General features: G+C 35.8%; 5 protein-coding genes across 10 annotated transcripts; 3 read left to right on the top strand and 2 right to left on the bottom strand.

The window, feature by feature from the left end:
- Positions 1-240: 240 nt before the first annotated feature.
- LOC112057846 (nuclear RNA export factor 1) lies at positions 241-11594 on the top strand. Its single transcript, XM_024098406.2, has 10 exons — positions 241-547; positions 725-1318; positions 2295-2485; positions 3436-3545; positions 5789-5825; positions 6813-7060; positions 7703-7871; positions 8345-8509; positions 9156-9322; positions 10045-11594. Exons 1-10 carry the CDS (start codon positions 496-498, stop codon positions 10142-10144), a joined length of 1833 nt encoding a protein of 610 aa, XP_023954174.2. The 5' UTR covers positions 241-495; the 3' UTR covers positions 10145-11594.
- Positions 11595-18191: 6597 nt separating this feature from the next.
- On the top strand, positions 18192-185386 carry LOC112057848 (inositol-trisphosphate 3-kinase A). 5 transcript variants are annotated; one of them, XM_024098408.2, is made up of 7 exons: positions 18192-18340; positions 48410-49100; positions 175257-175436; positions 180354-180426; positions 181161-181288; positions 182919-183170; positions 184116-185386. In XM_024098408.2, the coding sequence occupies exons 2-7, from the start codon at positions 48414-48416 to the stop codon at positions 184458-184460; spliced, it is 1665 nt and encodes a 554-aa protein (XP_023954176.1). In that variant the 5' UTR covers positions 18192-18340; positions 48410-48413; the 3' UTR covers positions 184461-185386. The 5 variants fall into 5 exon arrangements, with proteins under 5 accessions (XP_023954176.1, XP_052741960.1, XP_052741961.1 ...); XM_052886000.1 differs by lacking the exons at positions 18192-18340; positions 48410-49100 and adding exons at positions 84929-85118; positions 115955-116549; XM_052886001.1 differs by lacking the exons at positions 18192-18340; positions 48410-49100 and adding exons at positions 84929-85118; positions 115944-116549.
- On the bottom strand, positions 39016-40854 carry LOC128198878 (uncharacterized). The gene has a single exon (XM_052886333.1). The coding sequence runs from the start codon at positions 40852-40854 to the stop codon at positions 39016-39018; it is 1839 nt and encodes a 612-aa protein (XP_052742293.1).
- Positions 185387-185411: 25 nt separating the features above from the next.
- On the bottom strand, positions 185412-218242 carry LOC112057847 (uncharacterized). 2 transcript variants are annotated; one of them, XM_052885999.1, is made up of 6 exons: positions 218110-218242; positions 190785-190964; positions 189563-189684; positions 188700-188940; positions 187904-188166; positions 185412-187812 (listed from the first exon to the last, which is right to left on the bottom strand). In XM_052885999.1, exons 2-6 carry the CDS (start codon positions 190876-190878, stop codon positions 185731-185733), a joined length of 2802 nt encoding a protein of 933 aa, XP_052741959.1. In that variant the 5' UTR covers positions 190879-190964; positions 218110-218242; the 3' UTR covers positions 185412-185730. The 2 variants fall into 2 exon arrangements, with proteins under 2 accessions (XP_052741959.1, XP_023954175.1); XM_024098407.2 differs by lacking the exon at positions 218110-218242 and adding an exon at positions 210125-210679.
- A 914-nt stretch (positions 218243-219156) lies between these two features.
- Positions 219157-239634, top strand: LOC112057849 (putative ATP-dependent RNA helicase DHX57). Its single transcript, XM_024098411.2, has 18 exons — positions 219157-219338; positions 222546-222705; positions 223534-223682; positions 224024-224996; positions 225976-226185; positions 226725-227004; positions 227359-227460; positions 227852-228036; positions 228920-229074; positions 229683-229865; positions 230419-230669; positions 231862-232109; positions 232962-233036; positions 233321-233527; positions 233601-233675; positions 234907-235153; positions 236324-236412; positions 237177-239634. Exons 1-18 carry the CDS (start codon positions 219271-219273, stop codon positions 237318-237320), a joined length of 3801 nt encoding a protein of 1266 aa, XP_023954179.1. The 5' UTR covers positions 219157-219270; the 3' UTR covers positions 237321-239634.
- The last annotated feature ends 19559 nt before the right edge of the window (positions 239635-259193 follow it).

The following is a 259193-nucleotide window of genomic DNA, read 5'->3' as shown; positions in this document are numbered from 1 at the left end:
TTACCAGGCGACCTCTGTGGCGACTGGCGGCAATTTTTATCCAATAAAAAAAATGTTGAATTTATTCAATGTCAACATGTATGATTTCAAAAATTCTGAATCTTCAGATGAAGACGTAATATTTTATGTATAACATAAACATGAATTTATATTTTTTAGAAGGACAACCCATTACATAAGGCAATTTTAGGGGCAAACTTTAGGGATAAATATGTTTGAGAGTTGGTAACACTGTTGTGACGTGACGTCATTATTTAACGCGCCACCGCCATTACTGATTGATGCGAAAGTAGATTCTGAAATAGTCATTTTTGCTTAATTTAAGTTCTATGAGTACGTAATTTGGTAGATTACACTTCTTAACAGTGCAAAGAAATTGTTGCGCTCATATATCAACCAAATAAAATAAAAACGTTTACGACAGTTGGCAAAGATTCCTCATCAACTTTGCAGTTTGCGTGGTGTAATAACTTGTGGAACATTTTTGTAAACAAAATGCCCAAGCGTGGTGGAAGACTACGAAATTGGAAACCAAATGAACATTTTGGTGAGTGCATTTTACATATTTTGATTGAAAAGTGATTAAAAAAAAGTGTACGATATATTTTATAAACAAGGAAATATCCTTCCAACAACCTTTAATTTATCTACTCAACGTGGCTTGATTTTTTTTTGTGTTTGATGTTGTTAGAGTTGTTTAATAATGTCTTCATGTCTATTACAGAACATGATGACCGTTCACATTCGAATAACACGAGGCGAGTTAGTTTCAAACCTGGCACAAACCATAGGAAGAACAAATTTCGTTCTTGGAATGATGCATCTCAAATATTACTGGAAGGCGACATTGACATGGGAGCGTCTGGCGGTCAGGGTCCCAACAAAAGAGGATTCAGAAGTAGAGGAGGTAGACTTGGTTCACCAGCGCCCAGACCAGCTGCAAGAAAGAAGTTTATACCTGGCGTATTACCTTGGTATCAAATAGTCATTCCATATGGAGCAAAACACGAGAAAGATGTCATTCTACGAGCTCTGTTAAGTTTCCTGTCACCAGATGTTTTCATACCTCATTATTACAAGATTAATGGTAATGCTGCTGTATTTTTTGTTGATGATGTGAAAATAGCAGAGAAACTATTTTATGCAGACCGCAAGATTGTTATGACAGATGGGTTTAAATTGGTTGTGATTGTGCGCAACTCAGTGCCCAACGTCACCATTGATGCTGATATGAAGCAGAAGATGAAACTCGCTATGGCTAAGAGGTATAATGCAACTACAAAGGCATTGGATTTAACAAAGTTCCATGCGGACCCAGGTACGTTTTGTATATCTAACTTGCATATCAAACTTTGCTTACAATATTTATAGAAAAATATATTAATTTACCATTGTGGTTCAATATTAAATTATAAACATATATTATAAAGCTGAATAGTTATTTAGGTTGGTTGAATATACTTATCTCAGGAACTACTGTTTCTGTTTACTGTTGTAATGTTTGTAAAAGTTCTTTTGTGTATGATAGTCCATTGATCAAGGAAAGCTCTAGGGTTCTTTCTTCTGCGCCATTTTTGCACTTAGCCATGTGATTGGCAATAGTGTGCGGGTCCTTCGGTGTATTTCCCGGGTGTATAGCCTCATGGAGTGTTGCTGAGTAACCAATGTAGGTTGCTCGTTATTCTGTTACACCACTCCAATTATTACTATTGCCAACTATTGTTTTTAGCTTATCTCCTGTGAAGTATATTAGTTTCTTTCATTTTGCCAACTTTTTTAGTAGTCATATAACATATAAACAATGTAAGTTCAGAGCTTTTTATTCATAGAGTAAGAGACACTCTTTTTGATGAACTATCTGGCTTACTGGGTAGGCGGTAATTCTTAAATAGTTTAAAACAGAGAGGTCCTGGGTTTGATTCCCAGCACAGATCAGTTTCGAATTTCAAAGTTTTGGAATTGGCTCAGGTCTGGTATGGCTCTAGGCTTTGTTTGTGGCTAGTTACCACCTTACAGGCAAAGCCTTACCACTAAATTATCTATATAATCAGGAGAGATTGATATAGTTGAAACAGTTCTTTTAGATTGGTCAAGTCTAAAAGAACTGTTTCAACTATATAATTATACTAGCGGACGCCCACAGATTGGTCCGCCCTTAGACATCCTTAATCCGGCTCTGCCGCAAAATCCGTTTTCAGCAGATGTTTACTAACTATAAACTACCTCTCTGCCAAATTTTAGTCCAGTACCTTTACTTATTAAGATATATGTATAATCAATACTATTTTTTACAGATTTATCAGACATCTTCTGTGCACTGTTCCGCCCAGTGATAATGCTGGCAGCAATAGACATAATAGCTGAGAACATTCCTGATCTGGAGGCTTTGAATCTGAATGACAACAAGCTCCATGGTATTGAACACCTGAAGATTCTCTGCACCAAGTTGAAAAATCTTAAAATTCTGTACTTAGGTGACAACAAGGTAAGTTGTATCATCATCATCATCATCATCATCCTATCAGTAATGAATCACATCTCTATATAGACACCCAGATCTCAGAATGATCTGACTTTAGGTTCTCAGTAGCATCTCATGTGCTTTGAATACCTGCGTTTTTGTGGAGGCTCGCTCTGGGCTGGTACAAGGTGAGAATGGTAACTATAAAAAAAGTGTACATGGCCGATTTTTGTATATATTTTGAAGGATTATCAAAATTATTATTCTTAAGCAGTATCAAAAGTGTCAGACACGTTTCGTTGAGGAGCACTTTTGTCAGACTTTAAAGCTAAAAATAACCGTTATGGCAGATGTTACACGATTATTTGATGACACCAAAACCAATTTGGATAATTCTTTTTATTTTTGTTCTTATAAAATTTATATAGCATCTCTCAGAACATTATTACAAATCGTTTTATTTAAATCGGTTCCATATTTTAGGCGCTATGGTAGGACAATACACATTTTGGCTACTCTATAGTCTGATAAAAAAAGACTGACTTGAACCCTGACCTTACTTTAATTACTTTTTTTTGGTCAGGGATCAAATCACAACTTTTGTAGGTGATGAGTTCGGCTCCTTGACTGTTGAGCTATTAGCCTTCAATTGGATCTATGAGACAGCTGAATTGATTTGGGCCACTGTTCATTATTATTATTATAGCTTGGCAACTTCGTTCGTAACACTCCCGATGTTCCGCGCGGGCCGGGCGTGTAGCGATGAATGAAAAACGACTGATGCACTTCATTTCCCCGCACGATTTCACACTGCTGTCTTTTCCTCTGTCGCCCGCATATCATGGGAGTATTATCAACAAACTTGCCAGACTATAAATAATTGCAGTTTTTGTGGATTATAGTAGGTTTTTTGTAATTGAAACAAGTATCTTGTTATAATCTGCTATAAAAGAAAAAAAAATGTTTTTTTCCAGATAATGTTCCTTGGATCTCTGGACCCCCTCAAACTGTTGCCTCTCGTGGAATTGTACCTCAAAGGAAATCCATTGGTGAAAAGGTTCAATGACCATGACATTTATGTGAGGTAATTGTGTTCATTTTCCGAGTGACTTTGGAGAATGCCAGACGCATTGGCATGAGGTATAACCAAGTTAAATACTTGGCCTGGAACTTGTAGGGTTCACAGATGACTATTATGAAGCTTTTAAACAAGAAAAGTTAAAACATGAGAAAGAAGTTATTACACTCTCACTCTATGATTACTTGCGTCTGATCCTTTCATCATAAAGTTGATTTCTGCAGATTAGCTTTCTCTAATCTTATTTATACAAGTTTTTACTTTAAGTTTGTCCTAAGAATTGCCATTTTAGGAGCTATGACGCCTCAGACAAACAGATAAACATGATAAACGCCTTTATTATAGATCTGATTTGTTGATGTACATATAATTTGAACATGTTTTAAAGGTGGTTTCACATTACAGGGTTCTCAACTAAACCAACCAACTTCAGTAAAGATCTATAGTGTGTATAATAAAGAGAAACAGCCATTTCGGATTTTCGTTCAAACTAGTCTTCCATCAATGGGCTTTACAGTTCCCAGGACTCATATAATCAAGCTAACACACTCATCCCGATCGACCCTTTATGTCACAATTCAAGTCACAAAGGAAACGCCCTAAGAGAGTTGTTCTGCCCATCTCTTCTGCCTTCAGTTCAGGCTCTACCATGTTTGCTTCTGCACTCGTCTAAAACCCCCACTGAGTTCCCATTAAGGAGCCTACAGCAATTACATAAATTACGAAATAAATATCTGGGCTTTTGCCCAGTTATAATACACTAACTTACTTGTTATTATAACTATGACCATAAATAATGAATAACATTTTTTTTTAAAAGTCTTGCATCTTGTACCTACTTTAAGGGCCAGTTTCACTACCTTCTGATAAGTGTTTGATAGTGTACAAATTTTGTCTTTGTCATTTGACATAACCATGCTACAGACTTGCTGTTTTATCTGAACAGTCAAATTGTTCAGTTATATTGTATGAGTGTAGTGTCCGTCAGTTTTAACTGTACAGATTTTTCAAATCATTTTGATTGAAATATTGATTAGATAAAATTGTACAGTAAAACAGCACAGTTAAATCTGACGATCTGTAGTGTGACTAAGAAAGTGTCAGAACTTCATAGTCAGTTAGATTATCTGACACTTAGCAGACAATGGTGAAACTGGCCCTAGCAACTGCAAGAAATATTATGAAGTAAAGGTAAAGTACCGTAGATATTCAAAGTAAAATGCTTTATTTTAATAGAGGTTTAAATAAAGCATTTTGTTTAGTTTGAATATTGTTTTTAAAGGAGTTTGAAGATTTTACAATGGGAGGTCATCTATGGTATAATCTGAATATTGTCTTTGGAAAATAATGAATTACATTCAGATGATTAAAAACTATGAAAAATAGTATTTTGTTTAGGCATAATATTCATGTCCATATAAGACATGAAATTAATATCTAACTAAAATGGAATTAATTCTCTATTTTCTCATGACATAATATTGGGTTGGGGAATAAGGTCATAGTTATTTAAACAAAAATAAATAGTTATAAAAACTAATAATTTGCTGTTGTTCTTTACGGCCATATCCGCCCTCTTTTACCAATTTGTTTAATTCCATTCCAACAATAATCTCCTGGTCTGGTATCAAAGAATTTGTTGTCAAGCCAATTTTTAAAAAGTCTTTATTGTCAAAGGTAATGGTCCTCATGAGGTATCATAGAGATCGGAAAAGATGTTAATAGGTTTGTGCATTAACCCGAGATTATGGCAGATGCTTAAAGCATCAGATTCAAGCTTGAAGTGCTTTGAATACATATGTAACATGAGGCTTGGCATTGTCATGAAGGTGTAAGGTTTGGCCTTATCCGTGTGGACTTTTCAGACAAATAGTCATCGTCACTTGGCTATGTTATGCTCTTTCATCCTGTCCTGAAATATTTCAGTGTAGCAGCCGTGCAATAGCACAGTTTTGTAGAGCAGAAAGAGCTCTATAGAATCAATATCTTCACTTTCTCAAACAGCAAGAAAAATATCGTTAAACAAAAGGAAATCTAGAATTGCTATGAACTTATTGCCCAACCTATTAATAATATCATATTTTTGATCATCTATGTTTTCCAAAAGTTTTCACAACAGGCACCTTTCTGATAAAATAAAGGTGGATGGATGTATGGCTGACCGCAGAGTATAAATCTTCAAACCCCTTTATTGTGAATGTTACTAATGCTTGTGAGTTTCAGAATTATATCTTCCAATGTTTATCCAGTGACGTCAGGAAGAAGTTCCCTAAACTGGTGAGACTGGTAAGTCATAATAAAAGATTAAAAACTGAAGTATAATAATTATACACATACCTTCCCTTTGTATAATCAAAGAGGCATCCACCTACCACCCATAGGCAATGTGTTGCTGACTCCCTTACAATTTTCAGTACTTTCTCATTGAGATTTCTATGGTATTACAATCAATTTACCTAATTAACGTTTATATGTGACAGTTTGTTAAATGTCAAAGACGTCCTTAGCCCATTGATCACAAGTCTGGGGATGTGCTCGGAGCTTTCTCTCTGCCACAAGATGGACCCGACATCCGCACAATGGACCCATGGAGTGCTGAGATATTTGTCTTATAATATAGTTTATTTATTTACTAGCGGACGCTCGCGACTTCGTCCGCGTGAAACTCGACGTGAACTTTCAAGTACCGCTGCCCTACCCTTACCCATGTTTATTATTTTTTGCGCAATCATAAGAGCCTTCTCCTGACAATAACAGGCACATTAAAAAAAATAGTGAAATCGGTCCAGTGTTCACGCGTGATGGCGTGACTAAGGAATATATGGATTCATTTTAATATACAGGGTGCTCGGGAGTATTTCTCATAACTCTGGGGTTATATTCTTTACTAAAAATTAATTAAAAATTTTCAAGGCGCATGTGTTCTAAAATTAATATTTTCGGGGTAAATGATACCTGTTTCTTTTATAAATAGATCTTAAAATTTGTCTGATAAACGCATCGTTATAATTATGACGTAGCCGTATTTTAAAATGAAAGTATAGATAAAGGCGTGTATTACATGGATAGTCGGAATTATTTTGAATTACTTTGTATGAAAACAAAAAGTTTTATTTTTTAGTTAAAAAATATTAGTTATATGTACAGTTCGGCTCCTATAAGTGGACTCGTCAACACCTTGAAGTTATGGGAAATACTTTCGAGCACCCTGTATATAGTTTTATTATCTTAACTTAAAACTACAATATTTAAGATTTAACATTCACAATTTAGGACGGCGTGGATCTACCCCCGGCAATCGGTTTCGACGTGTCAGACGAAGTTACTCTACCTTCCAACCGTCAGTGGTTCCTCGTAGACCAGGCCGGTCAGAACTTGGTCCGAGACTTCGTCACTCAATACTTTGCGATATATGACTCGGACTCTCGGCAGCCATTGCTCGAGGCTTACGAAGAAACGGCCATGTTTTCTATGGCGGCCACATACCCAACTGGGGATATGAGAAATGCTCCTGAAAACAAGTAAGATTTTTCATATGTTACATTTTAATGTTTGGCTGGTGGGCTTACTACCCTAGTTACCACCCTACCGGCAAGCGATTTAGCGTTCTGGTACAATGTGTACAAACCGAAAGGGTTGTGGATTTTCATCCTCCTCGTAACAAGTTAGTTCGCTTCCATCTTTTATTGCATTATCACTTATCATCAGGTGAGATTGCAGTCAAGGGCTTGTAAAGAAAAAACCTTTACGTCTTTTCAGTAGAAACTGCTTTTCAAAAAAATTTGTACAAAGAGTACTTCTATCTATCTAATCTTATAAATAAACAACAATTTATTACAAATTATTACAACAATTATTTTTTTATTTTGTTGGGATGCAGAAGAGCTTAAAAACATAAAATTATAAGGATAAATCATAGCAAACATAATGTAGTTGTGTGGTATAGAAATAGTCACTTACTTACTTTATATTTAACTAGTAGTTCCGAAGATTACCCCATTTAAAAAATGTGACAAACTTACAAACTTTACCTCTTTATAATATTAGTATAGATTGACATTCATTCAACATTTGCTGAAAACAAAGTGGTCTATGGCCAGACAATGTCTGTCCGGTCATATATTATAATTATATCAAATAAAATCAAGATTTTGTTATTGCAGATTAAACGCGTACATATCTAAAAGTCGCAACATAATGAGAATAACAGAGAGAGAATCCAGAAGAAGATATCTGAAGATTGGCAAGTTGCAAGTGGTCTCTTTCTTGTCAGACTTGCCGAAGACTAAACATGACCTGCTGGGCTTTGCTGTTGATTTACCTGTGTTTACAGTGAGTGGTTTGTTTAATTTTTTTATTGTAAAATACCTTGGGGTTGACCTAGAATGTTGCCTGATGAAAAAAATATAGATCTAAGCTTTTATAACCCAAACTGAACAATAACTTTACACATGGTAAACCAAATACTGACAGTACCTATCCCCGACGTTTATTGACAATAGCAGACGTCCCGCGCTGCGCCTGTGTAGTTCCCGTTCCCGTGGGAATATAGGGATAAAATATAGCCTATGTTACTCCCTGATAATCTAGCTTTCCATTGGTAAAACAATTTCAAAATCGGTTTAGTTCATCCAGTGATTATTACAAACTCACCAAAATCACCTCTTTATAATAATAGTATCAAATAAATAACGTCTTCTACAACTCATTTTAGTAGTCGATTTTTTCTTTCTTCTCTGTGTTTATCTTGAGATTACTTTCATTATTTGTTGAAAATCATGTTAATCTATTTGTATTGTTTACAGCCTGGTATGATTGTGCTAACAATGAACGGAGTGTTTAAAGAGACCAACGTATCCGGTAACCCAACGAGATCGTTCCACCGGACATTCGTCATCATACCCAACAGTAATGGCGGCTTCTCCATCACCAATGACATGATGTTCGTTACCAACACTACCAGAGAACAGGTCAGGACATAGAGAATTACTTCTTAAGTAATTTAGTAGTAACTTGGGCATAATGTGATGTACTAAGAAAGTCTTTTTTTTATTGATGGGCAGGTTTAAGCTTGGCAGTTGTATTTACTCAGACTGACTGATTAATATCTAAGGCAGAGACATACATACGTATTCTTAACTTGGTCAGATCAACGCTGCGAGATGCAACTCCACGCCCTTAATTCTTTCACTTTACCATTTAAAACTAATTTTATCATAGTACACGCTCGCGACTTCGTCCGCGTGAAAATCGGTGTATTTGTATTTTCGATTGCACAAAAATCACTAACGCGACTAGCAGCGTGACGGTGTTCACGCTGCCTAACAAACAACTGAGCTTGAGTCATCATATACCCTTATTTATACCATCACTGTTGCAATTACGTACAAATACCTCTCCCTCACAATAACATAAATAATACCACCCATAAACGAGGAACTCGTAACATTATAGTTAGTACTCTTTTGTTTGATATACTCTGAATTTAATATGACGCGAGTATATTAAAGTGGGCGGTTAATTGTGCCTCTGAGTATATATGAAAAGTTAGCCTCTAACTAAAATAGGTTACTAACTCAATAGAACGTCAAACTGAACAACAAATTTCCATTGCAGGAAGCCAAAGCGTTCTCAGCAGGCACAGAGCAGCCGGCGGCGCCAGTAGTGCAAGCGCCGGCGGTGGCGCCGCAGCCAGCACTACAACCGCTGTACGACGACAACCAGCGCATGATGCTGAACATGCTGGGCCAGCAGACGGGCATGAACGAGCATTGGAGTGTCAAGTAAGGAACTTTATTTATTTGGGACTAGCTGCCGCCGCGCGGTTTCACCCGCGTGGTTCCCGTTTCCGTAGGAATATGGGGATAATACATAGCCTATAGGCTTCCTCGATAAATGGACTATCTATCACTGAAATAATTTTTCTAATTGGACCAGTAGTTCTTGAGATTAGCGCGTTCAATCAAACAAACAAACTATTCAGCTTTATAATATTATTATAGATATATAGATAATGAATATAATTGATGATATTGATTTTTGTGAGACTTTCGGGGAAATCAAGTTAATATAATTAGTTAATACATAAAAAACAAAGATTGACAGTAAGATGTTAGTAAAATAATAAAGAAATCTTTAAAATTTCAACATCAATCAAACATATTATAATGTAATGGCTGTAAGTGTGTTAAATATTTGAAAATTAAAATTTTCATGTGTTTCTCAAAAAAATATGATGATTTTTTTTTTTGATCTAGTAAAATGTTAATGAACAATTTAACACCCTTTTAAAAAAGTGTCCACACTAGCCTATCGTTACTGAGTCAAACGTTGACACTAATTCCGCTGACAGAAAAACGCATCATAATTGGTCCATTCATTTTATTATCATATAAACACACATAGATTGAATCTTACCTCTTATTTGTTTAGATATAATACTAGTTTTATAATATTAGTTAAGAATATAAAGTTACAAGTTATTGATGAGGTTTTTTGATTACAGCTGTTTGCAAGAAACCGGTTGGGACTACCAACGTGCTCTCTTCATCTTCAACCAACTGCAGTCTGAAGGCAAGATACCTCCTGAAGCCTTCGTCAAATGAATCTTGCTGGTTTCTCAATGGCTGTGCCTTTTTGGATACCATTCCTTGAAAAAAAGTAAAGAAAAAAGAAAAGAGAACCTTGTTGTATATAATATAATAATAAATAATATTTTTAAGTGAAATTAAAACATAATGAAGACATGAATGAAGAATGAAATACAGAAGAATGAGTTTTAGTAAAAAAAAAATTACCAAAAAAAAAATGAGTAACATGAAAAAATTTTTTGTCATAAGTTAGCAAAAAAGGTGTAAAATTTAAGTTAAATTTAAATGTACATTTGCGAATACAAAAAAGAAAAAAAAAATGTTACAAAAAAAAAATATAATAAAAAATGCTATTGTATACTAAAAAATTATATATAAAGAACACTTTGTAATTTTTTGTCTATATTAAGCTCGTTATCAACTGGGTAGTGGCCAATAAATTCACTGTCTGTCAATCTATCTATTGGCATTTTTAGATCTCACGACTCAGTTGGTAACGCGCATACGGATATAATATTTTGCATAGCAATATGTTTTTTCATAATGTAAATTATATCCAAATCGCATCAAATTGAAGTATATATCCCCCCGACTATATAAAAAATTTTTAGCTGGCATTTTATACACTTTCTCACGATGTGCGAAGATTTATAGTTGTATTGTAAAGATATGGCAAATATTCTTTTTAAAATAAATAAAAAAAATATATCTATAACAAAACATGTAAGCAAAACGCCATTCCCAGTCACTTTTTCATATACATTTCTTATTTCCCATTCACATGTAAGTTTAGTGCATACATACTCAGTGGCACAATTATCCGCCCACTTTAATATTTTCGTGTCATTAAAGTGGGCGGATAATTGTGCCTCTGAGTATATTATGTGCAAGTTTGTGAATGTGTTGAGAGGCCAGTGAAAATTATTTTTTATATAAGTACCTAGTTGTTATAAAATATTTCATTGAAGACTGCAAGCAATACAGTTCTTGTGCAAATCTGTAAAATATTTGCACTGAAAACATTTTTGATTATCAAATAAATTAAATGTATCTATGTTAAATAGGACCTAATTCATTTTATATTAATGTTTGAATTTGTGTGTATATATGCTAGCGTTTGTAGTGGAATATGAGTAGATTATGAACTTTAAAGTAAGATACATTAGGTCTATTTTTCATTAATTGATACCGAAAATTTTAAAAACGTAGAAGCAATATTTTTATGTAGAAATTTGAATTGTATCGTAACACGTTCGCTGCGGCACTGATATTTCTGTACTTTCCTCTCTTACTGAAAGTTTATGTGGTGCGATACGAGGTCAATGGACTTCGTAACTCTTGCAGACAGTAGCCGTACGAGGTCCATTGACCTCGTAACACTTGAAGACGTTAGGTGTACGAGGTCAATTGACCTCGTACCGCAGCGAACGTGTTAAGATTAAGATGTGTGTTTAAAATAATTGATTGATTGATTGAAAAAAAACGTAGTTTTCAAAAAACAATTTCACACTATGAAGTTGTTATTAATCATTTTCAATCAAACATTTTATCAACTTTGTCATCTTTTAAATTTTTAACATTAATAAGTATTTTCAAAGTTTATATTTTCATTTGAGTTATCGTATGATGAAAATTAATTTAAAGCTAATCTGACGATGTTTATTGTCCAATTAAAGATAGCTTTAGCCATGATCATTTTATTGTTTTAACAATCGTTGTAATGTGGTATATATTTATATTATGCTCCAAACTTCTAGTCTATTCTGATGTAGTACACTGCGCAGCAAACGCCTTGTGTTCAGAACGGACTAAAAGTTTGGCGCAAACACAAAGTTGTACTATTTCAATACAGTAATTCAATTAATTCCAGAACAAATTCAAATGTTCTAGAATTAAAAATATGTATTGAAGTACATAAAAATATATGTTTATTTATGTAGCAAAAATATTTAATAATGTAAATATATTGTTTGTGTAGTATTCACTCTTCACATATTGAAGCAAAGTTTCTTGACTTTTGTAGTAAATTGTGGAAATATTTTGAAAAAAAAAAAATTACAAACAATGCATTTCATTGGCTACTGACACGCTAATGGAGTGACATTTTATAAATTGAAATAACATTCAATTTAATACAAATTACGTAAGATGCTTTGCTTCTGTCTATGTACTATGGCTTTTTTATGAACTCTGTTCTAAGAGACATACTTAAATTTGAAATACTGTATGAGTACTCTACATGAAAAAAAAAATGTAAAAAATATTGTTTAAATAAAAATAACTACTACACTGTAGTACATACTTTAAGTTAAAATTTCGTTATAGAAATGAATGATTTTTTTTTAATTTTCTTTTTTGTTATTATAATTGTGGGGAATTTGGTGGCTCATGTTGGTTTTTATGGCCTACGTCCTCATAAACGGCCGGTTTTATGGTTTCCGTTGACAGGTTGCATTGACTGCAACCTCATGGTGTATTCTTATGGTGTTTGAGTGGATTTACTCTACCCGTGGAATATTGGCGGCGGAACCCCTTGGAAACTCCTCGTGGGTTAGCCGTATGGTGTTATCTCCCTAGTCCCATGGTGTCACGGTACGGTATATACTAGCTGTGTGTTGAGGACGCCCAATCTTCTGAGCTGGTTATGGGTTGTGCATAGGGAAATGTAGGTAATGTTCTGAAATGAATACACTTTACGAGAATAAAGTTTTATTTTTAATGAATAATGATGCGTTTTTATTGTAAATCCTTTAAAATTTTGAGAAAAATAGTTCTAGTAAAATATAAAAGGTACGATTTTTTTTATAAAGGAACCCCAGGAATAATAAAATACCTAAATTGCGGGCGTCAATTTAATTCAAACATATTTTCGTTTTTAATTTTTTTCTGGTTACAAACCTTTTTTGAATTTATTAAGATTTCTTATATTCCACTCCACTAATTGTACATAATAATTATATAGGGAACATTCGACAAATAAATAGTACCTAAATTCTAAATACCAGTAAACCTACAGAGTAAGAATACGATCTATAACCAGTGGCGTAGCTAGGTAACCAAGGGCCCTGGTGCTAAAAAAAATAGAGCCCCACTATTATCTAAGTTAGGTTAGGTAATCTGGTTAGGTTTTATCACGTAAACATAATAAATATATTATATACAAATATGTACTTTAAAAATTCTAAGCCATGAGCTCTATCGGATGCTGCAGGGCAGGTAACTAATAAAAATATTAAACTGTAACGACATAAATTACAATGAATACTTGATGATAGTTATTAAGCTATAAAACGAAATATGCTATGATTAAAGTTTGGTTGCATTGTCATATTTATTTAAAAAATGGGAGAAATTTTCGATTCGATTCGATTCGAGGGCCCCCTGAGCTTGCCCCGGGGCATTGCACCGCATAGCCCCTGGGTAGCTACGCCACTGCTATACCTATTATACTTAATCTCTTTGCAGTATGCTGTAAACCTTTCCATTTTATTCAATGAAAAGTGCAAACATTTACCCTATTATTGGTAGGCACTATACCTACTTACCTAATCATAGGACTACTTCGTCAATTGTCGACTTCACATGAACCTACGTCATAGGTACAAAGTATACAGGTATGTTTGGAGAGTGATACGGTTGGTACCTATACGGTTTGTTTGGATTTCTGACGAGATCGACTGACAGGCAAGGTATTATGAGTAAAGAAGTTAAGACTACAGGTACCTATGTTTGTCTTCACCTGTCTTGACACTATGAACTTGCATTCTTACTCTGAGTAGGTAACCTATCAAATCTCACTGTATTATAAAGGCGAAAGCCTGTGAATGTCTACCTATGTTTGTTACTCTTTCAACTGTTGAACCGTATTGGCTGGAAAGGAAAATTACCCTGCATTAACATGGGCTTTTTTTATTCAGGAAAATTCGGGTCTGGGTGACTTTTCTCGGAAAATAGCTAAGTAAAACCAATAATCTGTTCTAGCAGATTTTGGGGAACTTTCTGGAATTTAAAAGTAGGTATCTATTAAAATAAAAACCACTGAAAAGGTACTTACATATCTCGATCAAAATAATAATAATGTATAGCCTCTGCACCCAACGATGTTAATAAATACTGTCTGTAATTCCAGAGTCGTGGTCTGGACTAATGATATCCTGAGTTAATCAAGCCGCATGTGGTGGTCTAAACTCCACATATCGTCTTCTACTAGCAGGGACCGTGTAGTAGGTAATTATAATATTTTTTTTATAATTTTGCTGGGGAAGGGTGGGGCTCCCCTCCGCACGTACCTCGCTACGCCCATGGTTAATACCTACTTAGGTATGTAGGTAATGACGAGAAAACTATATTCAACTAAATTATTTCGATTCAATATGGTATTTTAACCTCTAAGGAGAATAGGTACCAACTTTAATAAGTTGGTACCTATTCTATATAACCATTAAATTATATAAACCCATAGTAAATAACTATGGGTCTAATGACCCATAGTTATTTACTATGGGTTTAATAAGTTGGTAAAAAATTTTCATTTCATAAATTTTCTAACAATAACAATATTAGGTACCGACTTATAGGCACCATGTTATAATTTCCATGTAAATTGAAATAATGAATTCCTCTCGCTTTTAATGTGATAGATTTTCTCACATTAACACAATGTATTTTCTATGTTTGAATTCCATCTGGAAGGCTACATTGAAAATCTTCCGCGTGTTGTTGACTTTGATAACTGTATTCGGAGTAATATGACAACACGTTATATGATGGAATTTTACAATTAGGTATACCTAAGTACAATAATATTTAATTAATTGCAAATGCCGACAAGATTCTATAAACACACAAGGCACTTGTGTGTGAAATACTTAATGCTTGAAAAGTTGACCCCCGGTGTACTTAGGTATGGCGACCTTCGTGGCGCAGTGGTGTGCGCGGGAGATTTACAATACGGAGGTACTGGGTTTGATCCCCGGCCGGGCCAATTATGGTTTTCTTGATTGGTCCAGGTCTGACTGGTGGGAGGCTTCGGCCGTGGCTAGTTATCACCCTAACGGCAAAGACGTACCAAACTATTTAGTGTTCCAGTACGATGTCGTGTAGAAAACCAAAGTGGTGTGGATTTTCATCCTACACCTAACAAGTTAGTCCGCTTCCATTTTCGATTGTATCATCACTCACCATCAGGTGAAATTGTAGTTAAGGGCTAACTTGTAGAGCATAAAAAAGGTAATACAACTAATGAGTTGACTAAGTATAAGGACAGAAAACATATGTACCCTTGTATAAGTAAGTACTTTACCTCGTAAATATCGTAACATATTTTTTTTAATTTAAATTATCTACTTCTGAGCTCACCTCGCGAGATGGGTCGTTCTTGCTTAAGCCATGGATCCAGCGCCGGCCCGAAGTAAATTTTAAAATGGAGCGAGATCCAATTATGGCGCTTCTCCTGTTTGCTATTAATAATATGCAGATACCTATACCAAAATAAGAGTGTAAAGTAAGAATGGAACGCGAAGATCTCGGCCATACTCTGGGATGACCAATTGAAAATCAGGCGCAGTATCGTCTATACGGTTGACTAAGCTTATCATTTAGGCGCTCTCTAGGATTTGGCGCCTGGAGCGACTGCTCCGTTCGTCGCATGGACGGGCCGGCCCTGTATGGATCTAAGGCATTTTGCCCTGTCATATGTATTTGTAGTTGTATAGTTACGCCCAATGTCGGTAAGGTAATAAAAATCGTCCCAATAATAGATGGGTACCTATATCTATTTACGTAACCACGTCGGACCCTTAAACCGTATTCATTGAATTAAGTGGATGATAAGAATTTCCTGTAAAACTGAAGCTGGGATTTCCTCTGACGACGTATCGTCCCATGTAAATAATTTCGCGATTATAAACGGCAGATTTGATAAACACAGGACTTTATTACCTTGTAATAAAGTTGATCTTATAATGGCATTGGTTGTAAACATTGGACGATGGAAAAAATGTTTATTTTTCCTTCTCAACCGCAATACGAAATGAACTGTTACCAGGAAATGTTTCCTGTTTTGTCTTTTGTGATCCTGATTTTGAAGTTTGTTTTTTTTATTTTATAAACATAGATATATATTACCTATAACAATACCTAGCTATATTAGATTGATTCATTAGTAAGAATCTTTTAACTTCATATTGTATTTATTATTGTTAAAATTACACGCAAAAAAATTTCAGGGTTAAATACCTCAAAAGGAAAAACCGAACCGAAAACCGAACCGAACCGAACCGAAAAGAAAAATTCGAACTTCCAAGTTTCCGTAAAAAGAAGATACGGCCGTTTATTCAGCAAAAACACATATTTCGACACTCTCAATGGAATCAGAACTCATCTTTTTTAAACTTTTCATTGACCCAGAACTATGATTATGAAAGACAACTGACATAGGTATATATCACAAGTACAAGAAATAAATTCAAATAATATATTTGTTACTAAATAAATCTTAAAAAACTGGGCAATTCGATTCCTGAACTATTTATAATGATCATTTGTACGAGACCCTCTGCGGGCGAGTCCAGCTCACACTAGGCCGGTTTTTTATTTTAACAGTAATTTTAAGTGTGACCAGCAAAATAAAAAATCGTTCCAGAAAAAAAAGAATTAATTTCTTCCTATAACAGCTTATTAAGCTTTATACTTACTCGTACCTATATTTATCAGGCACTTTAGTGTATATTCACTTGCCAAGTACTTGTAGTAATGTTTACAAAGTAGATATAGCAATTTTGTTAACATTCTGTCACGGCTGGCAAGCCGAGTCATCGACCGTATAGCCTGTACCAGAGAAAAGATTCCGTGACATTCTATAGTATACTGCAGTTCAGCACAAATTGCTTTATGCCTAGCGCACACTGTAGGCCGGCGAAGTTTGAACCATTTTCCGGCCTCCGAAAGTGAATATCTTTTAGGGAATGTTACTCCATACGAGTATCTGCCGTTCTCGAGTAGGCCTTTAATCGTACCACGACATATCGTCGAGGCCGAGGGAAAGACCAATGTAAAAACGTGGGTTTTGGATATTAGCTCTAGTATAGACGAGGAGACAGGAATTTAAGCAAGATAAGAATTCACCTTCTGTGGATGATTTAATCTTCTTTCATCGCTCTCTTTCATTGCGTTGAGACGAAAGAGCTGGGTCTTTGACAACTTTGCTGCTATTGGTCGATATACCTTTATAAAAAGAATTTTCAAAAACGGTCCATAAATGACGGAATTATCGCTGGACATACATAAAAAAAAAACATACATACAGCCGAACGTAGAACCTCCTCCTTTTAATCCTCCTCCTCCTTCGAATATGCGAAATTTTCTCTTCTTTCACAGGGGTTTTAAAATATTAATAGATTATATTTACATACTTGCGGTGAATTTCATTTTTCCACAAATCTTACAGGATTCATGGATTTTACGGGACAAAGGTAGGTAGGTATATATTGCCCACTTTCTCTATCTTCCATTTAAAGTTCTAGTAAAATCGGTTCAGCTGTCCCAGAGATTAACCAGAGTGACAAAAATTTTAAATAAGTTTGTTTGTGCAAATAACCATACTTACCTACTTACTTATAACAATTGAGAAAACACGATCTTGAATTCACAGACAGACAATTCAATTTTATTTAAATGTGTTGATGTATTGTTTAGATTGTATTTGTATAGTACACTAGCTGACGCCGCACGGTTTGACTCGCGTGGTTCCCGTTCCCATAGGAAAACGGGGATAATATATACCATTCCTCAATAAATAGGCTATCTAACTCTGAAAGAATTTTTCAAATTGGACCAGTAGTTCCTGAGATTAGCGCGTTCAATCAACAAACAAACTCTTCAGCTTTATAATATTAGTATAGATATATTTGTAAATGTAAATGCGTTTAAGCATTTGTGGATCGAGCGAATTTGCTAGCGCGGGTGTGTAAGAGTTTTTATAAAATCACAATGCATGTGCACCCGACTTTACTTATACTTTTACTCCGCACATTATCTTGATTCACTTATCGGGCGACTGTGTTGGTAGTTGGTGGTTGCCCAACGTGGTGTGTTGTACTCGTGTACTGTAGTTACTGTTCGAAAGTCGCAACCGCTGGTCGGCTGCCGTGGGACAGCAATTGTTTATTGTGTGTGTATAACGGTGAGGCACTGGAACGTTTGAACTTTGAGGTTAGTATGCTCGTGTGTGACCCTTTATCTGTGTTTGTGCGTGTACTGGTAAATGGTATGCTGATTTTGCATTGTTTGCCGGGTCACTTTGTTTTGTTGAATCTGTTTTCGTTATTCAGTATTATTTGCCTTTATGGAATTAATTATTTCGGTTATTTTATTATTAGGTAGTGACACCAATATTTATGGTAACTTTTTTCAATGTAAAATGTAGATTCCTATTATTGGAATGAATTTGGAATATAAACTTTACTTCTTAGTATAGATTTCTATTATTGCAGTACTCTATAGAAAATATGTCAACCAAGATTTTTTAAATACAACATTATGTTGTATTTAAAAAATCTTGGCACCTACTTATTTATGATCTACTTGCGTTGACATATTTTCTATAGAATACTGCAATAATAGGAATCTATACTATGAAGTAAAGTTTGTGAGGTAGTAAGGGGTATAATCTTAGGATCTACTGAAGCGATTTAGAAAATTCTTTCACCAATAGGAAGCTACGCTATTGATGAGTATCATAGGCTTTATTTTATACCTGTATTTTAACTGAAACCGGAACTACGCGGGTGAAACCGCAGAGCGTCAGCCTGTAACCAGCCTACTTTTTAGGAAAGATTAAAAGTAGCGTTTTCCATAAAATAAATAGTTACCAACAGCTTAACATGTAAACGGTTCCCATAGTGTTCTGCTATGGGAGTCGATTGCAAATCGCAAGGTCGGGTTCAAATGTCAACAATAAAACAAAACTCGTTGAAAACATAATCCAAGAGACCATAATATAAAACCTACCTGCTAAAAAAGATGAATCTCTAATTATTTAAATATTTCTTTTATAACATTGGCCTATAGAATCTTTGCATAATAGGATGCTTACCTTTTCGCTTAGAAACACCATACCACCATGGTTTGGGTATGGACCTTTTATGTCTATGAATCGGCCTGATGTCGGCGATCCACACTCCGGTTTTCGGTACCTACCTTCCGGGGCGGTTTGGTTCTTCTACGGATCTCCTCATTTCTAATTCGATCACTGACAGATATGTCGACCATAGCTCCCTCCAACAGCTGAAGTTCCACTGAGCCTTCTTATGAGAACAACGGCCAAGCTTTTTATCTACGCTAAACTATATTAACCTATTGAAACACAGCTAAAACACACGTGGTGCAACGTCGAAGTACCTATGTCCGACTAGTTTCGTTCGAGCCCATACTGGGCCCTTAGTCAAGAGCTGGTTCATGCAACGGGGCACGATCCAAACTCTAAACTCGAGCCCATACTGGGCCTTTATTCATGAGCTGATTCTTGCAACGCGGCACGATCCACACTCCAAACTCTCCAAACGACTCCAAACGAAAGATTTTCCTGTGAGAGTTACTCACGATAGGTAAAATTCAAAAATACGTTAAACTAATATCTATTAATACCTACATATTATACAGTACAGAGCTAGGTAAAGTTTGTGAATTTGTGAGATTGTAGGTTGTAATCTCTGGATCTACAATACCAATTTTTAAAACCATATCATTACTGCATAGTATAAAACAAAGTCGCTTTCTCTGTCCCTATGCTTAAATCTTTAATTTTGATGCGGTTTTTTAAATAGATAGACTGATTCAAAAGGAAGGTTTATATGTATAATAACCATGGTTCCCGCGGGATTTGTAAAAAGCTGAAATCCACGCGCTACGTTATTTGTGTCATAAGCATTTTTATCCCCGTATTCCCACCGGAACGAATATTACGCGGGTGAAACCACGCGGCGTATGCTAGCACACTAAAAGCCAAGCTAAAAATCAGGTCGATGAATCGGAAGTTGCGGGTATGATAAGTAGGTATATAAAATTACCGTCAATTAAATACAGTTACAAGTAGGTAGTACAACACCTACTTAATAGTCTAAGAGCCCATGACCCCAGACCTTCGTCATTTTATAAAAGCTCAAAGTTTGTAAGATCATGCTTCTATCATAGGTGGTGGAGCATGATCTTACAACAAGTATCGTAGCCAACTATGGACCGTGGTGACTTTGCGAGGTAGCAGCTTTTAAGGATCCAGACCCTCAACCGTCTATGTACAAAGTGTATTTTCCTTGGAATCATATGAGAAATTACACTCCCAGTCGCCAATCACTTAGCGCGCAAGCATTCCTTCGAAAAACACTATTGAATTTGAAACTTTAAGGGTCTCTAGCGAAGAGTTGCCTTGAAGCCAAGTGTCTGGCGAATGAGGATATCATTTCTCATTATATGCTGATAAAAAAAATATACTTTACATTTAAGCGGTTGAGAGAATCCTTGAAACCTGCTATCTCCCAAAGCCACCACGATCCAAACTTCACAGTCGGCTACGGCACTTATCTATAGTAGGACCACGAGCTGACAAACTATCAGCTATTATACAATGACGAAGGTCTGGCTGTCGCTGGCTCTCCGTCTATAACCATTGTGAGCCAGATTTAGAAATAAACGAGCACTCGTTATGAATGTTTCATTACTATCTGATACATACTCGTAAGTACTTACGCGTCTTTATCCACGATTTAGGATTTTTACTGTCCAGGGAAATCTTTAGTATTTTCGGGTTTCAAAAGTATTCATTCCTTTCATATTTTGGATTATGAGAAAGATAATTTTTTTACAAAAGCCATTTTTTTGAAAAATATATCGATCATTTTATAACATATAGGTATAGCATATCTGTAGTTATATTTATTTTTGTTTGTGTTGGGCTTCACTATAAAATCCATTGGGCCGATTTTTAGAGGGTTTTCAGGAGTAAGTTAAGCTTGGAACAGGCTTTACTCGTAGTTTCTATTTAATTATAAAATCGGATGTAAGAAAAAAATGTTCTTTCGAAAAAGCAGGATGTCGGAGCGTTCATTAATAATGAATATTATATCTACCTACTTAATGCAATAAAAAATACTTTACCAATCATTAAATATCATTACTTGACCACAGACCCATAAAAACAAATAAAGGTTCCTAATTAGACAGTGAATTACGTACAATTGGACGTAAAAAGAAAATGTTATATGAAACGAATCACGCTGACATTTTGAATTGCCCTAAATATAAATGCAATATTTAAACACCTTCAAAGATTGATTTAAGTTACTAATTCACGGCTAAACCGCAATTTTGTACATTGAAAAATTAACAAAAATATATTTTTTTAATTATTGTCTGTCTGTTCGTATTTAACGTTGATTAGGCATCACGCTGAAAAATTGGTATGTCATTTAAGATTTTCAAAATCTCCCTCTAAATGGTTAACAACGGGTGGGGTTATGAATCGTTCATGTTTTGAGTTATAGGTTTCTAAAATGATTAGTGGATTATTTATTATACATAACACATGCAAATATATAAATAGAAGAGGGTGAAATAGGGGTTGAAAGTTTACATAGATTTTCACGCGGGCGAATCGCGGGCGTCCACTAGTATCTAATATAAAATGTAATTTTGCGATTAGTCAAATTTATTTTTAGCTAGTTACAGTGGATAAAGAACATTCTACATATTTTATGTATGAATTAAAAGTTCAAATCTTTGAAAGATCATCTTTTAGAAAAAATTAGATGATAAACTAAAACGTAGTATATTTACTGGTGCCTATATATAGCACGTAAACATAGGGCAGTTCTATGAAAGTATTACGTAAAATGACGTAGGTTCTTTGTTTTAGAAAAATATTATGTCCAATAAAAATTGTCTGACAAGGTTACAACTTGATTTTAAGTATCTTTCTTTATCTATTTCGCAAAAATCGGCTCAGAGCTTTATTTTACATTGTTTTAATTAACACTGAGCTATTTTATTTATTTTTAAAAATTATCGGACGCACCAAAGTCTGGAAGATGACTTTGAAGGTAAACACCACCATGGTTTGTCTCGGTCATAGTTTTGTTCGATTTCCCATGAATATCACATACATAAGTTTGAGGAGCATGGTTATGAATAAATACAATTTATGTATTAAAATTACGTATGAATAGTTATGTATACTATATTATAAATGCAGTTACCTATTTATCATAGTTATTTTAGTATTCATATTAGTACTCATATTAGTATATGGGGCATTGAATTGTCCTAACTATATTTATTTAATCCATTTACATCATCGATCTCCTATTAAATTGGATGCACGATCAGCGACCAAAAAACGTCCTCACTCAATGAGTGTCAAACACAACTTATTGGCACTCAATTTAAGTAGTCGCATTTGCAAATTTAACCTTAAACTCAATACTTAGGGTTGGATTTGCTCTGAATTTGGGATTTCATTGAATATTGGACTATATTTAAAGGTCTTTAAATATAATTTTCTTTACCAATAATTCTAAAACTGTCAAAGCAAAATTGGCCAGTTTTTAAGTGAAATTTTCTACATGATTGTGCGTCTTTTTATAAGAGGTCAATGATTTACATGCATACAAATCTAAATTTTATCTGACTGCAAAATATATTTTATAATGATCAATCAGGGTTTGCTCATTATAAAAATGAGAGGACGTAATTAAAATTGTTCTCGATAATTACAATAGTAGGTACATTATCAAAAATTTTTAATTAGATTAATTAACACTGTTCGCAATTAATTCGTACTGAAACCTAATAACAATACTAATAAATAAATACGAATAATAAATACTAGTAGGTAAATGGTACCAAAGTATACTCTTTCAAACAAAAAAATATTTTTTATAAAATTTGTTAAGAAATGACGAAGTTATGAGGTATCAAACATTAAAAAAAAACATACGCGTCGAATTGAGAGCCTCCTATTTTGAAGTCGGTTAAAAAGGAGGAGATTTTTGAACCGTTCTTGATGTTCATAGCACTAAATTGGAAATCAGTAGGTACCAATTTTAATTATTTTGCTGTGAGATGCATAGGGATGTTGTATTGCCTTCTTAGTTTAGGGCTACTTAAAATGTGTTAACAGAAAAACCCAATATTTTTTGCCGGACTCAGAGAGTTCATTAAGCTACCAAATAGTCACTGTTACAGACAACTACATTGTTTATGCCGTAAGTTTTTCCTCTTTTATAGCCGATGAAGGTGAATAACCTATATTATATAGTAAGTAAGCAGTCATACACAGAGAATGTTACTATATATCATTAATTGCAAAAGCTCGCAAAAACCAGACAGTTTTTGCTACGCTTTCAACTGTTAATTGCGATTGATTGGACCATATAACGGTCATACGCGGAAGAGCAGCGAATGTCGTGCGTAGCGCTTGCTTATTGATTAGTAATCACATAAATTAGCAGCTTGCGAAATTTTCTCCAGCACTATATAGATGGACATCGTGGAACTAACTTCCTGCTACGTTATTTCCACACAGTTATATGTAGAAGGCCCAAAGTCACACAGCGATGGCACGAGCTATGCTCGGAGTATCTCTGCGTGATCGAATTAGAAATGAGGAGATCCCCAGAAGAACCAAAGTAACGGACATAGCTCAACGAGTTGCGAAGCTGTAGTGGCAATGGGCGGGAAACATAGTTTGAAGAGACGATGGACATTGAGATCCCAAGGGGCTGGAATGGGGACCTCGCACTGGACTGACGACATCAAGCGAGTCGCAGGGATTCGCTGGATGCAGGTGCCTCAGGAACGTGTTGTTTGGAAGTCCCTACAAAAGGCCTATGTCCTGCAGTGGAGGTCTATCTGCTTATATGATGATGAGGATGATAATGTGTAGAAGTTAATAGACAATTCTCTCAAAGTCTGCAAAACATTAGCAGTGCTTCCAGAGCTGCAAATACCTATGTATTGGTGACAATAATCACTCAGTATAAGGTGACCAGCATGCTTGTTTGTTTGCTATTTATGCGACAAAAATGAATGACATTAAACAAGTCGCTTGTAAGTACTAGCACTTGCTAGTCATAAGCAGATCTGTTAAATAGTAGGTACTATTTAATTCTGCGGTTGAAGGAGAAAAGGGCTCAGAGTCAATCAGCGTGCGATGGAGAAAAGGGCTCAGAGTCACTCAGCGTGCTATGGAGAAAAGGGCTTAGAGTCACTCAGCGTGCGATGGAGCTGGATGGATTATGTTTGGAGTATCTCTGCGTAATCGAATTAGAAATGAGAAGATTTGCAGAACGAACATAGTTCAACGTGTCAAGCTGAAGTAGCAATGAGGGCTGGGCATCGCAGAACCGCTGGTTAGGGTCTCAAGGTGCTGGAAACGCGCAATGATGGTCGAATCCCTTTTAGGTGGATCATCAAATGGGTAACGGGGAGCCGCTGGATGCTTTCTAAACCCTTGTTTGGAAGTCCTTATAGAAAGCCATGCCATGTTCAGTACTGGACTTCTATTGGCTGATAATGATGGTCCTGTATGATGTATTTAAAATTTATTAAACTATATTAAACTAGACGCCGCGGTTTCACCCGTGTGGTTCCCCTAGGAATACGGGGAGAATATATAATCTATAGCCTTCCTCGATAAATGGCCTATCTAACACTGAAAGAATTTTTAAATCAGACCAGTAGTTCCTGAGATTAGCGCGTTCAAGCAAACAAACAAACTCTTCGGCTTTATAATATTAGTATAGATAGTAGACCAGCGAGGTTGGTGCCTCGAGGCTGAGGCGGGGTTGTTGATAGATGTTAGTAGTAGATATTTTAATACGTACCGAATTCGCATATGAAAAACAGCAATAACTTTCATCGCTAATCGCTAGCCGCCATCGCGTGACGATGCGCGGAAATGCTGTCCAACATGACTTCCGAGAGATGATCGAAAGTGATTTTGCGGTTAAATTGTTCGTTATTAATCAAATTAACGTTTTTGTTAAGCAGTTTCTATACTATTCGTACCATGACGTTTTCCTATGTAAATATCAAAAGCCAAAAATAAAAATACTAGCGTATAAAATATTTAAAATTAAGTACTTGTAGTGTTTTAATTAGTATACCTAATGTTTTTAACAGACTTTAAAAAAAAGAGATTCTTTGTTCGAACCATAATGTTTATTGCATGTACAAGTACTTACGATTATGATGTTTGTTTGTCAATATTTTGAGAAATTACTTATAGTACAGTCATTGAAAGCCAAAACTAGCCCCAACCTCCGATTTTGTTGAACCTCCATAGATTTGGATGAAAATTTGGGATTAAGTATGTTTTGCCCTCTACCTCAAAAGTGACAAGTGTATTATTGATTTTACCTAACGGCGTTTTTGTTAGGTAAAATTACTCATCACGAAATCTCGAAAACGGCTGGACGTAGGTGAATGAAATTCGGCAGGGAGATAGTTTATAGTTAGGAGACGTCGGCTTAGAACGCATTTTGCAACAGAGAAGGATTAAGGAGGTCTAAAGGTGGACGAAATCGCGGTTGTCTGCTAGTACTAGAGTAAGCCTTCTCACGTTTCTCTTTGCAAAGCTAGGCCCCTCGTCAGGAAGTTTTTTTGTGTCAAGACAACAATTCCCTCGTGTCGTGAACTGTAGCGACAATTGGATCATCATCTTGCTGGTCAATTAGTGTCAATTGCTGCACCAGATACATAGTATATACAATCACTACGTACCTACTTGTAAAGAAAATTAAAACATACTTCTTCCGCGTTAAATTTAGTTTTTCAAAAATCTTCGCGGGATTTTTGGAAATCTATGGATTTTTTTGGGATAAAAGTAGCCGATAAGTTGCTGAATCACCTCCTGTATTCCAGTGGAAGTCCCGTTAAAATTGATTTAGCCGTTCCAGAGATTTACCCGGACAAAAATTTTAAATAAAATAAAATTAAACTGGCACTTGTAACAACTTATTAAAGTCTTATACATATAAACGAACTTATGACGTCGTAGGCAATTGATGATCGTTAGATTTGTATGGGCGTTTAAACAAAATTACTAATATCTTTGTTATTTCTGCGTTTATGTTTATAGTTTATTTATTAAAAAATGTCACATTTAATGTAAGGAAGCTAAAACTGTATGAATTTTCATCTAATTACGATAAAATATTTTTAGTAGATTTTAAAATTAGTTAACATTTACATTATTTACCCTAATGTATTATAAAAATCAATATATATACCTGGTCATCATCCCCATTAATAAACAAAGATTATAATTCTTTATTTTGCGTTTCATTTTCACAAACAAAACACTAATTCGATTTTAAGTATATTCAAACATTTTATAATTTTATAATCCGTTGTAAGATGCCGAAATCATATGACTTTAATAACGTGTATGTTTGTGTGTGCATGTGTGTTTGTGTAGATTACAAAGTGTAAACGTAATTACAACTATCATGTGACTGAGATAATTAGTTTGTTCAGGCTTTACAAGACGAATTTGCGAATGTTATAATGCTAACCACTTACCATAAAGGATGCCAAAATTAAAATGTCACTAACAAAGAAGGTGCCAAGAAAACTAACGATATTTATGGAATGTACAGGCAGATCAAATCACTTAACCTAGAAATGCCTCCCCATGTTAATCTACCTGACGACTGGTCATCATCATCATCACATCAGCCGATGGACTGCAGGACATATGCCTTTTGTAGTAACTTGCCTAGTGGATATGACCTCTGCCTCTGAATGATGACGATCTGATGACGAAAACATCGTGAGGAAACCTGCATACCAGAGAATTTCTTAATTCTCTGCGTGTGTGAAGTCTGCCAATCCGCATTGGGCCAACGTGGTGGACTATTGGGCTAACCCCTCTCATTCTGAGAAGAGACTCGGGCTCAGCGGTGAGCCGTATAAGGGTTGATAACGACGACGACGACGATCTATATCACATAAAAGTTCTACCTATTATTATTTATTCGTTCACGCTTTTCCTGAAATAGAATAACTATAGTTGGTCTCTATCTCTAATTCATAGTTTTATCGATGCTGAGAAAGTATTTCCATACAAAAATATAATAATATATTTCCACATAATGATGCCCATGCCACAATGGTGAAACTTGCTCATCAAAACGATAACATCCACCTTTCTCCAAACACCTCCATGGAGCACTGTTATTAATCATGGGAAAAGAAGTTACGTCCGCTATATTACACGTTATTACTTAAAAAACTAAAGCAAGTTCATCATCATCATTAACCACCTATATTCAAATGTCAAAAAGTAAACATTTCAGATAAAAATTATTATCACGTATCTCAAACGGTAAAGGAAAACATCGTGAGGATACCTGCATATCTGAGAATTTTTGCAATTCTCAACGTGTGTGAAATCTGCCAATGCGCATTTGGCCAGCGTGGTGGACTAAGGCCTAACCCCTCTCATTCCGAGAGAAGACTCGTGCTCAACAGTGAGCCGAATATGGAAGTATGGATAGTATTCTTAATAAATACACTTTAATAAAATATCGCACTGTTAGTTATTGTGTAGCCTTGGTAAAAATGAGGCGTAGAATATTTCCATTTTGCATTGCACTATCGCTTACGCAATACGATACGACTTGATAAGAGTTTCATGGTTTTCCATGTACTGAACCTACGTAGCGAAGCCTCATATTTCATTTAATATCTAAAGGCTTAACAGTAACATGATATATTATGGTGAAAATTCTATTTAGCTTGAGTCTATGTTCACACACATACCACATTTTATTAAATGGTGAATTATGATGCCTTGAGATTTTAATTTCCGTTTTTTCTGTGTGTGTCAATGTAAATATTTGCACTGTGGGCAATTGAATAAATCACTTCTTTCAACGGTGAAGGAAAACATCATAAAAAACCTGATTATGTATATTCTGTAATATCTTTAAGGTGTGTGAAATTTTCCGATTCCGCGTCAGCGTAGCCGATTTTGGCCTACAAACTGTCTTGATTTCCTCATTTTCTATTAAACTTGGTAGAAATATGTTTGACGAGAAAATTTCTAGTCAAAGTTTTCCACTAAACAGTAAGTAGGTTATTTTGCGGGTTGTGATACCGGACTAGAGCCGTGACAGCCCAGTGCCTGCCTGGCTGCCTGCCTCCGATTCCGGAGGGTGTGGGCTCGAATCCAGTCCTGGGCATGCACCTCTAACTTTTCAATTGTGAATTTTAAGAAATTAAATATCGCGTGTCTCAAACGGTGAAGGAAAAACATACAGAGGAAACCAGAAAATTTTCTTAATTCTCTGCGTGTGTGAAGTCTGCCAATCCACATTGGGCCGGCGTGGTGGCCTAACCCTCTCATTCTAGAATAGATTCGAGCTCAGCAATGAGCCGAATATGGGCTGATAATGATAATGATGATGATACCAGACTTTTAAAGCTAAGTTAGGTTTTTCACTCTAGACGTTAAAACCAAAGTGCCATCATCATTATCGCCTATTTTAAGACTAAGATTTCAACACACAATGAGATACTGAAATGGAATATCTTGGTCTTGCCACGTGGACACAAACAACCCAATAGTAATAGGTGTATTAAATTGAACAAGATGGTTTCCAAACAATACCTCATTTATGATACTTCGTTCCGCAGTACAAGACTGATTACCCGACAGGTAAAAATTTTAAGAATGTCGATGTGCGATTACTCATATTCTTTAGGTATGGTTATATGATGATATCATTTTCACTTATAACGGGTTTTCCTGTTTTCTGGCGTGTGGCTTAATTGCTCGACATTGGTTTTTTTGGAGGGATTACCAGTTCCACCATTATAACACCGTCCATGCCTTCATGGTTCTGGTTGCACATCGCTACGTTGTACGCTTACAGTTACGCTGCGTCAAATTTGCTATTCTATAAGAAAATGTCTAATCGTGAATTATTACCCAGAATTTACCGTAGGGGTTTTGCCTGGAAGTTATCCTAATAGTAGACGCTCCGCGGTTTCACCCGCGTAGTCCCGTTTCTGTCAGAATACAGGAATAAAATAAAGCCTATTTTACTTCGTGAAAATCTAGCTTTCTGATGGTGAAAGAATTATTTAGATATAACCTATCTGAATAATTCTTTCACCATCAGATGCTGTTGCGTTAAATCGTAATAAACAAAAAAAACTGTTTTAGATTTGTAACGGAAACTTTTCCAATAGAATCAATACACACTAGTCGATTTATAGATTCGCAATGTAAGACAGATGTAACACACAAGGGACATACGTGTACCTATGAGTAATTACAAACCAAGCACAAATACGGTTACGTTATGTGATATGCCTGGATGGTACTGCAGTTTCTGCATAATACTTGTCACCTGAAATATCGTACCATATACGATACTAGCTGACGCCGCGCGGTTTCACTCTCGTGGTTCCCGTTCCCGTAGGAATACGAGGATAATATATAGCCTATAGCCTTCCTCGATAAATGAGCTGTCTAACACTGAAACAATTTTTCAAATCGGACCTGTAGTTCCTGAGATTAGCGCGTTCAATCAATCAAACAAACAAACAAACAAACTCTTCAGCTTTATAATATTAGTATAGATGTAGGTTGAGAAGCAACTACCTACAACGAATAATTACATACAAACTTATACGAGTAAACTTTTGTGCAATGTAACTTTTTGCTCTATTCCTGATTTGTTTATATTCTGAATTTATAATAAGTGACATTTTATTCCATCGTTTACGACTTTACGTTAATATAGTTTCGAATTATTATAAGAGTAGTGTACCTAATCTATTCCGCAAAGTGTACTAACTGAATAGACCAGGCTATGTGAGATATGGAGTGTGTATAATCCGAGAACTACATTCTGTTTAAACTTTTGAATTCAGAAAATCATGCAGATTCCGAATGTTTTTAGGCCAATATGGTTGCGAAATACCATAGTATTTTGTCTTTAAACAGTTATAATAGAGTGCAATATATTCCGGGAAGTCTATATTTTGGCGATGTAGTGGTAGGATGACAGACCAACTGCTTTAATGTGTATAAAATTAAGGTTCGTTTGCACTGTCTTAAACGCTTAAAGCTCGCTTCGTAAATCCTTCGGGTTCGACGGGTCGACCAATACTGTGCTTTCCGGTGTGGGGTCGCCATTCCAGCACCTTGGGACCCCAACGTCCATCGGCTCTTCGAATTATGTGGCTTGCCCAATACCACTTCAGCTTCGCGACTCGCTAAGCTATGTCAGTGATTTTGGTTCGTCAGCGGATCTTCTCATTTCTGATTCCATCACGCAGAGAAACGCCAAGCACATTTTGCTCCATCGCCCGCTGAGTGACTTAGAGCCTTCTAATGAGGCCCATAGTTAGCGATCACGTCTCAGATCCGTAGGTCATCACTGGCAACACGCACTGTTCTAAGACTTTTCGTTCTAGTTCGAATATGGGCACTGAGGAATTTTGGACGTAAAGATGTCGCCCAGTTTCCTTAACGTTGCCTAGCCAAGCTGGATTTGGCGGTTCACCTCTTTCTCGAAATTGACTAGGATTAAATTATCATCGCTGTATTATCAAAAATAAAATAAAATCCTATATTTTCGAGACATTATAAGATAGCGCCCTCCCAGTCATTCTAGTCAAAAGGCCAATCTTACCAAAATCGGCCAATATTACATTATAAGTGTTGCATTTCTCGGAAAAGAACACCCAACACAAACATTTACAAATGTATTTTTTAATGGTACACTGCGTATGTCGGTCGAATAATACTTGCACTACAATAGCTAGCATGGTATAATAGAAACACATAATTTACAATACAGTGCCGTGCAAATACAGTACCGTTATCTTATCAATTTCTCGAGTAAGAGTGTGTGTAATTATTTTGCACTCATCTGTGTAGTGTATTTATTTAAACTTAAACATTAGTTTTTCTGCCTTGTTATGTAGTTAGTAAGTTATATACGAATATATGTATGAATGAGTGTGTATTTCTTATTTACTTATTGTAAAGAGTTAGTTTTTTAGGAGCTATACCTATTCTCATATATTTATTTACAGACACGTTTTTAAATTTTTTAACAATGCTTATAAAATACAAAATGTAATACAGAACCCCCTTTTAAAATCAAACCAGTGTAGTGTAGTGTAGTGGCAATTTGTAACAACAGCGTGGCATAACGGACGACAGCGCCATCTAGAATCTATACTTATAAATAAATCATTAAAAAAATACGAAATATAATGTAATTTAAATATTTTTAAAATTCGACCCCTAAAGTGGTGACATAGGGCTTGAAAGTTTACATTGATTTCCCCGGACGAAGTCGCGGGCGTCCGCTAGTTATCTAATAGAAGTTTTATGGATTCGTTTGTTAGGTTTCAACATTAATTAGTTCAACTGCACATAAACTTTTAAGTGAAATCTACTTTCTCAAGAACGCGGCAGATAAAAATCTAAGTTTTTACTACAATAGACATTAAAGGAATTAGAAACCGTAACGTACGAGATTATCGTCAAGTGTAAAAGAATGTGAACTATTTGCATTTGTTTTTAAAGGTTGGGGAAAGTGATATTTTAGATGAACTCTATGGCAAATGCGTTACTATGTATCTGGTAGGTCCTGAGTTCGATTTCTAGCTTTCAAATTTAGGTGTTTATTATTTCTAATTACAATAAACATCTGGGTTTGGTTGTACTTTATTAATTATACTTTAATTTTAATTATAGTTTTGGGAGAATAGCGAAGATTTAAAATATAGTAGGCAGGTTTCTTGTTCGTAAAATTCTTAAAAATCACTAGTATAATGACGAGGATAATTAAATTAATTAAGGACCGTTACAATTAAAGTTAAGTTAAAAGTGTTTACAATTGTAAGCAATAGGAAGTTTGCTATTTCAAATTCATCACTATACCTATTTCGATCTAAAATGGCTGCAGACGAAATTATTACGAAAATAACATTGAATCTCCTCCCTCCCACACTCAAAACTTTTTTTTTTATTCTTTACAAGGGCTAACTTGCCCTTATTGCCTGATGGTAAGTGATGAAGCAATCTAAGATGGAAGCGGGCTAACTTGTTAGGAGGAGGATGAAAATCCACACTATATTTCAACCCTTTCGGTTTCTACACGACATCGTACCGGAACGCTAAATCGCTTGGCGGTACGTCTTTGTCGGTAACTAGCCACGGCACAGAAAACATATGTGACCACGGCTGAAAGTCTCCCACCAGCCAAAAATTTGCGTAGAGATGGGGAAGAGACTTAGAAGTGTTTTTAAAATGTTGTTTTTTACAAAATACAATTTTTTGCAAAACCTTAACCTATTTTGGAGTAAGTTTGACGTCAAACGGAAAACCGCTTAGGAGACGAAATTCAAAACGTGATGAAAACAGCACTTTTTAGTTGGCATTTAAAAGTGCAAGTTACAGTAAGTTCAAACAATACACAACATAATTGTAACCGGTCGGATTGCAACTTTTGCGATCCTGATACTCTTCTCCGAAACCTCGAAAATCGAAATACGAAAATCTTTACAAATAGTCAACTGACGTGTCAAAAGTGCTTGTAAACTGAGCCTACTTGAAATAAATGATTTTTGATTTGATTTGATTTGATTTGAAACCCTCAACCCTAAAAAAACACCTCAACATTAGGTATCTACTTGTACACCTAACGTTGAGGTGGTTTTGTGGGGTTTGGGTGTTTTTCTTTCCAGCCTAGAGGATTAACAAATCATATACATTTCCTATAAAGTCAAGGCTGGCTGGTCTACGTACCACCCTACCGTCAAAAACGTACCGCCAAGCGATTTAGCGTTCCGGTACAATGTCGTTAGAAACTGAAGGGGTGTGGCTTATCATCTCCCTCCTAATAAATTAGCCTGCTTCCATCTGGCATCATCACTTACCATCAGGTGAGATGTCAACGGCTAACTTGTTAATAATAAAGAGAAAAAAAGTCATATGGTTTAAAAAAAAAGATTGTAGTTACACACTTACACAGTTAATTTAAAATACATTTGTAGCAATAGTAAGCATTATGTAGTTTGAGCTATGTGTTGACATTTTCTCCATGTTAGGTGCACAGGTGGTGCACTCAAGTTTATTGCAATACAGTAATAGTGCAGTGGTTTGCCTTAGACCTTCGTCGTTTGTAAAGGCCATATCGAAGACTCGATAGCATTTTATAACAGTTACTTTATAACGATTTATTTAAAAAAAAAAAACCGGCCGAGAGCGTCGCGTTAATCTCTTATGTAATGCACAAAAATAACCAACATTTTTCGAAAAGAGCTGCTGTAGAGTTTCTTATTGATTCTTCTCTGAAATGTCTCCTTTTCCGAATCGATCACCACTAACAGAAAGATCATAACGGTATTTGAAATAAAGAAGATGATTAACATTCAAGAAGTTTTTATTATGTGAATCCTGACAATTCTAACAATATATTTAAAGTATCATAAAAATTTGGCTTTGTAAATGAGAAATAAACCAAGCGAACTGAAAACGACTAAGTTATTAATACATGGTAATTAGATACAGTTGCTCTCGGATCACTGGCCTACATATCGATGGCGAATTACAATTTCAAAACACTGCATGCCAACCGGTAGTTCACGTAGTCTGTCTGTATGTGGGGAAAAATCTAGACTAACCTAGACTTGGATAAACTAGAATTCATGAAAATGAACATGTCGTGTTCCTCTTACGTGCAACCTGGTTATCAAAATAAGGTTGTAGGTCACTAGAAAAATACAGACAGACTTTATCTGTTTACAAGTTTCTCTAATAAATTCAGATTCGTTTAATTCAAGTTTACATGTCAGAAGGGCTGTCTCATTTTTTGCGCAAAGGATCAGCCTGGCTGTCCAGCGCGGAAATGCAGCCTGTATTCTTGCCACCATTCCACGTGGGCATGATTTTTATAGTTATTAGGATAAGTTAGCTTAAGTTCCTTATTGTATTATTATTTCGCAAAAAAAAAAATTAATAACCAAAAAATGTTTACATGCACATTTAACTTTGAAATGTAAACTTTGTTTGTGTAGGTACCACAACTTTCTCAACTTATACAACAGAAAGAAAACTATATTTTTCCGATCCGAATAAAACCTTGAGAGATCGATCGGAGAGATAGTCGATATTGGGCAATTCGCCGCAGCTGCATGGAAATGTTGAAAGACCGATGTATTTTTTGATTTCTAGGTAAATGAATACTTCATTTTTATTTATTTAACCTTTACAGTACAAACGGTATATTTTTTATAACTTAATCCGTTTATATGTGGCGGCAACCGTTACTGGCTGATTGATCAACACACTGCTCAAACCCTTGGCTTTAGAAATTTGGGATTAAGATGGTTATTGTAACGTAGGCACGGGATAATTCGTTCATTATCAACCCATATTCGGCTCACTGCTGAGATTCGACTTCACATGGACGAATTCAAGAGTATTTGAAAACAGTACCCAGTACGTAATAAAGTCCTTCTGACCGAGTTTTGTCAATCCCATCTACGTAGAAGATTTTCTCTATTCCTTCTCTTTTAGAGTTAATTTAGTTGGAGGTACCTGTTGTAGGTTCTTATGTGTAAGAAAATGTCTAAAGAAATAAAAGCTCCAATATTTTAAACTACAATTTAAATAATGCATTTTAGTTTTATTTTTTTAATTTAAAAATTAAATTAATTACAATTCACCGACATCTATTTCGCCATCACTATTCCACGCTATCTCGTAAATAGATCTTTGTACCGAACAGTTCCGTTAATATTTCAAGTGTTGTTGCCGATTGCAAATATAGATCGTATCTGTTTCCGATATGCCCGGATATTTCGACTCACCATTTAAGTATAATTAATTAGGGTTTTGACGAAATATTTTTAGCAGCATATAAATAATAACAGTATTTTATATATATATATACTAATATTATAAAGCTGAAGAGTTTGTTTGTTTGTTTGTTTGTTTGTTTGAACGCGCTAATCTCAGGAACTACTGGTCCGATTTGGAAAATTATTTCAGTGTTAGATAGCCCATTTATCGAGGAAGGCTATAAGCTATTTTATTCCCGTATTCCTACGGGAACGGGAACCACGCGGGTGAAACCGCGCGGCGTCAGCTAGTAAATATATAAAAATATAATCCATTATTTTCTTAACTGAGATTTTAATATGTACACACTTGAAACATGCCATTTAATACGTAATAGTACAAGATAATAAAAAAATAATAAAATATATAAAATAATAAAATACATAATACACAACTGTGAGTTGTTCTAACTCATTGAAATTAATTAAAAAAAATACAAGTTTATTTTTTTTTAGTATTTTCTTTTAAATATGATCAATATTTCTATTCCCTGTGAATTCTAGATTATTAAAAAAAAAACCTAACTATTTGTTTGTTAGTCGTAGCTATTATTAAGCGGAAATCGTTTACCAATGAACATATACCTTTTTTTTTTTTTTTGTCGCTGGGAAATGCGTTTACGCATCCCGTCCGGAGGCTGCACAAGCAGAGCAGCCTGCGGCCGGGTATGTGGGACTCGCTGCAAACCAGAATACCCACTAAAACCCAGCGGGGCCACCTGCGTCCTATTGGGATGTAAAAGGATCGCGAGATGCATGCACTTTTACATCCCGACGCGCTCGTCGTTCTACTCACTGGTGTCTACAAGGGTGGGAGAAGATGCGCATAACGACGCCTTCTACCACCCGTTCTTCTTCTGCGTAGTGGGTCAGCATCAGGCGCCCGCTCTCTTTGCTGCTCCGCTGCCTCTTTTAAGCCGATGATGGTCTCACAAAAGGAGGCAACGTGAGACCACCCTTCTTCGCTGTCTAGCATGTACTTGACAACGCTCGACAGCGAGAAGTCTCCCTGAAGAAAAGACACAAGTGAGTGCCTTTGCGGTGCCCATGACACACAGTCCGCAAGAGTGTGATGCGCCGTGTCCTCTGGCGCACCACACTCGTGGCAGACCGGCGAGATTTCCCTCCTAGCGATCTTGTGCAAATACCGACCGAAACAGCCGTGTCCTGTAAGTACTTGCACGAGACGGTACGACAGTGCGCCATGGCGCCGTTGCAGCCACCTCTCAAGGTGGGGTCGGAGACCTTCCACCGTCCAGACGCCAGCCACCGGGGACTCGAGGTCTTCTTTCCATCTCCGGACCAGGGCCGCACTCCCGAGGGTTCGTAAACGATTGACTTCATCAGGCCCTGGTTGTTCACCTCGAGCCCTGAGACTTGACCGGTAGTGGTACACCTGGGCAAGAATCTCTGCCTGCAGTTCCCACGGCGGGTCACCCGCCAGGAGGGTGGAAACCGTCCATGACACTGTACGGTATGCTCGGATAGCACGCACAGCAATGACTCTTTGCGGTCTCCGCAGAAGAGCTAAATTCTGCGGAGAAAGCGCATTAACCCAAATGGGGGCACCGTACAGTGCCATACTCCTGACGATACCCACGTATAGGCGCCTACAGGCCGAGTCGGGACCTCCAATATTCGGCAATAGCCTCCCTAGGGCGGCGGCTGCTACAACGAGCCTAGGACCCAGCAGCTCAAAGTGTCTGCGGAACGTCCATCTACCGTCCAAAATGAGGCCCAGATATTTCATGTGGGCCTTCACCTCAACTGATACACCCTGAACGGTAATAAATGCACCTCGAGGCGGACCCCTTCGTGGACCATGAAATAAGAGAGCCTCCGTTTTGGGAGCCGAGACTCTCAGCCCCAGCATTTCGATCCTCCTCACCACCAAAGACGTTCCGATCGTGGCCAGTAAGGACGCCTCCGCGTACGTGCTCCCACAAGCCGTGATGAGGGTGTCATCCGCGTAGCAAAACACCCTCATCCTGGGGAGCAGAGGTGACCGCAGGAGCCAGTCGAAGCCGATATTCCAAAGAATCGGCCCCAAGACCGATCCCTGAGGTACACCATTCAGCACCTGTCGCTGCTCTCTTCGTCCGTCGCTTCCCAACCAAGATATCCATCTGTTACGGAGGTATGACTCCAGCAACCTCCCAAGATATTGAGGCACTTTATGATATCGTAGTGCCTCCATCAAAGTCTCGAAAGGGAGGCTGTTGAAGGCATTTGTGACGTCTAGAGAAACGGCAAGGACAACATCCCCTCTGGTCACTGCATCATCCGTAAGGGTCTTCAGTGACTCCAGGGCGTCGAGGGTTGAGCGACCTGCCCTAAATCCAAACTGCGCATCTGAAAGTCCCGGACCGACAGTCTCAAGATGCTCAACGAGTCGGTCAGCAATAATCTTCTCAAAGAGCTTTCCGACTTCGTTGAGCAAGACTATCGGTCGATAGGCTGCCGGAGTATCTGACGGTCGACCTTCCTTACGGATGAGACATAGCAGGCCCTCTTTCCAAGGCTGCGGAAACAAACCAGTCCGCAAGCACTGGCTGAACAGCTCCCTGAGACGCCCTTCAAAGAACTCACGAGTCATGAAAATGACCTTACCCGGAACACCGTCCGGTCCAGGTGCCGTCTTTCTGGACCGAAGACGGTCCAAAGCGACGTCCATCTCCACCTCGGTGACCAGCGGGACAGAACCGCTATCTTCAATTGTCACCAAGGCGGACATCGTAGGAGGTACATGGTCTCGGGAATTCGGGAAGAGATCTTCAACTACTCGGTGCAAGAACTCAGGCTGGAGTGTTTGGGTTGTGGGAGGTCCTCGATTCCTAAGTTTTCCTCTTGCAATACGATAAGGACGTCCCCAGGGATCTCGATTGAGACCCTCTAGCAGTTCCTCCCGAGCCCGCTCCTTGCTGCGACTTATTGCCAGTTGTAGAGTTTTCTTGGCCTGGCGATAAGCCTCTCGTAGCTGCTGTTCTAGAGCTAAGTCCAGACCATTTCTTCTACGACACCGGACATAGGCTCTTCGTGCTCGGTGACTGGCGGTACGGAGGTTCGCTATTTCTTCTGACCACCAGTACACACACTTGCTGCGGTGCCATCTGCGGGCCCTTGGCATAGAGGAATCGCACACTTCAGTCAGGTCATTGTGCAGACGGTCAACAAGTGTGCCAACACTGGCATCCGACTCGAAGGTGAGAGAGGACCACCGCTGAACTATAGCCGCCTCTCTTAGCAACTCTTGATCTACCCGACTCAGGCACCAGCGCGGGAAGCAGTTCGCAACGCTAGAAGGAGTCATCGTGACCACAGCGGGGCTGGAGATCTTGAATCTTATGTAATTATGATCTGACAAGGTCTCCACCCAATCCCAGACCTTCCAACCGGTGACTCTGTCAGCAACCAGAGGCGTGGCGAACGATAAGTCCACTATGGATCCCCCCTCCTCGCGTACACAGGTGTAAGTTGTCCCTCTGTTGAGCAGAGAGAGTCCTTGGTGCACGGCCCACACCTGGACAGTCCTACCCCTGGCATCTGTGGCTGGACTCCCCCATGCTTGGCTCTTGGCGTTAAAATCGCCGAGTACCAAGGTACGCCCTTCGTTGTGTCTACGAACAGCCTCACTGACGGAGTCTAGGAAAGTCTCAAACTCTGCCAGTGGTCGATTAGGCGAAAAGTACACCCCAACGATGGTGTACTCCCCCATCTCGCTACCGCATACCCTGGACCCCTCTCGACAGCAGAAAGCGAGGGGTCAGCATTGTTCGCAGAAACAACTACCACCAAATCATCGGTGTCCCCGACCCAATGTGCATGCGAGGGGACAAAGTAAGGCTCACATGCTACGGCCAGATCAATTTTCCACTCTGCGATGGACTGCAGTAGAAGGTCCTGAGCCCCCGCACAGTGGTTAAGATTCGTCTGGAGGACGCTAATATGTCGTGCCTGGTTCATGACGACATATTAGCATCATCCGGTGCTGGACTCTGCCTTTCACTGACCTGCGGCTGAGGACCGTTCCCTCCTTTGACAGAAGGGGGGCGACAATTGTTGCTCCCCATTATGTGCCCCGACGGCAAACCCGCATCATCGCAGACGGCGCAGCGCATGGTAGCAACGCACTCTGCGGCCTTGTGGCCTTCTACACCACATCGGAAGCACAGACTGCTTCGGTCCTTCTTCGAAGGGCACACGGGGCCCGTATGTCCCATGCTCATGCATCTAAAGCAGCGCAGAGGGCGTTGCTCAAGTGCACGGACGCTGGCGGAACTCCAACCAACCAACAATCGACCAGATTCACATATTTTTTTGGCTGCGTCCACCGGGCAGTATACCATAGCTGAACCCACACCTCTGAGGCCCGGCTGCACGTCGCTCACTTTTACTGCCGACTGAAGACAGCCTCCAGCCAGCGCTACCGCCGCTGCAACCTTCTGAGTTGTGGCAGAGTCGTCTAAGTCGCTGACCCTGAGGGTTACCGTTTTTGTTGGACAGTTAACTTCGGCAACTCCATCCAACGCCACCCGGAGTCGTCCGGCCAGTATCTCCGCCTGCTCATGCGTCTGCCCCTGTGGCAGCTCAAGAAGTCTAGCTCCCGTGGCGGCTCGTCGGATCTTCATCCCCGCGCCAATGCCCAAATCTTGGAGATTAATTTTACGCTCAGCCCGTTCCAAAACCTGAGCGTAGGTGACACCCTTTTTTGCAGAGTCCGACGTTACTGTTATAAGAACTGCGGCGTTTTTAGGGGGGGCCAAGTTTCGCTCGGCCCTTTTGGGGGCAGCCGCATTGGGACCCTTCGGAAGGTTCGTCGGATCAGCGGCAAACGTTGCCGGACGGGACGGGGCCTTCTTTCTTTTTCGCCCTGCAACGGTGGCCCAACTATCGGCGTCCGGCGTTGACCCACTTGGTCCAGCAGTCGCCGGAGGAGCTCCAGGGGACGCCGATTCCGTTCCAGCACCATGAGTTGACTCTGGCTGCGTGGCCGATTTCCTTCTGTCCGCCCCCAGAGGAGGGCGAATCACCTTCTGAGGGAGAAGGCGCTCCTCAATGCCCGCGAAACGGGCATCCAACATTACCCCGACCGAGGCCACAATGGAGGCCTTTAGTTCTTCTATCAAGTCTACTCCCGGTGTAGGTGACGTCATATTTTCTTCTGCTGCACTTTTAGCAGCAGTCCTCATCTCCGAGAATTCGCGCCGGTGAGCTTTTAACTCTGCTTTTAGGCTTTCAACCTCGGTTCGTAGCCGAGCATTATCAGCACGGACCCTACGAGTTTCTTCAGCCTCGGTCCGAGACGCGAGGGCCTCCACGATCTCTTGCAGTTCAGTCGCCGCATCTTTGAAACGGCGCACGAACGTACCCTTCAGGTTATTCGAGCGTGCAGCCATCTGCATTATGGCAGCCACGCTCCGGCCCGCCGAGGCCCGCAGCTCCTCGGACGTGAGTCCCGCGGGGTCCTCACGGCATGAGGCCCCACTAGCCATCCCCTCTTCTGGGTCTAGAACAGGCTCCGTCATTTCTTTGCGAACGATTCTGTCCTTAAGGAGCTGGTTGAACGCTTCCTCTCGAGCTTCCTTTCGCGCGGCTAGCAAATCCGCTCTAGCGGCGGCAATCCCTGTGCCACGGGGCACCGGCGTCATGGAGCGCGATGAATCTCGCGAGCTCGGCGACACAGACTCGTCACGTCGTAAGAACCGCGTGGCCGGGCCCAGGTTACGGTAATTTGGGACCGCGCGGCGACTTCTGCGTACAGGCGCAACATCCATGCCCGAAGACTGGTCGTCGGCCATAGTCGTGTTTATACCCGCCTGGCTAGCCAGACGGGTCGGCGCCTAGCGACTACCAGCACAAACGACAATATAATAACAACAAACAAAAATGAGAAAAATCAACAAGAATCTATATCTAGCAATACCATACAACAATACAGCCGCCAACAGTTAAATAACAAAGTAACAATACCTATAATCTCCCGACCCTCAAAGGGGCTATTTTTATACTTTGAAATAAAAACAACAATTTAGAACAACAACACCTAACAAGCAATGACTCCTAACAACAAAATCTAACAAAACTTCAATATCGAATAATCGTAATTGATAATTCGACGTGCGTGACGCAAGCAGACGGCACAGAGCACACGTCCGCTCGCGACAGCGCTCCGTCGCGGAATCTCAATGAACATATACCTAATTTGAATGTGACGGAACAATATTTTGACTAAAAACGTAAATGAATGTTTGACTAAAAAGTAAACGTAAAAGATGACTAGATAAGAAAGGATCATAACTAAAGGTGCTAATTTGAAGGCCTATCACACGTTTTGAATTGGGCGGTATAAAACTATCACCTGTTATCAACGCAGCGTGTTACAGCAAAGACATTGTTTGCACGCCGTGTCCCCATTCCAGCGAGCAGATGGAGTTATCTCTAATTTAACCTTATCTGGCGGTATCTAGGCCGGCAGGTATTGTAGAGTATTTACACACTAGCGTTGCACTCCGCGTTTCTTTTCACTTGATCACGTAACTTATACTACAGTATATACTACTTTCAGTATTTCAACAGTATATACTACTATATAATACTTTCTTGATGAGTAGTTTACCAACAAACAAATTTAAAATGAGGGCAGGAATCACTAATCATTTCACACCTAATAATAATTATAATTAACTTGTTCCTAAATTAATGAAAATTTTGGTAATAAGCTTAGAACAGTTAGTTATTCATTACTAATTTCTTTGTTGGTAAACAGTATTCATCAAGAAAGGCTGTAGGTAAGGTTAAACGAGCGTAATTTTGTGAGTTGTCAGTCGCGTAATTTCGGTCGCAGAAATTCGCGTGTAAGTTCGGAACACAACTCATTTTGCGACGCCGTATGACAGGAACTGGAATTTTGTATGAAACCGAATGCAGCAGAAATTACGCGACCCACAACTTACAAAATTACGCTGGTTTGGCCTCACCCTAGGCACTATTTACTGTGCCCTAGAGTTTTAGTATTTGTAAGCGTTTCTGCCGCTGTTAGGTTCATCTTTTTCATTCGCTATCTTGATCACCTGGAACAGAAAAATGGTTTAAGTATGCAAGATTTTTAGAAATTATCAACAAAAATCTAAAATTGGGAAGCCGCAATTATTCTCAGGTATTGTAATTTGTGATTAACGTTTGATGATAAACATAATAGAGTCAATAATCAAAACCCTAGGACCGATAGATAAAAGAATGATTAAACTCAGTGATCAAAGGTTTAAAAATAAAGATTTTTACCATTTTCTATTGGAGTTTTTAGACTTGTTAGTTTCTACACTTATTGTTTATATCCTACACAAAAAATAAATAAGTAGTTAATGTAAAAATATAATACATTGAACAGACTGTACGATTTATTGCATAACCGTGCCTTTACACGCGTGTGTCCTTGTATTTTAAATATGTAAATCCGCTTTTAACCGACTAGTTAGGTACAATGTAATACCATATTTCAATACTTTCACACAGAATAAAGATCATACAGAATGAGTGTTTACAAGCAGCGTGGTGAAGACGGTGAAACCCATAAAAAAACGTCGCGAGTCTCCTTGACATCCGAATATACAAACTTTTTTCATAATTTTTATTTAAAAATTTAACATTAACAACAACGATGTAAATTATTATAATAGATAAGAATCAATAATTCCTAATAAAAAAAATATTATTTCTTTAGTTTTTGTGAACAGTTTTTAAAATATTTAAAAACATAAGACGCCATTTCTCTTGAATAATATTGAAAGTTACTGATGCGACGTTTCGTATCGTACTGACTCGAGAAAAAAATAAAAAAATGAATAGGTACACGTTTTTGAATTTTGTATTTGGAGTGGCTTCGACGCCGTCATGTTCCATACGCTCTATCTGCTTATTATTGATTAATCTTTGTACTTTCATAACAAAATACAGGAACTTACTGACATTACGGTAAACTATTATTAAGTAGATATTTAATTTTGTAAGAAATATTTATGTGAAACCTAAAAAATGTTCAAGTATTTGCAAAGACTACAAACATTGAATGAGGCAATGACGCACGAAACTCGATAACAGTTTACCTACAGACCTAATTTAGACTAACAATTCACAAAAAATAAATAATTTCCTAGTCTCGGTAACAATCGTAGCAATTTATTAAGTAATTGTTAAATTAAGCAGTTTTGGTGTGAGTTGCCCTTGCGCTGGCGCAAGGCTGCCTTTGACGTCATTGGCTTGAGGACATACACGTTTATGCTGAGCTGTCAACCTGAAATGAACCTTAAAATAAAACAAAATATGATCTAATTTGGAACGGATAAAATCGCTTAAAGGATGCCGAGCCGGTAGCCTAGAGCGTGGATTTACCTGTAACCAGAATCAAACCCTAATATAAACGACGTAGAATCCTATTTACAATAAAGGGACCGGTGTAAAGGATGCCGGAGTAAGGTCATAGTGTTTTAATGGTGAGGGTCTTCCTGGTCCCCCATTATACTTATTTACGTTACCAAAGTCGAATTTTTCTATTGCTTTGTTAAAAAACTTCTTTAAAAGAAACGACAACTACCATGAATTTATAACATTACTCTACTGATTTAGGTTACTATGATAATTAACATTAAAAACACATATTCGGCTAACTGTTGAGCACCAGTCTCCTCTCAGTATGAGAGAGATTAGGTTAATAGTCCACCACGCTGGCCCAATGCGGATGGCAGGTTTCCTAAAGATGATTTTCGTTCACTATAATTTGACACGTGAAATTTAATTTCGTAAAATTTAACTCAAAAATAAATGTCATCGTAGCGTTTCGTTTTCCTTTTCCAGTATGACTTGTGCAATTTCTTGTTATTGAAGTGAAAACTAGCCTATTTTGACGCTTTGATCGATATGAAAATCTGGTAGATGAAAATCTCAAGAAATCCGCGAAAAATCAAATGCAATGGATGCGTTAGATTTTCGAATAGCATAAATATTTAAAATCATTATTATATACATACATGGTCATAATTATATTATTGTCTGTAGCTAAAACCATTTATGTTTTCCGTGCTAAAACCTAAAAATTTCGATTTTAATTTTTTAATGTGTATTTTTGTTTATCACCAAAATATTATCGATTTTTCATAGTTTTCACTATCCTATCTTCTTATACAATATGGCGCCTATGTTATGTAGGCCAATCGATATAACATAGGGCCTGTGCCGACAGTGACAGGCTTTGTTTGGCAACTTTAATGATTTTTTTTAATAGGCGAAGTTGCGTAACACCTAATGATCGACATTGACATCATATAATTAAATTTCTATCAAAAATACATTTCAATTATTGCTTTATAAATTGTCGCTAATAGTGAAATCAATAGAGCATTTTCCCTCGAAATCCTCAAGAACAGCTCGGATTTTGATATTTTTTCTTGTTAAGTTTGATTTTTTATATAAATGAAAATTTACTAAAAATCTGTGACACTTAGAAGTCTGGTTAAAAAATTATTGAAATAAATATTGCGCTCAAAATGGCGTTTTACCCGGCCGCTGAAATAAGAGCATGGCTAGGAAGTACAATACGACTCGGATATTATTATTTTTGAGTACTAAATATAAAATTTAAAATTCATTTGTTTTTCGGTTATTAAAACTTCAATTTTGGCTTGCAGAAACAATAAACGCCTTTTACAGAATTTTATTCCGCTTCGAATGAGGTTTGTATTTTTCCTTCCATGCTATCGATTATTGGCACGTAAATTTTTCCTCGACTAGTGTAGTGGGACATTTTCTTGTTATGACAGCTATCAAAATCTATCTATGTTCTTTCGATAAGATAGATAGAATTCGATTGAGATAAGGTAACGCCTTATATAGGTCAGGGGCGCTAATCTTTGCTAATATAACTCTTTGGAAATACGAGTATACTCGTCATTGGATTTTTCGACATTTAATTAGTCATTTCAAAAATACATTTCCTCATTTCATTTTATTAAATTCAATTTAAAGGTTTGGCCGACATTTCGATTTGTTGACATTACAAAAGCAGTATTTTCGGGGTTCTTTTGTTTTTTACATGACTGGAAAGGAATGGTTATATTTTGGAGCCAAAGAGTGAAAATCTTCACCGTAGATCGTGGAATTATTTCACGATAACCTAGTCTAGTCGCGTTCACAACTAGCTATAAAATATAACAACCCGATGGTTAATTCCATATTTATTCACATACACAATGCGTGAGATTAAAGATAATGCTAAAACTATCGATTTGGTTGGGGTTGTCGATTTTTTTATATTTCTATTTTCTATGAATTTAATAAAATAGTATCATTGAAGATGGGTATACCTGATGGTAAGTGATAGTAGATATTAGCAAAATTTCACTATAGAACTTATGAATACGATTTTTATACTATAACTAGCGGACGAATTCGTACGCGTGAAATTCTGTTTTTCACGAATTCCGCGGGTACCATGTATTTTTTCGGGATAAGAAGTAGCTATATCATGATCATTAGCAACCCATTTTCGGCTCACTGTAGAACACGAGTCTCCTCTCCTAATGAAAGAGGTTAGGCCAATAATCCTCCACGCTAGCCCAATGCGGATTGGCAGACTTCACATAAGTAGATATTAAGAAAATTCGTGGCCTATATGTTGTTCGATAAACTCTTTTATCTTCTAGTGAATGTCTAAAAACAGACAGACAGAATAAAACTCAAATAAAGCTTGATCATGTTTTAGTATCGTGTAAAAAGTTGTAGGCGTGTAAATAGTTTAAAAAAAAACATAATTATTTTCAAATCACCGACAGACACTCAATTTTTATTTATATGTATTGATTACCTATTATATTATTGTATTGTCATGTTTGGGAAATCAATACGTTGGTATAATAAGGACATGAAAGTGGTTGATACATTTGGATTTAATAAAAAAGTTTATTTTCAATAACTTTTAATAAATATATTGTTAGGAACCATTTTTGTTAATGTTGATTAATTAACCTTTAATTTTTATTAATCGTCAATTTTACACATTAATTTTAGTATTTAAAATTCTGGCAATTAAATTAAGTATTACAATTTTTGCAGACGATTCGCGGTTTCACTCGTGTCTGTGGAAATACGGGGATAAAATATAGCATATGACCAGGGGCGTAGCTACCGCCGTATCAGCCGTATCAATGATACGGGGTTTCCAGGCTACAGGGGCCCCTTGGTGTGAAAGCATAAATTAGTAAAATTTAACCTACAATCTCCCTTAATGTGGTGCTTTCCGGAGAAAAAAATCTGCTGAAGAGATTTTCGGAATTTGCCGTTCGACTATTGGCCCTCCCATCTAACTTTGACAGGGCCCCTCCAAGACAAGCTACGCCACTGCATATGACATAATAAGGTGCTTTTCTAAAGGTGAAAGAACTTTAAAATCGGTTCACCAATTATCCCTTTTAATCTTTTAAATTCACAAACTTAACTCTTCAAAATATTAATATAGATTTCATTAAAATTAAATTAACATGCGTTTCCAAAACAGTATTGTTTGATTGTGATTTGATCTCAACAGCAGAGAAGTTATTTAGGCCACTAACATAACACACGGTCATTCAATCAATTGTTAGTAATTATCTTGGCAAAACAATGCATTTTGTCAACCCTAACGAGGTCTCATGACGTAGTGCTGTGAACATACCATTGTTTCGCGGTACAATAGTTTCAATCGAGATGTTGACTATCGACGAAGTAAATTATATAATTATAATCTAATTACTGTCACCATTATCTCACAACGCGCTTTGCATGCAAACTGCACGGTCCCGGTTAATGCAGGTTAATTTGCATTTTTTTATAGCTAGTGCAATTAACGATTATTAAAAAACTAACCATTTTTAGAATGTAATTGTATTTATTATTTACTACAATGTTAATGATTTGTTTTGAATTTTCATTAAACATCCAATCAGAGGCCGTTGAAGTACATAGTTTGTCTTTGTAAGCAGATTTACCTATTACAATTATTAACCCCCCTTGTCAGCAAAAATAAGCAAAGCACTTGTTTTTATATTTTCCTCAGCCTAATGTACCTATGAAATATCAATGTTTTCTGTGGTAATATGACAAATGATATCCCCAGTCGCCAGTCAAATCACAAAACATTGCAACCAGTAGCGTATCTAGGATTATTTTCTAGGGTGGGCCTGGCAACATGTTTGTTATTAGTAATATAATAGAAATCCATATCGGTAGCCTAGAATCCTGGGGTGGGCACGAAAAATACTTTCACTATTAGAATCCTACATTATCCCATACCCGTATACAAACGGGAATGGAAACTACGCGGTTAAAACCACGGTGCGTCCGCTAGAGATAAACAATAAACATGTTTGACAGTTCACCGAAAACCGTTTATTGTGATTTGCAACGCAAACTATGTTTTGTTTTGTGTCAAATTTTTTTCGTAACGTGCTCTGTCGGGACTCGGGAGTCGGGATAGGCGAAAATATCGACAGTTGCGCCGTCGTATGCATAATATCCGTCTGGCATGTAAACATTGCGTCTGCCCTGCGTATAATTTATCCGTGGTTTCAGTTATTTACGTCATAACAATTTATACATTCAAATGCGCGGTGCCTACCAGGAAATTTCAGAATGGGTATTGTGTACGAATTCTGAAATATCCTTCTAATTTTTACTGGATCTGGCAAAAATTTATCGCCAAATTGTTGCTAAGCGTATTCGGTGCGGCTCATTGAAATTGGGAGGAAAATAGAAAAACTGGTGAAGTGCGAAATGATCTCGCCCATCGTGGGTTATTGGGATTATTACTTTTTATGATTTAATTACAAATAAGTTTTGGATTCTACCCTGTACTTGTAATACCTATAAATTTCATTTTCTTTAAGCTGTCGAAATATACGTTTTTTTAAAGTAACGACCTTTATGAAGTTTTGTTTTTTTTCACATTTATTCAGATTTTCTGATACTTTGCAGAATATTCGTACGGAATTAAGAAAATTGCGCTACACAAATCTTAAGGATTATTTTATGGTAAGGTAATAGATATAAACAGGGCCAAAGAGTTGTTTAGTTATTGAGTCGTTTAATATTAGTAATACTCGTAGTTACAACCCCGAATACCGAAATAACGAAATACACCCAAGTTACACTCCCTTAACTTGATTACGTTAAACCGTCGGTCTCGACCTATTTACATGACTGTGAATACTAAATTATTACATCATCACTCTTATCCTGCCATCCTGCGTGGTGGAACATTTCCATATCCCCTCTTTACTAAACCTAGTGTAGTGGGCTGTTAAAATAGGCTTACATTTTGTATTACAGCACAATGCCCCGCCTCGAGCAAACGCCCCCGGAGGACTTCCGGCGAGTCCTGCGCGAGAAGGCGCTGAGCCACAGTCTGTTCTACCTCAAGCTCGGCGCCGGCATGCCTCCCGGACAAGCGGCGCCGCTCGCGCGCCGAGCGAGCGACAGTGCTGGCGTGCGCGCGCCCGCGACCGCGCGCGTCCGGCATGCCCAGCCGCGCGTCTCCGAACTCCTGCGCAAGTTCGAGCCCGGCCCCATGCAGTACTTGCGTCTGCCGCGCGCGTCCAGCCCCCTGGACGACATCAGCTCCTCGGACGACGACGACCGCGCCGCCGTCCGCCGCCGCAGCCGCGACTTGAGCGACGACTCCGCCGTAGAACTGGAGCCGCGGCGCCGCCACTCGCACCCTCGCGATATAACTCCTCCACCTGATGTGATGTCGCCGCGCAGAGAGCGGACGCTCATCGAGGCGCATGTGGTGGAGTTAGGCCGGCGGGGAAGTGAGGGGTGCGAGACGAGGGGCCGCTGCGTGCGGACCCCCAGCGTGGTGGTCAGCGACTACTCGGATGGGGTCGCCGTCGGTGCCACAGAGGAGGAGGTGGACTGGCTGAGGTCGAGGTCCTTGTCGGCGGACTCTGCGTGCTCCTCGTGTTCAACGCTGTCCAGCCGCGACGACGAGGAATTCGAGTCTCCTACACTACCAAAGAAGGTGAGTTTTGTATATATTATTTATTGATTATTATGTAAGTAATAGTTAATCTCTGAATAAGTAATTTATTTTACTATTTTCTGCGATAACTCCGACAACATCGCCTAGAACGGGCAACTCCGCGACAACTCTATTTAAGTTTAATTCCAACCAAAAACAGAGAACCCTTAGATGCAGCTCATCACTAAGGGCACCGTATGGATTTGAAAGTAGTCGGGCATAACCCGACTTCGTATCACGTGGGTTTTAGCCGTGTTTCATAATCATCAATTAAGTAATACGAATCCTTAGATGTAGACTGGCATATCCAATTGCGATGAATTTTATAATTCATAAAGCGGTGATAGTCCAGTGGATTTGACCTCTGCCTTCGATTTCGGAGGGTGTAGGTTCGAATCCGGTCCGAGGTATGCACCTCCAACAAACGATGAAGGAAAAACGTCGTGAGGAAACCTGCATAAATGAGAAATTTCTTAATTATCTACGTGTATGAAGCCCATACTTTTTTTTCAGAGACTGTTTCATCGTTTTCTACAATATATTAGGAGCCCAAACTTTTGCGTACTTTTACAACTTTTATTTATATAGGTACAAACGTTATTTTCTCACAATAAAATAGGTACCTACTACCTACTTCTATAAAAAATATCCTATGACTTAATAGCAATTATTTTATTTTTACATTATTATGTTAATTTATGGATAACAACAGCTCATCAGCAATTAAGTAAAAAAAATATGTATTTTTATTTTTTTTATGAGGATCTAATGTAGATTACAATGTTCCAAATTATTTATTAATTTTCTGTGTATTTGCGTACGTACGTAGTTTTTTCTAATAATAAAAAAGGTGTATATCATGTAAGTGACGTCACGCTTACGAATACAGGCGATCTGTTAGGTTCGCATAAAATTAACATAACACAGCATAAAACATACCTTCTCCATGACTTGTTATGAGAATAACAAATCAATTTTACTGCCGCCTCACACTCTGTGACGTCAAACTTCTGTATCGTAAAAAAGGTAGATATCGATTACAAGCACCTACTCAGGTACAAAGTATTAGAACAGAATGTATAATAGTACAAGGTACTTATTCTATTCTGTGACAATGTCTTTAACTCGAGACGTCTAAAGAAGACAAGTCTCAAATTCGTCTCTAACTATCTCTCTCTAACGCCTTATAGAAATAGATAGATAGAGCCAAATTCGAAACACACTGTTGAATAAAAACATCGTTACAGAATAGTGCTATAAATTGTTGTGAGCTATACTAAAACCCTACTCGATGTGTACTGTTTACAATCAAATTAAAAATGAGGGCTTAAATCGCTAGTCATTTCACACCTAATAATAATTATAATTAACTTGCTCTTAAAATAATGATAATAAATTCGATTAATTACCTTAGAACAATTACTTACAGTTAAAATATTTATAATAACATTTTATAAAATAAACAAACAATACGTCACTTAAAATAAATAAGTTATAAAATGACATGCGTTTTTTACCTTCATTTCCAATTTGTTTGTAGGAAAACAGTACATCGAAAACATTGAGTAGGGCTTAGTATAGATAATATTTGATTGCAAAACAATTTGCTTTGCCTTCAAAAACTCTCGTCGAATTATATGGAATGTTGAACTTTTCTAAATTGATAAGTGAATTAGGTTATAGTTAGTGATCCAGTCAGATTTCATAGCCTTTAATTTCAGTAAGTATCAATAGGTTGATACCAAATGTATGTAGCTTGATTCAAGCTCGATTCACCCATCTATAATCACCCGATTAGTCAAGCTTGGGCGAGCCTCCAACATTTTGTAGGCGTTGTGATCTAAGAGCCTGCGGTGGCCAGATCTTCGTTATTTTATCATCCTAGACAAGAGTTGCCAACATTTTTACAGAATAATATAGTACTTTTCAGATTAAGCTATGAAAAAACATAGTACATTTAAATAAAATATAGTATTTATGGAATAAGCAAAAAATCAACATTTATTAAAAAAAAACGAAATTTATTTACTCTTGTTGCAATTTGTTTGTTTAATGTTTGGAACTCAGTAAGATAGACAAGTTCGGATAGGCTAGACGCTATTGCATTTGTTGAAAACTAATGTTCATCAAGATTTAAAATGAAAATTTTGTTTGTTAGATATAAGTGTTGAAAATATAGTATTTTTGCGAACTATATATTTCTTTAACAGTATATAATAGTACGCAGACCCGAAATATAATGTATTACAACTGTTCAGTTGTGTGTATTTTAAGAAATTAAATATCACGTGTCTCAAACGGTGAAGGAATACGTGAGTAAACCTGCATATCAGAGATTTTTTTAAAAATTTTGTATGAAGTATGTCAATACGCATTGGGCCAGCGTGGTGGACTATAGGCCTAACTCCTCTCATTCTGAGAGGAGACTCGAGCTCAGAAGTGAGCCGAATATGGATTGATAATGATGATGATGATGATGATGATGATGGTGATGATGATGACGATATATTATAGTACGGTTGGCAACCTTATCCTAGACCCTCTTCGTCGGACACCCTTAAAGTATGTAACTATGAAGCAGTCAGTGGCGTAGCGTGCCTTGGAATTCCTGTATCAATATTAGAGGAGGGTCCCAAATTAACGGTAAAGAAATCTCACTTGAATTCCCTGTAAATTCTCTCTTGCTGATTTCTCAGTAATAAATCAATACTTGCTTATATGCAAGATGTTTCCAACTTTTGAGAACACGGTTAACCCGGGAAAAAGGGACTGCTTTATCTTCTTTTTTTTTATTTCTGAAGTGAAAACTATAGGCATCTTTTAAATATTTTTTCTTCTTGAAGTTATAGATTAAGTGAGATTTTGAATTACCTGCATTATTTTATAAAAGTAACATAGTTCGAAGAGCTGATAAACGTTGCTGGAATGGCGACCCAGCACTAGAAAACGCAGTGTTGGTCGACCCCCCATCAGGTGATGACATCATGCAAGGATGTTATGATGATGATGTAATTTGATGGATTAAATCCATCGGGGGTTTCTTAATCATAAGCCTTGTAATGCAACATGGTATACACCAAACATAATTACAACAGTTAAGTATAATTTTAGCATTAAAACAAAAATAAGTTAAAAGCACTAAAATATGTATTCCAAATGTATGTGTATACATATTTAACTTACATCCGTTCATAGTTAGTACGAGTAGGTAACATAATTTTCTCTATGCTAATATAATATTGAATGACGCACGTAGTTTAGGTATACAAAAGCGGATAAATTGCCTAGACTATATTTAAGTAGCAATACGTTTACCATTTACAACCGGAATTTGAATTTTAAATTTGCTAGGACTTTTTTGCATTTCAAATCATTTGCAAGTAACACACGTTTCTATACGTTACGTGTAACTGTATCTATATTTTTACTAGGTCAAGTACGCAGTTTATACTTTATACCGTGTTCCTCTATTGTGCTCTTAGGTGTGGTAAAGGTATTAAATCTATTCATATTGTAATTAGAATCCCACTTCTGATACCGTGCTTACAATATCAGAGACTAGTGGACGCTCGCGACTTCATCCGCATTGAATTTAGTTTTTCATAAATCTCTCGGGAACCATCATCTCACCAAACCATTTTTCCGGGATAAAAAGTAGCCTATGTGTTAATCCAGGCTATAATATATCTCAATATCAAATTTCAGCTGATTCGGTTCAGTAGTCGAGGCGTGAAAGAGTAACAAACATTCATATCATCAAAATCATAAGTTTTTGCAAATCTCGAAATTTTTTCGGGATAAAAAGTAGCATATAAGAACCAGAAGAATCCAGAATCCAGAGTAAAATCTATTTCCATTCCAAATTTCAGCCAAATCGCTTCAGTAGTAGCGACGTTAAAGAGTAACAAACATCCAAACAAACTAACGCGTCGAAACTGATGCGAATAAAGGTGGCAAATTGTCTTCATTTCTTTAGTCGCATAGTACATAACAATAGCTGTTATTTAAACCAATAATATCAAGAAATATAAACAAATAATATAATATTGTCTACAATGTCGAGTTGTGTTGATTATAGAGCCCCTTTTATTATAGGGTCACCATTAGGTATCGCAGAAATCTGCAGCTTTAAATAATCGGTTATCCTTTGGACTCATACTAAACTTTTTAGTTTGTCATTCCTGATTCGTGCTACGATTGCCCTGCCAGTTTCTGTTTTCCCTACCATCTGGGTACAATATAGGTATCTTTAATTAGAAAGTTAATCATCACTAACATCATCATTATTAACAGCCGATAAACTTCCAAACACCACGGTCCCGAGCCGCCAAGAAGTTAGAAAGTGAATAAGCACTTTGTATTCGTAAATATATCAAGCGGTTCCTAAAAGTATTTAGGTTATGTTACGACTGCCTAAATTTTTAACTAAGTGAGCAGGTGAAAATAGTATGCAATAAGTAGTTTCCGAGCTAAGCGTCAACACACAGCCTGATGAAGCTAGATCAAAATAAGAATACTTTGTCCTCCTAATCCTTTATCGTCGTTTAAGGAAATAATAAATTAAAATTCCTTATCGAAATATTCTTTTTTGTGGACATAACGATAATCTGAAAAGTCGTATAACACATATTATAATCTATTTTATCAGTACACGATTGACGTAGGTAGACTACTTAGGTTGGCTTATAAAATCATTATTTATCTATTATTGTGCTTAATCATGTTGCACTAATTAATTTTTTTATTTGTTTACATTGCATTAAATATTTGTAACAAAGCTTATAAAATTATAAAATCAAATTTAATTTAAAAAAAATATATAAAGAAGATCGTTCCTGCGCTTGCGGGTTTTTGAGTGCCCCACCATTCAGGATTAAAGAGTGAGGAATCACTCCACATTACGCGATCACAAAGATTCTTCTATAACGCACATTTGATCTAAATGAAAAGCAAAATTATTTTTATTATATTACATCTCTCAGATATAAAATTCTCGTGTCGCGTTGTTTGTTACCAAAAATCCTCAGAAACGGCTGGACCGTATTTTGTGTGCATATCGGGTAGATCTGAGAATCGCCCAACATCTATTTTTCAAACCTCTTCATGATAAGAATGCATGTTCGTTTATGCATGGAGTAGGTACTTCTCCAATTTATGAGATGGAACAGCCACGTACCAGCTCGCTGCTCAGCCCCTGTAGCCAAGTGGCACATCGATTCTCTTTCTACGATCGCAAACGCTTCGAAAACTAGAAAAATGTATGGGAATGACTTTTGCTATCGATAGGTCACGTGATCAAGATCTGTCATTCACATACATTTTTATAGTTTTCGAAGCGTTTGTGAGCGTAGAAAGAGAATCGACGTGCTTGTTGGCTACTCAGGGGTAGGACTCTGTGGATCACCGTGTTAGAGGCTCATCGGTAACGAGGCGTTAACTAGTGCTAAATTGCAATCATTGGAACATCGCCGAACGTTTGCCTGTCTGTTGGTCTTCTACAGGATCTATTTCGGAGTACGCCCTATTACTTTTCGATCTAGTTCCTTTTACACCTTTTCAGCTAGTTTATTAGTATAATTTAAAGATGTACCGAGGAAAAGAACATAGATGACTTTGTTTCCAAAAACATTATGTACCTATTGTATGTTAGTTAAATCTTTATTTCAAAAAATATTTTTCTCAATTTTATGTTCTACGAGTAATGTCGGCTATTTTATATTACAAACAAAAAATCCGTTATTGGTATAAATTTACCTATCCTCTAAAATAGTTATGTTAATTAAAAATTTTGTTAATTCATTCAACTTAATAACATTACCACAAGTAATATTGGATGTTTGTTAGCAATTGTAACACGTGCGTACTGTATATATTATATACGGTAACCATAAACCATATTACAGCACGACAAACATTGATATCTATATAGGAATTGCGTGGGAGGTCAATAATTGCGATTAAACGACATTGGTAGTATTCCATAACATTGCGACACCATACTGTGACTATACGGTTAATTCACTCGAATTATCGCCGATATCCTAATCCCGCTTTATTTGTACGGATGTGTTTTGTAGCCGGCCGGATGTCCACATCCGTCATTCAATTATAAAAGTTATCCTTAACATTTAACTGCGCTGTTTAACGGAGCATCACTAATTCGTTACTTTGTATAGCTGTTGAAGAGGGCGTGTTCTATATATAAAGTTAAGGAGCGTCCACATCTGACGTATGAATATATGGTCCGAGAGCTGAACAATATTTTTGGCAGGTATTTGAGGCAAGCTAAAAACTTAGCTTGTACCTCTCTACACTATCCTACGATTGACACGGAACTGAAGTCTGAAGACATGGCTGGGGAGTGGTAGTGTGTGGAGTTAAATTAGCCCTTATAACCAAAGTGAGGATTTCTTTTTGTAAAAAACATCGTCGAGACGTTTTGTCCTATACAGCGTGTTTATATTTTTTTGACGAACTTTCAAATAGGGGGTAGGCTCTATGTTCGGCCGTACTAATATGTTTTATTTATCGGTATAACACCCTATATGAGTAATTATGTTCTCAGACTCTAGAAACAGCTTATTATTTACATACTTTAGTGTGTCCCGCAAAGAGAGTCTAGGATGATAATTTGACGAAGGTCTGGCACCGCAGGATCGCAACGCTTGCAAGATCTTGGAATCTCCCGATTAGTCGAGCTTGGATCAAGCTACATTCCTTCGTTAAAAACCATTTCTAACTTCATGGAAACCCTTCGAAAATTGGTTAAAAGTAAATTAGATAATATCCATTAATATTCTTACAATTACATGTAAGTAATAATACATAAGTATAGTTAGTATAGTAGGTATAAGTATAGTATTTTCACAAGAATGCGGGATCTACGCGGGTGAAACGAATATCAATGAAAGAAAACTTCAAAACAATAATAATTTTCGTATATATGTAATAATAAAAAAAATCGGTTGTCTGTAAAGTTAGTTTACTGACGATAGTTGAACGTGACAACATCATAATAAAATACTGATGAAATGATTGCATTTAAAAAAAAAATGTTTGTTTTTCTAAAATACTGTTTAATAATCTTCATAAACCAGAATATACTTTATTTCTTGTAAAAAAAGTTGGTAACCCTAGAGCAAGGGAACGACGCATGACGTCATCTTTTTTCGAGTGTGCTCCATCGAATTATAAGTTGTCCGTCATAAAATTGAGAGCGCACAATTTTTTTTTTAATTTTTCTATAGGTACACAATTAAAAACACATTTCCAAAGTTTTTGTAAAGATTCATTGGTTGGCTGTGGATTAATATAAATATATAATAAAAATTTTAAATTTAAATTTGTATTAATAAACAGTGACGAATTTGTGTTAAAACAGCTGAAGAATATTTTAGTTACGGAACAAGTACGCAAATCATACTTCTTTCATATGTTCAAAATACATAAAAATAAAATTGAAGTGTTTGTCTGTGATTTCAAAATATGTTTTCTCAAGTGCCTATAGTAACTTGAGAAAACATATTTTGAAATCACAGACAAACACTTCAATTTTATTTTTAGTTAAGTTTAAGAGATTAATTGTGTTTTAGTATTGTGTAAGTGCCTATAGTAACTTACACAATACTAAAACACAATTAATCTCTTCTTTCTCCAAAGTTTACTCCGAACAAACATAAACAGACAGACAAACAAAAAGACAGGCAAATTGTCTGCCTGTCTTTTTGTCTGTCTATTTATGTTTATAATCTTTGGAACAGCTGGACCGATTTTGATAGGACTGGAAATCACTATATAGTTTTTATCCCCGGGATTTGTGAAAAACTGAATTTCTCGTGGACGACGTCGCGGGAGTTAGATAGTTTAAAATAAATACCGATCGTAGTGCTACAAAATATGGCGGGACATTGTAATGCAAATGCGGCACAATGTACAACAAATCATATTCTACCTCTTGACACCAATTGACGTCACGTTTACTTAATCTGTGAAGAATGGAAGGTAACTTCGAAGGCACGTTTACATGGAAGTTTATGGACTGTGTAATAGCGGTCTTGTTGTCAAGGTCTCAAAGGGATCAGTCGCGGATCTAAGATTCGAGTCGAAACTTAGAAGGTACCTCCTCTGTTCATCGTTTGAGAAAATTTGTTAAAAAATATATTTTTTGTATATTTGGTACTTAGATCATTGGTCTAAGATTTGGTACGATTGAAATAGGTAGTACAGTAGTTTTCCCTTCCTACTTCTACCATAACTTTTTAATAAATTACAAATATTTTTTTGTATGAAATAAGTTGATATGGCAGAACGTTTGCCGGTATTTAAAAACAAAAGCGTCCGTAAACAACATTTTTTTTTATTTTTGTATGAAAGGAATTTAAATGGCAAAAATTCAAAAAAATTCAAAATTCAAAATTCATTTATTTCAAGTAGGCTCAGTTTACAAGCACTTTTGACACGTCAGTTGACTATTTGTAAAGATTCTACCACCGGTTCGGAAGGCAGGTTCTGCTGAGAAGATACCGGCAAGAAACTCAACAGTTGCTCTTTTGAAAAAAGTCATACAGTATTACAATTTACATTTGATAACAATTAAATTACAATTTCTTATAGTTTTATTTCCTGTGTGAAGGTGGAAGCTGATCCAATGGCCTCCAAGCACCTTTGTCGTTAAGGAACTCATCAATAGTGTAGTAACCTCGACTAAGTAAATGTTTTTTAACACATTGCTTAAAGTTGTGCATTGGCAAGTCCATCACAGTCTGGGGGATCTTGTTATAGAAGAGTACACCCAAACCCACAAAAGATTTTTTAACTCTTTGGAGACGATATGCAGAAATAACTAACTTATGCCCGTGTCTAGTAAGACGTGGGTTTAGATCTCCTTTTCGTTTGTACAAATTAATATTTTGTCTTACATAAACTATACTGTTATATATATACTGACAGGCTACTGTTAAAATGCCTATTTCTTTAAACTTTTGACGAAGGGACTCGCGTGATTTTAGTTGATATATTGCTCGAATTGCTCTTTTTTGAAGTACAAATATAGAATGTATATCAGCAGCCTTGCCCCACAACAAAATACCGTAAGACATTACGCTGTGAAAGTACGCAAAATAAACAAGTCTAGCTGTATCAACATCAGTAAACTGTCTTATTTTTCTCACTGCAAAAGCAGCTGAGCTGAGTTTACCTGACAGTTTTTCTATATGAGCACCCCACTGAAGTTTAGAATCCAAGGTCACTCCCAGGAAAACTGTGGAATTCTCTATTTCTAGTGTTTCACCATTGATCATTATAGACTTATCTAATTTTATAACATTTGGTAATGAAAACTCAATACATTTAGTTTTCTTTGCATTTAAAAGTAAGTTGTTAACAGTGAACCAATGCGACACATGCGATATGGCACGGTTTACATCGTCGGAATTATCTTTACTTCTGTCACTCTTAAAAATTAGGGATGTGTCGTCAGCAAACAGTACTATCTCACAGATGCCGCTAACATGGTGTGGTAAATCGTTTATGTACACTAGGAATAGAAAAGGAACCAGAATTGAACCCTGTGGGACGCCCATTGTGTTAGAAAAACCGCGAGACTTTGAATCATTTATGCATACCTTTTGTGTTCTATCACTAAGATAAGAGGCGATGAGATCAAGTGCAACACTTTTTATGCCATAGTGGCTTAACTTAAGTAAAAGAATGTTATGGTCAACACAATCGAATGCTTTGGACAAATCACAAAATACACCAATAGCATTCTTAGCATTTTCCCATGCATCATATATATGTTTTAAAAGTTTAGCACCTGCATCAGTTGTACTGCGACCTTTAGTAAAACCATACTGTTCAGGGTGAAATAAATTATTTAAATTAAAATGACTTAAAAGTTGATTTAAAATGATTTTTTCAAAAACCTTACTAAGTGTTGGCAGTATTGTAATTGGTCTATAATTATTAACATCACTTTTGTCACCTGATTTAAAAAGTGGTAACAGTTTGCCATGTTTCATTAGGTTCGGAAAGATACCCAAATCCACGCATTCATTAAAAATAATAGCTAAGTGGGGAGCAATTACATCAATTATATTAGATATTACTTTCACTGACATGCCCCACAGATCTCCGGTTCTTTTTAATTTTAACAAATTGAAAGATTTTTTAATGTCTGATACAGTTATGTGGTGAAATTCAAAAAGAACGTTGCACTCTTTAACATTGCCTCTTAATAGTCTCTGGGCTTCCGTAGCAGACGAATCTAGTGAATCAGTTAACAAGATAGGAACATTCTGGAAAAAATCTTCAAAGGCATTAACAACCTCGATATCAGTGTTTACCTTTTTGTCATTGACAATTAATTCAAAACTGATATCCCGCGGTTTGATTTTTCCTGATTCTCTATTAATTATATTCCAGGTGGTTTGTATCTTGTTCTCAGACTCAATTATTTTCTGTTTGATGTGTAACGATTTCGCAAGAATACAAACACGTTTGAAAATTTTTGAGTAACTTTTGACATAATCTAAATAAGTTCGCGTTTGAGTATATTGTTTTTGCTCGTACAACTCGTACAGTTTGTCTCTACTTTTGTAAATGCCTACAGTAGCCCATTCGCTAAACTTTAATTTTTGGCTAGCATTAATGCGTTTAAAGTTAAAAATTTTACTAAACTCTCTGTCTATTGTCTTGAAAAGTGTACCAAAGAGCATGTCTGGATGATTATTTTCAAATGCAAGACTTGGAATTTTAGAAATAATTGTGTTTTTGAATCGCTTTAATTTACTTTCAGTTATTGGCCTACACTTTACCCATTGATTGCTATTGGTTTTATTATTTAAGATAGTAATTATTTGACCACTATGATCAGAGCTTAATTTATTTATTATCTTCTTTCTCTCAAGCACACAATTATAAAATATATTATCCAGACAGGTACCTGAAGTTGCGGTTATCCTAGTAGGTTCGTTAAAAGCATGCATCAAATCAAAACATTTAAATAAGTTAAGAAATCTAACAGATTTTGAGTTTTCTGTTAGAATATCAACATTAAAATCGCCGCAAATCAGTATTTGTTTGGAAGATGTGCACAATCGCCTCATTACATCTTCCATTACCTCTTCAAATTGATCAAAGTCAGCAGGAGGGGGTCTGTACACGCATACTATAATAATTTGTTCCAACTCCACACAAGAAAGTTCAACAATGCATTCCACAGAAAGACGAACTATATCTTTTCTATCCTTACATTTTAAGTTATTATGTAAGAAAATTAAGGAGCCACCATGACCAGCCCTTCTGAAGAACACACTTGACAATGAATAATTATTAATATTAAGAACTGACAGCTGTGAGTTAGTGAGCCAATGCTCCGTAATACATAATATGTGCATATTGAATTTTTCTACAAATAGTTCAACTTCTAACTCCTTGCCGTTGATGCTCTGTATGTTTTGGTGTACAAGGTTAATGTTACAGTGCATCTCCGTTGTCGTATCTTCTAGTTTAAAAAATTTTCAATTGTAACAGTACCAGGATTGGTACTGCGGTCAGGTATAGAAATATTTGTACTATTAGTACAGGTTGTAAAAATGTCAAAAGACTGCGTTACAATACTTGTAACTGGATCGGTTAAATTACAATTAACAATTGAGACAGTACTATCATTCGTACTCTGGTCAATAACTATCATTCGTACTCTGCAGAACAACGTTTGCTGGGCTAGCAATTGTATTATATATCATACTGACGCCGCGTGGTTCACGTTCCCGTAGGAGTACGGGAATAATATATAGCCTATAGCCATCCTCGATAAATGGGCTATCTAACACTTAAAGAATTTTTCAAAGTTCCTGAGATTAGCGAGTTCAAGTAAACAAATAAACAAACTCTTCAGCATTCTAATATTAGTATAGATAAACAAAAACAGATTTTCCTAAGCGTCCGTAAACATAAACAAGGGTCGCGTTTCATTCAGTAGCATCGTAAATCATAACATCAACATGAAATAAAAAATCTCCATTCACATCGTAATTGTTATGAGTAAAAACTGAGACAATGCCTTGTTATGGGTATATGTTATGTTGTATGTTGTTCTATAGTAAACTGATAGTTTATTTTTTACAGCCGTCCCACCCACCATTGACGTCAATCGACCGGTTTGATGATTGTCGTGGGGATGTGTGCGTGTGTGTGTGTGTGTGTGCGTGCAGGGTCGCAGGGCTTGCATAACGGTTAATCATAGTAATTATTTATATTAGGTATTAAAACCTTTATTTATCTTTAAATGAATGTAGTCCTGGTATTTGGCAATCAATATTTCACACGTTTGGTTCTAGTGTCAACGCCATTTTTAATCTAACATGGCAGACGTTACTAAATGTTAATTCATTATTTCAACAACCCCTATAATATGGGTATCAAATGAAAGAGCTTTATAACCGAAGCAAAACAAGTGAAGAAAATGAACGTCTATATTTGGAGTTTCAAGTTAAAACACTCATCACAAATGTAAACTCCGACGTTAATCTTAGGAAGTTTATTATATGGCGAGCACTCAACTCAATATATGTATAATAAATATTTATTTACTCAATTATGGCACCAACTGTGTATGACCCCTGGCATACATCTGAGAAGTTGTGTCAAAGTTGTCAGAGCTGAGTAAATTCTACTTAATAATTATTTTATGCTGACCATAATTTCTTGTTAGACGATATTTTATTAAGTGACACTCAGTAGATACTTAATAACGGTACAAAAATTCATATAGTGACTTATGTGACTGAGATGTTATTATTGCTAGATCTTCTTAATTTTATGAAAGTTTCGCTGCACAACTTTGCTATAAAGTTTGGAATGTCGTAGCTATAGCGTAGAACGTCATAATATTACCATAATCCATTTTCCTAATTATTGTACATACCTTAAAGAGAAACAAAACTAAGAGCGTGCAGCACGTCGGTACGATATGGATAAAATTCGAAGCGCAAACGAGACGCCGAATTATGACTTTCACGTAAGTGAAAAGCACAGAGCAATTGACGCGCGACGCAAATATCATGACGTGAGCGCCAAAACCATTTTTACCTAATTGCAAGTAAATTAAACAACATATCGAAAAACAAAATGGCCATGTTCAAGATATTTTCTATACAAAACAAAAATTTAAGAAAATAAGTTTGCTTTTCCTGAGATTGAAAGCAAAATGTGAGCAAAACATGTATTTTTCAAAAAAATAAACTATCGAGAAAAGTTTTACAAATTGTGTATTTTGTATAGTCATAACGAAGCTAACACTTCATTTACCCAAATATCAGGCTCCTAACTTTTCCAGAATCTGAGATCCAGAACCATTTGTAACCACCAAATTACATATTGCACACTCTTAATTAGTCCAACACTGACGTGTTAACATGTCTATTAAGTTAATGCTATTTTAGTGTTGAGGATAACTGCATGGTAATTATTATAGTCACCTGTGGTTTAGCGGTATTCTTGATTTCAAGTATGTCATACAATTTGGTAATTAATACCTATGGGATGGTCTGTCTGTGCATACGTCACCATTGACGTCGCTAAGCCCGGTTTTGTGCTATGTGTTCTGTGCTGCTAACCAAAAAAATCTACACTTTAATTTACTTTTTAATTTACTTTTGATGTCGTGGGATACGAAGTCAAAGTTGTATAGTTTTTTTGTTATTATTACGAGTAAATAAATTAATTAGGACAATACTCACATCACTATCTATCTCCCCAAGTTTTGAATATGCATTTATTATAGATACTAGCCGACGCTCCGCGGATTACCGTAGTTCCTGTTCCCGTGAGAAGGGGATAAAATATGACACTCTCAAACAAAGAGAGATTTTAATTATTGTTTCTCGTATAAACATGTCCTGATGCCCATTACATCGCTTGTTTTTTGTGACCTTGCCTATTTACTTATTATCAAAATATGTATTTGATTTTCGTATTTTGCATTATTACGAGTAAATAATGACAAAGTCGCATAATATGTGCAAATATTTATGAAAATAGCTTCAGTTATCTCTGCGCAATTAAGGTCTTTGCTTGAAAATTGAATTTTCAATTCAATGCAATTTAATTCAAATTTGTTTCAAGTAGTCATGGTCTAAGAGTACAGAGCTATTAAGTTTCTCGCAGGATGTTTCGTATAGCGATTTTGGACGATTTGTTGTCGTTTTCTTACTGAGGTAACTTTACTTACCTACGCCCTTAAATATAGATGGATAGATAGAGAAATAGACATGAATCATGATGGTTTTGCAATAGTTTAGTAAAGGGTTTATCTCCCTATCCCAAGTTTGGAATAGCGCTGTTATTATTTCAGTATAAAACAATTTTGTAAAGCAGAACAATGTTTGCCGGGTCACGCAGTTATTTGTACAAATTGGCAGCCCTAGGGGGGATTGAGCAAGTGTCAAATCACTCGGTACATGCGTGCTGCAGTTAGTGGTAAAACAGGATGGTGTTCAACTACATAAAATTGATTCCAATTTCCAGTTACACCACGCACTGCTGATGTTATCAGTTATCATGCACGAGTACCTACTAAAGCTTATGTGTCGAAAGAAATTAATATTGTTTCATGCTTTTATTTTATTGACGTCTTAGAGCCGATTTCACCACCATGAAGTGTCTGCTTATTCACTAGTGTTGTTTTTTTCATTTGACATAAAGTACAAAAAATTATAAAATGTAAGTACAGTTAGACTATCTGACGAGCGATCGAGTTAGTACAATAATACTGTTGCAATGACGGACTTGTTATATGTTTGACTTTGTAATGATCACTCATCGTTTTCCTTAGTCCATGGGGTCGACAAAATATGTCAATCTCTTAATTTTTACTCTATCTACTCCTCTTTCACACGCTCCAACCATCTCTTCTATGGCTTTCCCCTTGCAATTTCTACATTACTCTGGTAACATACTTTACATTTCATCCCTCCGCATCACATGTCTATACCAAGCTACGTTTACCTACTCCTTAACTTTTCTGTCACTGGCTCTGGTCTTAGACTTATTACTTTACATTTTGTAACATAATTAACATGTGTTAATCATAATGAATGGTACCGCCTGCTTAACATGTTTTACCAGACAAGGTGCCTGGTAAGGTTGCCTGAAAGAGATCGCTACTAAGCGATAAGGCCGCCTTTTGTATTCTACTTTTTCTTATGTTTCTGTTTTGCTTGTTTTCTCTTATTTACTGTGGTGTACAAATAAAGAGTATTAAAAAAAAAGGTGATGAGACGCCAATCACCAACTTGAAAACCTTTTTTACAAATTTTCAAGACTCGAATCGAGAATCTCATCTAAACACTGGACTAAATAGGACCTCAAGCTTTCGATAAAGGGAAAGAATTCAGTTTAATAAAAAAAAAATATAAATGTCCTAGAGCGGTAGCCAAAATTGAGTAAATAATACAGAATTTTATTGTCAGTGAACTGAATAAAGTAATATGTCGGTCATATTTTATTTCCTTTGTGTGACGCATGACATACTCTCCTATTGTCCTACATAAGCTATTTGCGCATTTAGTTATATTGTTAACATCATCATCACCATCATCATTATCATTATCTTCATCATCAGACGTCCACTGCTAGACACAGGGCTCTTTTAAAAGACAAACAACACGGTCTTTAGCTGCAAGTGGACAGCGGGTCCCTGTGACCCGCTTGAAGTCATTTTTCTTGTTTTCAGTCAACATCATAATTTCCAATTTTGTTTGGAAATTATGATGTTGACTGAAAACAAGAAAAATGACTTCAAGCGGGTCACAGGGACCCGCTTGAAGTCATTTTTTTGATTATTAGTGTGCTATTTTTGAGGAGATTATTAGTGTGCTATTTTTTACACTATATGTATATATCGTTTAGGATACGCCCCAACTAAAAATGACGTATAATACATTCGAAAAACTTTTTGGTGCTATGGGAAATGCAATGGCTTGGTTGTGGTTGGTATTAAATGCACTGTGACGGCGTTGGTTCAGTGGTCGACAAGGTGTTAGGTTCGAATCTTGGGCCAGGCTAGTCATTGAGATTTACTTTTTTCCAAGAAATTCGGAGTGATAGTGGAGATGGGAAGTTAGTGGTGTTACACCCCCGTACTTTGAACAAAACTTTAAGCCTGTCATTATCATCTAATATTATAAAGCTGAGGAGTTTGTTTGTTTGTTTGCTTAAATGCGTCCTGTAAACTAAACAGTAAGCTGGTCCGATATGAAAAATTCTTTCATTGTTAGATTGCTCATTTATCGAGGAAGGCTCTATATTATCCCTATATTCCTACGGGAACGGGAACCACGCGAGTAAGCCGTGCGGCGTCAGCTAGTAATATATATACAGTATATATTACATTATAAATACCTAATCAAAACAATATTATTACTTGTGGTGAAGAGTGTTGGTGGTACCTCAATAGTCCATATCCTCTCTTCCAACAGGAGGGAGGTCTGGCCCCTGTATATTATGCTGTTAAAATGAGACAATGAATACTTAAAACTCTTAATTGGGAAGTCATATTACATTGCTTTGGTATGTAATACGGTAGTCCGTATTACATACCAAAGCTATGAGTGGCGCGCCTGGTAAGATGAATTCCATAACAAACTCTAACACAAACAAATTATTAAAATAATTTACCTACTGCACAAACTGTATAACAGGAAGTGAACTATGTATAGAATACTTCTAATAGAATAATAACATATTATAAAATACCTATAACTAGTGCATATTATATATTTAGTAATTAGAATAGAATCGGAAATGGTAATCCCTAAAGCGACATATTCCACACATTAGTCACACTTATAAGCAAAGATTTTATAATATAGATATGTCAGTAGAACGTCAAACTGGGGCGAACAAAAGTAGCTAATTGATCGCATTTTATTGAGTCGCATAGTAAACAACGAAAGTTATTTTCACAAATAGTACCTAAATATACATATACCTACAAAGTCATGTTGTGTGTTTAGGAACTTTCAAAACTGTATAACATTAATATATATTTATGTATATTTAGTAGTTGTATTTTAAAATTTAAATACGTTATATAACGATGCGTATAAGGGACACATTTTAAGGTCTATTTACAAAAGAAATATTATTTACTCCGTAAATATTAGGAGTTTCTTGAACTTTTTGATAAAATTTTTGTTAAAGAAACCCTAGAGTTATGAGATATCCTCCCGAGCAACCTGTATAAAACACAAAATTGTGCATGTGTGCGCTCAGTGGAGTAATTAAATTCTGCTCACTTTTTGCGGTGATTTTGTAGGCACGTAACATGTCTATAGTATAAAATGTCGTTGCTTATAAGTATAACCAGGAAACAAACACTTTTATGTAGGTGAAGAACCTGTAACTTCGTAGAACTATGGATAAATTCTGCAATAAATTGAAGAAGGAAACTAATTGCATGTCTAAAAACAATATAGCATATAATTGAAATTAGGATTTTAAAAAATAAAGCCAAATGGAATGCATTGAAAATCCTAGTGCCAATCAGTCGATTGGGCTTTGCAATAACAGTCTGTACTAATGATTTTAAACTTATTTCGTGGTTGTTCATTATGAATGTTATTTAAACGGGTACATACCACGATAAAAAGATGAGATTTTTAATGTCGATTCGATCCAGTTGTCACGACGGAACTGAAGTTGCGAGATGAGAAGTGAAGTCAGCTGTTAGGGGCAGAATCGATCTACCTGTTAGGTTACGAAATGTTTTCACACTTTAGATGTATTTTTTTTAACAAATATTAGTAGAGATGAATGTTATTTAAACGGGTACATACCACGATAAAAAGACGAGATTTTTAACGTCGATACTTCAGTCAGCTGTTAGGGGCAGAATCGATCTACCTGTTAGGTTAGGTAACCTAACTGGTAGATCGATTACAAACTCGGGCCCAAGAAATTCAAATAATACGAATTTCTTGGGCCCAAGTTTGTGTCGAGACTGGGTTTCTGCTTTCTTTAGCCCGTATAAATGTCGTTCCCGTTGGAGTTTCGGGACAAACGTAGACAATACGTTTTTTCTGACAATATCTATTTCAAATTGTTCAAACTGTCTGCAGATTTCTTAATCCAGTCTCTCGTTCTAATATCGACGTATCGATTCTCTCACTACTAATGCTAAAGCTCCAAAATTAAAAAATATATGTATCATTCCCATACATTTGTTTTTCTCGAAGCGTTAGCGTTTGTAGGAATTGAACCAATATAATATAGTATAACATGGCTAGAGCGACAAAAAACAATCCATTTAATATTATTTAGATTATACTATATTTGCTTTTACTATATTGATATAGGATATTTTTAAACAATATATTTGATTGTAGTTGTAATTTGTTGGTCTTTCAAACAGGTCGCTCAGGAATCAATTCCCTGATTGTATCAATAGCTTGAAGGATACGAATTAAAAAGTAAAATTGCTTGTTCCAGATGTTGAACGCTGATTGAGGGCGTTGACTCCTGAGCGATCTGCGGCGGGCCCTGGAACACTGGAGTCTGGACAATTGGACCGTGAACCAGTAGACCATGAACCACTGGACCATGAACTACTAGACTATGAACCACTAGACCATGAACCATTGGACCATAAAAAACTGGAGCCTCGGCCGCTGGACGTCGATTTCACTCACCATTGCGTTCGGAGCAGTAACGGAATAAACTAAAGCGACCTTCAAACGTTTACCTCTTGTTGAATCTATACAAAATAATGATTGCGTAGGTACTTGGTAAAAAAATTTTTTAATCACATTCTTTCCCTGTGTCAAAAACTATAAGTTTTGCTAGCGGTGCACTTAAATTATTCATAAAAAACTGCATATACAAATACCCAATTTTTTATGGGAAAAGTCACCAATAAGGAACCGCCTGCGTAAAGCCTAACCCAAATTAATGAATACGATCCAGCTAGGCTATTCTGTAACGATATTTTTATAACTCGCAAGTGCGAGTTTCGAATTCACCTCTATCTCTCTCTGTTTAACACGATACTATAGAATGAGAAAGATTGTGGTGAATTCGAAACTCGCACTTGCGAGTTATACAAAACATCGTTAGAGAATAGCCGTGCTGGTTGTTGTCAATTGTTATGGAGATTTTAATTGACTAACACAAAGGAGATTGACCTTGGAGACCTGTAACTTCTTACCTTTATTAGCTTCTCTTCTATCTATCTATTTATTTTGTATTATTATTTGTGTATGTATTTTATGCACATTTTAATTCTGTAACTTCTGTCGTTTCCTCAACAAGTCACCAAAGTTTCAATTCATATGATTCGTATAGGTAAAACTAGAATATTTATTTTTAAACTAGGTATGTATTAGTTATTACTTGTTTCATCCGATAGTGCTCCATAAGAGAATGTTATGATTAATAAGTAATACATACATACAATTAGTATGATTTATGTCACAATATCTTTTTACGTCTCGTTAATTAAAACTCAAAGATATCAATTGTTATTAGTGTTTAGAATAGATCGTCTTAAAGACGCAAGGTAAAATTGAAATGGACTTGTTCAGTTCTTATGAATTGCCTTTGTCCTTTTGTATAAAATTTCCTCAACACAGGCAGCTAATATGTAGATATTTTAATTAAGTACCAATTACTATAAATATTTAAGGAATAGAACCAATTCTACAGTTTTTGTTATTAAAATATTTGTATTATTAATTAGATTACATATATACTATATACATTTTAATAACAAACAAGCTAATTGTTAATTAAAACTATAAATGTAAAAAAAATATGTAATTAAAAAAGCGAACCGTGGCTGATTTGTATTCTCAACTTTATATTTTTTTTTATTTAGAATTTATCTATTGTTCTAAAAATTATTATTAAAATATTTATATGAAAGTTCAAAACAACAAATATGCAGTAAAGATTTATTGTTATGAAAGAATGAAATAAAATAAAAAATGTATTGCTTTTCTTATGAAATCGTTGTGTACGGTAAATAATTCTTATGAATAATGATAATAATGATATTATCTATTAATTAATTTTCAACAAATGGGATTTTGTATTCTTTTAAATGATATTAATAAACTTTGTAATTATATGTAAAACTAGCTTGCACCCGTGACTTCGTCAGCGTAAAATTCAGTTTTTTCGCGAATTCCGCTGGAACCACTCTATCTAACAGTGACAGTCATATTTAAATCGGTGTAGCTGTGCCAGAGATTGCCTCGGAAAAATAAACTAATGGACAGACAAATATTTAAAAAAAGTTCTTTTTATGTTTTAATAGTTTTTTTATATTAGTTTAGCTCCTTGCTCTTATTTTGAAAACAGATAGATATTTCAATTTTATTTATATGTATTGATAATAAAATGTATATAAATAAAAAAATAAATACTTAGCCTTAAAAAAATTTCATTATCAGGTTTTGCCAATCACGTGTACCTAATTTAAATTAACATTATGTACCTTTTTATTTAGAACATTATTTTAATGTGACTAGTACATTAATTACATTAATTTACATTCAAAATGTATTTAATTAATACATTACAGATTGCATTTCTCATTTCAATTGGTAATTACGATTGTTTATGAATTTTAAAAAGCCAATGACGCAAACAGTTCGTTAATAAATATTGAATATTTAATTAAAACATTGACATATGATGATATTAACTATGTTGATATGTAAATGCTTCTATTTGTTTATTTTTAACAGCTGATGACTTAGATAGAATAGAACTTGGTAAATGCAATTTGTGTCTTACTGGCGTCTGTCATAATGAAGCAAATGCTTGGAGCAAAATAGGTTTAATTATTTTGAGATTGGACTAAGACAACTGTTATATAGAAAGTGACTAAGGCAAAAAAAATCACGTGGGGACAGTCGCAGGAAGCAGCTAGAAACCCTTTTTAACCGACTTCCAAAAAGGAGCAGGTTCTACGTTCGGCTGTATGTATGTTTTTTTTTCTTTATTTGTTATGGATAATTACTACGGATGAAGGCTTAATGTGAAGGAAATTTAAAATATCCTTGGTCCTCGAAAGCTGCCTGATCGATTTATTTATCAAAATGCAATTTATCTTGTAACATCTTAGTTATGGTTATTTATTGAGTAGGTATCTGGAATCTGCATAACCTATTGAGAATTTTTACAAAGTTTATGAATAATGAATAACTTTATCATTGTGTGAAAACCCGATTAATCTTTGAGGAAACTCACATGCCCGGGAAAATATACCCAACGTACATACTCTGACTGGAGAATTTTCCTGAGACGTTGACTACAGTTTTCATTCGGAGAGCAGAAGTGCTATTCGGTAACGAGTTGTTTATCTATTGTTGATTAAGTATGAATTTCGAATTTGTTTCTATCCTTGTCTATCTATTATGTTAGAAAGAGAGAGATTTAGACAAATTCGAGACTTACACTGTCCTGTATTAAAAACATTGTTACAGAATAGTGCTATGTTTTAATTAATTAAAGAAGTCTTTATCTGATAATAATTTTTATCTACAACTAAATGCTGTGAATAAAAAAAATTTGAATTATTATCTCGAACTAGCATTCCGGTTAGCATTTTCATTTAAGTATTGATATTATGTAAAATAGTTCATAAACAAATCGTTTTAGGTATAAAAGTATTATATTATTATTAGAATAAGACAATATTTTAGACAATAATTATTGTACGAATAGTTATTTACTCGTATGTATTCTGATATTAATATACATCAAGTTTTATTTATTTATGTAAATTAGTAGAAAATAACAATACAAGCCTTTACCAAATTATTTTTTAATATCGAAATTGAAATTATGTTGTCGCATTTAGAAATAATAATAAAACAATCAAGAATAACAGAATAATGACATATCATTTACTTTATAGAGATTATAATTATATATAATGTAATTTCTTTTAATTTGAATTTCCAAACTATTGCTTTTAAAAATGAATATAAAGATTATATTCAGTTGTTTGTTTATTTACTTTTATTTTTAATATTAATAATGTGTATTACGGCAATTACATACCAAAAGTTAATCTTGCCTTGATTTGTTTAGTTATAAAAAAAATATCCTCATATTTATAGGCAATTATTTAACTATTTAAATTATATTACCCAAGATAATTTATATCTAATCATGACTTAGTTAGTGTAATGAGATTGACGTCACAACGTAATGATATACGTCGCGGTATTGTTTTATTGTTAGCTTTGTATGTTATCGTGAAACACTGTGTAGGGAATGTTTCGTTTTGTTAATTAGTACCTACCTACTTGTTGGATATGAATGCACACGTGGCCAGATGGAAATTTAAATTGGCACATTTTATTCAACTATATTTTATTAGATCCGATACTTGGTCGCCAACTGTGGCCCTCATAAGAAGGATCAAACTCAAAGACGCTCAGTGGACGATGGAGCGAGCTATGTTTGGAGTTTCTCTGCGAGATCGAATCAGTAATGAGATGAGACGATCCGCAGAAGAACCAAAGACATAGCTCAACGAGTCGAGAAGCTGAAGTGGCAATGGGCACGTTAGGTAGACGTTAGGGTCGCGAGGTACTGGAATGGTGACTTCGCAACGGAAAAAGCAGTGTTAGTCGACTCCCCACTAGGTGGAGGGCATCATTGATCAAGCGGGTTAGAGGGAGGCGCTGAATGCTGGCGGCTCGGGATCGTTTTGCTAAGAAGTCAATGCAAGAGGCCTATGTCCAGCGGTGGACGTCCATCGGTTGTGAACGATGGTGATGATGATTTTATTGAATTACTCTACAGCACAACCTTCAGTAGGTATTTCGACGTCGAAGTTTTTCAACATCGGATTAGAACTGAAGCATTTTTTCATTTTTTTAATGAAATGAAATGAATGAAAAACAGATAGTTTTTTATTCTTACTCTTTGATGGCTTTGTTCTTTGCTAGTAGGTAGGGAGTGTATTTAAAACTTGGAAAATTACTAGTTTTAAAAATGAAGGCAGCTTGGTATACAACCTTACACTAAATATAGATAGAAGCCACATTAGCTGGCCAAGAGGTTGTGGGTTCCATTCCCATCATATGGACTATTGGCATACCCAGTGGCGGTTTTACCCTAAGGCCCATTAGGCCCGGGCCCAGAGCGACCACTTGTGAAAAAATGAGGGAAACAGCACCAATTATTGATTGGTTCTGAATTGTTGATTGTATTCAGTCACAACATAACATTTCGAAACAATGTTTTGAATTATTGTATCTAAATATTGCGTTTTATTCATGCTATTGTATAGTTTATCATTCCAGTTTGTATAATTATGTAGTAACTAGGTATTAAAACTTGATATTTTTGCATACTGTGCGTAAAACGAATAAATTTTATTAATCGTTTATTAAAGTTTTATTTACCTCACATATCGAACTTGCGTTTGAAAATAACATAAAATTGAAAATTTTGAAACTCCTGAAGGTCATGAAATTATTAATTACACTCTCGATCAAGACATCAATATTCTCTTTCAGTGCGCTTTCATTTGAGACCCCACTCGGACATATTTGCGGACATTCGGTTATTCTTCCCCACTTTTACGTACCAGAAGTAACTTTTAAACGGCTCAACAGATTATCATCAAACGTGTCTAAGAATACAAAGAAGTCGTAGGGAGCTATGGTGCATACTGGCAGACACAGTCAGACACGTCAAACTTATAACACCCTTCTTTTTTCGTCGGGGGTTAATTAATGGAAACAAAAAACCCAAGTTAAATTTGGTATAAGTAACTACCTACATGTTTCTGTATTTTATTCACAGAGTGTGCTCGTCTGTGATTGGATGAAATAAATGGTTTTAACACTTTCTTACTTCAAAGCGACTTCACGCTTTGCTTCATAGACACTGCAGGGGCTCAGTAATAGAAATATTAAAGTTATTTCGTGTACTTACGTACGCTATTTCGTGTACTTCTCTACTACTACTACCCAAGTCCTGTAAAATTTCTTCGAGATTTTGTATCGTAACGGTCAGGTAGGATTTAACCGTAAATATATTCTAAAATATTTAAGTTTATACATTTAGTTTTTTTTTAGACATTAATTGAGAGTTCTAAATCAAACGTATCGCAACAAATGTTTGATTCGTCAACCCTAAAATCTACTAATAATCGTAAATCTGTTGGAAAGAATTACTAAATTAAAAAAACAAATTAACTTCAATTACAAAATTATAATGTTTAGCTTAAACTTTAGCTATCGTTCCTAATATTATGTTATTCTCTAAAATAACAATTTTCTCTAAAATTTGTTTGCGAGCATTTTTCGTATTTGTGTTCTTGCTAAGATATTTTTGTCAGGCGTTAGTAAAATTAATCGGTCGCCGTGATTTGATTATACCCAAACCGTTTACCGTTCATCAACAAATATCTTGTTTCTGGACCAGAGGACTGTTAACTTGAAATTAATACTATCTACATACTTGGTTTTTCAATGTAAGTAAGATGTAGATGCATTACCCTTCAGTGACGCCGCTAAGATCCCATTAAGGAGCCCACAACACTTACAGTGGAATTCATAGACGATGTAGGGGCACCCCCTGGGAATCATTCACACGCTGAGTGTCAAATTCTCAAACAAATAGAAGTTAAATTCGACACTCAGCGGCTGAATGATCCCCTGGGGGTGCCCATACAACGTTGAATTCCACTGTTACACAGTTATAAAAAAAAGTCTGGGATGAGGGCTAACTTGAAGAAAGTATAAGTTTATCCTAATCATGTAAGCACATCTCTGTTAGCTGGGTGGTAAACAGCGATTGTCTTAGCAAACCACAAGAACGAAGATGAGTCAATTTTAATATGCAAAACCTAAATAGACAAGTGCTCGCTTAAAATCAAACCTAAGTAATGTAGCTAGACATTCTCAACAATGTCAGATGCTTGTAGGCAAAATCTGGACGAAATAATATTAGAAATTCTTTTCCTCAAAGATTTTCAAAAGGATTGTTTCTCATTCAACTCAATTTAAACTTTACGTGGTTTGCACTCTTCAACTTATTGATAATATTCTATGTACAAACAGTATTGTCGACAGTTTTCTGATTACCGACCCATATTCGGCTCACTGCTGAGCACGAGTCTCCTCTCAGAATGAGAGGGACTTGGCCAAATAGTCCACCACGATGACGTATATATAATCAAAGCACGATGGCTCAATGCGGATTGGCAGACTTCTCACAGGCAGAGAATTAAAAAAAATCTGTGGTATACAGGTTTCCTTACGATGTTTTTTCTTCACTGTTTGAGACGCGTGATATTTAATTTCTTATACCTATGTTAAAAGGTTCTTCTGTTTTCTTATACTATGTAAAAAGATTAACGATTAGGAATTAAGTAAGTATAAGCCTTGTGGGTCACAATTCTGTGATGTAGTCTCGACTCTTGTTTTTCTACGTGTACCGTTATTTCAGATGTCAATCTTTGTCTTGCGATCGGGAATTATTAAATTATTGATACAAGTCACATTCAATTCAGCGCAAGGGGCGACCGAGCAATTTGTCATTGATAAGCATTTATAGAAACTGCTGATCCTATCGATTCCATTGGCGTCCTCAATGATATGATACGACAAAGATACGTTGTTCGCTACTAAATCATTGAAAACTTCTTTAAATCGCCCATAGTATGGCAATAGCGCATAGTCTATAACGATTTTTTTTTCATCAGAAGCAGACAGCGGTAAATTATTCTCGCGTATAATTTGCTTTGATAAAAATGAATTTTAACTATTTATTGAGAGCACGATAGGTACCGTTTGCTGCAGACCATCATGATGGGTAATATCATCGGGAAAGGAGGAATAGGAGAAATGAAGATATCGTGGCTATCTATAATAACGGAATGGACTAGAATAAAGAGCGTCAGAGAACTTTTCTTTTCTGAAGTCATGGACAAGGGGATGTTTAAAAAACTGACTACCGACCTTTAGTAATGCAGAGGCACTTCAAAAAGAAACGAATATAAAGATGTATATGTATATCTTTGACGATTTCTATATCAACGATTATTTTATTTAAGAAACATGCAAGCCCGCTATAAGTTTAGCAATGCTGACTTATAATCGGATAATTTAAAATAATTGATGTTTACAAGAGAACCGGTCAAGTCTGTCTATTTCACTCCACTTTATTTATGGCTTTGTTCGTGACAGCGCAAATATTCTGCCAATGTCACACAAACACGAGGGAGGTAAGTCCATATCCACTTTGGGAGTGGCCACTTGTCAGCATATAGCAGATGTTTCACCGACATCGCCTTAAACTGCACGACAACCATGGGCTTGGCTACTAAGTCTCATTTACCTTCCAATAAATAAGTTTAAAATGTGTTAAAACTCATATAGGTACATAATATATATCGTCGACTTTATTAGGCATACTTTGATGAGTTTCTCAAAAATATCGATGCTTGAAAGACTGGCTTTCAGATTCACATATAAAATAGACGTAGTAATAGTTTTTAAAGTACCTATACCTACGAGTATTTAATAATTTTGAAAATGATTATTGATTGAGAAGAGCAATTGCTGAATTGTTTGCCTCTTCGTAGCAGAAACTTTCTTCCGAAAAGAGTGAAAAACTTAACATTTGCGTTAACATATCTATTATCTATTTGCAAAAACGTATAATAAAACATCATTACAATTCCAAAGAGAATCCTCTTATTAAAAAACGCATAAAAAGGCTTACACCACTTCAACATGGGATGTAAAGAGTAATGAACTAAATCAGGGACGAGAGACCTAAGTCCATAATTCATAGATTCCAAATACCACCGCCATAGACCATAGAGCAATGAAACTGACACCGTCCAGCTATAAGGTGTTATAAACAATATCGGTGAAAGATATATGGCGTGTCATTGCGTGATTTATATACGCGCTTCCATAGCAGCTGCGCGTGCGACTGGGTAGACAACTGTGGATGTGGACACTTTTATATGAAAGATAAACTCTTTTTCTATTTATTATATTTACAAGCTTTTATTGAATTTACAAGCTGTTACGTCCAATCTTGGAAGTCAATTTAGAAATATCTGATATTGGATGAAGAATTAAATATTGTTGTAATTACTATGAAACTGGTCGGAATAGGAGTCGGAAAGTAGGTCGGAAGGTCCATTTTCAGAAACACAACCTATATTCGGGTCACTGTTGAGCACATGTTACCTGTCAGAACAAGAGCGGTTAAGCTAATAGTTCACCACGCTGGCCCAATGCTGTTAAGCAGAAACTCACTTACACACGTAGAAAATAAAGAAAATTCTTAGGTATGCAGGTTTCTTCACTGTTGTGTAGTTAGTGTGTTCACATGTTTTTCCTTTACAGTTTGAGACACATACGTACCCAATATTTAATTTCTTAAAACACACATAACTAACTGAAAAGTTGGAGGTGCTTGCCGCGGTCCGGATTCAAACCTACGCCCTTCGAATCGAAGCAGGATGATCATTTTTAAAATCAAGTTAGTTTGATAAAATTTGACAATAACTGTATCCAATATCCATACTTTCTTAGCCATCGCAATAAGGAGTTACTATTCGTAGTTATAAAAGAACTTGAAGCAATTTCAAGCAATTTGGTACTTGTTTCAAAGCAATATAGATGTTAAGAACATGGCCATCTCTACAGGAATGGCGTGTTTTGAAAATTCACCCTTACTACGAGGTTCCACGCCTCGCAAGACGGTAGTAAATTATGTTTTGGTATTTAAAAAAAATCCTATACTACCAACATGTTTATTCCTGTCGCTAAACAGCATTGCTGTGTTTTTGGAGGGCATAGTTAACGCACGGTATAGTTACAGGTAGGTACATAAGACTTAACAACTGCACCTCTAGTTGATGGATACGGAGCGACATTTTCTAGAGCGTGTTCTTTTTCATATCCTGCGAAGTGTTGCTCTATTTATAGTCTATGGTTTATGGTTTATAATCTATGGTTGTTAATTAATTTTATACTTCATTATTTTAACACTAGTTATGTCAATGTTATAGTTATCTTTGGATTTTATTGAATGTCGACATTTAGTGAACGGCCTAGGAGCTATTTATCTAATTAGCTAACACTGGACAGTTGTGACATTACCATCAGTATGACAGTTAATAACAAATGCTGCTCGTTATGACGTCGCTAAACTTTCATCCATAGACATCGATAAACAATTTCATACTAAGTCTAGTTAAAAGTACTAAGTCTTATATTGAATTCCAACCGTAATAAGCCATGCCCATAATGCATCAATATGATTTATTCTTATTGCTTTTCTAAATTTTTGCTTCGAGACTTAGGAATGCTGTTCGTGCGAAAGGTTAAATGTTGAATTGATAAGTATTTTCACACATATGTGTAACTTATAAATATGTTATAACTCTGGGTTTCATAAGCTTGAAAATTAATTAGTTCATTGAAATTTTAATTGTTATTGGTAGTTTATTACTAGTTTTCAACCGTTTATAACTTAGTCGCACATTTTTAGTGGATAGGTTAGAGGAATTACTGTATTTTTACTATTTTCACGAAATATCGTAATTAACAATTTCCCCAGTAGCCCAGACAATGGGGATGATTTTTTGAGTTTTGATAGATGACTAAGTCTGAATATATTGATTTTTATATGATTTTTATGAGACATGCTGGTTAGTAAGTAAGGTCAATCATTTTTAAGTGACATTCGGGTAAATAAAATAAATACATAAAAAAAAATATTGTCGAAATTTTTCTAATATATATAAGACTGTAGGATCTCAAAATGGATAAAAATCTTTTATCGTAGTTAGATAAAAATTCTAACATTTTTACTTTCCTTACATTGAATGTGACATTTTTCACATAATTGTGAAGTATATAAAATGTCACATACAACGTAAAGTGGACCTAATCTCTACTGTTTAATGTTAATAAATCAAACCTCTAATCGCCACTACAAAGTACTAACAAGGCTCTAAGTCTAATATCTGGTCATTATGGTAGAAAACGAAAATTACATGTAATCATTCTTGTACTCGCATATCATATTGAGGTCATTCACCTGTCCACATTGGCACGTGCGGGCGTCAGTGACGTCAATGACACCGAGCTGGTGTATCAAATTGCTTCCTTCTTAGCCGTGCCTACTTAGTTACAATTGTACTTAACTAAGTACTAAAAAACTAAGTAATAAAAAAACAATGAAATGAATTAATCGCTTATCATTATCATAGTTTTTTAATAATGGTCACCTGCGGTTTTAGGTGCATATGATTCCGTTGCTATTGGAATACGGGTATAAAATATAGCTATGTTGCTCGCTGATAATGAAGCTTTCTACTGGTGAGAGAAATTTTTAATTTGGTATAGTGGTTTAGGTGAAAGTGAAAATCTACAGGTAATTTTTATAAACTCATATTTCGATATAATATGATGAATCAAAACAACTTGATGTTAAGAGAAGAATAATCGCCTATACATTTAGTAGAGCACCGTCATTATGAATACGGGTGTGTATAAAATCGACTGCAGCTGAAAACGAGGTATATCTACTGTGGTGAGGTTGTTGAAAAAAGAAAATGAACAAGAAAGAGGGTAGATCGATTCTGCCCCTAACAGCGGATGTCAACTTCGCATCTCGCAACTTCAGTCCCGTCGTGACCACGATCCATGCAACTGGGTCGAAATATCGACATTAAAAATCTCGTCGTTTTATCGTGGTATGTACCCGTTTAAATGATATTCATAATGAATACGTCCTATTTATTTAGCGGTAGAGCTTCCTCGGCCGAGTGCCAAGAGCTGTACTTACTAAAATATGTTCATTTCGGATAATAGAACGAAATAACTTGGTAGTTATAGCTAATTAATATTTCAAAACAATATCTACAAAGAATGAATCTTATAAAATCAAAAAATATTATTTTGCTCTCATTTAATCAAACTGTACCTACCTAACTTAATTATCTATATTTCAATTGATTAATTTAAACTAAGTTTATTTTGCACTAACGAAAAGATTTGTCTTTTTGGAATAATTAAGAACAAAACACAATTAAACAACTTAGCACGGAATCTCATTAACATCTCAGCCTCGCGACATAAACATGGAATGTAAATTTTTAGCGAAAGGTTCCGAAATTCCTTTAGGTAAATAAAACAATAGAAGGCCAATAAGTCAACTGGAAGCATTTCCTTTACATTCCATTTATACCCTTTACAAAGTCGGTACAGTGTGCCTAGTGGGAGTTTTCAATATTTTCATATTGTTACTATCGCGTTAACGTATGCGAATTTATATGGAATTTAAACAGTGAGCAGTAGTGCCACTAGATGGCGCTGTTTCAATTCTTTATAAATTCGCGTTTACGTTAACGCTCTCGTCACATTATAAAACTGCCACTAGGCCCTCAGTTAGCTTTAAACTTATGTGATTCCACTGAAAACTGTAAGACGTAATATTATTATAAATGTATATTCCTACTAGCGACGCCCGCGACTTCGTCCGCGTGAAAATCCATGTACAATTTCAACCCCTATTTCACCTCCTTCTATTTATAGTTACACATGTTTTATTATAAAACCTGACAAATTTCATGTTTGTAACATGAAAAATGAAGGACTTTCATACAAACTTGCGGGAGCCTTTAGACCTCATTAATCCGGCCCTATCGCATTGTCCATTTATGACTACCTCCCTGCCAGATTTCAAGTTTGTAGTATAAAAAAATAAGGACTTTCATGCAGACTTGCGAGAGCCTTTAGACCTTCTTAATCCGGCCCTATCGCAAATCCGTTCTTAGCGGATACCTACTAACTACCTCACTGCCAAATTTCATCTTTGTGTTTCAAGCGGTTCTTGTGATTTCGTGATAAATGACCTTGAAGATACAGTAACTATCGTAGACGTGTATGTACCTAATGTAAAAAAGCCAAATATACATATGTATGCAGCGCCGGACCGAGGTAAATTTTAGAATGGAGCGAGATCCAATTATGGCGCCTTTCGCGCACGTAAATTCATCACATAAATTTCTTTTCGATCTTGTCTTTACCATTTCGGCGCCCCCTAGGATTTGGCGCCTGGAGCGACCGCTCCTTTCGCCGTATGGACGGTCCGGCCCTGTATGTATGTACCTAATGTAAAAAAGCCAAAGCTTAAACATTATTAGTACGCTAGTTGGCAATTGCTAATCTCGTCAACCCCATCGGAGTAGCGTGGTTCGAAGGTTTAAATCCCCCTTTCTGGTAGAAAGGAACAAGCCCGAGTGGGCCATTACTAATAGACTAATTATATTAAAGGTAAATAAGAATCACGTCTCTAAATAAATTGTACTTTTTAAAAATATTTTTTCGTTGATACAAACTAATCCAAGGAATTGTTGGTAAAAAACAGCCGGACGCTTGTAAATTCCTATATCTTGCAGTTGACGTTTAGATTGACAGGTTGACATGATGATTATCGACGGAGACTAGTCGAGCCACGTTACTGTAAAACTAATATTTTTTACTATAATATCTCAATTTATTTACTAAGCATTTTCTTTACTACTAATAATCTATTATACAAGTAATCGTAATCGCTTGTTTTACTTGCCCTGTGATTCCATGTATATCGTAAATATTAGGAAGCTTTCGAATGATATTTTATTATTAAGCACTTATCCGGCTTTTTATACCAACACATCTACGTTGTAAAATGTCAGGCCACGAACCACGGTCTTTGCGATTTTTATTTGCAATAGTTGGTGTATTTTAAACCCCCTTCCTTACCCATTTTTAAATCGCGATTTTAGTATTTTTGTATGAAAAAATTATTCATCCATCCATCATCATCATCATTAGCAACCAATTTTTGGCTAACTGTTGAGCACGAGTCTCCTTAGTCCTTACAGAATGGAAGAGTTTTGCGCAATAGTCCACCACGCTGACCCAAAGCGGATTGGCAGACTTTATACACATAGAGAATTAAGAAAGTTATCATGTAAATGCAGATTTACATGATAACTTTCTTTCATAGAGACACGTGATATTTAATTTTATTGCCATATAAATAGCGTAAAGCAAAGTTTGCCGAGTCAGCATATTAAATTCACTTACCTTACCTTACCTTACCTTATCAGCCGATAGACGTCCACTGCTGGACATAGGCCTCTTGCATGGACCTCCAAGCACAACGATCTCGAGCCGCCAGCATCCAGCGGCTCCCTGCAACCCGCTTAATATCCTCGGTCTACCTAGTGGGGGGTCGCCATTCCAGCACCTTGGGACCCCAACGTCCATCGGCTCTTCGAACTATGTGGCCCGCCTATTGCCATTTCAGCTTCGCGACTCGCTGAGCTATGTCAGTGACTTTGGTTCGTCTGCGGATCTCCTCATTCCTGATTCGATCACGCAGAGAAACTCCAAGCATAGCTCGCTCCATCGCCCGCTGAATATTAAATTCACTGCTTGGCAATTGCACCTGTTAATAAATGCTGCCTACTGTAAAACGCGTTTGTGTCTATTCACTTTTGACTTAATATAGATTTTTATTTATCAGCACACATACTGCTATTTTATTAAAGTGCTATATGCTCTTATTTGAAGCCGGCTGTACTTTAATGCGCCTTAAATGGTAATACGAAAAGACCACATTCCGTTAGTTTACAAAACAACAAAGCGAGTAGATACGTACTAACTGTATTTTAGTTAGTAGCAACCTTCCTGACGTAGTGGTGAGGGTTTTAGCTTTGGAACCTTTTGACGACCTCTCTGACGTAGTTGTGCTTTACAACTGAGAGTTCTTGGGTAATGGGTTCAATTCCAAACACCGCTAAATGTAGGGTTTTATATTTTCTAATTTGACTCTTGTGTGGTGGACTCCTGCTGGCAATTTCGTATCGCCAAGGGTTATAGAGTTCCGTTATGGTTGTTACGTAGAGTATGGTTGAAATAACTTGTTATTATCATCATTATTAACAATCCATACACAGCTCACCGTTGACCACAAGTCTCCTCTCAGAATTAGACGGGTTAGACTCCCTTATTCGCACGAGAGCTTTCAAATCTATTCTAATATTATAAAGCTGAAGAGTTTGTTTGTTTGCTTGAACGCGCTAATCTCAGGAACTACTGGTCTGATTTATTATCTCGGTATTCTTACGGGAACGGGAACCACGCGGGTGAAACCGCGCGGCGTCAGCTAGTAAAAATATAAACTCGTAATTTCCCGGTATCCAGATACCGTTACGTAGTCTGTATAATTCAGAATACATTTCGGGCCAAGGTTACTACGTCATATACGACACCTGAAGAAGTTAAAATGTATGACATAAAACTGAATTATTAACGCGGTAGGATATTTTGAATGTTTTACGTTTGCGTATCTCACGAAGATTTGTAAAATTAATATGAAAGTTTACTTCGAAGAAACAAATAAGTAATTATCTTATGGGTAAAGCTCACTATGCATATGACAGTTAAATAATAATGCATTTAGTAAATTCGGAGATGGTGGTTTATGTAATTTAATTGATTATGAAACACGGCTAAAACACACGTGATATTAGGTCGGTGTATGCCCTACTACTACTAGTCGGGCATACTCCGACCTTAAATCGTGAGTGTTATTCATATTAATATAAATAACACTCACGATAGTTTAAAAAAAATATGTAATTTGTTAGTTCCTTTTAAAGGCAACTTACCAAACAAATAAATAAACTCACCGTCGCACTTATCATGATTACACAAATTATTGTTTAAATCATAGTAAATAAGTTACCATATAGCCCGAAGTAGAGTACTTACAGTATAAAAAAATATATTGATTTAATTCGCTCAAATCCTTTTATCGAACGTTCATTGGCAGCCACGACAGAGGTCATAGGTTTGGTATTCGCGTCGGGCACGGACATAGAAATCATAATAACAAGACAATAGAAATGGCATGTACGCGTGACCTTGTCACCATGGAGAAGACTTACCTGATTTTATTTTATTTGAAAAAGTATGACTTATAAAAATATAGGTATGAGTCTTAGACCCACCCACTACCCAGAAGGAAAACGGAGATAAGTTAATAAGTAAGGTAATAGACGAGAGTCCTCTAACGATTATTATTATCGGATGATAAAGATAAAGCTGAGACCGATAGATTATAAGAAGGTCTCAATTTTACACGTCCGTGAAGGGTAAACATCGTGAGGAAACCTGCATACCAGAGAATTTTCTTCATTCTCTGCGTGTGTGAAGTCTGCCAATCCGCATTGGGCCAGCATGGACTAATGGCCTCTAATTCTGAGAGGAGACTCGAGCTCAGCAGTGTGCTGAAAACTTAAACTTAAACCGAGAACTTAAACTTATCCTAATAACTTATACTATAAAAATCATGCACTGCCGCATGCTGGCAGCGTTGGACAGCCAGGCTTATCGTTCAACCAAAAAATGAGCCAGCCGTTCTGTCACCATTCACTGCGACTCCATGGTCAAAAGGTCCTCACGGCATTTCTATTGCAATGATATTAATATGTCTATGGGCGCAGATGTAGCGGGCCATTCTACGCCGTACGAAAACGTGTCGGCCTCAGAATTATGACATGTTAGACACGCGAAAAAACTCAATGTCTCGATCCCACGTCGCTCCGTGCCTATGCGCTTAGCTGTACACTGGCGATACGTAGCATGATAAATAGTCATTGTAAAGCTTAGAAAAAGCTCCTGTGGAGTCCTCCATAAAACAATCTCGTGAAATCAAACATGTTTGTCAAACAATTTGATCGTCTGCTTTTTTTGTCAAAAATTTACCAATGAAAAAGGAAAGACTGACAAATAAGTTTAATCGTGAACTTTACTTAAGTGTCAGTCATAACTACACTACGAATAATAAATTAGTACTATACTTTTAGAAATGTAAATTACTGTAATACCGAAAATCACTTATTTTTTAATGGCGTTATACATTGCTCTTAAATAATGTTCGTAATGTTGGTAAAAAATTAGTAAACAAACAATAACAGAGTTAAATTGTGGAACCAATTTCCTGCTTTATACTCTCTAATATGTGATTTTAAAATGGAGTTACCTAGGAATTGTTTCCTACATCGTAGGTTAGATTAGGAGCGTTAATTTACGATATTATAGGAGATACTCACACAGTGGAAACAAAGAAATGTTACCATGATAAGGTTGCCTCGAAGGTTCCTGAATGCTCTATATTCCTGTGAATTTTCATAATGATTAATGGCAATTGCTGAAGAATTTATTCTTAAGCAGAACGTACTGAGTTTTTTGCCAATTCTTTTCAAAAGAATGCCTTCAGCTAATTATCGATTATTGATTGATATCGTAAATAATTGATTAAGATTCTTCCCGTGAATTTTCATAATTATTAATGGCAATTGCTGAAGAATTTATACTTAAGCAGAACATTTCTTGAGTTTCTTGCCAACTCCTCTCAAAAGAACGCCTTCAGAACCAGTAATAGAGTAATGATAAACAGAAACTGGACATTCCAAAAGTGCTTATAAAGTTAACGCACTGGATTTTATTTATAGACGTTGTAGGGGAACCTCCAGGGGATCATTCAGCTGCTGAGTGTCGAATTTAACCTGTATTTGTTTGAGAATTTGACTCTCAGCGGTGATTGATCCCCTGGAGGTGCCTTCAAAACTTACGTACGTAACTTGATTTGATGAAGATTTGGAGCAAAGTATAGCGCGTGAAATCTCACGCAAAGGTATCGGTTTACATCCTCAACTAGACGCCTGTAGCCGCTCAAGACCCGCACTAAACGTAACACCCGTACTTACTACTTAGTAGTGTAACGCCTCGAGAACTGATTGCACGCTTTCGATCCGCGATCTGAGACACGCTCACTCGATGCGATATTTCGAAAAAGTATCGATTAACAGTGCCGCGATATCGATATGAATGAATGTGCCCGCAATTTATAAGTGACAAGTGTGGAAAATTTTAAAAACAAAATAACAAGTGGATACGGGTTAGTAATGTGTTTGCAGTTTGCAGTTTGCACTGAATTCCATCAATACTGAGGCTAACTAGAGTTGTAAACATACAGATTTTGACAAACATTTTGCTAATTATCGATTATCGATTGATACCGTAAATAATCGATTACGTTCGTAAAAGAGCACGTTAACCGTTATGACGACAAACAAATACGTATCGATGTTAGTGCCGATAATCAATGCGCGTCCAATTTCGCGAGTTGTACCATTTGATGGAAGTAATCACTAAAATCGATCTCAAAGTCGCCGCGACGCTAATTGCTGCAATAGTTTTATCGATTATGAATCTCGATTGCTTATTCGATACAATTACTTTTTATTGCATCCAAAATATTATACAGCGTGAATTAGATGTGTTATCATTTAATTGAATTTTGTTCATTGTCTGTAGAAGCACTGTTGCGCACAATATTATTTAGTAAGTACATAATATAGACACGTGTTATTTAATTCCTTAAAAATAGTGTCTCAATCGGTGAAGGAAAACATCGTGAGGAAACCTGCATACCAGAGAATTATCTTAATTCTCTGCGTGTGTGAAGTCTGCCAATCCGCATTGGGCCAGCGTGGTGGACTATTGGCCTTACCCCTCTCATTCTGAGAGGAGACTCGAGCTCAGCAGTGAGCCGAATATGGGTTGATGATGACGACGACGACGACATAATATAGTTATCCCTTTCTAAACGCAATTTGTAAATGTATAATACGTACGTTAGCTATATTTCTACGAACCAAGTCGCAGTAAGATTATACTTTTCTATTATAACTAGGTACCTACTAGAACTATTATGAATTCTGTGGTATAATTTTTGAGACACGCGGAAGAGCGTCAACCAAATAAGAAAGAACTGCTGACAACAAAGCGACAAGTTATCTTTACACGAACCATCTGAGGCCACTTTTGTCTACTTTAATTATTACTACCACTTAATAATTTTGTTTCTTTCTTTTCCTTGTCCTGTATATTGTTTTACAGTGTAAGTTTATAATGAAATATAACTACCCATCTTTGTTTACCACTACATAGTTATACTAACAGACCAACTGTTATTTGTCTATTACATTGGTTAAACCATAGAATACACAAGTTAAGCTAGATTTCTCGTAATGTAAACCTTATAATCTATTGACACTAATGTAAAGTTTGTGTTGTTTTACGGGATAAACTCTAGATTTCAATAATTCTTATACTAATAGAAAGCCTTGTTATATATGGGCCATATTTTATCCCCGTATTCTCACGGAACGGGAACTGGAAAACGGGAACTACACGGGCGCTACGTTTAAAGACATTTATTTATTTAGGAATTACATTATTATTCCGACGGCCTCCGTGGCGCAGTGGTTTGCGCGGTGAATTTACAAGACGGAGGTCCTGGGTTCGATCCCCGGCAGGGCCGATTGAGATTTTTGTAAGGTCTGGCTTCGGCCTTGGCTAGTTACCACTCTACCGACAAAGACGTACCGCCAAGCGATTTCGGTAGAAACCGAAAGGGGTGTGGATTTTCATCCTCCTCCTAACAAGTTAGCCTGCTTCCACCTTAGATTGCATCATCACTTATCATCAGGTGAGATTGTAGTCAAGGGCTAACACGTAATGAATAAAAAAAATGTAATAATTAAACGTGATATTAATTGATTATGAAACACGGCTAAAACTCACGTGATATTAGGTCGGAGTATGCCCGACTAGTTAGTTAGACATAATCAATTAATATGAATAACATTCACGATAGTTTAAATTCTAAAGTGAACATTCATAAACAAAATATTAAAAAAAAAATATGATCTGTCAATTTAACTGAGAAGATTTAATTGGCAATGTGTTCAACACACACTCACACACACATCAAACAGTGTACGTCATTAGAGCATTTTTTGCGTCCGTAACTCTCTATGTGTACAGGAATTTTGATTGAAAAAATATACACGATTGTGCGCCTGCGCAGCACATGTGTGCTTGTGGACCAATGTTTGCTGTGATACTGATAATAACAGGAATAACGTTGGTTAATTCCAAGTCCTAAGCATCGTTAATACTCGGTCATATTATTTAGTGGCGGATTTGCCAGCAAGCAGGAGTCTAGGGCGACCAATTTTAGGGGGCGGCAAAAAATATTTTGTCTTACGGAAATAAAGAAAATAAATTCTGAAAAATTTACGAAAATTTAAATTTTTTAGTCTTATTGTGCGTACGTAATAAAATGTTAAAAGTAGCAATTTTTTTGCAAACAGAAAAAAAATTAGTTAATATGATATTTTAATGATTTTTGAATTGTGTGTGTGTGATTTAGTATCGAATTTCAGAGGTTAATATGGGCGGCAAAAATAGGGATGATAACAGTTTTTTAAATTGTATAACAATTAAAAGTACCTTACCTATGTATCTGCGATCGTTACTTTCGGAGCTATAGCGGTTCAAATAAAATTACAAATATATTTGTTATGTTCAAATTCACATTGAATGCAGTCAAAACTAAAAAATATTTTTCATCTAATTGCGTTAAAAGATTTTCGATATATTTTATTTATCTTACAAACATCCCGAAAATCTTTGTTTTCTTATGCACTAATTAGTTACTATTGACATTATTTACCCGAATGTCTCATAAGAATCCATATAATTATTGAAACCTCGTCCTCATCTCTATTATGATAAACAAAATGATGAAAAAAAAAACAGAATGATTATGATAAACAATAAAATGATGACTCGAATGGGATTGTGATAAACGAAACACAAACGAAAAACTGAAACACTGTCTCTTTAAGTTTCAAAAGATTTGAATCATCTCCAAAATTACAATCATCTCCCAAGTTTTTAAGCTGCACGCACTTTATATGGCGAAGATTCTCAATCTTACCATTTATTACTTGCATTGTACTTACATGTGCAAATGTTTTTGTTGTTCCCGTTTTAGAGTTCTGTATGCATTTTTAAAATATTGTTATTAAATAGAAATAAATTAATGTCACAATAACGCAAAGCTTTACATTGATAACAAAATGAATAATTCAGCGTTTCCATACGATGTTGATATAAAAGTCAGGGTTCTACTCAATATATTAGACTAGCTGACGCCGCGCGGTTCAACACGCGTGGATACCGTTCCCGTAGGAATACAGAGATAATATATAGCCTATAGCCTTCCTCGATAAATGGGCTATCTAACACTAAAAGAAATTTTCAAATCGGACCAGTAGTTCCTGAGATCAGCGCGTTCAATCAAACAAACAAACAAAAAAACTCTACAGCTTTATAGATTGTAGCGTCACTTACCGTAATAATTGATCGACTTATGTTGGCGGATATACCTAATCTCTTGAAAGTACATGCACTTTACGAAAATAACACTTGTAAGTGAATTAAACAAGTACATGACAAAACTGTGACCTAACAACTGTAGTATTTTAATTTAATTTAATAATTAATTTGTTTTTTTTATGCTAATATTTCAAAATTGTATAGGTACTAATTTTATTAATAAACTTGACATAAATAAATGTGTATTTTCAATCATTTAGCTCGTAAATACGTAAAGTTTTGGAAAATAAAAACATAAATAATATGAAAAATATCATAAGAAAATGAATATCGCCACATTTATCATAACTTTACTTATTGATCATATTACACTGTGGCTCTGCCGTTTTAATGTGATATAAGTTAAATATTTTTTGGGTATTTTACGGAATTGGGTTATACAGCAGATGTACAGTAAGCGATAATATAAAAAAAAAAAACCCTTAATCCATTTTATCATTAAACAAAACTCGATAATATGCTTTTTATTATTTTCGGATTGTCATTACGGGAACCAGATTTACACTTAACAAATTCTCGTAAAGTTTTTGCACTCCTTAACGTTATCGAGATCGTAAATTGCGAAGACTTTCCATATTTTGTCCACTGTTTATGGATTGTGTACCGATTTGGTCGGTCATGCAGCGATGTGATTTGATTTGTCACTCGGTTGGTGTTACCAATCTTAGGACCATAAGATACCTATATAATGCAAAATGCTAATTCTAAAACAAGGAACGTTTGCATTAGCATTTTGAGGTCGTGTCGATGCTCTATGGTGTTTTGATAAGTTTCTGTTGCATTGCTTAATGCACGCCATTGACGATCAATTATTTCACACGTATCTGCAGCACCCACGACTATGACTGATCGTGTATTGATCGCTGCGTGCATGACGGCTCGACTTATGAAACGTCTTCGCTGCCGATTGCGCTGCAGAAACGTCAGAATAATTGACCGTCAATGGCTGACTTAAAGTTCATTTGGATTCTTCAATCAAATAATTATATGACTGATAATGATAATTTAAGTCGTAAACTTAAAATTAATGCTATGATAGTTCCAAACACTCCCAGTCTGATATGACCACAACAAACTTAGCCAGGTATAAAAAAGTAAAAAAAAAAGTTTTACTTTATAACTATTGCTAGTTTACTTTATAGAGAACATAACAATTAAATATAAATAATAATTAATCTACATAAAGCATCACCTATTTGGCCTTCTCATGAAATTGTCTTATATCTATTATTAGGAAATATTTCGTTTAAGTTCGCCCTCTATTAATTAGCTCTAAGTTTAATTATAATTAGAAAATAAGAATTATCGTAACTAAAGATTGTTAATAATTCTAACAAAAAACAGCAGTCAAAATGATACACAAGTTACAAAAGCAAATAAAAAAGAGGAAATCTAATTAAATATCCGATTGCAAATAAACCGTATTCAAGATATGCTTTAATAAAATTTACAAATAATGACTTTCAATTTACTTTCGATGAAGTAACTCAAAGGTTTGGCTTGCTTATTAAAAACATAATACACTTTTGATTACAAAGGCGATACCAATTTGTGATTAGTCATTGAAGACACGGTGGGAGGTTTTGCAAAAGCATTTGATAATATTCGTACCTGTATAAGTATTTGTACTTATGTTAGTATAGAAAAATAGTGTTCTTTTTTATTCGGAAGCAGGCACCCCAATCCACACCCCTTTCGGTTTCTATACGACATCATACCGGAATGTTAAATCGCTTGGCGGTATTTTTGTTGGTAGGGTGGGAATTAGCCACGACCAAAGCCTCCCATCAGCCAGACCTGGACCAATTAAGAAAACCTCAATCGACCCAGCCGGTTGTCGAACCCAGGACCTCCGTCTTGTAAATCCACCGCGCACACTACTGCGCCACGGAGGCCGTCAAAAGTTTTAAACAATATAGCAGTGCTGCGGCATGGTGGGTTTAATCTCCAAATCTCTCTCCCCTTCTTTAAAATAGAACATTAAAAATTGGCTTAAGATAATGACACTTGTCAGCTTTTAATTTAATTTATAGACTACCTACCTAGGGTAGATTGTGTGGTCTAATGCTCATATTGAAAACTCCACCGTACATATATTTACCGACATCACTATTGATGTATCTTAACCCCCGTACAAAGAGGGATGTTAGTAGTATATATGTAAATTGATCGCTATGTATGCTTATGTGTCTGTCTGCAGCACCGTAGCACTTAAACGGCTAAAAACTATTTGCATGGAGTTTTTTTTTTAACAAAAACAACTTATATGTCCTCATTTCGTATTCTTTGTAATTCAAATATTGAAACGCCTTTTATTATAGATTTCTGTTATTATAGAAAGAAATTCCGACATAAAAGTCGTTATTCTAGCTAATTCATAATTCATGACTGTTGGGAGTTTAGCAAAATTTTGACTTGTGTCTTTAATTTCGTGTCGTTACACTTGTGTACTTATTGTATCCAAAATGTTTTCTAATAAAATTCAAACTCAAAAATCAAACAAAATAGTTAAGCTCTTGTAACATACCCTAAATTTGAGTAAGTTCAGAAAAGCCTTGCACTTTTTGCAGTTCAATGTGCACTTAGTGTAAAAGCTATGTCGGAGCAATAACACGCTCTCTAATCAGATGTATGAGATCTCACAACGATAAGTTCTCGTTGTGGCGCAGATCGTAGAGATAGACACTCGCCCACCAACACCTCGCGCTTTTTGTGTCGAAACTTATTGCTTGAGACGTGTGTCGTGATGTCTCGACACTAGAACAAGAATGTTTCAATGTAATATGGATGCAATGGAATTAGAATTCTAGTTGACAGTTAGAGAAAACTCGCAATTTTGTTTGGTTAAATAAATAATCTTTCCTAGTAAAACCAGATAAACAAGCAATAACCTAGGTAAGTTCTTAATAATGACTTGAAGTAATTAAAAAAAAACTGCGCATTTTTAGCTGTTCAATGTGCACTTAGTGTAAAAGCAGTGTCGGAGCAATCATACGCTCTCTAATCAGATATATGAGATCTCACAACGATAAGTGCTCGTTGTGGCGCAAGATCGTAGAGATAGACACTCGCCCACCAACACCTCGCGCTATTGTGTCGACACTTGTTGCTTGAGACGTGTGTCGTGATGTCTCGACACTAGAACAAGAAATGTTTCAATGTAAATCATAGTTGATTTCTATAACGATGTGGAATTCTATATTTGAAAAATAGGGCGTGGTGAAGTCGATAGATATGAAAGATTGCATATTTTAATTGTATGAAATGAATAATAAATTTTGTTATAGAAAAAGAGCCAGACCTTTAGAATTTTGTAACAGTTTGTCATGTTCTAACATGTATACTAATATTATAAAGCTGAAGAGTTTCTTTGTTTGTTTGATTGAACGCGCTAATCTCTGGAACTACAGGTCCGATTTGAAAAATTCTTTCAGCGATAGATAGCCCATTTATCGAGGAAGGCTATAGGCTATATTATCCCTGTATTCTTATGGGAACGGGAACCACGCGGGTGAAACCGCGCGGCATCAGCTAGTGTCTAAATAAAGTAAGTAATTATGGAGATTTGCGGAGATTTTCTTGGAAGAAAGAAAAACTATATTTCTTAGTCTGACTAAGCTCTCGTACTCAAGAAACCTCGTAATGCCAAGCCGCAAAGCCTAAACATTCAACAAGGCATTTGAAGACACTACGGTTGCTTATTTGTGATTTACGAGTATATTATGCACATAATTTAAGTTTTCACGCTGCGGCGTCGACGTGGACTATTGGAATGGTCCGATCTCCCGCGACGTGACACGAATAAACTGATTGGTTAAAATAAATACTTGCTCAAAATGTCGCCACCTTCATTTATAGGATGTCATACTGTGAAAATAACTGAGTGCACATGTAAGTAATTACATTAATTAATTGGTACATAATTTATTTAATTAGTACGATTTGAAAATATAAAAACCGACCGCAGTGTATGGTTCCTTACCTTAGATTAAATTAGCAGTTTAAAACAACCAACCGATGTACAAATGGATACCTGTATTGAAAAATGCCAAAAATTTTCAAGACCTATCCGACTATAGATTTACCACACTATCCGATATACGAGAAAAAAATCATTATGCATCAATCACTTTACTTTTTTTTTATTGTTTAAAATTTAATAGTCCCAGGCTAATATAAAAAAAGATAAAATAATACTAAAGTTGAATCAACAATTAGAAAATCCGCAGAAGAACCAAAGTCACTGACATAGCTCAACGTGTCGCGAAGCTGAAGTGACAATGGGCGAGGCTCATAGTTCGGAGAGCCGATGGACGTTGGGGTCCCAAGGTGCTAGAACGGCTCCGCACCAGAAAGCGCAGTGTTGGTGGACCCCCCACCAAGTGGACTGACGACATCAAGCGAGTCGCAGGTATTCGCTGGATGCAGATGGCTCAGTATCGTGATGTTTCGAAGTCCCTACAAGAGGCCTATGTCCTACAGTGACATCGGCTGACATGATGATGATTAAATAGTTGATAGCCTATTAATTAAATAGTATTAGTAAGTGAAAAATCAAATAAGAAGCAATGTTCATGCTAATAATTTCTACCATTTTCCCAACAAGTTCTATAACTTACTAAGTTAAATAAAGTTATTACCTACCTACGCCGAATTTCTACAAACGGACCGTGTAAGGCTGTAAAAATATCAAATCCCACCTAAAACGGCAAATCAATGTTTTTACATCGAGCACGACAAATTACCAATTGCTCATTACGTAATGAATATTTATAATAGCTCAAGTCAAGTTGTAGAAAACTAATACGTTCGTATAGTCGAGGAGCCCTGTATTTAATGTTTTCTTCAAACAAAAGTTTTATTAATTAAAATACAGAGTTTCTTTATACATATTGTAGAAAAATGCCGATAGGCTAAATAATTTGCTGGGTGCAAAGGTTATGTAAGTAAATTTACACTAAATAATATTAAAAAGAGGAAAAATTTAATATTTTTTTTTTGTAAATAACTCAAAAACTAACGACCGATTTAAAAAAATTCTTTCACCAATCAAAAGCAACACTATCGAGGAGTTACATAGGCTATGTTAACCATGTCCGACTCATTATTATGTATGTATTTATATAGTGTATTTATGTACACTTATTAAAAATACCCTTGTAATATTTTAAAATATGCTATAACTATATCTGTTATTTCATAAATAATTTATTAACAACCGACTTTAAAAAAAGGTTCTCAATTCGATGCGTATATTATTTTTTCATTTTTTTAAAATAATGTTTGTTACCTCATAACTTCGTCATTTATTAACCAATTTAGAAAATTCTTTTTTTTTAAAGAGTATATGTCCTGATTGGTCCCATTTGATTTTTATACAAATCGGTTTTGTAATTTTGTGTTAAAATCAAAATAACTGAAATATTGAAGTCGGTTCCATTTTTATGTTAAAAAGATTATTATCAGGAAACTCGAAGGACCCAGTAGGTTGGGCTCTTTTACTAGTTGTTTCCCGATCAATATATTTGGACTTTCAATATTCTGAACAATAGTGCAAAAAGCTGCATTCAATGACACTTCAACATACATATGGCTCTATTTATAAACTGGAAATGTCAATTTTACAAGCGCAGGAAAAATTACCGCCTTCGGAGTAGTAAAGCTACGTTTCTTCTAAAATAACCAGGAATTGAGCTCCAAACAGCTCAATAGTATGGAATCGTTGTCAGGCTCAGACCAATTATAAAAGGACCTGTATCGCACTCATAGTCACGAACAAAATTGTCTGTCATTTTCTGAAGACAACGAGCTTAGATATGGTATATATCTTCTACTAAACTAGAAGTTCTTGCCCGTTTTTTACATAATTCAATTACACAAAAAGGTATTTTTACGGAGCTCTTTAACCGACGAACACGATTACAACTATTTAACATCGATTCTATAGAGACAGTTTTTATAATCGCATTAGATCGTTGATCATATACTTTGACAGAAAAGTAACGTTTAGCGAGGCAGGTCCTATACAATAATTTGTCTGAGTTGTCAGGTGACGTGATATCACGTCATCATCCGTAATATAAAAAAGTAAGTTTAATACTTTTTCCAATAACCACTTTAAAGGCACACTCAGTTTGAAGGTGGTACCAAGTTATTGATGTATTAATTCAAGCCGCTTAAATAATAAAGATTTAGCATTTTCAGACAGTTCTTTTAGAAACTGTTTTAAATAAATACGTCACTGTCTTGGCACCGCCTTCAAAGTGATCAAATGGTACATACGATGTTATTTTTCGCTTTTTAGTTTAGTAGGAACATTTTTGTGATAATGAAGTCGGTTGTATTTTTTTATTATTATATTAAAAAGATTAAATTACCTACAGATAACTTTTTTCCTCAAATCTGATCTTGGTGAAAAATCCTCATACTTTGTACATAATGTGAAATCCGAATGAAAATTCCTTACGTAATTGTGGAATATAGTGCGATCAGAGAAACAATCAGACAGACAAGCTTTAAAAAAATCGTTATTGAACTAAATATATTTGGTAATTTGAAAGAAGATAGAAAGAAAGAAAATAAGTTTATTCAAAATCTAAAAGTTACAGACAGTCAGTATCTATCCCTATCCCTATCCATAAGACAGCATGTCTGTCTGTAACCCTTAAAAAGAAAGGGTGTACAGCTCAGCATATGTCGTGCACTACGTACAAGCATAATACACGGCGCTGATTTTAATTCTAAGACAGTTAATTCGTACCCTTTTTATACTTTAAATAAATATATTTCCCTTTAAGGATTATTGCTTTGAAATTACTTTAGCAAGATACTTTAGCAGCTATAAATATCGTTAAAGGTGGAAAATAACTGGTAATATAAACTCAGAGTTATCGAAGTGTTCGTTTTCTTGGACTACATATCTATGTTTTACTTCCAGTTTCTAAACGTCGGCGTTAGTGTTAATCCATCTAAACGTCATGAATTGACAAGTCCATACAAATTTAGTAGATTAGGATTAAATAGGAGCAAGTATTAAATTTGTCATTGCGAGTTTATTTAAGTCACTATACACAATATACAGGGTGCTAGGGAGTTTTTTATAACTCTGGGGTTATATTCTTTACCGAAAATTAATTAATAGTGTTCAAGGAACATGTGTTCTAAAATTAATATTTTCGGGGTAAATAATATTTCTTTTGTAAATAGATCTTATACGCATCTTTATAAATATGACGTAGACAAGCTTTAGTATTTTATAACGCAAGGATAGAAAAAGGCGTGTGTTACATGGATAGTCGGAATTATTTTGTATGAAAACATGATTTTTTTTATTTTTTAGTAAAAAAAAATATTAGTTATGCAGTTCTGCTCCTATAAGTGAACTCCTCAAAACCTTGCAGCTATGAGAAATACTCCCGAACTTTCTGAGAGGAAACTCGTGCTCAGAAGTGAGCCGAATGTAGGTTGTTCATGATGATTGATGATATTGTATATTTGATGATGATATGTTATTAATAATATAGTCATCCACCAGGCTCTATATGTTTGACAAAAATTAGTTAAGCTTTTATGGACACTTTCTTTTGTCTTTTGTTGGGCCTTCGCAGACCCTTTGGAGATGTTATACAGGAGGGGTTCTCAAACTTTCGGCTCCACGAACTCCTGTTAAAATTTCCAAGTGACAGCGAACCCCTTACTAACTAATGAACCCCCTCCCCCCGCCCCCAAGAAATTTGAATAAAAGGTAACACATAAAGTACCAAAAGAAATGTCTTTGTAATATTTATGGGTGTGCTTGTTTCTTGTCTCAAATGGATTCAATCTTAGGAGTAATTTCGGACAATACTAACTTAATCCCTTAATTCTGATTCGGTATCAGTTTTCAAGCAACCAAAACCAACCAACCAAAACCATTACGTAAATCTTTTCGGGAACACCTGCCGTCGAATAGCGAACCTCTAGGGGTTCACGTACCCCACTTTGAGAAACCCTGATATACAGGGTCTGATAAAAATTAATCGGTAGGTTGTTAACTTCTGATTTATATAAGAAAACTAGTGGAATCAACAGCTGCAATGTTTGCAGTTCGTGTAAAACATGAGCGTTTATTTCTTTACATTTTGCACCATTCAAGTCAAATGGAGTGTACACAGAGAACTGACAGTTTTAGGGACATTTGAGAGATTTACTGTTCTCAAGTTGAATTTCATATTAAAGTGTACATTCGATGTTCAACATTTTTGCTATTGGTGTTTCATTGGATTGGAATTTTTAAATTGTCGTAAAATTTTAAGTACCGCAAACGTTTTGCGGTGTATTTTTGTTGTTTTGGATCTTCTGAATTATTTTTTTTATTCTTTACAAGTTAGCCCTTGACCACAATCCTTGTTTGTAATGAATCCTCAGGGTATGCATTGCGTTTAAGCATCTATGCACGCCACAGATCCAATATACTCGTTAAGTTACCTTATATTTTCTCACGTTCATTGTATATTTATTTAATTAATTTGAATACCGAACATATTGGAATATCTTTCATAAAAAAAATATTTTCTCACGGTCAAGTTTTCGGAATAAGGATATTTATGACGAGACCTATAAATCAATTGAAGGTTACGTTCAATTAAAGGAGTTATTTTTTAATCGCTTGATTTATTTTTAATCTAGATTAACAATATTAAAGCTCATTTTTTGGCATTTTTAAAGCGAAGTAAATTTGTAGAAAGGAATATCAGGAACATATTCTTAAGATATTTAGTAGATGACATTGTTTACTGTTAGCGTAGAGCAATTTTTAGGCTTCGCTAAATTGAGATTGGATTGGAAAAAAGTTATACAACCTATGTAGCATATAAAAATCCTACGCGCATACATACAGTCGTTGGTGTTAGCTAGTAAAAATTAATTGAGAACTCCGCACAATTTTTTTTTATTCTTGACACGTTAGCCCTTGACTGATAAGTGATGATGCAGTCTAAGATGGAAGCGGGCTAACTTGTTAGGAGGAGGATGAAAATTTACACCCCTCTTCGGTTTCTACACGATATCGTACCGGAACGCTAAATCGCTTGGCGGTACGTCTTTGTCGGTAGGGTGGTAACTAGCCACGGTCGAAGCCTCCCACCAGCCAAACATTTATTAATGACTATCTAGTATCAGTAGGCCTGGCATGCGACAAAGAGTCGTCTTTTTCGTCCCAACGCAATGAAAGAGATAGCGATACTTCCAAATGCCGCCGCTATTGGTCAATATTTGTCTATTTCTCTTCACGATATACCTATGTCTTTGGTCGCACATAAGGCCTACTGGAATCCTTTCCTAAGAGCACAGGCTACATAATAGTACAAGGTAATAGAAAAATAATGCAATTTCAAGCTTACATATAGTTTTCATTGTTTTTAGGGTTCCGTACATCAAAAGGAATAACGGAACCCTCATAGGCAGTAGTGGGACCTAATAACAGGCCTTTAACATTTACATTAATTTACATATACATAGTAACATTCTGTTTATTTTAATTAATAAGTCTAAAAGAAATCTAGCAAATGAACGAAACACAGACTCCCAGTGATAGCGATCTTGTTTATCTTTTATCTCAAAGCATACTTTATTATTAGTGTAATAAATTATTTGTTCTAAGCGGAACATTTGTCTGCCTGTCATATTAAAAATAGGTATATCTACCTTTTCAAATAGATACATAAAGAGGAGTACACATCGGACTTTGAATATAAATTCAAAATTTAGGTACTTTATATTATATTTTACAGATCTTGCGAAAAATTATGTTAACATAGCTTCAATAGTTGTAATTATCAAAAGACAACCTATTAAATACTCCTAGGAATTTGCGAGTTAAAAATATCTCCATTCTACATAATACAGGGGTGCACCCTATCTAAATAACACACCTGAAAATTATTTTTCAAAATTGTTTTTTATGACTATGTCAACGTGTTTCATGTATGAATCCTATTATGGTAGGAAGTAATCTTTTTTAGGGACAGACAGACCATAAAAAAGCTTACTTCCTACTGGTTGATACTAATGTGCAATCGTCCTAATGACATATTGGATATTTTAGTGTAGAGATTACTTAATGTTGGCTCGGAGAAATTAATTGGTGTCTTAAACTGAGACGTTAGAGGATTGGGACAACATTTAGCGTTGTCCAAACACTCGACCGGTTTACATGCGGACTTCATATTAAAAGAAAGTAGCTTTCTTTGTCTCACAGACTATTAATACTGCCACTAGCCTATTCACTATTTTGGTATTTATTATCAATTTATCAACCTATAAAAATAAACATCAAATCAATCATTGAAAATTGTCATCTACCTACTGTGTGATGTCCTCCAGTAAGCACCGGATTACATTTGTTACATAGAATCTCAATTTCATATATGTCAACTAGCATATGTCAAAAATAGTGAATTAGCCTGCAGTCCATTATATCACTAACTTCGACGTATGTTAGTTGACAATTGACATATACGAAACTTACCAACTAGACTTTTGTTAATAATTCTCAAGTCACGTGATTTCGTATTCACTATTTTCACATTAAATAAATGCTTACTGATCCAAATTGAGATTCTATGTACTTAAAAATGCCTTCGTGGATATCATAGAGCAGGTAGATGACATTTCCCAGTTGAAATTGTGATTTTTGTTAACAATAGGTTTACGAAAAATGCGGTGGTTATTTAATTTGAAGACCAAATTAGTGAATAGGCCACCTATCGACTCAGGGTGTATGATTTGACTTTATATGTGTGAGGTCATATGTTTGATTTACGGATAGACAAAAAAGAAAGAAGATACATTTATTAAGGACAGCTAGTTTTGTTAGTAAATAGCAGACGCCCGCGGTTCTACCCACTTAATTCCCGTTCCCATGGGAATACGGGGATAAGATATAGTCTAAGATCATCAGTGTAAATGTGGCTTTCTATTGGTAACAGCTAAATAAGTTGTAGCCCGATATAGGACTCGCACCTATCATCTCGTGAAGTCAAATAGGCTAACCAAAGTTAAAGTCAAAACTAATTTATATCAATTGAGCTTAGTTTAGTGTAGAAACATCATGTAATAATGGTGATAATAATTGGTCGAAAACTTAAAATAAATTACGAGGGTACCAAACGCACCTTGGTCCGAGGCCCACAACGTTCAGCCTATTCAAATTAATAATTAATTAATAAATTAGCTTATTTAACTTGCCTTAATTTCTTGAAAAATTTAAAAAGCTCAGCTTTAATAGGGATGATGATAAGGTTAGAATATATTGATTTTTATGATACCTTCGGGTAAATAAGGTCATAGTTAACTAATTTATATATAAAAAGCAAAGATTGTCTGCATATTTGTAAAATAAATAAGATTATAAAATTTCAAAATCTATTAAAAATCTTTATTGTAATTAGATGAAAATTCATACAGTTTTAGCTTCCTTACATTAAATGTAACATTTTTTAATATGTGAACTATAAACATAAACGCAGAAATAACAAAGACATTAGTAATTTTGTTTAAATGCCTATACAAATCTAACGATCATTAAGCGCCTACGACGTTATTAGTTCGTACCATTTTGTATGGGGCGTTTTTTAGGGATCCGCAGCAGAGCCGCAAATCTGACTCTTTAAATCCCTGTAGCTCCGAAACTAATGATCGCATGTCGATGTTACTTTTACAAAATTGCTTTACTATTAGCATACTCTTAATTTATATACAATTTAAAAAACTGTTATCATCCCTATTATAACGTAAAAAGTAGCTTCGTTTTACATTAATGTTTAAAAATAATAATCATAATTTCCGCAAGCCAGTGTTTCGGTGTTCATTTTAATCCGATGAAGTAATCGCTTTTCGGCACAAACTTTATTAACGACCCGCAAGTATTTATAAAGCGAACACCTTATCACGATAAGCCCTTGATTGGTCGCGTTTAATCTGTTCAAACAATTTATTTTTACGTGATTTTTAAATGTCAACACATTGTCGTAAAAATTTACGGTCAACTTGATTCAGATAATTTAAACTTTCCTTTTTAAGTTACCTATATTTATATATAATAAAACGGTAGAAAATTAGTGGCTGTATCAGTGGCGTAGCGAGCCTTGAAGGGGTCCTGTAACAAATTTAGTTAGCGGCCCAAATGAAGGTTACTTAAAGAAGATGGTCCAAAATTGTATGGAGCCCAGGATCAGTCATTGTACCCTGGCATAAAATACTTTTTGTAACTAATTTTGATAATACGAATTAACTTTAATTCTTTCGAAATAATATTAATTTTCCCCCAAGAAATGCAACACTAATATGGGTAATAATGGCGGATTGATGACGTTTTCAATGCAGTTGTCGATTTGACGTTTGCTGTCAACTGTCATGTCATATTTGCAACAAAAAAATGCAGAAATTTGTGGTAGTTTCAAAACTCAATAAAGTATATCTACATAAATAAATAATGTAAGTAAAGATAAAATTGTTAAATCATTGGGTGGTACACAGAGTTTGACCAATATGATCATGAATAAATATTTTTTTTCTGAGGACTTTGATTCTTAACTTCAACTCGTTAAATTCTCTCTTTTTTATTAAAAGAAGCGTAGGTGATAATAAACTTCAGCGAAGTTATGTCCATTTCTTTTCAATACTAGCAACTCAGTTTACGCAAGCATACGAATACTCGAACAACATATTCGTAACTTGTTCTGTAAGAGGAAAAAGTATCGTATTTAACATTAATTATTACAATTTTATACGTAACACGGATCACGCCTTGTACGCGTTTCCGATGAAACGGTTTTGATACGCTACTGAAGATTGATAGCTGTGGCTCACTGAAAAACATCTACCGTGCCATCTTCTATCTATGGAAGAAACCACAGACAAGGTAGAAGAAATAGTACCGCGATTAAATTAAAATATTATAATTTTATACGTATTCCGTACTTGCCAAGTAGAGAAGTGTATTTTATGTTGTGTTTTAGAGTAATAGCTCTCGAATAAATTAAACTAAATATAGCTTATATTGCATGTTGCAAGTTTTTGATTTCAAATTCATATGCGTTGGGAATTTTTACAGATATTTATTTTGTGCATATTTATTTATATTTATAGGTACTGAAGAAATGTTTCTTTTGTAATTCTGTCTAACAAATTGGGATATATATACGTTTATTTTTTTTCTAAGTAATGTAATGATATTATCCCGATTTTAATCTACTAATACTAATACACACTTAATTAAAGAATAATGAACTCTCTCTATACCCACACTTTATGTAATTAAAAAATTGTCTCATTTGCTCGTCTACAATCGCGATCACAATTACGCCTATAACTACAGACTCCTATAAGAGAACCCAAAAAAAATTATATTAATATCATACTTTACAAGAGCAATTGTTGTAAGTTTTTGCTCTACTATCTCTAAATAGTACTACTTAAGTAAACTTGAGCCAATTTGAAATTAAAATTAAAAAAAAAAAATCTTTTTCTTTTAAAAAAAAATTAGTAGCTCCCTGTCGGTAGTTTTCGTGTAATCGATAGTTTTCGTGTACTCGAGAAAAGCAAGCCTAAGATGAATAATAAAGATAATACGAGTAGGTACATCTACTTTTCAATTACCGTTTTAAAGTCCTTGTTCATTAATGTCACATGTCTGAAAAGGGAACAATCTCTGTCTATGAAAAGATACGCATTGACGTGCAATCTTTAGAGGAAAAGCATTTCATACTAATAAGGAACTTTCTATTGCTGTATTCATTTTATTAAAGAAGCTCACCCAACCTTTTATGCATCGTCGGGCTTATACGATACTGGAAGTTTAAAATCTATTTTAAAATCAATTAAAGTGTTTTAATAATAATCTTCTTAGACAGGAAATGTTTGATTGTTTTGTTCGAATTGATTGTATAAGCTCTGTAACTACTATGTGTTTTCGATGACCTCTGTGTTTCCCAGCTGGGATCAATTTGGAATTAGGGTAGTTCTGCTCCCTATTCTTTGGTAGGGTTGTCCCTATTCTTCGGCCGTGGCTAATCGTGGATATCCTACCTAAGTTAAACTTAAGTAAAAACCTTTAGAGGTACGAGTATGGGTAGAGCATCGTCCATCGAGATCGATATAATACCAGAGCATGGTATTACGTGGGTACTGCATCATCATCATCACTTAACATCAGATGAGATCACAGTCAAGAGCTAACTTGTCGTTGAACAAAACTGTAACCTACAGCGTAAGTTAATGTACATTCATTCCTCATTAATGTACATCTTTGATTTCAAGTAACGGTTATTATAACTCTTGCTAAATAATACATACCTCTACTAAAGAAATTGACGAAGAAGTAACTCACGACTGTGTAGGCAAATCATGTGAAGCCTAACAGAAAAGGCAATCCATCAAATTAATAATAAATCATACTGTCAATGATCAATCATTTTTGCGAAATGATTCGTGATTGTACCAGCTCGCTCATTGATATTAAGTCCAATGATCTTCGGTTGTCATATAGCTCAATTTAAAATTAATTTTGTATACTTATTACCTAACCATAATATTTTTCATGACCATGATGATAACGAATGATGATAGTAAGAAGTATAGTTTTATCGGCAATGGAATATAGTGGTCCCAATATTTGTACCACCTTATTTACGACCAAAGCACATATGATCAGGCAAGTGATGAGCCAATTTAAAAGCCATCATAAGTTGACTCTATCTGGATTAGACTTTTAACTTATGTGGTAGACAAAACAAAAACAATATTAAAATTCGTTTTATAAGCACGTAAGCTTTCTCTATGATTAATTTCCTTTTATTTCATGAATACAATTGATTCAACGGTTAAAAAGTATTACTTGGATTCGATTGGTACTTCAAAATAAGTATTGTGTGATGAATATAATGTGTTCAGACACTAATTAGTACAAATATAATACAGCCAAAGCGTCGGTAAGTACAATCGTCATTAGTCGGTTTTAAATTTAACATGGAACCATTGCCAGCTTTTTGCTACACTTCAGTCGAAACCAGCGTGGTATGGGACACGAGCATTGGATCGTGGCTGATTATCTTTGCGGTGGTATTCATGATGTGTTTCCACGATAAACTATAAGTGGTACCCCGAGGTTTTAGGGGTCTGTTTGTCAAATAATAAATCAAAACACAAGACATCACAAAGAACCAAAATAGCTACCGAATTACCGTAGTTATTGCCTTTTTATTATCGCGTAAATGACAAAAAATACTTGTTAATGGTTTTTGCATAAATATATTCCATTTTGAAAAAGAAAATAATTAAGTAAGATTGACGTTTAGTAAGAAATAGGACAACTATTATTTTGAACATTGTACTTCAAAATTCTTCTAATTCTAAACATAATTATGATGATTTTGTTAAATGAAATTAAAGCCGAAATGTTACAATTAATATAATTGTAACATTTTGGCATTGCATAATACAATTTGCATACTATGACTGATTGTAGCATCTTCTTAATAAGTCCAGTTTACGTATATGTATATACCTCAATCTGTAAATATAATTATTTAGTATTATTATTAAATAGATCAAAAAAATATATTGCGTTTGATTTAAAACCATGTAAAATAAAGAACAATAACATTTACCTATTGTTGTAACACTGATAAAAAACAACTAGTTGTAAACAAAACCTACAGAACCATTGACGTCCTTATAAACAATAACGTTTAATAACAAAAACTTTAATTAATTACAAATGTCCTCATAATAACAACAGATAACAATCGAAATTTCATCAATGCTTATTCGCCATAAATTGATGGAGAGAACGCATAAAAAAGCAAGTGCCACTTGCATTATTATACGGGGTTGATTACCCGTATTTATAATTAAGAACAGCGTTACATTCATACCATACAAATTATAGGTTTGTAAAGGGACAATACAAAAACTTATGACCACCTGCCGACTTCGCGTATGAAACTTGTTAACAAGTATCTTTATGGATGTTCACGAGCGCTGAGGTGCGCCAAAGTGACAGCGAATGGGATCGCTTATAAAAATTTAAGAGCATTTTATCATTTTCAACACGCCAAAATTTGTGAATAATAAAAAAATATATAAATCTGGCACCTTGACCAGTAATTGCCCTGGAATATAAAAAAAACGATTTTTCACTGTATTGTTTTATTGCAATCTGTTTACCTGAATACTACTTAATTGAAATGCAGACTCTTTGTCTATTTAAATACTAATTGAAATGCAGATGTTGTATCTACAGAATAATAATTTGTATCATTAAAGATTTAAAAGCTTTTCTTGTTGTTAACCGTATTTAATGGATTTACTTGGTTATTTCAATAATAATTGGTATCACCTGTTTAAGTCAAGAATAAAATTGGAAGCGACTATTAGTTTTACACTTTTTGTGCACTATGATCTACATATTTATTAAGTTTTGAAGTAAAAAACTCAATTTCCGGAAACCGTATCGCCCAAAATATTTCCAATCCCATGATGAAACAATTAAAAAATAAATATTTCGTCTAAAGTCGCGGTCACACACACCAAACCTTTTCAGACATCAAGCCTACGCATTGACGCTCTTGTGTAAATTTAATTAAAATTTTTACAAAAGTTCTGCTCACGCAAAAAGTTGTTGATGCCTCTTCGAAACACAAGAAATCACACTATACTGTCACATAAATCCAAATGTTTCCGCAATTTTACGGTTTTCACTGTGTAAACTGTATTTTGCAATTTAATTATTTTACAAACATAATGCCTGAGTTTTTTTTTTACATAAACGCGTTTGCGTTGTTTCCTCGCCTTAAATAATGGTAACATAAAATGTTAAAGTAAAAAAATATTCTTAATTCTGCAAGTAACAATTAATAAAGAAATAATTAACCATTAAAATAGGATAGTTTCTAGACAGAAAGATTAAATTTGTTTTTGTTACTATACGAGGTATTTCCTGCTTCCTGCTCACTCTAGGTGTGAAGAGGTCAAAGAATAAATAAAACCAGGTCATTGCTCAGACGCTTCATAATTCTTAGACAACCTAGCCCCTGACAAAAACACGTAGACGTAACAAGGCAGAAGTAGGGAGGCAACGTGACAATAGTAGCTAGAGTAGGATGATGAAACATGGTAGAAGTATACAGACATACCATGACAGAAGTCACAGAAGTAGGTAGTGTATTGGTTGACACACTGGTACAGTGTTCAAGTAATTATACAAATTGCTTGGGTACATAAATACTGTTATTAAAGTTTACTTAATCTTTGAAGGTTCGTCTTAAGTGGGGACGTATTTAGGACCACCTTGGTCTTATATAATGGGGCTAATAATGATTCACGGCGTCATTAATTTTTTTTTAAATACTCGAACATAACTACTTTAAAATTACACAAAATAGATTTAGATTTTACATAGTTTCAAACCAATTAAAAAGCAAGAAAATAATAATCATCCTCATCATTATCAGCCGATAGACGTCCACTGCTGGACATAGACTAGACGTCTTGCATGGAATTCCAAGCACAACGTTCCCGAACCGCCAGCATCCAACGGCTCTCGGCAACCCACTTGATATCCTCGTACCAACACTACGCTTTCCGGTGCGGGATCGCCATTCCAGCACCTTGGGATCCCAACGTTCATCGGCTCCACAGGCGTCCATAGATCCGCATCGTACGTACCGGACGCATTACATCAAACGGATTGTGATATTCTTTGTTTAGAAAGTCATACAAGTGCGTCCACTGATCCGCATCGAACGGATTTTAACTAATTTTCTCTAAAAGATCAAAACCGTTAAAAGTTATTGGATCCGTACAAAAAGCAAATAGTGTCATAATGTTATGATCTCGTATAAACACCAATAAAGTTTTATTTACGACGTATACACATAAAGGGCAATAAAGCGTCTTAAAGATTATCCAATTATGACCATATAAGGCGAAAATTACAAAAGGGTTTTTAAACTATCATTACTTAATACACATGAGCTTCACGGCTCAGAGTCTTACAACTATAAAGAAGCTGAAATATTTTGTCGAGCAAAAAGTTGATTGCAGGAAATGCCTGCGTCGAGTTGTAAATGCGCATAATATAATGTCTTGGTGCTTTTACTTGTACGTGGAAACATGGAGGCTTTTTGTGGTTAACGGTCATAGATTGATGAGAATTACAGGACGCAAAAAATTATAATTTATTATAGGATGCTTATTTAATAAAATATTTATTAAAATAACTTTGCAAAGATGCTAGTACTCTTTAATCGGTTATTCTTAACTTTACTCCTTCGGATGTTATTAATTGAATTGTAATTTTATCGCGGGAGTGAGTATGAGTTCGTCGTTAATAATACTAGATCTAATAAACTAATCTGAAATTAATTCTTCTTCTTCTTCTAAGCGTGGTTCCACACTAGGTGGGGTCCTCTTTCCTTTCTTAATTATGAAATTAATTATTTATTCTTTCATCATCATCATCATATCAGCCGATGAACGTCACTGCATGACATAGGCCTTTTGTAGGGACTTCCAAACATCACGATAATGAGGCACCTGCGTCCAGCGAATCCCTGCGACTCGCTTTAACCTGTTTAAAATACTTTCTCATTTTGACTTTTTAACCGACTTCCAAAAAGGAGGAGGTTCTACGTTCGGCTGTATGTATGTTTTTTTGACATTATCGTTGTTGAATCATATTCATTTCATTAATTTTTAAATAAGTTTATTTAAATATTAACTAGCCACGGCCGAAGCCTCCCACCAGCCAGATCTGGACTAAATTAAGAAAACCTCAATCGGCCCAGCCGGGAATCGAACTCAGGACGTCCGTCTAGTAAATCCACCGCACATACCACTGCGCCACGGTGGTCGAATACATATAGTTTTCTACAGAAAAATTCTGCATTTATAAATTGAGGTTGGTGTGGTCATGACAGGTTCATACGAGTACTCCATTCTCGGTCAGACTTTCTTCAGTTCCTTGCAATTTTCAATTTACTAACCCTCATTATTAACTCACAATTTGTCAGCACTGTTGCGTAGAGCCAAGTGTCAACTGCGAGACACCGTTGGACAAGATAAGTGCTTTATTTATTACTAGCGATCGCTCACAGCTTCGCCTGCGTTCTTTCCTAATGGGGATTTATTTATTAGGCTCTTGGTGTAACGGAAATATCTGCTAGGGCAAGCGGATTTATCTACCTTGTAGGTAACCTACCTATTAAAAAAATAGAAATGGAATAGCAGGGGCGTAGCGTGCCTTGGAGGAGCCCAAGGAAGGAGCCAAAATTAGTTACTTTAGACTACGTTTTCTCACAAAAGAAACAAAATTACTTGTTTAAAATAAATATGACAATGACTTAACCTATCTAGGATGTTTTTATTTGTTGGCTGCACGCTTAACCAGGGAAAATATTGCTTTTTTTTGAATTTTGTCATTTCTGAAGCGAAACTCTATGGGCAGTTTTTTTATATGTTCTTTTCCGGGAAACACCAGATTAAGTGACATTGTAGGTTTCGTCGTCGTCGTCACCAACCCATATTCGGCTCACTGCTGAGCTCGAGTCTCCTCTCAGAATGAGAGGGGTTAGGCCAATAGTCCACCACGCTGGCCCAATGCGGATTGGCAGACTTTACACACTCAGAGAATTAAGAAAATTCTCTGGTATGCAGGTTTCCTCCCGATGTTTTCCTTCACCGTTGACCGGAGAGCAGTGATAGCCCAGTGGATATGACCTCTGCCTCCGATTCCGGAGGGTGTGGGTTCGAATCCGGTTCGGGGCATGCACCTCCAACTTTTCAGTACACAAAATGCACACACATTTTAAGAAATTAAATATCACGTGTCTCAAACGGTGAAGGAAAACATTGTAGGTTTACATTTTACCAATTTTTACTTTCACACGTAAGGGGCCCCTGCATTCCGTGGGTCCCGTATCATTAATTTGGCTGATACGGCGGTAGCTACCTACGCCCCTGTGGAATAGGTATTTTTATTTTAAATATTGATAACAAGCAAAAGAGAGAGAGCAAAAGGACACGACGTAGGGAAATAGACGTAGGGTCGTCTATTCCCGAGAGTGTCGGGTGAGAGTACGGGCCTCGAAGCTTGGCCTCTTTCGGGGCTGAGGCATCTTTGCCTATGTCGAGTCGCTATCCAGCGCAGAGGCGGTGTCAAAAAACCCATATTTTGAACTTCTATCATGTCCGCTTTTAGCGCTTATCTAATTTGGCTAATTTAAAGTAAAATAAGTTCTTACTTCCTGAGAACAAAAAGGGGACAAAAATTAAAAGAATTTATGGATATTTTTCAATGGATTCCCCCTATTAAAGACTTGTAAAAGTAATTGTAGTTAATGGTTCACTTGTAATTAACAAAAAAAGACATTAGTTTTGTATTATCACCACCTCCATCGACAAATGTGGTGATGATTTTTGTATCATAAAGCCCTTGGACATCCGGACAATGGGAGTGTAAGTGACAAAATAGTCACTTACACTCCCATTGGCCAAAAACCTTGAAGGTTTGATATAATTAATACAAAATTACTAGTAGGTATCATCCAAGCTAGTATAATATTTTGATCTGCAGTATATGTATAGCAGTAATAAATCACTGGAACCGTATAAATATCAACGTCATTTGCTTTGGGAAAGGAATTATGTAAATCAATCCATGTGAACGACATTTATACCTACATCCATTTTCCAAATAAGTACGGCTAGTCAGAGAGCTAGCGACTATACATTTGTACATTATTTCTAATTTATTATTCTTTTTTGGCTTAGAAATTCGACAAAAAATTAAATTGTCATTCTTGAAAGTTAGAAGCATGATTGATAAGGCAAAGACTAACAATGATTATAAATGATTATCATTTTTAAGGTTCTGTTTATAAAGTGTAAAACGGGACCCTGTTACGACTCAAGTCCGTCGGTCTGTCACATGAATCATGATACTTAGAAAGGTGAAATTTTCACAGATAATGTATATCAGTTGCCGCTTTAACTAAAATTAAAAAAAATAATATTTAAGGGGTGACCCATACAACAAACCTTATTTTTGACGTTTTTTAGATATTGGTACGGAACACTTACACACAAGCGCGAGTTCGTCTTGGCCGATTCTTTTAATCTTATAAATGATGTCCAATGCTGGACATAGGCCTCTTGTATCGATTTCCAAACACAACGGTCTCGAGCCACCAGCATCCAGCGGCTCCCTGCAACCCGCTTGATATCGTCAGTCCACCTAGTGAGGGATGCGAGGTGCGAGGTCGCCATTCCAGCACCTTGGGACACTAACGTCCATCGGCTCTTCGAACTACGTGGCCTGCCCATTGGCACTTCAGCTTCGCGACACGCTGAGCTAGGTGACTTCGGTTCGTCTGCGGTAAAATACTGTACGTAAAGTTGAATCTGATTCAATATACCTAATACTGTCTCGCTTAGGTGGCATCGCAGATATTTCTTTGACATGGAAAAATATGCACAGCGTCTCGGAGGCTATTGCGTATTACTACAGATCAAAGCCATTAAAATAAACTACAAAATTGACCAACGTTTATTTACACCGCGGGCGATAATAAAAAAAAGATGGCAAATATTCTTTTAAAAAATCGTCCTAACGAAACGTGCACCGTATCTTGGTCTAGGGAGTCGTCGGTATTTATATGCGTTCAATAAGGTGAATCAATTATGTCAATTTAGACTAAACCACTTGTCGATCTATTATGATTAACATTTCTCGTTTCTTTTGAAGTTCCATTTCATTTATGTGGCGTCGGTAGCGGTTACCAATTAACCGAGGACGACGTTTAGCGATTCAGCTTTCTGATGGAGTTGTTCTTTTTTTAACACGCTTATATTAGCTTCACTTGTAACTATGTATGTAAGAAAATCTTGGAATCTTAATTTGACCCAATTCCCGGTCTTCGATTAGGATGAAATTTTGCACACGCTCTGAGTTCTGATGACAATACATGACTAGCTAAGAAACGTCATTACAAATCCAATATGACGACCTCCCTAAGATTCAATTCAATTCAATTTATTTATTTGCAATTTTACAGTTACATTAGCTGGTATACAATAAATGTTGAAGTACCTAGGTACATTATACAATTCACCATATACTGGCATGCAAATTTCTTAAAACACTATCTAAAAATCACTAGCTTAAATAAATACAAAATTAAATTCGTTTTTTACACTAACATATGCGCACTATATTTTTTATATAATTTTAAATGTCTTATTCTCTAAAGTGTCAATCAATTACGTCAAAGTTTATTAAAAAATATCAATTAAATAATCTTTAATAGAATAATAACATTTCTTAAGCAATAATTCTTTGATCTTATTCTTAAATACTACAGCACTCAAGTTTCTGTCGGCTAACTCTGCAGGCAAAAAAGATGGTGGACTGGATGTTTTAAATCCACCCCTATGATATGGATATCAACCTGTTTTCCATTTGATATACGCTTGTCATTTTTGCACAGATAACGAAGTGCGCACACCATCGTTTGTTTTTTTTTAGACAAATGCAAAAGCAGACTGTATTACTAATAAAGTATTACCACGTAATACTATTATAATATTTATTTAATATAATATTTTTGTGTTTCTGATACAGATAAATGATTGACATATATTGTCAAATTTATTAAAATTAAAGAATAAAATGTTTTTTTATTATTTTTTTTTCATCTCAGTTAATTTTATTCATAAATGAAATTGGTGAAATAAGCGATACTTTATGAGTAAATGTCTTATAAAAATATTTAGATAAAGGATGCGGCGTGTGGCATAAAAACCATCCGAGACAAGCAAACCGTTGCTTAGCAACCCCTCACAAACAGATGATAATTGGTAAACATGTTTCTTTTCTGCTAACCTTATAGGTACTATTACAACTCTTAATAATAATGTTTATTTATGTGTATTTATGTATTTATGTATCTATGTATCTATGTATCTTTACTAATATTATAAAGCTGAAGAGTTTGTTTGTTTGAACGCGCTAATCTGAGGAACTACTGGTTCGATTTGAAAAATTCTTTTAGTGTTATATAGCCCATTCATTGAGGAAAGCTCTAGGCTATATTTTATCCCCGTATTCCTACGGAAACGGGAACCACGCGGGTGAAACCGCGCGGCGTCAGCTAGTTACAACTAAAACGAAACTTCATTCCGCAAATAGAAGAACATCATTACAAGATGTGGCCTCTTATTAATGTTTCCTACTTTCCGTTATACAGTTACTTCACAAATTAATTAAAACTTACGTCATTTTTAATGATTATTGACTTATTTATTGTTTTTATTGCGTTAGCGCAATAAAACCTTTATTGAGTTATTGTAAGGGCCTCCACAAACTGCAGACTGTAACATCTCGGTTGTACACCACACCACAGTAACTGTTATAAAACGGCATGGCAATTTATAGATTAACTATTACTAATTTATAGATTAACTAGCGGACGCCCGCGACTTCGTCCGGGTAAAAATTGATGTCAACTTTCAACCCCTATTTCACATCCTTCCATTTATAGTTTTATAACGTATACCTAATAAGTAGTCCACTAATAGCAACCTAACCTAGGCCTACCCAACCCTAACCTACCCTATCTCTATCCCTACCTTACCCTTATTTTTTTTACCTTTACCTTAATTTTTTTTAACAATTATTTATTTTGATTTTTTGTATGTAGGATTTAAGTCTAATTAGTATGTACACACGTGAATAATTACCTTAGTGAGTTAATTGTATTTCTCATATAAGCGAATTTAATGTAATTCTTTTGAGAAAATAATGATCTTAAACCAGACTTTTTTCTGACACTCAGCTATCCCACGCGCCAAAAGACTGGATGGCTATCTTCTTTTTATTATACATTTTTGGGAAAGTATATATAAGTATAAGTATACGGTATTCGTATATTTTTTTATAAAATTCCTTGATAATTGTAATAAGCTTAATAGATTTTTTACCCGTTAAAAACAGTAGCATAGTGCTTGTGTCAAAACAGGAAAGTTTTGCGACAAAAAGTATAGTTTGATTGAAAACAATAATTAGACCTTAGCGATAAAAAGTCTACAGCGTGTAATGCACCCTAACACGAAACTTGCAGAGAGACCTTGTTAAAGCCCACCCAGACGCCGAGTGCGGTTCTGAATAGAAACTGTCTGTTTACTGAGAATTGCTAGGCTAATCGGTCGCCAGTTGAATAATCAAATTATGTGTTATTTACTGGAATATACAATAACAACTTGGTCGCTAACTATGGGCCTCATAAGAAGGCTCAGAGTCACACAGCGGGCGATGGAACGAGCTATGTTAGGAGTATCTCTGCGTGATCGAATCAGAAATGAGGAGATCCGCAGAAGAACCAAAGTCACCGACATAGCTCAACGAGTTGCGAAGCTGAAGTGGCAATGGGCGGGGCACATAGTGCGAAGAGCCGATGGACGTTGGGGTACCAAAGTGCTGGAATGGCGACGACATCAAGCGAGTCGCAGGTATTCGCTGGATGCAGGTGGCTCAGTATCGTGATGTTTGGAAGTCCCTACAAAAGGCCTATGTCCTGCAGTGGACGTCCATCGGCTGATATGATGATGATGATGACAATAACAAACATAATTTTACTACAATAGAAATAATATAAATTGTTTTTCTTACTAACGAACGCCCTGTGTGTTCACTCGTGTAGTTCTCTCCCCCGTAAAGAAACACGAGGACAAATATAGCGCATGTAATATTGAGTAGGTATATTCTATCTTTCATTAAAGGGATCCTCACAAGCAGTTCATAGTTGGGAAGTCGGTGGTGTGACACACTCGTGCCTCCGGTAGCATGTCAAGCGGTTAAAATCATTACAACAAAATCAAAAATCAAAATTCATTTATCTCAAGCAGACTTTACTGTACAAGCACTTATGAAACTTAACTTCAGCCAAACAATATCACCCTAAATCTGCCAACTCCTATTGAGCTCCGAGTCCACTCCAATTGTAAAGTAAAGTAAAGTAAAGTAGGAAGACACGAAGCCTGTGTCGAGTAGGCCATGCAATTAGCATGGATCAATGAAATTATTATCTATTATGCCATTATATAGTACTCTTATAAGACATATTGACGACCAGTAGCGTCAGATTCGAAAATATCACTCTCTTTTAATGCTGCGGCTATTTGTCGACAATGTCTTTCTCTTTACGATATATCTCGTAGTGAATAAATAGTGCCTACTGTAGTGACATGAACAAAAGGCGCACGATGAAGAATATTTTGTTACTAGCCGACGCCCCGCGGTTTCACCCGCGTAGTTTCCGTTCCCGTGAGAATACGGGAATAATATATAACACTCACAAATAACGTGGCTTTCTAGTGATTAAAGATTTTTTAAAATCGGTTCAGTAGATCCAGAGATTACCCCGTACAATACCGAAAACTTTACCTCTTTATAATATTAGCATAGATATAGACAACAAATTTTAGTCTTCACGTGGTTTTTCACGTAACGTTCGCAGGTGCGGCCGGCAAGGCTCGCGAAGGCTATATTTTGTACGTGAAGAGAATAAATAATACAACTTGTAAACATACCAGCGAACCAAACATGATAAATGACTCCATTTCTTAATTCAGGACTTCGATAAAGTCAAACAATCCTTAAAAATAAAAATAAGAATTGTTTTGTAACGCATTGGATATTTTTTGTTACGAATTTTTGAACTATATTTGTTGTTATGGTAGAAGAGCCCATGATGATAAATATGGATTTACTGGAGCTTAAAATTTTATTAGATAGTCGTACTTCGGATAAAGGATATCTTCAGAAAATATTTTTGTTTATTATTCTGAGATTACGTTAAAAAAATAATCGCGTGTGTGGTTCGAGTACAGAAAATAACAGTCTTAATTTGCAACATTATCTGTAATCCTCCCACTCCCTTATGTTAAGCACAAACCGTCAGATTTTCGTAATGCATGAGTACTTTTAACTATTGACTAATACTTCTCACTCTTATCTGACTTCCTGGTTGAATATTTCTGAATTTTTTTTCGTTGCCATAAACGTATTCATCAATATTAAGTAAGATTTCCTCTCATAAGTAGATACATCTGCCTCGCTCAAGTGAATCCAAAAATCATCTGTTCGACTCTCCTAGTAGTACAACCGTATACATTATATAGAGTTATTTATTAACATAATATATTAGCAGCTTTAAAATAGTTACATATTTCTAACTCACTGGCGCTCATAAATTATCAGTTAACTGAAATTCCTCACAAAATGTTGAACAATTTAATTGATTTTTAATTGCATTAATAAGTTAATTGCATTTTATCGATTTTCATTATTACGAGCTTGTGAACTCTTTAGCATAAATATTATAAAACCTTTATAATAAGATTTAATCAGAAAGCGTACTGTAAAACGAGAGCCTGAGGTGGCCCGATCTGCCACATTTTATAAAAGCTTATGGCTTTTGCCTATGATGAAAGCATGGACTGACAAATTTTATGAAAGTTTGTCAGTTCGTGCTTTCAATAGGCAAGTTTCTACGGTAGACATTAACGTAGTTTGGACCTTTGTAGGTTAGGAGGTTTTAAGGGTCGCTTCAGTATTCACAGTATTACGCGTATTTTATGATATTTTCTATATAATGTCCCCAGCCGGCGTACACTTAGATTCATTGGCAACCTTTTGATAAAGACGAGAAAGAGTGTTTTTCGAAGGGTTGTCACGAAAGTAATCAAATCATGCCGAGGAAGGAAATACTTGCGCGAATATTCGTGGAAATATGTCATAAATATTCGCGATAGAACGAGTAAGGGGCCACACAACTTCTCTGCTCACTTTCCTCGTTACTTCTCACGCCATCTCGTGCAGTTTGTGGCAAGTTAGTAGTTATTAGTTTCAGTTTTCATAAAATGAGGAAGGTCTGATCAAGACAGGCTCTTAGTCCAATGGTTTATTTACCTTTTTAACACTTTAATTGCTATGTATTCGTAATTGCTTTCATCGCTTCGTTGATTGCGATTTATCGATTCTTATTAACATGCCTACTTACTTGCAGTTTCGTGAAATGTCGTGAACAATTAATGTTAAAAGAACATTGACATGCGTCTTTCTTTAATTACCTTGCTTCACTGAGTTAGGTAGATTTACTCAATATTCCGAAAATTGGTATTTTATAATGATAATTAATGGATTTGGCTTTTTAGTTTATTAAGTAAGTATAGGATAGGACTAGAATATAAAATAATCCGATTTATAAACTAAATACATAATATAAGAATAAGGAACCACGGGTATTAAAAAAGTTAAATTTTGTCTAACACTCGTGACATCATAAAAGTGAAATAATGCAGCGAAATTATTACAATAATTGACATCAAAATTCGATGATTTTCTTTAGTCAGATTGACCACTAAAATAGTACAGCCTCACACTAGATACGTATAAATACAATCAACTGCAGACACATTAAAATTTAAAACAAATAACAATACATCGCTAAACAAATAAAAAAAAAACAAACATGTGACAACCAGTGTACAATAACAGACCATTGTGATTAGTGAAGTGTTAACTTTTATAGCGGAAGCATAACCAATGCGGGCGTCAAAGATGACATCGTCTCACTGCCGAAGCGTAACCCCGCCACTGTCGCGCGCGGGGTCGGGCGATCTAGTCCCCTGCCCGATGTCCCCGGACCTAACACGGCGCGCGTTGTCCCCAGATTTGTCTCTAGATTTCTCGCGCCACAGGCCCCTGTCCCCTATCGATCGAACTTTATCTCTGTCCCCTGATTTCCCCCGGCGATCTCGGTCCCCTGCGAGGCCACGCTCGCTCATGGAATCTCTCCTCGTGGCGAAGATGGAAGCGCTGAGTACGGGCAAGTTAGTGAGAACCGATTCGATGGACAGTTGCAGCAGTTTTGGATCAATGTCGTCTTTACCCAGTGATGTGTGCCGGTGCGACGATTGTTTGCTGGGCATTGTGGACTTTTACCTGCCAGCTCCGGACTCTAACAAGGGACTCAAAAAGGTAAGATTTTTTTTAACTACAAAAAATGTGTTGACCAATTTTTCTTCTAACATATTTTATTTTAATTATAATATTAAAAGAAAAACAATTACCAACGTGGTTAAAAAAATTCATAAAATTGTAAATTCTGGAGAAAAAAATGTAGGGACAGTTAAAACAAATTGATTACAATATCTGTTAACGAAGATCTAGAGTTATTTCGACAACTATTAAACCATGCGTTCATTCTCATTTCAATGATTAAGAGATTCGAATATTTCTTTTAAAATTAATTTATATGTAAGTACATATAATATTTATTACTTACATAATTAAAAAAAAACAGTTTAAATTCGGAATTGAAGCTTAACCTTGGACACTTATTTAAAAAATTCATTTCAAATGGATTCAAGGATTAATCTATTATGTCCATTTACACCATATAGATAACTTAAACGCAGCTGAACTGGCGCGGATGGAATTTGACTCAGAGATGAAATAGAACATTACAACATACCTATAATAAAATATTTTTTATTCCGATTTTCCCCAAGGAAACGATAATAAAGAGGGTGGAACTTTAGACACTAGAATATAATTATTATATTATATTTGTATTTCTTTTCGAGTTTAGAAAACGTAATAGTAGCAAATAGCCTTTTGCTTGGCAAATGGCAACAGGTGGAAAATAATCACATCGATATTTCAACACTGCGATAAACCAGTCTAATAAATAAAATAACGCTTTGAAGTTGTCCACCTAGTTGACAGAGGCCCGCTACCGTCACGGGTTCGATTTCCGGTCGTAAAATTATATTTGTTATCGCTCGTACTCCTGACTAAACAACAAGGTAACTGTACTAAATTGAGCTAAGGAGTGAGCCAGCCGTTTAACAACTTCGAGACGGAAAAATTAAAAAAAAAAAATTTTTTTGTTTTTGTTGTTGAGATGTTCACACGACAGCGTTTTAAAACACTACGCTTTTTTTCGAGCAGTGTTGCATTTTTAATTTTGGCCATTGGAAATAGACCTACATTTAACTTCATACTATTTATGAACGATTTTTTAACGTTCGTTAAAAAAGCTCTTGTGCGAATGAGAGCTTAGTTTACAAGCATTTTTGTCACGTGAACTTTGACTAAGTATTTATAGACTCTACCACCACTCAGAATGCAGGTTCTACTGAGTAGAGTCGGCAATAAACTTAACAGTTAATCTTTTCTGCAACTTTCTTTGTTGCCACTTCTCTCTGGCTGCGTGAAATTTCGTTTTTTTTTTATATTACCTACATACCTACCTAGGCTTTGTTTTTAAATCCAATACAACCTATGTAATATAAAAAACATGAAAATCGTATGAAAATCCATATCTTTTAGGATATTAAATAGGTAAGTACAAGAGAATCAAGGTTTCAACGATATGTAAAATAGGGAAATAGTTATATTAAACAAAAAATGAAGGAAATTGAAAATGAATGAGAATAAGTCAAAGAAAATGGGAAGGTAGGCTAGAAATATTTAAACTATTGTACATTGAAATACGATAAATTAAATTTTAATAGGTAAATTAAACTTGTTAAAAAAATATTGCTTGATGACGCCATCTAGTGACAATCATTGTAACTGGATTAAAGCGTCGTATGCGCATGGGCAGAGCTTTGATCATGGCTGTCATTCCACAGCGCGGTAAGTTATCTATTTAACAACGTGGTTTGATAGGGATGTACTAGATGGCGCTTCTATCAATCGCTGTAAGCTCAAGGACAAATTAGAGATTAAGAAGTAATATTACCAGGATAATTAAACTACTGATTGTTTTATTGTTCTGTGGGCTACCAACCCATGATTGCCATGCTTTTAAAGTGTTTCAAATATTAATTGTCATCATTATCAGCCTATTTTAACAGCCTACTACAAGGTCAGATCTCCTTATAGGAGAAGGGATATGGCGCTTAGGTACCATACCATAAAGTTGTTCCAATGCTTGTTAGCGAGATTGGGGTGACAGTTTTAAATTCTTTAACGGCTACTATCAGATGTTGATTGACCAAGACCGACGACTTAACGTGCTCTATAAGGCATGGTAACTCTACCGACTTCCCAAATGTAAAATTACTAACTGACGCTGCGCGGTTTCACCCGCGTGGTTCCCGTTCCCGTAGAAATCCAGGAATAATATACAGCCTATAACCTTCCTCGATAAATGGGCTATCTAACACTGAAAGAATTTTTCATAGTAGGTAGTTCCTAATATTAGCGCGTTCAAGCAAACAAACTCTTCAGCTGTTTATTATTAGTATAGATTATTATCTAGGACTGTTTACCAGGACTTCATAAGCCACATAGGTTAACTACTGGTATAATGAGGCAGTCATAATGCACTAGGTAGGTATATTCCACGGTTTTACTCGCTTATAAAAGCTTTTTTCTATCTCTCGAAACAGTAAGTTTTTTTTATTGGGGTTAACAAACGGAATTACGACCAGTATTACAGAAGAATATTAAGCTAAATATTTCATTTCTTCGTATCCAACACCGTTAATCACAAATTAGTTTGGATAAAAAGCAGAATAGATAGTTTAGAAATGAAATCGTTATAAATAAACAATTAAAGTAATTTCGGAGCATAACCTTTCCCGGCTGCCAGACCTTCAGTTTTAATTCAGTTTCAGTACAGTTTTGGCTGTACAGTTTTAACTGGACAGTTTTAATTGTCAAGTTTAAACTTTACTACACAATAAGCACGAACAATTTAACTCAACAGTTCGACTGTACAGCTAAAACTGCAGGTCTAACAGCTCACATAACAAACTTTCAGCCTTCATATGATGAGGCAGGCTATTATAGGCGTTTATTCCAGTACCAGCACCTTTACTTCAGGTATAAAAGGTTCAACGATTTTGCGGCTCATGTAAATGATTGTTCCCGGTGACGTCAGCAGACACTTTTACCATATCCAGCCGCCGCGTGCGTCACTGGCTAGCGCGTCATCGGCGCTCCTTTCTCTCAGACCTTTTGACTTTAGAGGGTCGATGCTCTGAGGAATTTCACTTTTTATAGGCCATAATTATGGGATGACGTTGTTTTATATTTTACTAGCGGACGCCCGCGACTTCGTCCGCGTGGGATTCAGTTTTTCACAAATCCCGCGGGAACCATGGATTATATGTGTTAATCCAAAGTAAAATCTATTTCCATTCCAAATTTCAGCTAAATCGCTTCAGTAGCCGCAGCGTAAAAGAGGAACAAACATACTTACTTAAACACTTACACACAAACATTCGCCTTTATAATATTAGTGTGAAGTGTGATTTAATTTATTTTTTTACTAGTAGACGCCCACGACTTCGTTCGCGTGAAATTGTATTTTTGTCAAAACATACGAGAATCTTGGTCTTTTCCGGGATAAAAAGTAGCCTATACTCTGGCTCCAAGGCCCAATTTATCTCCGTACCAAATTTCATCCAAATCTGTTAAGCGGTATGGCCGTGAAAATGTAACAGACCGACAGACTTACTTTATAATATTAAGTGTGGAATAACTAGCGTATGCTAGATAGCTATGCTCGTAACTTCGTCCGCGTTTTCATTATTCTGACCTGCTCCGTAATATTTACTCAAATCGTGACAATTACAGGACATATGAAAGCACTTTAACAACACTGCCAATACTGATCATTTGAATTAATTTAGTAGTTTCGGTGTGATGCGCGGTCGACAAAGTGACTTAAGTAAATAATTACCTAATAAATATTAGGTAAATAACTATAAGATTACGTACCTACTTTGAATGACTTAAACGAAATTATTTACCTTATGTACGATTGATTAATAAAAGTGAGACCGCAAAAACCGCACGGGCTTTCCACATGCGTTATACGGTTTTTAATTTGCGTAATTAATTTTGAGCAAAAGCTATTTGCGGTTGCTTTAATTATTTTTTTTTATGATAATGTGAACGTTTTTACCCATATTCGATGACCAGTTACCAGTTAGACAAGCAAACCAATTAAAAAGGATTAAGTTTTTTATTGTAACTCATAATAAAGAATTTACGTAGGGAGATTTAGATTAAATTAAGTAGGTACTATTTTGGTTAATAAATAATCATTATTAATTTTGAAGTATTGCGAAATATTTTTTAATGTCTATAGAAAAATAAATTAGATAGATAATTAAATAGAAAAGTACAAATCACCCAGATATTAAAAAACATTGATGTTCATCACAAAAATGTTTTTCCAGTTGTAAAAATCGAACCCACGTCTTTGGATGCAGTAGCTAGGTGCTACACCTGCTGCTCGAATCGGCCGTCAACCAAAGATTTTATATTAGGTATATTACTAACGCGTCGAAACTGAGGCGCACTAAAGTGGCTAAGTAATTTTCTTAAAACGTTCGCTGCGGTACGAGGTCAATTGACCTCGTACGTCCAGCGTCTTCAAGGGTTACGAGGTCGATTGACCTCGTAACAGAGTTCTAGTATGAGGTCAGAAAACCTCGTACCGCACCAGAGAAAAGTACAGAAAAATCAGTGCCGCAGCGAACGTGTTAATTTTATTTAGTCGTATAGTAAACAACGAAAGTTATTTAATTAAGCAGAGAATACCTAAAAATGTCTACAAAGTCGTGTTGTATGTTCAGGAAGTGTAAAAACTATATAACTATCAATGATATTAAATACTGTTAGATGTGTTAATAACGCATGAAAAATGAGGCGCTCAAAAGAGGAAATTTATAGTCGACTATGTTAGTTGTGGTCAACAATGAACGTTATTTAAACAAATAATACCTAAATATCGTATACAATGTCGAGTTGTGTGTTCTAGAAGTGTATAAACTATATATACATAAATATATAAATATATAATTAAAGACAAAATTGTAAATGTGTGTGCTCACACATGAACAATTATTCGGATCACTGTTTGCGGTGATTTTATAGGCACGTAACATATCTATGGTATAAAATATTCTTGCCCTCAACATAATACCTATAAATCACTATTACGACTGATTTAATAAAACAAACAGGTTTGCCACCTTTTGACACAAAAATTGATATCATAAATCACTGGGTAAAATATATCCGGAAATAATTCCCTAAAATATTTATAAATTACGCCCATCTTTCAATTATGGTCAAAAAGGCGACAAAATGTCTATAAAATTACTCCTCAAAAGGCAAGCTCATTGTCAATCAATTAACTTAATAATATTAAGTGAATTATTTATAGGGCCGCATGACTTATTTGGTGTGAAAGTAGATATAATTATTAATGGATGAAAAAATTAAATATTTACTTAGTAATCCAAGGCTAATACCAATTTCGATAAATTTTGGTAAAAAAGCTGGACTGGACCTTGAATGGGGAGCAACATTTTACTTTTGGATGACAGAAGAAGTTACGTTCCCATCTTGTCTATAACATGGTAAACTTAGCAATATAATTTGAAGAAGCTTCAGCCTATCTTTTTTTTATATGGAATAAGCTCGCGCTTGACCACGATCTCACCTGATGGTAAGATATTTTTTTTATTCTTTACAAGTTAGCCCTTGACTACAATTACACCTGATGGTAAGTGATGATGCAATCTAAGATGGGAGCGGGCTAACTTATTAGGAGTAGGTTCCACACCCCTTTCGGTTTCTACACGACATCGTTATATCACAACGCTAAATCGCTTGGCGGTACGTCTTTGCCTATAGGGTGGTAACTAGCCACGGCCAAAGCCTCCCACCAGCCAAAAACACAAGTGTAGATGTGGCCTAAGGTGGAACGCGCTTGCCTAGAAGATGCCTATTTATTCTCTTCTCTAAGAAGCATATTAAGATCTAGACATCTTCACATGCCCAGATCTTAATATATAAAAGCGAAACGTCACGATATCGAAAACCGCTTGACAGAAAGTTGAAATTTGGCAGGGAGGTAGTAGACGCTAAGAATGGATTTTGTGAGAGTGCCGGATTAAGGTCTAAAGGCTGACGAAGTAGCAGGCGTCTGCTATACTTACATAAAAAACTGTAGAATGCTAGCAGATAAGACTACCGATAAATATTTTTTTGAAACCCTCAGACGCATCAAGAATCAATAATCAGGTGCCTGATTACAATACTGGATACATTTGAGCCTTTCGTTTAGTCGTCAACATTTTTTAGGGTTCCTTGCCTAAAAAAACGGATCCCTTACCCTCCGTCCGTCTGTTTGTCAAAACCCTCGGGAACGAGTAGAGGTATTGAATTGAAATTAAAACCATATATAACTAAAGTTCTAAATTAACTTGTAAAAAAATATGGCCATTTATGCCACAAAATACGTAGAATATTTTGACACTCAATGGAATTTTATTATTTAAGTAGGTTTATGGAATAATCTCAACACCTTTGTTATTAAATCACAAAAAAAACAGGGTAAAATCCGAAAAAGAAACAATTTATGAAGACACTCTCTGTGGGTTTTTAAACATGTTTTTGACTATACGAGCCAAAACGCCTGTCGGCCATGACAGTCTGTATTTAAACTGTCGCTATAACAAATCCCTTACAAACGGAGCCTTTGACAAAAATATTAGTTAACAATTAGTTTGACGTTTAGTACAAATGTGTTAGTGAAGTCACAAAATGTACGACAGCGTTTTTGACGTTTAAAAAATTAAAAAAAATACGCGATATTTAAATTAAGTTCAATTAATTTATATCGATATATTTCGGACCCATTCCATGTGCTACACGAAATTAATATTGTTTTTATTAAATATGAATCAACTACCATATTTCATGAAGAATGATTCGTACGGAACACTCGGTAGGCGAGTCCTATTCGCACTTGACAGATTTTTTTAAGTAATTTATTATTGAGGGTGTTTTTCAACGTGATTCCATTTAATGAGAGAGATATCTCTTGTAGTTATTCAACATAAATTTCTCAAGCGTCAGTCATATAATCAAATAACACTTGAATAAATAACATTTTGTCCATTCTTGAAGACAGTTGAAAGAATCCTTAAAAATAGTTTATTGTTTTAAATGGTATATCTCCGTGGGTATATTGGGTACAAAATTATACATACGCAGTATAGATTTTTAATAAACCTGGATAACCACCTCCGATATCTAACGTCACCCGGACGTGGTTTTCTAACTCACGATTTTGGGGTCGTCCGGAGTCCGGACTGATTCACTCAGGTCACAGTTACCCTCTCCCGAATGGCCCTCTAAGTCGAGGTCCGAGTCTCATAGGAGAGAGAGTCGTTCCGTCCTCTATCTTTATTTCAGCCTTCGGGTATCATCAGGCGATGCTTCTGCGCTCGTCCAAACCCCCCCGGTGTCGTCGTAATGGTTCCACATGGAGCCACTACGCACTTACTCAACACGAAAAAAAAGGATAACCCCGCGATCCTGTTGTATTAGTATCCAAAATAATATGATTAATCAAAATAATTCGAAACTAACACTTCTTGGCGTTAAAGTGTGTTTGCAGGATGTTGACAAGTTAAAACTGAAAATTTTAAAAAAACCCCTGAACGAAGATCATGAAATTAACTAATTAATAAGTTTTATGCTACAATTTTTTTCCAGCTTAAATGCTGGGCTGGACCAAAGAAAAATATTTACTTACTGGCTTTCAAATGAAAAAAAGTGCATCTAAATCGGCCCATCAGTTTGATGACGATGAAATTACGATGCCACAGACAGTAACGATATTTTATATACTATAGGTATGTTGCGTGCCTGTAAAATAAAAAAAAAAGTGATCCGAATTTAGATACTCCACTGAGCGTATAGTATATACAATATGGGTTTACTCACATAATATATTTATGTATATATAGGAAAATATATTTATGCATATGTATAGTTTTTACACATACGTACTGAACACACAACTCGACATCACAGTATACATGACATTGTAGACAATATTTTTAGGTATTATTTGTTTATATAACTTTCGTTGTTTATTAAGCGACTAAATTAAATTAAGACAATTATGCACATATTTTGTCCGCCTCAGTTTTGATGCGCTAGTGCCCTATCTCAAGTATGAAATATCGTTGACAGATGCAGGCACACAGACATACAGACATCGACGTCAAATGATTTTAAACTTACTTCGTGGTTGTTCATTATGAATATTATTTATTTAAACGGTAACATACCACGATAAAACGACGAGATTTTTAATGTCGATATTTCGGCCCAGTTGCATGGATCGTGGTCACGACGGGACTGAAGATGCGAGATGCGAAGTTGACAGCTCCTAGGGCCAGACCCGATCTACCCTCTTTCTTGTTCTTTTTTCTTTTTTTTCAACAACCTCATGTTTTTGTCTGTTTAGGCAAACCACACTCACGACATCGCTTTTGTTATTAGGTTTGCACAATTCTACCATCGGGTTCCACTCACTGGCTAGTTTGAAACCAACTTCCCGATTGAAATTATTGTATTTTCGAATTTCAATGACTTCTCGAACTACGAACCGAGTTGTACCCGTATAAATAATATTCATAATCGACGTCAAAGTCGTCGGTAAAGATAATGTTTCAATAATTTCTCTCATATTTAATGAAAACGTAACTACTTATAGTAGATAGAGTTATAGTACTTACAATTTTCTGGCTTTAAGTAGGTATTCAATACAGGTATTAGAAACATGCTGAATTTACCTTATAAGTCAACATTAATGTCTCAATATAGCGCTGTAAAGTATCCAGCTGTTAATCTCACATATAAATATTTACTTCAGATGTTATGTAATCACTTCCTAACATTGCTTGTGCACTTATTCGAGAAATAATAGTACATTATGATATAAGTGTGGTAAGTTGAAAATTACAGCCGAGGCGATATTGCAAGCTCGAGCCAAAGGCGAGAGCTACGAGTATAGAAAGGAAACAGAGGCTGTAATTATCAAAGCGCACGTATGTCATACGATGTTTTGCGAGGAAACACACTTTCAAAAAATAAATTTGCATCTTTGCCCTGTTTTACGTATGATGACATTTTGATGTCATCGGAAAACATAGTATTGTAATTTTTGCACAGATAGCAAAGTGCGTGCGTTTTTTTTTTGGCAAATGCACCAAAAACAGTCAGAAAGTAAATTAATATTTTTGTGTTTCTATTACAGATTTATTGTTGTCATTTATTGTCAAAATTATTAAAATGAATGAATTAAATGTTTATTTAATTTTATGCCACAAAGTTAATTTTATTCATAAAATGTTGAGCACTTTTTCTGACATAAAAACTCTTTGCCAAGATTTTAAAAAAGTACCGTTTCTTTTTTAGACGGATGATAAAGGTTATATATTACATTACGGCACATGTGAATTTTTCTTTACATTACGGCACATTTGCGTAATGAGATACATTACGATACTGAAATTGGTGAAATAAGCGATACTTTACGAGCAAATGTGTTATAAATTAATTAATTTTAACATTGCTTGTGCACTAATCTAACTAAAGTTAACTAAAGTTAATAAAGAGGAGGAAGGCCTTGCCCTGTAGTGGGCTGTAGTTAAAATAGGCTGATAATGATGATGATAAGCTTGAAGACCGCTCTTTCTCCGCAACCCTTGGATCATTGGTTGCCTGTTGGAGATGCTTATAGCAATAATAGTTTTAATTATTGTTTTAATTTTTAATTTGTTTTATGTGTGCAATAAAGTATTTCTTCTTCTTTTTCTAGCGGATAATTCAGTTTTTCTTAAAGCCCGCTGTAGCCATGCATTTTCCGGGATGAAAATTAGCCTATATTTTGCTCAATAGCGTCAATTATTTCCTAGTTAAAGTCCCAATAATATTTGGTAGTTTCAAAGATTAACCTGGACAAACAGATAGACAGAGAGACAAAAAAAAATTAAAAAGCTTGTGTGTGTTTTGGTGTCGTGGTTACAACAATAAGCACTTGAGAAAACACAGTTATTTAGAAAAAAAAACCAAACATTTAAATTGTATTGATTATTTTATCCAATAGGAATTGGTCGAGTGCACAAACACTGTAATACTTTAACAAAATATTCGTATACGACGTAGGTCTGTGACGCACAGACAATGCTAATTTAGAAGTCTACAGAATAATCTTTTGAAAGGTTGTTTGTTTACATCAATCGTCCAGGAAGCGAATTAATTTTTGTGTCTCTCGCATTTAAAAATGTGTACACAACAACTCTTTCCAAAACTTTTTACATATTGCTTGTATCAAATTGATTTAATTTGACTTTAGTAGTGGAGCTTATCGGAAGACGTATTATAAAATTGGAATGCTTGTTTCTGCCAGCACCATTGTTGTAATTTTTTGCTGAAAATATTCTTTATTATACATCGAAAATTTTTAAAATAAAGAATAAAAAAGCAATAAATTAAGTAGATGCAATAGACGACCTTATATCATAGTAAATTATTATATAAGGGACTAAAACGACCCATTTCATACGAAGTGTTTTTAGGGCACGAGCCGTAAGGCGAGGACCGCTAAATAGAAACTGATTTTATAATGGGTCGTTTCTCGCAATCAAAAAATTCTGAGTGTAACACTCAGAGTGTTACACTCAGAATTTTTTGATTGCGAGAAAATAAAATAATTCAGTACAGTATTCAATGATTTATTTTAATTAAAAATTAAATCTACAAAAGTTTACAATTTTGGATGTTAAGGGAGAAGATTTCCGACTGCTTTGAAGATGACTAATGAGTACGTGAGGTAAAATATCATTTTTTTCAGTGATTTCTTCTCGATTATAAATCTATCAGATTACAGTTAGCTAACTGCTTCACAGAAAAAACTATTAAATAAAAAATATTTATATTGTTGTAACTTTAATGTCTCCATTCAATTTTGTATATATTAGTTTTTCCATTTTAATAATGTTTTTATTGTGGTCATTAAAATCTGTAATAGTTTATTCATTTTCTTATTTGTACGTCATTCATTGTTATTTAATGCAAATATAAAAGTTGTATAATCTAAATAATTTATTATTACCTACCTATGGCGTGACATATTTTAGGGTTCCGTTGTTCTGGGAACCCTTATAGTTTTGCCACTTCCGTCTGTCTGTCCGACCGTCTGTCCGCGATTTAGCGCAGAGACTACCACTAGAAAGTTGTAATTTAGCATGAGTATGAACATTTAAAATGTATGTAAACATGAGAAACTTAAGAAAAGGTAAATGGGTTAACAGGTCTAGGACAGACAAACAAAAAATACGAGTTTCCTTGAAGAAAACCTTTCCACAATATTTTTATCCAAATAAACGAACATAATTTGTAAAATAACAAAAATACAAAGTCGGCTAATTCCATTCCAGCAACATTGACAACTATGCACAAACCTTTGCTATCATTTGCGTATCGCAGTTCGATTGCCTCGTACCAAATAAACGTTCACAAGCAACTAGCAAACTTTTCTGTGTACAGTCGTGAGTCGTGAGTCGAGCGAGCCGCAGTCCGCGCGCCGCTCGCACTACCGTCGCCCGCGCCTCTAAAACGCGTCAACTCAACGAAAATGTGCAATTAACGTAACCAAAAATGTCGTTGAACCCCCTCCCGAATTCCGGGGTACTTGTGAAGTGAATACGTACAATAATGCCGGAGTGTCCCGAAATCCCATTCACGATACCCATCATACGGTTCACCATGGAGGACGACAGGCCAGCTAGTTCGGAGAGGCAGCAGACGAAGAAGATGTCCCTGCTCACCCCGGTGAAGATAGAGGTTCCAGACACAGGGAGACGGTCGTCCGAACCGACGAGGTATTACATCCCACCTCAATGCAATAACAAGTTGTCGCCTAGAGCTGCTAGAAAACACGACAGGAGGAAGTCTAAATCAAGCATTCGAGGTGATTCTCCTTGCAAAGATGGCTTCGGTCCTAAGCCTTGTAACTGTGAGGATTGTAGAGCATCGAGTCCTTTGCCTCCCGGGTACGGACCGCCGACGATGTCGCCAGGTTACGATCAAATGAATAGCTCCTTGCTAGAAGTTCCATGGAACGAAGATTTTACGGAAGCGTCGAGTGATGATCTCAGCTCTGAATGGGATTCCGATGCGACCGAACCTGCTCCTCCTCCTCGCCCCACACAAAAGGTAATTTGCATAATCTACCTACATCGACGTTTGCGCTGAATACATTAAGATTATCTACGCCAATACAGTTGTTTTTACATCGTTGTTCAAGTTGAACATCTTTTATAGGTTATCCACATGTTATTTTTTCTGTATAAAGTCTTACAAACTGGTGACTTCTATGATAACTGTATTTTGTTCTGATGTAAGCATTTCGTGTTCTTATGGTCTTGTATTTCCGTCCCGTAGAGTATTATTGAATTTGTCTTAGAACAAACATCTTTTTTTACTCCTAAGTGATACCTAGTTGCTCTAGATTAACGAGAACCGAGATAACGTTATAGATATGTTTTTGAAAAAGTTGTTTTCTATTTTGTCGCATCTTCTAAACATACCATTTTAGATAGAGCAAACAAGATTTGCTTAATATTCTGTTCTACGTTAGAACTTATTCACAGAATGTTATCTATCTCCACTCGATCCTGTTACTACGAAATATTTTTTTTTTTTTTTATATATATAATTATACAGCAGCAATTGTTCTACCAAATATGTTAGGTTACTTTTCAAATTACTAAATAGGTTACTTTACAAATTAACATTTCGCTCACTATAGTTCATAATAATTAATATTTGACTTGCTAATGTTTCGAAACGATCTTCATTTCCATATGCGTGTGCCAATTTAATAAATATATTATCAATATTCTGACATTGTACGTCAAAGGAAACGAAAGATTTTACATTTTTGGTAATAAATAGCTACTTAACAACAACCACTTTTAAACTTTAATCACGCCGAAACACCGACTTCGCCAGAAAAGTATTTCTCTCACATTCTACATTAAAAAAAACATTAAGCCTTGGAAATGGATATCTGAGTGTAAATATTTACAACTAACTGCTCACGACTTTGTTAGCATAGAATAAGTTTTTTTTTCGTTTAATCTATGTATCTATATTGAAATTCATATTATATTTAACCTGTGAAATTATCAGTTTTATCCCAATTTGATCATTCATTTGAAACATTTCAAGTTTTATTATTTTTACAACAATTTGTACGATATTATAACACTTTCTAAGAGCCGAAGTATTTCATTTAAATTGGTTCAGTGCATACGTGCATTGTACATAGGTATTTATGTTGATACAGATTTAAAAAATATTAAATTTTGCAAAGACCTACTTTACTGCAGCCTTTAATAAAAAGTTAAGAGACAAGCTTAATCCGTAGTGATTGGCCGATGAAAGAAAAAGTGGAATGACAATCATTAAAAACCAGCTCATGTAGTGCAGTTGACTGATTGAATTGGCTTATAGCATTACGGGTAATAAATTATATTGGCGTTTAATACGTATAATACTAACAACTACTACTTAGATTGTAATACATTTTATGATCTACTTAACTGACCCGGTAAACATAGTTCTGCCATATTTTCTTTATATATTTTTCTATTATTGCTAAAATTGTGATTCAAAAATGGGGGTGTCTAATAAACATAATCTAACGTCTAATTTTGATCAATATTTTACTTTACTCATAATTAAGTTAAATACTATCAGTTTAACATTATCTTCCACATAGCTCTAACTTCTGTGGAAAACACGGATTAGTATTAGACGAATAAATCTATGCAGAGTATAACCCGCAATAAGAGCCGTGTTAGTCCAGTGGTTAGTCCACCACGCTGGCCCAATGCGGATTGGCAGACTTCACACACGCAGAGAATTAAGATAATTCTCTGGTATGCAGGTTTCCTCACGATGTTTTCCTTCACCGATTGAGACACGTAGTATTTAATTTCTTAAAATACACACAACTGTTTTAGAGTAACATGTATCAACCTAAACTTTCGCATATATAACATTAGTTATATAACGCTATTTATAATTCCACGTGTATGTTAATGCCGAATGGCTCGGTAGCATCAAATACCAGTTATGTTTTTATTAGAATACTGGTTATCCTCCGAACTTGGCTTACTCCGTTCGTAATTATCAAGATTCTTTCTAATAGTAGGGGAGCCCGGGATGCTAAATTTGCAGTTACTCGAGCGTCATTGAGACCGATTACATTTGGTAGATTAAATTATAGGAAGAATAAATGGTTATTTACTTTTTCCGCTTTTAGCGGTGGAAAAAAAAACTACAGACTTTAAAAACAATTTTTATTACTTTGGCTTACTGAAATTGTAAGAAAATTTAAGTGATTAATTAGGAGATTATTTCCTTAAAAATAAGTAAAAAATTAATCGCACTCGTACCTCGAGCATTAAAATATAGGGGTTTAATTTTGTAACTTTGAAACCCTCCCATTCCATTACGTTACGCTCAAATCGTCAGATTTTCGAAATGTGCAGTTTTTAGCTATCAACTCACCTACCTTATCTTAATCTGAAATCTTTTTTTTTGGTTGCCCTAAACGTACCCACCAATATTAAGGGCTCATACTCGGTGGAGGTACTCGACAAAGTGTAAGGTATAGTCCCTTATGTTTATCTGCCGCGCTCGAGTAACTGCAAAAATCCCCTCTTCGGCTCCTCTACTATAAGCAAGTTTGCATACGCTAACATATGTGTCAATGAAGTCTTCTTAAACAGCTACTTGTTCTTCTGAAGGTCAGGTTTGTTTACTTAAAAAGTTAACCGGCTATATAACTCTTGTCAAATGAGTCAGTTGAGTCACGTGTTGTTAAATGCGTCCCAACTCAATTGTATACTCGCTATTATAACCATAGTTTCATTATTTATCCTCGTTTGCGTTACATTCTTATCAATTAATCAGGGCGTCATTGTGTTTGTAATGTGTGTTTAAGGATTAGTATTAACGAGTAAATTATTATTATGTAATAATAATTATTGATATTATTTGTTGCAATGTGCTAACGATTGAATTAGCAAATTGCAGCAGAATTTAACTTAAATGTAAATCGAAATTGTTCTATTAATTAGGAATCACAATACTAACTTTTTAGGTTTGTAATTAAGTATCATAGATAATGCGTTTTGTGTATCGTACATGGAACAGATTGTGTAATTATAATTAAAATTATCAAGTACTGTCATATAAAATGTTCTTGACAGTCAAAAAATATTTATACAGCTCTCTATATCTGTTACTCTCAGTACATAGTGAATATAATAGCTCAACGGTAAGAGCGGACTCATCACCAAGGGGTGGTGGTTCGATCCCCGCCCCGTTGGTCTATTGTCGTACCCACTCCTACTAGTTGGAGGGGAAAGGGAATGTTGGCCATATTATAAAATATATGGCAAATATTCTTTTTAAAAAAGAAAAAAAAAATATTTCTGCTTAGTTGTCAATTTTTAATTAAAGGTTGAATTAATCAATACCACAAAAAATATATGTACAAGATTTAATGTAAGTTATTTAATCTTTTTGTGTAGAGTTAATGAAACCACCACCGACCAGACGTGACTTTCCACTAAAAAAATCCCAAAAAATTACATCTTGCGTTTATTCATAGTCTATACAATACCTAAGCACAAAATATGACAAATATTTTTATCTATAGTACTTTACATTATAAAATTTTGCGTGGTTGTAAATCTCTGGATCTATAGAACCGATTTTTAAAATTCTTGTACTGTTAGAAAGTCACGTTATTTGTGAGTGTCGTAGGATATATTTTATTACCGTTGGTTTACGGGAATGTGATCTACAGGGTGTCTGTTCATAATTTATATCGCTCCTGTCTGCAGAAGCTTGTGTGCTTTGTGGTATGCAAATAAATAAATATTGGTAGATTTTACCCTTTCACCGCGTAAATCTTCAGTTGGTTAGTAACATTATCTTGACCGTTACGCACTTACATATCTACCTCCTACTAATTGTCCCACTGCCCTCTTTTTGTACGCATCTCACGCGTTACTATTGTCTCAAGCATTCTGTTTAATTGTTGTATCTAATCTGGGTCGTTTGTCAGTAAAGTTAAGCTGGGTCTACATTAGAGCCTTAGACTAATCCTACTAATATTATAAATGCAAAAGTTTGTATGAATGTTTGTTTGTTTGGATGTTTGTTACTCTTTAACGCCGCTACTACAGAAGCGATTTACCTGAATAGATTTTACTCTGGATTAACACATAGGCAATTTTCATCCCGGAAAAATCCATGGTTCCTGCGGGATTAGTGAAATACTGAATCTCACGGTTCGGTAGTACCTATTAGACTCGCAATACCTTAAAATTTGTCACTTCTGTGACTATGTGAGCGTAAGAGCTGAAGTAATTTCAATCGCCGACACGCACACAAGCGTACTTATAGTACCATAGCGATGCGTCAAGGGCTCCTATTTCGGAGCACATAAAACGGCTTACGTATCCTGCGACTACACACTATCTATGTTTTATAAATCTACTAGCGGACCCGGTCAAGCTTCGTTTTGACATAAGTGCACTTATTCTCTATCCCTACTCTACCCTTCTATACCTCTACCCCTACCCTACTCCTACCCTACCCCTATCTACCCCTACCCTACCCCTACCCTACCCCTGCCCTACCCCTGCCCTACCCCTACCCTACCCCTACCGCTTGACTCTTAAACGTTTGTATGGGAAATAGAAAAGGGCAGTTTTTAGGGTTTTCCCGGAAATTATTTGATTTTTTCTCACCTTTTAAACCTTCCCTACACCTCCACGAACATTTCAAGACCAAGATAAGATAAATCCGTTAAGCCGTTCTCGAGTTTTAGCGAGACTAACGAACAGCAATTCATTTTTATATATATAGATTGATTAGAGAATTTCACCATGCCATGATTCAGTGACTGTATCGTATACGTCAATATTGGTAATGCCTTCAGAACCGGTAGTAGAGTACATATGTTTTCTGTGGTAGAGTCTCTAGAAATAGTCAATCTTGACGTTACAAAAAAACTTATCTACGTGAAATAAATGAATTATGAATTGTTGTACCTATAGTAGATAATCTTTTTTACAACTAATGTATATTTGTGTTTCATTAATGGAATTTAGTTATATCAGGGTCTACCTGATATAACTATTGACGGCCTCCGTGGCGCAGTGGTATGCGCGGTGGATTTACAAACGGAGGTCCTGGGTTCGATCCCCGGCTGGGCAGATTGAGATTTTCTTAATTACCACCCTATCGGCAAAGACGTACCGCCAAGCGATTTAGCGTTCCGGTATGATGTCGTGTAGAAACCGAAAGGAGTGTGGATTTTCATCCTCCTCCTAACAAGTTAGCCCGCTTCCATCTTAGACTGCATCATCACTTACCATCAGGTGAGATTGTTGTCAAGGGCTAACTTGTAAAGAATAAAAAAAAAACTAAATTACATTCTAAATCTATTGCCAAAGCTATAATAGAGCAAGTTATTTCTCTATTAAGACCTACAGGCGCAAAACACGCTACAACAAAGCCTTTTATTGCGATGCCTTGCGCCTGTAATCTATTCAAATTATCAATTTAAATAATATAAATTTTGATTAATTGAAAATAAACTTTGAAGTTCTTATTGAATAAAATGTAACTTTATGCACTATGCATAATGTGACACAAATGCCTCATGTCAGTACATAGCCTTAAATCTTGTTGCAACGACAAAATGTGTAACAGTAAAAATCAACATTGATCGATTTATTGATTCGATATCAACAACCGGTCGCAGTCGACTAATTCAATTAATCTTTTTACACTAGTGTCGACTGTTGGGCAAAGAACATAATTAATTTACTTTTTTTATTGAATTGCGTCAGTGAGAGTAACAAAAAGAGAACCTTCAAATCTCCCACTGAACTTGACTTAAATTTGCACGTTTAGAGAGGCATACTCAGCGCTATAGCATCAAAGTAAAATATACCTAAAGGATCTCAGTTTTAAAAGTTGTTTTTCTATGTAGTCATTATAGCTGAACGTAGTTATATAAATAATTATATTAAAGAAATTATAATTTTAAACTACACCACTTTGTAGACCATTTTTCGTTTTGTGAGTTTTATATTCACATTTAAAAATATGAGGGTTGGAAGGCCATTTTTTTGGGATACATGTACAATTTTGGCCAGCGTGGTGGACTATTGGCCTAACCCCTCTCATTCTGAGAGAAAACTCGAGCTCAGCAGTGAGCCGAATATGGGTTGATAATGATGATACAAAAATTTGAAAATCTAAAAAAAAATTAACCCAATCGCATCGCCACCAAATCCAAAATAAAATTTTTGTGTGACGTCAAATTAATTTAGCTTTCATACTTCAATGTCAGAGTATTAAGAACCTGATTATTATTATTTGGAAATACTTAATATTAAATACTAAGGTCGTTAACGCAACTTTTACTTGTCAACTTACTTAATTATTGCTTTTTTTGGCAAACCTATATTTAAGTAATGTGATAATTATATTTTAAATGTTTAAATACAATTCTTATAGTCTAAATGAGTGAACTCGACGGTTAACATGCTCTCCGAGGCTAAGAATGGGTGTATCACTGTAGCTTGGCAAATTCTTTGGTAACACTCTCGAGGGTCGGGAGGGGGGGTAGCGATCCCCCATGCGCACGACTTCATACCTGTACAGTCCTTCCCTCTACCCCACGTGTATGACTTCACACCCACGCAGTCCTTTCGGCCGCATATCAAGGGAGGGCAATTTAGTTTGTTACCATTAAACTCCAAAACTACTAGACCGATTTTAAAAATTCTTTCACCATTAGAAACCTACATTTTCACTGAGTAACACAAGCTATATTTTATCTCCCATGTTCCCATATAAACGGGTACTACACAGGTAAAACCAGGCGTGTCTGCTAGTGTTAAATAAAAATATCTATGCACAAATCAGAGTTAACAATTTACATACAAAATGTCAGCTTATTACGCATACAATCGGTTATTACGTGGATCATGTATGAATACGTGTAATTATGCATGTACGTAGTATGCAATCAAGCATAATCGTCAACTTCCTCGGTTTTGACTACCGTTGTACCTATTGTATGGAAATTCTCACGGTGACAAATGGTTGTGTATGATTTATAAAAGTCAGTCAAAATCAAGTCACTTCTAGAACTTTCGCAAAATAAATTGTACATAGATATATTGAGCTTAAAAAGCTGATAAATGAAGGAATTTGCAGCCTGTAACGAGCGACGAAACATGAAAAAGTACATTACTCTAGAAGATTACTTTAGAGATAGGTACCATAGTAACCTCTTTAAAACTATGGTTTAGCACGTTTATTAAATTTATGTCAAAAAAAAAAGTCAAAATTCATTTATTTCAATTAGGCTTAGTTTACAAGCACTTTTGAAAGGTCAAGATTATGTCATAATTTAATTTAATTTAATGGTGGTAATAATAGTCGAAAACTTAAAACTAAAGTTACGAGGGTTCCAAACGCGCCTTGGTCGGAGAAGAGCCCACAATAAACTCATGCAAACTATGGAGGAGCAACTCTGCACTACGTGGGGAATCTTCATGTAAATAACTTTAAATTGATTTTTTCGTATTCCTGACAGCAAACCCTTTCATTTAAAATTCATACCATTGGGTGGATTTCAGAGAGCCAGTTCGCCATCTTGGGGAGGCCGCCATATTGGATTTATAATTTCGTTTCTTAGCTAGTCATGTATCAAAACTCAGAGCGTGTGCAAAATTTCATCCTAATCGAAGACCGGGTTGTGGGTCAAATTAAGATTCCAAGATTTTCAGAATAGTTACAAGTGAAGCGTGTAATAAATCTTTAATCTCGTATTAAATAATGCATTACTTCAATATTCTTGACATTAACACACGTTTAAAAATACTAAAATCGTTTATTACTTTATGGCATGGGCATAAAAACATTTTATTAACACTGCTTCAAGAAGAGCCTTGTTGAAAACAAAGGAAGTTTTAATCGCTTGTAAGAAGAAATTAAAGTAATAAAGACAATTTATATGAGCAATAAAATTAACAATGTGTGCGAAATTATCCTACGATAGTTTCCTTCTGAGAAGCTTACAAAGGTGACTTATTTTTTATTGAGTATCTACTAGCGTGGGATCTTTGTTCTCATGTTTTATAATCACTGTTACGAGAAAAACTAATGTATTTACAAGAAGTATATAGCCAGTGATTCATTTTATCATGAGTTTGGGTCCATATAATAACATTTCTGGAATTATAGCTTGCCAACTTCGTTCGTAACACTCCCGATGGTACGCGTGGGCCGAAGGGCGTGTAGCGATGAATGATAAACCCACGAATGATGCACCTCACTTCACCACACGCACAATTTCAAAGTCAAAGTCAAAGTCAAAGTCAAAATTCATTTATTTCAAATAGGCTTAGTTTACAAGCTCTTTCGAAACGTCAGGTAATAATATTAAACTTAAGATAATGGTGATAATAATTATTCGAAAACTTAAAATTAAAGTTACGAGGGTTCCAAACGCACCTGGTCCGAGAAGAGCCCACAACAAACTCAGCTACGTTTATCCTTTTTTAGTTTATCACCATTTAACAATATGTATTAAGTAGCCTGTCATGTAATACATTTCATTTTAGTCTTTCCCCCGACGCTCGCGTATCATGGACGTGTCATCAAAGAACTTGCCACAGTGGCGTAGCGAGTACAACAGACGAAAGTGTGCTTCTTTAACTGACGAAAATGTAGAGCAAGGTTCTCATTGGTCTGAGTTTGATGGTTCTTTTTTATTTGAATAATTTCTCTTTACTTTAATTAAAGCTATTTATATCAATAATACAATTAATATAACATACGCTTACGCATGATTGTGGATAAAATATAAATGTGCTGAAAGAGAGTAAATGATATTCTCTTTCAGCACATTTATATTTTTTCCACTATCATGGGTAAATTTTGGCTTACTATACTTTGCTCCAATGGCGTAGAGTTGGTAAGTAGAATGTTTGATACTGCAACCATTATTATCAATCGATAAAATGAAATGAAAGGGGGGCTTTTTAACGTGCTCCCTAAAGCACGGGAGTGTAATTCCACTAACTTCCCACCTTCATACTGAGACTAGCTGAAGCCGCGCGGTTTCACCCGCGTTATTCCCGTTCCCGTAGGAATACGGGGATAATATATAGCGTATAGTCTTTCTCGATAAATGGGCTATCTAACACTGAAAAAATTTTTCAAATCGGACCAGTAGTTCCTGAGATTAGCGCGTTCAATCAAACAAACAAACTCTTCAGCTTTATAACTGAGCCCGGCCTAACTCGAGTCCAGAAATTGTGCTCTGGAGTCAAATAGGCCAATTTTTGATCCAATAAGGCAATTCAATGAGCAAATAATAATCTTTGGTAATATTATAAAGCTGAAGAGTTTGTTTGTTTGTTTGTTTTCTTGAACGCGCTGGTCCAATTTGAAAAATTATTTCAGTGTTAGATAGCCCATTTAACGACGAAGGCTATAGGCTATATATTATTTCCGTATACCTACGGGAACGAAAACCACGCAGGTGAAACCGCGCGGCGTCAGTTAGCGAATTATAATTTTCCATTCCAAGGTACGGATCTCTAAAAACTGTCAGGAAATCACATAGCAGTGGAATATTTGTAAAATTACTATAATACAATTTCTTAGAACAACTACAACTTTATGGACTTCGAGCCTACGATAGCCAGACTTACTTTATTTTATGATGGCTGATCAGCAGGCACCTACCATGGATATATATGGTACCCGATTATAGAATTTGGACTGTGGTGGCTTTTTAAAGTAACAGGTTTGTGACTCTGTGCAACTATAAAGAGTATTTTTGAACCTATGAATAAACCGTTTCGTGACGTAGCGTTACGTTGCCACTGTCCCTTTCTCTCACGCATACGACAGCTGGTTTAAGTTATCGCTTCTTTCGATCGTCCCTAGACGCACACGTTTAATATTATGAGAAATCATCTCCCCATTCGCCAGTTATTTAGCTTCACAGCAACCAAAACACAGCTTATAATTTTGAGCGAGAACTTTAAGGCTCTCTAGTGAAGAGTTGATTGGAATATAAGAATCGTTAAGTTACTCTTTTGCACACACTTTTGAAACCTGCTACTAGAACTATCCCTGCCTACCTGCTATCCTGCTAACCTGCTATCAGAACGTCGAACTCCATAAATGGTTACCGTACTCACTCGTACCTATAGTACAACATAGTCTGACGAAGGTTCAGACTACATGATTGTAATGAAGTAAGTCTGACTATTACAGACTCCCGTTCTACTACGAGTTTGCGGTTTCCGTTCATGATAATGACACCTCATTATTACGAGTTATTCATCATTTTGTATATTGATTTTGAGAATCGGATTTGATCCTATTGACGCATTTCATTCTTACGTCACTTTCGAATAAATACAATAACTGTCACATAAATACTATAGATTAGTAATAATACTATAGACCAGGCGCTGTGAGGATGTGAGTATGCATAAATTGAGGACCGCTTTCTGTTTACAGTTCTGGACACAAAAAAGCATGCTGATTACGCTTCCACGTGTTGTTAGGTTGCATAAAAACTAGTTTTCCCGTAAAATGTAAATGTATAGTACCAGTAACCCTGTACCGGTTGTGTACCATAAGAGTAACATAAAATACCTAGATCGATATCTAGATTCTTGATTGATTTTTTGTTATCTAACGGTCAATAAAACTGTCTGTCTATCTGTAGTTTTATAGATATGATCTTAGATCATAGAAAACAAAATTAAGCTTACGGTTGTCTACTGAAAGGTTGATTTTTTTTCTGATTGTGTAAGTGGCATAGGCTCCTTTATGGAATTTTAGCGACACGGCGGCGACACCGGGGGTAGAGCGATGAAAACTGAGACTACTTCAAATAACCTGCATGACGATATATTTCATTTTAAAATCAGTGCTACAGTTTTATCCTGGTAACCAGTTTTGTCATGCCGCGAGCGGGCCATTTTTCGTGCGATTCGTCTTGAGCAGGTCTTGCTTTTGTCTTTTTTTAATTTTGACTGAGACTAAGTACCCTTGTACGCACACTACATCTCAAAGTAACTATGATCTTACCTCTATAGATGTCTATGGTACATAACTATGATTGGAGGAAGAGCTGACAAACATTTCGAATTTATCGAAGATCTGGCTAGTACAGACTCACGCTTTATGTTTATGATCTCTCATATATTTATTAGTCCTTTTTTAAAATTTTTAACAATGTTAATATAAATATAAAATACAAAACACTATTAACATTTTATAAATAAAAATCAGCCCTCCCGCTGCGGGACATTTGAGTGCCCAACCAACCGGTGGTCAGGACTCCAGAGTGAGGAACCTCCACACAATACGCGCCGTCTCAAGAATCAATGCCTTCTGTATCCGACTCTTGATCCAACAGTTAAGTGAAAGCTTCTTAAGATGTTGGTCGAAGCTTTTCGCTATAAGACCATTGACTGAAACAACTATCGGAGCAATAATAGTTGACTCAACATTCCACATGGCGGTAATCTCGTGAGCAAGGTCCATTTATTTTTTTGATATTGATAGAAATCTTAAACAATACTAGGAGAGTTTTATTTATAGCAAATAGTACCGACAAAAGAAATCGCATGTAAGTATACACTTTTACGTTTGGTTCACAACTGGATAAAAAATTAAGTTATAAATAAAATTATATTCCCTGCTAGATACGATCTAACGTGGTCGTGTATGTAATTCTAATGAGGTTCAGTTATGGCCCACCTGTCGCAGGACTACAATTTAACAAGCGGATAAATGCCTGAGAACTTACTCACAGGTACTCGGTATTGCTAAAATGGAAACTTCGTTGTTAGCGATATTTTAATTTTGGCATCCCATAGAAATACACTTTAATTCGATTCGAATAAAACATTAAATTGTATTAGGCAAATATTTCATCGACGTGTATTACAGAGGATTTATATTGCCAAAGTAGTCACGTTAGGGATTTTTTACACACTATTCTTCTCGACATAGCTCAACGAGTCGCGAAGCTGAAGTTGACTGGACGGGGCACATAGTTTGAAGAGCCGATGGACGTTGGGGTCCTAAGGTGCTGGAATGGCGACCACGCACTAGAATGCGCAGTGTTGGTCGACCCCCCATTAGGTGGACTGACGACATCAAGCTAGTCGCAGGGATTCGCTGGATGCAGGCAAACTCAGGATCGTGATGTTTGGAAGTCCCTATAAAAGGCCCATGTCTTGCAGTGGAGTTATGCTCCCTATACCTACAATTAAAACGTAGCAGGCCTTTCTTGTTCAGGTGGCGCGACATGGTTAGTATCTCAGTCACATTGAGATCGAAGTCGGGCTAAGTAGATGCCAAAATATATATGAACGCATTGAAAGTCATTAAATTACTATTATAATACACAATATACCTAACATACTTAAAGATTTTTTTAATTTGATTTTGATTTGATAGTAGATTAGTTTCAACATAATCGTGTTGACATTAATCTATTATCAAATTAACAAAAAAGTGTCATTTATAGAAAAACCGTTTTTATTTAATAAAACATTATTTAATTTACCATATTTCTGAAAAAAAAGGTAGTGATAATATATTTAAAATGCTCAATATTATCCTTATATTTGTTTCTTTTGAAATATTTTTATTTAGTTAGAATTACATACTCGTTAGATCGTTTCCATGGAAACCAACGATGCCACAATGAATTCCGAAAAACGTTTAAAAATAGTCGTGTGATTAGGGTGGAAACATTTTACTTTCTGCCAAAACAGTTTCACCAGCCCTTATTGACTAGTAGAAGCCTTCATCGACGCTTAGGTTAATCGAGGCTTAGGTTTTATAAATGATCGCGGAAACTTAAATGTAGTATTTCAGGAATAAAATTTATGTGGATATCTTTTACGATTCTCTAGGATAAAATCGTGTGTCACTACCTGTACAGCAATGTATGTATATATAAAATAATATAATATTAGTCGAATTAAAAAAAACATCGCACCATTCAAATCCGTGATAGTATTTGCGATGGACAAATAAGAAGTCCAAAGCCAACGGCTAATAGTCTAGCAGATAATGGTAATTACGCAACGTCACGCGACATTGATAACCCTTGCCGCCCGTCTGGCGCATCGTCCATGGCTCTGCAATAGAATGTATTTAATCTAAGGCACCATCTTCACGGACGAGAGAATCGCAACACGTCCGTCCTAATCTTCTTCATCTTTGATGAATTCCCTAAGTTGGGTCCTCTTTCTTGCACGGGCTTGCGTATCTATTTCAATGTCAAGCCAGCAATTTCTTAGCTGGCTTCGGAGTTTGGCTTCAGGCGCTTTAACCACTTGACTCCTAAATGGACGACCGGTCGCCCACCGTATCCGTTACGTGACATGTAAAAAACTATAAAGTAAACTAAGGGCAATAGGCGAGCTCCACGCGAAAGAGGAATATAAAGATTTTTTAAATGGCTCAAAACGGTAGATTAAAACCGCATTCCCTGACTGTCGGCTTCTTCAACGCAGAGGGGCTTTTCGATAAAATACTCGCGGGCAGCGAATGGATATTACTGAGGCATATTATGCTGTCGACATAGCTCTGCGGTCTTCAAAGTCGAAGTCAACTTGAGTCGAAAACTTAAAACCAAAGTTACGAGGGTTCCAAACCGGTTGGTCCGAGAATACAACAGCCAGTGATTTTTTTTTGTTTATCATCATTTTACAATAATAATAATTATTATAAACTACCAGGTTTATAGTGCATCTGATTTCAAGCTTTTTTAATGTTTATAAAATCATTAACACTATAATATGACTTTTCTATAAGCTTGCGTTTATTAATACTTTGAACTTATTGAGAGACATGTCCGTGGTATCATGTGGCAGTTTATTATAAAAACGTACCTATGCAATTACCTACAGAACCGAAAAGTCTAAAAGCTAAAGCTTTTCTTTACTTTGTTCAATTAAGTACCCTTAAAAGAGTTACTATATTTTTTTGTAATCTAGTCTGTAGTAGAGTATTGGAGTGTAGTGGTCCACATGACTTTACTATTTACGAATGTAACGTGTAAATGATTCCATTCTGATAAAAACGGTTAATACAAGGTACATAAATAATTCCGCTAGTGTTTCATCGCTATAGCATTGCCATGTGGGGTTTGGTCCTTAGGGTTTGTATCGAATATATAAACTATCGCTGCGATTCTATCATCCATGGATATGTCGCCTAATTGCCCCAGACTAAATAATGTAACAGGATGTCCCCGATCCAATGTGACCGAAATTGTAATGTCGAGAGAATATTGAAATCAATTTCAATGTCTGTCTGATAACAATATTTGGTACTAGTAATTATAGAATACTACTAACTGCTTTATTAATCTAGAGATTAACCTGTTCGGTCGGTTCTTTCTTCCAACAATATCAATAGCACGGAGTTGAATCATCATCATCATCATCAGCCTGTATCCATCCACTGCTGATAGGCCTTCGTCGTCGCACACGATTCCTGCCTTCCTCATCCAGCCACCACCTTCTTGATGTCGTCGGACCATCTGGCTGGAGGGTCAACTATTTAAAGCTGAATAGTCTCTTGTAACTGCATGTCTCGGACAATATGTTGATATTCGGTCGTAGTCGTTAGAGAGCCCAACATTATGATCCTAAAATAATCATCTAAAAAACTCGGATTTTGTTATTTTGACAGTCACGGCTCAAATTCAAGCAAGTTTTTATAGGTTCGATCTTCTCTCGAAGACTACTGGTTGTGGTTGTACCAACTACTTACGCGGACTTTTCGCTTTAGTTGAAAGAAAAAGGGTTAATTATTAAAAAACACATTTAAAAAGCTACTTTGGTATATTCCCTCCTAAGTTTTAATGCGTGTCTATGTGTGTGTGATATATTTCTGGCTCAAAAATTTCTAAACCTGTTTATGGTCAAGCGTTATTGTTTATTTGTGAGCCAAGTTTCGTTTCCGATCAGATAGCCTTTATGCTTATTTCAAAAACAAATAACTCTTTGTTCGTTGATATACATCAGCGTTTCGGTATTTTGTTAACAAAGCGCGATTTGCAGACCTGACTCATGTAAAACAAGCGTTTTTACAACGTGTGCGTAATTTACAGTTTTCCGTTAACATGCTGCAAGTGTTAATTTTGGTAACGAGTGTGTTAAATATTTTGTTTTTCTTCAACTCTGTGTTGTGTATGTAGTATCTTATGTTATGCTATCTGATAGCATTGAAACAAGTTTGTTTAAGTGTATTTATTCATTCTCTCTACGTTCTCAAACCATAATTTTCTAGATTTAGTCACTACATTCTCATTTATACAATAACGCTTTCTTATTACACTATTTTCTATTCCGTCATATTCCTAAACTAAATAATAGTTTAGCTGGTCTCCCACCAACCGGCTTCGGCCGTGACTAGTTACCACCCTACCGACAAAGATGTACCTCCAAGCGATTTAGCGTTCCGGTATGATGTCGTGTAGAAACCGAAAGGGGTGTGGATTTTCATCCTCCTCCTAACAAGTTAGCCCACTATCATCTTAGATTGCATCATCACTTACCATCAGGTGAGATTGTAGTCAAGGGCTAACTTGTGAAGAATAAAAAAAATAATTATAATAATTGACTGGTTTAAAGGACAAACAAAATATAATAACAAATTTTGTTATCAACTGTACTTTTGTACTAATTTGTCGTACCTATCTACCTACCTACTACGGTAATGGATATAAAAAATATTTATAATCATAATAAAAAAAGCTTTTATCCAAACGGAAACCAACATAATTGCTTAATTATTACAACTGGCTACCAACAAATTTGTGTGATTTCTTTGTTACCTTTGAATCTTGCCTTTGTGCTAGGACAAAAAACATACTTACCTAGTTCAATAATGTTTTTTGTTAACTCAATGACGATGCCGAAATTATTGTAATGCTGTAAGGTTAATGTACGTTAGTGTTATTGAGATTCAGTGCCTCAGGAATAATAATCATGAGGTTCTGACGAATCTGTGATGAACTGGCATCTGCGATGATAGATATATTCTCATTGTGAAAAAGCTAGTATACATTAATGGGAATCCACTGGCTCCCAAGATACTGTGACAGCTAGTTTGGAAGTCAGGAAGCTACTCGATTATTGTACTTACTAAAAATTCTTGTGTACTAGCGGACCCGGTGAAGCTTCGCTTGGACTTATATACACTTCTTCCCTATCCCTACTCTACCCCTACCCTACCCCTACCCTGTAAAATATCCTACATAGTATTTTATATACATAAATACATAAATAAATTTTGATTTTGAAATTTTGATAGTAAGTACCTAAAACATTTTAAACCCAAGTTCGCATACCCGCATGAGAACAGCTTAGTGGGCCTAGGAGGTAAGAGACGTGAGGATTGAAGTGGGCTATAAAAAAGCCTGAAAACTGCCTACGAACTCCTTAATTTTCAGCTTAGCTTCATGAAATTGATGTTTTTTTTTGTTTTTATTCCGTGACACCTTAGCTTGAATACGTAATCACCTGACGTAATGACTATTTTTATTTTTATTTTTTATTTTTTTTTATTCTTTACAAGTTAGCCCTTGACTACAATCTCACCTGATGGTAAGTGATGATGCAATCTAAGATGGAAGCGGGCTAACTCGTTAGGAGGAGAATGAAAATCAACACCCCTTTCGGTTTCTACACGATATCATAACGGCCGGACGGTCTTTGTCGGTGGGGTGGTAACTAGCCACGGCCGAAGCCGTACTCGCGGGTACATAAAATTTACCCGAGCTAGAAATCGAACCTTGGACCTCACTGTTGAAAACTACAGCAAAACTAACTGCGCCATCATCATACATCTGTGATATAAATCATGTTAAAAATACAATGCTAATATTAGATTTTTTTTAATTTTGTTTTGTTAAAAAAAAGTAAATACGTCACAACGACGTAGGACTGCGAACACATTAGCATATTATAAATTTATCTTCAGCGAGTAGTTTAAAAATAACTTTTATAGCCGCTTCGTGACCAAACTTTAGTAGATTGACGCAAAGGCTTTTACTTTGTGTAGCATTGTAATAATCTTATTTATTTTTTTAATAACAGACACCCACGATTCGCCGGCGTAGAGATTTTGGCAGATATCTTTTTATCTTATAGAATTTGCAAAGACTACCAGTAGTTGAATCATTACGATTTCTTTTATTTTTACTTCCTGTAGGAAGGTTTTTTTTTTACCTCCTTTTTTACTTCCTGAGGGAAGGTGGAAGAATCTTTATCATTAAGATTAACTTCTCCAAGCACCTTAGTTTAGGAGCTATGTTTTATACAAATTGTCTATAAAGTCAGCCATTGACGATCAATTATTCTCACGTTTCTGTGAGAATTTTAACTGGGTACAATTATTCCTTATAATCCTGGGCAGAATATAGTATACTTTTCATCAGGCTACAATCAATAGGAGCAGAGCAGTGAAGGAAAATATTAGGAAAACGGACGAAGTTAGGTACTCCATTTTTACAGGCTTACTACTGTAAGGGCTGGATTAAAGATATTTAAGGGCGGACGAAGTCGCGGGCGCTAGTATATAAATAAAATATTCAAGTCATTGAAGACCACCTACATAGCGGTCATACTTGATACCTACTCGAGAACAATAGACGCGAAGTGTGACGAAAATAATAAATATGTAATTAGAAGAGCGCCGTTTGCATATTTGCGCATCTTAGAAGTTTAATTCTATTTATAGGCAACATTATTCGTCTTGCATACCCAATTCTAGACTTAATAGACACCTTAAATAGAGCAGCATAGCGTTTTGGGTACTATTTTATTTATTGTATTCAAAATTTTATTTATGCGATACACATGTTTTGAGTAGAAACAGCTGTTTAACCATTCGCTGCCCGCGAGTATTTTATCGAAAAGCCCGTCTGCGTTGGAGAAGTCGACAGTCAGGGAATGCGGTTTTAATCTACCGTTGTGAGCCATTTAAAAAAATCTTTATATTCCTCTATCGCGCGGAGCATGATACTGTGCTCGCCTATTGCCCTTAGTTTACTTTATATTTTTTTACATGTCACGTAACGGATACGATGGGCGACCGGTCGTCCATTTAGGAGTCAAGTGGTTTAAAATCCAATTTGCCGCAGCGTTGTAGCATGGCTGTCATATGAATATGAATCAAAAATATATATTTCTACTCTTATTTCGTAATCTACTCAATATAAAACTTTAAACCATATCACAAAAGTATTCATTACTACAGATCAAGTAATGTACATACCACACAGCTAAATCGTGCTACAATTTTTTTTTAATTTTTAAATAGTTCCATGGCATTGGCTACAAAAATTCAGGCTTCCATAAAAGTGACAAAATGTAGGAGGCCACGCTTATACGAAATCGAGGAGGCCCAATGCCAATTAATTATTACTAGCCGACGCCGCGACTTCGTCCGCGTGGAATTCAGTTTTTCACGAATCCCGTGGGAACCATGAATTTTTCAGGGATGAAAGTAGCCAATGTGTCAATCCAGACTATAGTCTATCGGTTCAGTAGCCGAAGCGTGATAGATTAACAAACATTCATACCATCAAAATCATCAGGTTTTCGAAAATAAACTCTCAATATCTAAGGATAATGGATTTTTTCGGGATAAAAAGTAGCCTATGTGCTAATCCAGAGTAAAATCTATTTCCATTCCAAATTTCAGCCAAATCTCTTTAGTAGTAGCGGCGTTAACAAGCATCCATCCATACAAACTTTCGCGTTTATTATTAAAATATTGTATGTGAAGAAATAATAAAAAACCTGTATACCAGAAAATTTTCTTAATTCTCTAGGTGTGTGAAGTCTGCCAATCCGCATTGGGCCAGCGATAAGACCTCTGCCTTCGATTCTGGAAGACGTAGGTTCGAATCCGATCCGGAGCATACACCTCCAACTTATCAGTTGTATGCATTTTAAGAAATTAAATATCACGTGTCTTATACGGTGAAGGAAAACATCGTGAGGAAACCTGCATACCAGAAAATTTTCTTATTTCTCTGCGTGTGTGAAGTCTGCCAATCCGCCAGCCAGCGTGGTGGACTATTGGCCTAATCCCTCTCATTCTGAGAGAATATTTTAGCTCAGCAGTGAACTGAATATGGATTGACAATGAACAATAACATTCAGAATTTAGCCCAGAGAATTACAGAGTCTACATAAAACTCGTTTAGATTGTAAAAAATTAAACTATTCCACCGCTCATTATGATAAGTCAACAATAGTTAGTAACGGGCGGTCTGACGTCATTGCTAACCTTCCCACGTCATAGTAATGAAGTAGCCGATCAGCAGGCATTAGTATAATGATGGTCAGTAACAGTCATTACTCATTAATTGACGTAGGCGTAGAATGCTTCATATGTTTTGTGGTTTTTCGAATACCTTTACCAATAATGTGGTTAACAATTTAAAAGCTATCTGCAATTGGGTCGTACTTTAAATGAGGTCTATATAGTTGTAGATGTAACCAGTAGTCTACTAAGATCTGAATTGGAGACGACCTTAACGACCTTTTATTTATATGTTTATTGGATGCAAAGTGTTTTATATCAAGCATGTTGAAAAATATGTAGATACTAGCGGACTCGCTCAAGCTTCGCTTTGACTTATTAATTTATTTATTTGCACTTCTTCCCTATCCCTACCTTACACTACCATACTCCTACCCCTACCCCTACCCCTACCCTACCCCTACCCTACCTCTACTCTACCCCTACCCTACCCTACCCTACAACTACCCTACATCTACCCTACCCCTACCCTATCCCTATACCATAAACCTACCCTACCACTACCCTACCCTACCCCTACCCTACCCCTACCCTACCCCTACCCTACCCCTACCCTACCCCTACCCTACCCCTACCCTGCCCCTACCCTACCCCTACACCATAAACCTACCGTACCACTACCCTACCCTACCCCTACCCTACCCCTACCCTACCCCTACCCTACCCCTACCCTACCCCTACCCCTACCCTACCCCTACCCTACCCCTACCCTACCCCTACCCTACCCCTACCCTACCCCTACCCTACCCCTACCCTACCCCTACCCTACCCCTACCCTACCCCTACCCTACCCCTACCCTACCCCTACCCTACCCCTACCCTACCCCTACCCTACCGCTACCCTACCCCTACCCTATCCCTATACCATACCCCTACCCTACCACTACCCTATCCTAGGATTTAGGGGTTTGAAAAATAGATGTTGGCCGATTCTCAGACCTACTGAATATGCACAAAAAATTTCATCAAAATCGGTCGAGCCGTTTCGGAGGAGTTCAATGTCGAACACCGCGACACGAGAATTTTATATATTAGATATTGAGAGTTTAGTCGTTACTTAATATCCAGCGGGCCTATTCACGAATTTGGTATTTATTAACATATTAAAATAAACATCAAATCAACTGAGAAATGTCATCTACAAACTGTACGATATCCACGAAGGATTAGTAGCCACCAGATGATATTTGTTACATAGAATCTCAATATCGTATAAGTCAAATAACTATAAACTATAATATAACTAAATAGAGAATTAGCCTGCTGGTCAAACTATCAATTAAATAATTACGGTAAATAATAGTTTTGCCAAAAGTTTTTTAGGCAAACTATTCGCAATATATGTTTAACAATCTAAAGTTGATATACAAACTTTTCGTCCAATAAACAGTCGGGTGAACGTCGTTTCTAATTCCGACCCTTATCTATTGCCATTTAATGAAAAGACGATTGTCTTTCTACTCCATAGAATTCCGATACTCCACTTAAATAGATCAGCACGGCTATTCTCTAACGATATTTTTATAACTCGCAAGTGCGAGTTTTGGATTCACTGCTATCTTTCTCATTCTATAGTATCTTGTTAAACAGAGAGAGATAGAGGTGAATTCGAAACTCGCACTTGCGAGTTATAAAAATATCGTTAGGTACAGAATAGCCTAGCAGCATAGCTGGGCACCGTTAATCAAATAGTTAACTTCGTTAATCGTTAATCCGTTACAAAAAAAGTTAGCTTCGTTAAACGATAAAGCGTTACATTCCGGAAGAATTAACGCAAGTTAACGTTAATCGTTAATCCGTTAATATGACTGGTAATATTGCATTTTTATATCATTGTGTGAGATTGGAAATTTACCATTGGAAAAATAAAGGTGAGCACTGGGGAAAAGTGCCATATTTTGTTTTTAGTTGATTTTATCAATAATTTTAACATAAATATAGTAATTTGTTGATTTATTTGAAAAAAAATCTTTCATAATTTCTTACTTGTCTAAACCTGTTAATCACGTCGCGCGGTAAATAGTAGGCATTGAATTATCGATTAACGGACTTCTGCATATTAACGGAAGTTAACGGATCCGTTAACATTTTTAAGAGTTAACTTAAAAGTTAATCCGTTAATCAAAATGTTAACTTCGTTAATTAACGATTAACGGATTAACGAGTTAATGCCCAGCTATGCCTAGCAGTACTAGTTACATTAACACAATTTGCTTTAAATGTAGGCACTCTATATATTTTTGATTTGTATGAATTTTATCTGTAGTCGTGATAGCAACTCCTACGTAACAGTTTGGTCTCGACGGGTCGGATGTCGATAAAAATGTTTTGGTTAATTCGAAATTATTATCACAGTTCTCATATCTCACATTACATATTTTAACGGTTAATATTGTGTTTTAAGAGTAATAGAGTAGAGATTAAAGGTCACCCATCTATCATTACTTGTGACACTAACCGTGGAGTGGACCTGTATGAAAATTAGTTGGGGGACCCAAATGAAACAAAAATGCTTAACCAGGTAAAAAAACTAAAAAGTTTTTTTACCTGTGACGCATTCGATTGAAATTAAATCGAGATGAATCGATTGAGGAAAATCGAAGGGCGTCCCGTGTGAAGCACTAATTAACCTTTGGTTATATTATTAATCACGTCTGTCGTCTAATAAATGCAATTAACCTACACAATTAATACAAATTAACTACTAAAGTGTAGTTAAGATAACGGGATGATTACTAACATCTAGGGTATTTTACTAATGAGGGTTTTAGTATGTATACTATATGTCACGTAGACTGGCAATGAATATACGGACCAATGTCACTTAGCGGCAAAAAATAAGCATGACGGTATTACCACAGAATGTCTACAGATATGGAGCTTCAGCGTAGATTTTTAACGTACGTAAAAAAAGCTCTCGTGCGAATGAGGGCTTAGCGGATGGTGCGTATGTAAGGACCACTATCCGATGTTAATAATAATGTTCGGCCGCCTACCGACGTCTTATTCCTTTTGTTACGGACGTTAAAAAAGAGTTCCAATACAACAAATTCATTCACAATTATAATGGGGATGATGACTAGGATTGAATATACTGATTTTTATGATACATTCGGGTAAATAAGGTCAATGTTATACATAAAATGCAAAGATTGTCTGAATATTTGCAAAATAAATAAGATTATAAAATTTCATAATCTATTAAATTTTTTTTATCGTAATTAGATGAAAATTCATACAGTTTTAGCTTCCTTACATTAAATGTGACATTTTTCAATAAATGAACTATAAACATAAAGGCACAAATAACAAAGATATTAGTAATTTTGTTTCAACGCCCAAACAAATCTAACGATCAGCGAGCCAACGACGTCACTTGCTCGTGCCGTTTTGTATGGAGAGTTTTTCAGGGATCCGCGGCAGCGCCGTATATCTGACCCTTTAAATCCCTGTAGCTCCGAAAGTAATGATCGCAGATATCCTGTTACTTTTAGAAAATTGCTTTTACTATTAGCATACTCTTAATTTATATACAATTTAAAAAACTGTCATCATCCCAATTATGTTCACACGACGATCTTATGCACGCCACGTATAGTGTGTACAAACCTTTCGGCTGTTTGATAAGTATCTCGTTTAACAGATAGTTGGGCTTGCGGTCTGTTCGAGTCAACTTCGATGTTAATCGATTAACTTTATGGGATATTATTGTTAAGCGATACTTTATATGTACGTTTTGTAAGCTCAAGTGGGTTTGACCACATATTTGGTTAACTATGTAAGCTTGTTTATTGCCTTGCGGTTCGGCAGTTTGAAGATTTAGATAGATAGTGAAGTATTTGTTTATTTTGATTAATTTAACGTGATTTGTACGTGCTCGTAAGTTAGAGAAACTAGCAAACATTCATTCATTGGTGGGGAATGGGAAAATTTGTCACATAAAAGTCATATTTTTTTATTTTATTACAAATTACCCTTTTACTGCTATCTCACGGTCCCTGATTCACTAAACTTGACGTATGATAGTTGACGTACACGAAATTATTCAGTGTTTTAGTCGGAAAGTGAAATACCTTTTATAGATATTTAACTCTAGCTTACCCCTCGCGGGGTTGCCTGTGGGAATGCGACGAACGAAGCTTTCTTTTGGTAAAATAATATTCATAATCGGTTCAGTAGATTCAGAGATTGCCCCCTACAACTTTACAAACTTATAAACACACAAATATTTCATCATTATCAACCGATATTCGCTCGAGTCTTCTCTCATGAGAGGGGTTAGACCAATAATCCACCAAGCTGACCCAATGCGGATTGGCAGACTTCACACACGCAGAGAATTAAGAAAATTCTCTGGTATGCAGGTTTCCTCACGATGTTTTTCCTTCACCGTTTGAGACATGTGATATTTCAATTCCTAAAATGCACACAACTGAAAAGTTGGAGGTGCATACCCTGGACCGGATTCGAACCCACACCCTCCGGAATCGTTGGCAGAGGTTTTATCCTCTGGGCTATCACGGCTCTTCTGAACAGAAGACAGTCAGTTTATACCTTGGTAATGACGCACTTAAATAACTTAGTACCCCTAAATAAGGCTCTAAATAATTTACAACCTTTGAGTGTGTTGATCAAAGCGGTATTTGCTATGTAGTTATCATTCAAATACTCGTAGAACATTATACAGCGGACGAAATGTTTCCATAACAAAACAAACGCGGCTTATGGAAGATTTCATTCTATTTTACTTTTACATCTTACGACACGATATATGAGTCGACTGTTGGTCTGACGACTACGACTTCAAAGATTGTCCGTAATTAATGACTTAATTGAAAAGTATTAATCAGTTTGTTTGGCAAAAAAAAAAAAAATTTATTTGCCGTTGGTTAATAGGTCTTACAATATAGAAAACTTTCCAACACAATCTACTGATTAAATCAGCGTGCGAATTTTAACAATCTCTTCCAATAATAAGTTATACTTATTTAAAAATTATTCACAAAAAGACCCAAAAATAAATTACAAAAATATGAAAAGAACGACTGAGAAAAATATCAAGTAAAAAGTATATGTGAAAGTTCAATTAAATAGTACAAGTTAGGTTACAGTAATGTCAAATATTATAAAGTGGTTTTATACATATAAGTAAATACGCATTTTCAGTTAGTCATTACCAGCTACGATTATTAACAACATGATAAAATAATAGGTATAGTTAAAAAACAAAATCAAGTCATTAAAATAAATAAAAAAAATAAACAAGTCATATTATGTGTATTGGTCGTTAAGTTCGTCTATTTAAAATGTCAATATTTATATATTACAAAATTTCATGTCATTCAAGTACTCGTCAACCCTTTAATAATTCTTATTATTCAAAATGGTAAAATAAACTAGAGAGAGCTATATTCTATCTATATTTAATCTTATCTGTTATAATATACTAACTGATGTGCCAACCGTGAATTTTATAGATCATTTAAAATTGGAAATTTTGTGACAAAGTCACTTTAGTACCAAAACTCTATAAATAAGATTTAAAAAATCTCAAGTGGCTGTTTAGATACAACCTGCTTAAAATACGTTGTCGTGTCGCTGTCGTCAGTTATAAAAACGGCCATTGACGTCAGTTATGGCCTAGATTTTATAATCTAACGTCTGCGGTAATGTGCAAATATAGGGACAAATATTTAGCCAAATTATTTGAATTGGTTCAAATATAGACACCATCCTCCATATTTGTGGTCACCAGGATATGTACCAATTTCATGATGTACCTTTGTATTTTAATGACAAAATCAGCATTTTCAATTAAATAAGCCCAGTGGATATGACCTCTGCCTCCGATTCTGGAGGGTGTGGGTTCGAATCCGGTCCGGGGCATGTCCATCTTTTCAGTTGTGTGCATTTTCAGAAACTAAATATCACGTGTCTCAAATGGTTTAATGGGTATAGAAGGAAAACACATCGTGTAGAAACCTGCATACCAGAATTTTCTTAATTCTCTGAGTGTGTGAAGTCTGCCAATCCGCATTGAGCCAGCGTGGTGAAGTATTGGCCTAACCCCTCTCACTCGAGCTTAGCATTGAACCGAATATGGGTTGATAATGATGATGACTTTATTTTTATTTTTATTTGACATTTATTTTTATTGAAAAGAGCAATTTCTGATTTTTTTTCGACGCCTCTAGATATTTTTTAAGTTGCTGTTTTTTAGTCTAACACAGTTAGATTTTTTGTATATTTGTATATCGTTACGGATTGATACACATGACTTATTTTCAATAGTTTAGTACGATTTCCGCAGTGATTTGCTTACGTCAAACTTACAACGAGTCTATTAGCTTAAAGCGTTTGAATAAACATTTATATATTTTTTAACATTGGTCATAATAATATTCTGATGATTATAGAGAGAGAATGTGCGTCATTTATGCCTACGTTCTTTAACGTTGTTCTCAAATACTTTTATCAAATAAACAAAAACGTATGTAATATAGTATGTAGCAACCTGCACTTTGGTGACACTGGGATTTCAAACTCCGCGCTGGGTGTTTGACGATAACGACGTGTTATAAGATCTAGAGTCTAGACAATAACAATATAATGCAAGACGTACCTTGGACTGCTAATGTTGACTCCACCTACAGGGAATTTTTGTTCTATCAGTCATACATTCAGGCCAAACACACTTCCCGACCGGCCCTATAAGCTAAGGTCCAAGACTCAGAGGAGACGCCCTTAGAGAGTCGTTTCGCTGCTTCTGTCTTCAGTTCCCATCAGGTGATACTTCTACCTTCGTCTTAACCCTTCGGTGACGCTGATGAGGTCCGATTAAGGAGCCAACGGCACTTACACAATCAGTACAACAAATAAAAACTTGTTAAGTTCGAGTCCTGTATCGTCGTCTATATCCTAAGCCTTGGTGCAACATGAGTTAATTATCAACATACATTAAACCCATGTGAATTAATCGTTTATTTGACTAACAATGTTTTATTTTGTTTTCAGGTAAATCTCAACGATATTTTTAAGAAGTTCTGGTGAAAGGTAATTGTACGATTTTATAACAGACTTAAAAAATGTGATTTAACTGACAGTCGACAAGTCTAACAAAGGAACCCCTTGATCTAAAGTGGAAAGTTTTTGGCTATAACAGAATATCCTAATAATATTATAAACGCGAAAGTTTGTTTGGATGTTTGGATGTATGTTTTTTACTCCCTAACGCCGCTACGACTAAAGCGATTTGGCTGATATTTGGAGTGGAAATAGAGTTTACTCTAGATTAACACATAGACTACTTTTTATCCCGAAAAAAGCCATGGTTTCCCGAGATTTGCAGAAACTGATGATTTTGATGATCTGTATGTTTGTTACTCGTTCACGCCTCGACTACTGAACTGAATTAGCTGGTATTAAGATATATTATAGCCTGGATGGATGGACACACAGGCTACTTTTTATCCCGGATAAATCCATGGTTCCTAAGGGATTTGTGAAAAATTAAATTCCACGCGGACGAAGTCGCAGGCGTCCACTAGTCATCTATAAATATTTTACCTTTTAAACCAAAGATAATTAAAATATACGGATGACTATAATAATATTATAGTGAGCGAAATCTAATGTCTATTAGTTTCCATTCATCATCATCGTCATCATTATAAGACAATGGAAGTCCAATGCTGGACATATGACTCTTGCATGGACTTTCAAACACGACTAACGGTTTCGAGCCGCCAGCATCCAGCGGCTCCCTGCGACCAGCTTGACGTCCTCGGTCCACCTAGTAGGTGGTTGAGCACTGCGTTTTGCGGTGCGGCATCACCATTCCAGCACCTTGGTCACCTGACCTTAATTTCCATTAAGTAAACTAAAAAGTAAAGGTCTAGAAATTCATTAATAAATCTCTATACCCAAATTAGTAAGACTAAATAAACTAACGTGTCACTGTCACGTACCAAAACGATCAATTGGCAGCTAACTTCATCTAGAATAGGCAAAGTATTTAAATGAAGTAGTTAGCCTAGCGGGATTATGCATATAGTAGGTGCACCATAGGTTTATGTTTGACCCGGAATGTCCCGACGACAGTGGCATTGATTCAACTAATCGTCATCATTATCAACCCGTGTTCGGCTCACTATTGGCCTCTCATTAGGCCAATAGTCCTCCGGTCTGGCTCAATGTGGTTTGGCAGACTTCACACACGCACAGAAATTTTCATATAAACCCCTTTTATTCAAGAATTTATATGTAAGTTTAATAAATGTCAACTGTTGCCTCATACAAGTTATAAGGCTTGGTCATGTCGTACGTTATTTGTTTTCAGTAGAAAACGATTTTTTGTCCGATATAATGTTTTTGTCTATCAAACTTTCCAATATTCAGATTTACTAAATTGAAAATTTTAATTGAATGACTTATGTGAGCTTATAATATTGTTATATTTCAAGCTGCTAATGGGAGAATCCCTACAAAATTTATTCATTCAGATAAAAAATATAACAAATAGTTAAACATAAACAATTACTCAATCATAAATAAAATACATTTTCAAAAAACCCCATCAACCAATAAACATTTCACAAAAAAAAAAACGGAATCAAAATATATTTATTTCATAATATTTACATACCCCTGTTATTTTATACGGGTACATTTGAGACATGTAAATTAACTGAATGTTTTACAAAGTTCAGCTGTATAAGGATTTTATTATAGTTATAACATACAGTTTCAACTTAAAGTTAACAACACAAACTCATGAGCGGCGCCTCGATGGGCGTTTACCGAAAGATTTAAATAAGTTTGGGAGCAAGTACGTATTATTAAAGAGTATTAAGTTTCCTTACAGTATAAAATTACACGTTGTAAGTTGATCTGACCTGAAATGTCAATACATTTTTTATCATTGTATATGTCAAAGATATAACTTTTATATTTTATGAGGTCGCGGAAAGCATCTGATAATAATCTGTATTGAATGACATAAAAAATGTTAAAACGGAAATTGTCATTGACATATTTTCACAGGAACCCAACATAAACATGAATGTCTCGCTAGCCAAGGCATGTCTTTAATTACATTTTAAGTCTCTTTATTGATATGAAGGTATTTTCCGACACCTTCGGCTTTTTAATAAATAAATGCTTTTGGTTGCAAACACTTCGATAAATTTATACAAACATTTAGAACAGAAGTAGTAATAAAATTTCGCTTTCACGGTTTCCCACGCTTTCTATAGAAGGACAGCCTACATACAATAAATCAAACGAGTATAAAGAAAACTTATAAATTTGAAAATCTTTGTTTAGCATCACGTGCTTCGGTTCGGTGCACGTATTTGGATTGCACGATGAAGTGATCAAGTGATTTTTCTGTAGAATGTAGTGTAATTTGTTGCATTATCTTGTCAAACTGTAGATAAATCAAATAAAGGTTCCAGTTTTTCCTTTTCAGTTGCGGAACTCTAAAAAGAAGTAGGTGTCTACGATTTTTTAAAATTTGAATATAAGTTTATTTAGAATTACAATTTAAAAGATTTAAAGTTTTAGCGTCCATTTCCGGGATTAATCCTATACTATTGCTCGTCATGGTAATCATACAAGTTACCATTACGATTATACACCGATTGATATTTACGTAAGAAAAGTCGTGCTAATATCGCATTTAGAGTTTAAACAGATCATAAAAGGAAATTGGATTTACATAAAGACACGTATTAAAATGGACTGATATTTAGACTATTTACGATTTATAAATGGCGATATGATTTGATCATAATCGCTGTAATGTGTATGACGATGCTACGAGTAATCATCATTAACAACCCATATTCGGCTCACTTTTGAGCACGAGTCTCTTCTCAGAATGAGAGGGGTTGGACTAACAGTCTACCAGGCTGGCCTAATACGGATTGGCAGATTTCACACACCTAGAGAATTAAAAATCTTCTCAGGTATGTTTCCTTACCATGTTTTTCTTTCACCGTTTGAAATACGTGATATTTAATATATTATTGTAATACACTTATCTGGAGGTCCCGGATCGGATTTGAATCTACACCCTCTGAATCAAAGGCAGATGCCATATCCACTGGGCTATCACGGCTTACTGTTATGAGTACCAGTCACGAGTAATGAGTGCCTATTTGTATAACGATAGTGCGTTCTCATAGGGGTTCTCTTAGACAGTTGTTCCACCCTCATAACTTCTTTACTTATTCTTCTGCCACCAGCGGGCACCTAATATATAAATGATGCCGCTGAGGTCCCATTAAGGAGCCTACAGCATTTACTCGATGAGAAAAAAATTAGTGAATTCTAAACATGTGTACACTCTACTCAGTATCTCAGAAATCAGTCGATTCTTATGAAGAAAAGCTAATAAAGAATAAAAATTTTAGATATGACAAAGGAAAGGATGCAATAAGCTTCTAATTGCAGACCACACAGATTTATATTCAAGAGAGTTGTGTTGACCTCAGACCGTACAGTGGGTGATGTCATACATTATCAGATCAATTGATATAATAAAGAGCCATTGTTTTACTCGCTCTCATATTACACACTAGTAAACGTACGCGACTTTGACTCCTGTGAAAGGAATGGACCCTTAAAATTAAAAAGATATACAGGGTTTTTATCTAAATTTTTCGGCGTCTATGAATAGGCTACTAGGCTACTAATAAACTACTAGATCTTTCTACTGGACTGAAAAATTCACTTGATTTAAAGCTATACGAGATGGTATGTAATATAAGTCTTATCACCGTATTCCCACATGCGTGAAAATGCAAAGAGTCTTCGAACATCGAAAAACAATTTCAAGTTTTTGAGATGTCCTTTCCAGGACATTTGCTATTGTTATGAGTGTCGGATTTCTTGGATACAGTGAATATTGATTGAATTAAAGTGATTTAGTTGATTTGACTAGTAGCTTTATGTTCTGTGGTTACTTACTAGCAATGCGTCCCAACAAATCGTTTGGCCGCAAGGTAAAGCTGTACCAATATATTTTGGTGGTCTGCCTATTGCCACTTCAGTGCAAAGCTGAGCTATGTCAGTGACTTTGGTTCGTCTGCGGATCTCCGTCTGAAGTGGCAATAGCCACATAGTTTGAATAATATATACGATAGACGTCCACTGCTGGACACAGGTCTTTTGCATGGACCTCCAAGCACATCGGTCTCGAGCCGCCAGCATCCAGCGGCTCCCTGCAATCCGCTTGATATCCTCGGTCCACCTAGTGGGGGGTCGACAATACTGCGCTTTCCGGTGCGGGGTCGCCATTCCAACACCTTGGGGCCTCAATGTCCCCTCAATAGACTCTTTCAACTATGTGCCCTGCCCATTGCCATTTCAACTTCGCAACTCACTGACCTATGTTAGGTTCTTCTGCGGATATCCTCATTTATGATTCGATCACGCAGAGATACTCGTAGCTCGCTCCATCGCCCGCCCGAGTGACTCTGAGTCTTCTTATGAGGCCCATAGTTAGCGACCAACTCTGGTCAGAATGAAATACGATCCGATCGATGCGGATCGGCGGACGCACGTATGACTTTCTATACAAATAATACTTAAGTCAGTTTGATGCGATGCGTCCGATGCGTACGATGCGGTTTTTTGGACGCCTGCCAATATACGTACCTAGTCATTTACATATTGATTTTGTCTAGTGTGCAATTGATATTGTCTGGTGGTAATACCAATACCTTGACCCTCAACCCGAATTGAAGCAGCGTAATAGCTCCATGTCCCCCTCTCCTAAGAAAGAGCCCTGTGAAGCTAACATGCGCCCAAGTGAAGAGAAATAGATAAAATATCGTTTAATGACGGCGGAGTTGTCCAAGTCTTCGTCCTAACTATCTTTACTCTGTCCTAACGCAATGAAAGAGATCACAATATTTCCGGTTGCAACGCCGTTAGTTGAATTTTGTCTATTTATCTTCACGAGTTTATGTCGTTGGTCGCATGGCGCCACTGGCCTTGCAGTAGTAGCAACGCGTTTTAGTCAACAATGTATCCGAGCTACTAATTCGAATGTAGTGAAATACCAGATTTATTGCGTCGATAATTGGTATGACGTTTTTGTGGTCAGTTTCGTGGTCTAATGATTATTGTTGATTTCCTCCAGTGTGGGCGCTAGAACGTACATTGACTTTTCATACAACACTAGAGTAACCTTCAATGTTGTCTGTGTTACTCGTAGTATCTGTATATTGATGGATTTTCTGCAGCAATAAGGACGCCTGTACATTATTTCCTAATCAAAAAAAGAAAAAATCAGGATGCATAAAAGTTTTTTTTTTAAATAATCTTTTATGTTTTTGCGTTTGAAGAAAAATTCTAGCTGTGTTAATTTTATTTATGGTAAGTGCCTCAGGTTACTTCTCTTTTATTTCCAACTGAAACATCTCTGATGTTAGACTAAGGATTTTTTGTTAGAAATTATTATAAATTATATTGCATCACTTGAGATTGTAGTCAAGGGCTAACTTGTAAAGAATAAAAAAAAATTTAGAAACTTTTAAATATACACAATTTTTCCTCCATATTAGGATCTCACTGACCATTCAGTATTCAGGTTTTTATAATCCACCGTCATTATATGAAAATTGGATTGTTAGGCTAATAGATGTTAGGAGCATGCTGACAAACAAACATAGGGTCTAGTTCTATAGTATGGTTGTAGTATGGTTAAACGAAAATATGCTTTATTGCACATTATTGCACAACACACAATAAAAAACAAGATAGCTTGCTGTCTTCGGTCCACCTAGTAGGGGGTCGACCAACACTGCGCTTCCCGGTGCGGGGTCGCCATTCCAGCACCTTTGGGACCCCAACGTCCATAGGCTTTTGCACAATAGGCGGCCTTATTGCTAACAGATTGTCAACTTATGCTACGCTACGCGGTGCAGTATAATTACACTGCGTGGCAGTGTTATAATATGCAGTTCTACTGGATTTTTTTCGCTTAAATCATCGCATAAAAACAGTATTTGGCACCAAACAATGGAAGTAATGAATTTTTTAGAACTGAGTTTCAGTGATTGAATTTTATGTCTGAGGGCCTTAACACACTCGATATGATTTGCCGAGTTATTCCATGACACGAAAGTAAAACTTCGTATCGTCTATGTAGCGAAAAAATTAAAAATCATACGTAATTATCATAAAACCCAGCATTCAGCGGCTCCCTGCAACGCGATTGATGTCCTCGGTCCAATCTAGAGGGGGTTGACCATCACTGCGCTTCCAGGGGGGCCATTCCAGCACCTTGGGACCCCAACGTCCATCGACTCGATGGCGCGACATCGAGCGGGAAATCGTGAATGTGTGATATGCTATGAGGAACACAACGCGGAAGGAGAGAGTGAACAATAGCTAGTTGGTAAATTCAGTTACTTAGTAAAGTTACTTAAAGTTAGTGAATAGGCCAGCTGGTCTGTAATGGGCCGTTGATATGATAATGAAGAATCATGTCATACACAGTACACACTCTTACAAATTCCACAGACGGCACATGGGTTTCTACGATAAATTGCTGACGAGTGTGTAGCTGCCCTAAAAGGTCAAAATAACACGACAATGACCTTTCATTGTGCGAAGAGTTTTTTCGGCTTTTTGTTTGTTTTTGGACGTTTGACACGATTGACAGTTCAAGAACGCTGTGGATTCCACGAGCCATGTCGAAGACCTTAGCCTCTACATACTTCATTATAAGTCTTTGTTTGATTTTTGTATTGTGTAGATTTATTTTACAGAAATATAATAAGATCATCATTTGAGATCTTCTAACTTAATTAAACATTTCCTTTCTTTTTTACTTCGCCTTATTCGGTTTAAAATTAACTAAGGATGCCGGTAAACGCTCAATAATAATGACGATGAGGGGACGAATAGGTACTGTATAGTAGGTATTTTGTTTACTTCTATTCGAGTTGCGCTAACGAGAAAATCTGGTGCAGAGAAATAGGCAAATTTTAACCAATAGTGGTTCAACCGATTTTAAAAAAAGGAGGAGGTTCCCAATTCGACGCGTATGTTTTTTTTATGTTAGCTACCTCATAACTTCGTCATTTCTTAACTAATTTTTAATTGTGGTTACATATAGTGTAGGTATCCGTACGTTAACAACTTATAAGCCCTCATTCGCACAAGAGTTTTTTTATCGGACGTTAAAAAAGCGTTCAAATACAACAAATACATTCCCAAGTATATGTTCATACGACAGCGTTTTTAAAACATCACGCTTTTTTATTGAGCAGTGTTGCATTTCAATTTTGAGCATTGGCAATAGTCCACTAGCTACTATTTAGACGAGAGTTTTTTTAACGGACATTAAAAAGCGTTAAAATACAACAAATGCATTCCCAAGTATATGTTCATAAGAACTCTCGTGCGAATAGGGGCTTAACGTATCGCTTTTTTAACTCTCGTGCGAATGAGGACAGTCAGATTGATGGGTGGGATTGTAAGAGGATGACACAAAAAAGGAATCTCCTGCGTGCAAGCATGATAAAAGATGATGAATGTACTCGTATGGATAAGTCGGTTTACATCAGGCTAATCCTTGTTACATTAATCATTAGTATAATATAAAAAATCTTACAACAATAAAATTAAATAATCTTTTCTTAGACGCTGTCCAGTGCCAGTTAGGTGCGAGAGACAATTAAAAACGATGAGTTCATTCAATAAAGGTTAACAACGTACACCACGCCGCTGTTTCTCGAAACCCACTCAATTTACTAATGGACCGAGAGCCTGCAGTATCCATACTTACCTCATTTTAGGAAGGCTGAAAATTTGTCAGCGTATGCTCATATCATAGTTACGATAGCCAATTGTGGAGTGTAAATTGTGGTGGCATTGGACAATAGATGATTTCAATGAGCCAGATCTTCAAATATAAAGCGTATTTTGGAAATAAATCAATAGGAAACTCAAGGTAACTTTTCTAATAACTATACAAATCATGCCTCCGTTGAATGGTGGCAAGAATACTGGCTAGATTTCCGCGTTGGATAGCCAGGCTGATCCTTTGCGTAAAAATTGCCTTCTACTTCCAGTCGAATTTTTTGGCACTGCGACTTCATGGAAAAAGGGTCTCCACGGCGAGATAAGCGTATTTTATAATATTTTCCTCCACAAAATATGAGAAACCATGTAAAGGTCATCAGTCACTTATCTTCGCGACAAACCATCAAAAACACCGTTAATAATTATTTCAAGAGAACTTTAAAGGTCTCTAGCGAAGGATTATCACGAAGTTAATGGTCTATCGACTGAAGACATGATTCCTCATGATATCCTCTAGAATATATAAAAAAAATGCGTTTTATATACTTGCTACCTTCCAAATCCGCCTTTGGTCCAAACTCCATAATTGGCTACCATACTTAGCTAAGGTTGATGAGTTTTCAGCCTTCCTAAAATGCGGTAAGTCTGGCCACGCAGGCTCTCGGTCACTAACAACCACTTCAATTTACGGTTTTCACGTGATTCATTCGTGCCCGCAAGAATGTTCTAGACTTTAGAACATTTTGACCTGACAGATACCGACGCTAATCATGACGGCGCGTTCGTCGAAAGACTCCTTTCCAGATTTCCCTTTGTTATTTTATGCTACGAAAATACTTACGGTACTTAGGTATATTGTTTTTTAAACATCCAAAACAATTGTTTGTGTTTTGACCAGAAACATAATCACAAAACTCGAGTTAAATACTTGATTAATAATTAAATTAATTAAAAATAAAGGAAATAAAATTTACTTAAGCCTAGCACATCACACTATCACATCACATCACACTAATCACACGATCACACTTCACAGCAAACGAGTCCGGTTTAAATTTTTAAAACACCCGACATGACAGACATGCACAGAGAAATAACAGTAATTTTACTGACAACCATACCTATCCATAAAACAGAAAAGAAAGAGCAACAGTAAAGTAAAAGAGCAAGAAACAAACAAGAGCTTGGCAAGAAACAATTATAACCTTCCAGTTCTGAACCTTCTCTCTCCAGATGTCTCTGCCTGGGGACACCGATCATACGAGGACCCTTAAAGACCGATACTTCGCTTTTTTACATATATTTTCTTAATTATTTACCAATTATTCAATTTACATCGTTATTTTTTACTTATCACTGATCCCTAATTTATTATGTGCCAAAGACGGCAGTGCTCTTCATTAAGGATGAGTTCAGATCGCACCCAAAGACATTACCTATAATTGAGGTACCATACTAATTGCATACAGATCATTTGCGTCAGCAGTCTAAAGTCTTTCGCAGTCTTCCTTATCTCTCTGAGAACAGAGTTCTTGGGTTAAGGTTCTGTTCTCGGACAAGGAAGCTTTAACGCAACAAATAACATTATCTGTAGCCAATTAAATATAATAAATTATGTTCGCGTACATGCTACATATTAAGTTAATTACAAGGAATCGAAAACCACAAGTTTAACGTAACAAAATACGTACAGGATAAATGAAGATGTTAGGTGCGAACAAATTACTGTACTCAGGATTAGGGAATTTACCAATTCATACTTTTTAAAGAACATTAGCTTGTCGAGTTCTTTAGGGCCAGGCCTCATGACTTACTGGGAGGGGATTTGAATTTTTTAGAAGCCTATCTATCTCCTCCAATGCATGCTATGTTCAAGGTCAAGCTATGTTAAACGTGATGGTTTACCACTTAACATCCAGATTGACCATCATTTGACCATCATCTTCCACTTCGCGCTTTCACCCGCTTAATTCCCGTTTCCGCTGGAATATGAGGATAAAATATAGCCTATGACACACACAAATAACCTGGCTTTCTATTGGTAAAATAGTTTTCAAAATCGGTTCACTTCCCTTCAACCTTTCATAATTATCATCAATAACAACCCTTGTTCGGTTCACTAGTGAGCAATATCCTCTATAAATGAGATGGGTTAGACTAATAGTCCACCACGCTGGCCCAATGCGGGTTGGCAGACTTCGCACACGTAGATAATTAAGAAAATTCTCAGGTATGCAGGTTTTTCATGATGTTTTTCGTAATATTTAATTTCTTAAATAGCACATAACTGAAAGTTAGAGGTGCATTCCCCGAACCGGATTCGAACCTACGCTCCCCGAATCGAAGGCAGAACTCAATATCCACTTTGCTATTACGGTTCTTAACCTCACTAACACAGTATTAGTGCAGATACTGTACGATTAGTGACCGTAATACTACAAGAGACAAAAGCTAACTCATACATTTTGGTCCATACGCACTGTTGTTGTTTACTTTATACATATTAGCATGCTGAGTAAACAACGTAAATAAATACAAACATTAGCAGTCCTCTGGGAAGGTCTGTTTTGTTAACAGTTGCAGATTCACATGGTATGTACGTCATTAGCGTACTTGACATATGCGGATGGCAACTATACTGTCATTGCATTACAGAATCTAGCTAAAGTCCGCGGCTATGTTTGTGTTAGTTCAAGTATTTTTTTGTTCAAAAGAATAGGGATGATGACATTTTTTTTAATTGTATATAAATTGAGAGTATGCTTATAGTAAATCAATTTTGTAAAAGAAACAGGGTATCTGCGATCATTACTTTCGGAGCTACTGGGATTTAAAGGGTCAAAATGGCACGAACTAATGACGTCGTAGGTAATGTAATGATCGTTAGATGTGTATGTGCGTTCAAACAAAATTACTAATATCTTTGTTATTTGTGCGTTTATGTTTTAGTTCATATATTAAAAAATGTCACTTTTAATGTAAGGAAGCTAAAACTGTATGAATTTTCATCTAATTACGATAAAAGATTTTTAATAGATTTTGAAATTTATTTTAATTTTATAGATATATTATGAGCTCGAGTATTCTTACAGAATGAGAAGGGTTAGGCCAATAGTCCACCAATAGTCAATTCTCTGGTATGCAGGTTTCCTCACGATGTTTTCCTTCACCGTTTGAGACAGACGACGTGATATTTAATTTCTTAAAATGCACACAACTGAAAAGTTAGATGTGCTTGCCCCGGACCGGTTCGGAACCCACACCCTCGGGAATCGGAGGCAGAGGTCATATCCACTGGGCTATCACGCTCAATAAAGTAAAGCCGTTATTTGGTTGCGTAACAGACATACCTATATACAAACTTTCGAGTCTATAGGTAATAATAGTAGGATGTTATATCATTAAAGCCTACGTAAACACACAATATCAACTGTTTGCAGTACCTGACCCTCCTACGCGTACGAAATACTTAATGTTCTCGTTTGTGCAAAAACACGTGGGTGAAAAGGACAAATGTCAACGATCATTTCGTATACGAATATAATACATAATTGTTGCTGTCACGAAGGTTATCGTTGATTTTATGAATAACTAGCGGACGCCCGCGACCTTAAAACTTAAATGAATTATTATTTAATTACGGGAAATTATTTCCCGTAAATTCGCCGAATTTGAGAAATGCCTGTAACTTCTTAAATGTCGGACAGAACCACTGACGACGCCAGCTGTATAGGCACAAGGGTTTTACCTATCTTGTACATATGTTTTCTGTGCTATCGTTAAAATATTTTGTACGTTTGATCAGTTTCCATGTCCCTTAGAACCTTTGAAGTCAGGAACTGATACGGGAAAATGAATGTTGTAACTCAAAACAGGCATTCTTGATACGAGAAATATATGACTCGTATAGCAATATACGTAAGTTTAAGTTTAGCGTTGATGCAGTGAAGTGTTAATCCGGCCCTGTCGCAAAATTCCTTCTAAATACGTAATTTAGGGTACAAAAACTGTTTTTAAATTATACACGGACAAAGTCGCGTGTAACAGCAGTCATCTAGTAAAATAATATAATCGCTGAAGACAAAAAATAGACTTGGAACAAATAACTGCGTGATTAAAACGAAAGGGTACTTGCGAGTAATAACGTCGAGAAATGCTTCAGATACTTTGCAATCAGTATTTTATTGCTGTAATTTATTTGTTTTTTATTTAATTTAATTGGTCAATCATTCGTTTGCGTCAACGTGTCTTTTTATGGGCGCCTCATATATTTTTATCTTATTACAAGAACATGTCTTTATATTCAATGTATTTATGTTAACTACTGCAATTCGACTGCGAACTTTTTATTATAAATAGCTATGATATGTTGTAGAAAGAATAATACAATGCCAACACATTATAATAACTAAGTACAACAATGTATTTGTTTGTAGTAGGAATCAATGATTAAACAGTCGCGTAAAAATATAATTCTATTAAATTCTTTGTTTACTCTCATATTATTTATTTATGACCAATGACCATACACTGTTTAAACTTTGTTTATCTATACTAATATTATAAAGATGAAAAGTTCGTTTGTTTGTTTGAACGCGCTAATCTCAGGAACAACTGGTCCGACTTGAAAAATTCTTTCAATTTTAGATAGCCCATTCATCGAGGAAGGCTATATATTATCCCCATATTCCTACGGGAACGGAAACCACGTGGGTGAAACCGCACGGCGTCATCTAGTGTAAGATATTTATGGTAAATCGGAAAAAATTATGAAAGTTTTCCTTTCGAATCCATCATCCAGATTTCGGCGCGTCCCATAAAATTAAGAAAATATGTATATAAAAACATCTTCCGATATTGTTAAGTATCAATATAATTTAACTTTTTGCTAAGTATTACTTAAAAGTTCTCTTGGTGGATTGATATTGAGGAAATTATTTTTTATTATTGTTAAACATAGATAGCAAACTTTATGCACTAAGTATTACTTGCACACTCATGCATGCAACTATAACTCTGACGGAATTTATGCGTTACTAGCGGAAGTCAGCGACTTCGTCCGCCTTTAGACCTCCTTAATCCGGCCCTATCGCAAAATCGGTTCTTAGCGGACGTCTACTATTTATAAACTACCTCCCTGCCAAATTTTATCTTTCTGCTTTCTACGTCAAGCGGTTTTTGAGACCTTTCGCATTTATATTTATATATTAAGATATTTTAAGTAAAGAAATTTGATATTGAATTAGTATAAAATAATCGCGATATATAATTTATTCATGAAATGTCTGTCAAGGGTACATTATCGCCGGGAAGAAATTCGGGGGTCACCAAAAACTTGATTTTAATAGGTTTATTTACTTGTATTTGCATTAATAATTGAGTTGTTTACAATGTTACGAAATTAATAAGACAGGTTATTACATAAAACACAGACCTCCGATTATGTTTGACATTGGCTAGCTTTGCGTGCGAAATTATTTTGTGACGTCTTTGACATTTTTCTTATAAAAAAATAGATCCTTGAAAAAGGAAATATCAATTTGCTTTGCTAATTTGTTTATGGTCTAAGATGCGGCATTAGAAATATAAATCTACCATTATTTGTTATTCATTAGAGAAACCTCCTCCTTTTTTTGAAGTCGGTTAAAAATAAATGATAGATAAAATTCATAGTTACACATTGCAAATAGGTTGCCCAGTTAAATTGAGGCCAGACACAATTTTCATACAAAATCTAGAAAACCATGAACGAGATCAATGACAACTCAGTTAAATTTACCATAACATAAGCTGTCGTTTGTCTTATTAGTCTACTAAATAAATGATGATCATCGATCTCCTATTAAAAAGTGGATGCACAATCAGCGACCAAAAAACTTCCCCACTCAATAAGTGCCAAACACAACTTCTTGGGACTCAATTCAAGTAGTCGCATTCGCAAATTCAACCTTATTGTATTTTCAAAACATTATATATATTACCATACTTTATTTGCATAATAACAATTTCTGATGTTATCTGTTAGTTAGACAAGATTTCGAGTTAGATTTTATCACGGAAAAGGAAAAATTAACTTAACGTATGCTGAGTCATAATAATGAGTCATACAATAACATTGTTCTTCATAAAGTTAATCATCAGTCATCATCAACCAAAACAATTAAAAATTCACACTAAGAAAACTCATCTCCTTGTAATGACGAATAAAGCTCATTGCATACGTACCGTGTTTTATGTCAGTCTGGGACTTGGATTTTTTGGACAAACAAACATACAAACTCAGTTTTATCTGATACTTATCTATACTAATTTTATAAAGAGGTAAAGTTTGTGGTACTATACGCGCTAATCTCTGGATCTATTGAATCGTTTTTGAAAATAATTTTACCACTAGAAAGCCACGTTATTGGTGAGTCTCACGTGAGTATTCTCACGGGAACGGGAACTATTCGAGTGAAGGAGTGTCGGCTAACAATGCCGTTGCTATTCAGGGAACAATGTCCCGGGACCCTGAAGCTCAGGGGACCCTCGAATCCTTATCAGAATATCGCGATCGAACAGAGTGCCTGGTGGGAGTTTTCAGTGTTTCAAATTGTAACACTACTGCACAACTGTTTCAATTCCTTTGAAATTCGCGTTTACCTTTACGCGATCGTCACAGTATGAAAACATTGAAAACTTCCTCTAGGTACTCTGAACTTAGAAATATTTCGAAAACGAAAAAGAACTAATGATCAATTAGCTTAGCATATGTATATATATGTTTATATTTAATATTTTTAGTTGATAAAACCTAATCAGTTAAGATAGTAGTGGGCCCATTTTTATTTGCACCAGGACCCTTGGTGCAAATAAAAGCCCTAGCTACGCCACTGTCGGCTAGTAATGTGTAATGTAATGTATAAGTACGGATTTATTGCGACGTGATTATCTGTTTCTGGCTCGGTGACCATTATAGGTAATGGTTTTTCACTTATCAACACGTGGACTATTTGATGGGTCTGTTAACTATTGATTTTTAAAAAAAATCATACGACAGCTTCAATCAGGTAAGGAAAAATGAATTCTCGAAAATTCAAAGCTGTCACTTCCCAACATGTGTGGCCGCGGTCAATATAGTAATTGGAATTTCACAATCATCTGCTACGTGGGCAGAGTCATCGTATTAGGTTCGTAATAAGTAATCAATACGTGTGGAATAACGCAAATGATGACGTCATTCTGTGAAACTTTTGGGAACTATGATGTGTTTTTTTTTTTTTTTAATTGAGAAAGAATACAATAAGGAACTTAAGCTAACTTATCCTAATAAGTATACAAATCATGCCCACGTGGAATGGTGGCAAGAATACTGGCTGCATTTCCGCGCTGGACAGCCAGGCTGATCCTTTGCGCAAAAAATGATGTGTTCACTTTTATTTGATAGCTGTATAATTATTATACTAGCTGACGCCCCACGGTTTCACCCGCTTAGTTTCTGTTCTTGTAAGAATACGGGGATAAAATACTCGTATAGCCTATGACACTCATAAGTAACGTTGCTTTTTAGTGGTTAAAACAATTTTCAAAATCGGTTCAGTACCAAGTGGATCAATACTATTTAAAGTTCACTTTACTTTGAAGAAAATGCAAGTTTAAATCCATGTTATCCAGACACCCTACTAAAATTTTTAAAAAAATTAGTAGGGCGTGTATATACCCAGTAAGATTACTTGTATGTACATACGATATGTAATAAAAAAAATACATGTTTTCTTTGTTAAGATTAAAATCGGTGGGTGTTTTATTTTCGCTAAAAACATTAGTCATCTAATTGTCTGACGTACGCGTAAACGATCCGTTTGAGGCTGTGTCGCTGGCTTATCTTACTTATCCTAAAGCCAAGCAATTGGCTCTAAAAATGGAGCGATCCTATTGGTCGACATAATACACACCCGCGTTTATACGTTTCTTATGCAAATTAATACCTAAATAACGACATGAGGCTGACGAAATTATACATTTCATTAAAAAAGCTCAATTTCCCGCCCGCATATTTATGTCTGTCAGAATTCCCGATACAAAAAATATAATTTAAAGCATGACTCTTTAAAAAAACAACCGCACGAAACTAGAGGACAATAAATTCTAGTTCTCTTTAAACAATGGTTATTATTATGATGAGTATGTCATCATCATAATCAAGTCATGTCAGGTTTTTCATTTTTTATAGGAAAGGGAATAGAAGAATGTGGAACTTAGACCCGTCACCTAGTTTTTGGTGATGGGAAACGCATTATAGTATCCTGGGCAGTCCCACAAGATGTGTTGCTGTGCAGAAGCAATTAGAAATACCCAGCGTTGGTCCGTCACCATAGAGAGTCGTTCTACCCATCTACTCTGCTTCTGCCTTAGGGCATCATCAGGCGATGCTTCTGTAGTCGCCCATACCTCCCGGTGACACCGCTGAGGAGCCAACGGCAGTTTCAAAATCAGAACATTACCAACTTTCCAACTTCCAGATTAATAATGAGAATTTCTCTGAAGGCTAACACCCCAATGTTTATGTGAGAGCTATCCAAGAATCGAACCTAGGACCACATCATCCGTGTGTTTAATTTCCATGTAGGTAAACACAATCAGCCATATTTATAAACATAGATTAAGATTTAAACTTCCTTTTACTTCAAAGTAAAGTAAACTTTAAATAGTATTGATTAGGTCTACTTTACTTTGAAGAAAATTGAGGTTAATCCATCATCAGGCTCTTAATCTATGTTTATAAATTAATATGGCCGTATAAGGAAAGTTTAGTAGGCACTACTATTACTATACTATAATATTTTTTGAGAATTATGACGTCATTATTTTATAAAAAATACTTATTATATACCTACTTTACCTACCTACCAAGTTATGTAAAGTTTTCCTTGATGTTTTACTTATCAGCAACGTCATACGTCACGAAAATCATATGATACAGACGTTCTTTCCATAATATTTATATAATAAGGATTATCATACGATAGTTATATTTATTACGAGTATTATGGTCTTAGGGTCATTATTTTTTATGCAAAATATGTATGTGTGTACGTATAAAAATATTTAGGAGTTTGGTAAAAACATAGCAACTAACTAAGCAATAAGCACTTTAAGCAATACGGCCTAATAGTAGATATTTTATAGATAATGACATTGAAAGGGAGGGAATTTATAAGCCACCATATCTAAAAAAGATGCTTTAGAACCACCGAGAATGTAAAACAGAATTTTCGCGCATTCACAGAAGAAAACTGAGATAAATTAAGAAACTCTGGAGTCAGATAAGTATAGTTCATTAGCCAAGATCATACAATGGACGTAAATCAAACCTTCAGACTACGATGGCTTTTTGTATTTATGTCCCCTTGCCATGCGTGTAACGAGTAATAATAACTAATAATTAATTAGTCAAGTTGATAACAATGAAACTGGTTAATTTTCATAAATCGAACCAATTTAAACGGGTCAATCCGGAATTCCACCAATCCTGCATTTCTGCTTAGGTCGCATAGCATTGACGTCACTCGCTGCGGTTCCGCCTAACTGCCTGAGTCAGTACAGATATACGTTTACACGGTTTATATTGTCGATGATGCGAATTTGTTGCTCAGTGTATCACAGAGGGTCACACCTTTTGCACACCTCCGATATTTGAATTTCAAATTTCGAATACGTGTCATTTAGGAATTCTGACGGTGTTGTAAACAATCGTGTATAAAATTTGAATTTGGAATTTATTATAAGTGAACAGTTCAGTGATTTTAATTGAAATAAATATTTGTTCGATTTATGAAATCCTGTGGAATGTATGTGAAAATGTATTCCGGTGATATTTGTTTCCGTATCAACGATTTTTTGGATGTTGTGTACTGTGTCTACGTTTTGAAATCGAAGAAGGTTTGTTTATAATTTTTATTAAAAACTTTTTCGGGGAATTTACTTTTCATGTAGGATTACAGTAGATTTTTGGAAAAAAATACTATTGTAGATAATATTAGTATTTCATTGATTTTTATGGTCATCAATTTTGATTGTACTACCCTCAGTTTATTGGGGTATGCTTGCAGACTTCTTTAAGGTTCTACATAATATGTACATACTACGTAGCTTTGGTAAATGGTCTTTAAGGAAAGGATTTTATTTAAACTTTTACATACTTTTTTTGTAATAACCGGCTTTACGGCCCTGAGTTCTAGCCCTCTTGAGCCCAACCTATGAAATTAAATGTTTTTCATGCAAATGTTTTTTTTATAATTATCGAGGCTATTTATAAAGTACGTCATATGTCATTATTAACAATTATTATTTATTGTCGTTACGTCTCTGGCAATGTTAAGTAACATTGTTGTTTTCCGTTACTTGCCCTTGTTTCGTGTAAGACCTTCACGGCTATCAGGGTCAAGTGCTTTTCATTGCCAACTTAGTACTCACACGATATACCTATGAGTTTGTAATATTTTTGGATTCTTAAATCACAGGAGTTTGGTATCAAGACGAAAGAAAAAAGAAAGTACATAAAAAGTATAAAAAATCTCGTTTTATATAACAACAACGCATAGTTATACCTATAAAATACCCAGCGTCATAATCTAAGTCATAACTTGTACATAATATGTATTATATGTCATAGCTTGTATATTCTGTGGTCAGTATTAAAGGTCGCTTAAACGGAACGGGGTTAAGGTGACGGGGCGGCGACAGAACATGGTGTTATGTGAATACTTATCCCGTTGCCAGCCCGTCCCATCCGTGCCCCTCACGCAGGGGCGTAGCTAGCGCCGTATCAATGATACGGGGCCCCCGGACTACAGGGCCTTTTGCGTGTCATCAAAAATTAGTACACTGTAATCCACAATCTCACTTTATCTGGTGCCTTTCGAAAAAAACCGTAATAAACAGTAGGGTATTCACCTAAGAAATGACAAAAGTAAAAAAAAAACCGCGAGTACTTATACTTACTTAGCTATTCTGGGCCCGGGTTAAGCGTGCGCCCTATCTAATGTTGGAGACATCATAATTAACAATTAAGTCAATATCATATCATATTATGTTAACCATTTTTGTTTCTTTCGTGAGAAATTTGGCTGGTGGGAGGCTTCGGCCGTGGCTAGTTACCACCCTACCGGTAAAGGTGTACCGCCAAGCGATTTAGCGTTCCGGTACGATGCCGTGTAGAAACCGAAAGGGGTGTGGATTTTCATCCTCCTCCTTTCAAGTTAGCCCGCTTCCATCTAAGACTACATCATCACTTACCATCAGGTGAGATTGTAGTCAAGTACTAACTAGTAACTTGTAAACAATAAAAGAAAAATCTTTATCCATAATTTAGGCCTTTTTTTATATTACACTAATTTGTTACATTAAATTTCCATTCTACGCAGGAAACTGTGTAGTATTACTAATATTTCCAGTTAGAATATCAACACACCAGTAATTCCCATTTGCCTGGTTTCTGCTAATAACGCATGTTAATTATCTCTCGCCGCGTGATTGATGCCTATATTGATAATAACTAATTATTCAGAATCGACCCAGTAACACAACTAAATAGATATTACTAATTGTAAATAAGTATTTGAATTACGATATATTAGTCCAACTAGCGGTGATGCCCCTGACATCATCAGTGTTTTGGCTGGTGGGAGGTCTGTGCCGTGGCTAGTTACCACCCCACCGGCTAAGATGTACCGCCGAGCGATATTGCGTTCTGGTACGATGTCGTGAAATCAAAGGGGTGTGGATTTTCATCGTCCTCCTAACAAGTTAGCCCGCTTCCACCTTAAATTGCATCATCACTTACCATCACGTGAGATTGTAGTCAAGGGCTAACTTGTAAAAAATAAAAAAAACAGTATTTCACAAATCCTGTTACTGCAAAAAAAATGCTACGCCTTTCTTTTGCCACTGGAAGGATTCTTTATTACTATAGAGTGAATCCTTTAACAATATTAATAGTTTCAACGTAACGATAAATAAATATATTTGAATACTAGCAGACGCCGTGCGGTTTCACCCGCAAGGCTCTCGTTATACGGGGATAAAATATAGCCTTTAGCACTCGGGGATAGTGTAGCTTCCCAACAGTGGAAGAATTTTTGAAATCGGTTCTGTACTTTCAGAGCCTATTGAATGCAAACAAACAATCAAATTTTTCCTCTTCATAATATTAGTATAGACAAAAACATGGTCGATATTTATTTAAGTTTTAGTTTATTTATTAATGAACGTCTTTAGTAATGCAGGACATAGGCCTTTTGTAGGGACAAACATCACGAAACATCGATGGGTTCGAAACATCACAACCCTGGGCCGCTGGCATCCAGCGAATCCCTGCGACTCGCTTGACTTCGTCAGTACACCTATCGATCGTCGATACCTGGGGGTCGGGGTCGGGGTTCTAGTGCGGGGTCGCCATTCCAGCACTTTGTGACCTCAACGTCCATCAGTTCTTTGAATTATGTGAAATATTTACCGTTTTAATAATGTCTTTACTTTCTCTCATTTCAGCAATCAGAAAGATGGAGAAAGCTACGGAACATAGTTCAATGGACGCCATTCTTTCAAACGTACAAGAAGCAGCGGTACCCCTGGGTCCAGCTCGCTGGTCATCAGGGCAACTTCAAAGCTGGGCCAGACCAGGGCACCATATTGAAGAAACTGAGTCCTCAAGAGGAACGGTGTTTTAAGGTAAGACAAGAAGACATTCGTGAACTTTGATAGACCATAATCTTTGGTAAGGGTAAAAGATTTTGTTTGAATTTTGCATAGGTATTCCAGTAATTTTAATAATAATTTAATATACAATTTAATAGCCTGCTGTATAATTCACTAACTTAGACGAATGTTAGTTGAAGTACATGAAATTGAGTTTCGGATCCAAACGCCAATATATTTTAGACATAAGCACTAATTAAAGATTTTCTCAATATTTAAAGTTACAGATTTCCCCCATATATGCCATTTTAGTATATTATTCTACACATAAGTGATAGGACCTCTGCCTACGATTCTGGAGGGTGTGTTGGCCCCGGTCCGGGGCATGCACCTCCAACTTTTCAGTTGTGTGCATTTTAAGAAATTAAATATCACGTGTCTCAAACAGTGAAGGAAAACATTGTGAGGAAACCTGCATACCAGAGAATTTTCTTAATTCTCTGCGAGAAGTCTGCCAATCCGCATTGGGCCATTAAGGTGGAATATTGGCCTAACCCCTCTCATTCTGAGAGGAAAATCTAGCTCAGCAGTGAGCCGAATATGCGTTGATAAGGACGATTCTTAACACGAAGACGATCATGATATTAGGTATAATTGCATTGGATTTAATAACGTTATTATAACTTTTTACCATGACACTGTGAGCCGTGATAGCCCAGTGGATATGACCTCTGCCTCCGATTCCGGAGGGTGTGGGTTCGAATCCAGTCCGTGGCATGCACCAGCAATTTTTCAGTTGTGAACATTTTAAGAAATTACCTAAATCTCACGTGTCTCAAACAGTGAAGGAAAACATTTGAGGAAACTTGCATACCAGAGAATTTATTCTGATGTGTTTTTTGAGTCTTAGTATTGCATGGACTTAATAACGTGTAAACACGTCGTTACTAAGTCGTTTATTAACAACTTTTTACCATGACACTAATAGTAAACACTTATATATAGTTAAGTCTTACATAATCTTATTATGTGTCGTACGTAAGATTATTAAATGTAACACCTTGTACGGTTAACCGCGGAAACAACTGATACTGTCATTAGATTATCTATTTTAGAAGGTTATAGTAATACGAGTACTTAACTATTCGTTGATGGTTAAAGCATTCACATCCCAAGCTACAGTTTTAATTATACTCGAAGTAGATTGTTTTTCATAGATGAAATACAAATTGATAGATAGAGGATATAACCTTTGGCTTTGATTCGGAGGGCGTAGTTTCGAATCCGGTCCGGGGCATGCAACTTTTTAGTTATGTGAATTTTAAGAAATTATATAAATATTACGTGTCTCAAACGGTAAAAGAAAGTCATAGTGAGGAAACCTACATACCTGAGAATTTTCTTAATTCTCTACGTGTGTGAAGTCTGCTATTCCGTATTGGGCCAGCGTGGTCGACTATTAGCCTAACCCCTCCCATTCTGAGAGGAGACTCGTGCTCAACAGTGAGCCAAATATAGGTGGCTCATGATGACATCTATTTTGTTTTAATTATTTATTTAAAGTCTAAAGACAAAGTCAAAATTCATTCATTTTAATTAGGCTTAGTTAACAAGCAATTTTAAAACGTAAGGTCAGGAAATGTTAAAAGACAATAAAGTCGTAATTAAAGTCGAAAACTTATAATTAGAGTTACCAGGTAAAATAACCAATGTAGGCAATTTCCTTTTATTTTATTTTTATAATAAATTTATGTTAGGTTAGTTACTAGTAATTTGAATATTATTGTATTTAGTTAGGGTAAATAATTGTAAAAGCAAACTTAAGTTGAAATAAATAATTATAATATGTAGGCAAATACAAAAATACATTATTTAAATTAAAATAATTACCAATTTGGTGATGTAGCATAACTTTGGGCATTCCCGTCGGTCGATATCGATATTCCTCGTACAAATTCCCTCACTTATCGACGTTTCAATGTATTAACCACAAAGGCGACTTGGTATTACCACCACCATATTCAACAAACTATGTAAGGATTTTATTATGACGTGCATATGACCGTTGCTGTTATTTCTTAGTATAGATCCTTCCTACGTATTACGGTTTGTGTTAATAGGATACTTTAGACCATCCATATAATACATATGGAATACTTAAGAGCGCGCAACGCGTCGATACGATACGGATAAAATTCGAAGCGCGAACGAGACGCCGAATTATGACTTTCACGTGAGTGAAAAGCACGAAGCGATTGACGCGCGATGCAAATTTTATGACGTGAGCGCCAAAACCATTTTTACCTAATTGCAAGTAAATTAAATAACATAACGAAAAAAAAATGGCCATGTTCAAGATATATACCTAATTTTCTATACAAAACAAAAATTTAAGAAAATAAGTTTGCTTTTCCTGAGATTGAAAGCAAAATGTGAGCAAAATACGTATTTTTCAAAAAAATAAACTATAGAGAAAAGTTGTACAAATTGTGTATTTTGTATAGTCATAGCGAAGTTAACACTTTGAAATATCATTTACCCAAATATCAGGCTCCTAACTTTTCCAGAATCTGAGATCCAGAACCATTTGTAGCCACCAAATTACATATTGCACACTCTTAACTTACCTATACTTCTACCAGAGAATTTTCTTAATGCTCTGCGTGTGTGAAGTCTGCCAATCCGCATTTTGCCAGCGTGGTGGACTATTGGCATAACCCCTCTCATTCTGAGAGGAGACTCGAGCTCAGCAGTGAGCCGAATATGGGTTGATAACGATACCTCTATAAAACTACGTCTATACTAATATTTAAGATGAGAGGATTTTTGTGTGTAACAAATAAACTCAAAAACTACTGGACCGATTTGGAAAATTATTTCATCAATCATCAAAATCATTCACAACCATATTCGGCTTACTGTTGAGCACGAGTCTCCTATCAGATTGAGAGGGATTAGGCTAATAGCACAAAATAGATATATGTACAAGCTATCTACAGCACTGTCCAATGCGGATTGGCAGACTTCACTTACATAGAGAATTGAGAAAATTTTCTAGTATGCAGGTTTCCTCACGATGTTTTTTCTTCACCGATTGAGACACGTGATATTTAATTTATTAAAATGCATACAACTGAAAAGTTGGAGGTGCATGCCCTGATCCGGATTCGAACCTACACTCACGTACATTATCAGGGAGTAAGTGAGCTTATAGTCTGCCAAGTTCGTTGATGACACTCCCATGATATGCGGGCGACGGGGGGAAAGACTGCGCTGGTGTGAAATCGGGGAAGTGAGATGCATCAGTCGTGGGTTTTTCATTCATCGCTACACACCCTCCGGCCTGCGCCGACCATTGGGAGTGTTACGAACGAAGTTGCCAAGCTATTGCACCTGTAATCAATTTTAATATTTTGATCGAAATAACTTCGTAAGCAATATTTATAATAACATAGGTACCAACTTCAAATTTCGTCACATAATAGTTTTCCTTTGACAATTCATATGTAGTTTTTTCTGTCTATTGACGTCAATAGGTGATACTCATATGTCATATTATTTTGGGCTGTTCGCTAGAGTGCGTCACCCATTGTTTTATTTGTTTAATAACTTTCATTATTTAATTGAGTTCAATAAACGTTGTCAACATTCCTTCGAGGGTATGAGTTAAGTTTTAAGAAGCTACCAACCGATGGTAGATTCATTACTGTTGACCAAATTCCTGACATTCCAGAAAACATACCGCCAATTTTATGTTAGTACTAGCTGGCGCCGCGTGGTTTTACCCGCGTGGTTCCCGTTCCTGTAGGAAAAAGGGGATAATATATAGCATATAACATTCCTAGATAAATGGGCTATCTAACACTGAAGAAATTTTTCAAATCGGACTAGTAGTTCCTAAGATTAGCGAGTTCAATCAAACGAACAAACAAACTCTTCAGCTTAGTATAGATTTAAAAGTCAATATATTTATCTTATGAAGCAAAATTTTTGTATTTACGTCATATTACTATTAAAAAATTATGAGTTCTAACTGAAGTTATCTAAATAAGTAGGTATGACTTACTTATTACTTCATATGAAGTAGTACCTACCAAACCTAAATTTCTGACTAATATTATAAACCTGAATTTAAGTTTATTTGTTACTTACAGTTTCACGCATAAACAACAAATTCGATTTTGCGATGAAGATTATTAAGTAGCTCGAATATAGGAACATACTTACAGTCTTAGACTAATAACCTATAGACCCGCAACACCTAACAATTTTTCAGTCCAAACGTAAGCCACTTCTGTGACTATGTGAGCGAAAGAGCTAAGCTAAGCGTACGTATCGTAGCGCATCGATGCGTCAAGGGCTCCCATTTCGGGGCACATAAAACTGCTTACGATTCCTGCGACTACACACTATCTATGTGTTAGAAATTTATACTTACAATAGATAGTTAGTATGCAGCTTTGTTTTAGTTAGTGTATAATTTATGGTCATTAAAGTCATTGCAATTATGACCATAAACTATACGTATTATATATACTTAGTATAACGACTGCATTATAACAATTCACAATAATAAGACTACTTATTGTATTGTGAATGTGTGAGAAATATAAACAATGCTGTTTTTTTTTTGTTTACGTTTATTATTTTTAATCGATAGCGTTATTACTGTATTATGTCATAGGTCTATACTGTTAATAATCTTGTGAAAGACTTATAACTTTATTTGTACTATATATTTTGTGACTAAGTATATCCAAATTGATCTCATGTTAGGTAAGTGGAGATGTAGCTTAGGATGTTTTATATATGTATCAAGACTTTCTTGGTATAGTAATCATCTTAGGCTACATTTCTGTATACTATTCATATTATAGTATCTTGTGTATAAGGTTATATTACGGCAGTTTCTGTAATTTTGTTACTTAATTAAATTTTCTTTTGTTCCAGTTGCTAATGAAAGACATACTGCGGCCATTTGTACCTGAATACAAAGGGCAAGTCACGTGTGAAGACGGAGAACGTATCCTTTTTTCAAATAAAAACCTTCGTAACTAGAAAAATCCGCTAAATGCACCACTAGTGAAAAATTTGTCACCAAGGAGAAAAATTAGTGACGTATTTGCTAATACTAATATTATTAGACCCGTAATACCTAACAATTTTTCACTCCAAATGTAAGCCATTTCTGTGAGTATGTGACTCGTTCACATAGTCACAGAAATGGCTACATAAGCTAAGCTAATTTCACTCGCCGACATCCACACAAGCGTACTTGTCGTAGCCGTAGCGATGCGTCAAATGCTCCCATTTCGGAGCACATACAACGGCTTACGAGTCTTGCGACCACACACTATCTACGTGTTATAAATCTATGTCAAATATGTACTTTAATGTGACAGTTTATGATATTTTCTAAAGCCTTACATTTTTATTATTTTATTAACTTCACACACAACACACGACTTCGCCCTCTATGAATTTAGAATTTTCAGTATCTCGCTGGAATCGTTTAGTTTTCTGTAATAAAAAGTGTCCTATATAATCTATATTTATGCCAAATATACTCAAAACCCGTCTAGTAATTTTGTGACAGAGTAACGAACATATAAACTTAGCAACTTTCACATTTACAAATTTGTATAGAGGATACAATAATATAGATATCACAGGTTTTTCATTTACAGAGGGAATGGCTTTTTTAGTTGTTTCCTTTTCAAACTTTACCTTTGATTCCTTAACCACAATTTACCACAGTATACTTACAATTACAAGATCTCCTAAGCGACTTCGACTGCCCCTGCGTCATGGACTGCAAGATCGGCGTCCGAACTTACTTAGAAGAAGAACTGGCTAAGGCGAAAGAAAAGACTAAGTTAAGAAAAGTAAGTATTAATCTCCCATTTCATATACAACTTTATCTAGTGAAATTCTCAATAGCAATCCACGGTAAATAGTCCAGAGTCACACTGAGAGGTCATAGGTTCGAACCCCGACCGTTAGACTATTAAGTATCCTGACATGGTTTTAACATGGTATTTTTCAGTGATTGGAAGCGATACTCGAATATTTGTCATATTAAAAAAAAATATATAACAAAAAGTTGAGGTTATTTAAATAACTGTCTTAATGAAAATATGAAATGTATACTCCGCGCCAAGAAACAAGTCCCGTAGACGTGGTGCTAATGTCTTAATGGCACTCATTGTCATTTGGTAATGGCGGTCATAATTGTATAAGGCGCTGTCAATTTTAGTTCAGATTTTAGCCGCGGGACTTCTTTTGTGGCGCGGAGTCTAAATCAATTTCATCATAATTATCAAATTTTACGATGATTTAAATGTAAGAAATAGAATAATTATCATGATGCTTGTACATTTACGTAGTAAATTAAACTTCAGTGCAAATAAGTGAATTGAAACAGTTTCAATTCATGATGAAGTATTATGATGAGTTACTCATCATAATACTTCATTACGTCATAAAAGCAATGAATGCTGACAGCACTGATGGGTTAAATAATAACAAATGCTCATATAACTGTGACGGTATGGAAAATATTACATCAGAAATGCATCACGCACATAAAAATCAGTTGAAACTATTTGGTGCACGCGAGATTACTATCTCGCGGTAATAACATACTATCTATATAAAAAACTTTGACTAAAGATGCCCCACGGTTTCACCCGCGTAATTTCCGTTCCCGTTAAAATACTGGGTTAGAATATTGCCTATGACACTCACAAATGACGTGGCTTTCTAGTGGTAAAAGAAATTTCTAAATCGCTTTCATTAGATCCAGAGATTACCCTTAACAACTCCACAAACTTAACCTCTTTGTAATATTAGTAACTTAATTCAATACCGTGCAATAGTTTTTGGTGTGATTCGTCCAGTGCCATGAAATATATATTAATCCATAGAAATTTAATTTGTTCAATATAAATAAAAACTGTTCAAGTTAAAACGGTTAAAAGGAAGTTTACAATTTATTGCTATGAGATTAATAATAATTCATCATTAGTAACCCATATTCGGCTCACTGTTGAGCACGAGTCTCTGAATGAGTACTCTCTCAGAATGAGTACTCTCTCAGAATGAGAGGGGTTAGGCCAATAGTCCACCACGCTGGCCCACTGCTAAGCAGACTTTAAACGCCTAGATAATTAATAATAATTATGGAAGGATAAATGTACAGTATCACTGTACAATTGACTCGAAAATTAACATTTACTAAACTACCATTTTAAAACAATAATCATCTATTTGCGTTTCATCTTGAACCTAAATGACCTTTAATAAAGACTGTCTTAATATAGAAAACCTCATTAAGGTTCAACAGTGTTCTTTATTTATAAATAACAAACTGGTTTTATAACGTCATATAGTGATAAATATACTTGAGACATAGAATAAACTAAATCTGACTACTCTAAAGGAGAAAACAATTTGCATAAGAAGTTGGTTTGTGATTGTAGTATTGTAAAACTAATAAGAAAAATCGTTTTTCAGGACATGTATGAAAAAATGATCCAGATAGATCCTAAAGCGCCAACAGAAGAAGAACACAGAAGTAAAGGCGTCACAAAGCCTAGATACATGATCTGGCGGGAGACCATCAGTTCCACATCCACACTCGGCTTCAGGATAGACGGCGTCAAGAAGGCAGATGGCACAAGTTCGAAAGACTTTAAAACTACTAAAACAAGAGATCAAATCGTTGAAGCGTTTAAAGATTTCACCGCCAGCATTCCAACTGCCGTGGTAAGAACTATTTTCTTATATATCTATTCCTAAATAGTTTCTGTTTCCCTCAAAATAGCCTGTGAAACTCACAAAATTTAAAAGAACTTGCAAAATCAGTTCTCTCTTCAAAATAGAATAGATTTATCAAAGCTGAGTGATTTAATGTGTTTTTTGTCTTATCCTCAATCACTTTACTTGCTTAGAATCAAGCCAATTGCAAGCTCATTTACTTATAATAGTATTATGCGCTGACCTATGTAATCTGTTAAAGACTAAACATTGATAAACACGAACTATTTACGTCACGGTTATCTACATAATATTTCTAGTATACTGCTGTTGTTTGTTATTTTTCCTATATCATTTATATACCTACTTTTCAAGAGCTTCCGCCAACAAAATACTGTAATTAACATCATTATTATCAACGATATTTTATATTATAGTTATTTTTTTTTATCTATCTCAGGTCTGTTGTGCGTGTTTAACTGTTTATTTTATTTATTTGGTATCCTTAGTTTATATGGTGTATAATAAAGTGTGCTTACATTTCATTCAATTTTATGTACATCTACATTAGAGGTTTCTAAGAGAGCCGTATTTGCCCAGTGGATATGACATCTACCTATGATTCCTGAGGGTGTGGTTTGGAAACCGGTCCGGGGCATGCACCTCCAACTTTTCAGTTGTGTGCATTTTAAGAAATTAAATATCAGATTTCTCAAACGGATAAAAAAACCTCATAACGGAGAATTTTGTTAATTCTTTGCGTATGTGAAGTCTGTCAATTCGCATTGGGCCAGCGTAGTGGACTTTGTTGGCCTAACCCCTCTCATTCTGAGAGGATACGCGAAATCATCAGTGAGCCTAATATGGATTGATAATGATGATGATGAAAAAAGGTTTCGAAACTATACTATTAAAAATATAAAAAATAATGAAAATTGTCTTTTTTTGTTGCAGCCGAGATACCTTGAAAGACTAAAGAGCATACGGGCTACGTTAATAGAATCCAATTTCTTCAGAACACATGAACTTATTGGCAGTTCCCTACTTTTCGTCCATGACAAGAGAAAAGCTTCCATTTGGATGATAGACTTCGCGAAAACAGTTCCCGTACCTGATGGTACTAACATCGACCACAATTCGGCTTGGAAGGTCAACAACCACGAAGATGGCTACCTCATTGGCATTGACAACTTAATATCTATTTTTGAATCTCTCATAAAGGACAATAATGGGAACATTGAGTGTTTTTCTAATTTAACGTTAGATAAAAATGTTCGAATGGACACTTTAGCAACTTGAAATTTTAATGCTTTTTGATATAGAGTAAATCTGTATAGTGAATTTGACCACGTGTTTTGTACAGAGACGAAGTACCTGTATCGGTACTGAAAGCTATTGATGATTGTAAATAGTGTATAAAAGACCGCAATTGTATTATTGATAAGTTTGTAATACTCATACTAGAGTTAGTAAGAAAAGTCATTGTAATTTTATTTCTATAATTCATTGATGACCATAATATTGATAATAGCCAAGGATTTAACAATAAATAAACTTTCGCACTTATTGGAGAACCATGTTGTAAGCTATGTGAATTGAAGTGAAAATACATTAGAGATATTTAGATTGCATATTAAATGACCAACTTACCGATTTATCTAAAGTCAGATTCAATTATAATATGTATAAAAATTCATACTGATAAATTATGATGGATCAGCTTTAGCTTCAATTGAAACTTTAACATTCGATAGAACAAATCGAACGTTTGAACGATGAAAGTTATCGAACTATCGAAGATCGTTTATTGAAATTTTAACACGATAAATACTTCAAGATTGTTTGAAATTGCAATTCATCTAATGTATTTTTGTTTTTTAAACCAAATTGCCTTGGGAAATTATATGGATAATGTCAGTTATTGATTTATTTAAATATTCTTATGGATTTTCTAAATTATTATCTACAGAACTAGATGAAAGCTTATCTTCTTTACTCTGAATGATGGTCCATAAACTTTCTTAAAATTATTGTTTGTATTTTTTTAAGGGTTTCTAAAGAAAAAATCAATACACATGTCATAATATAAATATTTATTGTTATTATTACTACACTATATTAGTGTAACGACTAGATGAAATTTAATTTCTAAGTATCAATATACGTAACTATCTTTACGTAATATTAAATATAATTGGAAGCACTAATTAAAACATATCACATAATTTGGTGTTTTTTTACCTTGCATCCTAGGCCATTTTGAATCATAAGATAAATGATAATTTAAATGGGGAAAAAATAAAAATATATTTTTAATGAAGTAGTATTTCCGATGAGATATTTTAATAATACAGAGTAAATCAATTTATTAAATAATAATAAGTATTTTTTAAGCCTTATTATACAATAAGTTTCAAGGAAAATAGGAATCTAAAAATAATAAAATGGTGACATTATATTACTATTCACTATTATATACTGGACGGCTTATTTAACACAGAATAAATTAATTACATAAATACTTAATACTAATAATTGCACTAAAGTATTACTGGCACTGTGCTACGTTTCATCTCTTTTCTTTATTATTATCTATTACAATATCGGTTAAACTATTGCGTCTTGAACCTTCCTCGTTGGCAGAGGCACTTTCTTTTCGCATTCGTGTGAAAAGTCTAGTCACTGGTGCTGTCCCTGATCTACTTGATTCTGCGATAGCGGGAGCAGGTGAATATCTTCTTGTCCTTGGAGTATGAACTTCATTAGCGCTTTCTGAATAAGGCGGAGGAGCTTGCATCAACATAGACATACGGTTTTCTCTTTGTGCAGCTGCTGTTATTTGCAATTCTGCTCCCGCAACAACCGTAGCTAAAGTTGGAGTAAATTGCGGAGCTGCGGCTCGCACTGATATTCTTCTTCTCCTTGGTCCACTAATTTCTTCGAAATCTCCTCTTCCAGGGATAGGTGGTAAATTTAATTCTGGTCGGATAGAACTGCGTCTTCTTGAAGACGGTGTATCTAAGGAACTCGGTCCATCTGAATTACTTTCACCACTAACTGTGTCTATAACAGCTAGAGCACGTAGTAAATCAGCAACACTTGTATTTTCTAATACTTCGACTTGCTCTGATTCAGGAAGATTAGCAATATTTATATCAGGATCAAATAAACTCGGACGCCCATGACGTGTTCTGTTTCTATAATTATCTAATTCACTAGAAAAGACGTTTCCTCGGCCTACTTCAGTAGCCTGTCTAAAGCTATTTACATCACCAGCAAATAAACTGCTCCGACCCATTTTTGTTTGATTTTGATATTGTTTAATACTTGCCTCAAGATCGCTGGTACAAGGTTCTGGTGTACTAATTTTTCTACTTTTCCCAAATGACGGAAACAGACTACTGCGACCATGACGTGTTTTTTCCTTGTAGTTAACTAATTCGTCTGAACTTTCCGGCATTGTTTCATCATCGCTTTTCTTAGATCTACCAAATGTAGGTAATAAACTTAGACGCCCCTTTCGAGTACGGTTTTGGTACTTTTGTACTTCATCTTCATCGACAGTATCCTCATCATTACTAGTGTGATCACTAAAGTCAAAGGTCGGGAATATACTATGTCTACCACGTCTTGTATTTTCTTTGTAACGTTTAGCATCCTCATCGGGATCACTAAAATCAAATGTTGGGAATATGCTATGTCTACCAGATCTAGTTCTTTCTTTGTATGCTTTAGCAGCAGATGCATCGTCATCTTCACTGAAATCAAAAGTCGGAAATATGCTGTGTCTTTTAGGTTTTTGTTGATATGCTTTAGCGGCAGCTCTATCCTCATCCTCGGAAAAGTCAAATGAAGGGAAAATACTATGCCTGCCTCGTTTTGTATTTTCTTTATAAGCATCCACATCGCCCTTTTGTGTATCACTAAGACCAAATGTTGGGAAAATACTGCTTCGCCTTTCTTTCTCCTTATTGTTTTCTGAAGATCCATGAGGAGTGCTTAATCTACCCCTCATTGTATTTTTGATGTATTCAGCAGGACTTTCGCTAGAACTGGGCTTTCTAAACAACCGAGAAAATAGGCTTCTTGATTGAGAACTTGTATCATTGGATGATACTGCCGCTGGTAGTGAAAACTTACCGCTACGCATGTTGGCCTCTTTCCTATACTTTTCAGCTGTATCACCGTTAGTCCATGTTAAGTCATTATCTAATTTTGCAACAGATTCTTTTTTGTAATTTGGTACGGCTACACTTAAAGCTCTGGTTCTCATACTATTTGGAGTACTCGGTATATACTCTTGACCAATGCTAAAAAGAGGCGGTTTTTCACTAGCTAAAATATGGTCATCATCAAAAATATTAATACCTCTATCACGATTTTGTGCTTCAAATCCGCCAAGTACATTTACAACTCTTGCTAATAATTCGACTGGTTTTACAATAGCTGTTGCGGTAAATGTCTTTTCTTTGTCTATTCCAAGCAGATCAGTATCCGACTGGATACGGAGCATATCTTTAGCGGAAAGGTAAATATTTTCAGAGTTCGCCCGTTTTCTTTTAACGACTGGATCCCTTGGTTCTATATCAAAAGTAAAGTTGGGGCAACTGGAACTTCTATATAAAAATGGCGTAGCTTTCACGTAAACAGGCTGAAAATAAATGAATTTGTATTTTATATTTTTATCTATATATACTACTATCTATGATATTTAATTGTTAATTTTGTAATACCATACTCACTTTCACTTTTAATAAATTGGCTTCATTAACAATTTTTCTAATAATAGCAATATCTCTTGTGAATCCTTGTAATATTTTGCTTTGTGTCGATTTTAACTGGCAGGCAAATTTTTGTTCCAATCTGTGGACTCTCTCAGATCGCATACCACTTGTAATGAAACCAAGCAACATCACAATATACCCGAGGCCAAAAGTAATCCAAATGATGAGAAAGATTTGGTACGCCATAAAATAGCCAGATTTAAAACCATTGTTTACAGTTCCTGAAAAATATATTATGCTTTGTTATTTAACTACTTACTCGAATTACGTGATCGGGAATACAATGTTTGTCTAGCATGGCATTCCCTATTACATTATATGTATAGGTCCTGGGATTGATTTCCAATTCGGGTTTTAGGAAATGGTCTACTAGTGATAGGCATCAGCTGTGTCTAATTACCATCCAACCGGCAAAGAGGTGCCGCCAAGCGATTTAGCATTTTATTGTGAAGTACTAGTAGGTCATCTACAGGCAGGGGTTAGAGCTATAAACCCTGCTCCAAAGGGAACTTATTATGAAAATGTTTGATTCGATCTATCACTAACGGATATAAATGATAATGATCGGGATTGATATTATGCTCTCAGAGTCAAGGGAATGTAACACCTCGAACTTTTCACGGATTCCTACTGAGAATTTCTTGAAATTTTAATATTCACAGCCAAGACTCGAGCATAATTATATTAACCACTAGTCCATAATGGAGTTTGAACTTAGGTAAATAAGCAAAATGAGCGTCGTAATAACACTAACCTGCTACTAAATCCCCAAAGCCTATAGTAGTTAATGTGACAAACGCATAATATATGCCAGCAACATAATCCCAGCCTTCAAATACAATGAAAATGCAGGCTGGCAAGAATATGAAGAATAAAAATCCAGGCACTAGATAGAGGAAGATTTGCCCAAGCATGCCGAGGTTACTGAAGAAATAATCCAGCTTATCAGCACGCCTTTCATCTTTTCTTTTGTACTTGCGGTATACAGAAATGAGCTGTAACAGATATAATAAGTAAAGTTCAACATATATACATTCAAATATGCTTGATTCCCGTAGGTAAAAAGGGGCCAAATCCTTCCACTTCCTACTACTCTTGCATATTTCGCTTGTTTATACCATTTTCATCAATCTTTTCATACAATTTGGTCGGTTTAAGGTACTCTTGACCTGGGCTTTATTTAGAACATTCTGGATTTAGTTGGGAAGGTTCGCCTTGGCCTTCCCCTTCCAACATTTAGATTCACCTTAGCCTTATTTCCTTTTGTTAGTATACTTTCATTCATCATTTCTACTTTCCCAAACCATCTAAACATAACATACCTTTATCGATTTTAGTCAATACATCTACTTTTGTAACTACAAATGTTATTCGCATTACATGTCCAACCCGAACCTTTAGTCACTGGCGCCACTTTCAGGCTTCCTTCTTAGATTGTAAATTTATTGGGAGAGAGCAAACGTCCAGACGATATACATGGAATGCTATCGTCATCCACGGAAGCAGGTAACGCGACGTCCGGTCTTAAGTTTGCAATATAAGGAGTTATTTTTTCAAGCAATTATTATCTCTCATACAATTGCTATTATACTAAGTAAGGGTAGCCATTATTTTTACCTGAAGGCCGAAGTATTCACCGAGGTTTGCGAGGAGGATACCATTGATCGGTATACCGAACAATCCATAGAATATCATCAATATCCTTGACAGGTGGGTCGTTGGCGCCAAATTTCCGTAACCTGGAAAACCAAACGAAGCCAATATTAGTAAAGATTCATTTAAAAGCAAAGTTCATGATATTTTATAGTACCTACTTTTAGAATAACTGTAGCAAGAAGATTATACGGATATAAAACTACATATTAATAAATTCGTTATCATCATCATAAACACCCATATTCGGCTCACTGCTGAGCTTGAGCCTTCTCTCAGAATGAGAGGGGTTAAGCCAAATGATCTACCACGTTGGCCCAATGCGGATTGGCTGACTTCACACACGCAGAGAATTAAGAAAATTCTCATGTATGCAGGTTTCCTCACGATTCTTCATCGTTTGAGAAATGTGATAATTAACTTCATAAAATGCTCATAACTGAAAAGTTGGAGGTGCATGTCCTGAACCCGATTAGAATCTACACCTTCCGGAATCGGAGGCAGGGTCATATCTACTGGGTTAACTTCCTTAATAGATGGATAAAAATTACATTTTAAGGCCTCTCTCCAGATAGGAGATGGATATGAAATGTTTTTGAGTTTTTACAACCAGTTTGAGCCAACTCTGGAGCTAGGATGATGGAAAACCTTTATCTTAAATGACAGACATTGCATCCAGGTTGGTAGGTATGTTTGGATAACCACTGGATGCTAGTAGCTGAAGACCGTGGTATTTGGAAGTTCTTACAAGAGTGGATTTCATCGACTGATAACTATTACATTAGGATCTGCCTCGTTAGACGTTACTTTTCTGTCAAAGTATAAGATCAACGATCTTATGCGATTATAAAAACTGTCTCTATAGAATCGAAGATTCATAGTTATAATCGTGTTCGTCGGTTTAAGAACTCCGTAAAAATACATAATTTTGTGTAGTTGAATAGTGTAAAAAACGGTCAACAACTTCTAGTTTAGTATAAGATATATATACAATATACATACCTATAATCTAAGCTAGTTTTCCTTAAAAAAAAAGACAGCCAATTTCGTTCGTGAATTTGGGTGCGATACTAGTCCCTAAGTAATTAGTCTGCGATACTAGTCCTTATGTATTTAGTCTGAAGCTGATAATGATGATGATAATGCAAGTAGTTTTTATATTTTTGGCAATAATAGGAATTCTTACCTATAGTACTGACAACAGTGTAGGAGAAGAAGAAAGAGTGGTAGAAGTCCCACTTGAATGGAGGTTCGGCGTCTTCTGTGGTGTAATTGAACATGGACTTGCCACAGTATTCAGACAGCTTGCGTAGTATGTTGTCTTGCTTCTCAGGGTCGTTCGGGATGTAGTTTTCATAGAGAAGATCTGGAAATTACAGACAGGGCTCATTAGTAATCGAATATAGGTATTGTGCCTTTTATCACATAGTATATTTATTCTTACAGAATTTGAAAAATTACGAGTACGTAATATTTGAAAAGGCTGAAGTAAATTTCATTATACATCTATACTAATATTATAAAGAGGTAAAGTTTGTAAGTTTGTAACATTCTTTGTTAGGTGTAATCTTCGGAACTACTGATCCGATTTCAAAAATTCTTTTATCAGCAGAATGCTACATTATCGGGAAGTGCGAATCTTAATTTGTCCAGGTCTGGCTGGTGGGAGGCTTCGGCCGTGGCTAGTTACCACCCTACCGACAAAGACGTACCGCCAAGCGATTTAGCGTTCCGGTACGATGCCGTGTAGAAACCGAAAGGGGTATGGATTTTCATCCTCCTCCTAACAAGTTAGCCCGCTTCCATCTTAGACTGCATCATCACTTACCATCAGGTGAGATTGTAGTCAAGGGCTAACTTGTAAAGAATAAAAAAAAAGTGCTATATTTTATTTATATAATATAAACAGCACATGTTTCTGTTGTAAATGTAACATTAAATATTAAAATAACCTATTTTCTTTGGAAATGTTAATTTAATAATTTGTTTATTAATGTTATAATAATAAACATAGGTCGTGGGCATCAAACACATGGAAAAAATTGTATCTTATATATGTCATAGAGTTAATAAACCAAGAAATAACTGCACCATTTTGGTACCAACCATAATAAAATTAACAATTAATAATCAAAACGTTTATTGTTTAATATGATGAATAGAACAATAGATTTACGGTTAATATTTTACGACTCCAAGTACTTATCCATACTAATATTAATAGTAAATACCTCTGTGAATTGTTTCTACTTCAAGCATAAACCGCTGAAACAATTTTGGTGAGTAGTAAGTGGCAAACAGATAAAGTGTATCTTGGAAAAGGAAACGGCCATGAAAATTTGACTATTTCGTTCTTCTTTAAAAACATGCCTTTAAGACCTTAAGGCAGCATTTATCGAAGCAGCTTATTTGTGAAGAAATCCATGAAAATAAAATTAATCCATTCTAATTTCTATTGAAGTATGCAACGTAGATTATTTATTATAAGAGATAATTCAAAAGTTACTGAAATATATCTTGAAAAACTAAATAGCCACGGAATTAAGCTATACTATGCACAAAAATTAAGGGAGCAGAAAAAAAATCCAAATTTTTGGGGGATTTCCAACAGGCTGTAACTTATACAAAAATGATCGTACAGCAAAAAAAAAAGCCAATTGTAGCTCTAAGAGTTTAGTTTTTGGATCTGAGTTTGAAATTTTTTTTTTGAAAATATTTTTTGAGTAATCATAAGAAAACCACCGAAAAAAAAATTCTCGAAATTTTTTTGGTTTTTTTTTAATCTACGGACGTGGAAAAAATTTTTTCGACTCAACCTCCATATGGACCGGATAGCTTGTTTATTCAGATTTAATTTCGTTTTTTTTAAATCTCGATACGAGCATTTCTCGCTGAGATATCGATGTTTGAATGGAAAAAGATCATTTTGTCTTTGATTACCAATATCTCAGCAACCAATGATTGCACAGAAATTTTGAGGTTGGTTTTAAAAATTTGAATAAATTCTCTACAAGGATTGGCAATTGAATTTTCAAAAAAAAATTTTTTTTCAATCATTACATGAATTTGAAAAAGCATCCAAAAAAGGGCTTTTTGTCGTTTTTTGGAAAATCAAGCGCCCAAACAAAATATAATTAAGTGAGGTCGAGAAGTTCTATGGACAGCTATACACGACTACTCAGCAGCCTGTTGCCAATTTGGCTAAAGACCCCAGAGCCAAGTTGACCCGACACTATACCGAAGATATCCCGGACGTCAGCCTATACGAGATTAGTGTGGCTCTCAAACACCTGAAGAACAATAAGGCGCCAGGTGAGGACGGAATCACAGCAGAAAGCGGGTGGAAAACCGATACTTAAAGTCCTTCAGCGATTGTTCAATTCCGTCATTCACGAGGGCACAACGCCTGAGGCGTGGCATAGGAGCGTGGTGGTTCTTTTCTTCAAAAAAGGTGACAACACCTTGCTGAAGAATTACAGACCCATCTCGCTGCTGAGCCATGTTTACAAATTGTTCTCGAGAGTCATTACGAATCGTCTCGCTAATAGGTTTGACGACTTCCAGCCTCCCGAACAAGCCGGTTTCCGAAAAGGCTTTAGTACCATAGACCACATCCATACGCTGCGGCAGGTTATACAGAAGACTCACGAGTATAACCTGCCACTTTGCTTAGCGTTTGTGGATTATGAGAAAGCCTTCGATTCGGTGGAAACCTGGGCTGTGCTAAGGTCATTGCAGAGATGCCGAATTGATTACAGGTATATCCAAGCGTTGAAGTGTTTGTACGAAAACGCCACTATGTCAGTCCGTTTTCAGGATTAGACTACGAGGCCAATCCAGTTGCAGCGAGGAGTGCGTCAGGGAGATGTGATCTCTCCGAAGCTATTTACCGCCGCATTGGAAGACGTCTTTAAGCTTCTGGACTGGGGCGGACTTGGCATCAACATCAATGGCGAGTACATCACTCAACTGCGGTTCGCGGACGATGTAGTCATCATGGCAGAGACTCTGGATGACCTTAGTACCATGCTCAATGACCTCAGCAGAGTTTCTCAACAGGTGGGCCTAAAAATGAACATGGCCAAAACGAAAGTAATGTGTAATGCTCATGTATCGCTCCACCCAGTTATAGTTGAGAACGCTGCACTCGAAATTGTAGACGAATACATATACCTAGGACATATGATCCAGTTAGGTAGGTCCAATTTCGAGAAAGAGGTGAACCGTCGAATCCAACTCGGTTGGGCTGCATTCGGGAAGCTTCGCGACATCTTTTCGTCCGAAATTCCTCAGTGCCTGAAGACGAAAGTCTTCGAACAGTGCGTGTTGCCAGTGATGACCTATGGTTCCGAGACTTGGTCGCTAACTATGGGCCTCATAAGAAGGCTCAGAGTCACACAGCGGGCGATGGAACGAGCTATGTTAGGAGTATCTCTGCGTGATCGAATCAGAAATGAAGAGATCCGCAGAAGAACCAAAGTCACCGACATAGCTCAACGAGTTGCGAAGCTGAAGTGGCAATGGGCGGGGCACATAATTCGAAGAGCCGATGGACGTTGGGGTCCCAAAGTGCTGGAATGGCGACCCCGCACTAGTAAGCGCAGTGTTGGCCGACCCCCCACCAGGTGGACTGACGACATCAAGCGAATCGCAGGGATTCGCTGGATGCAGGCGGCTCAGTATCGTGATGATTGGAAGTCCCTACAAAAGGCCTATGTCCTGCAGTGGACGTCCATCGGCTGATATGATGATGATGATGAATCAAAATAATTGCGGAAACCACTGACGTTAAGTGTGCCTTTTACTGTTCAATATACCCACAAAAACCCTACAAAGTTTCAATTCAATCCAGCCAACCGTTTTTTTTTTCCCACTTGATCGAATTTTTGAAAAAATTAAAGGAGCAAGAATTTCGCCCTGAAAATGTCATAATTTTTATCAAAAATGAAAAAAATTTTTTTTTTCACTTTCTCTCAATTCTGTATTAGTGACTTGAAAAATTTAAGAAAAAAAAAATTTTAATTTTTTTCCATTGGCCCAAATCAAAAAAAAATGTAGCGACTCACTTTCTCACCGATTTTACTCTTCCGCATTTAATTTTCCTAGTCACAAATTAATTGAGCCGTGATAGCCCAGTGGATATGACCTCTGCCTCCGATTCCGGAGGGTGTGGGTTCGAATCCGGTCCGGGGCATGCACCTCCAACTTTTCAGTTGTGTGCATTTTAAGAAATTAAATATCACGTGTCTCAATCGGTGAAGGAAAACATCGTGAGGAAACCTGCATACCAGAGAATTATCTTAATTCTCTGCGTGTGTGAAGTCTGCCAATCCGCATTGGGCCAGCGTGGTGGACTATTGGCCTAACCCCTCTCATTCTGAGAGGAGACTCGAGCTCAGCAGTGAGCCGAATATGGGTTGATGACGACGAAATTAATTGAATAAATTAAAAGTTGATACCCCCAAGGCAAGTCGAATATTCCGAAAAACGACAAAAACCCCTTTTTTGGATGCTTTTTCAAATTCAATGATCGAAAAAAAATTTTTTTTTCAAAATTCAATTGCCAATCCTTGTAGAGAATTTATTTAAGTTTTTAAAACCAACCTCAAAATTTCTGTGCGATTATTGGTTGTTGAGATATCGGTAATCAAAGACAAAATGATCTTTTTCCATTCAAACATCGATATCTCAGCGAGAAATGCTCGTATCGAGATTTAAAAAAAACGAAATTAAATCTGAATAAACAAGCTATCCGGTCCATATGGAGGTTGAGTCGAAAAAAATTTTTCCACGTCCGTAGATTAAAAAAAAAAACCAAAAAAATTTCGAGAATTTTTTTTTCGGTAATTTCTTATGATTACTCGAAAAATATTTTCAAAAAAAAATTTTCAAACTCAGATCCAAAAACTAAACACTTAGAGCTACAATTTGCTTTTTTTTTTGCTGTACGATCATTTTTGTATAAGTTACAGCCTGTTGAAAATTCCCCAAAAATTTGGATTTTTTTTCTGCTCCCTTAATTTTTGTGCATAGTATATTTCGCTCTAACTCAAAAACATACCCTAGACTTTAGGATCTTAAATAGTTCTAACTAGAGGAACTAGTTTATGAGGTAATTCATCATCATCATCATTATCAACCCGTATTCGGCTCACTGCTGGGCACGGGTCTCCTCTCAAAATAAGAGGGGTTAGGCCAATAGTCCACCACGCTGACTTAATACGGATTGATAGACTTCACAGATTCTCAGGTATGCAGGTTTCCTCACGATGTTTTTCCTTTGAGGCACGTGACATTTTTCTTAATATGCACATATCTGAAAAGTTGAAGATGCATGCCCGGGGCCGGATTCGAACCTACGCCCCTCGGAATCGGAGGCAGAGGTCATATCCACTGGGCTATCACTGCTCTCTCTGAGGTAATTCATTAGTTAGTAAATAATTGCGTCATTATGTGACAATATTTCCATATAATACAGTAGCTTTAACTAAACTAAGGATCTAGTTAAACAAAGTGTTAAAATAATTACAAGATCACGAGCAAAACGTTATTGTGGATAGTTAATTAGGTATTTAAGTTTTTTTTTACAACGAGGTACAATTTTATGGTCTACTGACAAATTGTCTAATTTGTTGTTAGGAGAAACATGAAAAAATTTAAAAAAGCTTTGCTCTTTTGAGAATGATATCCTAGACCTTAATCGATGCTAATCTGAGTATTTATGTCTGTCTTAGACACATGTTCGTTACACTAGCTTTAAAAGGATATTGTATCCTGCAATCATTTGCAGAAATCGAGGCCTTGTTATTGATTCAATATACAATTAGGTGATCTCAAATCGTAAGTAAGTAGGTACATCTATAGGTACTTTATTCATTTCCAATTAAAGTGATGCGGTTCTCAACAGAAAGTTCTGGGTTCAGTTCTCAGCTCTGGTCAGCTTAAGATTTTATGATTTCGTTCGTAACACTCCGCATGGTTCGCGGGGGCCGGGAGGGGAATATAGATACCACGCGCGCACGACTTTATATTATCCGCGCACTCCTTTTCCTCCCACGCATAACCGTAAGAGAATAAGACAAGGCAGAATAAACTTGTACCACTAAAACTTGTTCAAAGTATGCCCGCTTCCATCTTAGACTATATAGTTCTCTTAACATCGGGTGAAAATTGAGATTATAGTCCAGGCACAGAAAACACATGTACAAGTAGTCCAGTGCTAATTTGTCTTTGAATAAAAATAATATGTTTTAGTTTTCTATCTTGCTAGACATGGCGCTTAAAAGCGACGTATGCTCTCTCTCTAGGGTGACCAAGCTACCTTTGAAAAAACTGATTAAAGATATAAAAAAATTTGAAAAATCCGAAAATAAAATATAACTTGGTCACCCTAGGGATTTTTGGAAAACTATTCAAATTAGTTTTAGATAATTAGGTGATGTATCTAACATTTGCGTTTTATCCATTAATTACGAGTCACCCTGTATATGGAATTTGTACATTTTCAGCAGCCATCTATTAATAGTCCGCATTTGTACTATATCGAATTCAGTGATATTACGCCAGGAAAAGAGGGAGCGGTACAACTATTGTCGTCAAATCATTATTACAGGTATATAAAGCCTATAAAGGTGATTGTGAACGAATTGGACGTTGACAATATGGAGGGCAGAACCACTGTCAAGATCAAGGGAACTGTTGATTGCTGTAATACAGTGGCGTAGCGTGCCATAGAGGGCCCTGTATCAAGTTTAGTTAAGGGCCCAAATAAAGGGTTAATAGTTCTCACAAAAGAAACATAAATGCTAGCTAGTTATCACTTCCTCCTAGATATTCAGCTAGCAACAGATCAAATTAAATATACTCTATGCTTGCCTTTATTTTCAGCAAATTAAATCATCTATAGCTGAAGACAATTTCAGTTTTTTTTTTTAATTTCTGCCTCTATAGACAATAGTGACAAGTCTGATAAAAGACAATTTTTCAATGGAAAAGTCAATTTTTGTTTTTTTTTTTGAGAAATCTTTATCCGTCATTAATTGGGCCTCCCAACTAATATTGATACGGGGCCCCTCCAAGGCACGCTACGCTACTGTAATATGTATAGAGTTTTATCTAATAATATATTATGTATAAATTTGAATATGAAATTGGAATAATTATATTGGTAAGTAATCTGTTTCGGCTAAACGTCAGTCAGATTGGATATTGTATGTAGCATATGTACCCAGGGAAGTCACTGGCCCTTAAGACACGGGCTTACCTAGTTTAAGGGCCAGGGCTATTTATGTACTGAGTTTATTCAAATAAAACAATTCTTATTCTTATTTTTATTCGTCGATGGACTGCCATGTCCAATTGACTAGTCAGTAAAGATATTAAATGCACTTAACACACCACTTAGTTATCTTTTAGGTACAAGATTGTTGGGCGCCATACAATTACATTTTGTACAGTCGATACACGTTTTATTGTCGCTTCAATAGCTTAATTGCCTCCAAATTGTTTTATTGATGTACTAAACAAAAGTTGCAGTTGCTAATCGTATACTACAATAGATTCTTTAACGTTTTTCGGTATCGAATAATATATAGGTATATAATATACATTTTGACCATTAAGCTTTTCTTTTCCAAAACGTTTTCGCTGAGGAAGACAAAGTACCAGACGTAGAATCTAACCTCGAAGCTTCAGTACTATTATCCCTAACCCAAAAACCCCATGTAATCCAACGATTTTAACTTTAATAACCAATATTCAATTATTGTACTTTTGTTCTGTTCATTTAATTTAATTTGTATTTTTTTATTTTTTGTTTGTTTTATTCGATTTGTATTTTTGTGTTTTAATTTAATTTAATTTGTAGTATTGTAAATAGTTTGTAATATTTTTTAATTTTTAGAATTAAGATATACTTATATTGTAGTTAGATAACATAAACTATGTATTATATTTTTTAAATATTGTAAACGTTGTGAAGTTCTGTAATAAGTTGAACATTCGCCATTGGGCACAACGTATGAAATCAATATGTATAGACGATACAATGTTCTGCGGTTGGTCTTCCTAAATAAATAAAATAAATAAATAGATTTTCCAAGGTTTACAAAATTCTAAAGGCCGAGTCACATAGAGGATGACTTCAGTAAGCTGTGGTCCCAATAAGCGTTTGATTATAATTAAACTAGACTGTTAGATTAGAGGATGACTTCAGTAAGCTGTGGTCCCAATAAGCGTTTGATTATAATTAAACTAGACTGTTAGATTAGAGGATGACTTCAGTAAGCTGTGGTCCCAATAAGCGTTTGATTATGATTAGACTAGACTGTTAGATTAGAGGATGACTTCAGTAAGCTGTGGTTCCAATAAGCGTTTGATTATAATTAAACTAGACTGTTAGATTAGAGGATGACTTCAGTAAGCTGTGGTCCCAATAAGCGTCTGATTATAATTAAACTAGACTGTTAGATTAGAGGATGACTTCAGTAAGCTGTGGTCCCAATAAGCGTTTGATTATAATTAAACTAGACTGTTAGATTAGAGGATGACTTCAGTAAGCTGTGGTCCCAATAAGCGTTTGATTATAATTAAACTAGACTGTTAGATTAGAGGATGACTTCAGTAAGCTGTGGTCCCAATAAGCGTTTGATTATAATTAAACTACACTGTTAGATTAGACTGTAGACACGGGCAGTTCGAGCAGTTAGCCAATGATAAACGTACATGGACCGTTCTTGCAGTCAGAGTCAATAGCTTGAAACTGCCATTGATAACTGCTCAATGCAACTGCTCGAACGGTTGATGTATGCACGTAAGTATTTAGTTCACTTAGAACAGCGCGTAACAGCATTCTCAAGACTGTTTTGTGACGGGATCTCCAGCCCTTTGTTTACATTTCTGTCTATGTATTAAGACCTTAATAGAAAATAGTCTTTATTCTACTACTCCGGACTAAAATGACGTCTGGGAAGAGTCTTTTATCCTTCCCAGTTAGCACGTAAGTTTTAAATTGTATTATACATTGTATTATTCGCACTATTTTATAATTTTTTCATGTAAAATGTCTACTGGGTGTTTTTAGCTAGTCGATTCTCACTGCTTAAAACATGTTTGGTCATTTTACTTCTTACTTCTTCTCCTATGCCAAACGGACTTCCCGGAAAAAAAATTACTGAGTACCTATACCTAACTGTAATTTTGTATTATTTGATTTGTGCGACAGCAGTGCTTATTGAATTAGTAAGATCGTGATGCTTTTCGTGTTAGCGCAAATTACTGGAGGTTAGCGTTTATCAAAAATTTTATTCAATATCCCGAATGTTTGTATAACAATGCATTGTGATACAGAATCGGTTTAATGTCCTGACATTGAATTGTTGACCTAAAAATTGTTCGTCACGGTCTCCAACATACATTAAAACTAACAGTAACTTGGCGAATAAGGATATAGTGAAATTAAAAGGCTTTAACGAATCTACATCAAATATAGGTACTTACTTGGAGTAGGTCAGCCAAAAAATATCATTTTTATTCACTGACTATTCCTTTGTTCTGTGTTGTACAAGTATTTAAGAATTTGATTTACAATCATTTGTTATGATGATATGGAATTTATGTTATGAATTGTTCGTAACATGTTTCTAAGGAATACCGATAGATAATCTACTTTTAATTCTATTAGGATTCCATGAAACCTTTTTATTGATTTTAAAATTAAATTAATTAATCACCAATAGGTTCATCAATAATTTAATTCAATTACCATTCATGTTTTACTTATCATGTGCATTTGCTGTTGTGTTCTGCATTACAAAACGAAGTTGTGTCATTGTTAATCTAAATTTATAATCTCCCATCTAGGGTCACTTTTGTCAGATTAAGTCATGGGTTGATTAAGTAATTGTAAAACAAATGGATAAAATAACATCTTATTCTCATGTTGCTTGCATTGCTCCCGACTAACTTGTTATTTTTTCGTGTTTCGGCCATGGCGGTCTCGTAGTGATATTAACCATGTACGCAGGAGATACTATAATGCACAAGTGTGTGCGCGAGCACAGGTGCACTCTCTAGTCCAATGGGACGTCAGACCGACACGACCGGTGAAAGATCAGGCGCAGGACGAAGGCTTACCGTACTCTCCGAGATACGGGTCTGTACCAATATTACAAACTTCCCAACTCCAGGCTATTAAGATTTTACTTGTAAGCTAGGATAACCAGAGCAGCAACCCACAATCTATAGAAAATGTGGAGGCACTGAAAAATCTATAGATTCAAACATACTAAGTATTCGAAATCTTTAGAAACTTACTTTTTTTAATTTCACGACAAGACTTAAATATAGACTTAAGTCTTGTGACTACGATCTGAACTAATGTCATGTTTTCCTCAGTATAAATCATTTCTCCAGTCACTAGCCCCTTAGCTTTCGGTGACCCTTTATCACCGTTTAAGATTAATCTTCTGTAGCGGTCTTTGGAAATGATATATTGAATTGTATCCATAGTGAGGGTTAACCCGTGAATTTTGGTTTACATTTAAAATAAGTATTCTATATATTATTTTACATATATATCTGTCTATATGTCGGACACCACGTACTAATCAAAGTCTAATTTTCCCATCACGATGTGACGGAGGCCGTAAGTGTTTACCTATGTCGTATATCTTTCCACTTTGTGATGTTAAATAATATTTTCAGTCTTTGCTTCATCTTTATTAACTCCTTCCGTGAGTACAAAATATCCAAGAGATACTTGTCGTAGTGCATTCACTACGGTGGTCTCCAACGTACCTAATAAAAACTTAAAAAACTTCGTTTTTCTTCTAACATTTTCAATTTGGTCTCATTTGATATGACAAAGGTTTTAATATGTTTGATTATTTTAAGCTAAGTAATTATTAGGATTAGTAGTTATTCAGAAAGAATGATGAAAATTTCTATAAGCTTACAATTTCTTTTATGTTACCAACTAGCAGATGCCACGTGGTTTCACTCGCGTAGTTCCCGTTTTCGTAAACATACGGGATAAAATATAGCCTATAGCACCCGGGGTAGTTTAGCTTCCTGAACAGTGAATGAATTTTTCAAATCGGTTTAGTAGTTTCGGAACCATTTCAACGCAAACAAACATACAAACAAATTATCAAATCTTTCTTCTTTATTTTCTTTTAATTTTCATCATAAAGACATGCAGAGTATAGCGGCTCTTACAAGTCCATAGTACCTCCAACAACTAACAGAATCTTCAATAATGAATCTGACCCACAAGAAACAGCTAAGAACTATTAGGTAGCAATCAGTCCAAAATTAAGATATGATTAACGTTAAACTTTAACTTTTAGAGTTAATAGAAATGACTTATTTACTTTAGAAGTAATCACATGTAGATTAATAATTAAGTATTCTCATTGCAGCTATAACTGCAAATAAAATTATATATCATGAATCATTGGTGACGATTTGAAACAATAAGATGTGGCGTGTTTCGCATAGCCATCGTTTCATTAGAGCATTGTGGTCACAATTGTGAATTTAGTCTTACGTAATAGCCACTATTAAAAAATGAGAATGGCATCGTGTTTCAGATTTGATGGATCTAAAACTACACAGAAAGTTAAGGCCTAACCCGAGCAGAGCTGAGCCATCCATTAATTAATGAGCCAAAATGAATATGTATTCGTTAATTAATCCTTAGCAACAGAGTCATAGGCTCACACAAATGACTGCCTACCAAACACATACCAAAGAGGCCTTACACCCACGTTTAACGATAAAACACAACGATTGTTTAAACTAGAAATAGGCCACTGGGAATAGAAATAGGAATACTAGCACATCAAAACTGAGGCGGACAAAATCTGCATAATTGTCTTAAGTAATCATAAAATTGTGCTAGTGTTGGCTCAGTGGAGTCGCTAAATTCAAATCACTTTTTGTGCTGATTTTGTAGGCACGTAACATATGTATAGTGTAACATAGTCATTGATAAAGCTACTTAAACTTAACTGTAACAGACTTAAACTTAGGACACTGCTCATTCAATAAACACCTTTTGGTAATAGGTATAACCGACAGTCTCTGAGCCGAATATGCATGAAGGAAGAAGAAACACCGATACATGTTATGTTTAGATACAGAGGTGTATCTGAACAACGGGTAGAACGTTGGCTTCTTAGCAACACTCCATGAGGCGTTCGGCGACCTAGGCAGCCTGCTAAGCTTCTGAAGCAAGCTTGGGTGGCTCGAGTGACTTCATTGGGGACCTAATGGACCTACGTGTAATGGCCAGCCTCAGTGGTCAAGTGAGGAAAAAGCTCAGGAAACAAGAAGAAGTACCCTACGCAAATAAGTTCAATTTCAATTTTATTAGGTTTTCTCAGAATCGTCTGGCACACTTATCTCTGCATTGCCCCTCTATGTGATGATCGCTTTCCAGCATAAGCTGGCTCACATTGCTCAATTATCCGATCTTTTGATAGTGTTGACTCTTATGTCTGCCTTTCTGATTTCAAGCTAGAGCTTTCCAGTCTGGAATCTCTTTGATAGTAATAAAATACAGGTAACCTAATAAAATCTATTTCATCGTTTTACTATATTATCATTGTAAGACAAAAAAACAACCACACACTGTGAGATTTTTTCACGAAGATGTTGATACCCCTAAAACTTGTACTCTGAAACTCGTTTTGGACTTTTTCTCATACACACTTATGTGTATGGGAAATAAAAGGTCATAGGTTTGGAACACCCTTTTGAATTGTGTTTCCTGAATTTAATAACAAAAGTGAATTGACATCTTCTTGGCAAGCGTGTCTCCTCTTCGAACACATATACACTTACCACCCATCATCGTGACATCGTGGTGAAACGCAAACCTTTTACGTAAAAAAAGTGGGAAAAGAGCTCACTATTCTAAATAGAGGCAAAAACTGCTCCGTTATGGAGATTGTCAACTACAACTACCAAGTACTAAGAGTATACTTAACCTCAAGGTGGTAGAAACAAGGTGTTACAAAATAAACAAATATTCGCCATACGTCCAAAACAATTCACTTGTACCGGAAATTTCTAGAGACCATTAGCATTCTGATGCCGTGTGACATAAGGAAAACTGGACCTAAGGACGTGACAGCAAAGACGTCCTCCCGACGCTAAGTGTTCGCTGAATCTCTGATTTATAGACGGAAACCTAGGGAACCTTTCCTCATTACTAAATAATAATTACTTTGTGTCAATAGATGAGAAAACACGGAAAGGAAACCTATTGTTTTATCAGTTACAATCGTGGAAAACTATTACTTTAATTGCAATTTATTAGAATTACAGTGTATAAATGACGATTGGTGCATTTGTAGGCATTACTGTTACAACTAGATCTACTTTTATTGAGATTTTTAAATGAAGCAATAAGATGAAAAATTACAAACTAACAAAGATAAAAATAGTATTAACTAGATTGCGCAGATACTACATAATTTCCTTCTATAGACATCAGTATAATGGGTGATGAACAGATTTATTAGATGTTCCAGTCATCTTAGTAGGTTCACCTCAGGATTTGAGATACCCAGCTGAATATTTGTGTAAACTTTGTCATTATAAATGTCATGCATGCATGGTAGAGAATCTGCGTCTATTAAACTCACTGGATCAAGATGTAAGCTTTGTTAATGCTTGGTTGAAATTTATACAAGTAAAAAGAGAATAGAATAGAATAAATATTTATTGCACCTATAGGTACAATGAAACAAGAAAACACAAACAAAAGCAAAATGCGGTTTCATCGCTAAAAGCTATCTCCGCCAGTCAACTTCCAATGAAATACATAAAGACAGGAAAGCGGATAGTGCAATAAATTAAAGTATTAAAAAGAATATACTAAATTAAACTATATGCAATTACAAATTAAATATACACAAATAAAATACATAATATGAGTAAGTACACCTACATGCATGATAATAAAAATACCTACATAATATATACAAAGAACTACTTAAATAATACTCGTAAAGAGGTAGGTCTCTGGATTTACTGAACCGATTTTAAAAATTCATTCACCGAAAGAAAACTACGTGTGAACGTCATCTAGGCTATATTTTACCCCTGTAGGGATGTGGGACGAGAACTATGTGGACGAATCCGCGGGGCGTCTGCTAGTTTTCTATATTGCATTGAAGCATTGATTAATGTCGTGTATGCAAACAAGCAGGAATTCGTTCGCATTGAAACAATGGAAATTTAATGGTTAATAGTTTATAAGGCAATCCGGTCTACTAGCCGTTTGTAAATAATAAGCTATTAAATTTATTACAAATGGTAGCTTTTACTGATTTTGCAGGTGTTCGTAACATTTATAAATATTTATTTTATTTGTAAAACTCTTTCACCGATAGAAAGTCGCGTTTTTTGTGAGTGCCATAGGCTATATTTTATCGCTGTGGCGTCGGCTAGTTTACAATAACAATAGTTAGAGGGGATGAACGCCCGTTTGAAGGTAAAAGGTTGACGTCAGTGAAAGCAGATGATTCGTGAAGTGTTTGTCTCCTTCAGTTATGAGTAGTCATTGATTAATTGAGCCCATTGATAATATCTATGTACCTACTTGATAAATAGCTACTGTTTATTGTTACAATCTCTAATGATTTACTCTTGAAATACTTGATTTATGTGCTGTTTGATATCGCCTGGTAGATTCCCGGCTTCAAAAATTTTAAAAAATATGGTTTTGTATTGGAGTTGCACAAGGCAGGATGGTCGTACCGGTACTATTTATTTTATTTATAAATAATACAAATTCAGCAATAATTTACTAATTGTCGACCTGGAAGTGGTAGTACAAATATTTTCTATTTCACTGGCTCTACGCGATGTCATACTGGAACGCAAAATTGCTTATCGTTGGGTGTAATGTGGACGCAGTACGACTAGACTTGAGACAATTTAAAAACTATAAACTAAACGGAGCTGAGACTTAAACTCAAGACTTTTTTGTAAGAAATCTTTCACCAAGTGCCGAGTGAATGACAATCCTTACTTTGAAACCATCATGAACAAATTTCAAATTTTTTCTAGTTATTGTTGTTGCATTTGATTGTTACGGAATGTTAGAATTGCATGACCAAAATGCCCAATCTATCAAGGAAGTTACAATAACCGGAACTTATCCTTCAGCACCTACCCTAGAAGTACGTCAGCTTTGCCAATAACAATAACTTAAAGAAATTTGCACATGTCTATTGTCTTTGTTCATTTTAATAATTTTTAGATTTACGCAAATGCTTAACCTAATGGCTGGGATGATGGATGTCATTAAGCTTAGAAATGCTTTTGTTCTAAATAACGGTACAATGTAACGTGGTACTCGTCACAATATTTTGTATGATTGTTTTATTAATCTTTTGTTGAAATGCAAATGCTTGAAAATTAAACCACATGATCGTCATTTTGCATTCCATAACAATATTTGCAAAAAGATTATCCTAAGTACGACGTATTAAAGGCAAGATAAAATTCATTTGTTTGCATCCTACCTATTTGCTAAATATAATAAATAATTCTTATTGGATTCATCAGTAAAATATAATAAAAATTGACAAAGAGGCTCATATGCGTATAAACGAATTTTTTTATCCCAAACTTTTATGGATGAAAGGATCATCAGTCAAAGCATTCAAGTAAAACTTCACCAGGATTGGTTTAGTTGAAAAAATACAAACTCACTTTCCACGTTTTATTAGTATAAATTATTTACATTCAACTTCCATTGCTCGCCCACAAAACCGAATAATTAATGCCCTCATAAAACTAATAAATGGGTTGAAACTTCACAATTCGGACAAAAAAAAAATGAAATTTTCCTTTTGCTTCTTAAAGTTAATGAGGAAACAAATGGCGGTAAATCGTGAAGAAATATTACAGATATATTCGAACACCAATTGACAGTTATGTCACGATTTTTAGCAATATGTTAACTTATTAAATTACCTACTCTGTAACTGTCTTAATTTAGGTTTATTGTAGTAATATTTTCACAGCACAAGGCAAAAAAAGATACACGGTCGAGGCCGGTGACAATTTATATCCCTTTAATTCATTGTATATGAAAAAGGAATTTTATTAATAGCTAGTGGCGCTCTGCAATTTTGCCAGCTTAGTAGGTACATGTTACGTTGTGGATAGTGGATAAAATATAGCTACTTATTATTGACGTAGCTTTCGATTGGTAACAGAATTTTATTAATAAAAAATTGTTCAGTACATCCAGAAATATCTTATATTGCCCCTAAATAAGTATATTGTTTAGTTGGATAGATACTCGTACAAGTACAGTAAAGGTCTACCTTTGGATAGCTAACTCAACTAACTTTACTGTTTAAAATGAATTTTCAGTACCAGATGCATGCAGTCTTTGAATAGGTGTTTATTGTCATCATCGTTATACGTCCACAGTTACACTTGAGCACCCTGGATTTTCAAATGCTGGTCTTGAAGCGAGTCCCTGCGCAACAAGCTTTTTTTTTCTTTAAATAATAATAAAAATAAAAAATAATAACAAATAATTTCTTTACGTTGAGCTGGAAACTCTGGTTTAATAGGGTTTGCCCCTTAGTTTCACACCACTAGTCCAGTTAAGTCGATATGAAAACATCGAAATTTTATTTACCGAATTTTTTGATTCGATCCCCGCGCTCAAAGCCCGCGATAAAAGCTATGCAATACCTTATATATACTATAAGGTATCGTAATATACGAACCAACCAAAACTGACACCATATTATGTAGATAGGAGTATGTGCGAATTATAATAAGCACGTGAATGTTTGACGTTGTCAGATGAAACGTCAGCTATTCGTTAAGCGAGATAATAGGTATAATTTAATTAAATTATAAAACTTATTTATTTACTGATTAACTTTATGCCGGGTTCTACTACTACTTCATTAAGTTTCATGGAAATTTTCACTTTAAAATATAACTACAGAGATCGGAGGAAGAAAAAGAAGTTCGATGAAAAATCTAATTCTACGCAAGCAATTTCGTGGATTTTCACTTATGTAGTTAGATAATATCAACTTTGTGACGCTGTAGTTAAACATGTGCCTACATAGAGAAAATGTACAAATGAACAGTTCTTGTGACGTCGTATCAAGCCATTTGTATTGACAATTAGATTTTTTATCGAGTACCGTGGAAAAATATAACAATCGATCGGTACGTCAATTGAAAATCAGGGCTTGGTTACAAATTGTCCGTAACAATTATAAAAATATCTGTACTAGTTGACGGAACTAGTATCGGCGTATCCGATATTAATTGTAAAACCATCATGCTAAGCACCCACGCTAAGGTATATCCTACAATACAATCTACATTCAACTCTATTACTGTTCTGTATCGATGTTTTCATAACTCGACAGTGTGAGTGCTCTTTTTATCTCTATCTATAGTAATGTGTTAGAAAATAAGAGGTAGAAACGAATACTACCCTGCCGTTGTTCTACGACTAGCAGGTCAATTTGCTAACTTATAGTGTATGTTAGTGAACATATACAAAGTTTATCAACTATCTCATTGTTAGTAATTCTTAAGTCACGTGATTTCGTATTCACTATTTTTTTAAACGCTGCAACATTATCCGCTCAAGTTCAAGACCGTTGACCGTTGAAGGAGTAAGACAGGGAGATGTTTTATCGCCGAAACTCTTTACTTGTGCTCTCGAAGATGTGTTCACAGTTTTGATGGCCACTGGGGCAGACGTGTTTTGGAGTGGAGACCACGTAATGGCAAGCGCAGTGTAGGACTCTCTCCAGCTAGATGGTGGTAGAGGGAAGTGCTGGATGAGAAGGGCGGAGAATCGTGTGTGGTGTCGCGCTCTTGGTAGGAAAAAATATAATCCAGTGCCCACTGACCAACCTTCGTTATCATAGAGTAGATAGATGACATTTCCCACTTTAAATTGTGATTTTCTTTAACAGAGGGCTTTAAGGAATACGAAAAATGCGGTTGTTATTGTTTTGATGATTTCTATTAGGTAGCTAATTTACTTCCAATTTTTCATATTTAAACACTGTTCATACCGCCTGGAAGGAAGTTCGTACTGGAAGACGTCTTTAAGCTTCTGGACTGGGACGGACTAGGCATCAACATCAATATCGAGTACTCACTCAACTGCGGTTCAGAGATGATGAAGTCATCATGGCAGAGATTTAAAGAAAAAATAATTTTCCTTTATTTACGATCAAGCATGAGAAACTCCACAGGAAGAAATGAACCGCAATCTCGTTCTATCGCTCGGTAAGTGACTGTGAGCATTCTTGAGGCCATAGCGATCTAGTCTCGGAATGATGATGATGTATAGCTTCGCGGATAATTGTTTCAATAGTAAAACAGCTTCAGCACATACCCAACCAGATGGTATGTGGGAAACCATAACCTATAAACAGGGCACAGTACCTAATAGAGATGACCATCATTCTATTTGTAATTCATTCGTTTGAAAACTTTCACAGGAAAATAGAAGACGTTATGAAGCAACATATAGCCTACTTTTATCCCAAAAAAAATCCATGAAATAACTGAATTTCACGCGTACCTATACGGAGTAGCGGGCTCCCGCGATTTCGTTTGCTCTTAGACTTCCTTAATCCGTCCCTATCAAAAAACCCTTTCTTAGCAAACGTCTACTAACTTTAGATGACATCCCTGCCAAATTTAATTTTTTTTTTGGTAAACGATTTTTGAGATTTCGTGATAATTAAGATTCATTTGATAGCCCAATTCTATGAAGTACACCAACATTGCGATTAGAATTTTAATATTCTTAACTGATTAACTTCTATAGATCAGAAATTAGCTTTGATATTATTATGTCATCATTTGAAATTTTAGGCTGTTCAGTAGGTGCGACGTAAAGGAGTAAAAAACATGCACACAAACTTTCGCCATTGTAATATTGTAATATTAATGTGTTTATTATTATACTTTTTAATCGCAGCGATATAGTTGATGATGAAATAAAAAAAACAGCTATCGCATAATTTCGAAATAAATAAATGTCCTACATTGTATAATTGCTTGTTTAATAAATTATTGCCACATTTGCCATTGTTTATACATCGATAGTTACATCACTACAGCGACAATCCCTTAAGTGGATCGATAAACGTAAACTAGTGGAGTGTCAACTATATTGAAAAGTGCATTTATTCACTTAGGTATCTGAGTGCAAGGTTAAGCATTTACGGCTAATGTATTTGATATCTTTTACATGTACGGCTTATATTTACACACTCAATGATTTTTGTGTAATTAAGTACAAAATTAATAACCTTTAAAGCGGCATAGTAAATTTTTGAAGATAACGTACGTTGGTTTGAATTTGAAATCGCAAAACAAACACATTAAGTATGCCATATAAACATTTCTTGTGTAGAAGTGAAAAAGGATATATGTTACAATTTCTAAAGCAGTTGTAAGGCCGTGCATAATGGATGCCAATGTTATTGGTAAACAACTCACTTTGGATTTCAAGTCTTTCCAGTTTTTCCTCAGCCCTCTGCGCCAGTTCCAAGGGACTCTCTATGTGATAAAATATGCTAGCGCCGACCAGCAAATACACTATGTGTAACGCGAGCATGCATGCCAATTGCTTTTTGGACATCATCTTGACTAGTTTATTATATTAACTTCTTAATAAAACGTTTTGAGATACACGCTCGAAGTTAAAACAATATTTTGGGAATCACAATATTTCGAATGTCCATATCGTCTTTTTCAAAATAACTTTCGACATTTTAAACCATTCGGAGAGTCCGTAAGAAATACGTAGCAGATGCGTTCATTTTGATCGTAAAAATCCCCGCGACACTGGATCCGGAAGCAATCATTTATGAAGCTTATTTTCACAAGCACTTGATTTTTTTAAGAACATTTTTTTTTAAATAAAGCTTTCGGTTGGTGGAAATTTATAAAGCCGACACTTTCCGATTGGTGGACGTTCGACCGAAGCGCTAGATCTAATCGAATGATTTTCCGGCGCGCGCGCCTACGGATCGCATGCCGGCCGAGAATGCGTCCTTTTTTTATACGATCAGCTCTAAATGTTTGACTGGCAACTCGCATTAGCTCGTCGTAAAGGATAATATGTAAGGTTATTGCCAGCATTATACTAATATACGTGTATAGCTGGATACATCAATGATAATACTCGCACGGAGCGCGCTAAAGCGAAAGATTTCCGTTTACAACAGAAGATTATGAGGGATTCTGCGACTGATAATGGTCGTCTAGGCGAGAGAGTTACATCATTTTTCTGATAGCGATTTCCACAAAGTTTAACCTCGTTTGACGTAATGAGAGTGCGCTGTTCTTAAGCTTATTAACTTAATGTGATAATTTTGATAATATATAATACAGTATTTATTTTTAATTGTACCTAATAATCCTTCCTTTCTATGCGTCGTGATAGCCCAGTGGATATGACCTCTGTCTCCGATTCCGGAGGGTGTGGGTTCGAATCCGGTCCAGTGCATGCACCTCCAACTTTTCAGTTGTGTGCATTTTAAGAATTTAAATATCACGTGTCTCAAACGGTGAAGGAAAAAGATCGTGAGGAAACCTGCATACCAGAGAATTTTCTTATTTCTCTGGGTGTATGAAGTCTGCCAATCCGCATTGGGCCAGCGGTTGGACTATGGGCCTAACCCCTCTCATTCTGAGAGGCTCAGCAGTGAGCCGAATATGGGCTTATATAATTACCTAGTATCTATCCAACCGAGAGCTAAGATCGCTAGGAATTCATATTCCTTAGGTATCTCTAAAGAATAAGTGCATTTATTGAAAAATTGACAGTCTTTACGTGAATAAGTATAGGTATGTAGGGTTTTTTAACAGATTGAGAAACGAGTAGATGTCGCACCTGTCACATTTAGTGGAAAAATTTGCCTATTTACGTTGTACAATGTCATTATCCTGATCCTTCAACTTGAGGTATAGGTATTATCCTCATGTGCAAGTAATTTTACCGGTAACCATACCCTTCAGACAAAAGCAGCAATGCTGCTTAGAGACAGGAATAAGCTCAACGTACTCATCTGGAAAAAACTCATGAAGAGTTAAATTCAAAGGCGCTAATTGAGGATAGTAGGTCTAAAAACTCTCTGTTTAACTAAGCTGGTTGACTCCTGAAGGTAGATAACCCTAACTAATACTGCCTGTTTCGGTATTGTTAGACATTTCTTTATATAAGTTGATGGAGAATTCCCGAATGTAAATAATATGATAGATACCTCATTTGAAACACGTAGTCATCAGAAAACGCTGCAAAATTATATTGTACACGCTAATACAGTAATGTTGGTCGGTCGGTTGCTTGGTACCTACTATATAGCCATAATAAACATACACGTATTAAATTATACTTTCCAATAGGATTTTCCAAGTGGGCCGGATTAAGGATGTCAAAGGGTGAACGAAGTCGCGGGCGTCAACTAATTTCCTATATTTGACTATACACTTCACACTCACACATAGATACTCGGCGCTATTCGGTTTATTAGGTTAAACCTGTAATGTAATACAAATAAAGTGATGAAATATAATATGAAACTTCCCATATTGTTCTTCCATGCTCTCCCACAGTCATGATCAATCATTTGCTATTTAAATAGAAGATGGTCAAGTACGAATCGTCCGACGTGGACATCAGGGATCCTTAAAAATTCCCCTCTTAAAAACTTGAAAATTTTAAAAATGTAAAAAAAAAATTTAGTTTTACGAGGTAGGTAGGTAGGTAGTTTTTTGCATGTTTTTCAAGATTGCAGACCTGCAGACTAATTTACTATCTTTGTCGTATGCTAGTTGACTAATAAGAAATTGAGAATTGAGATTTTCTAAGTAGGTACAAAATGTCATCCGGTGCTTACTGGTGGATATCATACAGTATGTAGATGACATTTTGGCAATTGATTTGATGTTTATTTTAATAGGTTGATAATAAAGACCAAAATAATGAATAGGCCAGCAGAGTTTTAATATTAATATCAACTTGATTTAATATCAATTTCCACGCGTTCCTAAGAAAAAGGGTCTAGATAGAAATCATGCTAATCTAGTAAATTATCACATTAGAATCTGCTCTGTATACAATGGCGTGCATAGTGTTTATGGCCAGGGTAGGTACTTTTCAAGCGAATTATATACAAAATCGTTTTTCACTAACGTTGACAACCTCCGGGCGCTACCGGATATGTAAAACAAATAAATAATTATCATATTTCCATCATAACTCATCTATGTAACGTTTTAACTACATGCGGGCAAAAGAAAATTAATTACAAGGATAGTGTTTTTGTTAGGGAATTAACAAAGAGAGACAGACAACAGCTCCTCTATCTATTTAATATTATAAAGCCAAGTTTTTAATATTATAAAGCTAAGGATTCCGTTTGATTGGACGAGCTCAATTCAGGAACTACAAGTCGAACTGTAAATAGTAGATCGTTATACAAGGGGCTAATCGTTATACAAGACCCATTATATACGAGGTATTTTAGGGCACGAGCCGTAAGGCGGGGGTCGCTAAATAGAAACCGAGTTTATAATGGGCTCAGCCCCGCGTGTTACACTATAGTTTTCACTAAGATTGCGAGAAAATAAAATAATCCTTACTTTCCATTCATTCCCATTACCGGTCATCCCCGAAGACGAGCCATCATTTGTTACACCTTTATTTTAAACCCCATTACCGCTCATCCCTGGCGACAAGCCATCATTTGTTACTCCTTTTTTTTTCATCCCCATTACCGGTCATCCCTGGCGACAAGCCATCATTTGTTACTTCTTTCTTTTAATCCACTTTCCGCTCATCTCCGACGACAAACCATCATTTGTCACTTCTTCCTTTTCACTCCCCCGTTTCAGTCATCCCCGGCGAAGAGCCATCAACATCAGCATCATTAACACCCGATAGACATCCACTGCTTGACATAGGCCTCTTGCATGGACTTCCAAACAAAACGGTCTCGAGCCGCCAGCAACCAGCGGTTCCCTGCAACGCTTGATGTCATCGGTCCAGCCATAACTAATTGTTATTCGACTTTCTTTTCATCCCTATTCATTATTTCATCGCTCGTTTCCGTAAAGGTATTATCTCAGATCTTCAAAGATCTCGCTAATAACTTGAATGAACCGCTCGTAAAAACTGTGTCACCCTATTAAAGTTCACGATGGTCAAGGGCAAACTACAATGTCCGTATACAGTTGGCTGGGTACAATTTGCCGATATAATTTATTTAGTGATGCTTTTTCTTGTTCTACAAGAAAAATGGAAAAAACGCATTTTAATAGTGAAAGTTCTTTAAGAGAATCTATTGAAGGAGGTTAAAGTTTGGCTAATAGCATTACGATTTGCGTTTCTTTTACAATCAAGTAAATTGCAACACTTACAATTCCGACCAAAAAACCTGTAGCTTAGAGTTACAACATTGAGTCTAAACACGATTACTAGCTGATGGATGATCGACCAAAAACCTGTAGTTATTGAGCCCAAACAGGATTACTAACCGGTGGACGATAGCCGTTTTAAACCATGGTGTTTGGAAGTCCTTTCAAGAGGTGCATGTCCAGCAGTGTACGTTCACGTGATAATGGTTATGATCTCACGATAATTCTGCGATAGGTAAGTAAATTGATGAGAAGTTCTGGGAATTGAGAGAAAATTAGACATCATAAGTCACCAAAGTCGAGGTAACTTCGTCCTCTTCTTATGGAGGTAAATTCTTATTATGGTGTACTTAAAAATATTTTGCAAGATTTCATTCTTTGTGCACATTTTTAAAATACACACTCATGCTAAATTAGAACTTTCTAGTAGTAATCATCACTGCGCTAAACCGCGGACAGACGGACGGACAGACAGATGGACATGGCGATCCCTAAAAACATTAATATGACTTTGAGTTATAAGTGTGAAATAACGCAGTTTCGATGCTATTTACGCGTCACTTAGAACCACGCGTCACAAATATTTACAAGCCTTCCTAATCCACACTGAAACGAGGCTCAAGATTAAGGAATTAACGTGAAAGCCTTATATTTGACGTTGTTCGCATGCCTGGTTAATATGAAGGTTAGTTTGCGTGTTTTACTGTGTTGCAAACAATTATTTTTTCCTCTTTGACTGGACTATAATTTATGATTATCATTAGCCAACGCCACACGGTTTCACTCGCGTAGTTCCCGTGCCCGTGAGAATTCGGGGATAAAATATAGCCTATGTCACCTACTCATAAATCACGTGGCTTTCTAGTGGTAAAAGAATTTTCGTTAGATTCAGAGATTACAAACTTTAGATACCTCTATAGAATAAGAGTATTGAAGTATTAAGTATTCAACCGGAAACTATAAAATTCAAAAAATACAGTCAAATAAATGGAATATACCTTATTAAGAACGACAGTGTAAACTACAACTATTAACAAAAAATCTCAGGCAAAATGGCGAAACAACTAATGACCTCTTACAATTAAAAAAATAATTTAGAAATTAAATCAAAGTGGACCCTGCCTATAACGAGCATAGAACCCGAGACTACTCACTTAACAAACCTCTGCGACAAGGAAGACTAATGTATGAGAGGTATATTATGTCAACTGAAAACACCCACCTACGAGATTAATTTTAATCTTTCAGATCATCGTGATGTGCTCGATAGGAAGCTGTGACTAAGAACGCTGTAGAATATTAGGTACACATTAATATAGACTATCTGTAGGTAAAACTTTCTTAAATACTACATAATATGGATTTCCCAATGCCTAATAAGAAAACTGATGTACCTAAATGTATGTAAGTATTAAGTAGGTAGGTAGGTACCTATGTTAAGTTCTCCTTTAATTTGTTTATGTGGTAAACCATATTTTTTATAGCCATGTTGGATGTTGAATTAGTCATAACGTCACATTTACCTACACTTTTTATAATACACAAAACACTATACCTACTCCAAATATTAATCTTTCTTTTAATGTCCTAAAAATCAGTCTTTTGCAGCAGCATACGAGTAGCAGCAGTGCCTTCGATCTCTCAAAGTTTGGAAAAAGTGGAAAATTAATATTGTCACGAATTTAATTATTTAAAAACTGTTATCGCCGCGTTGGCCGCTTTTAAATTTACATGTTTTTAATAAATAGTGTAGGAAATAGTAGTCTGTGACAGTTATGACGTGGCTCGATCTCGTGTTGGCTTCAGTGTGCTCGTGGTGTTCGAGCTGTCCACATCTCTTGTTGTGTAATTCTTTATGGGTTACTTGGGATAGGCGGGGAGAGTGACTTGAGTGGAAAAGGGGAGTGTTTGATATCAGCCAAAGGATCCTTTAACCCTACACACATCGTTCACAAGTGCGTGACTCCACTCAAGGTCATTCTCTGCTATTCTAGGGTCTTATTTTGGTAACAGTTTGATTTGTTAATTAAGTTGTACTGACAAGTGTTGTGAATCATAACCTTTGTTCGACATTAGTTTTTTTATATTTGTAATCACTTTTGAGTCCTATAATAAATCGAAGTTTCAAAATTATCGTTTTCCTAAATAAATTCGGATGAACACTGAAACTTCATCATCAATCATCAATCTCAAAATCAATTCATCATGATGATGAAATTTCATTTTGATTAAGTTTCCAAGATGATGAAAGCATGTTTTAAAGTTGTTGTGGCTTCTTAATTGTACCTAATGATTACCTATTATTTTTATCATGAATACAAGTGAATCTATCAAAATTAGAATTAGTTCTCACGAAAGTTGTTAATATAAAATAGAAATATTTCTCGTATTTTAATAATTAAACATTAATTATTAAAATACGAGAAATATTTATATTAGTTAGTATTTAGTTAGTATAGTCTGTGTAGTTTTTTCAATAATCTCCAAAAATGCTTATCTTATTTAATTTTATTTCCTGAAACGCCGGCTATGATTCCGGAAACAACTGAACACTATCTGAAACTCAATTTAGGCTTTAAAGAGGACTATTTTATTGTCAACCAAATAGATTTTATTTGTCTAATAAAGCACCACTTTTTATTAGAAACGACAAATTGTCAACGTCCGTGCGTGACCTCTTTATCTATCTTTTCATCGAATAGACACAAATGTTTTAACTTAGCATAACAATGGCATCAGCATTGCCTCGACGGGATGGGCACAAATTGGCTTTTTTTATTTAGTGTAGAGTATTGAAAAAAACATTTTTAATACGCGTAAGTAGGATATATAAAATATAGTCAGTCATGTAGAAGAAGTCCGCCATAATGGATTAAAATTAACGTCACTTTAATTTTCGAGATAAACTTAGCAAGCCCTTTCATTTGATAACAATATTGTATGAGTAAGATATCGTAAATATAAAAGTTAAGCGTCTCATCCAGATGAAAAAGTTCGTGAAAAATTAACTTGATAGTAAACAATTGTAAAAATGGTTCCCTGGATCCTGGACCATTTTGTACTACTGATACTAATGACACGATAGCAATAAAAATTAAAAGCAAAAAGAAACAGGCCTTATGCGATCTTATCACTAGCAAAGCGATCTCTTCCAAACAACCTCAGAAACGAATAAAAATAATCCAGCTTGGTGTCCGATGCAGACTCAAACCAAGTTCAAACCAAGGACCTCATTATAGGAACCATACAGGTAAACTAATGGACTAACAGGGCAATTTAGATAACCATTGTTAAAGTGTTGAACATGCAGTTTTCGCGTGGCTCACGACTCACGGAGGTGGTCGATGAATCCCAATAATTCGTCTCAAGGTAATTTATGACAAACACGTCATTTCGGTTCCGCTGGATGAAAAGGACGTTCATTCGATGCAAATAATACCTAATATGCTTTGCTTCCTTATACGCCTATAAAATAGTAAATTAAAATATTTGCAATATTTTTTTTCATTAATTAATTGACGGCCAACGAATGTTATGAATGACGGTCCCGATGGTAAGTGGACATAACCTCTTTAAAAGATAGAGAAAAGACAAATTAATTAGTAAATTACGTATCTACCAATTTGTCCAAAGACTTCCTTCGCTTTTACAACTGCAAAAGTGCTTGTTTGCCTGGATAATGTAAGCTTAATTAGAGTTCAGTTTAACGTAGCAGGGTTCTGTAGTGAAATATATAAAAACTAATTTCTAGTTAAATAGATAATAGAAAAAAAAGTATCTAAGTAATTCATATTAAGCATTCCATGCATACCTACCTAAGTTTTAAGCCCGTAGTGCTTACATGCAAATAGGTACCCACTCTCGTGAAGAATATTACCTAACCAACCAATGCAACCTGAAATACCTTCTTTCATTGCGTTGGGATGAAAGAGACGAGAGTCAGATTGGGACAACTCCGCCGCCATTGGACGACATTTGTCTATTTATCTTCTCTAATTGGTCGTATGTTAACACTACAAGGTACTCGACAGGTTTATTAAATTGACAAAAACTTAACTTACCAAATTGCTGGTCCACTGTTAATAAATTGAGTTATAGTAAAATTACAAACGTAAACGGAATCCTTCTTAATTTCGTACTACCCGCACATATCTGGATTTTTCAGGATTATGACTAAGGTTTTTCAGCTTATCTAGTCATTTGGGCTTAGGAGATTATACAGTTTATAATCAAGGTCAGTCACATTATGACAAAGTGCAATAACTTCGGACAATCTATTTTTTGGTTAGTGTTGTTTGTTTTGTGGTTTGTGTTAATTTGCTCGTTAAGTTTAGTAATCACAGTAATATAGCAGTGTGGGTCTTATTCTTCCGGATAGCCAAGGTACGGGCCTTATAGGCAACTTCCTTGCCTGGATAGTAGAGCTCATCTTTTATGGATAAGGCTTTAGCCTGTGGTTTGTATCTTGGTATCATGTCCGGGACCCCACGTTGAATATCAACGTCCTATTTTTTAACCGACTTCAAAAAAAAGGAGGAGGTTTTTTAATCTCTACAAGTTAGCCCTTGACTACAATCCAACCTGATGCTGCGTGATGAAGATGATGCAATCTAAGAAGGAAGCGGGCTAACATGATATGACTCAGTTAAGGTAGGGTGTAGGGTGTAGTAAGTTGTTAAGGTAGGGTGGTAACTTCAATCGGCCCAGCCGGGGATCGAACCCAGGAACTTCGTCTTGTAAATCCAACGCGCATACCACTGCTCCACGGAGGCCGTCCTAAAAAGTCCTGCGCTGGAGTAAAAAAGTATAACAAAACAATCACTTATAAAAGTACCATACATGTTAAAAAGTACCTAAATATCTCAGGCGATAATTATTTAATAATTTATAATTTATACAAAACGTTAGATGGGTAATCTGGCTCCTAGCCAATACCGATTTGATTATAACCTACAAACTTACCTATGAAAGAAACAACTTAAATTAAAATTACTTTGTTCGTGTGTCAAAAGACTAGAAATCCGAGCTGCATGCAAAGCTTATATTAAAAAAAAACTTACTGACATTGACACCTGTCAATGTCAATGATGTCAATTTTGTATTGACAATCGTAGCGCATGTATTTCCATTTTCCTTCGCGTTTTGAAAATTTGTAATTTGGTCCCATATTTTCAATTATAAAAACATTTAATAAAATTATAACTGGTAAAAGGTTTCTCGCAATGGACCACAACAGCCGACAACTGGCCGAGGACACCTTCCTACGAGTTCCTGCAGACGCTCGCATAAGGTAAATTAACAATATTTTGATAACAATTGCACAACTTGATGTAAAATATTATTTAATTATCATGCCGCTTTCAAGTGTTTAGTATCGTGTATTTCATTTAGTATTAAATTAAAATCCTAATACTTTTTCATAGAAACTGTAAAAACAATTGATTTTATTAAGCGAAAGTACTAGACTAGTGCAAATATTACAAAATTTTTAGGCTATTTGAAGGGCATTGTCAAATCACCACCTACATGCAGTGCTAACTTCGCTCTACTGACCTGGACTACCGCAGAAATTGTCTATAAAGACAACAACATTTGTAGTCCACTTGACTTGAAAATAGAACGGTTTACCCAATATGAGTATTGGGTAAACCATTCTATTTTCAAGTACTGTACATGTTTATAATAAATGGATCCTGCACTCGTTTAGTGATTACAAGGAGTGCCAAAATATGACTCTAGCCACTGCTTCTTCTCTTCTTCTTTCCTGGGCCTTTTCTGCACTTCGCCACTAGGGATTGGCCGTTGTATGTTGGTCAGGTAGGCCACTGTGTATGGTCATATGTTATGCTAATCCTACTACATCCTTACATCCCTACCAACAAAGACATACTGCCAAGGATTGTGTAGAGACTGAAAGTGGTGTTAATTTTCTTCCTACTCCTAACAAGTTAGCCCGCTTCTATCTTTTGCATCATGACTTACTATCACGTGAGATTGTAAAGAATAAAAAAAAAAATTTTTTAAATAATACTATTGTTCCATAAATCCAATCATATGTACCAACTTTTCTTGTATCATAGTAATGATGTAGTAGTACTAAGTGATTAATAGTAGTAGCATGAAGGTCCTCAATGGTTCACTTGTTGACCTATAGAATGTAAGGTCAGGTTTGTGTCCGTAATAAGGCTATGAATTCTTTTTTTCTAATATGTTCTCCATGTTAGTCCAGTATTAAATAACAACAATTTTGTTGGTTATGTAACAGCCAAAGACTGTTAATTTAACAGCCCGTTGAACTTTAGGTTTTGCTCATTTATTTAGTCCTTTTTAAATTTCACCAATGTTAATAAAATATAACACAGAAAAAATAAAATAAAAATTTATAAAAAAAATTCAACCCTCCCACTGCAGGACGGATGAGTGCCTAAGCAACCAATGGTCAGCAATTGCCTGCCTTTCATATCCACCCTTCAATAACCTTGATGCAGCAGTTAAACTAAACCTTCTTAAGGTGTTGTTTGAAGCTTTTCGCTGTAAGACCATTGACTGAAACAACTATCGGAACAATAATAGTTAAGTCAACATTCTACATGGGAATCTTGTGAGCAAGGTTTAATTATTGCTCATTGGGTCATTCCACGTCAAATCGACCAATAGTTGGACTCGACCCCTTTCGATTTGGATAAATTTTGGTCAGAAGTTTTATTTTATCCTATAACGAAGTTCTGCCGAAGAAAAAAAATTAAAAATTTTTTTTTCAAAAGTTATGCAAAATCCAAAATTTCACTATTTTCCATATTTTTTAAATTTATGTTTTGAAAATCTCGAAAACTATTGCAATTAAAAAAATCGCTTATGGTAAACTTCAAAGGAGATACTTGGGGCTATTAAAAAAAAAAAATCCAAAAAAAAATTTTGAAAAATCTCCAATTTGTGAAATTTTGAATTTTTGAAAATTGTCAAAATTGACCGTCGACAATAAATTTTTGGCTCAAATTTTTTTGTGTACTACCTTGTATCAATCTTAAAAGATCCTGAAATTTTTGGAACTGTGTTTTTTGTTTTTTCAAAAATATGAATTTTTGAAATTTGTTAAAAAAAAATTTTTTCTTAATTTTTTTTTTTTAATCAGTTTGGCGAATCGCGTAATTTTGATATTTTAAACAGTTGAAATTTCATTTAGTGGCATAATGATGAGAAAAAAAACATTAATGATATTTGTTTATTATTGGTTATTAATTTATTTAATAGGGCTTTTTACGTGTAAGTTTACTTGACATTCTGTTACGAAAATTTTTTTTTCTTCAATTCTTCAGTTACTGTTGTTGCTCCTTTTCTTTTTCTTAACCTGAAAAATGTTAATATGACTTAAATCTTTAAATCCAAACTTAAAATAGATAAAGTACTAACACAGAAATTTCAGATTTTTACCTGCTTTTAATATCTGGTTCTTCAACGAACTCGTAGATATCTGTATTTTTTAACCGGAAATCCTTTCCTTCCTCAGATGAGGATGAGGTTTTTACTCTCATCACATCACTTGAAATGGGAATAGCGGCATGACAATTTCGGATTCCTTGTACTGGCAGAGCATTTTTAAATATCTGGTTAAGTTTTTTTTGAGTACGCTGAATCTGCTCATTTGAAACAAAGTCACAATTGATTCCGTGAACATTTTCTTTTGCCCATTGGAATAGCTCATCAGGTGTTTGAATTTGGTCGTCAATTTTTTCTCATCATTATGCCACTAAATGAAATTTCAACTGTTCAAAATATCAAAATTACGCGATTCGCCAAACTGATTAAAAAAAAAAAATTTTAAGAAATTTTTTTTTTAACAAATTTCAAAAATTCATATTTTTGAAAAAACAAAAAACACAGTTCCAAAAATTTCAGGATCTTTTAAGATTGGTACAAGGTAGTACACAAAAAAATTTGAGCCAAAAATTTATTGTCGACGGTCTATTTTGACAATTTTCAAAAATTCAAAATTTCACAAATTGGAGATTTTTCAAAATTTTTTTTTGGAAATTTTTTTTTTTAATAGCCCCAAGTATCCCCTTTGAAGTTTACCATAATCGATTTTTTTAATTGCAATAGTTTTCGAGATTTTTAAAACATAAATTTAAAAAATATGGAAAATAGTGAAATTTTGGATTTTGCATAACTTTTGAAAAAATTTTTTTTAATTTTTTTTCTTCGGCAGAACTTCGTTATAGGATAAAAGAAAACTTCTGACCAAAATTTATCCAAATCGAAAGGGGTCGAGTCCAACTATTGGTCGATTTGACGTGGAATGACCCCATTATTATTGACATCTAATAGTGAGTCAAAAATAATTATTACTCTAAGTTTGCCAAACTGTATTGGAATAATATAGGTCACACCTCCAAATTCACTCATCTATAAGGACTGACCTGACCTGAAGGGAGTCTTGACTGACATGAGTGAGCCATTAAAATAGGATAACTAAAACAACGAGAATCTCATTCTACAGGAACAAGCAACATAAAGATGAAGAAGAACCAAGTCATCCATCCTTAAAAGTGGAATTACAAACTATTCGGCTCAACCCTGACTCTCAGAAACTTATCCTGGACACACTAAGGTTTATCCATGGTCCAGATTTTAAATTGGAAAGTGCTGCTATGTATAAGGTATGACATAATTACTTATTATATCCTCCACAAAGAATTGTATGTATGTGTATTAAATTAAAGAAGCAAAGTAGTCTGTATCTTCATATTAGGCCATATGAAGCCAAAATGACAAATGAGCAGCCAAACTCTCTTTGTGTATTTAACTTGTTGTGTACTTATGTATACAAATTTTTAAATAGAGTTTTAGTAAGCCCTTCTGGGTTCATTTAATAGAATTAAATATAGTTGAAGTATAATCACACAGCGTGGGAAGCTGTAATGAATCTTTGATAGTTTGTACTCATTGGTCTCAAAGGTGCCACCTATTTTGACTCCTGACAAAACATACGGTTTTTATTTGAAAGTTTTAGTGCTCAAAAGGCTTTTTTATATTAAGGTTTCAATATGCTACTTATTTTTATTGTTTGTTATGTTTTTTGTATAAGAAGAACTTCATTTGATGACAGTCATATTCATTGAATGACAGGGGTGCATAGTCTTTTTTTATTATGGCTATTAATAACTGCTGAGAAGCTGTTGTATAACTTATAAACAAATAGGAACTGTGGGTGGAGTCAGGGACAAGATTCAACTGCCAGACGTCATTGGTTCCACCAAATCCTAAAACAATGATTTTCTAAGCACTTTATTATTATGGTATAAATATGATATCTAAGCAAAGCATTTTTTATAAAAAACACATTTTCCATAAAGAATTTATAATTTAAACTAGAATGTCCATGTTAAAAGAACAGTTGAAGTTGATTTTTTTAACCGACTTCCAAAAAGGAAGAGGTTCTACGTTCGGCTGTATGTATGTGAAGTAAAGTTCCTTTATATTTTCAGGATAAAGGTACGAACCTCGGCAATCGTTTCTGGATGGAAAGAGGCAACCTCGTTGTCAGAGGAGGCTGTGATTACTCACTCAACATTAAGCCAGACATGAAATCCTCTGAAACAAGACTAAGACAGTTTGCATTGTCAAAGTTAGAAAAGTATGTATAATTTAAATTGTATGTTATTTTTTTTTTGTAGTTTAACTCTAACTTTTCTTTTTACAAGTTATCTCTTGACCACAATCTTCGGTTTCTACATGACATCTTACCGGAATGCAGCCAGACCTGACCAGACCAAATTAAGAAAACCAAAAATTTCTTATATTCAATCAGCCCAGCCGAGGATCAAACCCAGGACCGGATCCGTCTTGTAAATCCACCGCGCATGCCATTGCGCGTTAGAGGTCGTCGAAGACTACTAGACCATAAATGATAAATTGTTGTTATAAAAATTTATAATCTGTATATATGTATATTATATGTAAAATAACTTTTTACAGATATTGTTTCCACAAACCACATTGTGCTGAAGCATTAGAAAATGCCGCGGAAAATGTTGACAGTGCGTTAGAAATCCTATTTTATAAATACTTCAATGTCACTCAACAAGAAAAGCCTGAAAATATCCCATCAAAATCAGAACTGTTGGAGATGAGAAACGATGAAAAAGCTGTACTCGAATCGATTTATGAAAATAGCTTTAAAGCGAAAGATATTAATCTGTGGACAATGAAACTAGATTTAGAATATTTAACGAAAATATATCAAACGACAGAAACTCAAATCGCAAAGGTGAAAGTACACAAAAATACCAACTTTAAAACCAAAAAGAAAGAAGCGTGCAAACTATTTTTACGTGGCGATTGTAGATTTGGAGCAAAATGCAAATTTTCACATGAAACTGAGACAGTAGCTAAACCAAATGAAAAAGATGATACAAATAGTGAAAAAGTTTCTTATGAATTAGAAATAAGATTCCCTGAGGACACTGCATACCCATATGAAGCACCATTATTGTTTTTCAAACCTGAACACAGTTCAAATTTAATTCCAGAGCTTACTTGTTTACGAATAACGGCTAGGTTATATGACGAAGCGAAACTTTTAGCCCAAGATGGTATACCAAGTATTTACACTTTAGTAGAATTACTTAACAATGAAGAAGATATATTAAATTTTATACAATTTGATACTAGAAAATTTCCTGAAGCATTCAATGCTTTGTTTCCTCAATTAATAGAGAATTCTAATTTAGAGAATTCTAAGAAACCCACTCACTATAAGAAAGGTCAAGCCAAAGATAATAGATCCAATATTAATATTAAAGCTTTATTGAAAGAAAATAGTGAAATAGCCAAATGGTGGAAAGAAAAGCGTGACAATCAAAGGTATCAAAAAATGATGTCTTCTAGGAGGAAACTCCCTGCGTGGCAAAAGAGGCAAGAGATTTTAGATTCAATAGAAAAATCACAGGTTAGATTAGTTTACTATATTTAATTTCACTTGCACTATCTTTTGTATAATCACTAGCGGACAATCTCAACTTTGCCTGCATGTAATTTCTTTCAACAAGTCTTAATTTTTTGAGTGGTATTCATTATTTCTAGTTTTGTAACTGTACTTTTTTTCATTTTTTCTTTCTTTACAAGTTAGCCCTTGACTACAATCTCACTGATGGTAAGTGATGATGCAATCTAAGATGGAAGCGGGCTAACTTGTCAGGAGGAGAATGAAAATCCACACCCCATTCGGTTTCTACACGACATCGTACCAAAACGCAAAACGTAGGTAATTAAAAGTGGTTACTCAAATATGCAGTCTGATTTTGATATTTGCTATCATTACATTCGTTTTGATTCTGCACCTTTATCGATAGACACAATTTTCGTTTGTAACAATTAATTAGTCCTATTTCACTCCTGATTTTATTTTTGCTATAAAAAGTATTCTAAACCTGTCTACGTATTATGGTACCAAATCGTGCCAAGTTTCATTTGAATTCATTCAATAGTTTTACTATTTAGAAACTAAATTTAATTAGAATTGAAACTGTTACAGTTTTACTATAAGTACAGATGTACCCAAAGTTAATACTAGTAGGATCTTAATAGTTAGGCTGGACAGGGAGAAGTAACACGAGCGAAGAAAGGCAAGTGTTTATTTGTCATAACTAATATTATATAGCTGAAGAGTTTGATTGTTTGTTTGGTTGAACGCGCTCATCCCAGGAACTACTTGTCCGATTTGAAAAATTCTTTCAGTGTTAAATATCCCATTTATCGAGTGAAGCCGCGCGGCGTCAGCTTTATCATAAAGGAACTCCTGAACCCTGCACCTAGGTCACAAGTCCTGTGCTTTGCTTAGAGCTTGCTTTATTCCTCTTTGCCACACAATGGCCCCGCACTCATACAGTGAATTTGTAAATGCTAAGATATGTCTCCCTTTCCCCCAGGTAGTGGTAATCAGTGGAGAGACTGGTTGCGGTAAAAGCACACAAGTCCCGCAATACATTTTGGACGATTGGCTGAACAAATACAACAAAGGCGGACGAGAACACGTCGAGATAATCTGCACTCAACCGCGGAGGATATCAGCTATCGGAGTCGCTGACAGAGTGGCTGATGAAAGAGTTGAGAAGACAGGACAAGTTGTTGGTTATCAGGTAATTTATTTTCAAAGTCATAACTCAATTAGACTGTCGGAGGCATGCACTGCTAATACTGTTCTTGCCGGCTCTTCTCCCCAAATTACGTCTGATCGCCAAACTTCAGTTTGAAGAGGGATGATGATGATCTTCTCAGCAGAATCTGCCTTCCAAACTGGTGGTAGAGTTGTTACATCAAACATGGCGTTTCATAAATGTCTATATGCTGAGCCTACTTCAAATAAATGTATTTTGATTTCATGCACATGTCATTATTAGCTTCTTCAGGGCTAGTAAGCTTAGAATGTGTCGACAAATCTCGACCATATCAAGATTGAATACATCCGTTTCTCTTTCTGTAATAGGACGAAAGAGACAGAAATACTTTCGGTTTTGTCGCTATTGAGGCAATATTTTATAGCCCGACTCGAGAATTGTGAATTTATGTTAATTAGTTTTCAACTTTATTCCAAAACAGCTATGTCGAAAATAGCTTAATAATAACAAACGCGCAACGCAATTGACCAGCCCTTACATATATATGTTTTTATTTCTAGATCAGGTTAGAAAGCAAAGTGTCATCAAAAACACGTCTAACGTTTTGTACAACTGGCATGTTGTTGAGGAGGTTGGAATACGACCCACAGTTGACGTCTATCACTCACATATTAGTTGATGAAGTCCACGAAAGGTCAGAAGAGAGTGACTTCCTGTTGCTAATATTGAAAGACCTTCTCAAAGTCCGGAAGGACCTCAATGTAGTCCTTATGAGTGCTACTTTGAATGCTGAGTTGTTCTCGTCTTACTATAACGAGGTTCCGGTTATTGAAATACCAGGTATGGCATTTTTTTAGTAGCCATTTCATGTAAAAATAACTTTATAGTTTTATACTATCAAGTTATTTTTACGTGAGTAGCTTCATCTTGATGAGACGCTTAACTTTTTTATTTACAAAACCTCTTGATTCTGATAGCTAAATGGGTTAATGAAAGTTTGTGAGCGTCGAAACAATGACGGATGTCGGAATGTCGAGACAATGTACCACACCTTTTGTAGGACATTGTGGCTGTTAAGTTGTGTAACTATTAATTAAGCAACAGTAAAAAAACAATATCTGGTTAATAACAACTTTTGGTAAACTACCCTCCTCCCAACTTGTATCAATAAAAAGGTTATTAACAATGTTTTAGGTAGAACATTCCCTGTGGAACAACTATTTTTAGATGACATTTTGGATGTTACCAATTATGTCCTTGAAGAAAACAGTCCCTACACACGTAAAGTTAAAAAAGGTATGTTTTAGAAATTATCATATTATGAAGAGGTACCATATGATTGATTACATATATTACACATGTAATCATTCATGTAAGTACTTGTTCTTAAAATATACGCTTGGTTTGAACTTAGCAACTCTAAAGTTGCCTTAGTTCTAAAATAATATGCTTTATTGCCCTATTAAATATTACTTTTATTTGAAGACTTTTAACATAGCAAGTCCAACATTTCCCTGGGAATTATGTTAATAATAGTGCAGTCTATTATTTAGTTCCTATCTGTTTCTATTTAAGACACTTGACATTTTTTGGGGTTCCAAACATCTGAGTACAAAAACTGAACTCTTATAGGCTTATTTGATTCTCTATTGTCACAGTAAATTTTCATCATAATAAATTTTCTCAGGAGACAAAGACAAGAAGGTAGACTTTGAGACAGAATTGAAAACGTATGACGTAAAATCAGACTCAACTGAGCCGCCCAAAACGACGATACGCGACGAGAACCTTACGATATCGCAAATGATGGCGCGGTATCCAAATTGTAGTAAAAAAGCTATCAAAGACATGTATATTATGGACACTGAAAAGGTACGTAACATGTTCTGATAGCATAAGATTAAAATAGCCTAAAATTTTTGAAGCAAAGCTACTTTCTGCGACTTTGTAAAGACCTAAGTAAAACTAACTAAAAAAAAAATTAAAAACTATAACCGGATTACGTAAAAATAATAAAATAATTAAAATGGTGAAAAGTGTAAAAAGTTAAACGACACGAAAATTTAAATATAACTTTCTCATTATTTGAGTGAGCTAGAAAAAGTTACATTAAATTCAGTTTTTCACATATCCTGCGGCAATCGTGGATTTTTTCGGGATAAAAAGCCAGCCTATGTTTCGCTTCAATGTCTAATTTACGTCCATATCAAAATTATCAAAATCGGCTCAATAGTTTACCCTTGAAAAATTAACAGAGAGACAAACAAACTTGTGTGCACTGCACTATTACATTGCCATATAAATTAAGGTTAACTTTGATATGTCGGAAGAGTTTTCACAATATTTTCAGTTTTCTCAATCAAAATCATACAAAATAAATATTCCAATTTAATTATTAAAACAGTCAAGCCGTTCTTTAGTTTTACTGAAACTATCATCAGCAATTCATGTTTATCTTAATAAATACTCAGAGGCACAATTATCCGTATACTTTAATATGACGTGAGTAAATTAAAGTGGGCAGATAATTGTGCCTCTGAGTATATAAATGCGAAAAGTCACCCATCACGTAATCTCGAAAACAGCTTTACGTTACAAGGATGAAATTTGGCAGGGAGGTAGTTTATAGTTAGTAGGTGTCCACTAGGAACTCATTTTGCGAGAGGATCGGATTAAGGAGGTCTAAGGGCGAACAAAGCACGGGCGTATGCTAGTATTGTATAGGTATAGTTCATAGTCATCAAAATCATTTCAGATCAACCTAGAACTGGTGGAACATGTCCTGACATACATAGTGGAAGGAGACCACTCGTGGCCACGAGAGGGCGCCATTTTGATTTTCCTGCCCGGCATCGGGGAGATTATGTCTTTACACGAGCAACTAGCTGACAGTCGCACGTTTAGTCCCAAGTAAGTGATAAAAATAAAGCCTAAACTAATTACGTATTTTAATGCTAGCCACAAACGGTATTCTCACGTTTTTGTAGCACCCACGACTATAATTGATCGTGTGTTGGTCACTACGTACATGATTTCTACTGGGTGGGTACTGCCGTTTGCTTTTCAGAAACGTGAGAGTAATTGACCGTCAATGGCGACCTTAAGCTACCGCGATATGTATGTGTCCAATATGAGGAATCGCTTGGTTATATTAAAATGGTGAAAGAAAATCAACATGAACATAATTTATGTGTGTGAAGTCTGCCAATCTGCATTGGACTGGCGTGGTGAACTATTAGCCTAACCCCTCTCATTCTGATAAGAGACTCGTGCTCAACATTAAGCAGATTATGGGTTGCTAATGATGAAGAAGAGTATGGTAGTCAGTCTCGTCATCAATAATAGCCTATTTTAACATTACAGGAGGGGGATTATGTCCATAAACAAATTTTTTCCAGAGAAATTTTCTTAGTAGTATAGGTTTAATAACATATTTATTTTGTAATTTGTAGATAATATTGTTCGGAAAATTGCAATTTTTTTTATAGATTTTTATGAAAAAATTGTCTGAATTTCAGGACAGGTAAATATGTATTAGTGCCGCTCCACTCGACATTATCAAGCGAAGAACAAGCCAAGGTGTTTCAGAAACCAAGCAAAGGGTCGAGGAAGATCGTGCTGTCTACCAACATAGCGGAGACTTCTGTCACTATAGACGACTGCGTCTTTGTGGTCGACTGTGGACGGATGAAGGAAAAAAGGTAAGAATTGTGTTCCGTTATTACCCGTTTTTGACTAATAATAGGCATTACACATATAATATTAGAAAATTCTCATTTATTTAAATAACTTTATTGCAATAAACATATATATAAACATAAAATCTTAGAACTAAGCATTAAATATAGTGAAAGAGGCGACCTTATCACTAATAGTGATCTCTTCCAGGTTACCTAACTTGAAGAAGCATATAAACCAGTGAGACGGGTAGTCGCAATAATATAAGTCGTCGATGAAAAGACAACGAAAGTAAATCAGTGATAGTATTAATAAAAATGAAAAAAAAGGAGAGGGGATAGAACACCACCCCGTGGCACACCAACGTCAAATTCTTCTTCAATATAGATTCCTAATGCAGGCGGCTACAGAGTGTAGTGTTTGAAAGTTCTTACATGTCTTATGCCAATGTCCTGCGGTGGACGTCCATCACGTCATGATGATGAATATGATAATAGGTTCTCAACTGAGACCAATTACCGTCAATTCTATTCAGTAGCTTCTCTTTTTTGAAGTTGTTTTATGACGACATTCCAGGTTCGATTCCAACCGTAACATGGAATCCCTGGACCTAGTGTGGGTGTCGCGAGCCAACGCGAAGCAGCGGCGCGGCCGCGCGGGGCGAGTCATGCCTGGAGTCTGCATACATCTGTTCACGTCCCACCGGTACAACTACCACCTGGCGGAACAACCCGTGCCTGAGATACACAGGGTGCCGCTAGAGCAGCTGCTTTTGAAGCTCAAGATACTACCCTTGTTTGAGAGTATGAACGTACACGAAGTATTAGGTAAGGAAATATTTATTTTCATATCCTGCGCTTGACTACAATCATGGCTGAAAGCAATTAGGAGGCAGGTTTGAACGAGAAACATTAAAGCGAGAAATTTGGTGCGGTTTATCTGGATGTCAACAATAATGTCAACAGGATTGTAGAATTTCTGACACACACTTAAAAGTAAGTATGGCCGGTAAAAAACCAACAGACGTATGACATTGCGATGGTGCTGCAAAGTATTAAACCCCAAACTATTTGACCTTTGGGGGTGAGTTATTATTGCGTGACATCGGTACAAACTACCATTTGGCTGAACAACCCGTGCCTGAGATACACAGGGTGCCGCTAGAGCAGCTGTTGTTAAAACTGAAGATACTACCGCTGTTTGAGAGTATGAATGTCCACGAAGATTTAGGTAAGAATATTTTTTATTTCTTGGCCACAGCTAAAAGCAATGAGGTCAGTATGGTACGCGCTTGCTGTCTTAAGTGTATTCCCTCTTGCCTTGAAGGCGTTTAGGTTGTAGATGGCAGAAACAGCAATAGCAGTTCGAATAAAAAACGTTGAAGCGATAAGTTTGTTTCGGGTTGTCTGGATGTTAACGAAATATGGATGCCATCCTTTACGGCGTCTCGCTGTTCTATGGTGAAAGGGAGAAGTAGGACCAATATCGTGGACTTTCTGACACACTCTTCAAAGTAGGTATATCCAGTAAAAACTGACAGTGTGACATTGTGACATGACTATGTGACATTGGGACGGTGATTATACCCTAAACTGTTAGACCTTTGGGGGTGAATAGCTATTGCAACCCATTACATTGGTACAACTACCACCTGGCTGAACAACCCGTAACCGAACGACCGTTGAGCGTATGAACGTACATGAAGTATTAGGTAGGAATATATTTTTTATGATCAATAGTTTTAATAAGGGTGACTCTGACAAAGGTAGTTACACATTCCAAAAATGGGTATTTTATAAAATTCGCTATACCTGCTCATCGCTAAAACATCCTTCCTCGGTAGCGGTGAAATATAACCACAGATTAAAGATGACTCACTGACTGTCATATTGAATTAGAAGACGATTACCATAAAATACAAAATGGCTTGACTCAGTGAATTCGTCGGAATATGCTTGATTTTTCAGCATTATAAAAGCAAAAACAGGATGTCCTCTTACAGAATATCCATCTTTGCAGGTAAAACGATAGAACCGCCTCTCAAATCGAACATAGATGGTGCTCTGACTCGTCTTCAGGACGTGGGTGCTTTGGACAAAACCTTCGCGTTGACGGCTCTAGGCAGGCATCTAGCTGCCTTACCGGTAGACGTGAGGATAGGAAAACTGATGCTGTTCGGAGCTATATTCTGCTGTGTGGACTCTGCCTTGAGTATGGCAGCCTTCTTGAGCCACAAAAGTCCGTTTTTGTCACCATTTGGGAAAAAGGTGAGTTTCTTTCTAAAGTGAAAAACCGATTTTACAGTAAATTGTGTGGATATTGTGGGATTGAGAGTAATATGAAAGTTGAGAAAGGAAGAGTAAAAGAAATATTAACCCTCTATCAAAGAAAATGGCGTAAAATAGGGCAACTTACTAACTTTAATAAGATATGGTATTTTTATCGTTAAATGTACGAGCTTAAGACTGATGTATTTCTTTCTGAAGTGAAATTTGTTTGAAACCGATTTTATAGTTATTGTGTGGATAAGGATTGAGAGTAAGATGAAAGTTGAGAAAGGAAGAGTAAAAGAAATATTAACCCTGAATTAAATGGAAGAAAAGGGCTTAAAATAGAGCAACTTACTTATGAATAAGATACTGTTTTTTATCGTTAAATGTACGAGTTTAAGACTGTAGTATTGCAATGACGCCTAATGGTAAGCATTGAAGCAGTCTTTAGTGTAAAGCGGTTGAGTTTTATATACCCATATTGTAGGTAAAACAGAAACTGGTAACTTCCCCTCTAACACTATGAAGAAGAAGAAGAAATATACTTTATTGTACACTAAAACAAAAATAAACAATAACTTATAATAACACTAAGAAACTAATGTACAAATGGCGGTCTTATCGCTAAAGAGCGATCTCTTCCAGACAACCACTGTAGAAGAGAAAAAAAAACGTAAGCACCGATTAAGAAGTAAGAACTATGGGTGTCTGTATACACACTATTTATTAAATAAATAGGTCCACGCGTTGTAACTATTGCATTATTGTCTTTTGTGATTATTTATATGTTTATATTCGCTTTTTTAATTAAAACTAATATTCAACAAAATGTTTACTGATTTTAAACAGGCAGAGGCGGATTTAAAAAGGAGAGAATTCGCCTGTTCCAACAGCGATCAGCTGACTACATTGAGAGCTTACAGAGTAAGTATTATTTATAGTGTAGTTATTCGTAAGCTGATAGTCTGGTCTTTAAAGTTAATAAGGCTCAGAAGTTTACATGTGGGCAAAGTTGCGGGTATCTGGTAGTCTGATATAAAACAAAGTTGTGACAAATTACACCATTCACAATTCCAGAACGACTGAACAAATATGAATGTTATACACAAAGATACCCCTTTTCCCTACCTTTTTACCCCGATATTCCTACAGAAACAAGATTTTTACACAGCATACAGCTAAATAATTTTAAATGATTTTTTTTACAGAGATGGCAGCAAGCACTTAAAACAAGCACACACGCTGCGGTGACGTTCGCTAGAGAGAACTACATCTCACACAAAACCCTGCTGATGTTAGCCGACATCAAGCACCAGCTGCTTGGTCTACTGGCTTCTATAGGCTTCGTGCCGGACATGCCCGATTTGAGGAGAAAGATGAGGAAGGATTCTGTAGCCGCTCTCACTGGAGAAGAGGTAAGTAGATAATGTGCTGATGTCAAGCGTCCAATCGAGCGACAATTTTTGTATGTTAATTTTCTTGTTACAGTTAAATTGCAACGGTAATAACGACAAGTTATTGGCGGCGATACTCTGCGCTGCTTTATATCCGAATGTAGTTAAGGTAAAGACAAATGCATAGTTATAGTTAAAACCAAGAAAATATACAGTAGAACCCGTTTAATACGATTTCGCAGGGACCTCATCTAAAAACGCGTCTTAGACGAGAAAGCATATTATACAGGATATGGGAGGGGGATAGTGAAAAATATAACTACTAATTTACACATACATAACTATAAAAAATTGTGTATTTGGATTGGTGTAAAGACTACCTAATTATGCACTTAAAGTAATCACATAAGCTGGTATGACAAAAAGATTTTGATGCATTAACAATTACGCAATTTTCAATAAAATTTTATACTTTTGCAGTGCGTCTTTAAAAATTTTCAGTTTAGAATCGCATCATGTCAAGGGTCGTTTGCTGTCAGGGTATTAGTCTTGACCTGCAACCTTGTTTAAGGACCTTTATGATGTCCTGATCTACCTGTTGTAATTAATTTGTCGCATTTGGAATTACACGCGTGTGACATGTAGGCGTATTAAACGGGATAACGAATTGAACTAAGCGTTAAGAAATGTATGAAAACATATTATCTCAAGTTGTAGGGACTTGCGTAAAATGACGTATTATGCGAGAAATCGTTTTAAGCGTGATCGTCTTAAGCGGGTACTACTGTTTATGTGTCGGTGCGAGTGAGTTATTTGATCTTACTTGATCAGTGGTCATGAACCGAGACAATGCGATGTGCTCTGTGAGATAGGTGAGGACCAGTGGGGGACCGAGTGTTCACCTCCACACCTTTTGCTGGATAATAATCCTTTATAGTTTGTTTGTTGTAGCAAGATGTCTAGCAAGTCAACAACGTTTTCTCTTCCAAACATCCCTATCTATAGCCGCCTGCATCCAACTAATTCGAAGACTGACGACATCATTTTATTAAAATTTATTAAAGTGAACATAACTAAGTAAAAAGAAATAAATAAAATAAAAACCCAAGTTTTTAAGTTTTAACAAGATGGCGCCCATAGAGCAACTATGACATGACAATTGACAGCAAACGTCAAATCGATTACTGCATTGAAAACGTCGTCTATCCGCCATTATTACCCTTAATAATGTTGCATTTCTTGGGAGATAATGAATATTATTTCGAAAGAATTAATAATCAAAAATAATTAAAAAAACTTCTTTTATTTCCGCTAGGGTACAATGACTGATCCAGGGCTCCATACAATTTTGAACCATCTCCTTTAAAGACTACCCTGTCTAACAGTATTATGTACTTCAGGTGCTAACTCCAGAGAAAGCGTTTCACATGCAAGCAGGAGGTGCCATACCCCGTCAGCCGACTCCTGACGAGCTGCGGTTCAAGACCAAGTCAGACGGCTATGTAGCGCTGCACCCGTCCTCCGTGAACTCCGTCGTGGGCTACTTCGCGAGCCCTTACCTCGTGTACCAGGAGAAGGTGAAGACGTCCAGGGTGTTCATACGGGAGTGCAGTATGGTGCCTCAGCTGCCGTTGGTTCTGTTTTCTGGTGAGTAACAACATCAACATCGTCGTCATCAACCCATATTCGGCTCACTGCTGAGCTCGAGTCTCCTCTCAGAATGAGAGGGGTTAGGCCAATAGTCCACCACGCTGGCCCAATGCGGATTGGCAGACTTCACATACGGAGAGAATTAAGATAATTCTGTGGTATGCAAGTTTCCTCACGATGTTTTCCTTCACCGATTGAGACACGTGATATTTAATTTCTTAAAATGCACGCAACTGAAAAGTTGGAGGTGCATGCCCCGGACCGGATTCGAACCCACACCCTCCGGAATCGGAGGCAGAGGTCATATCCACTGGGCTATCACGGCTCATCAACATCAACATCATCATTATTGAAATCACAATTAGCATCTGCAGTAGTATGACGTGACGGGTAGCAGCGACAATGGTTGTATCATTGTTTTGTGGTAGAGGAAACTGCTCGAGCAGGTCCCAAGACCTTAGTTGTAGATTTAAGGGAAAAACTGTGCTAGGACGACAATAGACCAACGGAGTGGGGATCGAACCACTACCCCTCGGTGATGAGTCTGACCGCTCTTACCGATGAGCTATTGTGGCTTTAGAATGCATTGACACTCACCTCCCCTGCCCGACATGTTTTCCATACCCACAGTACACAATTTATGATTAATAATTAAAACATAAAACATTAATAATAATATTGTAACTCAAAACATTAAAAATTGCAACAAAACATTATTGGACAAAACCACTAACACGACTAGCAACGTGACGGTGTCCACGCTGCCTAACAAACAACTGAGCTCAAGTCATCAAATACCCTGTTATTTATACACAATAACATAAATAATGAATGTTAATACTACTCGAGGAACTCGTACAATAGAAATAATGGCCATATTGAAAAAAAGTATATAAATTATTTTTAAAGTAAATCTTCTATACGTGCGCTTGACGTGGGGAGTAAGTTGGTGAATGCATTACATTAATCGGGAGAGTATTTTAAAATGAGTGTTGCCATCTACAGGCATACGAATAGTGCAACAGTGTTATTTTAAACTACCAATAGATGTCGTTTTTAGTGAACTTTGACACAATTATTTTTGTACAAAAACCTGTTGCGATGCAGTTATGCCTGAGGCTCATATATTTTTTATTCTTTAAAATAAATATTTTTTTGCTACTTCAGGTTGTACATTGGCAGTGGAGCTTCACAACGGCACATTCATAGTCTCGTTAGAAGATGGCTGGATCATGTTCCAGGTGGAGAGACATGAAGTGAGTTATTGTTCTTTTATAACACATTTGCTCGTAAAGTATGTCTTATTTCAACAATTTCAATATTGTAATGTATTCCATTACGCACATGTGCCGTAATGTAAATTAAAATACACATATGCTGTAATATAATTTAAAACGTTTATCATCCGTCTAAAAAGAACGGTACTTTCTTAAATCGTAGCAAAGAGCATTATATGAATAAAATTAACATTTAGAGATGAAATATAATAAAAAAACATTTAAGTCTTTCACTCCAATAATTTGGACAATAAATTACGAATATTAATATTTTTTTGTATAACAGATAAACCAAATTATTAATTTACTTAATTAGTAATACTGGCTGTTTTTGGTGCATTTGCTTAAAAACGCACGCACTTTGCTATCTGTGCAAAAATGACAAGCGTATATCATATGGCAAAATAGGCAAAGATGCAAATTCATTTTCAGAAAGTGTGTTCAAAGTGTGTTTCCTCGCATATGTTGTTATAAAACGTCGTATGATAATGTTGTTATAAAGCGTCGTCATGCGCTTTGATAATTACAGCGTCTGCTTACTTGTAATCTTCGCCTACGGCTCGGGCGAACAATATCACCTCGGTTCAACTTACCGCACTTATATATCATAAATTCATAATGTACTATTAAAGTTTCATTGTTATTTTACTTACACTACGTGCCGGTCTACGTATAGGTATATTTTTTTTTAATAAAAAACATCTATCAGTATATTGATAATTCATTTCTCATTTAACTTTCAGGTTGCCGAAATGCTCAAGACTATTCGCGTGGAACTCATAAATCTTCTAGAAGAGAAGATTAACGATCCGTCTCTAGACCTTCTCCATTACGAGAAGGGAAACAAAATTATAAAGGCAATCGTCCAAGTTATAACAAAAGATTAAAAATTTAGTATAAATTGGTGTAAAAAAGTTTATATTTTTCATTACATTGGCTTGTAGTGATTTATGTGTCGTTGTTAGTATTCTGAAAATTGTAGAATTGCACATCAACATTTTTTTTTTAAGAATATTTGCCATATCTTTTAAATATGATCAATATTCCTATTCTCTCGAACTAGTCGGGAAAGATTGTATTAGGAGTGGATACAATACCCCAGCGGGCGGGAATCGAACCATGACCTCTCGGTAATGACTTCGACCCCTTTACCGCTGAGCTATTGAGGCTATATTTTTCTCACCTGAAGGTAAGTGACGATGCAATCTGAGATGGAAGCGGGCTAACTTAAGTTAACTAAGTACGTCTTTGCCGGTAGGGTGGTAACTAGCCACGGCCGAAGCCTCCCACCAGCCAGATCTGGACCAAATAAGAAATCCTCAATTGGCTCAGCCGGGAATCGAACCCACGATCTCCGTCTTGTAAATCCACCACGCATACCACTGCGCCATGGAGGTTGTCAAATCTTATGTTTATCAGTTGATGTACAATTCTGTCGACTATGTAGATAAACTAAAATATGTGTATTATTCCCGCCTAAATACTTAAATATGAAAATTAATAGAATCTATATCTGTATTAATATATAAAGCTGAAGAGTTTGTTTGTTTGATTGACGCGCTAATCTCAGAAACTACTTGTCCGATTTGAAAAATTCTTTCAGTGTTCGATAGCCCATTTATCGAGGAAGACTATAGGCTATATTTTATCCCCATACTCCTACGGGAACGGGGACCGCGCGAGTAAAACCGCGCGACGTCAGCTAGTTATATATAAATATCTATATCTATACTAATATTATAAAGAGGTAAAGTTTGTGGTTTGTATGATCTCTATCTAAGTCTACTGAACCGATTTTGAAAATTCTTTCACCACTAGAAAGCTATGTCATTTTTGAGTGTTATAGGCTATATTCTATCCCCGTAAACTCCAGTGCGTAGGCTACAATTTTATAAATAATATTAGTTACTCACATTATCGACTTTTTAGCTAATTTATTAGATGTATATTTTCTCAAGTCCACGTCTATTTGTACCTTTATTTTAAATTGACATTACACCTAACTATACATTTGCAAGATCAACTTATAAATTGTAGAATTGTAAATTAAGTAGATTAATGTTGTAATTTTTTTGTATCTATTTATTTATTTTGTAGATAATACAAGCATATATTATTTTTATTTGAAAATCTAAACTAATATAATAAAGACGTAAAGGACATGTCCCAATTTTGTATGGAGGCTGGGCCTTTATTCCGAGTGTCAACTAAGCAGAACAAGTTATTATTATCTTTAAAAAAGAACATAAAATGTAGGGCTTAAAACCCAAAATGAAATTTTTTTTGGAAACCGCATTTTTTTTTAATAAATTAAATAGAATGTATATTTTTCATTAGCTGACAACATTAATTGAGAATTATGGCAACATGCTTGTAACTCACACCTTGACAGATTGTCAGTGATCTTCGCGTTCATTTATGACGATTTTAATGCAATTTAAGGATTTTTTTTATTTAATGCTTCTCTGTCTACGAATTAATGTTTCTTTTTAACTTGTGTCTTAATGACATTTGACAATATTACATGACATTGACAGCTTACACCGGATATGAATTCAATTCCAGGTGTTTTTATTGGCTGTTTTGAACACTTTCCTGTATTGTCTATGTTTAATTTGTAAACAAGGGAGCGAAACAAAAAAAAAAATATTTATCTAATTAATGCGGTTCCAAAAATTCTGAAAATTATTTTTTTAACAGCAATTTGTATCATCTATCCGTAAAAATACTATTGACCTGCTTATTAATTATATATCAAAGCCTATTTTGGGATATATCCTTGGCGTTGTAGAGGGTAATCTCTGGATCTACTGAAATGATTTTGAAAATTCTTTCACCACTAGAAAGCCACGTTTTTTGTGAATGTCATAGGCTATATTTTAACCCTCTATTCTTCGATGTAACGGCGGGGCGTCAGCTACTGGTAATAATAAAAAATATCTTTTGTAAATAATAGAAATTATTGTTTTTCTTCAAGTGAACGTAGCGTAGCCATTTACGTGTGTTAATCATTAATTACATTACCTATTGTATGTCAAAGGCAAAGTTAATTTATTTTAATTAGAGTTGACAAGCACTTTTGAAAAATCTAGTTATGTCATGATTAATTATATTAATTAATGTCGAAAACTGAATGTAAACTCTTATATCAAAATGACCTAATGAATGTGATAATATATTAAAAGAATATATTTGTTGTAATGGCTTTGTTTTATTTGAATCTGTATTAAAAATATTATTACTTTAACGTCATACCCTTCGATCCTTGTGGTATGGTCCGGCAATAAACCAAGTGGCAATAGTACCGTGAAGCTATTAAGCGTTCCGGTACGATGTATGAAGAAACCGAAAGGGGTGTGGATTTGAATCCTGCTCCTAACAAGTCAGCCCGCTTTCATCTTAGATTGCATAATCAGGTGAGATTGTGGTCAAGGGTCAGTGAAAATTATTTTTTGTTCCAAAGAATATAAATATTTCTTCGTATAAATTGGTCCCATTTAATTTTCATGAAAATCGGTTCAGTAATTTTGTGTTAAAATCAAAATAAGTGAAATACGTCTTTGAAGCCGGTTAAATTTTCATGATAAAAATATATTATTTAGCATAGGTATCTAATTGTTGTTTTAACGGCAACATCAATACATTGACAGCTGTAAAGACCACTGCTGTCAGAATCCGTATAAATCTATCACGGTTCATGAGATATACCTAGCTATATTTTACTTTTTGGGGTTATTTAACCCTAAAAATTACCCTTGTTGAATCAAACGTTCCAAACAAAACATCAGAACACAAGGAAAAGAAGCGACTACTTTTCTTTGTGTTCTGACGTGTGAAAACACGTTTTTTCCAAAAAAAAATATATCGCAGATATTGACAAGGTGAAAATTGGCGTGATGCATGCCCGCTATCAATCACGCGAGAACATTATCGGACCGAACGCCGGCGCGCCGAGCAAATACCTTGACGAGCGTCCGACTCAGGGAGAAGGGTTGCCATATTTTACTAAGTATAAAGGAAAGAGATATTTTAACATCAATGAATGATTGCATGAAACTACCTACATAACAATAAACTAGGTAATATAAATATAAATAATTTGGTATGACAAATTGACAAAGAAAACAAAACATAGAAGCTAATACAATTTTTTCAAGAATTAAGTAAGACCAAAATATTCCGATTCCCCTCCAACTCGGGAAAGACAAACCAACTGTATTATGAGTGGGTACAATAGATGTGATGTGATGAGTCCGGCCACTTTACCATTCGCTATTCAGACTTTTTAGGGTTCCGTAGACTAGTTGTCATTTAATGTCAAAATTATTAAAATTAAGTAATTAAATGTTTCTTTATTATATTTTAGCGAACAAAGTTAATTTAATTCATAAAATGTTGAGCACTTTTCTGACATAAAAACTCTTTGCTAAGATTTAAAAAAGTAGGTACCGTTCGTTTTTAGATGGATGCTAAAAGTTTTATATACGGCACATGTGCAAGATAAGTATATTACGATATTGAAATTTGTGAAATAAGAGACACTACGAACAAATGTGTTATAAAAATATTTATTAAAAAATCTGTTTTCGTTAACTGTTTTTTTTTCAACGAAAACAGAAAAGTGGTTTCCCAAAAGTGTTGTCCCTACAAGTCGATATTTCAGTGTGGGTAAAAAATGGCAGGCCTTCATTCTCGGCCGATCCAATAGTGTTCGGTCGTAAAACGCACGTGTTCCAGCGGGTAGGTACATGTGTATAGGCGAACTTTTGGGTTAGCGCCGTCCGAGTTGCAACGTCGGGATTGTGTGGATACGAAATCAAAAATAAGTAATATCCATCAAAAATAAGCAGCCGTCTAAGGGAAAAAAAGTAGGTAGAAACATTTTGACAACGTTTGAGCGTGGTAAAGCCGATGAAACCGTTTTTAAAATATTTAAAAACATACGATGTCATTTTTCTTTAATAATATTGAAAGTCACTGATGCGACGCTCCGTGTCGTACTGACTGACCCGAGTATGTATTAGTTTTTGAATATTATATTCGGAGTTCCGTGCGCTCCATCTGCCTATTATTTTTAATCTGTGCCCAATCCCCAACAAGATTTAGGTAGGTCAGTAAGTACATGGTACACCACCAGGAATTCTAGATAAGGTAATAATAATAATAGATCATAATCACAATTATCCTCACGTATTGAATAATATTTGGATATTTTGGTATTGTTTACCGGTTGCTAGTAGATTATGATTGTGTATTTAATCAGAACGGTGTTTTATTGGCGCCATCTATTGGGAAGTAGTTGGACTAAACATAAAGTCCAATATCACATTTTGTAGTTGTTGTTTACAGATGGCACTGTTTGATTTCTTATTAGATTAAAGGCCACTAAAATGTTACCATTTAAATTCGACCAATTAGTATTTTTTACACTCTTTTTGGACCTGTATGTAGTATAAATTCGTGTTATGTGGGTTTCCGAATTATTATTACTAGTCACTTCATTCATTTCAATTCACAAACAAACAAATAGAGAATTCTAAACACATGCTTACTGTTGTTTGTATTAATAAGGTAGGTACCTACTTTAATCTGTACTTTTGCCTTAATTATTCTCTTTTTGAAGAAGGTAGTAGGTACATCATGAAAATTACCAGTTGAGAACCAAGCTCATAATATTATATTACTGGGTATGCACTAAACTGCGTTAATATATATGGTTAGAAGATTATTTAGAAGAGGTTTTACATTTTTTATATTCTTATCCACGTTGCATTAGCCCCGTTGTCCCATTCAGCCATTTTGAATCACATCACGTCCGGCCCGTGCGTAATTGGCGCCATTTACCGTCCGCCCGCCGCTTGGTACACGCTGCGTCCTACGTCCGTCGCAAACCAATATTGGGTCCATTTTGTTATCAGTGAGGATAAATTCTAATAAAATAAATGGAAAAACCTACAGTATAGATGAATAACTTTAAAATTAAGTTAATTAAAACAGTAACTATATTATAAAGTCTCAACTGGGTAGGTACTATGGAGTATCTTTGCGTGATCGAATCTGAAATAAGGAAATGAGAGGAGAGAGAGAGAGAGATAGTTCAAGGAGTTACGAAGCTGTAGTAGCAAAGAGCGGTGCTCATAGTTCAAAGAACCGTTGGAGTCCCAAGGTGCTGGAATACACCACACCGGAAAGCGCAGTGTGACGACTTTAAGTGGGTTACGGGAGCCCTTGGATGTTGACATTTGAGACAGTGGTGTTTGAAGTTCATATAGGAGGCCTATGTCCAGCAATGGCCGTCTGTCGGCTAATAATGATGAAGGAATGTATCACAGACAATTTAAATTTAATATTTGGGAATCAAATTTAGGCATATGAATTAGATTTATATGATAACAATGATAGCCCAGTGTAGCTAGTGTAGTAGATAGCCGTGATAGCCCAGTGGATATGACCTCTGCCTCCGATTCCGGAGGGTGTGGGTTCCAATCCGATCCGGGGCATGCACCTCCAACTTTTCAGTTGTGTGCATTTTAAGAAATTAAATATCACGTGTCTCAATCGGTGAAGGAAAACATCGTGAGGAAACCTGCATACCAGAGAATTATCTTAATTCTCTGCGTGTGTGAAGTCTGCCAATCCGCATTGGGCCAGGGTGGTGGACTATTGGCCTAACCCCTCTCATTCTGAGAGGAGACTCGAGCTCAGCAGTGAGCCGAATATGGGTTGATGACGACGATAACAATGATAGTGCTGCAATAAATAAAATGTAACCGAAATAAATAATATCATGTTATTCAGATTATAATTTTTACATCAATATACTAAAAACACAAATGAGAAACTTATGCGTTAATTGTAGTAGGTTCCTTGCTTAGTTTTTGCAAATCTTTTTGCCAATTAGTAAAATCCTCCTACAACTCATCCATTCCTGTCTATCTTCAGCCAGTCTGTTCTACGTCACTTGTCTAATATCGTCATCCCATCTTATTTGTGATCTACTTCTTTATCTTTTTCCTTCATCGTGGGGCATAATTGTGTCACAAGTCGAATTAAATAACACATTGTTAATTTAATTGGAAAAATCGAAACATTAAATTTGTAAAAATCATGGAAAGGCGACAATGAAATAACTACTTGTTCTTACATAATGAATATATTACATTTCTGTAGGGCTAAGGATATTTTGTCTATAACTAAATGTAAAATTACACTTAGTAAAATGGAGCAAACCCTGATATCAACCAAATCTCCCCACATTATCGCCCGGCGCGATTTCATTCAGTAAGGCCGAATAAATCAACGGGAAAGCTAAAAGCCGACAATAAATTTCGTCCCAATCCTGGTCATCGCGACCCAAAAGGCGTTTTAGCTAACCCAGGGACGGACCTTTCCGCTAAATAAATCCCTTATCTGCATACGGCAAACCTTTCTAGGGTCCAGCTTAATAAATTCAGGTTGGGTCTTGCGAAGTTTCTGCTTAAATTGTATTGAGTTGATTTAACTGCTCTTATAAAATTATTATAAAAGTGATAATCTGGTACCTAATAAAGAAATTAAACAAAGATATGTTATTTGCCGATAATGAACTTGGTATATTTTTATAAAAGAATTTTTAAATAAGTTCAGTGGTTTAGGCGTCAAAGTGTAACAGACAAAATCTTTATCGTATTTAAGTATTCATATTTTTACAAAAGATTTTTTTATCATATTTATAAAATATATTTTCATCAAGAGCATTTGTTTAAATTAATAATATGGGTAAAAAAAATCATTTTCGCATATTATAAAATAGTATTGTAGTCATCATATTCATCAGATGTTAAGGAAACCTATTAATCCGGACCGATAGCTTAACGCACTCTCCGAGGCAAGGGTATGGAATACTACCAACTTCCAACTAGGTTGTCATTTATCCTATAATTTGAACCCAAGACCTCGCAATCCGAAATCACATAGGCTAACTAAGAACTTACTATAGTATCTAAGTTCTACATACATTAATTCTACTAACATCGTTTGTGTTGTATGTGTGTGTGGTAAGAACAACTCTCTGTAGAGCCCAACGGTCCGCTCATTTGAAAAGCGGCCAAGCGGGTGCGCTCCCAAATCAATAGTAATTCTGCGGTAATCCTTCGATCCTTTGAAAAATACAACTACGTTAAATTTACAATTTAATGCCATTAGTATAAAGCGACTATCTATATAGGTTTTAGCTTATCAGCGGGCATTACTGAATAAATAAAATATAAAAAAAATTGGTTATAGGGACTGCCGATAGAAGTGAAAATATATTTAATTAGTTTAATTAAACGTTTCTAATAATAATCGTACAAAAACATATAAGATAAGATACACACAGTAAGTACTGCATCATACGTCAGCTGTATAGCTACAGATATATTGCTACAAGCTTAACGGTGACGCGAACGCACGATATTCGCGCATCCGTCTAAAAAGTGTCAAGGCACACACTTGGGATGTGAACCCGTAAGATTTCTTCCAACCAAAAAGTGCGTAACGTGGCTAAAGAAGTTTTAGAAAGAAAGGAAATTGTAGCAAGGTAGGTGCATTATTATTTTTTTAATTAAATCGGTTCACGCTAAACGCTATTTTAATGGACTGCAGTCGATTAATTGATTTAGCTGAAACTTTAATCGTGTTACCTTTAATCGTGTTTTAATTAAATCGGTTCACACTAAACGCTATTTTAATGGACTTCAGTCGATTAATTGATTTAGCTGAAACTTTAATCATTTAGTAGGTATAGATAAACATACATAAAAAAAACGGACCCGTCCCGTCTTTAATTATTTCATTCAGACCTCTCAAGTGGAAGATACCTATGTTGTCAGGTAAAAATAAATGCCAATAAAAATAAAATAAAAAGTTAAGTCTTAGCGCTCCAGTAACTATCTCACTCGCACATGATTATATTCAAATAGCCGTCTCATTCACACGAGTGACCGCTTGACCATTGGCTGACGCGTGTCCGTTCACACACATGCGTACCGTATATTATTATTATTTACCAACTGTTATGATAGTGTGTGTGACTGCGTGTTTTGTAATGGGCGGTGTGTGTTACAATTTCACTCCAAAAATGGAATTGAACCCAAAATCTCTGTGTTTTTTAAGCGCATTGCTTTTACAACTGTACCAAAGAGTTAACAAGCCTTGCCAATTCGACCCTTTCATGTAAACTGATTCTTTACGGTCATTGGCTTCCCTGGGAACTCGAAACCAACCCGTAATCGTATAGGTCTCTTCTACCATTGCGTTCTACAGGGTTTTAGTTAGGCTTCGAGATGATAGGTAAAGCTTAGAGCTCAGGGACCGATGCGATTTGATATAGGGTTAAAGGTCCCTATAGGAACGGCTTGATGATATTTTAGACAAAATATTAGTTAATATTAGTAGTTAACTGCCTTCATATATATTACTAGCTGACGCCGCGCGGTTTCACCCGCGTGGTTCCCGTTCCCGTAGGAATATAGGGATAATATAGCCTTCCTCATTAAATGGGCATAACAATGAAAGAATTTTTCAATTCGACCAGTAGTTCCTGAGATAAGCGCGTTCAATCAAACAAACAAACAAACTCTTCAGTTTTATAATATTAGTGTAGACATAGGTTCGAATTACGAAGTCCTGGAATACCTACTGTACCTACCTACTTTCCTTTTCAGTAAAATTCTCAGCCCGGAGATGGGAAGCCCGCCAAGCTGCATTGAAGCGGCGTGGTGGGTCTAAGCTCCATATCCTCTCTTTTATAGAGAGGGAGGTACCTTGTAGTGGATCGCTAAAATAATGATTACATACTAAGAAGTATGTATATATATCTATGTACAGCCTGGTGATGAAGATAGCCCAGTGGAGATGTACCTCTAGCTGCGATTCGAAGGGCGTAGGTTCGAATCCGGTACGGAGCACGCACCTCCGAGTTTTCAGTCAAGTATATGCATTTTAAGAAATTAAAAATCGCGCGCCTCAGACGGTGAAGGAAAAACATCGTGAGGAAACCTGCTTACCTGAGAGTTTTCTTAATTCTCGTTATGCAGTGATTTTATAAAATAAAAAATATTTCTTATCTATCAAAACTTTTCCAGCCGGAAAAGCTAGTAGGATCCATATCCTAAAGATAAGGAAAGTACCTACTATGCGTCGTAATTAAACAATATTCCATGGCTTTTTTTCATTGCTACAACGCGTTGAGTTCGAATAGTATGTCAGCCACGACACGAATTTCGCTATTTGGTCTTTCTGTGTTTGCAACAACGTGTCGTGCGCGTTTTCATTAGAGCCATAAAACGAACTTCGCTATGTTGTTGATGGATGTTTTACTGTGATCACAACGCTCACTGAGCGTTTTCGATCATTGAGTGTAACACGTACATAGGCAGATAGTATGCATATCAAAACAATGGTAGGTACCTCTAATAGATAAGGGAGTACAGTAGGACCTCTTGGACTAAGTGTCCCATATCCTGCGAGCTCGTCTCGTATCCTGCTGCAGATGTAGTGTTGTCCTATCTGTGTTTACATCTGCGTTACAAATGTGTTACATCACGACGCTCCAGTACCCGTTACTTATCTTGCCTTGAGAGAACTAGGGTTGCTACCAGTTCAGGTTTCTTAAGTAGAAACCTGTCTTTATGAAAATAATTTTTCCGTCTTTATGAAAATAATTCTGTGTCTAATATTGCCGAGAACCTATGTCATCACAGCATCCATTTGAAATACATTACAACAATTCATTGTTATCTTTACGTCGAATAGTTTTATTACTACTGCCAATGTTAAATGTTTAAATGTTACTGATCATGTAATGATAACCATGTTGAAGTCTCAATTTTAAATATTCATGAAAGCAACCATGTTAAAGTTTCGGTCTCTAATATTTATGAAAAATATTACAACAATTCATTGTAGCCTTTACTTCAAATAGTTTAATATCATGAAAAACATTAGGTAAATTAAAAAAAACAAAATATCTAACCTGTTGAACAATCATATGCAATTATATTAAAGTTTCGATCTCAAATATTCATGAGAAACATTACAACAATCCATATTTGTCTTTACTACAAATAGTTTATTTACTAAAGTGTTGTTCGTAACAAATCTTAAACACTCATAATATAAACATTGCAATAATAGGTAGGTACTTTGTTGCCATTATTTCAGTTACAATTTTACCCCAAATAGTTCAGTCTCTATCTAACCTTTCCACAGCATTTATTTTCTTGTTTCTAAAAAAACAATACAACAATAATTGGTTGTTGTCAAAAATCCATTGTTGTATTTTTTATGAATTTAGCCCATACCTACTACTATTGAATACCTTACCCGTTGACTCATCCACAGCATCCCTGTTACAATTTCGATCTTGAATAAGTATTCACGATATACATTAAAATAACCCATTGTTGTCATTACTTCATTTACATTTTTACTCTAAATAGCTTAACCTCTAACCCATCCACAGCATCCCTGATCCAAATTTGATCTTCAACATTATAAAAACCCATTGTTGTCATTATTCAATTTACTATTTTACCCCAAATAGCTTAATCTCTAACCTGCTGACCCATCCAATTGTGACAGGTATCCCTGTTACTGTTTTGATCTTGAATATTTATGAAAAGACGTCGGTCATCTGATTTCAACCTTTGACCCCACGTTTTATGGTTTACCCTATTCAGCATTTTACCCCAAGTTATAGCGACATGTTAACCTATTGACCCATTCACAGCATCTCCCGTTACAGTTTTGATCTCGATTTGAATAACTTCAGTATGTTTTAAATAAAATTAAAGGTATTTGATATAAAACAGGTTTGGTGTCCCCGTTTGATCTTGGTAAGGATGATGTTAATTTGTCTATTCAATTTTTAAATTTTGATCTGACTATAAAAGGAAGGGACATAACCATCTGTGAATAAATTGTTGGACATGGGTTTAGGAATGTATTTGCATTATATTATCAAAGTAAACGTTAAATTGCTATTTTAAATTTCGATTCAACACATATAATTACCTGCACATACAAAATATAATTGTTTTTCCAATTTTCAATTTAATTAAATTTTAGTTTGGGGTCTTTGTGATCTGATCTGATCTGAAAAAAATAGTTTTTGTACTTATTCCATAAGTAACATTTATATAAGCTCATATCTTACCCATGATCCTAGAGGTTCGCCAACCCATTGCCTACGGGGCGATGTCAATTACCAAGTTGTTGGAGGATTTCAAATTTCTTTATTTACAAATTGTAAATATCCATATCCACATAGATAACAATTTTATGAGCCTTACCCAAAAACAAAGAGCTTCGCCAACCCATTGCCTATAAGGGAGATATCAATTGTAAAGTTGTTGTTATGGAGGATTTCAAATTGAAACAAACTGAAATAGATCTTGATACAAATATTGAAGCATACAATTCGCTACAAAATTGTATGCAAATTTCAAAATATTATAACTAAAATTACATTGTTTATTGAAAATCTTAAATACACTAATAATAGTTATTGAGAGGACTGGAAAAAGATGCTCACATGGAAATCGTATTGTTCCTAATCAACAAAAAAAATGAAGATTTGCGTTGCATATGGCATATTTTTTTTATCTCTTGGGGGGGGGGGGGGATGGGGCAGTTGCCCCAGTCTGCCCACTAAGGTGGCCTTGGTGTACACTGGTGTTGGATATTGGGCTCGAAACAGCGCATTGTTGAACCAGTTCTTGAAATGTGCGCCCTGGATTTTAAACGATTATAATGATTTTAAAAATAAATGATTGAAAATAATATTTGTGTCAACCCTACGCTTAAGCATGTTACAGTTAAACACGCCATATGTATATCTCAGGCGCTGACCAAACACCCGCCCACCGACGAACGCCCGGACCTCGGATATGGGACGAACAGCTGCATTCGTGGAGCTGCATGTATAAGTATTTTATATTATACTAGCGGACGCCCGCGACTTCGTCCGCGTAAATTTCGATGTCAACTTTACTACTACCCCTACCCTACCCTACCCTACCACTACCCCAACCCTACCCTACCCAACCCCTACATCTACCCTACCCTACCCTTACCCCCACCCTACCCCTACCCTACCCCAAACCTACCCCTACCCTACCCCTACCTTACCTACACCCTACCCCCATCCTATCCCTACCCTCCCCGTACCCTATCCCTTTCCTACCCCTATCACACCCGTACCCCTATCTCACGCCTATCCTACCCCTGCCCTACCACTTCCCTATCCTACCCCTACCTCTACCCTACCACTACCCTACCTCTACCCCTAGCCTACCACTACCCTAAACCCGGCCCTAAACCTACCCTACCCCTACACTACCCCTACGCTTCCCTATCCGTACCCTACCCTACCCTGTAACTTCTCTATCTTACTCCTACCCTTAGCAAAATCGGTCCAGTCCTTCGAGAGTGGTGGTATGACCAAGAGAAATAGAGACTTCTATGCTAATAATATAAAGAGGTAAAGTTCGTGTGGTTGTAGGAGGTAATCTCTGGATCTACTGGACCGATTTGGAAAATTGTTTTACCAATAGAAAGCTACGTTATTTGCGAGTGTCATAGGCTATGTTTGATCCCCATATTCACACGGGAACGGGAACTACGTAAATGAAAGCGCCGGGCGTCATATAGCGGAGTTTCTGCGTCTTTTAGAAATTTTGTATTATCTCCGAAACTATTTAAGTAATTAACATACTGTAAAGGGCAAATCTTATCTCCATAATATTGTGATTATTAAATAATTTATTTTAATAAGGATTAAAGTTTAGTTGTATAAATAATGACGTAAACCTAAGTATATAAAATTAATAATTTTTAAAACACAAAAGGTACTATATCTGCTAATATATAGAAGATAGATATATGGTGTCGCGGACTTTTTTGTAGAACTTTTAAAGATACATAAAGTCTACATACATTAATTTCAATTTTACACAAAAGTTAAGGCAGCACATGCGAATAAGTCTGTTTAAGAGGATTTTCAGTCCGACCTGTATGACAAAAACTGTGATAAATCGGCTAATATATATGATACCAATATAAAATATAGCCTATAGCACTCCCCGATAATGTAGCATTCTACTGGTGAAAGAATTTTTAAAATCGGACCAGTAGTTCCGAAGATTACCCCATTTAAAAAATGTGACAAACTTACAAACTTACAAACTTTACCTCTTTATAATATTAGTATAGACTAGCTGACGCCGCGCGGTTTCACCCGCGTGGTTCCCGTTCCCGTGCGAATACGGGAATAATATATAGCCTTGCTCGATAAATGGGCTATCTAACACTGAAAGAATTTTTCAAATCGGACCAGTAGTGCCTTATATTAGCGCGTTCAATCAAACAAACAAACACTTCAGCTTTATAATATTAGTAAAGATTTGTGCGTACTGGTTGCATATACTTTCTGACGCTAATTCGGTGAATAGTTTTAGAAAATATACAATGCTAGAACCAATGTTTTCTGACATTGTATGGATCTAAAATGCAAACGCATAACAAGTGTTTGTAAAGAAAATTTCGCAGGGATATGATAAAAACACGGATTTGGTCGATTCCCTAAGTTATCAAATCACGCAGAATGTTAAAATAACAACACGATCCTATCTTTTCCCTAAACAAATCTAGTGAATTGAACAAATACCTGAATTAGTTCAGTGAAATAACAGGTTATAACCTTAACACTGACTTAAAATAACCTTAAAATAACAACACCATTTTATCTTTTCCTTAAACAAATCTGATATAGTGAATTGAACAAATCTCTGAATTAGTTCAGTGGTTACAACCTAAACACTGACACCTTAACCTACCTACACAGTTTTTTTTATATAAAATTATTTTTTTTTTACATAAAAGTTTCTCTACTCCAATTGCTGTTCCCCAAGCATGATTGTCCTCCGCACATTTAGCAGGCTGATCTTAAGGCCCGACGTTTCCTTTACGAAGTAGCCTAATGCATACGCTATTTCATTATTAAGACTTAACAGAATTATACGATTTGATATGCTAAAGTTTACATAATAAGGTCTAAAATAACTTGTTGGGATTAAATATTTATATTACCTATATTACAGCTGAAATATAACTTGTTTACTCGAACCTAAGTTCTTCACTTTGAAGCGAAACTAAAACTTCTTTTCTTTGGTGATTTAAAAAGAAACAAAACTATATGTAAAGGAATCTAAATGCAAAGACCAGCTGGCCTATTCACTTATTTGGTCTTTAAAATAATCATCAAATCAACTAATAACTGTCATCTACCTACTGTATGATATCCACAAAGGGTTGTCACGAAGGGGTTTACCCACAACACGTATAGCTACATGTAGTAATGTCAGCCACTGACGATCAAGTAAGTGGTCGTGTGTTGGTCGCGATCGGCATGATGTCATGCACATCGCGACTCAGTTTTATCGGACGTCTAGCCGATAGCGCTGCAGGCATGTGGGCTTATCGGATGGTGGCTAGCATATGATAGCTGATTTTAGATAATTTATAGATTTAATGTATAAATACATCAAGCTGGTAGTAAACATCCATGCCATGGCCGTGTAGAAACCTGGGTGGATGAACCGCGCCACACGGCCAGATTGAGACGCGTGAAAGAGCGTCAGCCAAATTAGAGAGAACGGCTGCCAACATAAATTTTATATACCTACTAGACTAGCGTCACAAGTGTCAAACCTTATGCTCTTGATTGTACCTTCTTGAATGTATTTTTTTTATCATCCATAATATCTATTTTCGCCCCTGGCAACGATCTTGTATAGACTGGATCCAAACAACCTATAAACATGGACTGATAGTAGGTAAGTATGGTATACTTACAATAACCCTTAGTTTTATTCCCACGAAGGACTTACGGAAACAATATCTAAACTAGTAGTTTGGATACTGGTACCTATACACCCTAAAGTTTTCGGTCGGTCCCAAATCTTACCCGAGCTTCTAAAGGATATTAGAATGCTCACACACTTTAAGTCAATACAGCCGAGTATTACAACAAAACTATTATATTATGATACAATCCATAATATAGCAGCAGCTAATGCTTGAGACTTCAATTTTATATAATTTTATAACACAACCTATATATAATATAGCCTATAGCACTCCTCGATAACGTAGCATTCTACTGGTGAAAGAATTTTTGAAATCCGATCAGTAGTTCCGAAGATTACCCCATTTAAAGAATGTTACAAACTTACAAACTTTACCTCTTTATAATATTAGTATAGATTTGCTCGTAAAGTATCGCTTATTTCACCAAATTCAATATCATAATGTATCTCATTACGCATATGTGCCGTAATGTAATATAAAACCTATATCATCCATCTAAAAAAACGACTTAGGGCTCGAATCCAGGAGCTTGTTATCAAAAATCAAAAATCATTTATTTCAAGTAGGCTCAGTTTACTTTTGACACGTCAGTTGACTATTTGTAAAGATTCTACAACCGGTTCGGAAGGCAGGTTCTGCTGAGAAGATACCGGCAAGAAACTCAACAGTTGCTCTTTTGAAAAAGTCATACAGTATTATAATTTACAATTAATAACAATTGCAATTTCTTATAGTTTTATTTCCTGGAAGCTGATCGAATGGCCTCCAATGGCCTCCAAAATCCGAAGCCTATGCCTACCTACGAGGCAGTATCCATAGGTACATACCAGAAGCGAGTACTCTAAACAACTCGATTCCTAGCGGCAATGGGATGTATTGATGGCCATAGGATGGGTATGGATGCGGGATGTATGGATTTTTAAAATATTCCCATTATTTTAAAAATCCATACATACTCGTTCATATTCATAATCATAATTTATTTTATACGCTCGAAATAGGTATTATTTCAGCACAGCATATCTACAATCTTTACAATAAACGTCTGCGCGTATGACTAAATAACACATGATCGGGTTACCTATTACAAAATTTCTGCCTTCGCTACTGGTACATACTCGTATCTATCTAATATTATATATCTCTGATACCAGGAAAGTGTAACCAAATCCTATAACAATGCCGCCGCAGTAAGTCGCGGGAATCCATTCATGGGCTGAATATTTAATATTGCCTGCGATGCTACCGTCAAAGCTCCCGGTACTCAATAATCCTACTCAGGAGCTGTGTCACCCTTTGTGACGGACGGACATTACTATCTATATATGAAATGACTATTAAGAGCCAGGCAAACGTTCTACAAAGTGGACGATACCTACTAATTTGTTTTATAATTTATTTGTTCTTTCAAAAATAACTTTTTTCTGGCGTGTCCATCAAAAAATTACCGGCAAGGGCTTTAACGTGATATCGTTATCTATACTTATAATAAATCTGTAGAGAGGTCAATTCTGTATATGAAATATATTTCCAAAATAACTATCAAGGGTGATTAGTGATCCATACTGATGCCAAAAATGCAATCAGTAAAATTTTTGTCTAAAAACAAAAAGCACTCGACGGATTTTAACGAAACCTGGTACAATTCTTCAAACTCCTAGGCTGGTTGTAGTATACTTTTCATCACGCTACAATCAATAGGAGTAGAGCAGTGATGGGAAATGTTGGGAAAACGGGAGAAGTTACTCCATTTTTACAGCGATACTTTTGTAAAGGCTGGGTTAAAAAGGCCTAAGGGCGGACGAAGTCGCGGGCGTCCGCTATTAGATTACTAAGATAGGGGTATAGGTAGTAGTAAAATGACAGGACAAATAATTTGTGTTGTGTCACATGTTTTCTGTGGTTGTGAACTAAAGAAAAAGTCAGTACCTGAAAAAGGAATTGGTACAATATCACTACCCTTGACTACAATCTCACCTGATGGTAAGTGATGATGCAGTCTAAGATGGAAGCGGGCTAACTTGTTAGGAGGAGGATGAAAATCCACACCCCTTTCGGTTTCTACACGGCATCGTACCGGAACGCTAACTCGCTTGGCGGTACGTCTTTGTCGGTAGGATGGTAACTAGCCACGGCTAAAGCCTCCCACTATATAGCGGGGAGGCGTGCGACATGGAAACCTGTTTCCATCCTCCCTTACTCACATTGGAAGAGCGTGGTGGGGTAAACTCCAAATTTTATTTTGTTTATAGGAGAAGAAATACTAAAAACTACTAATAATGGGGCAATCAATATAGATTGAATACATTCCACAAGAATTTCGGCCCCAGCGACAACACTTTCGCAGGAAGTTTATTATTTAAGTATATTTAGCACCCAACTCACTTTTAGCTTAATTTAAAAACAATTAATTCCACTTATACATAATTACCTACGCAATAAATAACTCGTAAACAAGGGCTGTAACAAAATTAGTGACGACACCGTATGCTCTATGTCATTTAATATTAAAATTATAGAACCGTGGCGCCCCTCGTTCTTTCCCCTGGCAGAGACGATTTTTTACATTCAATTATACCATCCCTCGTTTATGTTCTATATAAATTGGTCTGTCTGTGCGCTGTCCCTTATAAATGGTGTCTCGATACCGACATGGTGTGGGCGTATGTGAGTGATGACCCTTCGAATGGATGCATGCAACTTTCTATGGATTCATTTAGTTTCTTCCTATTGATGTATTTTTTATTCAGCTTTTTTCTTGACAGAATGTTTGCCATATTTTAAATATGTTCGATATTACCATCCCTCTCCAATTAGTCGGAAAAGACTGTGTTAAAATTGGGTACTACAATTTAGTACAGCGGACTGGGATCGTCACTCACAATCACTTCTCGGAGATGAGTTCGGCCCCTTTACCGCTAAGATTTTAAGGCTTCTTCTGAGGAGTTATCAGCCAATTATAGGCCACTGTAGGACTATTAAAATAGCCTTTTGAGAGCTGTGTGTGAGTTAGACCCACTACGGCTTAATATGCTCTACGTGGCATAGGATTGTGGCTGGTGGCTAGTTACCACCCTACCGGCAAAGACGTACCGCCAAGCGATTTAGCGTTCCGGTACGATGCCGTGTAGTAACCGTGTGGATTTTCATCCTCCTCCAGGATCTCTCAGACTGCATCATCACTTACCATCAGGTGAGATTGTAGTCAAGGGTTAACTTGTAAAGAATAAAAAAAACAACTTTTCAACTTTGGGCTGCTGCGTTAAAATAATAAAATAAAACCTATTATTCCCATATTCATTGCATATCCCAAGATATGTATCCGCAAGACTCATAGCCGAGCAGATTAACCACTGGACCCATGGGGCATTAAAACAAATAGTGTCTCAATAGAAACACGGTGTGGGTGGTTAAGTTTGATATTGCGTCCAATGGATGTATTGGGAATTTTATATGGATTCTTAAAACTTCTATTGATTTATTTTAGATACAAGTGCCTTTTCGTATTTTCTTTTACTTGACAATGATATCATAACTTTGAATGATGATACAGACTGTGGTGGTATCATTGGAAAATTGTAAATGTTGTGAGTAGCTAACATTAACATAATATATCAATGTAATTAAATGTAAGCATGTATTTAATGTATTAGCGGTTGATTTTCCATAATAAATAAATTAAAGGGTAAGTAGTTAGAATTTTCACTACTAGCGGAGTTCCTTCATTAGCATGAGAATTTTTTTGCGTTCAAATATATTAATTGATTATGAAACACAGCTAAAACTCACGTGATATTAGATCGGAGTACCCTACTACTCTACTAGTTTCGAACCCATACGGGGCCCTTAGTCATGAGCTGGTTCTTGCAACGGAGCACGATCCAAACTGCGAAGCGGCGCGACGCGCAGCTGCTCGCATCGCGCGCTTGGAGAGGGGTTGAGTGGTGGGGAGGGAAGGTTCCGTTACACTCCCGACGGTTCATTAAATATAGTATGAAGTTAAATTAAGGTCTATTTCTTACGCCCAAAATTGAAAATGCAGAGCTGCTCGAAAAAAATCGTCGTGTGAACATATACTTGAGAATGCATTTGTTGTATTTGTACGCTTTTTTAACGTCCGTTAAAAAAGCTCTCGTGCGAATGAGGGTTTAGTCACAATATACGTATGTAATATTATTGAAAGGAAACGCCACATCTAGGCATGCTATAATAAATATTATATAAACAAGCAGGAGATAACATAATATTATGCTATATGAGTTCACCCACTCGGCCAGTTGGCTTGGCAAAGATCCTATAACCTTTGAACTGTGAATTGGATCGGACGGCGTTATGCAGTATGGATCCAATACGAAGTATTAATATACTGTTTTAGGCTCTTGAGGTCTTGCGTTCGAATCCTGGGTTTAAAATGAAATAGGTAATTTTCATACATAATTTTTCCAAAAGGCTTTTAGGTAAAACCTCCATCTATGCTGATATTATAAAGCTGAAGAGTTTGTTTGTTTGTTTGATTGAACGCGCTAATCTTAGGAACTACTGGTCCGATTTGAAAAATTCTTTCAGTGTTAGATAGCCCATTTATCGAGAAAGGCTATAGGCTGTAAATTATCCCCTATTCCTACGGGAACGAGAACCACGCGTGTGAAACCGCGCGGCGTCAGCTAGTTACTAAATAAGTACATTAAGTACGTACGCAACGTATTTAGGTCTTTAGATATAATATATTTTTCATTTAAATAAATAAGTAAAAAGCCTTTAGATTCTTTTTAATAGAGTTGACAATTTTTATCTAGGTATCTTTTTTTATTAATTTTATTTTGCATTGTAATTTAGAAGTTTCTTTTTGTCTTTTATTTAAATGAATAACCCAATGAGGTGACCTCCCCCAGGTGCTACCATTTTAACTGGTCTTCTGCTTTAAGTAACCAATATTTGCCGGTAAAATTCTTTATGTCTTACGACCCACCGATAGAGTGGTACGACTCTGCCTCGACGATTTTTTAAATCAACATTCCCTTGCTCTCCAGACTGTTAGAAGATGGGTACGACAATGGCCCAACGAATGGGGATCGAACCCATGACCATGACCTCTCAGCGTCGAATCCATCCTCCTAACCGCTAATGAGGCTTCATCGACATCTGCCCCGTGTTAGATAGCCCATTTATCGAGGAAGGCTATAGGCTATATATCATCCCCATATTTCTATGGGAACGGGAACCACGCGGGTGAAACCGCGTGGCGTCAGCTAGTTCTCTAATAGAGGAGGCCGTAATCACTAATCTTAGACTAGATCGTCATTACAATACGTCAGAAGGACTTAAAGCGCCAGCTAGTAAAAAAAAAAATGATATCATAATCATAATTATAGAACTAATTCACAGATCATTGATGATCATCATCATCATCATCATTAACAGCCGATGGACGTCCACTGCTGGAAATAGGCTTCTTGCATGGACATCCAAACAAAACGGCCTCGAGCCGCGAGCATCCAGCTGATTCCTGCAACCCGCTTGATGTTCTCGGTCCACCTGGGGGGTTTCTGATGGTAATAAATGGAAAACCATTTCCTATAACCAGCTGCCTATAAAGTGCTGCCCTGTGAACATCAGAACATCAACCAACGGTGTACGAGCTCATGACGCAACCAATCCAGTTGACTGGTATACACAACAATCGACGGCCTCCGTGGCGCAGTGGTATGCGCGGTGGATTTACAAGACGGTGGGAGGCTTCGGCCGTGGCTAGTTACCACTCTACCGACAAAGACGTACCGCCAAGCGATTTAGCGTTCCGGTACGATGTCGTGTAGAAACCGATAGGGGTGTGGATTTTCATCCTCCCACTAACAAGTTAGCCCGCTTCCATCTTAGATTGCATAATGTGAATCTCACCAAAATTAATCAAGGGCTAACTTGTAAAGAATAAAAAAAAAAAAACAATGCTGCTTGTTGGAATAAGAAAGCTCTGATACTATCAGGTGCAGTCGCTACGCATACGTCATACATAAAGCCGCTGTCTAACTGATCGTGCGCGAGGTGATGCCATGTCGCCGCGACTCTACGTTACCGCTGATATCTAAAATCTTTACAGTTGGCAGCATAACGCACGATGTTCCGGAACGTCATCATTTGCAATGCTGTTATACAAATGTAGGTACAAGTAAAATCAAATAAAAAATATAAAATTTATTTTCATAAACAATGTAGTATTCTTCGTATTTGCAATATGTCTGAAAACCATCCGAAGTCCTTCTCGGACAAGTCGAGTCAGGTCGGTTCATATCTCTGAAAAATCCCATATCCCCTACAAAAATCACACGGTCGCCCGCACCCACCCTATATACAATACAGGACTTAGATTAAATGGAAGAGCCATTAACATAATTATATGAATAGTTTATAGAGCCGAAGGACTTCTGAAATCGCTGAGTGAAGCAATCAATGCTAGACAATAGTCCAAGGCGGTGTTTGACTTCCTTGGTCTATTGTCTAGTCAGTCTTTTTTCGAATAATTGGAGGAGAACGGGAATAATGGTAACTACATGGCCAGGCCTCCAGGCTTGTAGGTTCAGAATTCAGAAATTCTGTATTCTCAAGAGGGGGGGGGGACCATGAGACTTAGAACACGCTGTTCCATTGCGGGTTGATGGGCTTAGGGTGATAATGTTAAAATCATTAACGACCACTATCAGATTAACATCTATACTAATATTACAAAGCTGAAGAGTTTGTTTGTTTGATTGAACGCGCTAATCTCAGGAACTACTGCAGTCCGATTTGAAATATTCTTTTAGTGTTAGATAGCCAATTTATCGAGGAAGGCTATATATTATCCCTACGGGAACGGGAATCATGCGGGTGAA

Source organism: Bicyclus anynana, chromosome 16, assembly GCF_947172395.1.
Source record: "Bicyclus anynana chromosome 16, ilBicAnyn1.1, whole genome shotgun sequence".
Taxonomy (NCBI): domain Eukaryota; kingdom Metazoa; phylum Arthropoda; class Insecta; order Lepidoptera; family Nymphalidae; genus Bicyclus; species Bicyclus anynana.
This window is presented reverse-complemented; position numbering and strand designations above follow the sequence as displayed.

Excerpts from the sequence above, each read along its gene's own strand:
- LOC112057846 (XM_024098406.2), top strand. The coding sequence starts at position 496 with ATGCCCAAGCGTGGTGGAAGACTACGAAATTGGAAACCAAATGAACAT. Across the intron at positions 1,319-2,294 it reads AAAGTTCCATGCGGACCCAG|ATTTATCAGACATCTTCTGT; the intron begins GTACGTTTTGTA and ends TATTTTTTACAG. Across the intron at positions 7,872-8,344 it reads TTGATTTACCTGTGTTTACA|CCTGGTATGATTGTGCTAAC; the intron begins GTGAGTGGTTTG and ends TATTGTTTACAG.
- LOC112057848 (XM_024098408.2), top strand. The coding sequence starts at position 48,414 with ATGCCCCGCCTCGAGCAAACGCCCCCGGAGGACTTCCGGCGAGTCCTG. Across the intron at positions 175,437-180,353 it reads AAGAGGAACGGTGTTTTAAG|TTGCTAATGAAAGACATACT; the intron begins GTAAGACAAGAA and ends CTTTTGTTCCAG. Across the intron at positions 181,289-182,918 it reads AAAAGACTAAGTTAAGAAAA|GACATGTATGAAAAAATGAT; the intron begins GTAAGTATTAAT and ends ATCGTTTTTCAG.
- LOC112057847 (XM_024098407.2), bottom strand. The coding sequence starts at position 210,269 with ATGATGTCCAAAAAGCAATTGGCATGCATGCTCGCGTTACACATAGTG. Across the intron at positions 190,965-210,124 it reads GGAAAGACTTGAAATCCAAA|ATCTTCTCTATGAAAACTAC; the intron begins GTGAGTTGTTTA and ends TGTAATTTCCAG. Across the intron at positions 188,167-188,699 it reads CTTTGGGGATTTAGTAGCAG|GAACTGTAAACAATGGTTTT; the intron begins GTTAGTGTTATT and ends TATATTTTTCAG.
- LOC128198878 (XM_052886333.1), bottom strand. The coding sequence starts at position 40,854 with ATGGCCGACGACCAGTCTTCGGGCATGGATGTTGCGCCTGTACGCAGA.
- LOC112057849 (XM_024098411.2), top strand. The coding sequence starts at position 219,271 with ATGGACCACAACAGCCGACAACTGGCCGAGGACACCTTCCTACGAGTT. Across the intron at positions 227,005-227,358 it reads TCCGGTTATTGAAATACCAG|GTAGAACATTCCCTGTGGAA; the intron begins GTATGGCATTTT and ends ACAATGTTTTAG. Across the intron at positions 229,075-229,682 it reads AGTCGCACGTTTAGTCCCAA|GACAGGTAAATATGTATTAG; the intron begins GTAAGTGATAAA and ends TCTGAATTTCAG.